Raw genomic sequence first — 274,424 nt, 5'->3', positions numbered from 1 at the left:
CGTTTACTAGTTCACACAAACATAGCGCAGACTATCTGTTATATAGTCTGTGACTATGTGTCCCCGTCCACCCCGCTGTGAATGGGTACCTCGTACGGATACGAAAGCCACATAATTCGGTGCGCCTAGTGGCTGCAGGAGTTCTATGATCCCCAGGGAGTTGAGATTGATAATACAATTTGCCGTTTGAGATTGACATCCAATGATCGAGGGAAAAAACTAGTGAAGCGCCTTAGAGTGATCTAGAATTAGTTGTAATAGGGCGCTATATAAATGTGGCATATGGTAATAGTAATACTATTGCTGGAGATAAAGCAGTAATATAATATTATTATCAGAATCGCATGGGCTTCTCTACTTTAGCACAATCGTCGAGTGTTATATTTTATATAGCACTCTAGGTAATGCAGTGTATGCATTACGTATGTACGAGTAATACACCGTTATAACACAATATATCTTTATGTATAAATGCGGATAAAAGATATGCATGTCAAATCAATGTTTTTTTAGCTCAGGTGAGTGAGTGAGTTAATCCTGATTAAACCGTACACGTGAGTTAATATTAAAGCTGTATATGAGGATTGCCGAACTGTGCGATTCCTACAGTGAGTGAGTGAGTGTGGTTTTACTCCGCTTTTAGCACTATTCCAGCAATATCACAGCTGGGAACACCAGAAATGGACTTCACACATTGTACCCATGTGGGAAATCGAACCCGGGTCTTCGCCGTGACGAACGCTTAAAACAATAGACTACCCTGCCGCTCCATTTTAGCCGAGGGCTAGTGTAAAGACTGTGTTGTATTTCTGTTGATGTGACTTTCGCGTCACTAGCGGTCATCTTGAAATAGCGGCCAAGGGGATAATCCCAGCAAAGGCGCATATAAGATCGAGTTAAGCATTCGACATACAGGGAGTCCGCATTTGCAGTGTAGGAGGAACGGTGTCATTAGAAGTGCGTTTTGCCCCAAAGTCGTGGGCTGCGTTTCGGTTTATCTCCAAACCCAAAGTTTAGGAATGTGGGTCTTTATATCATTCTAGGTGATGTAAGATACAAAGGTGAGGTCGATATATTTATGCAAAGAGCAGTTAGACCAGAAATTAAGGAATTGGGGTCGTTATGACATTCCAGGTGTAAATGGACCCAGCGTTGAGGAGTAGGGTCGTAATAACATTCTAGGTGCAGTTAGGCCCAGTGTTGAGGAGTAGGGTCGTTATAACATTCTAGGTGCAGTTAGGCCCAGTGTTGAGGAATATGGTTCGTTATAACATTCTAGGTGCAGTTAGGCCCAGTGTTGAGGAATATGGTTCGTTATAACATTCTAGGTGCAGTTAGGCCCAGTGTTGAGGAATATGGTTCGTTATAAGTGTTTCTAGGTGCAACATTCTAGTTAGGCCCAGTGTTGAGGAATATGGTCGTTATAACATTCTAGGTGCAGTTAGGCCCAGTGTTGAGGAATATGGTTCGTTATAACATTCTAGGTGCAGTTAGGCCCAGTGTTGAGGAATATGGTTCGTTATAACATTCTAGGTGCAGTTAGGCCCAGTGTTGAGGAATATGGTTCGTTATAACATTCTAGGTGCAGGTTCGTTATAACATTCTAGGTGCAGTTAGGCCCAGTGTTGAGGAATATGGTCGTTATAACATTCTAGGTGCAGTTAGGCCCAGTGTTGAGGAATTATAACATTCTAGGTGCAGTTAGGCGTTATAACATTCTAGGTGCAGTTAGGCCCAGTGTTGAGGAATATGGTCGTTATAACATTCTAGGTGCAGTTAGGCCCAGTGTTGAGGAATATGTTATAACATTCTAGGTGCAGTTAGGCCCAGTGTTGAGGAAGGCCCAGTGTTGATGGTTCGTTATAACATTCTAGGTGCAGTTAGGCCCAGTGTTGAGGAATATGGTTCGTTATAACATTCTAGGTGCAGTTAGGCCCAGTGTTGAGGAATATGGTTCGTTATAACATTCTAGGTGCAGTTAGGCCCAGTGTTGAGGAATATGGTTCGTTATAACATTCTAGGTGCAGTTAGGCCCAGTGTTGAGGAATATGGTTCGTTATAACATTCTAGGTGCAGTTAGGCCCAGTGTTGAGGAATATGGTTCGTTATAACATTCTAGGTGCAGTTAGGCCCAGTGTTGAGGAATAGGGTCGTTATAACATTCTAGGTGCAGTTAGGCCCAGTGTTGAGGAATAGTGTTATAACATTCTAGGTGCAGTTAGGCCCAGTGTTGAGGATAACATTCTAGGTAACATTCTAGGTGCAGTTAGGCCCAGTGTTGAGGAATAGGGTCGTTATAACATTCTAGGTGCAGTTAGGCCCAGTGTTGAGGAATATGGTTCGTTATAACATTCTAGGTGCAGTTAGGCCCAGTGTTGAGGAATATGGGTTCGTTATAACATTCTAGGTGCAGTTAGGCCCAGTGTTGAGGAATATGGGTCGCTTTATAACATTATAGGTGCAGTTAGACCCAGTGTTGAGGAATAGGGTTGTTATAACATTCTAGGTGCAGTTAGCCCAGTGTTGAAGAATACCCCAATAACATTCAGGTGCAATATGGGTATGGGTCGTTATAACATTGCTAGGTGCAGTTAGACCCAGTGCTGAAGAATATGGGCTGTAATAACATTCGAGGTACAGTTAGAGCTATTGATGAGGAATATGGGTCGTCATAACACTGCAGGTGCAGTTAAACCCAGTGTTGAAGAATATGGTCGTTATAACATTATAGATGCAGTTAGACCTTGTGTTGAAGAATATGGGTCGTTATAACATTCTAGGTGCAGCTTGACCCCAATTTCAGGATTATGGGTCGCTTTATCATTAAAGGTGCAGTTAGACCCAGTGTTGAAGAACATGGTCCGTTATATCAGTGTGGGCTGTTATAACATTCCAGGTGAAGCTGGACCCACTGTTGAGGAATATGGGTCGTTATAACATTCCAGATGCAGTTAGACACAGTGTTGATGAGGAATATGGGTCGTTATAACATTCTAGGTGCAGTTTGACCCCAATTTCAGGATTATGGGTCGCTTTATCATTATGGGTGCAGTTATACCCAGTATTATGGAATATGGGCTTTTATAACATTCCAAAATCAGGTAAACGCCAAATTGTGGAATATGAGCCGTTAAAACATTCCAGGTTCAGATAAACCCCAAATTGTGGAATATGGGTCGTTATATCATTTCAGGTGCAGTAAGACCGAGTGTTGAGGAATATGTGTCGGCATACCATTCCACGTGCAGGTGGACGCTTAACAAAAGATGGTGTATGACAAATGTTGAATGAGAATATACATGACAAAACGTAGTTTTCTCAACGATAATCAACGTCCCTACTTGCTGATACGGTCTCATAAACATCCGTGTGATAGACGTACGATCATACGTTTAGCAAAACCTATATATTACGTATGATAAATCGGAGCTGTTACTCTCAAACATGACGAAGAGTTTAGTTTTACGCCGCTTTTAGCACTGTTCCAGCAATATCACGGCGGGGGACACCAGAAATGGGCTTCACACATTGTACCTATGTGGGGAATCGAACCCGGGCCTTCGGCGTGACGAGCTAGCGCTTTAATCACTAGGCTACCCCACCCACCCGAGTTTCGAAAGAACTAGATCCTGGCGAATATGAAGTACTGAACCGTTCGTATTCACACGTTGCCCTTTTGGCGACCACCTGATTCTCTGACCTGTTCACTGATTGTCAATGATCATTTCAAACAATTTCCCCGCTACTTTGCCTGTTACTCCCTGTAGAATCTGTTTCGGTGGATCGTCCAGCCAATCTCTGGACATTATATATTGAGGTTAAAAAAACAAACAAAATACAAACGTATACTTAGAGATCAAGGGGTGTTTCAATATGCTAACGTCTTTATCTTTACCAACGCCGTTAAGTCGAATGTATATGCATTGTTAAAAAAGTCTGGAAATGTATGAAATGGCACTGAATCAACTTCCAATACAGAGCAGGACTGTCGTCCCGACTCTGTCCCGAGATTACTGTTGAGGTATAACACCCCCGCTTTGGACGGTAAATAGGACCACATGCATATTCATAGGTATACACACAGAACTACGAACCAAATGTCCAGCATTCTCATTTCAGCTAGAAACCAGTAAAATATTTATCGGATATTTTGTATACGGACTTCGTTGATAAATAATTGCTTTAATGATGGTCACGTTTCGTTCTAACACATCCTAGAGATGAAGGTTTAAACATGTTGTTACTGGTAACTGGATACATGTCCACCATGGAAACACGGATGTTTGTTCATGGGTTTATTGTTATGAACAGAAAGAATTCGTCGTGCTATATTTTTATTGTAAAAACGAAATTGTACTAAAACGAAAACGGGAATCGATGTGACAGCTTAGGTTCAAACGTTCGCCCGGATTGTGATTCGACTCATGGGAAAATGTGTGTAGCCCCATTTCGTGTGTCCCTGCCGTGACATTGGTGGAATACTGCTTTTCAGGTATGTTAATATATATTATATACTTCCTTTCAACAGTTTAGACTCACTAGTATAAGTATAGCCACTTACTTCAGGCAACTATACTGTGAAACAAATTCGTAACGTTGAAAAGATTATTGTCATGAGTTCAACTAATGATAAAAATCAGTGAAAATTGGCGAATTCGTAACAAAACTTTACACCAAAACGCAGCTGTTCACATGCACGATATGTGCACATGCTTTTCAGCAATTTGATGCATGATCCTCGTGCAATTCATCTGCATATGGTTTGGCAGTTGGTTTCCCCAAGTTAGTGGAGAAGTCAATCTTCGATATATATATATATATATATATACACACACATTACATATAGTGAGTGAGTGAGTTCAGTTTTACGCCGCTGTTAACCACATTCCAACTATATCACGGCGGGGGACACCAGAAATGGTCTTCGCACATTGTACCCATGTTGGGAATCGAACCCGGGTCTTCGGCGTGACGAGCGAACGCTTTAACCACTAGGCTACCCCACCGCCCCCATTACATATAGTGAGTATTGTAAGTGATTATAAACTTTTGAAAGGAAGTATATATTATAGTTCCTTTATATCAATAATATTTCGTTTTCAGTCAGTTTTCATCTGCATTTATTCAATAAATATCATACACTAATTTAAAGTTTTAATTTTAAAGCATGCACGCGATAGCATTTCAAAAATATTCTTGGATATTTAAACGTGCATATAACCTTTGCTTCGTAGAATGTTATGGTAAGGCCTTTGAACACATGTTTCGGTGGATGAAACCGAAAAACGCTCACCGATAAACGCACTTATAGCATGACTGGGTGTATGTGCTGCAAATTGGTTGGCTAATACACATTTTATTTGGAATTACGCTTTCTTAATATAGTATACTTCAAGTACTTTCGGTGAGTGAGTGAGTGAGTATGGTTTTACGCCGATTTTAGCAATATTCCAGCAATATCGCGGCGGGGGATACCAGAAATGGGCTTCACACATTGTACCCATGTGGGGAATCGAACCCGGGTCTTCGAAAATTCGACGTGACGAGCGAACGTTATAACTACTAATCTACACCTCTGCCCCACAACATCAAGTAATTTCGGATTGAGGATTGTTGGGAAATAGTTTGGATCCCGGACACGTGACATCCCGGTACCATTTTGGTTTTTCGCCGCCTATGAATACGTTTCTTGAAAAGCATAATTCTTTTCTCAGTGTTATTTGTCTTGGCGGAGTGGAAATCGCACGTATTGAAAGAACAATTTGATGTAGATGCTTTTCAGCCCAATTTTTTAAGAAGGTTTTTCGGTGCATTACGGAAACTATAAGTGAGTGTGTTTAGTTTTACGCTGCTTTTAGCAATAATCCAGCAATATCACGGCAGGGGACACCACAAATGGGCTTCACACATTGTACCCATGTGGGGAATCGAACCCGGGTCTTCCGCGTGACGAGCGAAAGGCTTTAACCATCAGGCAAGCCCACCGCCCCACGAAAGCTATAACCATATTGTCTGGCGTCAAAGCGATCCAGAGTGATGCCATATCTTTCTTTCAACTGTGAAAGGTTGGTGTTAAAATGTTAATAAACATGTGTTCTTTGATTTGCGCGTACCGTCGGGTAATTTGATTAACATTTCAATATTTCCCGCTATAAAAAGGTCAATATGTATCGTATATATCAAAACAAATAAGGTTTATGACCCAAGTATATCAGGCTGAAAAACAACAACAGATGTATTGTGGCTGCACACAAACAACGTCCTTGGTTTCTTAATGAAACGAAACGGTGACAAACATTTGTAGTAAAGGTGAACGGCGTAGTAAAAGTCTGACTGTTCGACGTCGCACATCTTTATTGCAGCAAGTCACTCTGATTGTTAGGGGTTCGGAACCATGTTTTTCTACGTTACACCGCCTTACTGCAGCAAATTATCTCTGTACGAGTTAATCTGTTGAACCAAGATATACTGGTCTACTCTAAATGGGCTTTGTCCCCGGACTTACTCAAAGCAAAATTGCAGAATCTCATCATGTAAGGTAAGTATCCGCACTGTCGTAATCTTGGAGTCAGATATATACCCCGGAGGTCGCCAAAGACCGTGATGTCACAGACAAGGGGAGATAACTCTACGTCACTGCGCCCCCTTCGCAAAGCTTACATCAAACAAGGGACATAATCCGAGGCTGCAAACTCCCACAACGTGGCTTCGGATCAAAAGACCCACTGACTCAATTATCTGCAACTCTCCTGTCAAAAACCTATCGATTCCTGGGCGCCCGTGTTGCGAAAACTGAAACGCGGATATCTTCGTCCTTAAAAACCCCACTTCATCATATGTTCGGTGAAGCTGGTTAAGATCAGGCTAGAATAGCGGTACATGAGCTGAACTCGAAATATTACCCTTGTTGCCTCGGCAGGCTGTCAAGTATCCGATGCACAGCAGGAAATGTTCTTGACTGTGGCCTATAATGAGGACTGTATATTCAGAGGGAAACAATTGCAGTGGCGATCACCCTCGATGTCAGTTTGCTTTGATTTTTTTGGTGTGTACGTAGACATGTAAAAGAAGATTGGCCATTATGTTTGCTGTCCAGATACCGATGTAAACGCTTATTGAAGTTACAATATTTATTCATTGCATCAATATATTTAGGATTATTTAGTTCGCACTGGAGACTTCTATAATAGAAATGACCCGGTCAATAGCCCCGGACCACCCACTCGCAGGCTCATAGAATACCAGCTTCTTTACAAATGAGCAATTATATTTAGATACACATATATGTAAAACGTTGAGAGCAAGAGTATTACTGATTTTTTAATTCGCGGTAAACTAAGTATAACAATATTAAACTGACTGGATAATATAATATCCACTGAACTGACTCCTACACACGCATGCACTCATGCATTCATGCATACCCTCATCACAAACGTGCTTGCCTGTCCATGCATTGATAAACGTGCGTGAAGAGGACCACACCAAAATAATAGCAGCCATGAGGTGATGATAACAGAGCCTAGGAAGAAAACAAACCACGGGGGAATGACATCACGCAATCAGACCAGCCAGTTGCGACTGAGATAGGTCTCCAGTTGGTTCTCCCAACATGTAGATATATACATAACTGGACTGTAGGGATGCGAGCTCAGATATGATTTATCTAACTGCGATGTCCGCCCAGCATTCTGACACATTAAATCATTGCTATGGAATAATATGAAGTGACTAAAGTAAGTAATGTGTGAGTAAATGCAAAGTTGTTTGCCATATAAAGTAACTTGACGGACAGCCAAAGGAGACTTAACACGATTTACTGCGTAATACACCAGTTAAAAATTGTAAGTGCAGTAAGCGAATTGCTGTCGTGTTTATGAGTTTGAAGAGAACATCAGGAATCATGGAGGTATGTTTGTGTACGTTTGTTCGACTGTTGCTATATGGCAGTGCAATGGTAGGTGCTGTTGGCAACGTTGTGGAAGGTGTAGAGGTTTTAGAAACAGTCTGCTATAGTGGTTGTAGTCGTGGTTGTAGTCGTGGTAGTGTCAGTAGCGAAGAAGCAGTGGCCATGGTGGTGGTGGTGGTGGTGGTGGTGGTGGTGGTGGTGATGGTGATGGTGATGGTGATGGTGATGGTGATGGTGGTGGTGGTGTCGTTTCAGTAGATGTAGCAATGACATTTCTATGTCTGCAGTTGTCGTTCTTGATCGTCGTCGATGTAGTCATTGCAAAGATAGTAGTAGCATCAAAGATGGTTGTTGTGATAACATGACTTGTACTACACAAAAGTAGAGGAAGAAAAACAATAGAAGGGAAACTCGCCCTTTTCATATGCGAGGTATCTGGATTAATGGGATCGCTGTAAATACAGGTTGTAAATACATATTGAAAAATTGCATGATTTCAAATATTATTTACATATTTTATCTCAAAGCTTCAATAAATAACTGACACGTATCAGCTCTCCAATGCCATCTAATCCGGTTAGACTACAAACCCAGCTGAAAAATTTTCTCCTACGTATTCTTGTGTAAGTCACTTTAACCACTGTTACAGCAGCAGGTAGACTGAAGCATCTCCGCCATGTTGTTGAGACAGCAGGGCTGGAGCAATATGAGAACTCATAGGTACAGTCAAATCAATAGTTGGTGACATAAAGTCACGTCACTCCATTCCAAGTCGGCTCCGCTGACGTTCTTTTGCAGGTCAGAGTGGGAAGATCTCAAACCTTGGAGAAGACATAAGTACCTCTGCTTTGACACTGGTAGGGTTCGTGGACATTGTTTATTAAAACTAATACGTCTTCTGTCTACAGAATGTCAAATACGAGTGAGTGAGCGCTTACAGTCTTTCAGTTGTATCCGGGCGCGCCTCCATAAGACAGTTACAGAGATTTGTTTGTTTGTTGTTTAACGCCGTTCTTAGCAATATTCCGGCTATATGGCGGCGGTCTGTAAATAATTGGCCCAAACAATCCAGTGATCAACAGCATGAACATTGATTGGGATACGATTATATGTGTCAACCAAATCAGCAAGCCTGGCCACCCGATCCCGTTAGTCGCCTCTTACGACAAGCATGGGTTGCTGAAGACCATCTAACCCGTATCTTCACGGGTCAGTTAGAGAGAGGGACGGTTACCACATTCTTGACACAAAGGCACTTGGTTAGTACTGACAAACTAATGACCATAATCAGGGCAAATTTGGGATTCGAACCCGCGATCATCGAAAAATTGCACGCCTACAGGACACGAAACGTGACCACCTAAGGTCCCAGCCAACATAAGCTAGCACCTGATCGAATACATGAAAAATGGGATGTGATATTTAAGGACAAATTTAGATGAATCAGATACGATTAAAGGCTATGTGTAAGTTTAAACTTTTTTCACATAAGAATCTTCAAACTATTGTGACAGTCGAGAACCGACGGCGAATTCAAATAGGACACTTCCTTAATGGCGGCCTTGACACCAGGTGTTCGCGACTGACGTTGACGTATCCTGCTATACCGGAGCTGGAGACTAGAGTGGGATCCAAGTGTTACAAATTGCAGTGTTGATACAACAATAGGCTTAATGTACTGGTCGCTATGTCCACCCACAGTCATTGTAATAGTCAGTCGGACCATCAACATTCTACCAGCTCCTGTTACAAAAAGAAATACTTTAGTCCGGGTCAGAACAAAGTTTGGAAATGAAATACAGAACATTCTTCTCGTGTACATATAACTCTCGGATTTCATTTAACCATTATGGAAGGTTATTCAGAAGTGTATGCAAAGTATAGCCACGCTGACCAATTTAGATAAATTATGCATTTCGTCTCTAATTTCTCTTAGCAGTGAAAATACATTGGTCAATCTCTTTAAGAACATATAACACAAAGGCAACTACGATTAAGGATTTTCATAATACATGTATTGGAAATAGTAACAGGATCTCAAACACAAAACAATATTTTGATATTTAATAGTTTTTATTTTTGTCTGGTGGGGAGGACATAAACAGTCTTTGTTTTATACATGAATTTACGAGCAAGGGCATCAACAATGCATTTAACCTTTTGACCGTGAAATCGAATATAGAAATCATGCAGCCATAAAGATAACATACAGTGTCAATAATTAACATTTTGTTCATTCACATATCTTTCACAGCCATTCAGCATGAATATTTAAATATGTAACGTTCCGAAAATGGTGTTTTGCTGGGGCAAGTACAGTCAAACGAGGGTCTATTGAGCGTTGGATTTTATTGTTGAAACCAATCTATAACACGGTATCAGGTGAAACTATAAGCAAGCTGTTTCAACGCTGAAGGAAAACCTCACCTCCTCACTGATATCTTACTATATCTGGAACAGTTTTCAATTTATCACCTAACATTATCTGTGACAGTGAATACTCCTGACAGCACATTTCTGTTCCACGCTCTGTATAGAGTACAGAGATGACAATGGCGGACACTTGAAGGTTACAACTAAAGAGCTTCGAATCTGTTTAACTTAGGACAATGTCCAGACTGTCACTGAAAGGTGATGGTCAGTTCCATCATGGTGTGTCAAAATCAACAGCGAAGTCTTCATCTATAAACAGTCCCCTACATCGGAAACATTAGCATCAACTCCGTGAAGTTATGTTGAAGATGGTAACATCAAATATTCATAATATCAACATAATCAACAGTCAAACACCAGGACACTACTCAACACCCTGTTATCTGGTCACCACAGAACGCGTCCTTCTGGTCCCAATGTCGTTACTGGGTGTTTAAAACGTCTTGACGTCTATGCTCAGCTCGGTGTGGTGTTAATTTGATAATTTTCTAATTTTAGTCCCTCGTGGCAGCGATTCTTCATCCTTTCCTCCGTCACACTTGCACCTGTTCTCGTGTCATTCCCCTATCTGTATGTGTTCCGTTTCATAATCGCCGTATACAGTTCATCGTCTTCCCTTCCTGTCGCCTCTCTCATTCGTAGTTATTTCCCGAACATCTGACGTCCATCAAGAGCGATGGGGACGTTTTAAGTGGTCAAAGGCGAAAACCGGGACTGATTTCCCCGTGGGTATCATGTTCATTGCCCCGACGTGAATTGTCGAGAATATCATGTGACAACAGACCCCTGCCCGTCCTTTGTTCCCTCCCTCCCTCACACACTCAATCACTCATTCATACAATATTTATTGTTCTACATACAGTTGAATTCTCATCTCGCGTCAATGAGTCAAATCCATCCACAAACCTAACCATGTGGTATGTTGTCGCCCAGGAACTCTTCTTCGTCAATAAAAAGCTATAAAATTTTAGCCTCCTACCTAAACCTAACACCATCATGTGGTATGTTGTCACCCAGGCACTCTTTATCTTCTTCTTCTTCTTCTTCTTCTTCTTCTTCTTCTTCTTCTTCTTCTTCTTCTTCTTCTTCAATAAAACGTTAGGAAATATAAGCCTCCTACCTAACCCTAACAGTCGTCTCATCACATTCCCGCAGCAATTTTCAGTAGTTTGTTTCACCAAAACATTTGAAGGGCTAACAAATGAACGATGAAGTAAACACGATATACGTATGTCAAGGTGGATGAAAATGTATCTGGGCATAATTTGTACAAAAACAACATGCCTAAACTGTATGTCAGTGACCAGAATGTATGTTTTTTATTTTCGGAAATGGATGAGTGCCTGAGTGCTTAGTTTAAAAGTAGAGAGTACCTTCTTGGTCCATGATGGTGGACGGCCCCCTTCTAGTCCGTCTGCGACTATAAATGAAAGATCGAAATGTAGTGTTCGAGTTGGAGACAAATTACACCAGTGCTTTGGAATTGACGCCAAGCCTCCATCAGGCAAATTGAGCCGTCATGAAATTTTCATTGAATCCACACTAGGGTACAATGTTTGTTGTTTTATGGTAGAGGGAACGTCAGCGATAGCGTCCCTGGATTAGGCTGGTGTTGTGAGTGTTGTCCCTGAAGGGGAACACAGCTTGACACGCGAGAAGAACGCTACAACAATTAGTTCCTCTCAGACGGACGGGGCTGCAAAGAGTAGCTGACTTGCTGCACATGTGAAAATGGTTGCGGTTGTGTATGGAAGGATTGGAAATATTTCGTTTTGGAACAGGAAGGTCTTGTTTGTGCTGCTATGATCTGACTAAAAGAGGGATGGGTTTGGTATGGAATCGATGTAAATGGTAACAATGGGAAATGTATGGAAAAGAATGAATGTATTTTTTCCGATGACACGCCAACACATATTTTGTCAAGACAACGACCCAGACATGCAAACCGTAGGATTTTCATTATATATGAAGGTCATGTAAGTGGCAGTGTCGTGGGTAGATGTCGTGTAAATAGTTGTTATGTATGAGGATGCAAAGCTCATGGTTTATACATGCCCACTCTCGTCTAATACAGATTGTTAAATCAATATACAAATGCATGTGTCTACAGGAAAGGGTAACGTAGAAACACAACTGGAGGACAACTACTGGGGAAATTAAATATAAATGTAAAGCATGACCTATGATTTTCTTCTCTTTGGAACTTTGCATAAACCTTTAAAAACATATTCATGAACGACAGAGTCGGGTAATGTGGTTGAAGTCATTTGTGTTTTCAAGTTTATAAACTGCTGAGGACATATCTAATACGTAACATATGTTATATTTGGGTTTACATTTTCTTAGTAAAGTACAGATTCTAGTACTTTTGTTGGGTTGAGTCCCATGCGGGATTCGAACCCACACCCTCAGAGTCAGGCACCTAATCGCCAGACACCTCATCGCCAGCACACAACAAAAGTACTAGAATCTGTACTTTACTATGAAAGTGGAATCCCAAATATAACACATGTTACATTTGACCACTTTCTAAATGGCATTGTGTAATCATATCTAATATGGGAATTTTAGCTGTGAACCATAAGCTTACAGTGTTTTGGCCAATTAACGTTTAGATAACTTTGGTATTTATTTAGTCAGATTAAGTTTCTAATGTTACAGCCAGTTTACATGCACAGCGTGATGTATTGATACACTGATATTTGTCTCAACGTGCTCAATGATATGTCAAGTTCATGAGAGGCAGTTTATATGGTCAGTATCATGTATTGATACACTGATACTTGCCTCAACGTACCTAATGATATGTCAAGCATAGGAAACTGTATTGCCTTGCATTTCAACCGGAAGTGTAAATACACCCGATGATTGCATAATGTAAATACTGAACCTCGTGTAAATGATCAATTAGATCACAGATGTACTTAAATACGGACGGTCGGTTAATCGTGCTAGCCAACTGAGATACCTTGCCACAGTTAGCTGTATAGGCCCGTCAGATACAGCATTGTGCCTCCGGGTCGACGAGTCCTTGTTTTGTCCTCATTATGTAAGGCAGGGTAACACCAAGTACCTTTTAAAGTCCTTTGGTATAACGCTACCAAACACAACACTTCCGCTCTTCTTGCAGACTATCCGTTAGACCACGGATACACTCAACTCATTTATACAAGGGTGTATGTAGTTAAACATCGACTGTATCAGTATATTGATGGTCCTTTATAAATCATGAATGAAAAGTGTTTGCTAGCAATATCCCAATAAGTTCACGGCCGTATGAAGAGAAGTGAGCCTGAGCATGGTCACGCTTACACCCTGTAACATTGTAACACACTGTAACGCCGGGCCTGATGGAACATTGTATTCTCTGTACATATACCCTCCAAGAATCCCCCGGATGATGATGAATCAAACATATTACATCGAAACCTCCCTAATCTGGAAATCTCGTTAGTCTGGAATTCTCGTAATTGCATAAATCCTGTCAGTCTGCAAACCTGGAGATCCCGGAAATCCCACCAATCTGCAAACCTTGTTAACCCGGAAATCCCACCAATCTGCAAACCTTGTTAATCCCGAAACCCCGTCAGTCTGTAAACCTTGTTAACCCGGAAATCCTGTCAGTCTGCAAACCTTGTTAGCCTGGAAACCCCGATACTCCAGAAACGTCTTTTATCCGGAGACCACGTGAGTCACACTCCGGCGCAGTGATGACTTAGCATAACATCACTGCCACGGGCTAATTTGCATATAACGTGACTGGACTTATCTCTTGTTTGTAAACAAACATGCACATTTGTAAATCAGAAAAAAGACTGGTCTAATGCAAGCTTTTCGGTGCACTCTTCGTGTTGTTTTACATTGTTATATAGATATTCTTCTACAACTGCGACAGTAAGATTTATAACAATACATATCTACACATCAAAGTGACTGCATCGTTTGATCTCCATGACAGCTCCTGGAACCGCACAACCTATGTAAACAAAGGATCGCTACGCCAATCGAAATAGTGTCAAACGTTTTAGGATATTTTCTCAGTGAAAGTAAACTATTCTATCAAAGAGGTTTAATTAGATGTGGAGATCCCTCAATAATGTAAGCGTTCAGAAATATATACAACATATTGAATGATCTGTGCAAGATGTGACGAATCGTCACATCTCTCTGGCCAATGGCAGAGGTACTATGGATCTCGGGGTAGGAGAGTGCATCGCCGCATGGAACTCTGGGTAGGAAAGTGCACGTAAGTTAATTCGCACAATATCAACTACAGAACGGTAGCAACGAGGATATTCAAATTTTTTATAAATAAGCTATTTCATAAAGTACGAGATAGCATATTGACTGTGTGAGTGTCTGACTTAGGGCCTACTGATCTCTAAACAATGTTTCATAATATAACTTATATAAGCTCGTCAGGTCATGTTTCAGCACAGATTCCGTTTACCACATGAAACATTTAGGCTTTGGTACGATTCTGACCGACGCAAGAACTGAAGGGTACAACTCTAAATGAAGAAGAAACAGGATGTTTTAAAGGATGAGAAGAACACGTCTGAACGTAAAGAAGAAGAGGTGAGTAAGTGAATTTAGTTTTACGCCGCTTTTAGCAATATTCCAGCAATACCATGGCAGATGACACCAGAAATGGGCTTCACACATTGCACCCATGTGGGGAATCGAACCCGGGTCTTCGGCGTGACGAGCAAACGCTTCAACAACTAGGCTACCCCACCGCCCCAAAGAAGAAGAGGATAAGACGATTATATTTGTGTGTGTGTGCGAAGAAATTCGTAAATATAGACTGATATTGATGTCACACTTTCACAGCTTTTACTCATACACTTTCACAGCTTTCACTCATAAACCTTCAGAGAGAGAGAGAGAGAGAGAGAGAGAGAGAGATAGTGAAGGAGTTAAGTTAAGGAGACCAAATATTACACAATATAATGCACCAGAAGCCATGCACCGTTCATTTTCTTTACACGGCATGAAATGAGCCAATGGAGTGTTAATTCATTCACTGCTGGCGAACAAAACAGATAATTCTGTGGTTAGAAATGGTTAAATGAACACGAAAATCGGTGCAGCGACCCATATTCGTTGTGGCACAAATTAGTTCCCGTGAAGTCCATTCAGATGGCTTGGCGTTGGCCGATGTGTAGATATAAAACCGATGCGTTGTAGGGGCTCAGGCCGACTCTGGCGATGACAAAGGTCGGCGATGACACCATCACAACCAGTCGCGAATCTCACTGCGAGTCTGATGAACTGGGCGGATATTGGCAGCCGGCAATTGGAACCAAGTATTGATGTGCCCATAGAAATACCAAACAGTCGTTCAACTTCCGAGCAATTACTAAAATTACTTGAAAATTACAAGCAGCATTAATTAGGTACAACCTCATTTGCCACACGTGAAAGCCTGCATCAGTAGCGTATTTCGCGCATCCCTGCTCTAAGGCGTTTCTCTTTTACAAAAGACTTTGTGTAGAAAAACATAGGTTAGTGTTGCTGTTGTCCTATACCTTGTGTTCATAATGAGCATCTTGAAAGAGAGAGGATACTCCGCGCTGCATGTGATTAGTTTAGAGCGTTGTGGATTTTTCAAACGATTTTTCCAGCTGGCTGCGATATCAGACATATTTTTTATTGAGAAAATATCAGATACATGTACATACGATAAATGTTAGTGTGTTAATGTTAATATCATCTGTTGGTTGATAATAGTAGACATCAGGTCTTTGACATAGTGGGCATCAGTTGGTTGACATGGATATCACGTGGTTGGCACAACAGACATCAGGTCTTTGACATAGTGGACATCAGTTGGTTGACATGGATATCACGTGGTTGGCACAACAGACATCAGGTCTTTGACATAGTGGACATCAGTTGGTTGACATGGATATCACGTGGTTGGCACAACAGACATCAGGTCTTTAACATAGTGGACATCAGTTGGTTGACATGGATATCACGTGGTTGGCACAACAGACATCACATAGTGGACATCAGTTCTTTGACATAGTGGGATATCAGTTGGTTGACATGGATATCATGTGGTTGGCACAACAGACATCAGGTCTTTGACATAGTGGGCATCAGTTGGTTGACATGGATATCATGTTTGGTTGGCACAACAGACATCAGGTCTTTGACGTAGTTGGCATCAGTTGGTTGACATGGATACCATGTGGTTGGCACAACAGATATCAGGTCTTTGACATAGTGGACATCAGTTCTTTGACACAACAGACATCAGGTGGCTGATATAATAGACATCGATTGGTGGACGCAGCTGATATCAGGTGGCCGATATAATAAACATCAACTGGTTGACACAACAAACATCAGGTGGCTGATATAAAAGACATTAACTGGTTGAAACAACAGACATCATGTGGCTGATATAATAGACATCCATTGGTTGACACAACAGACATCAGGTGGCTGATATAATAGACATCGATTGGTGGACGCAGCTGATATCAGGTGGTTAAATTAACAGAATCAGGTGTGGGCATCAGTTGGTTGATATAGTGGACACCATGTGGTTGACACAACAGACATCAGGTGTTTGTCACAACAGACATCACGTGTTTGATATAATCAGGCATCATATTTTTACATATCAGGCATAAGTTGGTTGATAAAGTAGATATCAGGTGGGATGGCATTGCAGACAAAGGTTGGTTGATATTGAAATAAGCATATTGGGTGACATAGCAGACATAAAGTTGGTTGTTATAGTAGATATTAGATGAGGTGACATTACAGACGTTGGTTGGTTGATATAGTAGAAATCAGATGATGTGACATTGCAGACATTGGTTGGTTGATATTGTAGATATTAGATGATGTGACATTGCAGACACTGGTAGATTGATAAAGCAGAAATTAGAAGATGTGACATTGCAGACATTGGTTGGTTCATATAGTAGATATTAGATTATGTGACACTGCAGACATTGGTTGATTGATATTGTAGATATTAGATTATGTGACACTGCAGACATTGGTTGATTGATATAGTAGATATTAGATGGGTGACATTGCAGACATACGTTGGTTGATATAGTAGATATTAGATGATGGGACATTGCAGACATTGGTTGATTCATATAGTAGAAATTAGATGGGGTGACATTGCAGACATTGGTTGGTTGATACAGTAGATATGAGATGGGGTGACATTGCATATATCGGTTGGCTGATATAGTAGATATTGGATGGGATGACATTGCAGACATCGGTTGGTTGATATAGTAGAAATTAGATGGGGTGACATTGCAGATAACGGTTGATTGATAAAGCAGATATTAGATAGGGTGACATGGCAGATAACGGTTGGTTGATGCAGTAGATGGTAGATGATGACATTGCAGATAACGGTAGGTTGATGTAGTAGATATTAGATGATGTAGCATTGCAGACATTGGTTGGTTGATATAGTAGATATAAATTGGGGTGACATTGCAGATATTGCAGATAACGGTTGATTGATATAATAGATATTTGATGGTGTCACATTGCAGACATTGGTTGATTGTATATAGTAGATATTAGGTGGGGTGACATTGCAGACATTGGTGATTGATATAGTAGATATGAGATGATGTGACATTGCAGACACTGGTTGATTGTATATAGTAGATATTAGATGGGGTTACATTGCAGACATTGGTTGATTGTATACAGTAGATATTAGATGGGGTGACATTGCAGACATTCGTTGGTTCATATGGTAGATATTAGATGATGTGACATTGCAGACATCGGTTGGTTGATTTATAGATATTAGATAGCAAGACATTGCAGACATTGGTTGGTTGATATAGCCGATATTAGATGGGATGACACTGCGGACATTGGTTGATTGATATAGTAGTTATTAGATGATGTGACATTGCAGACATCGGTTGGTTGATATAGTAGAAATTAGATGGGGTGACATTGCAGATAACGGTTGATTGATAAAGCAGATATTAGATAGGGTGACATTGCAGATAACGGTAGGTTAATGTAGTAGATATTACATGATGTAGCATTGCAGACATTGGTTGGTTGATATAGTAGATATAAAATGGGTTGACATTGCAGATAACGGTTGATTGATATAATAAATATTAGATGATGTGACATTGCAGACATTGGTTGATTGTAGATATTAGATGGGGTGACATTGCAGACATGGGTTGGTTCATATAGTAGATATTAGATGATGTGACATTGCAGACATTGGTTGATTGTATATAGTAGATATTAGATGGGGTGACATTGCAGACATTGGTTGGTTCATATAGTAGATATTAGATGACGTGACATTGCAGACATTGGTTGGTTGATATAGTAGATATTAGATGGGATGACATTGCAGACATAAGTTGGATGGATATAGTAGATATTAGATGTTGTGACATTGCAGACATTGGTTGATTGATATAGTAGATATCAGATGGGACGACATTGCAGACATAAGTTGGTTGATATAGTAGATATTAGATGGGGTGACAATGCATACATAAGTTGGTTGATATAGTAGATATTAGATGGGGTGACATTGCAGACATTGGTTGATTCATATAGTAGATATTAAATGGATGACATTGCAGACATAAGTTGGATGATATAGTAGATATTAGATGATGTTTTAACATGATATAGTAGATATTAGATGATGACATTGCATACATAAGTTGGTTGATATAGTAGATATTAGATGGGGTGACATTGCAGATAACGGTTGATTGATATAATAGATATTAGATGATGTGACATTGCAGACATTGGTTGATTATATAAAGTAGATATTAGATGGGGCGACATTGCAGACATTGGTTGGTTGATATAGTAGATATTAGATGATGTGACATTGCATACATTGGTTGATATAGTAGATATTAGATGGGATGACATTGCAGACATTGGTTGGTTGATATAGTAGATATTAGATAGATGTGATGACATTGCAGACATATTGGTTGGTTGATATAGTAGATATTAGATGGGGTGACATTGCAGACATTGGTTGATTGATATAGTAGATATTAGATGATGTGACATGCAGACATTGCAGACATTTGGTTGTATATAGTAGACATTAGATGGGATGACATTGCAGATAACATTGGTTGGTTGATATAGTAGATATTAGATATTAGATGTTGTGACATTGCAGACATAAGTTGACATAGTAGATATTAGATTGATACATTGCAGATATTAGATGGATGACATAGAGATATTAGATGGGATGACATTGCAGATATTGGATGATTGATATAGTAGATATTAGATGGATGATATAGTAGACATTGCAGATATTAGATATTAGATGTTGTGACATTGCAGACATTTGATTGATATAGTAGATATTAGATGGGTGACATTGCATAAGACATTGATATAGAGATGATATAGATAGACATTGCAGACATGGGTTGACATTGCAGACATAGGGTTGATTGGTTGGTTCTGATATAGTAGATATTAGATGATGTGACATTGCAGACATTGACATTGCAGAGATATTAGATTGGTTGCAGACATTGGTAGGTTGATATAGTAATATATTAGATGATGTGACATTGCAGACATTGGTTGGTTGATATAGTAGATATTAGATGTTGTGACATTGCAGACATTGGTTGGTTGATATAGTAGATATTAGATGATGTGACATTGCAGACATTGGTTGGTTGATATAGTAGATATTAGATGGGATGACATTGCAGACATAAGTTGGTTGATATAGTAGATATTAGATGATGTGACATTGCAGACATTGGTTGATTGATATAGTAGATATTAGATGGGATGACATTGCAGATAACGGTTGGTTGATATAGTAGATATTAGATGATGTGAGATTGCTGACATAAGTTGGTTGATATAGTAGATATTAGATGATGTGACATTGCAGACATTGGTTGGTTGATATAGTAGATATTAGATGATGACATTGCAGACATTGGTAGATTAGATGATATACTAGATATTGGATGATGTATTGGAACACCGACATTGCATTATTTTCGTTTGAGATTACTGACATTGGTTTTGATTTAGTAGATATTAGATGATGTGACATTGCAGACATTGGTTGATTGATATAGTAGATATTAGATGGGGTGACATTGCAGACATAAGTTGGTTGATATAGTAGATATTAGATGATGTGACATTGCAGACATTGGTTGGTTGATATAGTAGATATTAGATGGGATGACATTGCAGACATCGGTTGGTTGATATAGTAGATATTAGATGATGTGACATTGCAGACATTGGTTGATTGATATAGTAGATATTAGATGATGTGACATTGCAGACATAAGTTGGTTGATATAGTAGATATTAGATGATGACATTGCAGACATTGGTTGATTCATATAGTAGATATTAGATGGGACATGTGACATTGCAGACATATTGCACTTGGTTGATTGTATATAGTAGTTGTTATAGTAGATATTAGATGATGATGACATTGCAGACATCAGGTTGGTTGATATAGTAGATATTAGATGGGACATGACATTGCAGACATTGGTTGATTGATATAGTAGATATTAGATGATGTGACATTGCAGACATAAGTTGGTTGATATAGTAGATATTAGATGATGTGACATTGCAGACATTGGTTGGTTGATATAGTAGATATTAGATGGGATGACATTGCAGACATTGGTTGATTGATATAGTAGATATTAGATGATGTGACATTGCAGACATTGGTTGGTTGATATAGTAGATATTAGATGCATGACATTGCAGACATTGGTTGGTTGATATAGTAGATATTAGATGGGATGACATTGCAGACATTGGTTGATTGATATAGTAGATATTAGATGATGTGACATTGCAGACATTGGTTGGTTGATATATAGATATTAGATGATGCATGACATTGCAGACATTGGTTGGTTGATATAGTAGATATTAGATGGGATGACATTGCAGACATAAGTTGGTTGATATAGTAGATATTAGATGGGGTGACATTGCAGATAACGGTTGACTGATATAGTAGATATTAGATGATGTGACATTGCAGACATTGGTTGATTGATATAGTAGATATTAGATGAGGTGACATTGCAGACATTGGTTGGTTCATATAGTAGATATTTAGATGATGTGACATTGCAGACATTGGTTGATTGTATATAGTAGATATTAGATGTTGTGACATTGCAGACATTGGTTGGTTCATATAGTAGATATTAGATGATGTGACATTGCAGACATTGGTTGGTTGATATAGTAGATATTAGATGGGATGACATTGCAGACATAAGTTGGATTGATATAGTAGATATTAGATGTTGTGACATTGCAGACATTGGTTGATTGATATAGTAGATATCAGATGGGACGACATTGCAGACATACGTTGGTTGATATAGTAGATATTAGATGGGGTGACATTGCATACATAAGTTTGTTGATATAGTAGATATTAGATGGGGTGACATTGCAGACATAAGTTGGTTGATATAGTAGATATTAGATGTTGTGACATTGCAGACATTGGTTGATTGATATAGTAGATATTAGATGGGGTGACATTGCAGACATTAGTTGGTTGATTTAGTAGATATTAGATGATGTGACATTGCAGACATTGGTTGATTGATATAGTAGATATTAGATGGGGTGACATTCCAGACATAAGTTGGTTGATATAGTAGATATTAGATGTTGTGACATTGCAGACATTGGTTGGTTGATATAGTAGATATTAGATGGGATGACATTGCAGACATAAGTCGGTTGATATAGTAGATATTAGATGTTGTGACATTGCAGACATTGGTTGATTGATATACTAGATGTGAGATTGGGTGACATTGCAGACATAAGTTGGTTGATATAGTAGATATTAGATGTTGTGACATTACAGACATTGGTTGATTCATATAGTAGATATTAAATGGGGTGACATTGCAGACATAACTTGGTTGTTATAGTAGATATTAGATGGGATGCCATTGCAGATATCGGTTGGTTGATATAGTAGATATTAGATGGGATGACATTGCAGACATTGGTTGATTGATATAGTAGATATAAATGATGTGACATTGCAGACATCGGTTGGTTGATTTATAGATATTAGATAGCATGACATTGCAGACATTGGTTGGTTGATATAGCCGATATTAGATGGGATGACACTGCAGACATTGGTTGATTGATATAGTAGTTATTAGATGATGTGACATTGCAGACATTGGTTGGTTGATTTATAGATATTAGATAGCATGACATTGCAGACATTGGATGGTTGATATAGCCGATATTAGATGGGATGACACTGCAGACATTGGTTGATTGATATAGTAGTTATTAGATGATGTGACATTGCAGACATTGGTTGGTTGATTTATAGATATTAGATAGCATGACATTGCAGACATTGGTTGGTTGATATAGCCGATATTAGATGGGATGACACTGCAGACATTGGTTGATTGATATAGTAGTTATTAGATGATGTGACATTGCAGACATTGGTTGGTTGATATAGTAGATATTAGATGATGTGACATTGCAGACATTGGTTTGATTGATATAGCAGATATTAGATGGGATGACATTGCAGACATTGGTTGGTTGATATAGTAGTTATTAGATGATGTGACATTGCAGACATTGGTTGGTTGATATAGTATATTAGATAGCATGACATTGCAGACATTGGTTGGTTGATATAGTAGATATTAGATGGGATGACATTGCAGACATTGGTTGTTTGATATAGTAGATATTAGATGATGTGACATTGCAGACATTGGTTGGTTGATATAGTAGAAATTAGATGGGGTGACATTGCAGATAACGGTTGGATGATGCAGTAGATGGGATGACATTGCAGATAACGGTAGGTTGATGAAGTAGATATAAGATGATGTAGCATTGGAGACATTGGTTGGTTGATATAGTAGATATTAGACTGGGTGACATTGCACATATTTGTTGATTGATATAGTAGATATTAGATGATGTGACATTACAGACATTGGTTGATTGTATATAGTAGATATTAGATGGGGTGACATTGCAGACATTGTTTGGTTCATATAGTAGATATTAGATGATGTGACATTGCAGTCATTGGTTTGTTGATATAGTAGAAATTAAATGGGTGAACTTGCAGACATAAGTTGGTTAATATAGTAGATATTAGATGGGGTGACATTGCAGATATCGGTTGGTTGATATAGTAGATATTAGATGGGATGACATTGCAGACATAAGTTGGTTGATATAGTAGATATTAGATGATGTGACATTGCAGACATTGGTTGATTGATATAGTAGATATTTAGATGGGTGACATTGCAGACATAACGGTTGGTTGATATAGTAGATATTAGATGGGATGACATTGCAGACATAAGTTGGTTGATATAGTAGATATTAGATGATGTGACATTGCAGACATTGGTTGATTGATATAGTAGATCTTAGATGGGACGACATTTCAGACATAAGTTGGTTGATATAGTAGATATTAGATGATGTGACATTGCAGACATTGGTTGGTTGATATAGTAGATATTAGATGATGTGACATTGCAGTCATTGGCTTGTTGATATAGTAGAAATTAAATGGCTGACATTGCAGACATAAGTTGGTTAATATAGTAGATATAAGATGGGGTGACATTGCAGATATCGGTTGGTTGATATAGTAGATATTAGATGGGATGACATTGCAGACATAAGTTGGTTGATATAGTAGATATTAGATGATGTGACATTGCAGACATTGGTTGATTGTATATAGTAGATATTAGATGATGTGACATTGCAGACATTGGTTGGTTCATATAGTAGATATTAGATGATGTGACATTGCAGACATTGGTTGATTGTATATAGTAGATATTAGATGATGTGACATTGCAGACATTGGTTGGTTGATATAGTAGATATTAGATGAGGTGACATTGCAGACATTGGTTGATTGATATAGTAGATATTAGATGGGATGACATTGCAGATCATGGTTGGTTGATATAGTAGATATTAGATGATGTGACATTGCAGACATTGGTTGATTGATATAGTAGATATTAGATGGGGTGACATTGCAGACATTGGTTGGTTGATATAGTAGATATTAAATGGGTGACATTGCAGACATTGGTTGGTTGATATAGTAGATATTAGATGGGGTGACATTGCACATAACGGTTGGATGATCTAGTAGATATTAGATGATGTGACATTGCAGACATTGGTTGGTTGATATAGTAGATATTAAATATGATGACATTGCAGACATAAGTTGGTTGATGTAGCAGATATTAGATGGGATGAGATTGCAGACATAAGTTGGTTGATATAGTACATATCAGATGGGACGACGTTGCAGATATCGGTTGCTTGATATAGTAATTATCAGATACCAGCTGGTTGTCCGACATTCCAGATACCAGTTGGTTGTGAGGCATATCAGATACCAGTTGGTTGTTCATTGCCGTCGGTAAGTCAGTTTGCGAGTATATTCAGGTTGTCAAACATCTAATCTGGTGAACCGTATATCAAATAAACATTGTATATGACAATCCAATGTAATGCCTATATACTTGTAACTGAATAGACACACCTATTTCTGTTGATTGGCGAAAATGAAGTATCTTGTAAATCTTGAAAATCGTAATTAATAATAGTAAAATGAAGCATTTGGCGGATGATATTACAGCATACCGATGGAAGATTTGTAGTTGAATAAGCATGTGATTATTTCATTTCACCCACATACAGCATACACCACTTTCACATTACGATATCTTCATTTCTGAAAGCACTTCCAATGGCAATATGAACTTTTTGTGTTAACTCCATACATAAACATGACAATGACCCAGACTGTATACTAATATTCCCTTCAACACCAGTCTCATATGTAAATGCAGTGACACATTTCTGAAGAGGCAATAGCTGTTATTGACAGACACACGAATACCCCTTCCGGTGTAGCAACATTTAACAAAGTGAAATGACTAAGAGGCGTGAGGGTCATCGCTGCAAGACAAGGTTGACGAAAGGTTGAAGGCTGGCAGACATACACTCATTTCAGTATTCAAACAATGCACACATTACAATGTCATCAGAACCGCGCTTAATAATCAGTCATATGTATAATGAGGGACTGATGTTGCAGCAGTCTGACGTGTTGCAACTGGTGCCGCTCACCAAAATCAGTTGGTTCGAATTCGACCTGATAATAAAACTTACTTAGCATCGTGGTACGAGCAAAGAAAAGAAGTACATCTGGTAAACGTCTGCAGCGGACTTTCCTCCCAACTTTACATGTCTTGCTGTAGGGTGAGTTGGTGAGTTCAGGTTTAGCCGCTTTTAGCAATATTCCAGCAATATCACGGCGTTGGACACCAGAAATGGGCCTCATACATTGTACCCATGTGGGGAACCGAACCCGGGTCTTCAGCGTCACGAGCGAACGCTTTAACCTCTAGGCTATCCCGACGCCTCTGACTCTTTAAACCAACGATAAACGGTTACCCAACGCATCCATGTTATCGACATGCAACGAAATATTTTTTCATGCAAATACCCAAAAACATTTTCAGGTTTCAATAGAATTTGATAAAGGTTAAAAAACTCTTGTCAAATGAAGGTATTCCTACAGGTTAGGAATGTTTCATCATCAACAACAACAAAAATATAAGACTTACATGGTCACGAGCAATTAATTGTGATTCGAGTAATCACTTGTGATTACTCAGAAGTAAATGACCTTGTTATATTCATGAACACACTCCATCTCAATCAGGTACAGGGCTGTATACATCCATATAAATGTCCCGCACAAGGAGTATTCGGTTCCTTTACTGACCATTACTTCGGAAACATCTGCTGTAAAGCTGCAGAGCCTTGAGTCAGTGTTCCGGTCGAGTCATGTCATTCCGATAGTTCAAGACATAAACTGGCATTAATACTAACCTCTATTTAACTTTGGCTACCACAAGGGTTATAACAAGTTGATGATCGTTTCTACAAATTGGAGCTAACTACAAAACGACTCTAGATTTCAGCTTGTGATAATAAAAATGATTGATATCGGCTTGGGGAAGGTGCAAGTCAAATTGTTTAATTCCGATTGGTAAGGAATTATTTCCCTTTGCAAGCACAGGACGCATTGGTTGATGTTTCAGTTTATAGATCGTTTATTAACCGATGGGTTTCTTGCTCATTGACTTGAAATATGTTGGAGAAGCCTTGTTGTGTTGTTCTGATTGTTATCTGAGTGTACAAAAGGTCAATGCCTCGGAATATCAGTCTCGAGTCCATTGCGAGTAAAACGCAAAATAACATGAATGAACTAATTTGACACTGTTTAAATTCAATATTATGTTTGGACTGTCCTCAAACAACAAGTAGTAAATCACATTTTACTACTTGCCAGAAGATTCATCTATATTTCAAGCCTTAAACAACAAGATATATCTTTTGCAGGATTTCTAACGTTGCTTAAGGACTGAGTGAGTGAGTTTAGTTTTACGCCGCACTCAGCAATATACCAGCTATATGGCGGCGGTCTGTAAATAATCGAGTCTGGACCAGACAATCCAGTGATCAACAACATGAGCATCGATCTGCGCAATTGGGGATCGATGACATGTGTCAACCAAGTCAGCGAGCCTGACCACCCGATCCCGTTAGTCGCCTCTTACGACAAGCATGGGTTACTGAAGGCCAATATTCTAACACCGGACCTTCACGGGTCTGTTGACATAAGCGACATGGATATATTTACTGCAATGAAAAATAATAAGTTATTGGAATGAAAAATAATAATCACTTTGATACCCTACTGTGACATATAAAATTAGCACACATACAATTTGACTCACTCACTCACTCAAACTAATGTGTCCTTTACAGCTATAACACTTTCATCTAAACTCTGTCAAAAAAGAAACGCAACCCCTGTCCTCAGATATGAAAAATTCGTTTGAATGAAGTTATTGCTTCCAAACTAAATTTTATTCGAATGTATTGAAATGATACACGTAATTAATGAAGATTACCATCCAAACAACTGCATTTGTACGCATAAGTGTATTTTATTGCTTATTCCGTCACAACGCATGAAATGACCCTCATGGTGACTTCGCACAAAAACACATGCAAATCATGAAAATGGCAGTTAATGTAGGGGTGTATAAAAGCCCATGTGGTTCCGTATTATATTCATTCATTTGTCGCCGAAAAGCTGTGTTAAAAATGCACGATTGAGTGCTGCCGACCGAAATATCGCCATTGGTCGTGTTCAAGCCGGAGAAAGTTTTGGAACTGTTGCACGGCACCTAAATGTTCACAAAACAACGATATCCCGACTTTGGAGCCGCTACAACAACTTCAATTGGACCAACGATCGCCCGAGAAGTGGAAGGCCAAGAATCACGACCCCTTCAAGATCGGTACATCCGGGTCCATCACCTGCGTAATCGGCATGCCCTACCAACCGTGACTGCCACACAAATACCAGGTTTGAGGAGAGTGTCAGCTCAAACGATTAGGAACCGTCTGAAAGAAGCGGGTTTACGTGCCTGTAGACCAGTTGTTGGACCTGTACTACGCCCCTACATCGACGCCGACGACTCAGGTGGTGCAACAACGTAAGGATACGGACTTTACAAAACTGGAGGCGAATCTGGTTTTCTGATGAATCACGTTTTCTTTGCAACGTCACGACGGAAGACAGCGTCTGTATAGGAGACGTCATAAACGTTTTGCGCCCATCTGCGTCCGACAGGTGGACAGATTTGGCGGAGAAAGCGTCATGGTTTGGGGAACCATCTCATACAACCAGAAATCAGACTTGGTGATCGTTCCAGGGAACCTGACAGCCCAACGTTACATCAACCACGTGTTAGAGCTTCACCTTCTCCCGATTATTGACCAACAGACACAGATTTTTTAACGGGACAACGCCCGGCCTCATACTGCACGTACAACAATGAACTTTCTGCAGAATTCCAACGTCAATGTCTTGCCATGACCCTCTAAATCACCAGACCTCAACCCTATTGAACACCTGTGGGATACTCTGGATCGACGCGTACGTCAACGTCAGCCGCCGCCACAGACGCTGCAACAGCTCGCCGTTGCACTGCAGGAGGAGTGGAGAGCCATTCCCCAGGAAAGAATCCGGCGTCTTATCCGTTCTTGTCCAAGGAGATGCCGTGCAGTGATTGCAGCGCGTGGTGCTCATACGAGATACTGAGAAAGACGCCCCCCTGGTGACAAACTGGTGTCTGTGAGATGACTTTTGAAATGACAATTTTAAACATGCCCATCTGGGTTATTATTCTGCCAAATTTCAGACTTCTGTCTTAAATAATAAAAATGCCGTGTCGTCCTAAAACTTCAGATCAACATCTCTAAAATACAGGGGTTGCGTTTCTTTTTTGACAGAGTTTATATATATATAGCTCCTGTCTATCTATATATGTACACCCTCAAATGTGTATACACTTTTGTATATTACCTTGATGATGTAACCGTCAACACATGTCACTCTTCTGTCTGTACATGCAACTTGAAATGGAATAAAAAAAGATTTTAATATATATGAATTAAAATTATATGGATCGCTGAAAATCAGTGATGACTACAGATGTTCGCATGTTCTGCCCCATTCGTAACACAGAGAACAACGCTATCAATGTTTTTTCATGTATTTATTTGTAACCGAGGATGTTGTCATGTAATGAAGAGTAAATACATAAATTCATAACTTCATTAAATAGAGCGTTATCCGTATCATCATGACGCTTCTAAAAGTTATGCTCTTTATCGCCTCGTGAAGACCCGAGTTAGAATTGATCATTAGCAAACCCAAGCTTGTCGTAAGATGCGACTAACGGATCAGGTGGTCAGGCCCGCTGAGGTTGACATCGTATCCCAATTGCGTAGATCACTGGATTGTCTGGTTCGGACATGATTATATACAGACAGTCGTCATATAGCTGGAATATTGCTGAGTGTGGCCTTAAACAACAGACCCACCAACCAATTGTAATCGCCTCAAACCTCGGTGAGGTGAGGTGAGGTGAAATTGGGTTTAACGTCGTGCTTGAGAATATTTCGCTCATATGAGGACGTGCATGCGTGTGTATGTGTATGTGCGGCTGCTTGTACTAGCCCAGACTTAAGCTGGTTTTATAGTGCTAGCCCACTGAGATACCATGCCGCAGTGAAGCATGAATACCCCACTCAGACACATTATACTGACTCCGAGCCGACCAGTCCTTGTTGTACCCATTAATGCCGAGCGCCTGACAGGGACCAACAAGTACCATATTTTAACGTCTTTTGGTATGACGCGGTCGGGGATCGAACCCGCGACCTTCCGCTCTCCGGGCGGACGCTCTAACCACTACACCACGGAGGCGGTCTCTCAAACCTCGGTAGAGCTTTAAGATACTATTAGAAATCGTTAAAGATTAATATTAACGAGGACAGACAAATACAGTGACAACAGTGACACAGTGACAACAGCCATTAAGACAACACCTACGCTTACGCACGAGCAATCCAATAATCTCAGCTAGTTATGGATCACAAATTTCAAATCGTTTTTATATTTTGAGTATTACGTATTTATAGTGACACGGTTCTGGGATAACGCGTTGAGGTAAAACACCTTTCATTGTTACAGTTTCGTAATCTGCGTTCTGAATTAAAAGTAAACGGAAGTAGATTTACGTTATTCCCAGAGTGTGTGTCCACTTATTACGGCAAGGTGGTCGTAATGGAATTTTTACTGCAACTAGGCCAACCTTTGACAGGTTGTTTTAACAGTGATAAGGAAATATATATACATCGACAACCCTGGTGGCCAGGGAGGAACTAAGACACGAGTCCTCATCCCTGGCATTTCAAACATGTCTCAACAGCTCTTCAATGCATAATGACAAATCAACACCTTTGCCTCAAATCAATAATACAAATTGAAACCCCTAAGAGCCACTGCAGATTCCAATTATAAAAAACGCTCCTAATTTCTAGGAAAATACCGACGTGTTTATCGATAATCCAGCCTTCATTTAACATGCACTGCTACAGGGTGATGTTTTAGTCCGCTTCCGTTTTAACTACTCATAAATTTAGCTCTCCACACCCAAGTAGTAATGCTTTCAATGGAATCAACATCAATATCCCAAACTTGCTTTACAAGCTCTCGACAGCTTATTAAGCTAATCCATATAGTAAGCTTCGCAATTGATCGACTCTGAGTTCTCAGTAACAATAATCAGAAGTATTAGACAGCTCGCAGCTTTGATATTGCTGATGGAGAGTGGGATGGCAAATGTGATTATAATTGTTAGTTTGGTGATACGTGTATCAAAGATGACAAAGTGAATTAACTGTAACGACTATCAAAATCAATTTAAATATGGATTAGATGGGTTTTGTGAGGCTGGTTATTGGATTTTATTCACAAATGAAAGGTGAAAATATCCCCGATGGCCCGAATAATGCGAAATATGATATTGTCTGGTCTCCGGGACTGGGGCGCAGATGGTAAATTTTAATCCCAGTGTAATAAATGGATTTGCTCTGTGTTCATCGTGAGGCTTCACACACTCTTCTGCGTTGCACTCGATGCTCTGTGTGGTTTAGTAGAAGTGTGTTTTTACTCAAATCAGATTTAATCTCAACGAGCACATTTAAGTTGTAATGTAAATACAATTTCATTTAGAAGCAGTGAGTGAGTTTAGTATTACGCTGTTTTTAGGTATATTCCAGCAATGTACACTTAGAAGGAAGCGTGATTATTGTATTGCGATTATTGTTACACAATGTCGTAACTAAGGTGATGTAAACGTTGCTATGCATATCTCTGCACAGCTGTAATTTAAATATAGAACGTCGGGGGAAAGACTATCCAGTTTTGACTATCCTCAGAGAGAAATTCCGTTTGATGCAATGGAAACAATAGCTGTGAACATTGTCTGAATGGATCACTGAAATCTGTGATGTCACCGACCGTTCACGTAAATGGTAAGTGTCAGGGTGGTATTCCCCTGCAATAATCTCTTGTTATAATAAGGGTGGTGGGGTAGCCTAGTGGTTAAAGCGTTCGCTCCTCACGCCGAAGACCCGGGTTCGATTCCCCACATGGGTACAATGTGTGAAGCCCATTTCAGGTGTCCCCCGCCGTGATATTGCTGGAATATTGCTAAAACCATACTCACTCACTCTTGTTATAACGATAGAAAATATTAATTTGCTAAACGTATTAAGTGGAAAAGGCATAGTCATAGAGATGGACCTAGGAAAATGTCTGTGATATTGACCTGGTACTACAAAGTGCTCCTGGAAAAGATGTATATAAATAACTTTCAAACACCAAAAACATCGTGACCTAGTATCAACGACTTATATAGATATTAAAGGTAAATCGTGTTATACTGTAACATCGAGCACGTATTGCTTTGAGATCATACATTTAGAAGTACAAATAAATATCTCAAGTGCAATCTGAAACGTTCTCGTTTGATTAGTTCTATCCAGCCGTCATTGCGCATCAGGACGTACGATCTCCAAATCCATCAAATTACATTTGTATTCCGAATTTCTCGGCTACACACTATTTCTCCGTATATCGCTATCAACTAGTTCTGATTATCAAGGTTTCACTGTCCATAGTTTTAGAAGTTGTCATGGTAATAATTTGTCTTCTACTATACTTCTATTGTAACGCTATTTCGACGTTGACATTTCCCACATTTTGAGAAGTGCAAGAAAGCATGTCACATAGAGTGAGTGATTAAGAAAGCTATATGCAGTAGATTTTCTCACACTATCATGTAATATCGCTGTAAATGGCAATGCAACCATTTGTGCAACAAATTCTGTACTTACCTAAACTGTGAATGATATATCTACGTGAGAAGACACAAGGGAACAACATCCAATGCCTCAGTAAAGTTCTCAGAAAGGTTAAGGGTGGATGTGTGGAGGACATGTCAAAAACTGACGCATCAATAACAAACTCATGTGCGATACCACCCCCTTGTTTTACTTTTAACATACGTTCCAGTGACTTGACTTTCATGTAACACGTGACACCACATGCTGCTGTGGTGTGTTTGGTGTGTGTCTGTATGTAGTGTGTGTGTGTCTCTGCCTGTATGTATGTATGTATGTATGTATGTATGTATGTATGTATGTATGTATGTATGTATGTATGTATGTATGTATGTATGTATGTATGTATGTATGTATGTATGTATGTATGTATGTATGTATGTATGTATGTATGTATGTGGTGTGTGTGTCTGCATGTGGTGTGTCTCTGAGTGTCTCTGTATGTGATGTGTGTATGTATGTATGTGTGTGTGTCTCTGTGTATGTATGTGTGTGTCTCTGTGTATGTATGTATGTATGTGATATGTGTCTCTGTGTGTGTCTGTATATGGTGTGTGTCTGTATGTGGTGTGTGTCTCTGTGTGGTGTGTGTGTCTCTGCGTGTGTATGTATGTATGTGGTGTGTGTGTATGTATGTGGTATATGTATCTGTGTGTGTCTGTATGTGGTGTGTGTGCGTCTGTATGTGGTATGTGTCTGTGTGTGTCTGTATGTGGTGTGTCTGTATGTGGTGTGTGTCTCTGTGTGTCTGTATGTGGTGTGTGTCTCTGTGTGTGTCTGTATGTGGTGTGTGTCTATGTATGTGATGTGTGTCTGTATGTGGTATGTGTCTGTGTGTGTCTGTATGTGGTGTGTGTCTCTGTGTGTGTCTGTATGTGGTGTGTCTGTATGTGGTGTGTGTCTCTGTGTGTGTCTCTGTATGTGATGTGTGTATGTATGCGTGTGTCTTTGTGTGTGTCTCTATGTGGTGTGTTTTTGTGTCTGTATGTGGTGTGTGTGTATGTGTGTGTGTGTGTGTGTGTGTGTGTGTGTGTGTGTGTGTGTGTGTGTGGGTGTTCAAGTATACCTAGTCTCACATTATGTATGTATGTATGTGATATGTGTCTCTGTGTGTGTCTGTATGTGGTGTGTGTCTGTATGTGGTGTGTGTCTCTGTGTGGTGTGTGTCTCTCTGCGTGTATGTGTATGTATGTATGTATGTATGTGGTGTGTGTGTATGTATGTGGTATATGTCTCTGTGTGTGTCTGTATGTGGTGTGTGTGCGTCTGTATGTGGTATGTGTCTGTGTGTGTCTGTATGTGGTGTGTCTGTATGTGGTGCGTGTCTCTGTGTGTCTGTATGTGGTGTGTGTCTCTGTGTGCGTCTGTATGTGGTGTGTGTCTCTGTATGTGATGTGTGTCTGTATGTGATATGTGTCTGTGTGTGTCTGTATGTGGTGTGTGTCTCTCTCTGTGTGTCTGTATGTGGTGTGTCTGTATGTGGTGTGTGTCTCTGTGTGTGTCTGTATGTGGTGTGTGTCTCTGTATGTATGCGTGTGTCTTTGTGTGTGTCTCTATTTGGTGTGTCTTTGTGTCTGTATGTGGTGTGTGTATGTATGGTGTGTGTGGGGGGGTGGGGGGGTGTTCAAGTATACCTAGTCTCACATTACAAATGTGTAAGACCTCGTCTTACCTCCAACATTCGTATCATGTTGAAAATTCCACATGTACCCTAAAAACGCTTCTTCTAACGCTACACCTTCGTCCTCAATTCTTAAAAAGGGCCTCTGCTCACGTCAAACCTTTGTTGCGGAAACCTGATACCCCTCATGTTTCAATACACCTTTACTGGCGACGTCGGTGTAATAGTAATATTGAACTTTGAAACAATAACTTAGAACATTCACACAGTTCTAGCATGCGCAGGAAATGCATCCATGCATAAGCTTAGGTAGCGCTTGATAAAACCCTCAGACACAAACCCTCTTTTTCATTCTGGCATTTAGATAAAATAGCCATCAATTTTAACCAGAATAGTCTAATACTCTTTAACACTACGCATTTTTCGAAATTAGCATTTCAATTTAAAATTTACCTGGAAAAAAAACACACGACAGATCTAGTGCCAGCTCTAAATGTGGAGACCGTAAAAAAGTGCACATGATGACTACTTTTACTTCGAATATCACATGTGGAACATGTTCCTGATAATTATTCATTTGAGGGACACACAGCAATAATTAAAACACGTCACTGTTACAGGTAAAATATTTCATCTTAGACATTACATAAACATTGTTACATGCAATGGCTTCAAAGGTCTTCTTTTACAAGGAACACTTTCATGACAGTCAGGCGCTGAGTACAACTGTAACTTCAGGAGACACTTTCACATTCCATGCACTGAGGACATCCCCGTGTCCATTGTAAATTGTAATATACAATAATAACTTCAGGACACACATTCACATTCCATGCACTGAGAACATCCACATGTCCATTGTGATATACAATAATAACTCCAGGGGACACTTTCACTTCCATGCACCGAGAACATACACGTGTCCACTGTAATATACAATAATAACTCCAGGGGACACTTTCACTTCCGAGCACCGAGAACATCCCCGTGTCCATTGTAATATACAATAATAACTTCAGGGGACACTTTCACTTCCATGCACTGAGAACATCCACATGTCCATTGTGATATACAATAATAACTCCAGGGGACACTTTCACTTCCATGCACCGAGGACATCCCCGTGTCCATTGTAAATTGTAATATACAATAATAACTTCAGGACACACATTCACATTCCATGCACTGAGAACATCCACATGTACATTGTGATATACAATAATAACTTCAGGAGACACTTTCACATTCCATGCACTGAGGACATCCCCGTGTCCATTGTAAATTGTAATATACAATAATAACTTCAGGAGACACTTTCACATTCCATGCACTGAGGACATCCCCGTGTCCATTGTAAATTGTAATATACAATAATAACTTCAGGACACACATTCACATTCCATGCACTGAGAACATCCACATGTCCATTGTAATATACAATAATAACTCCAGGGAACACTTTTATTCCATGCACCGAGAACATCCACGTGTCCATTGTAATATACAATAATAACTCTAGGGGACACTTTCACTTCAATGCACCGAGAACATACAGGTGTCCATTGTGATATACAATAATAACTCCAGGGGACACTTTCACTTCCATGCACCGAGAACATACACGTGTCCATTGTAATATACAATAATAACTTCAGGGAACACTTTCACTTCCATGCATCGAGAACATACACGTGTCCATTGTAACATACAATAATAACGTCAGGGGACACTTTCACTTCCACGCACCGAGAACATCCACGTGTCCATTGTAATATACAATAATAACTCCAGGGAACACTTTCACTTCCATGCACCGAGAACATCCACGTGTCCATTGTAATAAACAATAATATATTCAGGGGACACTTTCACTTCCATGCACCGAGAAAATACACGTGTCCATTGTAATATACAATAATAACTTCAGGGGACACTTTCACTTCCATGCACCGAGAACATACACGTGTCCATTGTAATATACAATAATAACTCCAGGGAACACTTTCACTTCCATGCACCGAGAACATACACGTGTCCATTGTAATATACAATAATAACTCCAGGGAACACTTTCACTTCCATGCACCGAGAACATACACGTGTCCATTGTAATATACAATAATAACTTCAGGGGACGCTTTCACTTCCATGCACCGAGAACATACACGTGTCCATTGTAATATAAAATAATAACTCCAGGGGACACTTTCACTTCCATGCACCGAGAACATACACGTGTCCATTGTAATATACAATAATAACTTCAGGGGACACTTTCACTTCCATGCACCGAGAACATCCACGTGTCCATTGTAATATACAATAATAACTTCAGGGGACACTTTCACTTCCATGCACCGAGAACATACACGTGTCCATTGTAATATACAATAATAACTCCAGGGGACACTTTCACTTCCATGCACCGAGAACATACAGGTGTCCATTGTAATATACAATAATAACTCCAGGGAACACTTTCACTTCCATGCACCGAGAACATACACGTGTCCATTGTAATATACAATAATAACTTCAGGAGACACTTTTACTCAGATGATTACTTGCTGACTTGCATGGGAAACGTAAACAGCTATATTTCAAGCGCTTTCGGCTGATTTATGTGGAATGTTTCACGTAGCATTGTAAACACTGATATGTCACATAACGGTTATTTTGGGTAACGTGTAAAACTGGACACGGAGATAATATTGTATTGATAAACTATGATTTAGACATTGTTTTTGAGTTTTGGTTTCATTACTCAAATTAAATCTTGTTATGTTTTGTTTATTTGTTTGTTGTTAAACGCCGCTCTGACCATATTCCAGCTATACGGCGACGGTCTGTAAATAATCAAGTCCGGACCAGACAATCAAGTGATCAACAGCATGAGCATCGATCTAAGCAATTTTGATACGGGGACGTCAACCAAGTCAGCAGCCTGACCCCGTCAGCCGCCTCCTACGACAAGCATGAGATACTGAAGACCAGTCCTAACCGGGATCTCCATGGGTTCAACTAAATCTATTTTCAAACGTAAAAACATATTAAGCATGACACGAAGATGTAATAACCGTGCATGTTCTGATGATCTAGCTTTCAAGCTGATAAAACAGTCAAGTGTTTCGTTCCGCCTACAGATCCATGTTTTTACTTTTAAATTACTTTTTATACAGACTAATAATCTCTGCACTGAAGTCAACATTTTGTACAGGTCCCTCTCCAAGAAGGAGATCCACTTAAATGATGAAAAACGCCCACAAAATCTTAACAAATTTCAGAAAAACAAACTACACGAAACACGTTCTATATTTCAAATAAGCCAATCCCTAAGGTCGAAAGTTATAATCGTGGAAGACTTTAGCCACCTAATAGGAGCCGTATGTTGCGAAAGGACAAGAGTTGTGTTGCAGTATTTTACATAGCGCCGCTTGATGCATGAAACCCCGATGAAGAGAGCAAAAGCAAAGGTAGCCATCATACCTCAGCAGTTGTCTAATGTCTATCCTGATCTCACGATATTCAGCTAGAAATCTTGCATTCTCATCGACCTTTTACTTCCCTGTTTAGTTTTATATTACAATCAACATTCTGATAGCGACAATTCTGATAATGATTATAAAAATGAACAACACTCATGTATGAGACCTAAAGGCGTCAAATGGAGGGCTATTTTCTTCGACTCGCCAAAGGTATGATTCGTACATAAAGGATCGATAATATCACATTCTAGGGGCTGGGGTAGAGGGTGGTTTGAGGTAGGGCTTGGACGGGTACTCGGGCACTCGATCCGGGTCGGGTACAGATGGAATCGAGTCCTATTTCTAGGAATCGAGTACCCGGAAAAGGAGAGAACTCTGTAATGGCAAGGGCAGACAATAACTTGTCTTTTTCATTATTGACGTAACACACATTTGCATCATTGGCATCGTCCGATTAATGGAGGTTATTATTAACGACTGTAATATATCTGAGCATGAGCAGTGAGGAGTCCAGTTACAGTAACAGCGGCAGTGGTATTACTCTCTATATTGGTTAAACCAGGGATAATCTACAACACATATAGTCTCTCTGGTTAAACCAGGGATAATCTCATTGGTTAAACACTACAACACATATAGTCTCTCTGGTTAAACAGCGGCAGTGGTATTACTCTCTATATTGGTTAAACCAGGGATAATCTACAACACATATAGTCTCCATGGTTAAACCAGGGATAATCTACAACACATATAGTCTCCATGGTTAAACAGACGTAAAATTAATAGCCCATGTTCAGTTTCAGTGTCTTATTGAGATCATTTCAAGTTTTTCTATAAAAATCTCTATCAACTCGTGATTGGATATTCAGAAAGTTGACAGAAGCGCTTTATTCCTTACATTTCCGGGTACTCGATTCCGATTCGGGTAAGTACATGCGGGTACTCGATTCCATTTTTTCCTACCCGTCCCAGCCCTAGTTTGAGGGGTAGAATATGTCCTCGTTCGGCCACTGATTAATAATATACAACATTTCCTCATAACACAGAACATACATACTATACAGAGATATGTATGTTGACTTAATTATATATTTGTTCAGTGGAAATCTAGAATGTCATAAGAAGAACGGGGTAAACAACTGAAGATTACACGACAGCAGCCATTTTACCTGAAACTTGCAGCTGAAACACTGCTGCAGAAGATGGTCCCTTTCGAACTGCTATCTCCATACTCGACAACGGAGGAACCACTCAATGATGATAATCCCCAAATTTGAATAACTCAGCATCGCAATTTCGAAAATCCTACATTTGTTTCTTTTTGTAACCGTTTCAAGCAAAGATAAATCAGAGCGACAAAATCCTTTCCATATGTATTGAAATGTCTGCTAAAAACAGTCGATGGCGCATTCCCACCATGTATCAAGCATGGGTATATGCTTTCTAGGCAGTTTACATGCATGCGTTTCAGAATTCAAAGGCTTTGTCTCATGTACATTTAAAGTGGCCACACAGAGATGTGATGGACACGCTGCCAGAAAGGCATCGACCCGCGTTCCTACTTTCATATGTAATAAATGTATGAGGATATTAATAGAACCGATTCTAAAGACAATACCAAACTTTTTCATTCATTTAAGCTTATTAAGAATTTGCGGGATGAAGTCTTGCCATGTTTCTCTTTGAAGAAGGGATATATTTGAATGAACCCGATAAGACTTCATGTCCTTGGTAATCCCGGATTTACGGCATTAAGTCAATGACTAACTTTCAGCTGAATAGGATCTATCTATTCATAACATACCTCACCACTGTGGAACAATCTGCCAGCGACTGTGTGGTAAGATACAGTCAGGCTTGTGTATCCACATACCTCAAAAGAGTTGCACAGCAAATAATCAATGAGAACTGAAAATCTCAAAAAATGAAATCGTAAAAAATGAATACACGAAGGTTGTTTTTGAAAATGAAAGCAAGTAAGTGTTTGTTTGTTTTTTTCGTCCAAGACAATCTGCACTACAGATGCTAATAATGCCCTCTTGCCAGCAGCGCCAGAGGCTCTGCGGGTTTTGTCAAAGAGAATCCGTCTTTCTGATTGCTAAAAGGCCAATGTTTTGCTGCCAGTTCGCACACTAGGATACATGGCGTATTCTGTTGTTAAATTAACCCAAATCCTCAAGGAGTTTCACTTCACAAGGAACATATTTCGGCAGCTCTGTCGTATTAGTGTGTGTAATTTCATCATTTCGTTCTATGTATTAAAATGATACAATTGAATTTAGATTTCTTTTGTTTCAATCCCGTTCTTGTCATAATTGCCTTTACGTTGATCTGTATTTGATGTTTCGCTTGCGAGATGTTCGCTTGCTGCGTTACTACATGCTCTGAAACTGGTTGACTGGTCGTCTTCTAACGTTGAATATGTCGAGAAATCCATTGTTCGAGACAAAGGAATGTGCTTTTTAGGTTATCATAACAAAATGACGATATTAGAGCCAAGCATCTCTATATTTATATGTTAAACATAATGATGCACATACGCTTTTAATCGTTGTCTAAATTTTCAAGGATATAAAATCCAAATTAGTTCAATATATAGTACATACCCGAACTTCGCAAAATCGATATGTGTTTCGACGGTCAAAATTTGGGCACCCGCAATGGACAAGACTAATATTGGCACGCCGCTTATTTCGTACTACAGATACAATTGTGACCTCAAATACCTTTCCACTGTTAATATGAATATCAAACATTTACTGTCTAAATTGTCATAGATACTTCAAAAGTTCAAAATGTTTGGTGTGCATATATTGTAAAACCTCGTTAACTCGAACGGGTTCACTGAATTTCACTGCAGAAATCAAGACTGGTGGAATTACCAGTGAGTGAGTATGGCGTTACGCTGCTTTTACCAATATTCCAGCAATATCACGGTGGGGGACACCAGAAATGGGCTTCATGCATTGTACGCATGTGGGGAATCCACCCCGGGTCTTCGGTGTGACGAGAGAACGCTTAAACCAGTCGGATACCCCAACGCCCCACATTTGTAATGCAGCAATCCAGTTCTTGAGGACGAGACCAGCGACGATCCGGACTGGAATTGGACTCGTCGTAATGAGGCGACTGTTTTCGTAATAGACGACTAACGGGATCGGGTGGTCAGACTCGCTGACTTGGCCAGTGCATGGCATCGAATCTCAATTACAAATATCGATGTCTATGACTGCATTGTGTGTCCAAGATTCGATGATTTAAAGACAACAAGCAAATGTCTGGAATATTGCGTGGGTATCATTAAACAACAAACAAAGAATCAATAAACTTCTAAGAAACACACCATCCAGATTGATTAAGTTTAGTTTTACACCGCTGTTAGCAATATTCCAGAAATATCACAGCAGGAGACACCAGAAATGGGCTTCACACTGTACCCATGTGGGGAATCGAACCCGGGTCTTCGGCGTGACGAGCGAACGCCTTAACCACTAGGCTACACCACGGCCCACCGACACCATCAAGACATTTATATAGTGAAGTATCTAAATCATGTCTCAACATTATCCATTATTTTTATGCTTCTTCTGAAGGTTCCAATGATGCTTCATGGTTGTATAGTAGTCATTATTGTTTGTGTTGATTCCTTCAAGAAATGACCAAATACACAGAGATACGTCATTGCACCAATAACTGCTTGGTCTGATGTGCGGTGGGATGAAGTTGCACGTCGTTGCCAGGAGATTGGTCGTTATGTTTGTCATCATTTCTGTTAATAGCAGCACAGAAATCATCATCTATCTTGTGCTCCTGGGGTTTCACCAAATTAAACCCATTGCAATATACAACAAGACACATAATTGCTTCAGTATTCAAAGGTTAGTAAAAGGAGAGGGTGCATCACCATTGACGGCGATACCAGCATGTCCATCCACCATCAGTATAATTATATCAGTTCTTCGAGAGCTGTATGTGGTGTCTGTTAAAGGTGAAGTGAGTGGGTTTAGTTTTACGCCGCATTCAGCAATATTCCAGCTACATGGCGTCGGTCTGTAAATAATCGAGTATGGACCAGACAATCCAGTGATCAGCAGCATGAGCATCGATCTACGCAATTGGGATACGATGACATGTGTCAACCAAGCCAGCGAGCCTGACCACCCGATCCCGTCAGTCGCATCTTACGACAAGCATGGGTTACTGAAGATCAATTCTGACTCGGATGTTCACGGGTTGTTAAAGGTGAAGTAAATGCATTGTTGCAAGAAATCCAACGTAGTTTGTCAACCTATTTGAAGATATATTCATCCATCAACTATAATTCCATCAGGCTGGGTAATGTTCAGTCAAACATATCCACCCACTTACTGGTTGAACTAAAAGCATCCAGACAAGGAAGTTAGGCTGTCAGGAAGAAACTGACATGTTGTCGTCTTCCTTCCGTTGGCGGTAGAAAAAGGTACAATTACTCTTGTACAAAATGTGTTCGAGAAATATGAGCTCGAAACATAGAAAAAGACTTGTCAAGCAAAAATTCTTTTTCCAAAAATATTAGCCCCCCTGGTTTTAAACTCCCGTTCAAATAAATATACCCGTGAAGATCCGGGATAGAATTGATCTTCAGTAACCCATGCTTGTCGTAAGAGGCGACTAACGGGATCGGGTGGTCAGGATGCCTGGTTTGGTTGACACATGTCATCGTATCCTAATTACATAGATCGATGCTCATGCTGTTGATCACTGGATTGTCTGGTCCAGATTCGATTATTTACAAACCGACTCCAGATAACTGGAATATCGTTGTGTCCTAGATCAACACACCGTTGGTCCAGTTGTCCAGAGGCATTCTTTAACATATTGTAGGGTTGAATCCTATTGGACTCTATTACATTATCCACATTACTCTGGGTATTCCCTCCACATAACAGCAGGATATAAAACATATTTTGAAAAAAGGAACTGAACTTCATCAACCAATATGAAAAGAATGTTGTGTTTATATAAAAGGTTGTAACGGTATTTTCAAATGTAAAGCATCATATTACCAAGGGCGCATAAAGCATTACGAAATACGTGTTGAATGTTTTGTGACTTTTACGTAAATATAAGCAACAAAAGCCTTTCCACAATAAAAGAAAATGTCGAAGTACGATCCGACTAAATCCGAGTATGTGTATATAAATCAGTCTAAAAGTGACGACACCGGGTGATCGCCAAAATGTAAGCGTATCCCGCCCTAGCGGCAGAAGCATCAAAAACACATGCAAGGGCAAATCAAATATGCATTGTAAATGAACAGCAACACACCATATCATATGTTATTAAATTGCGTATTCTCAATATCCCTGTGTTCATTAAATGTATGATGGTCATACTGTACGTCTATAGATGAGTCAGCTGTAAAAGTCTTTTCAGATCTATCTAATTATATATTACCACTGATTTATGCAAAGCATGGGGTTCCTCACATTGGCTTCAGAGATGGAAGCTCTTTGAAGAGCCTGGTATGTAATAAGATCCATTAAGCTGACATAGGGGTATTACCGGTTACAGGATACTCAGGGAGATGTTTTGCTGATACCAAAATACTTTAAACAAGCCTTTTGCGCTGACCACTGTGCCTGTCTGGCCTCTTCTGTGTCTGCTTGGCTAACGATTGTCATCTTAAGCTGTCGCTCCGCGCTCAGACATACGGTAGCTGCCCTGTGGCAGTGACCTCCCTTGAAACGAGATTCTCGTTTAGCATGTCACGTGACTAACCCTCTCCAGTCATCGCAAGCTGAGAGCGTTCCTCATGTTCTTGAATTAGTGCCTTAGGGAAAACGGAATTGAATCGTTCTAGAGTCATTAACTTTGCTTCGTAGCACTGATCTGGATTGTGGAATTTAGATCTGAGAAAAGAGAAATATTACTTTACCATTAGAATATCGATTACAGAAGGGAGGTCAGAGCGTTATTCTACTTTAATCAAATTATTTTTAGAGGTAGAATACGCTTATTTCTTTGTAAAGTTCATCTTGTGAGAATGCTATCATACATAATGTAACTATGATGCACGTACCTTTTTCACGGACACATTTTTTTGTAGAAGTTATTCAAATATTCAGCCAGGACACTTGAAAAAACACATTTGGCTATATCTGATTATTGATTGCGTATAATAGAGTAATTGGGCAATTCGTTTAGGGTTATTTATATACCACCTTAAACACACCGGAACTTTACTGCCGTAATATTTGGTATATCCAAATTTTATTTTAAAAACGTAATAGCCAAATCTAGTTAATCCATTTTGCTACAAGCGTCATTCTTAATCCCCCGGACAGATTAAATGCATATACAGGGTGCATATACAGTGATTACAAAATAGTTAGATATCAATATATCTCTGTTCTTTTAATACATGTGCATGTCAATATTTTCAACCAAAAATCATGAACACTTCAAGAACACCGTGAAACCGAGTCTTACATTTCATAAAAACTGAAAGCTTAATCCTAAATGGCATATGAATTCATGATTTTATATATATATTTGATGGTACACCGCAGATGTTATACCAGTTTAATTTGATACATGTATCCGATAGATAAATAACAATCATGAAAAAGTAGCTATAGGAGACGAATTTAATTTTAAGTTGATCACTGGATTGTCTGGTCCACACTGGATTATTTACAGACCGCCGCCATATAGCTGGAATATGCCTGAGTGCAGCGTAAAATTAAACTCACTCACTTCACCTATAACAGACACCACACACTACACTGCGACGTGAAACACTCACCCCCCTTTAGCACTACAGCGGTTGTGTGGAAAATATATGTCTGTGTACCTTTCTTCCTCGTATATTCTTGAAAGCCCCAATCAGTGTCCGGAGTTTATTTATATCATATTCAGAGCAACATTAATATTTATCCAAAATATCAAAGTCAACCATTAGAAGCAACGCTAAATGTTATGAAATCAGCATCAGCTATATTTGATTTATTTTAAGGTTTAACAGCCAAATAACCTATCGTTTATCGATGCTGCTTTTATGACGGACAATTATGGTTAGTTTAATAAACCAAGTGAGTATGTCAACTCATGCTGTTGATCCCTGGATTGTTGGTCCAGACTCGATTACTTACAGACCGCCGTCATATGGCTGGAATATTGCATTGCTGCGTGCGGCGTAAAACTAAACTCACTCACTCACTCATTCAAACAAAAAAGACGGCTAGAAAGACTAACAACCGTGTGAAGCAAGATGATTGTCAAAATTATTGGTCTACAGCGATATATCGACCTTCTTGAAGAAGGGCAAAATCAAGAATGACACCCCATGCACGTGTATGGTGCTACTGCGTTGTGCACGTGCATCCCATGCATTGTGTTTAAGGTTGGTGATAACGGGAAATGGTGGTGCGTTCATAAGATGTCTCTCTTTGAAAAGTGTGTAACACTTATAATATTTCCTGTCCAAATTGAAAGTTCAGGTTCCCCTATATTTTTCAGAGTATACGATGAGTAAACCTGAGGAAATGGTTTGTTCAGAAAAAAAGTAAACCCTCACTCATAAACACAAACGCACACGCACACAAGAGCTTCCACAGAGCACGGAATATATCGTGGGTGTTTTAGATCCTGGTGTCTACCTGGTATCTTCATTGGACGGATAAAGACATTTGACTGTGTTTTGCCTGGAACGGACCATTAAACAGTGTGCGTTAGAAGTGAACAATGTCAGTAAATACACAAGGCGAGGTCTTATTCTCTTCAATAAATTATTTTTAAAGTGTACTTTTTAAGACAAAATTCCAATGCGTATTCGAAATTTTCTACTAAATACTCGGTGATGTACTTGGTAGGCGAAGAAAAAGATAGCAGTATTTTTCATTATAATCCTTCATACAATCACCATATTCCTTGCAATCACCGCCTTGTATACAACTTTCCTTGCATACAACGTTGTATATGACGTCATTTGATTAACACGTCACAATGGCCTCCGTTGGCACCTTGTTTTGCCTTAACGAGAGTTACCAGGAAGTTGCAGCTTTGATCCTATATTGTCACCGAATAGAAATCTTTATCACTTCTGGAGATCGAAAATACTTTGTAATTGGTTTTGGTGGACTGTTTATGATCTAACGTTTATGTACAATCCCGGACCCCCGGTCTCGTAGGGACAAATATCTCGCCCAGCCCATAAACTCCCTTCAACCCGTAATGGCACATACAACTCATGATAATCTGACAAGTTTGTAAAAAGAAACTATAGTTCTCTAACTGATAGAGTGAGTGAGTAAATATTGCTTGTAGCCGCATCAGCAGTTTTGCAGCTATTCGTGGCGACCTAACTAATGGAGCACTGGAGTACGTGACATCTGCAGCTGAAGTAAATACTTCAAAAACCAAATGGGGTCGCGGACAGGCCAGTCGTTTAGGCGCCGCAATTCCCTCAGCTACGTCCCTTAGCGTGCCAGAAGCGTGTTAGAGGTTCGAATCCCAGTGCGGTCTGATTAAGTACCCATGTGCTCTTGGGTTTTACCAAAGCGGTAAAGGTCTGCGACCTGCAGCACGTCGAGCGTTTCCTCCATAATGCAGCACCTCGTGATGTAGCTGAAATGATCCTCAAAGCGACGTAAAATAACACTCACCAGTTAACGTACAACGGCAACGCTAGAGAATGATCAATCTCGATTATCCATTGAAGCAGAATCAAATTTGGAGTAAAACGGAAAATTAGTGTTAACACCAGGTGTCGTATGACGTCAAAAATATGACGCGAACAAAATATCGGTGTCGAGAACATTTGTTGACGTTTAGGCACACTCACTAATACACCAACTTGAAAACAAACAAGGGTAGGGGTGGTTTAGTGGTTAAAGAGCTCTAGTTACGCCGAAGACCAAGGTTCGAGTCCCCACATGGGTACAATATGTGAGGCCCATATGTAAGCTCACATACACACCAACATACATGTACACACTCTTTAAATAGAAGCGACAAAACCCTTCCACATCTATAAGAAATTTCTGCCAAAAGCACAGTCGATTGTACAATTGTGACTATATCATGAGTAGATATTTGTTTCAGCAGTATTACAGTTGTATGGTGTTGTTAGTAAACAAACAGGGGCGGTGGGGTAGCCTAATGGTTAAAGCGTTCGCACCTCACGCCGAAGACCCGGATTCGATTCCCTACATATGGGTACTGTGTGTAAAGCCCATTTCTGGTGTCCCCCGCCGTGATAACGCTGGATTATTGCTAAAAGCGGCGTAAAGCTAAACTCACTCACTCACTTGTAAACAAATCAACACATACACACACGCATATGACAATTCCTCCATGCAATGAGGACAGTTTAAAGGTTTAACTGAAATCTATAATCATATATGAGTAACTACTAATAAGCGATGTAAAACAACTAACAGTGATGATACGTCAATATTCCCATTGTGTGATTTGCTGTACTCAACAACCCCGGGGGAAATTATGAATATATAAATGTATACACAAAGTGTCTCCGTGAACCGCCACGGTCAGTTGATTCAAAGCAAATGTTGTTGGAACGACTTGGATTTTACCCTGAAAACATGTGTTGACAGTGACTGACTGACAGACTGAGTTTGGTTTACGCCGCTTTAAGCAATATTCCAGCAATATCAGGGCGGGGGACACCAGAAAGGGGCTTCACTCATTGTACCCATGTTGGGATTCGAACCCGGGTCTTCGGCATGACGAGCCAACGCTTTAACCACTAGACTACCCCACCGCCCCGTGTTGACAGTGAACCCATAGAGATTAGTATAGCCATATACTTGTTGGGTAAACTACCTTAAGCATTAACCACGTCATAATAGATGTACAAATGGACCACCTTTATTTAAATCGACATATCTGAATATGTAATACGTGTGTCGATTAGAATAACTATTAATACATATCTAGATATGTCATACCCGTGTGTGAAATTCGCATAATACGCTTGCGCATCATCATCATCACCATCATCATCATCATCATCATCATCATCATCATCATCATCATCATCATCATCATCATCGGCAATATCATCATATGTAATACGGTACCGCTCGGTTCATGTTAATGACTCGTTTTCGTCGAACGTAGAGTTTGGCATGGATGGAGCTGTAAGAGATTCCTTTTCTCACACACATATAACGGATTACGATAAATACCCAAAAGTATTTTTCACAAGTTTCATTTCTGGCAATGGAAAGGCTCCTTTGTATTAATCACTTGCTATTTTCGCTAATGTGAGCATCGTATGGTTTTTAATGGGTTGAAACACCGTCGAATACTTCTCGTCAGCCGTTCATTGGTACATAATGATTTTATAATGATTTGATGGCCGTTTTTCATTCCTCTTGAGACAAAATAAAATGATTAGAACGACAAAAACGTGTGCAATCCTAGGACGGCCATGCTCTGCCAAACCATATCAGGGCGGGAATGTTTGAAACGATCAAACTTTCTGCTGAAATCGGATTACCAGGACCCATGTGGATTTCTCTCCAAAAATAGTGGGCTAATGTCAATACCGTAACACTATATGTAGTTTGAGCATACCGCGCGGCGGTGGAATTCTCTGCCTTTTGCCGTGTCTTGCTTGTACATGAATGTTTTAACTGAGAGAAACAGTAAAAAACATGCTCGAAGCATACATCATTTACAAAATAATTCGATTAAATGGGACATTTTCCGAATTTAAAAAAATAATTATATTTTGTATGCTCACATGTCAAGTGTTGTAACAAATGTTGCGGTGTATGGTCATGCGTATTAATTCATACTTGACAATGACAATGATAATCGGCTATCCACCTACACCACGGGACATTAATGGCAAAATAGACCAACCAGAGTTGACACCCGGTGTCTACCGACTGCACTCGCAACTTTCAGGGAAAGGTAAGTGTTTGTTTTCTGACGCCCTCGGGAAAATAAAGTGATTGAGTTTAGTTTTACGCTGCACTCAGCAATATTCCAGCTATCCGGCGGCGGTCTGTAAATAATTGAGTCAGAACCAGACAATTCCGTGACCAACAGCATGAGCATCGATCTACGCAATTGGATACGATGATATGTGTCAACCAAGTCAGCGAGCCTTACCACCCGATCCCGTTAGTCGCCTCTTGCGACAAGGATTACTGAAGAACAGTTCGAACCCGAATCTTCACTGGCACAAGAAAATACACAATGTGGACTCAAACAGTTTGCAGTTATTGCAACATGTTGAGTGAGTATTTTCTTCCGAAGAAGCCATCCATCGACTGGAGCAAAGAGAACAACAGATGCACAGGAATGGAAGGGTATGTCTTCTCTATAGGAGTTGATGAGGCTGGATATGCTCACTGTGTGTGTGTGTGTGTGTGTGTGTGTGTGTGTGTGTGTGTAACTTTTTTGTTACCCGAGGTTCGCAAGATGATCACTGGATAGGAATACACGGGGATCAAGCATATACTTCAACACAACCTTTAGTTCGGCACATGAACGTTCGACACAACAGACGATATACATACTGCATGCTATTTTGTTAACCACATGGTGTACTGAACATGAACAAACTTGAACAGAGATCTTGTACAGTGTATTTCCATGCACGGCTTTCTTACCAGTTCGTCCGAGAGACTTTGAAGCACATGACGTCTTGCAGTGTTTGAGGACGTCATTGCGACATCATCTATTATGTCTGAAAACGTTTGCTTTTGACCCTGCTTTTGATTTACAAGAAACTGTAGAATCTAATCCCCATCGCTCAGGTTGACCATTACCATCATAACAACCAAGCAAGGGCTTGCTATATTCACAAAAATTGTTTAGACAAGTGGACATACCATGTTGAATTTTCAAATCTCAGAACATTAGCTTGATGTGTCTGCGATCCCAGAAGTATCCTGTTTCAATTCTGTCAGTTGATTTTTTAACTTTGTGCACCACTATCCTACATGACAAACCTCAAGAAAGGTTCGCTCTCTGACTCATTGGGCGTTTGTCATTAAACGTGGAGACCATAGATACAGTTTCATGATGAATTGCTGTCTTTAAATGTTCAGAAAAGTCTGGGATAAATGAAAGCAAGTGCCATCTGAAGTGAAATAAGAAATCAATATTGGAATGCTGGACTTGATCATTGATAGTATCTTTGTGTGATTTGAGGATGGGAGATTCAGGCAAGAAGTAGGTAGTACTTCAGAAATAGTTGTCTTTGTACGAGTCAGAAAGGAAACCCTGATTGGTAAATACAAAAACACGGGAATCTGTCCAAGAATACACTACCAAAGCTTCAGGTACATCGATGATCTAATATCGTTCAATAATTCCAAATAGCCTTCTAATGATATATACAACTGAACTGGAAATGAAAGCAACCAATGAAACTCATATTTAGATATATGCATTAAGTTTAAGAGCGACAAAACAATTTTTTCATAGGGCTGTTTGTTGGGACGAGATAACTTCGGCGTTCCAGTAGTTAACTTCCTTATCAGTATGACATGGAAAGGGTCTTGTTGTTTTTGTTAGTATGGCATGGAAAGGGCCTTGCTGTCTTTATTAGTATGACATGGAAAGGGATTTGTCATCTCTATTAGTATTAGTATGACATGGAAAGGGCCTTGCTGTCGTTATTAGTATGACATGGAAAGGGCCTTGTTGTCTTATCAGTATGACATGGAAAGGGCTTTGTCGTCTTTATTGGTATGACATGGAAAGGGCCTTGCTATCTTTATAAGTATGACATGAAAAAGGGCCTTGCTGTCTTTATCAGTATGACAGGGAAAGGGCCTTGTTTTCTTCATTAGTATGACATGGAAAGGGCCTTGCTGTCTTTACTAGTATGACATGGAAAGGGCCTTGCTATCTTTATAAGTATGACATGGAAAGGGCCTTGCTGTCTTTATTAGTATGACATGAAAAAGGGCCTTGCTGTCTTTATCAGTATGACATGGAAAGGGCCTTGTTTTCTTCATTAGTATGACATGGAAAGGGCCTTGCTGTCTTTATTAGTATGACATGGAAAGGGCCTTGCTATCTTTATAAGTATGACATGGAAAGGGCCTTGCTGTCTTTATTAGTATGACATGAAAAAGGGCCTTGCTGTCTTTATCAGTATGACATGGAAAGGGCCTTGTTGTCTTTATTAGTATGACATGGAAAGGGCTTTGTCGTCTTTATTGGTATGGCCATGAAAAGTATTGTCTCGCTTTTTTACGTTTGCTAAAACCAGGTATTACTGTTCATGGCTAAGGTCAGTACTGTTAATGAATTGTCCGTCCACCTGAGCACACACAGATTTCAAAAATATTTAATTTGTATATTTGGGGCCATTAATGACAAATGTCATAAATAGTTAATAAAATAAAGACGACAAAACTCTTTCCACATCCATCAGAAATCTCTGCTCAAAGTATAGTCGATTGTACAATTCCGGCTTTATCATGGGTATGTCTTTGTTTGACTCCGCATTCAGCTGTATTACAGCTGTACACTGTATTTAAACCAGAGAGGTAATGTCACAATACCATTCTGTATATCACTATATATCACTATATATCACTATATATCACTAAAGTGTGTGTGTTTTACAGGGCTCCAGATAAGGGCCGTATCGACGTATGTACGGATAAAAAATATGCACGATACGATAGGAAATAATTTTGAAACGTAGCAGATACGCACCACAGCAATGATGTACGAATCATTTACAGACGTATTTATATGAAAAAGTATTGTTTTATTGTTTATTGACCTGTTTACACAAGAGTAGCAATGTTGTGGTGCATATACCAAACGAAACACAAGAATACTGATTACTAATTTCCATTCAGTACTCTAAATGTACTCTTAAGTTTTTCCAGTACTCCTATATTGAAAAATAAGGAGTACGTACTCCTGATGTTAAAACATTATCTGGGGCCATGAGTTTCATATTTAACAACGTTTTCAGCAAATACAACCTTCCAGCAACACAACGACAGTCTGTAAACAATCGAGTCTGGACCACACGATCGAGTGATTGACATCATGAGCATCAATCTACAAATTAGGGATACGATGACATACATTAACCAAGTCAGCGAGTGTGACCATCGTTAGTCGCCTCTTACGACAAACATGCGGTGCTGAAGACCAATTCTAATCCGTAACTTCACAGGTATTATAGCATAAGATCTAACGAGAGATATTTTTACAAAATTTCTAAAGGTCACAAGGAGATATTTCTAAGTAAACATACTTTGGCAACACTTTTGTGAAAAGAAAAAAAGAATTATGAAAATATGTTTTGCTGGATCTTCAAGGTCTGTCAACAATTCCATACATGCATCGGCTAAAAACAGAAATGTATGTAATCATTTCTTTCCTCTACTGGTGTCCATTACAAATGTGTGAGATTGAGTATACTCACATCAAGAAAAACTTATTAAGTCTTCTCTTTCTGTTTTCGCCCTGCACCTAAGAAGGAAAAGGGCGTGTGTATCATTAAGATATCCATACGATTCTCATTTCGTGTTCTTCAAGTACCAAATATATTTTTAATAACATCAGAATCTACTTAAGAAGCTGTCGATTTTGTTTTATTGTGTACTGGAGTCATTTATCTTCTGTTTATGAACATCACATGTTATAGCTAGTGATTGTCGTCTTAGCGTTGGCAATATTCTCTGTAACTAAATGTCAAAGAACACAGCAATCATCATGACACCCGAGACTGTTCATACTGCAGGATAGTGTTTCCAGCTCATCCTAGCTTCACTTCTAGAAATAAGAGATTACGACCAAAAGCAAGATTCGCCATCAGATCGTGGCTCCTGATTCCTCCAGAGAGAATTAATTTCGAATGCCAATTTGGACGACGTTATGAAGGGGGGTGGGGGGTGTTTAATATGTTTCTGGGCAAAATTGAAAAGTCGAAACCAGTTTAAATGTATGTCTTCTTCACGTAATATACAGGAATTCATTAGGGCGGATCTGTTTGTTGCTAGGTGACTCCAAGACATGGTGATGAGCTGGAGTGTTTTTCAGTGCATAGGTAGAATGCACAGACTGAAAAAGAAAGAAAAAGGAATAAATCAATTCTGTCCCAGACATCTGTCATCGAAAGTCTGTCTACCCACAATTTGTAGCTGTTCCCACTGACAAAGTTTCAAATAACGTATCCATTGTATGTAAGAATCACCACATTAATTGTTGGGCAAAATAAGCCATACATCAAATGCTGCAATAACGGATGTTAAGTGAGGAATAAATCTACCATGATCAATGCATCAGTAACATTTGACTTGACTCTAAAGCCGTTAGAGATGTTTATTAAGCTTTATTGGATTCAAAAGCTCCTTAAAGATCTCATACAATGAGCTATGTATGGGTCCAGAAAATGTACCCACAAATCCCTCTCTTAAAGATTAATTATTATCATAAATAGAATTCATGACAGATTTCCTTTTGTTTGGTGAAAGTATTTGAAACCGGTGCGATTAATATCACGTAGATTCTCAGAATTCCAAATTACTGCTTGTATGATTTTGAAATCTTAGAAAATAACCAAATTCAATTATGCGAAAACATTTGATTTTGTAACTTGACGAATATAATTCATTGTTTTATCTATGAGGCATATGTTCCTATGCGTGTTATCATCGATAAAGTTATCGTCAGATGTTCTGAACAATATGAAGTTTACTGAGAAAACTATTTACAAAATGCTGGACTTCCTCCTTGATACACAATGTGAAATTTAGGCTAAAACGTTTAGACAAGAATTATGCATTACATTGAACACCAACTGTTCTGCCCTTCGCGGTGATCTGTTTCATTTTTCAGAATAAATCGAAATTTCAGCTTCGATTGGCAAAGTCAAAACAAAGTAATTATGACAAGATTTGTATCGATTGTATCGTACTGAACGCCACTCCCAGCGATGTTCTAGTTATATGACGGCGGTCATAATCGAGTCTGGACCAGTGATTGACATCATGGGCATCGCATGTGTCAACCAAGTCAGCGAGCCTGACCACCCGATCCCGTTAGTCGCCTCTTACGACAAGCATGGTAAATAGACCCTACCCTAGTACTAGGGTAGGGTCTATATACATATATGTCTTTCTAACGCTGTTTCTAAGCGTGACACGCCCCTGTGCGTAAGACCAATTCTAACCCAGATCTTCACGGGTAATTCGGACAAGAAGTTAAACTTATGCTTCAGGTACATCGATGATATGAAATCTTTTACTGTATGTCACAGAGTCAATTCCCGTACGCCCCATTTTCCCAAATGAAACTATAACAGACCAGAGCGTCTCCTCAGTTTCATACTTAGATTTAGGCATAAAAATAAAATAGTGATACGAAACAATCGCCACATGGCTTTATAACAATACGGATATTTCCAAATATGGAGCAACCTGTGCAATTCCCTCCTTTGACTTGTACTATATTTTCTCAGGTAGAGTGTTCAAGAGAACAATTGCCCTGCCCTTGCTTGTTTGTGTGGGGTGCCATCGGGAGGGTAGGATTCACGGCACCTTTTATAAAACACCTTATATCATTCGATAGCGATTCATAAATTGACACATGCTCACTGAACAGTTGGAATCAAAACATCAACTTTGTTTTTTGCAGACATACCGTTTCGGGTTAGAATTGATCTTCAACAACCCAAGCTTGTCGTAACGATGCTCATGATGTTGATCACTTGATTGTCTGCTCCAGATTCTATACTTTCCAGACCGCCGTCATATAGCTAGAATATTGCTGAGTGCGGCGTTAAACAACATAGAAACAAAGAAATTTTCAAAGAATATGAAAAAGTCTTTTCAAAATATATATGAATATACAATTATGTTGAAAGGATTCCGCCTTTCCTCTGTTATGGGCATAGTATTCATGTGTATGTACATAGCTGTACCTTCAGTGAATGGTCTCATGAAAAGAAGTGGTTAAGTACACACTTTAATGGCTCATAAACTACATGACAGAGTAGCTATATAAATGTTTCTTACTTCGAAGTACAAAATAAACAGAAAGTAATTATAACAGTTTCGATTTTTATAACTATTTGATGTTTGTATTTTCCTCTATATTGACAGAACGTGTTACGCGATGGAAACAGGCTAACTTTATTTATATATTGGATGTGCCAGATCCGTTTACTGATGAATGAAAAACGTTGCATGGGGTTGTATGATAAAGTAATCAATTCTTCAGAAGTGACGTCTTAAATGTTCAAGGACGGACTCGTTATAAAGAGCGAATACTGAAGTACGGTATATAATAAACACAACACAAACTTAATGGCATCCTCTCGGTAGCACAAATATTCAAAACGTGCTTAATCATAAGTAGGCCTATATATTCCGTAACTCATATTCCGTAAAATATATAAAAGTGACGAAAACACATTCCATAATCATATTGAATGTATAACACACGTCCGTTGTATGATTCCGATTGTGTCGTAGTCACGTGTTTATGAATGGCCATCAAGTTGTGATGATACCAGGTGAGGGTACTACACCTGTGCCAGCAATCAAAAACTCATGCACAAAAGCAGGGCAGGTGTTCCCTTAAAAAACGGTAACAAAAATAAATGAAATTTGATTGAAAACATTGTGTGAGTGATGCGTGAAATGCCCTTAACATGTCTTCAATAAAACAGCGTTCATGTGCAACATTTGATAAAAACTTGTTTCTACTAGGATCTGCAACGACGTTTCAGTCTTAAAACAAATATAAAATGCCAATAATAGGTGTATATTCTAAATTTTAAAAATAGAGTGTATAAATTGGGGACGACATCAATTATGTATAAATTACATGCCTAATTGCGTAAGTATGACTTCAGTACATATCGAACAATAATACCATAACGACGCGTCGCATTCTGTAAATTCAAACAAACTCCCTTTAACATGACACCGTTAATCCGGAGTCTCTGTGTCTGGATGAGTGAAGTTCAGAAAGGCAGCGTGTAATTCATACGCGATCATATAGTTTTGGAAATACAATAGTTTTAACCGGGACACATAAAATTATAATCAGTTACGGCCCCGGCTGCATTAACGAGGTTCAACTGAACAGAATATAAATCTCCATACCAAGCCAGAAACTAATTCCAGTCAAACAACTGAGAATTATAATTTCGTTTTCGAACATGCCTGATAAAAATTCAGTACAAAATTTCAAAACGTAACAGAGAATAATCAGTTTTGAATAAATGCTAAAGAATTCCCATACGGTTTAAAAGACAAAACAATGATGACAATGAACGGAACGCATCACTGAAACTTAGCACTGACACAAGATGTTCTCGGAAAGGGTATTGGCATGTCCTGTTGAACATTCCTTTGAGATTATAATCTATTTACACGACGGTTTAAAAGTAAGAGTAGAAGTGAAAAAGAAATAGAATGCACGGTGCACATGGTTTTTTTAACAAAGTAAAGATTTACTTCAAAAAGCTATCTCTGAGTTTGTGTTTTTTAAGAAACATGAAATACTACTTGTTCTTTATGAATAACATGTGGAGCACCTTTCCCATTGTTAGCGGGATATTCTCTACAGATGAAGGATTCTATATTGGTCATATCAAATACAATTATAAATTTTCTATACATTATTTACAAGTATGGCGGGCACTTTATGAAGTTTTACATGACATTATTACTCTGTGAACTTAATGAAAATGAACTTAGTTGATAAAATAGGAAAATGATAATTTCAACTTTGGGGGATCAAAAAAACTTTTGGACGCCATGTAGGTATAATCATTCCTATTACCGTCTAGTTTACATTACAGGTACATCCCTGCTATAAGGTACCTACAGCTGATGGGTTAAACATTTTCAAAAATGGAAACTAGAGAGTGATAAAATAGCGACATAGAGAGTTAACGTATGTGTGTATGTGTGTGTGTGTGCGTGCGTGCGTGCGTGTGTTTGTATGTTAGAACCGTCGATTCAAAAGTGATGGTCGTATATAACAAAATACAAATACATTACATCTGCAAGCACGGCTATTCACATCGCTTGCGTTCACGGTTTGTCTTTATGACGCGTTGGAATTCGCTGTAAGCAACTGAATCTCATAATAAAATTCCGAATATTTCCGATTAAGATTTTAGTATCTCCATTACAGAAGAACATGACGTTTTTCTAAAACAATTGTGTTTGCATAAATAACCAATCTGGAAAGAATATTACGTCTTCTGACGATTGAGTATTTTCAAGTATGTGTTTTTTTCAGTGTTATTACGCACTAAATGTACTGACATTTACGTTTAACTCCATTGGGTCTCTTTTCGTTCTTTACTCAATCATTTACAGCTCATTTACTCCATAGAACTTCCTGGAAGAACCCTCCTAAACCATAACGGTTTCAATAGCTTTTACATAAACATATGCAGACATTATTAAAACAAGCAGAAAAACACTTTCACAGTGGCCATACTGATAGCCCTAGTGTGTGTGTGCGCGCACGCACGCACGCACGCACGCACACACACACACACACACACACACACACAGAGGAAATACATCATATATTTTCACTATATGTTACCAAAAGTTTTATACCAGTTTATACCAAGATTATTACGTTTGACATAAAATTTGGCATCAAAATTGATTTTTTTTCTTTGTAAGCAATGTCTCCGCTTGGTTTTAATTGAACTTTCCTGTATGTTGGTCCTCTGATTATAAATATCGTTATTTGACCTTTCCTTCTTGTGTTCCCAATAGTTTTAAATTCTGATTAATTTAAATGACAGTCATTTGAGAAAAAGTATCAAACAATGCCTAAATCAGGGCAGCCAAAGTCTGTGCCATTTAAAGTATTTTCTACAAAGTAATTTGAAAGGGATAGTCTTTCTGTAGAATGAGTCATGCACGATAAAAGGTGATGAGGATGTTGAAGACACAGGTGCAGCAGTACATCCCATAATTATCTTTATATCATGCTAGACAATATTCTCCATAGTTAGAGATTACATAAACTGCTATCAGGTAAGACAGTTTTTATTCATCTTTTAATGTTTACCTTCATTTTCTACACATATTTTAATCACTGCTTCATGTCTCCATTGGTTTGGAAATGAAATGTGAAAAGACGGTGAGAATGTTTATTTCCAATCTTAAAGTGTTGTTCAGTTAATTTACATTCTAAGCAATTTTCCATCTGATAGTGTTTAACATTTCATGTAAACTTTAAAAGTTGTACTTGTTTAACTTTATCGATTTTGTGATATTATTTTCAGTGCAGTCCGACGTTCCTTGGATTAATGACAAATAATAAAATTTTAGCGTAAAGAAACTATATTATTTTGGGCGATTAACCAAGATATTGTTTAATGTTTCAGCTTTTCAGCTAAATATTCTGTGTTCTCTCCAACTTTTGTTCTTGTAAGAGAAATTTAATTCACTTTTTGATAGTTATTCAGAAATACATACACAATCGCAATAATAAACTAGACTTTGCTTGGACAGATATTTCTTGTTGATGTGGAAGGTTTTGGATTCTCTTTATTATTATTTCTATTATTAGGAATCGTTGTTATAAGTTCATATAACCCATCAGCTTATGGATATACGTTTAAATGTTACGAAAGTACTTGCGGGTTTGTTTGTTAAGCTATACCCGGAATACGGATTACTTAAAATATCGGGGTGGCCCAGGAAACGATCGTAATGGGGCTATACACATTGGTGAATAAATTATTATAATGGTGGTGTTTAGTCCCCACCATTATATTTCTTTCGAAAAGCCTTGTAATTAAAAAAAGTTTAGCTTTAAAACGTTATAACATCAGTCCGGCTAGTGAGCACTTATTGTCATTCAATAGAAATGCTGTCAAAATATTAAGCCTACTTGTGCATTGTGACACTGTATTTAGGACGCCAGTGCGCCTTATTCAATATACATGTATATAAAACGCCATACAATATCCGTCAAAATAGAATGTGTGTAAAATTCCAAATAGGAGTGAAATTTGTATACATGGATCACACCAGAGGACGGAAAAGGTCATCAGATTTGAAGTTGTTCTTGAAAGGCATTTGGGAGTTGGGCGAACGTGAATACATAGCACGTTTTTAATGGATAACAACTTCTTTTATTCTTTATTCGACGTTTCAGGGTGATTTCACCTGATTGAGGAGCAATAATTACCTCTGAAACGCCGTATTTTAATAATAAAAAGAAGTTGTTATCCAAAAAAAACGTGTCATATATTCAGATTTGAAGTTCCTTTCAACAAACGAAAAGCGCGGCTGTTCAGGAAGCTATATTAACATTAAAGATACTTTCATACCAACATTTAGCTCATAATGGTAATGTTTCATTAACGAAAACGTCAATACTATTTATGATATTTACTAGTATATCGAAGAAACTTGCAAGATGCAGTTTAACTAGATGTAATTAAGAATTTTGATTAACGTAAAAGATGAGCATCCGTGTATTTTCAGGGATGGACAGGGTTCTATACATCTCATTGTCTCAGGAATACTTCTCAGAACCAGTATTTAAACGATGCCCTAACAGCACTCAAGCAAGGTATAGCCTGGTCTAACAGCATTATATTCACAGAAGCTAGCTAGTACTGAATATGAAACTATTAGAAGAGAACAAGAAACGCAAACCGTAAAAGATTTCATATTTCTTCTGGTGCCGTAATTATAATGGCGAAAATGTATTTTTAATTATTCTAAATATTATGCTTTTCATCAGGTCAAAATCAAAATTGGATAAAAAAAATATGCATATGTCATCTTATAAACGCGAAAAAAAATAATAGAAAGAAAATATATAATGATTAGAAAAGGAATAATGTTTTCTTATTTCTCTGTAGTAGGAACAAATGTAATTTTGTCACTGATACACATATTTGACGTTTTACTTTTAATTACCTTTAATTCTACAAAGATTACGACACTTGTATATATCTATAGTCATATGTATATTATAAATAATATATTGTCTATATACGGTGTATGTTTCTTAGTTAAATATATGCAGAATGGTAAGTCTTTCGTATTGACTTTTGAAACTGCCTGTTCATTTTGTTTAACTTTCAGAGAAATATGAATATAGGTATAGAATAGAATAATACTTTAATGCCTTTTCAGGAATTTGTGTTACATCAGCAGAGCTACTGACACATAAGAAAGATACCAAACATATTTACATAAATTCTTTGATTTAGGTATCTTCACATTTGTTTAAGAGAGATATGGTACTTGGAATAAAGGATGCACGGGCTCTTAGTTTTCACAGTTGGAACTTTGTAGCGGCGGCCTGAAGGAAGGAGGTTGTATTCCGAATTTAAGTAGTAGTGAGTACGGTCAGATATGATTTTGACAGCTTTATTCACGATTAGCCGCTCATATATTGATGATAAACATTCAAATCTGACTCCAGCGATTTTACTTGCAGTGTTAACAATTTTGTTTATTTTAGATTTGAGATGAACTGAGAGAGACCCGTACCAACAATGGAAGGAAAATGTTAAAATACTCTGAATAAATGCTACATAAAAAGATGACATCACAGATGGGTTAACATTAAAAGATCTCAGTTTACACATGAGATGAAGACGTTGTTGACACTTTTTGTATAGGGCTTCAGTGTTAGAGTTCCAGTTCAGCTTAGAGTCAACGTATAAATGACAAAACTTCTAATTTGCTGGCAATATTCCACTTATATGACGGTGATTCAAGTACATGACTAAACCAGATACTGTAGGCGGGATTTTGAATCTACGCGGGATTTTAAATCTATTTTAAGTAAAATATACCCCCATATACTTACACGAAGGAGTAGCACGCATTTTAGTTATCATCATTGGAGTGTTAAACATGCTATTTCCATTAGGGTGAGCATAATATTATTAATATTTATCTTATTGTCAAGGGTATTTAAAAAAATGTTTGATAACTTAAATCTGGTAAGATACTAGTGTTTTTGTACAAACGCAGCAAGTGGTTTATGTGAAAAATATTAAATATTGTGGTATGAGTTCAGAATAAGCCTCACGAAGAATACGCATTTACGAAGGTTGTTTTTCCTATGCGTCTTTAGGGAAATATTATAAAATGTTAAAACTAATGCTTTACACTAAGAAAAGTCAGAACAAAACGGCAGCCACAATTTCGAATAACTTCAATATCGAAAGCCTACTTATGACGATGGCATAAGATACACGCGGACACCTTTCAACTTTAGAAATAATAAATCCGTCACAAATAATCAGTACATTTCAGTATTTTCCAAACCTGATTTTCCCGTCCCAGAGCTTTTGTACATTTTTCACCAATGCATATTCGGTAGACGTGCAGTGTCTGGCAGACATACAGATGTATCTCTCACGCATTGTATTCGCATGAAGGCAAATGACCCATAAACATAGAAAGCGAATATATACATATTATTGTGGTACGTTAATGCATACATAACCTGAAACATACTCCGGTATTTACAAACCTTTGTCTCATGCCATAATTTTGACATATATATTTACAATAATGTCTAATTAACATTTCTTTGTCCGAGGACAAATGTGTTTCAAAGTTATGTATATTTGAATTTGAAATATTACCTTTAAGGCTGATGTTTTTGTAGCGCAGGATAATTGGAATGTTCGTAATATTACCCTTATCATTGATAATAACAACACAATGTGCATCATGTGGATGGTATTTAATACAGCCACACTCTGTTAATCCGGACACCTCGGTTTAAATCGGGGCGGTGGGGTAGCCTAGTGGTTAAAGTGTTGGCTCGTCACGCCGAAGACCCGGGTTCGAATCCCTACATGGGTACAATGTGTGAAGCCCATTTCTGGTGTTCCCCGCCGTGATGTTGCTGGAATATTGCTAAAAGCGGCGTAAAACCAAACTCAGTCAGTCAGTCAGTCCGTTTAAATCAGTAACGTCATAATTCTCTATCGAACAAAACACAACACAAACCATTTCCCTATTCATAAACACAAGCATGTGTTAGTCTTCTATTACGGGAAATTTGTAATGATTATGTAAATGATTTTAGTCCCTTTTTATGCATCCCTATCAAATAATAGTGATACCAGGTGTCCGCGGAGAGGTGAGCATCTCCAACACCGCCGTCACAAGTCAGAAACACATGCAAAGTCAAGTCAAATGTTTAATTGAAAAATATATGATAAAAGTCTGACATGGAACTGCATTGGGCATCATTTCTGTTGTCAGGGTCTCTAGCATGTCACTTGTGTCCACGTGTTAGGCAACAAACACATACTTTTAATGTCAATTGTATGATTGATGGATGATCTTGATAGATCAGGATACGCTTATTCTTTCCATGGACACCCGGTGTCATCACTGCTTTTCATTTGCCAGTTCTCATGATTTCCATTACCAATTTATGCTAAATAGAATCTGTTTTGATAATATACAATCGAGAATGATAATTCTCTATATTTGGTTTTATGAATTTATCACAAAACTCATGAACACACTTGAATTATGGCATCGTTATAGAAAATGTTTTGATCAGAAGTCGTATCACGCTTGTTGAAATGTTCCTAGGAAAAAGCTCCGAAGCAGCTGAAAAGTTGTGAAAGTAGATCTTATCAGGATAAAAGACGATTTTCGTCATTTAGACATTTATCACGAACTTATTGTTAATACACATATATCTTTTAAGATGAGCAACCCATGCTTGTAGGAAATGACCAACGGGATCGGGTGGTCAGGCTCGCTTTGTTGTAGTCAGTCTCACAGTCCCTGAACCACATTATTTTCCCTTCTGCCTTGCCCTCCCTGCAATGCTAAGGCTCTAGAAGAAGTAAGTCTAAATTTCCACGGGTTCTGAATTTCCCATCTCACTCTTTTTCAGTTTAAATTGGATTATTTTTTGCTATGAAAATCGTATATATTATGTACTAAGCGTTAGTCTAACTTTGATGATGCATGTCATCATATCCCAATTGCGTAGATCGATGTTCCTGATGTGAACCCCTCGATTGTCTGGTTCAGACTCCATTATTTACTGACGCCCCTCATATAGCTGGAATATTGCTGAGTTGGGCAACAACAAACAAAAATAAACAAACATATATGTTATATCGTCAAATGCCTTTGTGTTAACATTTGTAAACAGATGTCCAACTTCTATATTCATCAACATGTCAAAAATTGTATCAAAGTGTATCTGATTTCTGTCTCAGTCAATGTTGATCCCGGGATAGACTTGGTCCCGAGCAATTAACATGTATATGTCTTTAGTGGCCATGTATATGCTTGCCTTTAGTGGCCATGTATATGCTTGTCCTTGTGGTCATGTATATGCTTGTCTTTAGTGGCCATGTATATGCTTGTCCTTGTGGTCATGTATATGCTTGTCTTTAGTGGCCATGTATATGCTTGTCCTTAGTGGCCATGTATATGCTTGTCCTTGGCCATGTATATGTGGCCATGTATATGCTTGTCCTTAGTGGCCATGTGGTTGTTTCTCCATTAGTGGCCATGTATATGCTTGTCTTTAGTGGCCATGTATATGCTTTGTCCTTAGTGGCCTTGTATATGCCATTATGTCTTGTCTTTAGTGGCCATGTATATATATGTCTTTAGTGGCTTGTCCCTTAGTGGCCATGTATATGCTTTGTCCTTTAGTGGCCATGTGCATATGCTTGTCCTTAGTGGCCATGTATATGCTTGTCTTTGTATGGCCATGCCATGTATATGCTTGTCCTTAGTGGCCATGTATACATGTTTGTGTCTTAGTGGCCATGTATATGCTTGTCTCTTAGTGGCCATGTATATGCTTGTCCATGTATATGCTTGTCTTATGTATATGCTTGTCTTTAGTGGCCATGTATATGTTGTGGCCATGTATGTGCTTCATTAGTGGCCATGTATATAGTGGCCATGTATATGCTTGTCTTTAGTGGCCATGTATATGCTTATATGTCTGTCTTTAGTGGCCATGTATATGCTTGTCCCATTGGCCATAGCTTGTCTTTAGTGGCCATGTATATGCTTGTCTTTAGTGGCCATGTATATGCTTGTCTTTAGTGGCCATGTATATGCTTGTCTTTAGTGGCCATGTATATGCTTGTCTTTAGTGGCCATGTATATGCTTGTCTTTAGTGGCCATGTATATGCTTGTCTTTAGTGGCCATGTATATGCTTGTCTTTAGTGGCCATGTATATGCTTGTCTTTAGTGGCCATGTATATGCTTTGTCTTTAGTGGCCATGTATATGCTTGTCTTTAGTGGCCCATGTATATGCTTGTGGCCTTATAGTGGTCCATGTGGCCATGTATATGCTTGTTTTAGTGGCCATGTATATGCTTGTCTTTAGTGGCCATGTATATGCTTGTCTTTAGTGGCCATGTATATGCTTGTCTTTAGTGGCCATGTATATGCTTGTCTTTAGTGGCCATGTATATGCTTGTCCTTGTGGCCATGTATATGCTTGTCCTTTAGTGGCCATGTATATGCTTGTCTTTAGTGGCCATGTATATGCTTGTCTTTAGTGGCCATGTATATGTATATGTCTTTTGTCCTTTAGTGGCCATGTATATGCTTGTCCTTAGTGGCCATGTATATGCTTGTCTTTAGTGGCCATGTATATGCTTGTATATGCTTGTATATGTTTGTCTTTAGTGGCCATTTGTCTTTAGTGGCCATGTATATGCTTGTCTTTAGTGGCCCATGTATATGCTTGTCTTTAGTGGCCATGTATATGCTTGTCCTTTAGTGGCCATGTATATGCTTTGTCTTTAGTGGCCATGTATATGCTTGTCTTTAGTGGCCATGTATATGCTTGTTGTCCTTTAGTGGCCATGTATATGCTTGTCCTTGTGGCCATGTATATATGCTTGTCTTTAGTGGCCATGTATATGCTTGCTCTTAGTGGCCATGTATATGCTTGTCCTTTAGTGGCCATGTATATGCTTGTCCCTGTGGCCATGTATATGCTTGTCCTTAGTCTTTAGTGACCATGCATATGCTTGCCTTTAGTGGCTATGTATATGCTTGTCTTTAGTGACCATGTATATGCTTGTCTTTAGTGGCCATGTATATGCTTGTCTTTAGTGGTCATGTATATGCTTGTCCTTAGTGGCCATGTATATGCTGTATGTTGTCTTTTAGTGGCCATGTATATGCTTGTCCTTAGTGGCCATGTATATGCTTGTCTTTAGTGGCCATGTATATGTTTGTCTTTAGTGGCCATGTATATGCTTGTCCTTAGTGGCCATGTATATGCTTGTCCTTAGTGGCCATGTATATGTTTGTCTTTAGTGGCCATGTATATGCTTGTCCTTGTGGCCATGTATATGCTTGTCTTTAGTGGCCATGTATATGTTTGTCTTTAGTGGCCATGTATATGCTTGTCTTTAGTGGCCATGTATATGTTTGTCTTTAGTGGCCATGTATATGTTTGTCTTTAGTGGCCATGTATATGCTTGTCTTTAGTGGCCATGTATATGCTTGTCTTTAGTGGCCATGTATATGCTTGTCCTTGTGGCCATGTATATGCTTGTCTTTAGTGGCCATGTATATGCTTGTCTTTAGTGGCCATGTATATGCTTGTCATTAGTGGCCATGTATATGCTTGTCCCTGTGGCTATGTATATGCTTGTCTTAAGTGGCCATGTATATGGTTGTCTTTAGTGGCCATGTATACGGTTGTCTTTAGTGGCCATGTATATGCTTGTCCTTGTGACCATGTATATGCTTGTCCTTGTGGCCATGCATATGGTTGTCTTAAGTGGCCATGTATATGCTTGTCCTTTAGTGGCCATGTATATGCTTGTCCTTAGTGGCCATGTATATGCTTGTCCCTGTGGCCATGTATATGCTTGTCCCTAGTGGCCATGTATATGCTTGTTCTTAGTGGCCATGTATATGCTTGTCTTTAGTGGCCATGTATATGGTTGTCTTTAGTGGCCATGTATATGCTTGTCTTTAGTGGCCATGTATACGGTTGTCCTTGTGGCCATTTATATGCTTTTCTTTAGTGGCCATGTATATGCTTGTCCTTGTGACTATGTATATGCTTAACTTTAGTGGCCATGTATATGGTTGTCCTTAGTGGCCATGTATATGCTTGTCATTACTGGCCATATATACGATTGTCTTTAGTGGCCATGGATATGGTTGTCCTTAGTGGCGAGTAACTGACCGGATTATCACACCTAGCAACAGGGTTGGTTGCATGTGATCGTACTTGATTATTCACACACAATCGTCATGTAGCGGCTTAGAGCAACAAACGATAGTTTCCATTTCAAAATTTTGATTTCAACATTTTGATTTGCCTTTCCGTGAGTGAAAATGTTTAAGTATGTTCCTACACACAATGAGTCACAAGGACAGTATATTTCACTATGTCAGAAGTCCAAAAGAGAACTGAGTAACAGACCTGCCTGTTATTTTTACAACGCTGTATGCTTTATTCCCGGCCTATTTGATAAAGTGAATAGAGTTCTAATATTCATTAGTTCATGCGGAACTGTTAATAATCTCTTATTTTAGGTTTTCTAAATTTCATTTGGCTGGTTGACTAGAACCCCGGATAACTCGAACTTTCCACACAACGAGGCTGTATTTAATGACATATATTGCTCGTGAGCTCTACTTGCATAAGTGTCAAACGCAATTAATTTGATTATGTGATTCAAAATTGAAGTACCAATTTACTGGAGTTTTAATATGAAAGTATCACAGACATGTCTGGTATAAAATATTTTTAATTCATAGTACGTGACCTGTTTGAATGTTTTCGATTCCATACCACGCATGTGTATATCTAAATATTGATACACACACTTGTTTCATTTAGAAACTCTGAACTTAATATTGTAAATTAATTTCAACATAGTTTAATTGACAAATGTGGTATATGTTATCGCTTTCGTACTTTCATGAAATGCAAATAAAATGATCATGTGATTGCTTTGTTGATCTACATATAAAAAACACATACATCTTACAGTATTTCATTCTGAATCCTAGCTATATTAGAATATTGGTCTTCAGCAACCCATGCTTGTCATAAGAGGCGACTAACGGGATCAGGTGGTCAGGCTCGCTGACTTGGTTGACACATGTCATCGGTTCCCAACTGCGTAGATCGGTGCCCATGCTCTTGATCACTGGATTGTCTAGTTCAGACTCGATTATTTACAGACCGCCGCCATATAGCTGGAATATTGCGGAGTGCGGCGTAAAACTAAACTCAACTCACTCACCTAACTTTATTCATTCAGTGGGTCGGTTTATATCTATGTGATCGTATTGAAGAAAACTTCGACAGTTTTAACAACTACATAGATACTCAACTGGTGGATAAGTACATGTTAAGTCCGTTTGAATTCATTTGAGACCGACGAATTGCTAACTAACACAAAATCTAATAATTACAACAAAACCAAATTTTGCACAGTCACATTAAATCGACAGACCAACTCTGATGATTTGTCTCATAATTTTGGACACCCAAATATAAAAGTTGTTCAACAAACGATCATAATTTGCTGTCACGTATTTTTTACGATGGGGGACCACTTGCTGGTAGAACAACCAGGTAATCAACAAGCGTGTGTAGTGACAATTTCATTTTCACACGTGCAACTCGCACACCTGGCTGTACACACATCTCATGTTTATTTTATACACACTACGTCCTTACATTCAAGTTGTTCAGAATTTGATAATTTGGATTTCTTTTTAACTGTCACAGTGTGATTTTCCAAGAAAAAATGTTGCTGTTTTTACTTTTGAAGTCCATACTCATTTATGTTCATTTTCTTAAAATTATGAAATTCTAACAAATCATGATAGATCACTTTTAAAATGAACTTATTTGTTTCAACTATCGCACAGAACTAGATACTAACCATTGTTTCTTACCAAGTATTGACCCAGCATGAAATATATACTTTATAAAAATACGTTTTCGTGATGTTCATTTAAATTCTTGCAAGCGTTTGATGTGAACGAACTATCTGTATGCTTCTTATATTTGGAAATGCATAGTCATCTTCTGTCAAGACCTTTGTGGCATCATAACAGATAGATTGCACCAGCATTTCTTATAATATGCGGAAAGGGGTATCACAACGGAGAACGTTTGTCTACGTGCGTGATATGTCAAATAATGTGTAAAAGTCGAATAAGCAAAACCACTTCTGTGGAGGGATGAAAGGACCTGGAAAACAGTATCCATATATCTAACTTAAAACATAAAAATTGTAAAATTTCACAAGCTAACAATTTCGATGTTTTGCACACGCGACTTTCTGCGGGTTACAAAAGTTGGATCGTATTCATGTTCTGTCAGTTAGGTTGTACACGGACAGTAAATTAAATTGGATATTATTTATCAGTATGTGAAATTACAATCAGCATTTAGTTATCGTTATGACGAAGTTCAGTTATCTTTGATAGGCATTAAGATGTTGAAGTAGTGAGAAAGGATAACTGTAGATGGATGAACAAATTCTTTCAAACGTGTGCCGTTTCTCTTGCCAGCTTTCTCTGACTATAGTTAATACCTAACTACTGTACATTAGTTTGACGTGCTTGTTGGTTTCGCGAACACCTGGTGTCATCACTGATTGTCATTTATCAATTCATGTAATTGCCACCTCTAACCTGCCTTTACAATGGAACCTGTTTCAGCAAATAATTTATATTCGACTTTATAATTCTCTGGCGTTCACGTTTTCTAATGAACGGAATAGTTGTCATGTAAACGATCCTCCGACAATTGTACTTTTGTGAAGATCACAATTTAAGATGTAAAACAGTTCAGTATCAAGTTGAGGTTTTATATACCATGGAATGTATTTCAGACGTTGGTAGTTTCATGCTAACACGAAGTTGGACTGAACCGATTCACACTGAACATATTGTTAACGAGTTTGAGTCGATGTATTTATATTCTGTTAATATTTGATAAATGTCTATTGTTTGTTGAAGCTACTTAAGCATTAAACATTTACCTGAGCTAGAATCTGTTTGAAAACATGTAACCTCTTACATATTATTTCGTTTAACATTTTGCTCTTACGTTTGATGTCATTTTTCATCTAAGCTGGAAATTGTGAAAAATGTGTGTGAGCCTGTTATGTCATTTCATCTCTTCAGCGCTTAAAATATTTTAGTATTGAATCAGATTGTCATCAAATAACATAATGTTTTTGATTTATAGTGTCACATTTGCACTACGTTTTGTCAACAATATTCTTTAAAAATTGTCAGATTATTATTCTATTCATCTGTAATATTTTGAAAATCATAACATAAAATAAAACTGTAAACAAACATTGACCTAATATTGCACAGCCTGTTAGAGAGTTAAAGAGTTCTTAAACATAATATAAGATTTTCACGACATTGGGAATTATAACACGCACACACCGATAGGCATACGTTACCGATTGTGCATTCGCAAATTCTGAAAATGACCGAGTTATGAATATGAAATGATAAATATACATCTCACCGTCATACAGTATATCGTGGGCTTATGTCAGGGATTATTTGTATGTACATAGAAATATTCACGGACCACTTAGATAATTAGAGGTCCACGACTGGTCTTGTAAGTCATAACTAAGTTACAAACAGATTTTACTTCGTTATACACCTTGGCTCATGTACTAGGCATTTTTGTGGGGTGAGGCGAGGGTGGCGGTGGGGGATGTTTGGTTTGGGGATGTATTTTGTTTTTAAATTGTGTATATATATTGTCGGATTGTAAATTTAGCGGACACGTCCATTGACTAGGGAAATTATGTAGCGCTTTGTTATTGCTTTAGGTTCTGGAATTTGCTCATTATAGACATGCACCTTATTATTATCATTTGCTTGTTTGTTTGTTTGTTTGTTTGTTTGTTTGTTTGTTTGTTTGTTTGTTTAACGCTCATCAATATTACAGCCATATGACGGCGGTCTGTAAATAATTGAGTCTGGACCAGACAATCTGCACCAAGCAATCCAGTAATTGATAGTAGTAGCAGTAGTAGCAGCAGTAGCATAATAATAATCATTATCGTCATCATCATCATCAGCAGTAGTAGTAGTAGTATTTTGTATTATAGTTGTCATCATTACATCGCTACCGTCATCATCATCATCATCATCATCATCATTACCATCATGCGTATTCGTCTTGCGAGTTTTCCTTTCCACATTAATGAGGAGAAATACAAGCTTTAGCGATAAATTACAAATACTAGTATCATATCTTTCTGACAGACGCGCATTTTTCATGATGCACGTGTATAATGTGACATGGTTTAATGGCATGTATTTCTCATTTTCATGCCCGCCTGACGCCATGTGCCCGTGATAAATCACACAGGGCACAGCTTTACTGTAGACACTCGCTTCTCATGTCTGAAGCAAACACATGAATGCTAATATAAGATCACATATGATCACTTTACATATCCTGCATTTTCGAAAATATCTTAAAGATTTAGTCTACAATTTGCGAAGAAATCTCACCGTATATAATTTATACATGGTTTAACTTGCTGAAACATTTGACAAAGACACATGTAATATATGATTGTATCTTTTGAATATATATAACTTATATCATCGCGTTTGCCTGCTGATGAATGTGATATGGTATGTGTCAGATTAGATTAGAAATTGCTTATTAGTCTACTTAGTTATTTAGTTTATTTAGTTTTCTCATAGTTCATTGTTTAGCTGGTTAGACGGTGAGAGCGGGATACAGTGTGTCAGTTCAATATTCAGCTCCGATTGAGATGAGATGTTGATGCAATGGAATAAAAATAATAATAATAATTTTAACTTATTTAATAGGGGCAGCTGTTTATCCTTACTCATTTGCATGACATTTGATAAAACTTGCTGTGAATTAACTGGCATTTATTCTTTAAGACTTTAAATGTAATTGAATAACTATGTATAACAAATCTAATATAGTTAATGATAATATTATGTGTGAGAATCTCTCTCTCTCTCGCTCCCTCTCTCTCTCTCTCTCTCGCTCTCTCTCTCTCTCTCTCTCTCTCTCTCTCTCTCTCTCTCGCTCTCTCTCTCTCTCTCTCTCTCTCTCTCTCTCTCTCTCTCTCTCTCTCTCTCTCTCTCTCTCTCTCTCTCTCTCTCTCTCTCTCTCTCTCTCTCTCTCGTATCTCTCAAACATATTGTTAACTCGCCATTGTGTGGGGTTTGTGACGGTTATCCGCTCACCTTTTTACAAAAGCTTGCATCACTCTTTGATAATGACGCATAAGTACATTATTAGAATTTAGCCTGAATCGTACATCCTCGGCTTTTGTCAAAAATGTCTTATAAATATGAAGAGAGTGGTACGGATTATTTCAGTGAGTGAGTGAGTGTGTGAATTGAGTTTTACGCCGCAGTCAGCAAAATTCCAGCTATATGGCGGCGGTCTGTAAATAATCGAGTCTGGACCAGACAACCCAGTGATCAACAGCATGAGCATCAATCTGCGCAATTGGGAACCGATGACATGTGTCAACCAAGTCAGCGAGCCTGACCACCCGATCCCGTTAGTCGCCTCTTAGGACAAGCATGGGTTGCTGAAGAGCAATATTCTCACGGGTTGATTATTTCAGAATAAAATACTCAGTTACACTCATTTGGCGACTGTTCAACTATTATTGAAATATCTGCTTACGTAAGCAAACACAGTATCTGTTGATAAAGGTTGTGATTTGATATGCACAGCGTGACATTTCAGCAAAAGAGCAAATTAATAATTAAAATTTTCTATAGGCATTTTATAGGCGCTTCTAGTAGAACAAGAATCCGGGGGGATATAATTTATGCTGATTGGTTCGACTTCGTGTCAATCAAATTCTGTAATAGGACACACGGGTTTAAATTTTTAGTAAATACGTTGATTGTATATTTGAAACCTGTTATAAATGGATGTAAAACAGAGTTGAAGTCTAATTGTCCATCTTGACGTATGTGTTATTGTCTCAGCAAAGTTTTGCAAGCCAGGCAATTTTAAAGACGAATAAAAGGTTTAGAATTAGAATGGGTTCAGTAAAGTCACCTTAATTCTTTAACTTTTTAAACCGGCGTTCAATGTAGTTTTATATTTCAATTCTGTATTTGAAGTCTAATTGTCCATCTTGACGTATGTGTTATTGTCTCAGCAAAGTTTTGCAAGCCAGGCAATTTTAAAGACGAATAAAAGGTTTAGAATTAGAATGGGTTCAGTAAAGTCACCTTAATTCTTCAACTTTTTAAACCGGCGTTCAATGTAGTTTTATATTTCAATTCTGTATTGTTATATACTGAGTTTCTCTGTTAACTAATCATAAACTTTGAATTCAAAAACAAGGATCATTGGAATTAATTCGCCTTGTCTGCTAAGGTTCAGCAATCTAGCCAGAAATCCCGTTCTGTGGCCTCTCGCGATAAGCAAGGATGCTGGTGATGCTTTCTTGCCGTCTACCCAGAGATGATGGACGTAGCACCAGGTGTCTCGTATTGTTCAATTAAAAGAAAGAATATCGCATGTGTTTTACCTATTAAATCGTCGCATTATTGAGTGGTTGTTTTAACGTCGCTTTGATCAGTGTTCTGTATTCATACCATGTCAGTTCTGCGTTGGAAATCCAAAATAAACGTACAAATGTTATTATGAAAGCCTTGTGCATGGACACACCAAGGATCTTAATCGGGATTCGAACCCTGTCGAATCAAAAACAAAATGTAAGGGTGATTTAGTGAATGTTGATTGACTGAGACCGTCTCGTTGAATCCCTCTTGTAAACAGGGGCGGATACAGCTTTTTGAGAAAAAGGGGGGTGCACACTATTTAAAAAAGGGGGGTGCACACTATTTAAAAAAGGGAGTTGCACACTATTGAGAAAAGGGGGGGTGCACACTTCATTTCCACCCGAGTTTCAATGGTCATATAACAAACTTTCTGGACAAAGGGTGGGGGGGTGCGCATCCCCCGCGCGCACACACCCTCCCCTTCCCCCCTCTGGATCCGCCTATGCTTGTAAATAGTCTCGTCTGGACCAGACAAGCCAGTTAACAACTCACAACGGCACTAGGGCTGGGACGGGTACTCGGGTACTCGAATCCGGGTCGGGTATAGCTGGAATCGAGTACTATTTCTAGGAATCGAGTACCCGGTAAAAGGAGAAGGGCACATAATAACTTGTCTTTTTCATCATTGACGTAACACACATGTGCATCATTGGTATTGTCCGATTAATTGAGGTCATTATTAACGACTGTATATATCTGAGCATGAGCAGTGAGGAGTCAAGTAACAGTAACAGCGGTAACGAATTAACGAGGAATGTAAGTAATGGTGTTATTCTCTATATTTGTTAAATAAACGTAAATTAAATGGCCTACGTTCAGTTTCATGGTCTCATTGCCATCCTTTCAAGGTTTGTATAAAAATCTCCGTCAACTCGTGATTGAATATTCAGAAAGTTGACAGAAGCGCTTTATTCCTAACATTTCCGGGTACTCGATTCCGATTCGGGTACGTACATGCGGGTACTCGATTCCATTTTTTCTTACCCGTCCCAGCCCTAAACGGCACCAGGGCACAATGTAGTGCCATAACTCACCCACAATGACTGACCAACCAATCCACTTTAGCCGTGATCTACAATTCTACAATTTTAACTGTTCTTCTCAAGCGTAGCAGCTTTCGCGAATGTGACAAACGAATGAGTGAGTTTAGTTTTACGCCGCTTTTAGCAATATTCCAGCAATATCATCAGGGACATCAGAAATGTGCTTAACACATTGTGCTCATGTGGGGAATCGATCCCGGGTCTTCATCGTGACGAGCGAACGCCTTAACCACAAGGCTACCCCACCGCCCTTATGACACACAAGCTTAGATAACCTGTAACAGTGAAAGACAAACAGTTGGAATTAACTTGGCAAGTATTTGATTGGGTGCTACCGGTAAAGCAAGCCATGTTTACATGCTAACACTATGTGTACGGGTTGACAGTGGACCATTCAGATGACGTTCATCCCTGTTTCGCCTTCTCGCGCAATGGAATCTGGAATGTGTTTCGGCAGATAATTGAAACTGGCTGTTCCCTGTCATAGATACTATCAATTGACCTGTTTATATACAACATCCATTTTTTAAATCGAATGTATTATGTTATGAAAGACGTGCGTGATTCTGCTCTTGTTTTTAGCATTCTCACAACAATATTGTGATTTATATTTCATATATAACATAATTAATCACATGAAATGTCATTCTCTACAGACTTAATTATAAAGTATGTATAAACCTACAAAACGAATTCAGCAAAGAGTGTTTCCATACTGACATTAAGTATCCCTTAACTTATTTATGTGATTCATCAAATTGTGAATTATTCTTCAAATATGGTATACCATTTCAAAAATGATATTTGTACTTCTTTGATGAGTAAAATATGTCGTTTCTTTTATTCCAGTATTTTTCATTGCATTAGAAAATTTCATGTATATTCTTAATTAACATTTGATATTTGTCTTGTAGTGTTTGTGCGTCATTTTATGTTGGGTTGTCTCTGAAATGGTGAAAATATACTGCATTGATAAATCTTAGTGATAATCTTTCACAGTATGATCTAATTATCAAAAACACACAAAATTGTCACATACGCTTCATTTATTTCATTGGTATTTCTGTCTTTGACATTCAGCTTTATAACTGGCGTAAAATGCCTTGGAATCTGGTTACTTGCTGTTTGTGCAATTCGGTGTTCACAGTTATGTACATTGTTTGTTAAATAGTCACATGAAGGGCCACGGATGATTTAACGTACGTTGTTACAGGTACATGGGCTCACCTTTAAACTTTCATCAAACATTCCCTGTACGAATGATGCTCTGCATGATGAAGAGGGTAAAGCAAGGACAGGTCAGCTAGGAGTCTACACAAACAAACAAACAAACAAACAAACAAAACGAACAAATAAGTAAATAAATGAATGAATAGATAAATGACATTCGTACATACATGTACACACACGTACACGCGTCGCCATATGTGTACAATCATTCTGAACGCGACAGTAAACCATTTGTCACCATCACACAAATATAACGTATAATTTGTTAGGTAATGATGGCGAAAGGACCTACACAATTATACCTTGCATATTGTTGACTAACGAACACAGCTGTTAAATGATGAAATGGGTCTGATATGGGCGAAATGGTTAAATGGTTAAAATGAACGACTTTATATCACTCAAAAGGACAAAGTAAAAGAAGTCTTAAGAATTACTTAGTGAATGTTGTGATATTTCCGCAGTAATTCTATTTCTACAATTTGTATCATGGTATGGTAAACCTGCGGCCTGTCCTGCCCTCATACATCCACAGACACACCCTACACAACGCAACAACCCCATCCCGCTTCATGAAGGTGACATCACCCACATAATCCCTACCCACGGGTACCCATCAATAACACTTTTGACTTGATGTGTCATTTTTTAGACATTTGTGTCCGCCATAAAACTTTTCTATAGCTTTACCGAATCACAAACTTTTGTAGAAATCGACCAAAGAGACCTTTGAGCAACAGCATGACATTCAAACAAACCCAGCCATCATGGAATATATTCCTACAGGGGTCAGTAAGCGCAGAAAGCTTGAGCCAGGAAACGGTCTTTTCTGGTTTCTCCTGCACATCATGAATTTATATTTTTCAAGGGTCAAACCGGTTCTGAATATGGTTATCTGTATCTGTCCCTTGGTACTTTAGGACGCTGAGAATATTCCACATCAGTGCCTTATCTGTGGCCGGAGTATAATCACTGTCTACTGTTCAGCACGTGGGGTCAGTATGTTTCCCCTGGTACCAGGCCAACAATGGTCTGGGACAGTCGGTGGAGCCATTCTTACAGTTAACAAGGTTATTCCAAAGTTTGGTAGGAACTTGCAGGACTTTCAATAACGGTGTGAGAGACTTAGAATGAGTTTTAGTAGTAATGTAACGACGTCAGAAAACTTCAAACTTGTCTATATATTAACCTCGTTATTGCTGAACCTCGTTTATCCAGAAACATCACCTTGTGGAAGATTTTTTATTTATTGATTTTTTAAAATAAATCCATTTGTATCTATCTAAGTGTAGTGAACGCATACATATGAATCTGAATTTGAACCATACCTTTAAAACATCCTATACAAATAATAAATTTAAAGAATATTTCATCCTATACAAATAATAAATTTAAAGAATAGTTTCACAGGACATTGACTTCTCTACGTACCCCGTCCCTAAAACAATACTGTATTGCATTTGTTTTTCCGTTCAGTGAATACGGGATGCTGTGTTAATATTCAGCGTGTATGTATGTCTACCAGTTATATATTGTTTAGCCTGAGGCATTTGTGTCCATTTTCTGTCCCGTTTAGCATACTGTATGCATCCTCTGTCTGAACATGGGTTTGAACAAAATCACAGCACACTGTTCGCAGAGATAGATAATTACCTCGCGGGGAGCACTGGGCCCTCACCACATAGTTCCTTATTAGGGAAGCATTAAGCGGATCGGGCATGGGATAGGGGTTGATCAGGCTCGGATTTGGGTAAATCCTGGCATAGTTCCCCCCGACAACTGGGAACGATTAGTTTTAGTTTTAGTTTTAGTTTTGGCGTTTGTTGGTTTCGGCGTTTGATTTTACTATGTCTAACCATTAGCTCGTTTGGTCCTGATTCATTAATATTAAAAGCCGAGGTGATATCATAGCTGAGGATAGCCAGACTATGACGTACAATCATAAACAATCAATGAGATTTTTTATTAATTCAAAAGCCATGTTAATGTAGAGAGACAGGCCCGTAATACTGGTAGATATAAAAATATGTACACATTTGTTTACAAACAACATCGCACAGCTGTAATACTGTTGAAACAAATATATACTCATGATATATTCACAATTGTACAATCGACTCTGCTTTTAGAAGAGATTCCTTCTGGAAAGGGTTTCGTCGCTTCTATATATTGAATTAATTGTTCACATGGCGAGATGTACTTCATAGACATAGCTCACCAACTGTTCGGTATTTATGCACGTACAAAATGTAGAGATGCTGTTCGGTATTCATGCACGTACAAAGTGTAGAGATGCTGTTCGGTATTCATGCACGTACAAAGTGTAGAGATGTTGTTCGGTATTCATGCACGTACAAAGTGTAGAGATGCTGTTCGGTATTCATGCACGTACAAAGTGTAGAGATGCTGTTCGGTATTCATGCACGTACAAAGTGTAGAGATGCTGTTCGGTATTCATGCACGTACAAAGTGTAGAGATGTTGTTCGGTATTCATGCACGTACAAAGTGTAGAGATGTTGTTCGGTATTCATGCACGTACAAAGTGTAGATATGTTGTTCGGTATCGAACCCGCGACCTTCCGCTCAGATGCGGTATTCATGTACAAAGTGTAGAGACGTTGTTCGGTATTCATGCACGTACAAAGTGTAGAGATGCTGTTCGGTATTCATGCACGTATAAAGTGTAGATATGCAACTGGCGATATCCATCTCGACATCACATTGTATTTTTTTCAATAATCGATCCCTCATAGCAATTGCAGAATTTCTGCATATGAATACAAATATATTCTACATGCATAAGTTTCTTTTTGTTGGGTACTGATAATCGTAAATAAATGTGAAAAAATCAAACAGCTGTAAAAAGTCTGCGAGGGAGGGGGGGTGTGTGTTGATACAGAGACATTTAGTTGTCTGTTAACAAATCACCTTAAGACAGAGTAGTATAAAAACTTGCGAATTTTACATTGTTAGAACAATATATCTGTGTTTAAGAAAGAGGTAAGCTTCAGTTCGGTAACATATATATCTAAATAAAAACAAGAAAAGCCTTTCCATATTCAAAAGAAATGCCATAAGCAGAGCCGACAAAATCCCTACTTCATGACAAACTTGCGTCTGTGAAATCAACATCAAGTTGTGATAATACGAGATGTTCGTGAACAGGTGAGCAGATCCTGCCCCATCCGTGACACACGTCACAAACACATGCTGAAGCAGGTCAATTATTCACTTGAAACAATAACATACGGGAAGACATAGTAAATGTCAAGATAGGGAATTTCATAGGACACGTTTGTTCCTGATGCGTAAAATAGAAATGCATTCATGTCAAATGCAACAAAAGTACAGTTCCTTGTGCACTCGGTACAGGATCTCAGATATGCGGGCTTGAAATAGACAACGTTGACATTATTTCTATTTATATAAGTTCTGTCACCTCAAGAATATTTTTCTCTTGCATTTAGATAATTATCATACCACTAAATAATTTATACCGTGAGCAACGTTAAAATTATTTCCAACATACTTAACGAACGGAATGCATGCAATTGTGATTACGAATAAATTCAACATTTGCTGTAAAAATGTTAAATATGTGTTATTAAATATGAGAGTAGGACAATATACTGTCAATTCCATTAATTTTTATTTTAAGATTGCAGTCATCTACACTTGAATGAAATCATAGATCCCTATTTTCATGCTACAGCAACAGAAAATTTTGACCAATTCCTCAGGGTTCTACATTTTCGAGAAATTTTGAATTTAACACAATACCGAACTGTAAAATGCGTTATTTTGGCATAAATTTGATGAATCAATTAAAACTCCTATTAGTACTTTTTATGCGTTCTGTGAAACTGAATATCACTAATATATGTTTTGAATATAGGTTATGATAAAATTAAGGATTCTGTGTATGTTTATGTATATATGAATGTGAATTCACTTATACGTATTTTTATCTTAAAAAAACAACACCCAGTAAGTTACATTATGCAATTGATTATGATGTATGCAATATGCAATATTCAAGTAAAATACTTTTCCTCACAGGAATTTGAAGACATCAGTTGACATTTGTGTGCACGGCCTCGGCAATGCCATCAAAATGAATATTTCATGCATTCATGCATACAGATCATACTAATGAATATTTTGGACAAGTACAAATCGAATTTTGGCCTGTCGGAGAGATCTGCTTTGTTCCCTATAGACGGTGTCGCAGAAGGAATATATATAATATTATGTGCTAATTACAATATATGTGCAACGTAAAACTGTGTACACTGAACAGTCTAGACCCTATCAGTCGCAAACTTCCAGCGTCAAGGGTATCATCCTCTGTAGATACTGTGATATATTATGTATATATGACTCATTAACTTTTCATTGTAAACTAACTTACTATTAATACGGGAACTCGCTAATCCAGATTTTATCACTGCGTGCGTTTAAATAGAGCGGATTAACGAGGTATTACTGTATACTAGTGATGTTCCGATGATCGAAAATAATCGAAAATCGATCGAAAGAAGGACTAAAAATGATTATCGATTGTAAAAAACATATTTCCGATTAATCGGAATTTTGTTGTTTTTGTATAACACCCTTGAATGAAGTAAACTAACCATCAAATTTGACCAATATTCACGAGCAAACATGCGCTCAACAGCGTAAAACTATGCACATTGTAAAATTTTAACCAGTTTTATTGTTTAATTACAATTCCAGTGTCTTTCTTGCATGCGTGTATTTCATTGCATGACAGCATTAGTTATGCAAAAACCATTAATTCGAAAAAAACTGAAGAAAAACCCTTAAAATTGGTGATTACAGTAAAAAAATGTTACAGTATATATTTCGATTATAATCGATAATTGTTCACCACAATCCTTCGATAATCGATAGTGGGTTTGGTTTCCGATATATACTGTATACTGTGATACATAATATACTTATATATATCAAGGTGTGAGAGATGACAGTGTGTAATGATAATTTGTAAAGATAACGCATTTCGAAATATTCCTTGGCACAGTTGGCTATGGTCACTGAGTTTAATGAATAAAAGCGACAAAATTGTTTCCATTTTCTTAAGCATCTCTGAAGGAAAACCAAATTCTATGGATAGTCAACTTGTTTGTTGCAATGAGTGCGACGTTTTGGTGTAGGTACGAACACCGTTATCAAGCACAAGCATGTGATGGTGGAGTTAGTACCTACACCGAAACGTCGCACTCATTGCAATAAAGACGTTGACTATCCGTAGAACTTGGTTTTCTTTCATCTTCACAACTTCTAAAATGCCTCTCAAAGAAGTTAGATATCTCTGCTCAAAGACAATAGTATCATCGGGTGATAATATCAAAAGCATGGGCTGGAATCACTGCCAAATAGTGATGAGTCCAGGCGTGGCTTTATGAACATATGGTCAATGGAACAAGGGATGAAATATTTACTTTCATTTATCGTGTCTTAACGTGGTGTACAAAGCTGAAAACAGTGCACCCACCTACAGTTTGTCAAATAGGTGACGCAGACATTTATGTAAACATATATCAAAAGCTTTAAGAAAAACTAGGGTGTTTCAGGCACCTCGAGAGTCCTTGTGTAGGCCCTATAATAGAAGATCTGAACGTGTGTGAGCTGTGAATTCGTCATTCAGAATGACCATAACACAGATTGTCCTGCAAACACAAACTCATCTCTTAAAATCTGTAAAATCCGAACCAAACACAAGAAGAATGAATAAAACATGTGTATATATTATGTACCCATGTGCATGGCGCTGGAGATGACGTTTATGTAATGGATAACTTTGAGCTAACTTTATGACTGTTAAGCAAAACCAAACCAAATTATTGTTTTAGTAATTTAGCTTGTTTTTTTTAACGAATGGTGTATAGCTTGCAGTTGATTTCTAAAGTATATTACATTAAGCTTGCGGTGATGGTAGCCAGTCAGGCAAATACATGATGGTGACGTAGACATTTTGATTTTGACTAATATGCGTATATTCTCATACTGCGTCTTAAAATGCGTAATACATTTCCGTACATGCTGGCGATTAGGAATCATCCAATGGCCATGTGAAATATGAGGATAGGAAATCCATGCCCCCTTCTCCCTGACCGGATTTATTTAGTATTAATACGAGTGAAAATTTCTGGCCGGATTGGCGAAACAAAACAAGGAAATCGGCAATTACGTTTGTCCAATGTTTCTGGAACATCCAAGATCTGATATCGTTCAATAATGGTCAAACAGCCAGTTACTTTCAACCTGATCTAGAAATAGAATAAATACAGGTAGGGCTTTTAAAAAATTGACGCTTCAATAAAAAAATGTATTTGCCTGTTTTAACTTCTATCATGTGTTATTTTTTGTTCTAGTTTTTTATTTACTCCCATCTATTTTGACCTGTCAGCGTTGGGGCAGAATTAGATCACAGTTTCGCGATCACATTGTATCATCAGTGTTTGAGATAGATTGATGATCACATTCTAATGATACAGTCAAAATCGTAAATTGATTTTTTTCTGATTATAGAAGGTTTTTTGTCTATTTAATCTGTTCACAGTTCTATATGATAAATGTGTTGTACCAAAACTAGTTCACCCTACGGGATTCAGAGACATAGATCCATCTGTACAATTCATAAAATATGTTTATCGTATTCCTTCCATGAAAGTCTTTAACACCGATAATGCCGTATAACGACTTACAACTGTCGCCTCTTCTCTCAGCTCCATGCTTTATGATACTGATTATATAGTCATAAAGCATCCTTCATCATCTCGTCACTTCCTGATGACTATCAGAAATACCAATTCAAAGTACGTTGCCTCATGAAATATTAATTCTCCAGTCATTAGTGTACGTTTCGTGATATTTTCGACAACACAAGTATCTTTAAAATTTTATGTCAAGAATTAAATAAACGAGATGAAGGTGAAATAAGCTAAATTAAGATCCACATAAATCTACAAGCATTAGGACAATGTGTGCGAAACCAGTTCCCCGATTTGATGGCTGTGTGTGATGCTTAGTTAGGGCGTCTGTGTTCCAGCTACCTACAGACATTGTACTTCTATGACACTATGACACGGAAGACGGATCGTCAATGTTATTTTGGATGAACTGACTAATCAACTCACAAAACGTGCCCATTTTCTTTTAAGAAACAGAATAATCACCACGAATAACTCTCATGATATTTCTAATATGGTTCCACGGTGTCTATTGTTTTTCAATTCAAGGTCACGAAATTAATCTTAGCCTTTTTAGGTAAAAAGAGGTCAATCCATCCTTAGTAAAGGAAGTTCATATTGGAGAGGTAATTGTACAATTCCCTGTGTGTTTCTTTCATTACCAAGCTACGTCGATAACCTATGTCATAAGATCTCACGCAACGATTGGTTATTAGTTTAGCAATGTTTGAATGTACCTCCCTTTTCCAACGCTAACCGAGTTGGTCATGTGAGAAATTATCCAAGCAATTAGTCGATATTCATCAGAAAAATTAACTCACTAAATTTCAGATTAAATTCAGACGAGTTTGACTGTCACGACAGGGACATGGCGATCTGGGTAAGCGCAGGCATACTTCATCCGGGGATTTCGTTGGCGTCACATTTCGCGTTTCACTTCATCACCAACTCAATCACCAAGTCCCGCGAGATCCCGCGAGATCGCGTTGTCAGACTCGTGTCAGGGGGATATGTTGAAATAAATCGCACTAATACTTGAGTTCTTGTCCACAGAGAGACTGAGATGACCGACTAATCGCCAGCCGATGGTGACACAGTTGAAGTAAAGACTGGGCGCGCGCCATTATTCGGACGCTTCTGTCCTTCACAATTATACGACCGCTTATGGCCTGCGCAATTTCTTGTCTGCTTATGTCCGTCAGTGCTCGATCTCTTATGGTCCCTGGTGTGGGGTTTAACGCCTTGGTTAACCATTCAGCTATATTTATGTCCTTCCATGAGTTATTGAGTCGGTTCTTGAATTTTTGTTGCATCGTAAGGGGCAATATGGAACCAAAGGAAAAGGTACGTGTTGGTTTTGGCTCATAAGTTATGATTATTGTCAACAGGTAGGGATAAACGCAATGCCATGGGGCTCATTATAAGTGTCAGTGTGACGTCATAACATGAAATATGACCACACAGCACACGCCAATAGAGCTATATTGTTGTTGCTGACACAGTAGAACTATTTTTTATAGAGACATTGACAAAAGAATCGAGGTAAATAAACAACTGTACAAAAAAATTATACATCCATATGTGATGGTGGCAAATAATGAAACAAACAAAATTGTTATTTGTAGGTGATATGTTTAAAACGTGTATCAAAGCTGCGTCTTGGACATTAATTTGGCAGTGCAATGGCAGCGACCGTTTTCAGCCAAGTAAAATTGTAATTGTTCGGTCAAACTCTTTTTCCAAAATATAGTTTCTTTGCCTGACAGTTTATGTCCTAAAATACATATGAGCCTCTCTCAATATGACTGAGACACTGTCGATGAGGCTTAATGTCAGTAGTAAGTGAGTGAGTAAGTGAGAATGGTTTTAAGCCGCTTTTGGCAATATTCCAGCAACGTATACAACTCATTACTTGAACGATACCATACACTATATCTCTGCATAAACATCTGACAAATCTTCATCAGGATCTTGATACGGAGTGGGTGAGTATCACTTAATACCACGTTTAGCAATATTCCAGCAATATCATGGTATGGAGCACCAGAAATGGACTTCACACATTGTACCAATGTGGGGAATGTAACCCGGGTCTTCGGCGTGACGAGCGGACGCTTCAACCACTAGGCTACCCCACCGTCCCTCTTTATTTCAGTAACTTCACTCCCTGTAGAACGTATTTGGGCGGTACAATTGCCCTCCGCTGTTTATATCAACTCATTTTCATAATGGTTACAGACGAAGAACACAGTATGTAAATGCTGTGTATTAACGCAGCCAGACACATACACACACACCTAACCATAAAGTATGAACGGTCCCTAATCGTTACATACAATGTTATCTGCCAAAACATATTTCATTGGCTTTAGAGGCTAAATCGTGATAATCAGTAGGCACACATTTCATCACTATAAGATGCCATTAGGGACAAAAGACATCATTGCGCAGGGGCGGATACAGCTTTTTGAGAAAGGGGGTTGGGGGGATGTCCACACACACTATGAGAAAGGGGGGTGCACACTTCATTGTCACGAGCGTTTCAATGGTCATTTAATAAAATTTCAGGACATCATTTGCTTGATAACGCCTATGATTGCGTCAGGGATAACGTATAGAAAACAAGGAAGTTAGGTTTCTACTACATCCACGTGGACGTATTTCATGACGTATCTCTAAGAAAAAACGTCCCATGTTGCCCAAAAGGTAATCTACCGACACCTTGTGTCTATCATTTCCTACTAGAGGTTACTTCGTTTGTTAGCATCTAGCCCATGGTGGTGGGTTTCATCAACGTGGTAAACGTCTCACACCTGCATAACTTCGGGTTTTCCTCCCACATTTAGCAGACACGCCGTGACAAATCTGAAACACTGTACAAGGCGGCGTTAACCCAACTCACTCATACCATAGATCAAAGATAACAGCAAACAGACAAGATATAATCATACACCGTTGTGTCGAAGTTGAGTGAGTGAGTATGGTTTTACGGGGCTTTTAGCACTATTCCAGCAATATCACGGCGTGGGAACACTTGATTTTAATAAAATACTACGCATCCCACATGGGGGAAAATAAATTTCTGAGTGTGAGAATAAATCCCTTATACTCCACCACAAAGAAAACCATGAGTGAGTGAGTATAGTTTTACGCAGGTTTTAGCAATATTCCAGCAATATCACGGCGGGGACACTAGAAATAGGCTTCACACTTTGTACCCATGTTTGGAATCGAACCCGGGTCTTCGGCGTCGTAATTGAAGAGACCTACGTTAATATTTCGAGTTATCCTAACGGATATATGTTCGAACTGTGTAGCCTTTGTTGCTCGTTTACTTGTGTTTTATATATGTGTCCATTATCAGACAAGTGTATTATATATTTCATAATTCGCTTCTACTGTGTATCTCAAGCATTTTACATCAATTCTTAGTTGACATATGTTATCGTGATTATTAAACATTTCTGTCGACATGGAGATGGATACAAACACACAAAAACCCATCTGTTTTATCATCTTTATTTATTCGTTAGAATTAATTCAAATATAATACTTACGCATATCAATAATGAACACAAAAATACAAAATCGCAATATAAATACTTTCTTGCGACCTCCAAGAGGTGGCCTGAATACGTTACGTGTAAGGCGAAAACTGGAAACCTATACAGTATGATGAATGGTCTTGGAGGGGATATTATGTAACAATTAACTGAAAATATTCCTCACCGGACACTGATTAAAGCACACCATGTATTCATTTCCACGCCAGTTCAATTAGGTGTCCCATATATAAACTGCACTAAGGTGTTGAGTTCTAATTAAAGCTGGCAAGCCAGGTAAAGACTGTCGTCAACGGTGAGCTGGGCTCGTAAAGGAGGCTAGCGAATTGAGTCTCTATGATTACTGCAAGAACTGGATACAAGAATAACACATATCATCACCTCATTTGTAGCTGTTGTGCGGGGTGAAAACTCATGAAGACACTTACGGGATGAAATGGTGATGTAACAAGGGTATAGCTGATCCACCACCCTGCCCATTCTGTCACTATCAGTCAATTATCTCTATCAATCCATTTTCCATTTTTCAAATTTCCATTATCCATTCTACATAATATATCAATCCTTTCTCCCTCATCTGTCTTCAGTCCTTTCCAACATTGTAAACCTAACAGAGGGGCGATGGGGTAGCCTAGTGGTTAAAGCGTTCGCTAATTCGGGTTTGATTCCCGACATGGGTACAATGTGTGAAGTCCATTTCTGGTGTCCCCGCCGTGATATTGCTGGAATATTGCTAATAGCGGCGTAAAACTAAACTCATTCGCCAAATTCTTCTATTCGTCACCATCTCTCTACTCATTTTTGACCATCCCAAAAACTTTCATCCAAAATCTATATTTAATCCATCCATCCTCCTTCAATCAGTTTATTTTCAACCATTTTCTGTTGTCCACCATCTACCTATCATCGTTTCTCCATTGTCTGTCCACCGAATCCCCACAATCCGTCCATCAATTGTCCCCCATTTATTCACTCGTTATCAGTTCTCCGCCCACCCATTCAATCTTCTATCAGTAATTAATCCATCATCAATCATTCCATCCTATTTATTTCATCCACCATGTATCCATCTACTAAACATATACTATCCCAAAAAAGAAACGCATAGACATTTTGTATTTTTAATATCTATTAATTACCAATTGTGTTCACACAATCGTCAAAATATGTAACAAAAGGGTTGATAACATTATTTTATACAATTGCACAAGTCAAAAATCGACTTTACCTGAAAATGTTGATTTTGATGAAATTTCTTACAAGGATTAAAAAGGCATCGCCACAACGCAACAGAAATCACCTTCCAGTTGAAATTGTGCAGCAAAGAGCATGCACTGTCTGGCTATAAAAATCAAGATTACTTTCGGAAATCGACATTCGTTTTGAAGAAGTTTTAAGGTCAAATCACAATCCCACGTCTTGACGCTGCGACACGGAACATCGCCATTGAAAGAATGCACGCTGAAGATTATCAATCTTCTGTTGCCAGGCGTCTGAATGTTAGTCTGAGCACGATATCACGGCTTGCAGCTCGTTACAACCAAACAGGTATAACAAATGACCGTCTCCGTACAGGCAGACCTCGAGTCACCACTGCAGCCCAAGATCAGTACATCCGGGTACTACATTCGCGTGATCGTACTTCCATGGGTGAGAGCACAGCAGCCAGGGTGCCTGGACTTCGGAGGATATCTGGTCATGCGGTACGGAACAGGTTGAGAGAAACTGGACTGAGAGCCAGGAGACCCGACGTCGGGATGTGCTACGTCGTTGCCATCGCGCTCAACGTCTCCGTTAACTAAAATTATCCACTTGGTTTATAGACATTACCTTCTTCTAAACTGATGTAAAACTTCATGTACTAAACTCTATTTGTGGACGAGTTATACATGTTTCAAAATACATTTTCGCAACAGATTTCTGGGTTATGCCTTTCTTTTTTGGAATAGTATATATCCATCCTTAAGGCATTCATCAAGCCATCTTCAAGTCATCATCTATTCATCAATTCTCCATCTTCCATCACACATCCTATTCCGCTCAGTCCTTTCTTTATCCATCCTCCACCGATCCATTTTACAGCCTTCATCCATCCGTCCATTCGCCATCTGTTCATTCCAGATTATTGGTATTATCATATTTTCACTTTTGCCATTACGTTTGTAACGAATGTATTTTGTATTGGTGTTTTTGCTCAGAAATGTTCTCCGTATATTAATGTTCAGATGTCTAAAACTTAAAAGTTTACAAAACAATTTACTGGCAGGAATTTTCTTATGACAAGCGATCGTAGGAAACAGACGGTTTGAGGCGTGGATTAGGGTTGCCTGAGGCCGAGGTTGGTACGAACCCGGGTTTTGGGAGTAACGAGCTCACGCTATAACGATTAGGCTACTATTTTACAGATTGTGCTTCATGACAATTCAAATTTATTTATCATAGCTGCACAAAAAATAATGTACAAAAATGCACATTGCCCATGTCAGCATGAGTTCTGGCAACATACCAGTCCCAAACACAATTACCCACCCTACCTTATGAAGTATTACTTACGCTGCAATGCAATTCATTTTACTAGTTCCTTCAGAATATGATGGATATATATGTGGAAACATGAAGTAATTAACATAGATTAACACGTTTATTCACATGTGGGTCCTAAAAACAAGTAACGTACATGTGTACGTGTATGACGTAGCGTGCGAGTAGTGTGACCGAAGTACCTGATAATTACCCTGAAAGTTACGTAAATATGTCCTAATTACCACACAACAGTCAATGTGACCTATTTGATTTCAGTAACAAGACAATCAAACAGCCCGAAGATACGTCTTACGTTCCGACAGAAGGCCCTCGTCGGGAAATATTGTCTAACAGTTGCCGTGAGCGAAGTAGCACATTAATTCTTGACGCCCCGGCTGGCTGACTAATCAAGTCTCCTGGCTTTATTGAAACATATACCAGGAAGGCGCAGACACAGAAGGCGGGAATGGTATGTCACGTACAAAGATGTTCAGGGTAAATGTAAACAAGCCGTAAACAAATATCTTAAAGCGCGTAAGTACTGTTCTCATGATCAGCATTTTCCACCACCGGCGACTGGATCAGTGGGGACACCGACATTAGGCTATTAGCATGTAGTGGAACAGATTCCAATATCGACTTAAACACACCAACATTAACACCAAGGGCACCATCACTGATCAAAACTCAAACAGTCGCAGCAACATCGTCAGCAGCAGTGACGCCGCAAAAAGCACCATCATCGACACCAACTGAAGTCCAACTCCAGCAACAACACCTAAAGCACTCAACTCCAACAAAAACATCCACCTTAGCATTAACGTAAACACACGTATCAACACAAACATCATTGCCCAAAACCAATCAACAAGTTTTTACTTTCTATATATCTGCGGCCCTTGTTCCATGCACTGTGTGGTGCTTTTGTCCATGCACTATAATCACTGACAGTCTGTCCGTGCACTATGTTAACAGTCCGTTCATGCACTGTGCTGTCACTCCGTCCTTTCACTATGTTATCAGTCCATCACTGTGATCAGTCCGTTCATGCACTGTGCTGTCACTCCGTCCTTTCACTTTATCAACTCGTCCATGAACTGTAACCACTCCGTCCATGCACCTTGTTATCAGTCCGTCCATCCAACCACTCCGTCCACGCACCTTGTTATCAGTCCGTCCATCCAACCACTCCGTCCATCCATCCAACTCCGTCCATGCACCTTATTATCAGTCCGTCCATCCATATGCAATCCGTCCATCCAACTCGTCCATGCACCTTGTTATCAGTCCGTCCATCCAACCACTCCGTCCACGCACTTTGTTATCAGTCCGTCCATCCAACCACTCCGTCCATGCACCTTGTTATCAGTCCGTCCATCCAACCACTCCGTCCATGCACCTTGTTATCAGTCCGTCCATCCAACCACTCCGTCCATGCACCTTGTTATCAGTCCGTCCATGCACCTTATTATCAGTCCGTCCATCCAACCACTCCGTCCATGCACCTTGTTATCAGTCCGTCCATCCAACCACTCCGTCACCTTGTTATCAGTCCATGCACCTTATCAGTCCGTCCATGCACCTTTGTTATCAGTCCGTCCATCCAACCACATCAGTCCGTCCATGCACCTTGTTATCAGTCCGTCCATCCAACCACTCCATGCACCTTATTATCAGTCCGTCCATGCACCTTGTTATCAGTCCATCCACCTCCGTCCATGCACCTTGTTATCAGTCCGTCCATCCGTCCATGCACCATGCACCTTGTTATGTTATCAGTCCATCCATCCATCTATTCATGCACTGCTATCAGTCCGTCCATGCACCTATGTTATCAGTCCATCACTCTGTCATCCACTCATTCCATGCACTGCTATCAGTCCGTCCATCCAACCACTCCATACCTTATTATCATGTTATCAGTCCATCACTCTGTCATCAGTCCGTTCATGCACCACTCGCTATCAGCCCGTCCATACACTCGTCCAGTCCATCACTCCTGTTATCAGTCCATGCATTCATGCACATGCACTGCTATCAGCCGTCCGTCCATACACTATGTTATCAGTCCATCACTCTGTCATCAGTCTATTCATGCACTGCTATCAGCCTCCGTGTCATCACCTTGTCCATTCATGCACTGTTATCAGTCCATCACTCTGTTCATCAGTCCATCATGCACTGTCATCAGTCCGTCCATACACTATGTTATCATCACTCCGTGTCATCAGTCCATCCATATCACACTCTGTTATTCATCCATCACTCTGTCATCAGTCCATTCATGCACTGCTATCAGCCCGTCCATACACTATGTTATCAGTCCATCACTCTGTCATCAGTCCATTCATGCACTGCTATCAGCCCGTCCAGCCATCAGTCCATCACTCTGTCATCAGTCCATTCATGCACTGCTATCAGCCCGTCCATACACTATGTTATCAGTCCATCACTCTGTCATCAGTCCATTCATGCACTGCTATCAGCCCGTCCATACACTATGTTATCAGTCCATCACTCTGTCATCAGTCCATTCATGCACTGCTATCAGCCCGTCCATACACTCAGTCCATTATCAGTCCATCACTCTGTCATCAGTCCATTCATGCACTGCTATCAGCCTGCTATCGTCCATACACTGTGTTATCAGTCCATCACTCTGTCATCAGTCCATTCATGCACTGCTATCAGCCCGTCCATACACTATGTTATCAGTCCATCACTCTGTCATCAGTCCATTCATGCACTGCTATCAGCCCGTCCATACACTATGTTATCAGTCCATCACTCTGTCATCAGTCCATTCATGCACTGCTATCAGCCCGTCCATACACTATGTTATCAGTCCATCACTCTGTCATCAGTCCATTCATGCACTGCTATCAGCCCGTCCATACACTCCATTCATGCACTGCTATCAGTCCATCACTCTGTCATCAGTCCATTCATGCACTGCTATCAGCCCGTCCATACACTCTGTTATCAGTCCATCACTCTGTCATCAGTCCATTCATGCACTGCTATCAGCCCGTCCATACACTATGTTATCAGTCCATCACTCTGTCATCAGTCATCAGTCAGCCCGTCCATACACTGTTATCAGTCCATCACTCTGTCATCAGTCCATTCATGCACTGCTATCAGTCCATACACTATGTTATCATCAGTCCATCACTCTATCAACCCGTCATCAGTCTATTCATGCACTGCTATCAGCCCGTCCATACACTATGTTATCAGTCCATCACTCTGTCATCAGTCCATTCATGCACTGCTATCAGCCCGTCCATACACTATGTTATCAGTCCATCACTCTGTCATCAGTCTATCAGCCCGTCCATCATCTGTCATCAGTCATTCATGCTATCAGCCCGTCCATACACTATGTTATCAGTCCATCACTCTGTCATCAGTCCATTCATGCACTGCTATCAACCCGTCCATACACTATGTTATCAGTCCATCACTCTGTCATCAGTCCATTCATGCACTGCTATCAGCCCGTCCAGTCCATTCATACACTGCTATCAGCCCGTCCATCCATCACTATCAGTCTATCACTGCCTCAACCCGTCCATACACTATGTTATCAGTCCATCACTCTGTCATCAGTCCATTCATGCACTGCTATCAACCCGTCCATACACTATGTTATCAGTCCATCACTCTGTCATCAGTCCATTCATGCACTGCTATCAGCCCGTCCATACACTATGTTATCAACTCGTCAATGCGCTGTGATAATTCCGTCACTCTGATTATGGAATGATGAATAGTTTCACAAGGGACACATATGATAGATATTTCTCAAACTTCCTGGAGATTTCTAACCAAAAGAGAATCCACGTAGCAACGCATGCACGCACTGACTCACTCACTTACGCAGGTTCTTGAGCAAAATTATACTGTGACTTGGCCTCGAAATCTAGTCCCTAAAGACCGTTTTCTGTTCACAATGTGAGTTTAACAAAGCTCTAAATAATGAAAGCTGTAATTCGCATTGCAAGTTAGTAATTCTATAAATTTTCGCTGCTATGAACTCAAATACACCATGATCTACCATTACCACACGCTATCAGACATTATGTTCATCACACCGGAAATAACTGCCCGGATTTATGCCACGGAGCAACATATAGACTGTAATTAATTATTAGCTATTTGCCTTAAGTATTTTTTGTAAATGATAAAACGGAGACAAAATTCCTGAGTCTTGATAAACAGCCACGGGGAAACCTTACCGCAGATCATAGATTTTTAATCACGCTTGGTTTCATGCCCGTCAACTCCGATTTATTGCTGACATTTTCGAAATGAATCTTATTTCGTTTCGCATAAAATTTCATTTCTACTTTTTAGCACTATGAAGAAGAAACCGGACCTTGCCGAAGAGAAAGCTCGATCCCTGCCTCTGTGGCTGATTCGGAAACGTGTCTCCTTACCGCCATTATTTCAGATCGTAAGGTAATACCCACGAGCAATAAGGAATCTCATTATTGCAAACCTGACGCCAAGGGCCAGGTAACAATACCTTTCCACTAATCAGCGCCAGGCTTCGTGGAAGACAACGTCTAACAACGGCTGCACAACTCGCTAAGACTTATTGCAATAGTATGATGAATGCAATATTTTTGATAGAATTCCTTTGAGATCACGTTACCTGTCGTCATTTCGTGGCTAATTGTAATCTGATAGACGGACTTAATATCTTTACAGTACAAATTGCTTGATCGCGAAGATTGAGTTGGGCATAATTTCTTTCCGGATTATTACAGTTATTTCAGAATCATTGCGATCTATTGACTTAAACTTGATGCGGCATTTTCAGGATTTGATGTAATAAAGATATGTTTGTTTACGATCAACTTAAGACCGGTTTATAAAAGTATGCCTTGCCATTGCAGCCCTCAAACGACGTTCGCCATTTTGTCGTTTCTAAATAACAAGCGGTTTTATTGTTTCTAATGATTATTGAAAATCTTTTTCATTTCAAACCTTTCTGAGAGTAGTAGGGTATTACTTTTCATGGTGAAATACACATCCTGGATATCTTTAGAAAACGTGAATATGATTGATTGTACACTGAGAAAAATATGAAAACGGCCATTATTATTATTTTTGAAGCCATAGTTTCAGAAATGATCACTGTACTGCTGTTTTTATCATAGCCTTTATTAATTAATGTTGAAAAGAAACATTATGACGTACTTGGTGTGCCAGTTTGCTATCTGTGATGATGGTTATCGCCATCAAAACGTCAACGTGTAATTATATCTCTCCGAGAACGGAAGATTAAACAACAATGTGAGACTTTAATGACACCAAAACGTCAACGTGCAACTATATCTCTCCGAGAACGCAAGATTAAACAACAATGTGAGACTTTAATGACACCAAAAATATATGCGATGAACATCGTGGTCATTAGAGCGTTAAAACCGTGTCTATATTTAATGGAAATCTCTAAAATCGAAAGTATCGTTCCAGCTATTGTACGAGTGAGTGAGTTTCAGTTTTTAGGCTTCCAGAAATAGGCTTCGTGTATTGTACCAATGTGGGGAATCGAACCTGGGTTTTAAGCGTGATGACCGAACGCTTTGACCACTCAGCTAGCACACCGCCCCGTATTATATGAGCAAACGGTTATTAATCATTGTCAAATAGTGACGATACCAGCACTGAGTGAGTGAGTGAGTGTGCTTTTACGCCGCGTTGAGCAATATTCCAGCAATATCACGACGGGGACACCAGAAATGGACTTCACACATTGTACCCATGTGGGGAATCGAACCCGGACTTTCGACGTGACGAGCGAACGCTTTGACCACTAGGCTACCCCACCGCCCCTACCAGCACAGAAGTACATGTACCAGCCAAATAGGTAATAGTCATCATTTGTTTGGTCACTGATGCGTGCTATTTGGAAATGTGTCTACCATAAAACGTTTTAGGAATACAGAGGCATTGAATATTGTTACCTTCATCAAACAGCTTCTGAGCCATTGGTATTCTTGTGCAAAGTTTGAAATAACCTTTTGAAAATGTTAATCCGAAGTACTTGCCAGAGAATATTAATAAAACAACCTCTGAAAGTCATGCATGTATACTCTATAGATAGGTCAGCTTGATTTTTGTTGAAGTGTAATGAAACAAGTCGTACCTATTTTAACAGGATTGGGTGGTCAGGCTCGCTGACTTGGTTGACACACGTCATCGTATCCCAGTTGCGCAGATCGAGGTTCATGGTGTTGATCACTGGATTGTCTGGTCCAGACTCGATTATTTACAGACCGCCATCGCTGGAATATTGTTGAGTGCGGCGTCAAACACTGACTCACTTTAACATATACTAATGGAAACGAATAAGAAAACACATAAAGGTATTCCCATTTTTTTCTTTTTCATGAGTATATTTAGAGCAACATTAATATTTATCCAAAATATCAAAGTCAACCATTAGAAGCAACGTTAAATGTTATAAAATCAGCATCAGCTATATTATATTTATTTTAAGGTTTAACAGCCAAATAACCTATAGTTTAACGATGCTGCTTTTATGACGGACAATTATGGTTAGTTAATAAACCAAGTGAGATGTTAGGATACTAAGTTACGTCCACATTGTGTGTTTATTGGCATTTTGAACTGGTACTACCTTGAAACAACTTTCACTCCATGATGCATCAAATAACTACAGCGAGCAGACACTCTCCATGCCTACAGGTAATCTCTTCCTACCGCGTAGTCCAACCATATGATAAGCACTTGTTTGTAACTGTCCACGATGATATAAGGTGTTCGTGGTGAAAGTGTCACAAGCACATACTGAACACGAAAAATATTAAACATAAAATAAATAACTGTTCGGACATCACTTTTGTCACCAATGCTACAGCCTTGTAAACATCCTCCACAAGACGACCATAAACCTTTCTGAAAGCTTTGCTGAGATCTTGAATGCTGCAACTTTGGTCGAACAAATTTCGTGTGACTCTCTTTTAAATCTTCGTGGAGTATGTTCAAATTATACTAAAACGAGATCTGCAAACCCATTATTTTGAAAGACGACCCAACTGGACAAATATATATTTGTTATTCTTCATTAACACATACGTGTTCCGTGCTATAATGACACATTTCCAGATGAACAGTCTGAATTAGAGCTAATTCTTTGTAACTTATAGGCCATTGAACACAGTGCAGGGGATTATGAGCGACACATTGTGATGATAATCCTTTCTCATTTAGAGCTATAGTGAGATTACCATTGTCCGAGGAAATAGGGCTTAGATTTATGGGTATCCCAGGAGAAATTGTCCGACGTTAATCTTTCTACCTCAGGAGCACATGCTGACAGTGGGAGACGCCATGGGGACGCCATCTTGAACCTGTGAATCGGAGTTGGGGGATGGTGGGGTTGGAGGACAAGAAAGCATGGACTGTCTGAGTGAGTGAGTGAGTTGAGTTTTACGCCGCACTCAGCAATATTCCAGCTATATGGCGGCGGTCTTTAAATAATCGAGTCTGGACCAGACAGTCCAGTGAGCAACAGCATGAGCATCGATCTGCGCAGTTGGGAACCGATGACATGTGTCAACCAAGTCAGCGAGCCTAACCACCCGATCCCGTAAGTCGCCTTTTACGACAAGCATTGGTCACTGAAGACCAATTCTAATCCGGATCTTCACGGGGGGTGCTGTGTTAGGCACAGGCCCTCGTGTCTTTGCGAGGATTAAAGATTTAAAACATGTTGTTTTTTTAGATGACCCCCGACTCGAAATGTCTCACAGTACAATGCATTATGACAAGGCCGGACACTTCTGTATACTCCACCCGCCTGCTTTGCCGATCGCTACGCTACCATCGCATGCAACCGATTAAAACTTAATGTGAACATAATCATGGATGATTGGCCTACCGAGCACCACTCATGACACCTACCAATTCTTTATTGCTATTTCTGCAAGTCGATTGAAACCCGATTTTGACTCTCAACTAAACGATCTTGACACAACTGGATGACTATGTGTCCGCACAAAACGGGCGTGTGCTTAAAGTAAGCCCTCTGGTTGGTTGATCCTTGTTTAGGAGACATTTACAACTGATGCTTTCTTTTGAGAAGCCATTGCTCGAAACATATTCTTACATTAAGCAGTCGATGAAAGAAAAAAATCCCGCGAATTTAAAAAGAATTGCAGATTTGCAAGCGTTGACCAATCAGAGGGCTTGCTTCGACCACACACTCGTTTTGTGCAGAGATATCGTCATCCATTTGTGTCAAGATCGTTTAGTTGAGAGTCAAAATCGGGTTTCAATCGACTTGCAGAAATAACAATAAAGAATTGGTAGGTTTCATGGTAGGTGATCGCTAGGCCAATCATCCATGATTATGTTCACATTACGTTTTAATGGATTGCATGCGATGGGGTATACCGAAGTGTCCGGCCTTGTCATAATGTATTGTACTGTGAAGCATTTCGAGTCGGGGTACATCTCAAATGTTTTGGGTTTTTTAACATCTTTAATCCTCGCAAAGACACGAGGGCCTGTGGTTTGAGGTGGGGTGGGGAAGGTACGAACGTTGGCAGGATTTGGTGTGGTTGGAGGTGTGTGGTTGCGTGTCGTGTAAAGGCATGTTGTAAAATGCTTCTTCACTGACATCTTTCTCTGTAGAATCCTTCTCAAACAATGAAAACGATAAACTTATTTACGTGACCATGTTTTTTGACCACGAGTGAGTTTAGTTTTAAGCCGCAGTCCGCAATATTCAAGCCATCTGTAAATAATCGAGTCTGGACCAGACAATCCAGTTATCAACAGCATCAGCATCGATTGACACAATTGGGATACGATGACATGTGTCAACCAAGTCAGCGATACTGACCACCCGATACCGTAAGTCGCTTCTTATAACAAGCATGTTTTACGGAAGATCCATTCTAACCCGGATCTTCACGGGTCTTTTAGGAACATAATGAAGAAACACAAGGTTAGTCTCTTCGTTAAACCTGCGTTCACAGCTGTCATGAACCGCTTATCATAAGTTTCAATCCCAGATGCTCTGGGTCTGTAAATATTCGAGTCTGGACCAGACAATCCAGCGAGCAACATCAGGAGCATCGATGTTTGCAACTGGGATACGATGACATGTGTCAACCAGGTCAGCCTGCCTTCATTGATATGAACAGAATAATGTTAAAATAGGCCTTAAACCTACAAGACTGTAAATGGCCCATATTGCTGTCACAGTTTCTCCGACACAAATGTGCCACCCCATAATTTTTCCATGACAATCGGCATAAACTGTCAATTCGGTCACTCATTATCAGAAGCAGTTCACCATCTTTGAGTTGCTAAAGACGAACTGATGCCTTTATCGGCTTTGTTCATAACGGAAAACAGTCCAAGGAACGGTACATAAAATTGATAATATTCTTTTGAGTCAAAATGACAATCATCCATATTTATTTCCATTCCACAGTTGTAGTCAGAAACAACAGATTAAGTTTGTTAAATTCATTGAATGTCAAATAGCATTTGGCAGTGTGCAGGTAAGAACACCATGTATATGTAATATGTCTACCGGTGAGTGACACTAGTGGAGCCTGGCTAATATCACTGTTGTGTTGACGTGGATAATGCCAATAAACCAGGGCTATTTCCATCCTAACATAATCTTCTATTTATCATCTCCACAAAACACATCCTTGGGTGAGTTATAGACAATACCACACGTATCATATGTACATGCGTAGAGAATGGGTGTGGTGTTGCTACATGCGCTAAATAAATTACAGAAACGACTGATTTGTTCATATTTTCCGCTAGCAAACTTTAAATGTTAATTGGTTCCGTTAAAAACATTACTATAAGGGACCGTTCATAATTTGTGGCTAGGGGGCGTGATGATGATTTTTATGGAGTTGCATGTACAATGTGAATTACCCCCCCCCCCCTCTAAAGTTTATGTACAAAGTAAGTGACCCCACCCTGCATGTCAAGTACAAAATCAATTACCCCCTTCCCATAATTCTTTTAGCATATTTTAAAATATTTTTATGTACAAAATTGATGACCCATCCCCAGCACATGTATACAAAATTGTTGACCCACCCCTGCCTCCCCGGAACAAAATGGGTGACCCCCTTAAATCATCATCATCATCATCACCTCCTCTCTCTCTCTCTCTCTCTCTCTCTCTCTCTCTCTCTCTCTCTCTCTCTCTCTCTCTCTCTCTCTCTCTCTCTCTCTCTCTCTCTCTCTCTCTCTCTGTATATTGCTAAAAGCGGCGTAAAACCAAACTCAGTCAGTCAGTCAGTCTGTGTGTGTGTGTGTGTGTGTGTGTGTGTGTGTGTGTGTGCCAGTGTCTTTATTTACTAATTTCTTCAAGTGGAGGTAATTCAGTGCATAGTTTCCATTACGCTGAGTGACAAGAACACTCAAGAAGTCTAACAGCACCGCATTTAGAAGTCGGGCGAGTGGACCAAGCTATCAAGCTATTGTTAATCTTAAGGACTGGCTGATTTGATTTGAACAATGGGCACATTTTTCGCAAACAAGTGGTATCATGACAATTTGATAGTGATTCATAAACACATGCTCTGTCATCGGATCTCATGAGGTAATTCACTGCCCATTGTGTTGTGCACGTTGTCGTTGTTTACTGACCCCGTCATGCAGCTGTAATATATCAGAAACGCTTGCTCATAATATACGAATTTTTACAATCGACTCTGCTCTTAGTAGAGATTTCTTTCAGATGAGGAAAGGGTTTTTATCGCTTCTATTTAAAAGTAAAACACTGGAATGCATTAAATGCATGCATTTTAAAACCATGAAGGTTACTTAAAAACTCCGTTTCATTTCATTGTCACCTTTTATTGAGTGTCTTTCAATGTTGTTTTTTTATCAAACAAATATATCATTGTTGTTCCACACACACGTACGCACGTACGCACACACGGACCTCATATATATGCAGTGTCACTAAGACTGTTCATACAAATTAAAGCATAGATGGACAAAGATATCGTATTCTTGAAACAGGATATCGTATTCTTGAACGAGAATATTGATATTGCAAAGCCCCTAACTAGCAATCAGGAACCACATATATATATATATAAAGAAAGTGATGAGAATACCGAGCGTACAGTAGTACATATATATAAGAAGAAGTTTCTGAAATAATCACACGACACGGATCTTCTCCAACATGTTTCACTTTTATCTTCAGGGAGAAGTGATAATTAATAATAATAAAATAAAAGATATAAAGATAGTGCTGTCATTTATCTGTAACAGAACGCTTCATAACAACACACGGATGTGTTAACATTCTCGGTGTTTCTCAGTCGTTGAGCATCTCCTAATGTGTGATCGTATACAGATGAATTACAAATGACTGTTCTGCTTCATACAAACCTGATAATGTTGCTGAAGTGGCCGAGCGAAAGGTTATCCCTCTTGTTCATACCTCCTTAAGAAACATCATCAAAGCAAAGCATCCCTTAATATGGTATCATTCGATGACCCGCTGTCTTGTAAATGTCGTTAAATTCAGGAATAGAAGTTTTGTGGGCCGAAATTGAATATGATTTGTTTTGAAAATAATAGGGGATTATGGTTCAGTGGTAGCTGATATCTGAAAGGTAGTCCTAATTTTGGAATACCACTGGGATTATATTAAGAAATGTATGACGAATGATCCGGTGGGAATGGTTTTCATTATTACAATATTCTTGTATTGCAAAATAAATAAAGATTCACAGATTGGTTTCGGCTGAACCAAGAGGAACGGTTTCAGACACCAGATAAGATTCCCTCGGAGGATGATGATGAACAATGTGATCAACAGAATAATACAGCTTGAAGTTTATTAATACCTCAGTAAGATGGTTATCTGGGTCCCGTTCCTCAAAACGATCGTAGCGCTACGATGATCGTAACTCCCATACTTTAACATAGACTTACGACTGTCGTAGCGCTTAGTGGTGATCCGATTAATTGAAATAATCGAAGATTGGTCGCAGTGACTAAACGACCAAGCAATCGATCATGTTTCCTCATAATCGAACACAAACAATTCTGGAACACTTGTTTTCATCAACAATATTTATCACAAGGTTGGTTTTGTCTGTTACATTTCATAAGCACTATAAGCTCGTTCCAAGTCATGATTGAATTTATCTTAAAGACTCCAAGAAATTTATGTCCGAACATACTAGTCATCCTGTAAAGATGTGAAATTTTGCCCAAACCCCCAAAATAACTACATGTTTTTTTCCTTATTTTTTTGTGCATTAACAAATTTCATAAATGACGCTAACCAATTATTTTCGATGCTTGATCGGTGGTAATGAACCAATCATCAATTATGAGATTTTAACCAATTCCCAACACTACTAGCGCTACAATCGCTTTGAGGAACGGGGCCCTGGTCATTTTGACAGCGTTTATGTACTTATTGATGGATGTGTCTAAGATGAAGGCTGGTGTTTCACACTAATGTGGATGTGCTCTCAGACTATCAACCATTTGTTTAACCTCCTTATTTCTTGTGCTTGATGGCTTAAAACTACATTGAAAAGACATCGTATGTCTCTCATATATTTTTCTCACTGGGCATAAATGTCTTGGCGGTCTAAGGCACTACTGAAAGCTTCTAGCTGTGTCCATTAATAGCTTCGGGGTCTTCTGAGCGTTGGTTCGAGTCCAATATTTGCCCTGAAAATGGTCCTGTGAATGTGCCAGCCATGCACTTGATGGTCGGGTAACTTAAACGGTATACGTCCATACAGGCACATAGTATTCTCCAACGTTAAGCTCACCATCTGCTGTATCACTGAAATGTTAAAGGCTTTTCTTTTGACCAGTAGGTCATGTCGTAAACATGCATTCAACGGCATTCAAACACTCTTCACGTCACGAGTTGCTCACCTGATGCCTTGTTGTTTTTTATGGTCTTGGGCTTCGGGCTGTTGCGTGCGTGCGTGCGTGCGTTCCGTTTGTCTGCATGTTTGGAGGTACATGAGTGTGGGTGAGTTGTTACATTACTACAAGAATTGTTTGATTGTTTGGTTGGTTGTTGTTTTAAAGCCGCACTCAGCAATATTCCAGCTGTATGGCGGCGGTCTGTCAATAATCGAGTCTGGACCAGACAATCCAGCCATCTTGAACATTTAGCATCGATCTGCGCAACTGGGATGCGACGCCATGTGTCAGCCTAGACAGCGAGCCTGACCACCCGATCCCGTTAGTGGCCTCTTAGGACAAGCACGGGTTACTGAAGACCAATCCTAACCCGGATCTTCACAGGCAACTATATACAAGAATTGCTTCAGCCTGTGATTCTGTTGACAAAAATCCATGTGCTTGTCTCATAGCAGTTTATGAACACCGTCACTTCTCAGAAGAGAAAGCTAACAAGCCCACACGCCATTACCAACACAGTCGTAACCTTTACTCACTAGATACTGAAAAAGACAATGAGTTAATTCAATTCTCAATATGACTAGCCCGGTTTCATTTAAAACGGAAGTAGCCGCCGTTGCTGAAATCTTTGGGGTACAAGGTCAGCGGGCATAGAAGAAAACCAATGATAGCATACCGTCAGGCTCACTAAGAACTCACTGATCATGTGACAGCAACCTGACAAATTCGCAACATGTCACTTTCACGATAACCCAATTACCAGCCACTCACGTGACTCCGAAAACGGGAGACATTAAGTAAGGGGAGGTAATCGAGTCGTGAATGTCGCTACACGGCCGCTAGGGAAACGGCCAAGACACCGCACTCGTAGAAATTTGGACTCGAGAGATTAACAAATCTAATTTTAATTCAATTCATTTAAATGGCGCTGCTCGTGGGAAATCTATGAATAAACAAGTGTCACTAATATCATCATATCGAAGAAGGGTGAGCGAGCTTTTGCTCTCTGGTGAGAGTCGACAAAAATACTAGCACAAAAAAAACGCCGTCAAATTGCCTTTGATGCGCGAACGTTGAAAAATCCCTGTTGAAAATTCTGAAAAAACGTAGCTTATTTATTTGCCATTTCAGCAATATTGTTCCATGACAGTTTTCGTGATAAATTTTAACATTTCCCTTGAAGATAAAATGAGGTAAGGTCGCTGCATATTTATGAAAACTACTCAGGCTCGGTAATTGCGGAAAAGGTAATTTCTTTGAGATCTGAAGGAATTCGCCAGCCATGCAGGTGTAAATTGGATTGTGAAAGCTGACAACAAAACTCTTCATCAGAATTATCAAGTGGAACTGCTTAAATATATGTAAATAAGAACACTGCATTTCCCACAACCCCCGAGGGCGATATTAACTATAATTATCATTATTTGTATAAGTCTCGTGTCCTTTGTTTTGACTTTAAAACATATTAAATGACTTTGAATAAAACAAAGTGAAAAAGGTTCAGCATTCTCTTCCTACAGAGGTTACTCCTGTCATATCTTCCTACGTAACCTCTGTTCTAATACGGCCATATTTCCAGGTTCTCTTAAAATCCCCTAGCGGCAAAAGATCGCAAAACGAATTATCTCCCTTCTTTCTATCCAATCAGAACACGTGTTACATCGACTTAGATTCAACTTGACTAACACAAGCAAATGTGAAGCCACAAATATCCCCCATCTGCCGGGGACTTGTGTTGATGTTACACACAAGACGTTTAATGGCTAGCTTGTCCGTTGTCAACGAGGGCGATGGAGACGCCACTGATCCGCCATAACATGACTGAGTTCTGTCTAGAGGAAACGTTTGCGCATCGCGCAGGGGAAGAGGTTTAGTTTTCTCGAAGTATACGGAAATTACCGAGGCCTTGCGAATGATCACTTTTGAAACAACGTCGCTGATTGCACAACTAAATCTGATTGTCTCCAATCACGAGTCTTGAACGCTCACACCATGAAAGGGCCGTATTAGAACAGAGGTTACGTAGGAAGATATGACAGGAGTAACCTCTGTGGGAAGAGAATGAAGGTTCAGTAGTTAACATGGGATCAGAGCACATGCACGTCAGCACGGCCACGCCTGGGTCGACTTGAAACTGTATTTTATACATTTGTTAAAGGTGACTGTGTATAACACGTTCAAAATTCAGATTTGATTCTGTTTACATGCGTCGTTTGGGACGGAGAGTGTTTGTTTGTTGTTTAACGCCGCCCCCAGCAATATTCCTGCTATATAGATGAGACTGGACTAGATTTACCATACAACATTCACACTAGTGGTGTTCCGATTAATTGAAATAATCGAAGATTGGTCGCAGTGGCGAAACGACCAAGCAATCGATCACATTTTCTCATAATCGAACACAAACGATTTTGGAACCGCTGTAATATAGTTTGAAATACTTGATATCTAGGACGTGTTTATTTCTAAGAAAACTCACTTCACTTTCTGAAAAGTCATGACTGAATATTTCTTGAAGAATCTGGGACGTTTATGTTACACTGGAACTGAATCATTTTACACTGGATGTGAAATTTGCAAATGTAATTTGTGCAGTTTCAAAAAACAACAACAGAGAACCAAATGTTTTTTCTTTATACTTATCTGCAACTACAACCTGAATAGGAAAATCTAAAAAATGACCGGAACCAATTTTTTTCGATGATTGGTCGTTGGTATTGAACCAATCATCAATTGTGAGATTTCAACCAATTCCAAACACTAATTCACACACGCCGAAACATACAGACATACAAGCACGCACGCACGCACCAACACAGAACATGCTCACTCACTCACTCCAGGGCTGTCTTGAGTCAGTTCTTGTCAGTTGGCTGGAGGATGTGGATGCTTTTCAACACTACGGTCTATGACACTATGAAGACTATAGCGGTATAGAGATACATGTATTCCATTCGGAACATGTCTTCCGGCTGGCCAGGGCGACATGTCATTGTTGGCTGTAAGGAAGTTGCAGTTTGCGTTGTAGTGGGTCCTATGTTGTCATTAAGGAAATCACGTGGCAACTGACGTAGAACGATAGGATAATTACACGGAGAAGGTCTTCCTGTCAAATGTCCATTAACAATGACCAGTGTCGTTCTCTCGAACCTGCAAATTCCTCCGCAAACTATAACACACCCTCCAAGACCTTCTGAACGCAATACGCCGCCGTTCGTTCTCCCCATCGGCGATGAACACGTTGCAATTGTCTTCTATCAGCTCTGAACAAACAGAGCCGGCTTTCTTTAGTGAAGACGATCTTCTGACAGTCACGTCGCTGCCAACGATCTGTCGACTACGTTGCACTGTCAAGATCACTATGTTAGATCTCAAATCGTTGATCACTTGAGCCCTGAATCGCCTGGCCACTGTCTGTCAACTAACCACATGCTTCAAGGCATGCCTCGCAGATGACGTCACTGTCAGGTATCAGTTTCGGAGATGTAAAGGACGGGTTTCATTGGGCGCCGTTACGCTGGGTCTGCTTGTTCTAATATCTGTCCTCTGTAACCGTCACCTCGCCGAGAATATTATTGATGCGGCTTTGCATTTGGTAAGTTACAGCAAGACGGGAGCAACAACATGTCTTAGCAATGGTGGCCTGGGTGGCTAGCATCCCCAGCCCCCACTCGCGTTGTCCAGTTGTCAGTCGTGGCATTTCAGTGGTGTAATATTATTATTTATATACTTTGAACGTGTAGTTTAGGCTGCCCAAGCGGCGCGGGTTTATACACCACACCACACCACACCACACCACACCACACCACACCACACCACACCACACCATTCCACACCACCACACCACCACACACACCACACCACAACACACACACAACACCACACCACATCACACCACATCACACCACACCACCACACAACACAACACAACAACACACACCACACACCACATACCACACCACACAACACACAACACACCACACAACACAACACATCACACCACACCACACCACCACACACACAACACAACACAACACACACACACACACCACGCACCACACACACACACACCACACACCAAAACACACCACGCACCACACACACAACACACCACCACACACCACACACACACACACACACACACCACATCACACCACACACACACACACAACACACCAAAACACACCACACCACGCACCACACACACACACACCACACCACAACACACCACGCACCACAACGCTCCACAACATAACGCACCAAAACCTCTCCACTCCCACCCCTCCCACCCCATAACACACACACACACCTCACCTCAACTCTAACCAACCCCATCCCTCCCCACTCCGCTCCGCTCTTCTCCGCTCAACTCCACTCCACTCCGCTTTTACTAACAGCCACCAGGGTACTATGGTTCACTGTTATCACGAGAACGCCACTTTGGTTGACTCTTGTATTTATATCGACTGAATACATTTTGGTTATAAACGCAGACTCGCAGACACATATACGATTAGGTTATGTAGTCAGCAAATATTCAAAGTGTATCATACCGGGCCTCTAAACCAACGACCAATGAAACTGCTGGAATATAACATTTCCAAGTGGGCTTTTGGAATGTTAAAGGATTCCCTCGTGTCATACACCCTCGTGTTTCACCAGTCAGACTATTTATGCACAGATCAAATGTGACACAGGTAGGGCTGTTTCACTTGTATCCAGTATGTCAAGCTTACTTCAAACTATCTATTTGACCTTTATTGACTTATATCAGATTATTGATAGACGTAAACTTAAGACAAACGTCTTGGCAAGTTCTCTTGTACTAACTTTGCCAATCCGAGCAGAAATTCTGGCCAGTTTGCATAAAGCAACATATCGATTTCAACGTTCGATTTCAGCATGATTAAACATGCGATTCTCATTTCTTGAATATACCACATTCAAATCGATTACTCCTAAATGTCATTCTGCCCTGCTCTACTTATTCTAAAGCCCCAGTTACTTACTAACTCTCATGCACTCAAGTATCGTGTCACAGAATCTTTACCGGGTTTAGTTCTGAAAATACAGTAAACGCCAAAAGAAACGTTACCCTCCTTCCTTCATGAATTTCTTAAAATCTACTCAAGTGAGGATGAAACTTTCTGCTGCATTGTGACGCGTGGACGTCCACTTATTGGTCTGTCTACGGTGACCCCAGTCTGTCTGTAGCGCTGAATAAATCTTATAACCGTGATACGGTGGCATCCGAGGATGTTGGCAACAGCATTGTATGTCGACCCCATCTGCACCATCCCAATGGCTCTTTCTCTCTCTTTCGCTGTTAATCGTGGCATATTTCTCGTACTTGTGTCTCATTTCATGCATTCTAGGCTCTCTTTATACCCTACAGAATCATTCTACATGTGAAATTGATGCAAATACTGCTTGAATATTGCTACGGTTTGGCGATTGCTATTGCTATGTGTGAACAGAAAATAGGACCATTTAACTCTTCTGAAAAGATGCATTTTACCTAAATATGAATGCGTTTGAGATTATTGTTTTCGTGATTTGCATCAAGCTGTGTTGTTAAGCTATCTTGTAAACTAATATCTTCTAACATATCTTTGATAGTTTTAAGTAATCCATAAAGGGAGGAGGGTAACGTTTCTTTTGGCGTTGAGTGTATAGGCGTAGGATTACTATATGATTGCTATATCAAAGCCCTGCTCCTCAGTCCAGCTGCTGTTCAGTGTAAAGTGCCCCCGGGTAGGTCGGTACCCCCACTACACGACCCTTACCTCCCTCCCCCTCTCTGGTGCCAACTGGTCTGATTCTTGGAATGCCGCATGCTGCCAGCGGAATGGACAGAGGCCAATTCTTGACACCCGTGGTCACTCGGTATTAAAAATGCAGAAGCTATCGACAAAGTGATGATATTATTGATCGTAGCATGGATAACTGGGATTTTAAAACCACAGTTCCCCAAGGCACAAGACATCTCGTTGAGGGGGATGTTGAACACATTTTATCAACGAGTGTACGAATTGAGAATAATACTGTCGTCTGTCTGGCATTTTGGGGGTGACCTCCCTAAAAGTATTGCTCTGGGTGCATGATACATGAATAGTCGCTATGGGCCTTTCAACGTTAAGATGTTCTTTAATTTCCTAAAAGAACAGAAAGGTGTTGCCTTGGATGCAAATACAGAATCAGCCTTTTGATTTTCTTGTTAAAGAAGAGTGAGTGAGTATGGTTTTACGCCGCTTAAATATTCCAGCAACATCACGGCGGGGGGACACCAGAAATGGGCTTCACACATTGTACCCATGTGGGGAATCGAACCCGGGTCTTCAGCATGACGAGCGAACGCTTTAACCACTAGGCTACCCCACCGACCCTGTTGAAGAAGAACACCTTTAATACGGTACTTCACCGCTGGAGCGTTATTACTAGTATGTAGTCAAACAGGATCGGTATTGTAAATCGGGAGTCAGGCGTAATAACATAATATACCTTAGTCAGCAATAGTGGAGCTGTAGCACCTTGAACTGTAAATAGACGAGTCGGGAACAGGGTAACACTCAGATAACAGCATACTATAACGATACCACCAGTCAGTGATAGTGGAGCTGTAGCACCTTGAACTGTAAATAGACGAGTCGGGAACAGGGTAACACTCAGATAACAGCATACTATAACGATACCACCAGTCAGTGATAGTGGAGCTGTAGCACCTTGAACTGTAAATAGACGAGTCGGGAACAGGGTAACACTCAGATAACAGCTTACTATAACGATACCACCAGTCAGTGATAGTGGAGCTGTAGCACCTTTAACTGTAAATAGACGAGTCGGGAAATAAGGTAACACTCAGATAATAACAGCATACTATAACGATACCACCAGTCAGTGATAGTGGAGCTGTAGCACCTTGAACTGTAAATAGACGAGTCGGGAACAGGGTAACACTCAGATAACAGCTTACTATAACGATACCACCAGTCAGTGATAGTGGAGCTGTAGCACCTTGAACTGTAAATAGACGAGTCGGGAACAGGGTAACACTCAGATAACAGCTTACTATAACGATACCATCAGTCAGTGATAGTGGAGCTGTAGCACCTTGAACTGTAAATAGACGAGTCGGGAACAACACTCAGTAACACTTACAGATAACAGTCATACTGTAACGATACCACCAGTCAGTGATAGTGGAGCTGTAGCAATACCATATTCACTTTACTCAGCTAGTGCCACAGCTTTGTACTTTCATCTAAATCAGATAAGACCAAAAGTTGAATTTCCAATTTGCTTCACGAGGATTGATGCCTAAAATTTAAGTAACATTCTAAGACAAAATCAGTTTTCTCAAAGTGTCGCACAATATTTCATATATCGGGAACCATGGACAATGTCCTATACGAACGCCTTTTAATTCCGGTTGTTCAAGTATAGGAGCGTATTGCAGAACGCGGACTTGGCAGTTCATGATGCAAGTTCCACTACTTGAGGCTGCCAAGACTTACTGCTACCAACATGTGGGTTATATAATCACAGATGACTTCTCTAAAGCTGACAACAGCAACTTTAATAATAATAATAACAATGTGCCCATATATATAGCGCCAAACTCCACACTAGGTATGCTCATAGCGCTAACAATCAAGGCACAGCACATTATTACCCCGGATTACCCAAGCTGCCTGTTAGGCGCTAGAAGGTTATAGTCATATGACTTTTTGTCCACCGGGTCCACCGGGTACCCAATTTTGAACAAACTCACTTGCCTAAGGTGAACCACATGAGACAAGTCCTAGAAACTCCCAGGAGTCCAAGCTGCCAAACACGGTCACCCATCCAAGGACTCTCCGAGCTCGACGCTGCTTAACTTCACCGATTTATGACCTGAGCTTTGAGCACAGGGCCACGCTCAGTTATTCAAGGAACAAACTATAAGTAGCCATCTGTCAAGTGGGTCCACCACTGCTAAATCATTGTGGATGATGCCAAAGCAAAATCAGAAGAATTCTCCAGTAAAAGTATTGAACCTGGGCACCATATTGCATAATGGTGCCATTGAAAAAAGATTAAACGGAATTGGAATAAACCCATTTTAAATCTGCCCAAACCATACATCAGTACTCAACTTTTTACTTGAAGCTAAACTTCATTAGGGTTTTCTAGATAAAACGTGGTGACCAGTTACATCAACCCTAAGAGCGTCAGGCTAAATTGTCAAAACTGAAAGTAAATTGTATTTGAAATATATTACGAAAATATGTGAATGCTGTATAACCATCTATGTAAACTTTGGGCAAGACGTACCCGCCCTCATGGGCACAATTGTGTCCTCCTTTGTGATGATTTGTTTCTTAATGCATATGAGTACGACTTTCTGCTGGAAGTAAAAAAACTTATTCTGGCCAGGACATTTAACTTATGCTTCGGGTCTATCGATGATATGATATCGGTCCTTAATGGCTAAATAGCCAATTCCCTTTGCATTGATTTATCCACCACGACTAGACAGATATGAGACCAGAGAGACCGTCTCATCTGTTTCATATTTAGATTTCTGTATAAAGATTCACGATGATGAAACATTCAACGCAAAACAAGAGGGATGACTTCAGCTTTCCAAAAAGTAAGAAAAAGGTCCAGCAACATTTCAGCATCTCCGGTTTCAAAACTTTTGAGGTGCAATCAAATAATATTTCAGCATCTCCGGTTTCAGCAATATTTGAGCATCTCCGGTTTCAAAACGTTTGAGGTACAATCAAGCAATATTTTAACATCTCCGGTTTCAAAACTTTTGAGGTGCAATCAAGCAATATTTCAGCATCTCCGGTTTCAAAACTTTTGAGGTGCAATCAAGCAATATTTCAGCATCTCCGGTTTCAAAACTTTTGAGGTGCAATCAAGCAATATTTCAGCATCTCCGGTTTCAAAACTTTTGAGGTGCAATCAAGCAATATTTCAGCAATATTTCAAGCATCTCCGGTTTCAAAACTTTTGAGGTGCAATCAAGCAATATTTCAGCATCTCCGGTTTCAAAACTTTTGAGGTGCAATCAAGCAATATTTCAGCATCTCCGGTTTCAAAACTTTTGAGGTGCAATCAAGCAATATTTCAGCATCTCCGGTTTCAAAACTTTTGAGGTGCAATCAAGCAATATTTCAGCATTCCCGGTTTCAAAACGTTTGAGATGCAATCAAGCAATATTTCAGCATCTTCGGTTCCACATTTTTGAGGTGCAATCAAGCAATATTTAACCATCTCCGGGTTTCAAAACTTTTGCAATCAAGCAATATTTCAGCATCTCCGGTTTCAAAACTTTTGAGGTGCAATCAAGCAATATTTCAGCATCTCCGGTTTCAAAACTTTTGAGGTGCAATCAAGCAATATTTCAGCATCTCCGGTTTCAAAACTTTTGAGATGCAATCAAGCAATATTTCAGCATCTTCGGTTTCAAAACTTTTGAGGTGCAATCAAGCAATATTTCAGCATCTCCGGTTTCAAAACTTTTGAGGTGCAATCAAGCAATATTTCAGCATCTCCGGTTTCAAAACTTTTGAGATGCAATCAAGCAATATTTCAGCATCTTCGGTTTCAAAACTTTTGAGGTGCAATCAAGCAATATTTCAGCATCTCCGGTTTCAAAACTTTTGAGGTGCAATCAAGCAATATTTCAGCATCTCCGGTTTCAAAACTTTTGAAGTACAATTGAAAATATTCCTTTACCATAACTTCTAAGAACGTCATAACTCAGAAGCTGTTTGATCAAAGTTTCAGCATTCCAGAGCTCAGAAAAGCTTTTTGAAAATATTATGACAGACATGTGGAGGCCATTTTTATCGGGAAATGAGGACATGTGAAGAAATAAAAGCGACAAATCGGAGCACGGATTAATGGTTAAAATGATGCCTGATGCCATTCCACAGTTTGACTTGTACTGTAGGTTCTCTGGTAAACAGTTGACTTACATGTGTTCGTGACGGTTACCATCGGTGGGACAGGATACGCTCACCTTTTCGCGAACACCTGGAACCACTGTTTGAATGATTCATAAACGCATGCTCGCGAAATAGTCGACTTCTTATGAAAATGGAAAGGGGTGTCGTTTTCATTCAATATCTATGTGTCCAATGTATAGGAATTCATGGCTTTAAAAAGGTCATGGCGCCAAAATTAACCATGCCGATTCGCGTTCCTTTGAGTGAGTGAGTTTACTTTTACGCCGCACTCAGCAATATTCCAGCTATATGGTGGCGGTCTGTAAATAATCGAGTCTTGACCAGACAATCCAGTGATCAGTAATCAATAGCATGAAGCATCGATCTGCGCAATTGAGCTTCAATCTATGCAAATGGGAACCGATGACACGTGTCAACCAAGTCAGCGAGCCTGACCACCCGATCCCGTTAATCGCCTCTTACGACAAGCATGGGTTTCTGAAGATCAATATTCTAACCCGGACCTTCACGGGTCCGCGTTCCTTTGACACTTCAGAAACTTATGACTGTGAGTTCGAATGTTGGTTCGTCCCGATTGTCTCTTAGTTTGTCATCACTATCTGATCGTTGGTTTTATCAACTTCTCTGAGACCTACATCACTTTCATCCCACAGCAAGCTAACATTCTGTACCCAATTACGTAGATCGATGCTCATGCTGTTGATCACTGGATTGTCTGGTCCAGGCTCGATTATTTACAGACCGGCGCCATATAGCTGGAATATTGCTGAGTGGGCGTAAAACTAAACTCACTCACTCAAAAGAACGCGAATCTGCATGGTTAATTTTGGCGCCATGACCTTCTGTGATATGACTGAAATACAGATTATAACAATAACTGGAATACAGAATAATCCATTATAACAATAACTCACTCATTTTTGGAATAACGATGAATGCACCTCATACACGTACCATTAATAATTGTTTTATCGGCATTCTAGAAGCTGGTGAGTCAATAATTTAAGACTTTTAGATAACGACTTCTTGTTTATTGCATAGAGCGACGTTTCGGCTGTGGTCCCTCTAAGCTTGATAACGGTGTAAGAATCTACATCGAAACGTAGCTCTATGCAATAAACAAGAAGTCGTTATCTATTAAGTTGTATGCTTTATTACGTAACATTAATATTGGAATAAGACACGCATTTTATAGTCTTAGGGATGTGCCTTTAACATGTATCATATTACTCTATTGTGTCAATGATGTATTTGCGTGTGTAGTAGACCAGAGTGAGAGGGCACTTTTTTAATGTGATATATATAAGGCTGCAGATATTTCTGGTGTACCATTTCAGGTGGTCAGAAAAAACAGACGTTTTTTTAAAACCATGGGGTCTACACCAAACCAGTTTTTAAAACCATGGGTCTCTGCCATAAAGTCTTTAAAACTTTGGGGTCTGAACCAAACCAGGCAAACCAGTTTTAAAAACCATTGTTCCTGGTCCAAGAGCCAGACAAGCATATGTTTCTTTCTTGTCTTATGACCTTGCAATGCCGACAACTTCAAGGTCATATGAACCCTACCCATGGTATAATCCTCTGGAGTGTCAAGTTAAATTTAGCCACCTTGCAGAGTAAGGGTGAGTGAGTGGGTGAGTTTATTTTAACGCAGCGTTTTGCAATATTCAAGCAATATCACGGCGGAGGACACCAGAAATGGGCTTCACACATTGTACCCATGTGGGGAATGGAACTTCGGCCTGACGAGCAGTGCTTTAACCACTAGGCTACCCCTCTGTCCCTGCAGAGTAAGGGGTAAGTGGATGAATTACAGTCTGACAACCTTGACACAAGGTGTTTCAGGGGCTCCTGCTGGGTGGAACCCTGACAGTTTCTCCCTAAACATGTGTCTTTGTTTGATATATGCTGCTGTTCCTCCTGCAGGGAATGATACCTGTAAGATGAGGGTGGTGGTGTACATGCACAGGAGTGCACAGTTCATTTTCACGAGTTTCAATGGTAATTTAATACACTTTCAGGACAAAAGGACACCCACACCCCATCCCCACCCCTTTCTGGATCCACCTATGTATCTAGTGTTCCTATTACTACTGCAAGCGTGACTCAGCCTCTGAACTTTAGGTGCTGTCCATTAAATGTTTTCAAGGTGCAGACACAGGTCGAGGGTGTTCTAATAATCATCCAAAGATTCGCCTTCTAATCCAGCAGCACTGTCATATACTAATAGTAAAAGTAAAGGACCACGCATTTTCGTCATTCATGTATTTCTATAGTTAATTGTTCATGGTATGACAAATAAACTAAAGCAATATCAGGATGAACTTAAGGTTTTCTTAAGAATGAGTGAGTAAGTTCAGTTTTACGCACACTCAGCAATATTCCAGCTACATGGCGGCGGTCTGTAAATAATCCAGACGGTCTGTAATAATGGACCAGACAATCCAGTTATCAACAGTATGAGCATCGATCTACGCAATTGGGATATGATGACATGTGTCAACCAAGTCAGCGAGTCTGACCACCCGATCCCAGTATTACCCTCTTACAACAAGCCTGGAATGCTGAAGATCAATTCTAACCGGTTTTTCTTAAGTACATACTGGTGTCACAATTAAAACATCACTTCTATGCAGCCAAAAATATAGTTCTGTAGCCAATTCCCTCTTTTTCACAAACCAGCATATCACTACCTCTCCATGTTAAGAACCGTCCATATAACTTTCTACAACAAGCACTGTCACTAAGGTGACATAATCCCCCGCCGCAAATTATCAAATCAAATGAAAGTGAAGGTCGTAATTTAAGATGAAGTTAAATGTAAGCAAAAACATGACCAGTCAACCTCTCTTGATATCTTGTTCTGTAGTTGTTCAAACGCACAACTATTTTAAAGACTCACTTTGACCTTGACATGAATGATTTAGTGTATGAAATATGCAAAAATAGTACTAAAGAAATTGCTTATTGAAAAACATTCAAGGGAAGTCTTGAAAGTATATGAAGAAAATCCAGTGAACTGTTCTTGAGATATCTCGCTGACAATCTTAACATGCAGTGACCTTGAAAATTATGTGAAGGTCACCATCGACCTGGGCATTGCGCCTTCCCCAGAGGAAGCTTGGTGTCAAATATAAAGAAAGTCCAGTGAATGGTTCTTGAGATATCTCCTGACAATCTTTACATGCAGGTTAACATGCTGAAATCTTTAAAGTGTCGCCGTGACCTTGAAAATTAAGGGAAGGTCACCAAAATCGACTGGGCCCTGCGCCTTCCCGCAATGAAGCTTGGTGTTGAATATGAAGAAAATCCAGTGAACGGTTCTTGAGATATCTTGCTGACAAGAGTAAAACGTTAAAGTCCCCTTGTGACCTTGAAATGAAGGTCAAGGTCACCAAACCTGACTGGGACCTTTCTTTTACTGTGATGAACCTAGGTACCAAATATGAAAAGAATCCAGTCAACGGTTCTTAAGATATTCCAATTCGTACCTACGTACGTACGTACAGACGGACGGAGCCTAATACTATATCCCCCGCTTTGCGCTAAACGCGCTGCGGGGGATAAAAATCAGATGACAGAAGACACTGAAACATTTAACATTTTATTTGCAGAAAGTCACCCCACTTTAGGATGCAGTATGTCTAATTTAAATCTGCAAAATAATTCACACATATCCAGATTATACAACAAAAACAACACAAGACATGAGAACTGTGAAGCGTCCATGTACAGTTCTGTGCAGAAATACATACATCACGATGAGCCCAGCCAAGTACAGGTCTGCGCAAAAATACACACATCACAATTGGTCCAAGCTACACCTAGTATTGCACATGAATATTGTTACTGCAGCGTGTACAATTTGGTCTACACCAACATCTTAAAGTATATTTTTCACTTGTGATAATATGCTCATGGAAACCTAAGTATTAAGCTTATGCTGGCTTGGCCGTTCTGGACGAGAACAAGAGACCAAAGATCTATGATATATATATATGCACAATTCAGTATTCCATTGTACTCATGCAAGGTACTGTCATGTTTGAATTTCCAGATCAAATTAAAACTTGAACATTGCCTAACACCACATCAGCCATTTTGCAGCGATTCAAGCTAATACATTTCAATGTATTTAATGTATGACAAAAATTAATTTTTGATTATAAAATTATTAAAACATTATAAAAATTACCTCAACATTTCTAGTATTTAATTATCCAATTTCACATTAATTTTGTGAAAATTTGTAAATATTAATACAAAAGCAAATTTTACACCTGTAAAATAGATGAAGTGTTCAACCAATTAAATAGCAATGATGACAAATGATGTACACGGTACAATACTGAACACTCATTAAAGGATTATCCCTACTCATTGAAACAACATCCTACAACAATACTTGTTCCCATAGTTACCCAAGTTACATATTATAAACCATCAAATTAAAAAAAAAATCTTAAAAAAATATGATTGACAATTCTGAGCATTTATTTCGAATACTTATGCATGTGTGGACCTACTTAATTCAAGGGACTTAAGACATTGTCAGCTCCACAAGTGTCAACACAGCCTGCTGAGATACAAAGATTCTGCCAGTACCAGGTAAGGAGGTATTGTCAAGAACTCATCCTTGTATATTAAATCACTAATTCTATCACCAATTTCAGTGTAATGAGAACAAAATGATTTCTATGAGGAAAGGTTGATAGGACATAATCACTCTGCACTAATCCCCTGCAAGAAAGTCATTAGTTCAAATATTTCCATTATTAATATGTTCTAACAAACGATATTATCATGATTATGGGTGAGTTCCAGCACAAGATGACAAGATGTTTGTATTTAATCAGCTACAACCATATTTTACAGGTATTATGCACAAATCAACAGATCCATCGGGGTAACAATGGACAAAATAAAAACATCAAAATATAACAATTCTCTAGCAAAATGACCACTGTACAAAAAGTGTATCACATACACAAAAGCTGATTTGAGAACAGACAAGCACAATGAAATATTGGAGAAATATACAATAAATACACCTGTTTATTCAATATCTAGGGATGCAATACGTTATCATGTCAGGACCAATGCCTTGGTGCTAGCTCTACAGTTAGGCTGCAACTTTATGCTTTGTACAAATACTGAAAGTCAAGATGAGATAAGCATTAATAGAATTTTAATCTATCAATGGATTGGTATCAATTCCGTCTATTTGTTAAAGCTTGAATACTTTGAGCCAACAATACTCAACATCAAACATGTTTATATGTCTACATGTATCCTGATACTAAAGGCTTATTTGAGGTTTATTTCATGACATTAAGTTACTAAGAATACCACAGGATTTTGTTATTCATTACATCAAGATAAAATATCTAAGCAAAGGCATTACGTGTTTCTGATCAAATGAGAACAAATTTGTCAAACTAATATTTTCAAGATATTTTTCTGTACATGAATGCATTTTATATATTACAAGAAGAATTTGAATAATAACATTAGGTATTTGTTGATTAAATGTCAAGTTTTTAATTTAAAATAATCATGATTTATATTACTGGATAGATTTTATTTGTTTAAGTCACTAGGTGAAAGAAGGCATGTTTTCATTGAGGTTTAAATACTAACAGATTTAACAGTAACAAGGAATGCTTCAGCAACTGCAAACAGACACTTCTAACATAGAAGGCAAGAGTTGTGCCCTGGGGCACTTTCATAATCTAAATTTGAAATATGATTAAATGCATATTATTTTACTGCAACAATTTCAATCACAATTACAAAATTAATTGGCATCGTTAGGTTTGTTAATAATCATAAATGTACATGATTGGTACTACATGATGGCTACTACAGGGACTAACATGAAAGCCTACAGTATGTAGCTACTGTTTCCACAATCTCACTAAAATCCTGTAATTCTGATATGACACGTCTCAGTATGACGGACAAACCCTCCACATGTCATCATCGGAGACGACCACATGACCATCCAATCTCAGTCAAGGTGTGGCTTTATCAGACACTCAGGTGTTAGCTTTCAAAAGCAGATCAGACCATTTTGATATGACTTTGAATTTGACATTTTGATCATAAAAGAAAATTGACATTAAATACAATTATCTCTTTGAATTTACAACCTGGAGGGTGAGGTTCCACTGCACTCAGAAATGAGAGAGCGTACAAAATATCTACCCAAAGTTCATTTAAGAGAGTATTTATGATTATTGTTTAAGATACAGAAATCAGATACGCCACTCTGAATGCTTTGCCTGCTTGACCAGTGATCACAAGCCCTCCCTCATTGGTAGATTAGATGGTTTATTTGATGCAGTTGTGGACAGAGGTTTTGTGAAGTCTTCACAGAGAGAGGTATCATATTAGAGCAAAGGATCGGACTTTACTGAAATTTGTTGTTTCTAGTACTGGCTAGAAATACTGTTCATAAGAGGTATAGAGATTTCTCTTCTACACTGGGATTGAAATCAGGTGTCTCAAAATGTACAACAAAATATTCCTTTACTAAAGCTAAAATGGCATCATCTAACAGAAACCATAACTGACTTCAGACTCTAACAAATAATATATTTAATTGATCATTTAACATAGGATCAGTTCAAAGATACCCAGATGCTAAATGAACATATCATACATGGATAGTCATTTGTGCAAATGCTGTGTACTGTTCAATAGACTTGTCTAATGTGCAGTCTGTAAAGTTGGGTGTTAAATTTGGCACACTTTGCAGTAAGATAGCATTTTGATTACCCAGTCATGTCTCAGATGCGTGAAGACATGCTCACATCGCCATTGGATGAAAAATGCAAAATGTATGAAACCACTTTATTTTAATGAGATATTAATGAACATAACGCACCATATATGGAATAATATTCTCCTTCAAAAGCCCAGTCTGGTGATGATGTAAGATGACTGTCCTTATCAAATCATGGTCTGGAAATATATTTTATGGAAACATAATTTCAAAGCACCAATGTTTACTCTAAAAAATAGACATTGGCTAATAGATAGGAAATCAAACACAACAAAAACAGTTGTCCTCTCATTGAAAATCTGTCTTAAAATTTGGAATCAGCTGATACTGGGAAGCAGCAAGTTTAGTGATAGATAGCTCCTTAGGAACATCTGCCAAGATGTCATCACCACAAAAGATTTGTGCACTTTTGATCAATACTGACAACATGAAAAGTAAAAATTGTTTAATCTATCATTTTGATTTGAAAGAGGGATTATTGTTTCAGGTCACTTGAATTAATAAGTGATAACCCCTCAAAGAAGTGATGCGTAACTGTAGCTCTTTGAAAGGCAGCTACAAAATCTGCCGTGGGTTCTTACCACACTGGCTGACAAGCCCTGAGACAGACAACAGAATCATAGCTGGATCAGGTCCATTGATGCCTCACCAAGGCTTGAATAGTTCCCAACACACACATTCACAATGGCAAGAATTATATCAAACAAAACGCCTTATGACAATTCATGATCCATCTCAAAGTCCATGCATCAATTTCGTTGTAATCAAAACTGAGTAGGTGACAGAGCGCACATAGAAGAATTTCAAAATGACTTTCTGCAAAGAAATTCAGCTCCCTAAAGCTATTGTTAATTCCCGAGGGGGTTCTCATCATAATTTCTGTAACTGCAAAATAGATAAATCTGTCAACATGTGAAAGGAACTTCCCAACTTTGCAAGATATAAAAAAGCTCATTTCCACGAATGATCAGCATGCTACATGAATTAGACTGAGAAGAATCCACATTAGCTTCAGTGGAAATGAATTTTAATGATTTCATATGAAATATTATCAAAGAGGAATATGTACAATTTCTTGAAAAACTGCAAAATTTAAGCATCAGCTTTCTTCACATATTGCTTGAATTGTATACAATAAAACTATCAGATTAAAAACTAAATGATTTCATGACTTAAATTTAAATCGGGTGCTTGAGAAGCTTTTCATGCATAAAAAATTACTCCCTGTCACTTGTCAACACTTTTAAAATGACAAATCTTCTTCATATAGCTATTTTGGAAAAGCTTAAACACAACAGACTGGATTCTGAAATGAAAAACGTAACAAAATAAGGGAGAATTGTGATGACTCTGATATTCATGTATCTAAACAAAACAGGTTGGGGTGATTCATATTTCAATCCTGCATCATTGCTAAAATGACAACTATCATATTATACAGGTGGTTGCAGTCAGAATTCATCAAAGAAAATATGTTCTTGAAACAAATAGCACGAAGTATCATTAATAAAAGCATAGGATGGATATCAATCAGTTATTCCTTTCAGAGAATAAGTAAACGTCTCTACGTGTCTGTCCTTTTATGAGCACCATGGAGAATTCTTACAAAATTTCTATATTTATAGTCTATCTTAATCACAATTTCTCCTAATGATAAGCATTACAAAGAGAGCAAAGTTTTACCTTTAATCAAGGAATATCTGAAAATGTCTAAGAAGTATGTTTAATGTCTAACTACTTATTTTTCGATATAAAATGTAACATTATGCATATTCTAGTTTAAATAATACTAAGATGAGATCTGACGATATCTTTACATCAAAGTTTGCTCTTGTAACAAATGCATATTTTGAAATCATCAAAGACAAATGTATCCACTGTTACATGAGCCCTTCAGTAATGGTTGAAGCCAACTTCTTGGAAGAGAAAATTGACATTTCAAGGATAAAGCAACATTAACTGTGAATATTTCATCCACTCCTACCATCTCACTTTACCATGAGGAGTAATATGTAAATCTTATTACCTAATATTATGAAGTTTTCAACCAAGGCATACATTTTTTTTTAAAAGTTACAAAATTGTAATTGTTGTCTGTGTTTACCAATGATAATTTTATACAAATGCTGAAGGATACAAGCAATGGAATGGACATGGCTGATGCCATGCATGATGGGATATCTTGTCAGCAATGCATGGTGGGATATCTTGTCAGCAAATGACCACTCAGTGAGGTCCAGCCTTGAGGCATTATCTACAGGACCACTTTCTATACCTGACCTAGAAGAGATCCATACTTCTGAAGTTTAAATATGAAAAAAGATTCTGTCAATTTCAAAGTGTCTATTACTTTACAGTTGTTAACATGAGGCCATCCTTGAACTCTGGGTAAAAAGAACAAATGGTTCTCTAATAGCCCCAGGTAGCATTATCAAATCTTAAAATAAACAAAGATTAAAATTTAAAAAGTAAATTAGTTTTATTAATTCTCAGTCTTGGTAATGTTAATCTCAAGTAAGAGACTAAATGATAACTTAAAGGTATTTTAATCTATCCAATGCATTCCTACAAGTCTTCCTACCCAAATATTGCACTGGGATAGCCTCTTTCTTTTTAACTCTGACAGCCTCTCTGTTGTCTGAACAGCTTTTATGTAAAGAACACAAACAAATAATGCCCAAAGTCTCAAAGTGAACTATTTAAATAAAATTATGATCTTTCAAGTCATTATTCATCAACATGACCTATAAGGTGTTCACATCATTTACCATATCCAAAATAATTATATCCCTAGTTAATTCTATCCCATTTTAATTATTTTCTACTTCAGTGGACAATAAAGGACGTGACAGTCTGCTGTCAATGACACTTATACCTTCAACACCTTCTATTTCAAATACAGATGATAATACAATGTGTTTTAGTTTTCCAATGCATGAATGATTATGTTTGCTTTGAGTGCCCATGTTGGTAGGCTTCAGTTGACAAACTTCAACTTATAGGGGCATTAAATCTATGGTTCCTCTATTCCTGTAGAAGTCTGAAAATGCTAGTTGGAACAAAGAGGAACAGGGCACCAAATATCTTGAATATGGAATAAATACATTTGACACAAGGTTCATAAGTTAAGAATGTTTGCATGTATTGAAATTATTTGCCACATTTTCTATAGAAATCCTATCATGAATGAACAAAATTTCACTGTATAAATCACGTAAATATTTCCAAAGCATATTTGTGTATCATATTTCCAAAGCATATTTGTGTATCCTGAAAAGGACGATTGATCACCAACAATTTAGACTGATTTGTCTATGGAATAACAGATGACATAATTCATCCGACAAATGCACAACTCTCATTTTACATAATCTTCACTTTGAATATCCATTCTTCAAATCACATGACGTCTATCCATCACACCCCAAATATGAATTTGGTATCACCCAGGCCTTGTTGACCAGTACAGTTCATTCTGGAAGCAGGGTTTTCAGCTTGGATTTGTCTCAGACACCGGACACACAGTGATATATGTTGCGTCCACTTTGTGCATGGTTCATCATCTTTATATTAAAGTCAGTTGCCAGGATAACATCTTTCATACATCCAACATAGCCTGAGCTGAACTTTCCCAGGGAATTCTGGGCAACGTCTGGCATACCACCTGTAAAACAGAAGCAAAGTGTTAACCACATATCTGCCAGGAAGACAAAATTCTTCCTTTTCATCCTGTCTTAAACACTGTGAGTGAGTGAAATCTTGCGCCACTTTTAGCAATATTCCAGTAATATGATGGCTGGGGACACCAGAAATGGGCTTCACACTTTGCTATGTTGGGAATCAAACCCGTGCCTTCGGTGTGACAAGCAAACGCTTTAACCACTAGGCTGCCCCATCTGCCCCGTCATACACAGTGGACTGTTGCTACACATCATTCTGTGAAGTTCACAGTCAGACTACGCTCCTGTCTACAATAACTTGTACATGATTTGCCATGAGCTATGAACACAAGACAAGACATAGCATTCACAAAAACAAGTTTTGACCTCGGTATTGCATGAAAACAAAAAGCTGATTATGCGAAGTTTATTTGTGAAGTAAAAGTGAAGTAAAAAAGACCTTTAGCTACCCAAATCCACACAGGGTGATTGGAAAGGACTATCGCCTTTTTGATGGGGACCTTACAAGGAGATGGTAATATTCTGTTACTGGGGTCCTAAACCTGAGTCTCTACAAGTTGATAATAATATATTACTATGTTGTTGACTACTTAATCGAAACCAGAATCCCACTCAGTTGACATATATATAGAAGAAAATTCCTACCCTAATATAACTCTTAACGCTGAAATTCCCAGATTTAAGATGGACAGTTTTCACCATACTACAACCAAGTTCAGAAGGAACCTAAGATGAGCACACATTTTACGAGACCACAGGAGCCATCACGGAGGTTGTGAATGGAACATATACTGCACAACTGGCGACAACTGACGTGTGGTCATCCTCAAGGGGAAGCGACTTATGTTGTATTCATGATGTTAATCTTAGCATGCTGTAGATGTCCATTATGCTGGGAGAGTTCAGTGACATGTCACTTGAGTCTTATAGTCATCCCTGTCATCATGTCCTGATGTGTGCCACAGCCGACCTCCGGGACAACAAACACACGACATGCTGCTTCCAAGGCTACGACATTATTACAGGGCTTGACAGTTCTAGGAAACACACGCTATATATATCGTATAAAGAGCAGAAGCTAAGAAGGTCACTAGTTTGAAGATCAGTAGCCCCGTGTATAATGTATCACTGTTGTCATAGATGGTTATGTATGCACTAACTAGTATGGTATGCACTAACTGGAATGGTATGCACTAACATGGTATGCACTAAGTTCAATGGTATGCTCTCACAATGGTGTGCCTTTACTAGACCCATATGCAAAAACTGGCATGGTATGCACATACTGATATGGTATACCCTAACTGGCATGGTATGCACATACTGATATGGTATGTGCTAACTGGTATGGTATGCCCTAACTGGCATGGTGGTATGCACTAACATGGTACATACAATGGTATGCTCTCACAATGGTGTGCCTTTACTAGACCCATATGCAAAAACTGGCACGGTATGCACATACTGATATGGTATACCCTAACTGGCATGGTATGCACATACTGATATGGTATGTCCTAACTGGTATGGTATGCCCTAACTGGTATGGTATGCCATAACTGGTATGGTATGCACAAACCTGTAAAGTATGCACTAATTGGTATGGTATGCACTAACTGTATCATTAAGTAGTATTTATAACTGGATATTACTAAAAGAATGTATTCAAAAGGCATTTAAAAAGTAATCAATAATATTTGTCATTATTTCTGTTTTCTGTGATCAAGACAGTATTATAAACAGTTTACATGTGTGACATCAATATTTAGGTACGCTCTGCTGAAAAAATACTGAACTAGTGACTTCATTGTTGAGATTTTGAACTAATGATGTTGTTCTTGATACTGAACTCAACTAATGATGTTGTTCTTGTGATACTGAACAAATGATGTTGTTCTGAACAAATTTGTTCTTGTGATACTGAACTAATGATGTTGTTCTTGTGATACTGAACTAATGATGTTGTTCTTGTGATACTGAACTAATGATGTTGTTCTTGTGATACTGAACTAATGATGTTGTTCATGTGATACTGAACAAATGTTGTTCTTGTGATACTGAACAATGATGTTGTTCTTGTGATACTGAACTAATGTTGTTCTTGTGATACTGAACTAATGATGTTGTTCTTGTGATACTGAACAAATGATGTTGTTCTTGTGATACTGAACAAATGTTGTTCTTGTGATACTGAACTAATGTTGTTGTTCTTGTGATACTGAACAAATGTTGTTCATGTGATGCTGAACAAATGTTGTTGTTCTTGTGATACTGAACAAATGATGCTGTTCTTGTGATACTGAACTAATGATGTTGTTCTTGTGATACTGAACTAATGTTGTTCTTGTGATACTGAACAAATGTTGTTCTTGTGATACTGAACTAATGATGTTGTTCTTGTGATACTGAACTAATGATGTTGTTCTTGTGATACTGAACTAATGATGTTGTTCTTGTGATACTGAACTAATGATGTTGTTCTTGTGATACTGAACTAATGATGTTGTTCTTGTGATACTGAACTAATGATGTTGTTCTTGTGATACTGAACAAATGATGTTGTTCTTGTGATACTGAACTAATGATGTTGTTCTTGTGATACTGAACTAATGATGTTGAGGTACTGAACTAATGTTGTTGAGGTACTGAACTAATGTTGTTGAGGTACTGAACTAATGTTGTTGAGGTACTGAACTAATGTTGTTGAAATACTGAACTAATGTTGTTGAAATACTGAACTAATGTTGTTGAGGTACTGAACTAATGTTGTTGAGGTACTGAACTAATGTTGTTGAAATACTGAACTAATGTTGTTGAGGTACTGAACTAATGTTGTTGAGGTACTGAACTAATGTTGTTGAGGTACTGAACTAATGATGTTGAAATACTGAACTAATGTTGTTGAAATACTGAACTAATGTTGTTGAGGTACTGAACTAATGTTGTTGAAATACTGAACTAATGTTGTTGAAATACTGAACTAATGTTGTTGAAATACTGAACCAATGTTGTTGAGGTACTGAACTACTGAACTAATGTTGTTGTGGTACTGAACTAATGTTGTTGAGGTACTGAACTACTGAACTAATGTTGTTGTGGTACTGAACTAATGTTGTTGAGGTACTGAACTAATGTTGTTGAAATACTGAACTAATGTTGTTGAGGTACTGGACTAATGTTGTTGAGGTACTGAACTAATGTTGTTGAGGTACTGAACTAATGTTGTTGAGGTACTGAACTAATGTTGTTGAGGTACTGAACTAATGTTGTTGAGGTACTGAACTAATGTTGTTGAGGTACTGAACTAATGTTGTTGAGGTACTGAACTAATGTTGTTGAGGTACTGAACTAATGTTGTTGAGGTACTGGACTAATGTTGTTGAGGTACTGAACTAATGTTGTTGAGGTACTGGACTAATGTTGTTGAGGTACTGGACTAATGTTGTTGAGGTACTGAACTAATGTTGTGGAGGTACTGGACTAATGTTGTTGAGGTAATGAACTAATGTTGTTGAGGTACTGGACTAATGTTGTTGAGGTAATGAACAATTGACATCACTGTTGAAATTCTGAACTTATGGAAGTCATTGCTGGAGTACTGAACCAATAACTGAACTTATGGAAGTCACTGCTGGAGTACTGAACCAATAACTGAATGTCATTGATGAGATACTGAACTACATAGTCCACTGTAAAACATCGGCATCTATTTACAAACATTCTGTATGTACTCACCAATATAAAGTATTTTGTTAGTATTAAGTACAGTGTAGCTGCCGGGGGCACTCCCTTCAACAATCTCTGTGCTATCAATCTCCAGGTAGGCATCTTGCTTGTCCCTGCAATGCAATGGATAGGGATACAGGGTTAGACTAGCCACAGGAATAGGCCAACATTCATATGATTTGGTTGGTTGGTTTGCAGTTAATGATGCACTCAGAAATATTCCAGCTATATGGTGACGGTCTGTAAATAAATCAAATCTGGACCAGACAATCCAGTGATCAACAGCATGAGCATTGATCTATGCACTTGGGATACAATGACCACCCAATCCCGTTAAACGTCTCTTACGACTAGCATGGGTTACTGAAGACCAATTGTAACTCAGATCTTCACAGGTCGTATAGAGGGTGAGCTAGCCATATTGTCATGCTCCTCACTGTCACAGTTGTGGTAGCATATCAATATAATTAGTCAAAACAATATGAAAAGTGCACTGAAAGCTTCCATTAGGCCAGTCTGCCCTGATTTCAGGATAAGGGCATTTTCCTACGAAAAAGCGTGAGTGAGTTTAGTTTTGCGCCGCTTTTAGCAATATTCCAGCAATATCACAGTGGGGGACACCAGAAATGGGCTTCACACATTGTACCCATGTGGGGAATCAAACCTGGGTCTTCAGCGTGACCACAAGGCTACCCTACTTCCCCGACCTACAAACAAGAGAAAAGTGTGATCACGCGGCATACAAATTAGTTTGTGGCAGCGTCATACTAAGTCATCAGTATGCTCCCTGGCATGACCTAAGGTGATGACAGGGCTGCTTGTTTAATTCTAAAAATCAAATATCACAATCGGTAAAATATAAATGCTATGCTTTGCAGTGACATATCTATCAAGAAAACTTTATAAACCCTCAGGCACCATTTCAATCATCTTCAACTCGTTATTTATCTGGATTTCTTGAAACCATTCAAAAATGATATTAGCTACCAATGTCTCTCATTGTATCACCAATGCAAAAGAGGGTGTAATACACTGTGATTTTCATAAAATGGAGTCAAAGAAAAATTAATTTAAAATTATGTTTAGCAAGGAAGCTATTATCTCAGTGTGTCGTACAAACAGGAGAATACACAATATTTCTCGAATGGAATAACAATCTCGTTTCACAAAATGATAATGACAGACTGATAATCAATTTCATACAAACATCATGAAACATTAAACAACTATATCCTTAGCGATTGCGAGTATTTCAAGAATAATCTTTCCTGTGAAAAACCTTGAAATGATTGGGATTAGTGAGTACACAATAATGAGTCTCGAAAAAGTTCATGAACAGGAAAGTTCCAGGCAGAGTATGACATATGTTTAATAAAACCCAATTTATTATTTTTTGCGTTTAAGCTATAATGAATATCTTCAATTAGTTTTTAAAATATTATCTATACTATGCATGTTAAAAAATGCCTTGGAGCCGATTTCAAGTCTCAGATTAGATTAGTGAAGTGAAGTGAAGTGAAGTGAAGTGAAACTAGGAAGTTGTCTGTGTGCTGTAAAAGAAATTATTAAACAAATGATGCATAAATGTCACTGAATATAGAAATGCTGACAAACATAAGTTTGAATGACTTGAATCCAACTTCCATGGATTGCCAACAGTCCAAGTCCTACTGCAATGCCTGTAAAACCTCGCTCCAAACATGCAACACACAAGGCAAACAGCTGGTGGCCAAACAAAACATTTTATTTTGCATTTCTAAAATAAGAACGTATGGATGCCTAGAACTGGTCCCTGAACATGAAACTGATGAGCATGGGAACTTCAGTCATATGGGTATATGTTGGTTGAATGACTTTCAGCAGTGTATGAAATAAGGCCCGTCCGACCGCCCAAGACGGTCTAGATTTCTGACGGACAGTCTAAATTTACAGCTAGCCAGCCCGATGGTCTGGTAAATTTTTTAGATGTTCCATACATCTGAGTAAATTCACTATATATTGGTCTGGTTAAATCCATTTTTGGCTGGTAACATTTTGAAGTTACCAGCCCTGATGTCTGGCTAGATTTTTGGCTTATTTCATACACTGCTTTCAGTGCAGGGGCAATGGAGAGCACCATGGACGATTCATGATCACAATGGCGTATAAGTGTGAGGTTTGCATGAACAACACATGCACTGAGGCCCTGTGTCTGAAACATCCATGGTGATCCATTGTTCAGCAGATGCTCGCACTTGGCACAATGGAGATGAACCAGGCTGCTGACATGTTGAATACTGATGTTCCTAACACCATGTTGTCATGTTGAAACGCCCCCTGTCATCCATCCTAGACATGCAAAGGATTCTGATCGTCCACAACCAGGAGCCATAGCATTACATCAAGACTGAAAACATCCGTCCGTTCTCCTGGTAATTAGGTTCAGACAGCTTTCCTCAGACGTCTTTGCATGTCAATGTCTCAACGGTTGCAGGCATGCATCATGGCCCATGATGACTACAGACATTATCGTGGGAAGCTGATGCTGTCTTGCGTTCCACACATCACTGACGTCAGTGACCCCCAGACCCAAGACAGTAACATGAGCTGCACCATGTTTGTGACCTTAGTGTATCTCCACATGCTAATAGCAGAATTAATTACATCCTGTCTGAAACTCAAGCTCCATTTCAGTGCCTCTGCTCACATATTTCCTACAAACAACCCATGAAGGTCCGGCTTAGAATTGGTCTTCGGTAACCCATGCTTGTCGTAAGAAGCAACTAACAGGATCTGGTGGTCAGGCTCCCTGACTTGGTTGACACATGTCATCGGTTCCCATTTGCCTAGATCATTGGATTGTCTAGTCCAGACCACTGCCATATAGCTGGAATATTGCTGAGTGCGGCATTAAACAACCAAACAACCAACCATCTGTACATGATCTAGGACAAACCATTTATGAAGTTAGTCAAAGTGAACAACATCTCAGAGACAATGAAGTCCGCAACCTTGGCCACTAGTCCCAAGCAAGAGTCTACTAAAATTCTGTTTGGTTCTATTTCAGGTAATAAAAGTCATATGGTAACACTAATTGTACAAAATATTTTTCTAAGGGACAAGTTTGCACAAGCCGCCTCAAAAGTTGTGGCAAACAGTTGTGGTTCAAATCCCAGTGACAGTACCGAAATTCACGTTTACTGGTATAGCGTACTGACTTCTTACAAAACAGAAAATACCTAAACCAAGGCAAACCAAGTGTTTTGGAAATTGTGGTTGGTGAAAAAGGGTTCAAAGATATGGATTCACCAAATTTCAAACTATGTACTCCATACTAAGGTATGATTGGTTGGTTTGTTTGTTGTTTAACACCGCGTTCAGCAATATTCCAGCTTGATGGCAGAGGTTTGTAAATAATTGAGTCTGGACCCGACAATCCAGTGATCAACTTCATGAGCATCAATCTAAGCACTTGGGATATGATGACAGATGTCAACCAAGTCAGCAACCTGAAAACCCAATCCCGTTGGTCGCTTTTTACGACAAACATGGGAAGCTGCAGACCAATTCAAACCCAGATGTTACTAACGCATGAAGGAGATTCATGATGGAAATGTTCAACAAAGAAATTTAAAAATTTGTACCACTGATCCCAACCAGCAACAAGCTACATCTGTTAGTACGCTCAGCATGTGTGGGTGGGATGTATACATCGTCCTCAGCCTCATAGCCTATTCGTACCAAGAAGTACACATCCAAGCAACAGTGCTGCCATGTCGGAATGTCCATGTCAAACATTGTGAGATTACAAATCAATTTCCTCTTCAGCAGATGAATAATTTATTAAGTGAGAGTCAGAAAAACATCATTTTACTTCCGATATGGAGCTCACTGCCAGTGATTTCCCCGGAGACACCCTCGCAGCAAAAAAGTCCGCAACTGCCTCTTGCCACATTCCTGTCCATCTGGAGGCGAATTGCATCCAAAGACAAGATTAATTTTTTCTGAATCCACTCTTTGCCAGCCGTGGAATAACACAATAACAATTTGCTGTGTACAATCAATAACTGCTTTTTGAAATATAGCCATCCCAAGAAAATCATGACACAAAATCTACATGGAAAAAGAAGGCCAAGTCAGGCTCTTCATGTATAATTCATTGGCGTTAAACGCAGCTAGTGTTGTTTTTTGTTTGAAATGTGTACAGCTTTCAAACCATGTTCTAGCCTTATGCATACATGTCTATTCTCGTGAAGGTACGGAATGATAAACAGCATTATGACTCGAAATAAGCAACTATTTATATGAAGCAACATTCAAATAATTTCAGCACCATTAGTTTCAATTACGAAAACTCATCCACAATAATTAGTGTGAATTACTGGAATCCTGCTTGATAGATTGCTCGGATAGTTGAGGCCTAGTTATTTTCAGGAGATCTGTGGAATCAGCCCAACATTACTACAATTAACATTGCAGTGCTGAGTTGGAATAGACCTCTCCATTCAACAAACTCATGCATCACCAACGTAAGGAGCAAACATATGTATTTCCATTGAAATATAACCTGAAGGAATTCTGCTTGCCTTGCATAATTGTCATCTAGCATCCACTAGCTCCAGGGAGAGGACAAAACGATGGGCTTAGTCTTATCCCTTTGAATATGTACGACCAAAATAAATCCTTTTGCCTCTTTTTCCCCAACCCATCAATTTTAAAATATGGGTATGTTATTTTCATCTAAGTTTTGCATATGGCAACGGCAGTAAATCTAAACAAAATTCATGACCCAATAAACCCCAATTTGCTTTTTGTACAGCAAACCCATGAGGGAAATAAACATTTTGTTAATATCCCATGAATACTGTTTAACTTTACAACAATGGATTTTTCTCGAAATGCCTGACACATTCTACGATTAGTGCCAGGCACTCAAGCCTCACTCATTGTTATGGGGTGTGTAGGATAATTTGTTACATATTTAACAGAAAAGTAAATTTAAAGAAGAAGAATTTCTTTATTTGAGAAAAGCAAAATGCTCTTTGTTGTAAAATACCTGGATTTGATTTACTGGAACAAAAGTCATCATCAGGATGTTGTCCTTTTGTTCTTATTTCCAGGGGGCAGAAAATCAGTGAGTGAGTTTGGTATTACGCTGCTTTTAGCAATATTCCAGCAATATCGCGGCAGGGGACACCAGAAATGGGCTTCACATATTGTACCCATGTGGGGAATCAAACCCGGGTCTTCAGCATGATAAGCCAACGCTTTAACCATTAGGTTACCCCATCGCCCCTGGAAAATCAACATTCATAGATATCTGTGAAAATCTAACAAAAATTTACTGGGTATAAAAATAAAAGTTCCATATTTATTATAGGTATCAAGCAAACCATTCTGTTAGTTACTTCAGATGAAGGATACACCGTAAGTAAGCTCACTTCAACCCTCACTTATGGAGAGGAAAATAGGAAATATCAAATATGGAAAATGAACTTCCTGCATCTACAAGCAAATGAGTGAACTCTACAGTTAATATAAAGGTCATTGAGGTTGAGGCTTTGTAAAATTTGGCAAGGGCTAGAGGTAGTGAATAGAGTTTTATACCACTTTACGCACCAATCGAGGGTACATCAGAAAAGAGTGATTGAGTTTAGTTTTACGCAATATTCCAGCTATATGGCGGCGGTCTGGAAATAATCGAGTCTGGACAAGACAATTGGGAACCAGCATGACATGTGTCAACCAAGTCAGCGAGCCTGACCACCCGATCCAGTTAGTCGCCTCTTGTTACGACAAGCATGGGTTACTGAAGATCAATTGTAACCCGGATCTTTACGGTTTGACAACTTGTAATAATCCTGACGTATGATGGTGTTATAATGTTCACCCACTGAAATATAACAAGACAGTTTAGCATGGATTCCTGAACTAGATATACAGACCTTCACGGGTAACACATCAGAAATGAGGGAATTGAAGCTGGCCTGTTGGTGTGATGAGTGATCACTTCAACCACTAACCCCTCATGAAGGACCATTGAATATATTGAATAGTGAGAATAAAATTAATAATGAGAATATTTATAACATGCCTCTTCCAGGCTAGATATCCTGCTCAAAGTGCACAATCTGATCATTATTACCCCAGATAACCCAAGCTGCCTGTTAGGTGCTAGAAGGTTAATACCGTCTCACGACTTATTTCACCGGGTACCCAATTTCTGCCGGGTGAACAGAGGCAATTTTAAACAAACTTACTTTTCTAAGGCAAGACCACATGTACCACGTGTGCTTCGTTGTGGGGCAGGACTTAAGTCCTAGAAACTCGCAGGAGTTAAGCTGCCAAACACGGTCACCCATCCAAAGGACTCTCCGCGCCCAACGTTGCTTAACTTGAACTGATTGTGACCACACGCCACCATGAGAGCTGAATGATGATCACTTACTCTCCCCTTAGTATATGCTATGGTAAGTTCATGAAACCGTCTCAGCTCAACCTCAGCCAACTTATCCTTGACACTACATTGTGGAACATGACACTGACATATTCTACAAACAATCTAGGAGTCCTTTATCAACTGGAACTCCCAAACTTTAACACAGACTTACCACAAAAACAGTTTGTGGAACAGGGCCAAGGGTTATAAAAATACAATTAATTGGGTAAAAAGTTTAACCAATGCCACACAAAACATGGTGCAACCTGAAGATGGCACATACTGGTTACTGATAAGGCAACTGGTGGCAAGGAAGCAGGAGACAGATAACGGATCTCCATCACGCTGAGCCTCTATACTGGTGCATCGTCGCTGCACGACAAGTGTGAAACTCGCCTGTGAGGTGTATCTTGTCTCAAACTCCAGTTTTACTACTGGAACACGTCTGACTGACAATCTGCCTTCTTGTTATTGATTTTTCAGATTTTCTGTTACATTGCAGCCTCATGACGAGATTAGTTGGTGTAAGGGAGACAACTCTATGCTAGTCGGCATGATGTGAGCTAGATACAAAATGTATGTAGGTGCATTCATTTACCATGAAAACCACATAGGTTCCCTCATGACCATAGTCAAACAGACGCCATGAAAAATACCCTCCTGTGACTGACTGACTGACTGAGTTCAGTTTTACGCCGCTTTTAGTAATATTCCAGCAATATCACGGCAGGGGACACCAGAAATGGGCTTCACACATTGTGCCCATGTGGGGAATCGAACCCAGGTCTTCGGCCTGACGAGCCAACGCTTTAACCACTAGGCTACCCCACCGCCTCCCTCCTGTGAAGCAGACAAAAGAAATGTTCAGCCCAAGACTGTCTAGAATGAGCATTAGCATCAAGTTACTTGTTGATGAAACTCAATCACTTGTACTTAGTTCATCGTAAGCTAAAATGTTAATTTAGTTTGATAAATGTGGATCTTGTGAAGCCTGAGGTAATATTTTTTATTCAAGAAAACATTGACTTTGTACCCCATGCTTGGTATTTACACATTAGCTCTCAATGAATGATTAGGATTTTATACAACTTATAGCAATATTCCAGCAATATCAATGTGGGGGGGATCCCTTAATAGGGCTTCAAACACTGTACCCAAGTGGGGAGTGAAAATCAAGAGTCAGACGTCCAGATAACTGCACGGCTACATCAATATTGCAGTGAGCTGCACACAGCTCAAGCTATACAACTGCAGTCTGTAAATAATCAAGTCTCAATCCAGTGATCAACATCATGAGCATCAATCTCCACAATTGGGATACAAGGAAATGTATCAACCAAGCCAGCATAGCTGACCACCCAATCCCAACAGTCACCTCTTATGACAAGCAAGGGATGCTGGAAGTCTAACTGTAATGTAGTGCACACTAGAATAGTTATAGTCTAGCATCTTACCCACATTCACATCCTCCACGTACAAAAGCAGCACAGCAACTCACAAGATCTGTTATCAGCTGGACAAAGGTTCTCACAATACTTCCCTGTTCATATATTTATGTTAAGGAATTACACAAGGGTAGTAAATACATGCTCATATAACCTGTGAAGATCCCTTGTGAGTTCCCTGTTGAGGTCCCCTACGATGTGAGATCCCTGTTGAGGTCCCCAAATGTCCCTTGTGAGAGAGTCCCTTTGAGCAGATTCTTATTGAGTTCCTTCTTAAGGTCCCTGTTGAGGTCCCTACAAGCTCTCCTTGTGAGTTTCCCTCATGAGGTCCTTAATGAGGTCCCTGTTGAGGTCCCTACAATGTCCCTTGTGAGATCCCTAGTGAGATTCTTATTGAGTTTCCTCTTCAGGTCCCTATTGAGGTCCCTAAAAGCTCTCCCTTGTGAGTTTCCTCGTGAGGTCCTTGATGAGGTTCTTGTTGAGGTCCCTCTATGGTCCTTGTGAGATCCCTAGTGTGATCCCTGTTGAGGTCCCTACAAGCTCTCCCTTGTGAGTTTCCTCGTGAGGTCCTTAATGAGGTTCCTGGTGAGGTCCCTCCATGGTCCCTTGTGAATTCCTTAGTGAGGTCCCTGTTAAGGTCCCTACAAGCTCTCCCTTATGTGTTCCCTTGTGAGCTCCATACTGAGGTTCCTAGTAAGGCCCTTGTGGCTTCCTTGAGGTCCCAAATGAGGTCCCTGGTGAGGTAGCCTTCTTAGGGTTGTTACATATCGTCTTGAAGTTTAAGAGTTTGTTCTGAATATTCTTCTTAAACTAGTTGAAAATAAACTTGCAAAGTTACCAAATAATAAACCTTCCTTTGATGACGGTCTTTACAAAAACACAGAAATCATTCGAAAAATTATTGATGTTTAAGACGTCGTTTCACATACTGAAATAACTTGGAAATAATGTTTAATTACAATGAGAGTGAACTACCCATTGATAATACTACACCATTTGCAGAAACATATCAAAACTCAATGTCAGACAACAGTTTAGTCAAGCAGACATGACATCAATCTGTAGAACATATTTTAACTGGGATACGCCAAACAATTAAAGCCAATACTGAAAACTAAATTACAGAAAACTGGTAATTTATCACACACTTATTTCTCCCCATTTTTTAACTGTAAATGTCACATGGATGTATGTCTTCTACAGCAATGGAGACCCAGTGAAATATTCGGTTTACTAAAACAGTAAAACCTTAGTGATAACCAACACCTATTAACATGTCACTGACGCGAGATGTAAGGCTGTGATGACCTTTCTGTGGAAGAATGCCATCCATTGTGCATGAGCTTCAGCAAACCAGCAAAGCAGACAAGAACACTTGCAACCTTTTTCCTAATACCTTTACAGGTGAACCCTACAAAGAAAACTTTTTCTCATCATCCACAATTACGTTTTCTTAGATCAAGCTTTTGGTTCTTTTCTTGGATTAAAATTTTCTTTTGTGGAACATTTGATTGGTGCAGCTTAAAGAAATCTGGTTCAATTAAACAACATAAAACACAACCTTGAAAACTTGAGGAATAGGTTATCAAAAAATCTAACCAACCTAAAACATTAAAAAGAATGGCTCATATTTTTAAAGATCTTAGAAGAAATAACACAATACATGATCTTAGGGCTTGTTATCCATACAGACCATCGAGATCCATCATCATTAATTAAATATCAACCAATTATTGATAAATATCAGAGAAGTAACTTTGATCAAAGAAGCCCAAAACATGTGAAAGAAATCAAAATATTTCACATCACTGGTGAGTGGTAATATATTTAGGCTTGGATTACAAACAAAACACAGACCTGAACAAAATTTAGAAGCAGCCCATGAATAAAACCCAAAGTTTGTGTATTGTCTGAGCAAATTGAAACTTTATTTCATCACACACTTTTATACACGATATTATCAATGACAACATTTCCATACCGATAATGATTAATAATTTTTCGCATCAACAATGTTTCCAATTATCAATCGTTTTAACTAGACCTATATGATTGCAAGGCATATTACTTTATATTGTATTTGGGGCGGTGGGGTAGCCTAGTGGCTCGTCACGCCGAAGACCCGGGTTCGATTCCCCACATGGGTACAATGTGTGAAGCCCATTTCTGGTGTCCCCCGCCGTGATATTGCTGGAATATTGCTAAAAGCGGCACAACACCACACTCACTCACTCACTCACTACATTGTATTTGGTATCAATTTTGTGATTTAGAATTACATTTATTTACAAAAGAAGGCATTCAACCTCCAACCCAGCTATTTTTGTAAAGACTCAGCTTATTCACATCCAAACTGGTGGAAAGTGTCCAGTCTACTACCGGTACATTCATAACAACTACATCTTACAAACTCTTCAACAACTGATTACTGGCTTTATTCATACTTCAGCTGTAAAATTTCATTTTATGATATTCAGTTATAAAAAACGTTTCTTATTTTATTTTTTCACAAAGTTACAAGGTGCCTGTTCAGCTGAATCTACAGCCTAGCAAGTTTGGGCCAGGGTCAGCTAACCCTGTGGTTGATAGCAGAAGCATTTAGCAGACGAGGTTAAATCTGCCAAAGTTCTTCACAGCTATTGTGACTAACATGCTGCTACTAAAGTCACAGGAAACATGGGACTTCAGTCAGAGTGAGAGGGTGAGTGAGTAAGTATGATTTTACATGACTGTGAGCAATATACCACTAACTATAGCTAGGTACGTCAGGATAGCACTTTATACATTGTGACCATGCTGGGCATGGAACCTGAGGTTTCAGTAAGATACACGGACATGTATACCCTTCCTTACCTGCAGTACCTTAGACCATGGCACCATCATTGCACCAGATACAACACTCACTTAATGTGGGATCTTGCAAACATCTTTGATATTTAATCTTATTTCTAATATGGTACATTTCTGAAATGTCTAACGGAATATGTCAACAAAATGTCAGAGGAGAGTCATTCAGTAATGAGAATGAATCTGATATTCAAATCCTGTCACCTATATGATAGACAACTCTGCAGTGAACGGTTACAGGCAGGGAGAGCCACATTTCTGAATCAGATAGCCAAACTTGATGGCTCTCCGGCAATAGTTGTGGTTGTGCCTTTCCGGCTATGCTGTCAAAACATGTTTAGTGATTCAAACAGGTTAACGTATTTAACAAAACAAGACATATGTTTCCTCGTAATTTTATTCAGATCACAACATGCTGATGTTTTACTTTCAATACTGCTGAATCAAGATATCTGTCAAGAAAGGCTTACTTTTGTTTGATGATTAAAATATATGCAGACTTATTTTCCCTTCATAAGTTTCTCGGAAATCTCAGCGTCAGGAACTGTGTCAAACATAGCGGTCGCATTTTATTAATATTCACAAAGTCCATGTATAAACTTAATTATTTCATTTCTGAATGAACATTGAAAAACGCTGGCGGAATTTGGTGAAATACTTAAAAATGGTTTTGTTTTGATCTTAAGGTTTTCTATAGTTGATGTTAGAATTAAAGATTTGAGTATCGTTATACGTCATCCCACCCTTATGATTCGTGATCAGCAGCTTCAGTGCACAATACTTTGGCAGTATATCGTTGTGACTAAAATTTTAGTATCATGATATATCGTATTGCAGGATGCCAATACCAGCACTAGTATTTATATAAGCAGGCTTTTAAATTGTGGACAATAAAAGATTCTTACTCCTCAAAATAATAACCCTTTTGGGTTTTCAACGGTAATCCATTAATTAATTAATTAATCTGTTGAAATGTGGCTTTACCGGCTACATCCATGTAATTTGGCCTTTAGTTATTTTGCAATGAATGCTACATGATGGGAAATTGTGGACAATAAAAGATTCTTACTCTCAAAATAATAATTTGATAACAGCACACAAGGGAAAAGGGTTTTTTTCAAAATTTGCCTGGCATGGAACCAAAGTTAAAAATCCTAAATACAGTCGCATGTAACCTCAGGAATACTGAATAAAAGCAAGGCAAAGAAAACATACCTTTGTGCTCTGACAAAATGCCACTGGCCATCGTAAAGTCTTGAATCATTATATCCAATAACTGCCTCTCCACTTCCCAGGTTATAGCGTAACTGCAGTCCTCCATCAACAAAACCTAGAGCCACGAAGTCACTGGACGACTCCATGGAATCTTGTCCACTCCAAAACAGTAAACCATTTTTACCCTTCGGTAAAATATGCATCTGAAGATCAATTTTGTTTCCCGTTACCCTGAAACGAAAACAGCAGGGATTCAAAATATGAACTACAAACAAAATCATCAATGTTCTTGAACAGTTTCTAACACTTTTACAGTACATCTCTATATTCAGATACGTTAAGGCTATAAATTGTTGTCCTGTTATATTTCACATATTTCTTTCACACATTTAGGACCCATAACATTTCACATTCACTTTTCACTTTACAAAATAAATCCTGCAATAGGGTCATGATGTGAAGGGGCACTATGTATTGCATGTTTATGTATCAATACAGTCAGACGTTGTTGAGTGCCAAATCAATTACATATTGATTCAATTGTTATATATACTTTGAAAACAAATATTCATATTGACATATTATTTGGTAAAATGGCCTCAAAAACATATTAACTTGTTCGAGGTGTTCAGCCAAGAGAAAAGTACTGACTGACTGACTGAGTTTGGTTTTACGCCGCTTTTAGCAATATTCCAGCTACATCACGGCAGGGGAACACCAGATATGGGCTTCACACATTGTACCCATGTGGGGATTTGAACCCGGGTCTTCAGCGAGACGAACCAACGCTTTAACCACTAGACTACCCCACCGCACCCCAAGAGAAAAGTAAACATGACAAAGTAATTATTCATGTTCAAAACTAATTCATTTTGAGATGGACTTGAGACAAAAGACACATCATGTCATGTTTAATTACAGTTAGTTATTTGTTTGGATTGTGTTGTTATACAAAACGTAGAACAAAATGAATTACAATACTGGTAATACATCCCTAACATATTGAATTCTCTCTTGTTCCTTTTCAATGATGTCATGTACATCTTTACACATTATCATTTAACAGGACATCTCACCTTTTCAATATTCTTTTGTCAGTAAACATTAGGAAACTAGTTCCAATAAACATCGGCTTTTCTGGTAGTTTTTCCATTCCTGAAATGAAACAAAATGAAAACAGTCAGAAGGTATATAGACAATGGGAGATAACTCTTCCACAGGGCCTTTCAGAGTCAAGACAACACTCAGAAGGTATATAGACAATGGGAGATAACTCTTCCACAGGGCCTTTCAGAGTCAAGACATCAGTCAAATGACACTTGTCATTATCACGATGAGTGACCTACACTCTCTACTCTACATGCAAATTTAACCAGCGACAAAACACAACAGTAAAAAAGCTTGCTGTGAAAACAAGATAGTACTATCCAAATCAACAAATCAGTCTTATGATCACATTATCTTCAAGTATGCAGCTTTAAAGCCTGACAACAAACTTTCCTATCTAGCCTATAACATTTTATGGAGAAAGTAAGGATTACTGAAAAGAGAAAGACACAATCAGTACTTAGCTGACACTAACCAGAAAAGACATTTCTTAAAAACAATACACCTACAAAATAGAACATCCCAAAAGAGCAATGCGAGAGCTGAAGCAATCTAGACTTGCCAAATCATTGTAGACTTCAGCTGGATTAATATTTCAATGCCTTCTCTACTGCCTGGGAGCAACATAGACTTGCCAAAAGATTCTCATCTTCAGTATTATTAATCTTTCAATGTACTCTCTATTGCTTTTAAGCAATCTATACTTGCCAAAACATTTTTGAGTGTTATAACATTCTAGACTTCAGTTATATGTTTCAGTGCATTCTCTATGGTGGGGGAGACTGTATCTATTGGGCCCATGAGTGTGCAGGACATGTGTTAGCACTACTCACTGTCTTCACAGTTAGTGTTGGCATATCCTAGAGGGCAGTAGCAGGTGTAGATGTCCCGCTTGGGCCGACACTCCCCACCATTCATACAGGGCTCGCCGGCACATGGGTGGCTGCAGGGCTCGATGTTGACCCCGTCCGCCATCTCCTTCATCAACCGCACCGGCCTCTTGTTGATCACAACCTAAAACAACAACATGATTGGTGACAATTGTTAGACCTGTATGTCATTATTGTCAGGTGGGAGATTTCTTGCTTCATCTGTCTGGCCAATGTACCTTTCATTTCTAAAGCTTTGAATGACTTTATTTTTCATTAGAAGACTAAGCAAGTTTATTACGGCTAATTCTGTGCACCTTGGGCAAATAGCAGGCAGAGTATTAGATCTAATATGTTTTCCATTTTTAAACATAGAGACATTAAAGAGATTTGTTCAAAACTTTACAATTATATTGACATTTTTAATGCTTAAAGCTGAATATGACATTTACAAGATATTTATTTGAAGGTAGCCTAATGGTTAAAGCGTTGGCTCGTCCACTGGCGAAGAGTACGGGTTCAATCCCCACATGGGTACAATGTGTGAAGCCCATTTCTGGTGTCCCCTGCCGTGATGTTGCTGGAATATTGCTAAAAGCGGCGTAAAACCAAACTCAGTCAGTCAGTCAGTCTATTTGAAATATGTGCCAAAAATCATAAGTATTTTCATCAATGTCTGTCAAGAGTTATCTCCCTTATTCCACAAGATCTTCCCAGCATAACAAGTAAAAATTGACAGCAACAGAGAATACTGAACATCAAACTGATATGTTGTTGTCAACAACCCCCCGATTAACAATACAAGACATAGTGTACTGCACACATACATCACAAAGTAGGTTAGATCATACAGCCATCTTCCAGTCACAGGGAGATGTGTAGGAATATACATCAGGGCCTATTGGTACAACTGTTGTACATCCCATTCTTTAACACAGACTTATGATAGTTGTAGCTCTAAAATCACTTTAAGGAAAAGAATCCTGCATCTCTTTGTGGCAAACTTTTGAAATACTTCTAAAATTCTTCTACTACTAAAATTCTTCAAAATAAAATACCTGTGAAGGTCCAGGTTAGAATATTGATCTTCAGTAGCCCATGCTTGTCGTAAGAGGCGACTAACCGGATCGTGTGGTCAGGCTCGCTGACTTTGTTGACACATGTCATCGGTTCCCAGTTGTGCAGATCAATGCTCATGCTGTTGATCACTGGATTGTCTGGTCCAGACTCGATTATCTACTGACCACTGCCATATAGCTGGAATATTGCTGAGAGTGGCGCAAAACTAAACTCACTCACTTCATCATAAAATACTTCCAACAGGGCATTAAACTAGCCCCAATGACAGCCAGCTTGGCCTCACCTTCTGTATACAGCCTACAAAGGAGTTGGTCATGTTGTGGTACTTGGACACCTCGTCGTAGTTGCGATGTCCCCCAATGAACAGCCCCTCCAGTAGCGTGAGCTGTGTGTACGCCCCCTGTGCCTCCCCTTCGCTGCGGGGCTGGTCATCCACCTCGAGGATGCCCTGCAGTCCGGTCCGTGATGCTCTCGCCACATGCCAGTGGTCAAGGGACACGGGTAAGTGACTCCTGGAACAAAGGTGGGGGGAAAGTGTGACAGAATAGAACCTGTATCACACACTTACTTTGGTACAGTAATCACACTAGCTGCTTCAGATAAAGCCAGTCAGCTTGATGTCCTGTATTTCTTTATATGCACTGAATAGTGCTTGCATATAATCTACTGGCACTAGCCATCATCTCTCAAAAGTCTACACAAATATAGACGTACACTAAGCTTTGAGAAACTGAAATCACATTCCTGTATGTATCTACTCACTCTTAATGAAATATAGTCACATCTAAAGAGAGTCCTGTTCAATTTCCAATTTCACACTTCCTGAAATGTTCATAATATGGAAATCCTCTTCTGAATAAAAATTCTATAGAGCCTTAGACTATCACAATATTCTACAAACCTGCCACTCAATGACCACATATGTTCCAGACCTCAAAATGCAATATCAACTATTCTGTTATTTTAAGAATCCTTCAGTACAATAGTGAACATACATAAATTTGTGGTAAACATTTTAAAACTAAATAGTTTATTGTGCTCAGAGTTTGAATTGTTTCCTTTCTCTAGGAACCATCCAGAGCATCAGAAACTGACTTTATTCAGTAATATCATCAACAAACATGAACAGATTTTCAAATTCTACTGACCTTATGACAGCCGGACCAGTTCCAAGGTCAAAGCTAAACTCGATGATTCCATCCCTGAGAGCGAGAGAGATAAAGTCTCCCTTCCTGTCCTTGGTGTAGCCATTGTAGAGGATGGAGCCGTCAGGCATCATGGGCTTGAAGACCACCTCGATCTCGGTGTAGGACAAGACCCGGCGGTTCAGACCCTCGTACTGCAGGTAGGAGTGACCACTGAACCGAGGGATGTGCACGTCGTGTCCTGAAACAGCAACGAACATGCAGGGTCAGAAGTATCAAGTGACAACTACTTATAGATGGTTGAAAGTGAAAAGGACTTCTGTTGAACTTTGATCCGTTTAAATTTTATAGTTTGATGACTGCTAAAATACAAGAATTATGGTCCTGATCTAATTATGGTTTTGTATTTAAAAGAATTTATTGTTTTACTTCTGTATGTTTTTGTAGTACTGACAAAGGAGTGTATGAAATCCAACATATATTTTTACGCTGAAGAACATTATCAAAATATGGTGATTCAGAAAGAGTCATAGGACTCTTGGAAAAAGATATGAACCTTTAAGAATCACCATCAGATCCATGAATTAGATAAGGCAGTTCAACATATGAGCATGGTAATAGGTTCATAGTTCAAGTGTACAAGACATTTAACTTTTTTAAAAACCTTGTATATATGATAGAATTGAAGCTCTTTTCTGAAAGTCCAACTAGTTGAATAGTGAATAACTGTTTGCAATTGTCTGCGACAAATGTTGAAGTACAGTTGTTGCAGGACTTACGTTTCTCACAGAAATCTCCAGCAGAACCAAGAGGACACAGACAGACATGGCTGTCAGCGGAGCGAGGACTGCAGGAACCGCCATTCTGACACACAATGTTGTCACAGATTCCCTCACTGCACTCACCTGGAAACAAACACAGTAGTATCACAGCAGGTCCAAACATGGCAACACTTACATACCACCTAAAACATACAATATTGGACCAAATTCTCTATCTCAGCATGTGTTCCCACATTACAACACCAGTAGGATTTGTTTCGCAAGAACTAACGCTCTTACCACAAGGCCATCCTACAGCCCTGAGAATCAAGGGATTGTTACAAAAAGGATCGGTCAATGTAACTGAGATATAAACACTCTCACTCGACCATGTCACAAGCTGCGATCACCTGATAGATTTAGTCGTTTCTTATGTTATTATTACTTATTACCTACGAGGGCGAACATATCAGGGTTCATATTTTTCATACAATGCCCTAGGGCAAAATATCACATTGACATGGTGACGTGACGTCTTAAACAAGGCTATGACGTCACATTTCTTCTGTGACGTTGCCGCCTACATGCGGCGACGGCAGGTAGCTAGCCTATGTTTGAAAGTAGATTTGGGTGTATTTTTCTCAATTTGACGACTTCGGTAATAAACAGAATATTATATTCGTGCCCATATCATACTATGTTTACGACATAGTGCCTTAATATCGGCATATCCCTCGCTCTCGCTCGGGAAATACCAACATTTAGGCATTCGTGTCGTAAACATAGTATGACACGGTCACTCGTATAATATCCTCTATATACCACAGGACAGGACCTATATTCTTAACCAGAATCCCTCAATTACTTAGTGTAAAATGTCGAATGATTCTAATGTTATGACTTGCCATTATTTACAATACAATTCTGCATCTAATAGTAAACAAAAACAACACACATACCAATCACTATACATGAGGCAGCTACTCACCAACATTGAGTCCGAACTGTGCATCCCCAATTATCTCCCCCTTCCTCATGTCGTACTTGTAGCCATTGATGCTCAGTTCCTGGACACAGCCAACATACTGCTTGGCCATGCCGATGCGGTCAGTTATGGAGGACATGTTGCTGTAGCCGCCCAGGTAGAGGTGGAGGCGGAGGGTGATACGGGTGTATGCGCCCTGAAGCATAAAGTACATGCATGCTTAAAGCTGCATAAAATTCGAACTAAAACAAGAAATTACATATCAGAATATCATTTTGTGTCCTTCGGTGGACTTTACAGCTGTATTTTTAGTGACATCCTGGTGTGCAGCAGGAGTGTTGAGGGTAGTGTTATGTGACACATCATACTGACTGACTGAGTATGGTTTTACGCCGCTTTTAGCAACATTCCAGCAATATCACGGCAGGGGACACCAGAAATGGGCTTCACTCATTGTACCCATGTGGGGAATCAAACCCGGGTCTTCGGCGTGACGAGCCAACGCTTTAACCACTAGACTACCCCACCGCCCGTGACTAATCATAAATGACAGGCACTGTGTTGAGGAAACCCATGGATATGGCTCTGACTTGGCAAGGTGTACAGTCATGCTGAACCCGGGATTTGAACCCAGGGCCAGCAGAACATGGCAGAGAATTGTCTGTCCCTTTTCATATTAATCAAGTTAATCCTTGCCCCAACTGATTCCTTCCCACAGCAAGCTTAGCATCAGGATGAAAGTGACGCCAATATTGTAGCAAATAGACAAAGAGAGTCGTACCACTAGGATCACTTTACGGAACAGGGTCCAAGCTTTGAAACATCATTACATCGAAAAATATGGGCTTCAGATCCTTGCAATCCTTGCTTAGGTAAGGGAAGCAAATCTCCAAAGTGAACTGCAGTACCTTATACCTGGACCACCTGATCAGTCTGCATTTGCAAATCCATATTGTCCTAACAGACTGTACAAGTATCAACATATACCACCCTTCCAATATCATATTGTCCGTACAGACTGTACAAGTATCAACATATACCACCCTTCCAATATCATATTGTCCGTACAGACTGTACAAGTATCAACATATACCACCCTTCCAATATCATATTGTCCGAACAGACTGTACAAGTATCAACATATACCACCCTTCCAATATCATATTGTCCGTACAGACTGTACAAGTATCAACATATACCACCCTTCCAATATCATATTGTCCGAACAGACTGTACAAGTATCAACATATACCACCCTTCCAATATCATATTGTCCGTACAGACTGTACAAGTATCAACATATACCACCCTTCCAATATCATATTGTCCGAACAGACTGTACAAGTATCAACATATACCACCCTTCCAATATCATATTGTCCTAGACAGACTGTACAAGTATCAACATATACCACCCTTCCAATATCATATTGTCCATATACCACAGACTGTACAAGTATCAACATATACCACCCTTCCAATATCATATTGTCCGTACAGACTGTACAAGTATCAACATATACCACCCTTCCAATATCATATTGTCCCAACAGACTGTACAAGTATCAACATATACCACCCTTCCAATATCATATTGTCCTAACAGACTGTACAAGTATCAACATATACCACCCTTCCAATATCATATTGTCCTAACAGACTGTACAAGTATCAACATATACCACCCTTCAATATCATATTGTCCTAACAGACTGTACAAGTATCAACATATACCACCCTTCAATATCATATTGTCCTAACAGACTGTACAAGTATCAACATATACCACCCTTCCAATATCATATTGTCCTAACAGACTGTACAAGTATCAACATATACCACCCTTCCAATATCATATTGTCCGTACAGACTGTACAAGTATCAACATATACCACCCTTCCAATATCATATTGTCCCAACAGACTGTACAAGTATCAACATATACCACCCTTCCAATATCATATTGTCCCAACAGACTGTACAAGTATCAACATATACCACCCTTCCAATATCATATTGTCCGTAACAGACTGTACAAGTATCAACATATACCACCCTTCCAATATACAAGACTAAAGATGGCCCACCTGTGCTGTGCCTTCCACTATATCCCCCTCATTCAGCTGCAGACCAGCACCATTCTCCTCCCTCTGTACCGTCACCTGGTTCCACCTGCCCAGAGTTACCTCCCCTAGACTGCGCAGTACACCGATGCCTGTGCCGCAGTCAAATCTGAAACAAAGAGGAAAGAGTTAATGGGGTCAATACCACAAATTCTACATGTCGCTCGTTTAAAAGATAAATATTTTTGTTCCACTCTCTGCTGCATTATAGCAGGACATTAGGTTTTCACCAAGGGCAATCCTGAACAGGAAATGGAACCCAGGCACAATAGTAAATCAACCAATGGCCTGTGATGCAATCCTGTCAGAGAAGAGCTTCTTCACTTCTGCTCAGTAACAATTCTGGAAATAGATTCGTTCCTAAGATTCAACATGCTTTAATAATTGATGCAAATATAGCTGTCTCAGACCAGACTATTGTTATTCTATATTTTTTAGGTGGGGTGAGGTGACCCTAACATTTGCAATGTCAAAACTACTACATGTGAATAGTCTCTAAGTCCGCCTTCATGGAGCGAGCGAGTGAGCGTGAGAGCTGGAGGAGCGGAGGAGCTGGAGGAGAGTGGAGGAGTGAGTGAGAGTGAGTGAGTGAGTGAGTGAGTGAGTGAGTGAGTGAGTGAGTGAGCGAGTTTTAAGCCGCTTTCAGCAATATTCCAGCAATATCTCGGCAGTGGAAACCAGAAAAGGGCTTCACACATTGTACCCATGTGGGGAATCGAACCCGGGTCTTCAGCATGACGAGTGAATGCTTAAACCACTAGGTTACCCTACCACAACAAAAGACTTTAAAGATGGTACATGCTGTTACTCTACCATCAGAATTTAGAGTGTGAAACACACACTGGGTGATCGGAGCAAGTCTGAATGGATGGGGTATCTATGTTACACTGGAGCATGGCATTCCAGTGGACTGGCACTACAAAACCAGTATTATTCCATACTGATGGAAACATAACACACATACATTCACTCAAATAACAAATACAAGTGACAAAATCCTTTCCACATCCATAAGCAATCTGAGCTGAAAGCGGAGTTGATAGCACAGTTCCCAGTATATCATGAGCATGAGTTTATGAATTACCATGGTGACAATAACAGGTGACACATATAACCTTGAACTTGGAATGATTTACTTCAAACATTATTACTCGATCATATCATGACTAAACCATTTATTTCAATTTACACAATTTTCAAAGCATGAACTGTATCATGAAAGAGTTAAAATTGGTACCTAGCAGAATAAATATATTAAAGGATTCAAGGACATGGTTTCAGATTTATTCCCCTTACAGTGATAGACCCTGCTTCAGCTTCCACCATAACAACACTATTAAACTTCTGTTTATTGAGCCCTTACGTTTCTCACTGCCCATGGCGTCCCTTAATGACCCATTAATAACACATGTATGTAAATTACAGCCGTAATTATTCCACTGACAAAAGTTATTTCCACACAAACAGCATCCCCATGGTACTCAAGCTATGCTAAACATTTTACTGTCTATGAACTGAGTTTAGGCAGAGCTATGCATCAATGTAAGGACCAAAAGTTGACCTTGACATCAACTGGACCGTGGTGCAGAATGCAGTTCGTGCAAAATTTCAGCAATATGGTTGATCAATGTCTGTAAATAATCAATGTCTGGACCAGACAATTCAGTGGCCATCAGATTAAATAAAATTTGACAGTGAGACCACAAATCCTACAGAGAGACATGAAAATATATGTATATATGCACTCTTTCTTCTGCCTCACTCTCTCTTTCATGTCATTGGGGTGGCCTAGTGGTTAAAGTGTATGCTTGTCACGCCAAAGACCTGGGTTCAATTTCCCACATGGGTACAATGTGTGAAGCCCATTTCTGTGTCCCCTGCCGTGATTTTACTGGAATATTGCCAAAAGCAGTGTAAAACCACACTAACTCACTCACTCATTAAGGTCATTACATCCAAATCATGTGGGTCTCTAAGTGCGTATTATGAAATATTACAAATCATGGCTGTCCTGTTTATGAATAACAAACTGATTAATAAGACACGCCACCCTAATGAACTGAGCTACTGAGTGAGACCATCACACTGTGTTACCTCCTGAACACACCTACAAAAAACATGGCCAGCTGAAGTTCGGTTCCAACCAAGAACCGTCCTGCTGGACACAATGTCTCTGCTGGACTTAACAACTAAAGAGATACTTGGGACCAATTTGATGCACAGTTGAATTCTGGTTACGAGAGTTTATTTTCTATACCCAGATTGCATTAAGCAATTTACTTTTGACAATATTAGCCAGGTATAGACATGTGCTCATTCAAGGTTCCAGAAAGGAGCTAACAGAAAGAGATGAAACCAAACAATGAGTTAACCTACATTCAAAGTCCAAATCTTTCGCACATGATTATCAACACAATTTAAAGCCAATCTTAATCCCTTCTTGAAAATTACCCGGCAGTCAAATTACCTAAGGCAAACTCCAGTCAATTTGAGTTATTTTTGGGACAAATCATTAATTTGCTTCAATCAGGCCAATAAACAAGTTAAGGTTCAAAGTCGAGATTGCCAAACTAGCTTCCCTAGATTCTCCAATCAGTGCTGAATTCTCACCGTTCTGCTTAATTGAAACCAGTGACATAGAAAAAGATTAGTTTGACACGCCTAAATTGGATTCAATAAAATGTGGTACAAAAAATTTAGCTGAAGCAGAAGAGCCGATGTAAATGGCTACCACATTCAATAAATCAAATTGTTTAAAACGCACCCTCTGGAATTAAAAGAAATAGTGGAGGCCCATCGGAATAAATTCCATCGACATTGAAATCAATCTTGGTAATAGCAATTACAGCTGTACAATAAATACTTGTAAAGCAAGATTAAGGACATTCCAACAGCTGACAAGTGATTAGGGTAAAAAATCTGGAATGTCCCACTAAATTCAAGATCAAACAAGAAAGAGAGAAACATGTGTCTGAGTCAAGTTCCATTCATGTTGTGTTCTGCCAGCATCAGGGGACATCATGGGTCCAAGGAGACAATGTGGGCTTTATTTGATCTTTCGGACTTGAACCAATTATAAGCTTGTACTATAGAGCGCTACACTCTCACTGCTAATCTCCCATGGGACTCTGAGGCAAAGTAGGCTGTCAGCATCCTTGCCACAAGAGTGAGTGAGTGAGTGAGTAAATGAGTGAGTGAGGATCTTCACAGAGTAACCTGTTAGCAGGGAGTCTTTTAGTGAGTGAGTGTGTAAGCGACAATCTTCTTTTCACAGAATAACCTGCTAGCAGGGACTCTTTACTAAATCTACATCTGTCTCAAGGATTTACTACAGTAGATCCTTTGTGCCAGGTATGCCACAGAATGTCCCTTGTTAGAGATTATACTTGACACTGAGACAACACACATAACACACATCACCATGCTAACTTAATGACATGTGCAGATGTGATGTGAAACTCCAACAATAAATGTCACATCTATATATACTGTGCTGGCATCAGGCCTCAGCAATACTCCGTACTCAGCAATATTCCAGCTGTCTGTAAATAATCAAATCTGGACCAGACAATCCAGTGATTAACAGCACAAGCATCGATCTACGCAATTGGGATACCATGACATGTGTCATCCAAGTAAAACGTAAAACTAAACTCACTCACTCACTCACAGAAGTCATGAGGTGACATGGTCATTGCTCACCATGGCAGTTCATTCATAAACTCTGTCCACATTTCATGACATGGCAAGTATTATGGATGTTGTGTGGAATTAATTATTCAATTTTCCGACAGAAGTTGAATAAAAACAAATCTGGTTCTTCAACCAATATTTCAAAAAGTAACCCAAACGTTAGCTCTAAAGGAATCAATAATTGTACTTAATGTCTTGTTTGTTACAAATCATGGGAACTGTTTTCCCCCAGAAAAATGTCCTCAAATACCAACATATCGCAGTCAAGTGCAAGTTACACGATATGTTTTGTAGACACAGTGTGCTTTGTAGTCCAAAGATACATTGCCTCAATGCACGCAAAACACAGTATCATAGCAACACCAGTTGGCGACCATGGGAAAAGATTGCACATTGGAATCTTATAAGTCAAACAGAAAATAGCAATCAAACTGTTCTTAAGAACAACAAAGGTTCCTGAAAACTAATTACAACGTACGGGGGAGTATTCGGTCTTAATTCTGGAAAAGTCCCATAGACAGTATTACCATGACTGTGTCCCATACAGACAAGATGATCATTGCTATCATTCTCCAATAGTCTTAGCTCAAGGGTCATTTATTGGAACAAGGCCCAGATCTGGTGCAGGGAAACCAGAGACAATCTTGTACCACACAGTTTATATCCTGACATTCAAAAGCACAATACATATATCGCAATTGAGTATTACACAACACACAAATATAGAGACTGGATGGAGAAAAAATATACTGTCCCAAGGCTGCACAATAAATTTCATTTGCTGACTTATTCCATTCACTAAAGTAATAACAAAAAACTACAGAACACCACATGATTTCATTACTTTATGGGACCATCACATTTCCTGCAAGTCACCTGAAAAATTAATCATGGGGTCCCCTATGAAGCTCTGGTTAAACATTTCACATTTAATGAGACACTGTCTCAAATAGTACCCATGTCATATTTTGATTTGATACTGTGGGCAGTTAAGCAGCCACTTCTCAAATCATTTGGTCATCATGTTGAAATGACTTATTCGGTACACATAAACTCCTTTCTGGATGACCTAACAATAATCAGCTCAATAGGCATCGATTCTATTAGGATATGTTTTAAAGAATGATTGAGTATCAACCTACTGACAGTACCAATACTACAATGTGTCCACACTGCAATGAGTTCACTTCACTAAAGTGCATGAGTAAGTGAGTAAATATTGTTTAATACCCCATCAGCAATTTCGTAACTATTCACAGCAAATTTGACTAAAGCGAACACCTGTAAACACTGATCCACCTACAACAAAAATCTGAACTTTGAAAGAAAGATATCTACCCAGTTAAATCTATTTTTCAGGAATTTGCTAGATAATTTTGATTTTGAAATAGCAGCCACAAATGTCAAACCTACATAACTTGAATAATTTACATGCAGCTTTCAGAGTTACAGAAAGGAATAAAATATAAGCTTTTCTTCCACGCCCACAAAACAGTACAAACTTAATTCAGTTCGTTTTCATCTCCACAATTATGCAAAACGTTTCATGTGTTTGTAAATGGCGTCTATGCTAATCGTGTCAAACACGCCACGGAAAAGAACCAGCCACCATTACTGTTCTTTAATAAACTTTAACAGAAATTTAATAAGCTTTACCATGAATTCAATAAAAGTATTAGACAAATCCTCAGAGACTGAAAACACTGAGCACTATTTGAATGCTAATCCTGTTACAAACAGTATCGCCAATTTACACTCTTCAGTACTTTCATCATTCTCTCTGTAAAATCATCAACATTTTTATCTCTTGGATGATTCAGAACCCTGGGAGCCAGCTCGGTATGGATCATATCAATAAATTAATAAAAAATATGTATAAGGTATCACATTTTTTATCAGATTATTGGCTGGGAACATTTGCTACAAATCTATTAAAAAATTGGATTTTTCTCCAGTTTTCTCTACAGAGATTCAGTGATGAATTCAGTGGGAGAATCAATCGCCCAGTGGTAAAGAGACCATTTATCATTGTGGTGTAGGTAGACAATCCAATGGAAGCAAAACATGCAAAAACCTCAGTCAATAAATCGTACCCATTTAACCATACCTCTGTCCGCTGATAGAAATGGATGCTACAGTCCATTCTCTTCACTGCAACAAGCAGACATTTCAAGCAACGTCCCCAAAAAAGATTTCTGTTTAAACTTTCCCTATTACATGACAGAATGCAAAAAGGGTTAGATTGAGATATGAAGTGGGCTGCTTTAAATGGCCTTTTTCCTGACTTGTTTGGTTAACATTTCAAAAATCAATAAAATTTCTGTCTGCACGGACAAGTCTGTTTATTCAATGCGTGCTACTTTGTGGCCTAAGAAACGAAACATACATAAAGTGAATGTTATTTCCCAACCATCAGTAACGATCATACACAGAAGTCGCTATGCCCTCTCCATCAAGGCAAAACGTTTGCTACAAACAAAACAAATATTTCATTATTTCTGGAAATACCTGATCTCCACTTATATCGTACAACATTATTTGTTTTAGATGCTTGATTGGCGTTTAGAAGATGATATTTGATGAACATAGAGATTTTTTCTGGGTTACATCTTCTTTTTATTCTCGAGTACAACGTTTCAGGGCTTGTTCTGGCCCCATCATCAGGTAAACTGAACAGTAACTGTTAACTCTGGCCGTGACGTCATAAGCATTCAACAAAATTTATCTAAGTTCAAATGTCTATAAAAAACTGTAAAACTGTTCAAAAAACTATAAAATACAAAAACAAAATATGAGATGCACACCTTTAGAGTCTCTATAAAAGACATATGTAAGCTAAATGAGTTTTGTGCAGTGGTTTTTGAGAAGTGGATAAAGTACACCCCCTGTTGTATGGGACGAACAGGATGAATAGAACCAAATTCAACTAAGTTCAAACATCTGTAGAAGTGACAATAAGAAATTGGATGAACAAGGTATGAGATGCACACCTTTAGAGTGAAACATGTAGAAGCTCAATCAATTCTGTTGAGCAGCTTTTGTGGAGAAGTAGATGAACTTCATCCCCTATAACACTATTTTCAGAGAGAAATTAAACAAAATTTATGTAAGTTCAAACGGCATTAAAATTGGAAAAATAAATAAAATACAAAATCAAAATATGAGATGCATGCCTTTAGAGTCCCTATAAAGCACATGTGTAATCTAATTGAATTCCATAAAGTAGTTTTTGAGGAGAAGTGGATAACGTACACCCCCCTGCTGGATGGAACGAACAGGCTGAATAGAACAAAATTTAACTAACTTCAAACATCCGTAAAAGTGACAAAATTAAGAAATTGCATAAAAAATTATGAAATGCACACCTTTAGAGTCCCTATGAAAGACATGTAGCAGTTCATTCAATTCTGTTGAGCAGTTTTTGTGGAGAAGTGGATAGACTTCATCCCCTATTACACTATCATCATAGAGAAATTCAGCAAAATGTACCTAAGTTCAAATGTCTCTACACTTACAAAAAAACAATAAAATACAAAAACAAAATATGAGATGCACACCATTAGAGTCCCAAGAAAGCCCATGTATAAGTTCATTGAATTCCACAGAGCGTTTTTTGTGGAGAAGTGGATAGAGTACATTCCCTGTTTCGTACGGACGGACGGACATGGAGGGTAACCCTATATGCGGGGGCATAAAAATTAAACTTAAAAACTGTTTTCTATTTATTTCACTTTGCAATGACTGACACTGTAACAGAGCAATAATTGTTTTGACTGTCTGTACTGATCAGTTCTGATTTAATATCTGTTGCCAAATTATCTTACTTCCATGTCAAAGTTAAGATGTGATTGGTCCACTTGATCTTAATAAAATATTATGCATCCCACATGGGTGTGTGTGTGTGGGAGTGGGAGAATAAATCCTTCATACATTATTCAGAGTGGGGAGAATAAAAAGCCTTCATACCCATTTACCCGACCACAAATATTCCAGAAATATCAGGGCGGGACTGCAATGGATTTCACACATTGTAATCATGTGAATTGAACCCTGCCTTGAGCGAGTGAGTTTGGTTTAACGCCGCTTTTAAAGCAATATTCCAGCAATATCATGAGTCAGTGAAAGTCATACACCAAAGAAATGGGCTTCAACATCTGATTGTACCCATGTTTTCAATTGAACCCTGGTCTTCAGATTCGACCCGACGATCCGGGAAAATAGGTCTTCACCAACCCAGGCTACCCCATAAAAGCCCCTTGTCGTAAAGCAATAAGCTGTACAGTTCCTTATGACTTGGTGAAAGTTCATATGACAAAGAACAGGTTAATCTCTGGATTGTCTGGTCAAGATCTGATTTCCCGCCTGTTTTGGAATTTGCTGAGTGCGGTCTCTCAACTCACAAAGGCAGATTCAAACATGTCAGCAAGAAAATTAATTGTTGCAGTATCCGTCAGGGTGATATGGGTTTTGTCCAAAAGCAACAACAAGCAACTGGACTATACTGTAAATCCTCCTCTAACAGCTGTACCAATTATTGACAGATCTGGATTGGAGGAAGCTGTGAAGGACTGTGAGGCACAACTAACTGTTTGCCACTTACTCAACCAATTGGGGCGTTGGGGTGGCCTAGTGGTTAAGCAATCGGTCGTCACACCGAAGACCTGGTTTCGATTCCCAACAGGGGTACAATGTGCGAAGCCAATTTCTGGTGTCCGTGATATTGCTGGAAAATTGCTAAAAGCGGCATAAAACCAAACTCACTCACTACTCAGCCAATAAACTGTTTGAAACAACTTTGGTAAAAGGTTTTGACCAGTCAAATATTTTACAACACTCATTTGCTAAAGAATGTATGCGCAAGTCCAAAACACTGTCCTGTTTATAGACATCAAACTAAATTTGCTGGTTTAAATGACATTATTTGTAAACGTGACAAGTTTAAGCTGCCTAACTGTAGTAAGTTTTGCTAAATTCAACTGGATGATCTGACACTTTTTACACCTTCGCGTGCCAGTCGCATTATCCATTGAAACCTTTAAAGTAACAATTAAAAATAAAACAAACTTTTCTTTCTTTAATCCAGGAACTTTTAAGGATCTTCCACCAACAGAGGGAAAGCAGCTAGGGAGATATCAACTTCTTGTTATTCAAAACACAACATCCTGGTAAAAAAAGTCACTTTCTTCAGCGACTACTCTCATTTGTGCCAAAATGCCTCTACATGCAGAAAAATGGGGTATCCAATTGCCATGGCAACTGATTGAGATGCCAGAAATCAAAGACATTGTATGGAAGCGTTGAGATCATAGAATAAACCTTGCATCACCTAAAATGACAGACAGTTCCTTTCTTGTGGTAAAAATAGGTTTGTGAATAACAAAGATACGACAAGACAAATGGTTTTTGCCCCACTTGAACAAAAATCAATTGGAATGGAGAGGTATTTAACAGAAAAAGTTATAGAATTGATTAGCAGAACATCAAGTCTGCCAACTTCACTGACAAAAACCCATACATTGTAATACACTGAAAACACAATCAAAGTTAACAAACCATAAAAGCCCTTAGGTTCTCAAGTGCTCAAAAGGGACTTTGTTGAAATTGAAAATTGTTGAGACAAATTCTTGGCCTCGTGACATTTCATCTCAAAGGGTGTTGAGTTTATGAGTTTTGTGTACCATGGATGTAAGAATTCCTGATTCTCTTTCACATTGGCATTATTTCAGTACACTGAAGAAGTGCTCAGCAACAATTTCTAAAAAACATTAGCTATTTTTGTCTATAATAAATTTTTATTTCCAAATAATAATCATTCACTTTGGCATTTCTTTGAAAAACAGTTCATTATTATTACTGTATAAATGCAACAATTCAGAGAACATTAGGTCATTAATCCTAAAATGTCAGAAATAAATAACCGCTGATGCAGAAAATACAGGTTTATAGCAAGTATAAATGTTCTATGATCCTTGTTAAAGTTCGGTGGAATTCATGTCACGATGACACTGTCAGTTCTATTTACATTTAACATTCAAGACAATGCTAGAATACCATCAGCCTGGAAACCATTCAATGCCATGATGAGATTTGATCAAACATTACATGTAATATGTGAAGTTATTAGCGTAACGGCAAACACTTATGAAACAAAATGTTATTAGCTATGGGTTGTTTTCCAGAAAATCTCTGTTATAGCATCCTGTTGAACTCTGTAAGTCAGTTATTGGAAAGCAGTTCCAGATTATCATTGTAAGATTTCATTGAACTTTACTAGGCTCTGCATTTGATGCTTTGGCATACTCTCAGAGTTATTAAAAAACCCATGACATTGCTTTTAATCTTAAAAAATAGGACATTGCTTTTAATTTTAAAATCGGTGCAAATAGCTGCAAAATTGCTGAGGAGTCAATAAGCAACTTTCACTCACTCAATTGATTAAAAAAAAAAACATGACATTGCTTTTAATTTTTTAAAAACATGACATTTAATTTAATTTTAAGGATATCAACTTAATAAGGTGGTAACAGATCATTTTTCGTAATCGGAACAAATCTAGGATCCAAAACCAAAGATTAGCAGATCTTGTTATATCTAAGGGAAGCAGCCTGTGCAGTTAGCTGTTGAACCTTAAACCAGAATGCCTTTAATGTCACTATGATGTTACACAAATGGACTTCAAGTACAAAATTGTGCAAATATCAACTCAAAAGTCAGTCAAAAATTAATCCTGAATTAATACTGAAGAGGCATTCGCTTATGAAAACAATAACTACAACCACAAATAATTCCTATTTCGCTATAAAAATAGAATATTTTGACCTTTAATAACTGGTGCATTAATGTTCAATTTGAAGGCCTTCCTTCATTTGATTAGTCTCCTCTCAACACTCACAATACCAGACTTTATATAAGATTCAATAAATCATAGCATTCATGACATCTGACAACAGCAGTCTGCCATCTGATCTAGAGAGCAGAATCAAAATAAAGTAATAAAGCCTTCTTTCCATAGCGACTCAATCAAAGCCCAACGCAACGATATCGCCATATTCAGGCACTTATGAAGGAGTTTCAATGTACCTCAAGTACAAGGTCTTCCACCATGGAAGCAGGACTGTTGCGAGTCGGAACACTTTCTCTGCAGTTAATTCATCCCATCCCCAACACTTATTCAGCACTTTAGCCAGTTTACGAGTCTCGTCTCCTAGTCAGCAGCTGAGAGCATTTCAATCGCAGTAGACACATGGTCGAGTCTTAGTCATAAGTCTCCAGACCTTCAATGCCTTTCCCAGTCAGACCAACCATACCTCCATCAGTTGGATGGCACAGTAATCAATCAACAGTAGCTTCAGTCCACATTTAGACACAGAAATATGCAATTTCCACCAGCTTACACTAACCACCAAAGCAGCTGTATTGTGACCGCCATAGTGATTCCAGAACACATCCGGCCACAAGTCAAATTATCTGTATCAGCTTCTTCAAAACCTCTCTGATATCTCTAGAAGATTATTGAAAACAAAACAAAACTCTGAAACCCATATTAGCTTAAAGATTTGTGTGTTGCAGATTAATATTCTGGGTGCCGTTACACAAAACAACCTTAGCGCTAAGACTACCTTAAGTCTATGTTAGGGTATGGGAGTTACAGTCACCTTAGTGCTAAGACGACCTTAAGTCTATGTTAGGTTAGGTGAGGTGAGGTGAAATTGGGTTTAACGTCGTGCTTGAGAATATTTCGCTCATATGACGACGTGTAGTGTGTGTATGTGTAAGTGCGGCTGCTTGTACTAGCTCAGACTGAAGCTGGTTTTATAGTGCTAGCCCACTGAGATACCATGCCGCAGTGAAGCATGAATACCCCACTCAGACACATTATACTGACTCCGAGCCGACCAGTCCTTGTTGTACCCATTAATGCCGAGCGCCAGACAGGGACCAACAAGTACCATATTTTAACCTCTTTTGGTATGACGCGGTCGGGGATCGAACCAGCGACCTTCCGCTCTCCGGGCGGATTCTCTAACCACTACACCACGGAGGCGGTCGCTAAGTCTATGTTAAGGTATGGGAGTTACAGTCACCTTAGCGCTAAGACTACCTTAAGTCTATGTTAAGGTATGGGAGTTACAGTCACCTTAGTGCTAAGACTACCTTAAGTCTATGTATAGGTATGGGAGTTACGGTCACCTTAGCGCTAAGATCACTTTGAACAATGGCCTGCTGGCCATCAAACAAACACATCTGGTAATGTATGCACACATGTAGAGAAAGGAAATATGTAAGTCAACATAACTTTTTTTTTGTGGTTTAACGCCACACTGAGCAATAGTCCAGCTATATGATGGTGGTCTGTAAATAATCGAGTCTGGACAGGACAATCCAGTGATCAACAGCATGAGCATCGACCTTTGCCATTGGGATACAATGACATGTCTCAACCAGGTCAGTGATCACCTGACCACGCGACCCTGTTAGTAGCTTCTTCTGACAAGCATGGGTTGTTGAAGACACGCAGATGCAAGACACACACTCACTCACTCACGCACACACACACACTTGTCTGGTTTACATATGCCCACAAAAAGGGACACTTGAAACGACACAACACAATATGTGTCCACACAAGATATTGAGAGCATGCAAGTTATCACCACCGATTGATATATTAGCCAAGACCATTGGTACTATATGCCTGCATAGTGAGACACCTTACAAGTGTACTCCACTTACTGTGTTGATAATCCTGATGTTCATTTGCATGCATATAGCGATAGTCACTCACTAATAAATAACTTTTAATCTGTAACAGGTCTTAAGATTTCAGGATCAAATATCAAAGATTTCTTCCACTGGAGTTTGACATCAAACACCATGCAATAACACTTGACCTTTCTGGTGAAATTCCATCAGTTTGCTGAGCTTTTGTTTCCCTGAATAATTCATGTTTCAACTCTCTTCATATCTCAATGTACAGACTCTCCAATAACTTAACATTACAATGGAAAGTGAATTACAGTTCCACATTCACACCAAGACACTAGACTCCAGATGATTGTATTACTGTGGAAACGAGGGTGAGTCATGTGCAGAGCTCTCAAACCAGAGAAGCAGGTCACTTTGGGTCCAAACATTAATTATCACAACTTCGAAAAAGCAAATATGAACAAATAACAACAAAACAAATTCCTATCTATTTAAAAGACATCCCTACCAACCATTCTTTCAAACAACTAAGGAAGATGACTTGAAAAGCAATATGATCAGATATGGCATCATTGAAATTGCAGCATTAATGGTATCGCAACCCTTGGATCATATAAATTCTCATAAATTTCAAAGCATTCATGGATCTGATAATAATAAAATATTATTTGTATAGAAAACCATGTGTTGCAAAGTCTATTAAATCAGATGCATATTTCAAACTATCAATCAAGGGCACTGGTACTTAATCAAACACAAGTTGCTGTGCAGAGTTGTGTCCCTTCATATGCCAGGATTCAGTGATTGTGTGTTCGAACAGATTCATGCAGATTATGACCCTCAGTTTGTCAGCACAACACATATGTAACACAAGTGAATTTGTTACAAGGAGGCCTCCGTTCATTCATAAATGCAGTAACCAGAAATGGTGAAATGGTAATGAGACTGTTAAGCTTCTAGCACCCCACAATGCAGCAAGGGTTCATCATCATCATCATCATCATCATCATCATCATCATCATCATCATCATCATCACTCATTAAAACTAATCACTCACAATATCAATCATGTTACAACCATATTTAACAAGGAATCCTATATCACAAGATATCACATATTGCAACCATAATATGGCAACCCCTGTTTTCAATTCTTTTATAGTCACGAGCCCTGTACGATATGTCTGTACGGACAAAACAGCATGTTGACAGAGAGGGAACAAAACTGTCTGACCAGACTTCAGTAAAGCATACACCGACCCTTCCAAACGATCCCCCTCCGAGGCTTCTACATAAAAGATTTATTACATGTTTGATACCATGTATACCAAAAGTCTACAACTGGAACACACCAATAAAAGTCAGACAACGTTACCGGATCAAATTGGTAATTCAGCGTTATCGCGCCACACAAAGACAACATTAATTAAAGAATTCTTCCGAGGGACAGTTTTATCAGACTATCAAAGGCTGGGAGTCATCGGTCAGTCACAGAGAGATGTTTTGTTACAATTCAAGACAAACAGACTCTATTGGTTGTCAATTCCTTCCCTTGCCAACAGAATATGACACATGAAGAAGCAGCTTGCCAGTAAGTGGGAGGTTATCAACTGTAGGTGTACATGGGAGAACTTTAGTGTCATACTCAACACTGAACATCTGTAAATACTCACTTTATCTATTTTTCAGCCAACACAAAATTCACAAATGAATACAGAATCCATCCTACTGCTTCTGAGAAAATACAACTCACATCTTGAAGGCCTTTCTGTATTGTTTGTGGGGTCCCACTCAGCAATGGGGTGGTGGTGTAGCCCAGTGGTTAAAGCTTCGTTCGTCATGCCGAGACCTGGGTTCAATTCCCTACATGGGTACTATGTGTCTGGTGTACCCTGCCGTGATATTGCTGGAATATTGCTAAAAGCGTAAAACTAAACTCACTCACTCACTCACTCACTCACACACCCCACCATACCAGAGCAATAAGGGTAATTGTTTCACTTACAGACAAGGAGGAATACATTGTAAAGACATTATAAAAGCCCTCTCCCTGACATAAGCACATATGTTCTTGTTCATTTGAAACCTAGGACAATATCCTGACATAAGGAAAGCTGAGCCCTGCTCCCATCACTCTGAGTCAGCCCTAAATGTGAAGCATTGTCTACGACGAGCCTACACAGACACCCACACAGGTGACCGTTCTGAAGCTTATATGCCAAGAGACACTGGCAGCAAGTGTACATCCTGACAAGCGTAGGATGGGAGTCGGCTTATCACAGTCAATTTCAGTGTTCTCTCGGTGGTCAGTCCAGGACAGATCAGGTTCCAACAACCCACACACGTCATGGGTCTGGGGCTTGTAAGTTGTGGACTTCATGGTGTCAAAATGGGAGATACAGGGTGTCAAATGAGGGGATACAAAGGTGATACATAGTTTAAGCTACAGGGAAATATCATGTCAAATGGGGGATGTATCATGTTAAATGGAGGATATATCATGTCAAATGGGGGATGTATCATGTTAAACGGAGGATATATCATGTCAAATGGGGCATATGGTGACAAATGAGGGATATGGTGTCAAAGACGTTAAAGTTTGACTTCCAGATGCATCACAACACAGTAAGGAGACATGCTTCAAGGACTTATCAACTTTGAAGCCTAGCAGAAGTTTTAAAGAAAATTCCTTAAAGAGAAAGGACTGTTGTCTACTTCCAATCTTGGCTGAAACTTAAGTAGTACTCTTTTGTGAAAGTTCTTTCAGTGGTTAATATATCCCCTGTTGCCCGTCCTGCTATAGCATCACCAATCCAGACCAATTCCAAAGCCATTAAGGTCAGGAAACATCAGCAGTATTTTTGACAGACCTGGTAACAAGCCATACTTCAATGTTATTGTTGCATTATTACAGAGGCAACTTGAAACCTACCCATGTATTTACCAAGCCCCAAACACATTTCTGTCCAAGGATTCACCCATGTACATGCTCACTCACCAACCCCAAACCAACCAATAAAACTTTCCCATCCAAGGATTCACCCATCCAAGCATTCACCTATCCAAGGATTCTCCCATCCAAGCATTCACCCATCCATGGATTCTCCCATCCATGGATTCTCCCATCCAAGCATTCACCCATCCAAGGATTCTCCCAACCAAGGATTCACCCATGTACATGCTCACTCACCAACCCCAAACCAACCAATAATACTTTCCCATCCAAGGATTCACCCATCCATGGATTCTCCCATCCATGGATTCTCCCATCCAAGCATTCACCCATCCAAGGATTCTCCCATCCAAGGATTCACCCATCCAAGGATTCTCCCAACCAAGGATTCACCCATCCAAGGATTCACCCATGTACATGCTCACTCACCAACCCCAAACCAACCAATAACACTGTCCCATCCAAGCATTCACCCATCCAAGGATTCTCCCATCTAAGCATTCACCCATCCAAGGATTCTCCCAACCAAGGATTCACCCATCCAAGGATTCACCCATGTACATGCTCACTCACCAACCCCAAACCAACCAATAACACTTTCCCATCCAAGGATTCTCCCATCCATGGATTCTCCCATCCAAGCATTCACCCATCCAAGGATTCTCCCATCCAAGCATTCACCCATCCAAGGATTCTCCCAACCAAGGATTCACCCATGTACATGCTCACTCACCAACCCCAAACCAACCAATAACACTTTCCCATCCAAGGATTCACCAATCAACCTACTACAATATCCACCAAGCCACCACCAACAAACCAATTCACTGACTGGTGCCTCCACCCCTGGAACACTTCACAGGCTGGTAGAACATTGATTACCATACAAAACACCTATCAATCTCACTGTTCCATTATCAGCAACATGACACTTGAGATCGAAAACACAATTGCTTGCAATCTAATGATTGGTATTATTTTGAGAGGATGCTACTTTATGAGAGCCTAAAACATAAAATGTTGCCGAGGTAATTAGTCAGTGGTTACTTTTGATTAGAAATAATCACTGCAGGAAAAAGACAGTTAATAACCTCTTCCTCCACCTCAATCATCTCTAGTTACAGAATGCCAATCACAAGTGTCCAACCAAATTGAGTCTGAATTGGTCTGGTGCATTTTATTGAATAACGTTCATTATATGTACATCGATAGTCTGTACCACTTCCTGTACCCCGTGATGGGCCGAGTCTGAGCATCCAGACACTTCCTGTGTAACTGCATACTGGAGAGACCTAGACCATGGAGTCAGTGTGTGTCCACTAGATAGATAATGCAGATCTAGCACTAGATACAGTTACACCAACCAAACCTGCACACAGGGCATGTCTACCAGACCAGTTTCTGAACCACTCGGCTGTTTTCACAGGATCTTCTTTTCACAGCTGGGCGGTGGGGTAGCCTAGTGGTTAAAGTGTTCACTCGTCATGCCGAAGACGTGGGTACAATGTGTGAAGCCCATTTCTGCTGTCCCCTGCCGTGATATTGCTGGAATATTGCTAAAAGCGACGTAAAACCAAACTCACTCACTCTTTTCACAGAATAACCTGCTAGCAGGGACTCTTTACAAAATCTACATCTGTCTCAAGGACTTTCTACAGTAGATCCTTTGTGCCAGGTATGCCACAGAATGTCCCTTGTTAGAGATTATATTTGACACTGAGACAACACACATAACACACATCACCATGCTAACTTAATGACATGTGCAGATGTGATGTGAAACTCCAACAATAAATGTCACATCTACATATACTGTGCTGGCATCAGGCCTCCAGGAATGTACGGTATTGGTTACTCTGACTAAAGGGCAATGCTCTAAGCATAGACAGTAAATCTGGAACACTGTCTCAGTCAAGCCTACACAGACATCCACACTGATAAATGTAGTTCCAGAGAATGAGTGAGTAAGTGGGTGGGTGGTTGGTGTTGGGTGAGTGAGTGAGTGAGTGAGTGAGTGAGTGAGTGAGTGAGTGAGTGAGTGAGTGAGTGAGTGAGTGAGTGAGTGAGTGAGTGAGTGAGTGAGTGAGTGAGTGAGTGAGCAAGAGTAAGTGTGAAGAATCTAACCCAGGTCTTCAGCATTGGAAAGCAAATGAAGTAACCACTGGGCTACCCACCACCACCCCTGAAGCTTAAATGCTGCAAGCCTAATGAGTGAACCACCAGGCTACAGAGCCACTGAGAAAACACAGCATATTAAGAACATCTTGTTAAGTATATCTGTGCCAGTGGAAGATGGATTATGTCCAGGACAGTTACACATTCACTTTGCCCACTTGACCAGATGCAGCCCCCATACCTTACACTGACTCCTGTTTGATCTGCACAAGGAAGAAATCTATTGTACCGCTGTTGAATGTATAAACGCACATCAAGATAAGCCTGCCTGTTTAACTAATTATAGCCTTTTTTCAGTATAACTTGACCATTACCTACAAAATAACATACTAGGAAACATTGATTAGCTTCTTGGGAAGTTTGAATTACATCCTCGATGTAACTAACAACAAAGTCTACAACAGATTTAGCTCCTTACATTTCAGTTATTTTAATTTCCACATCCTGATGGCCAAGACTTTCACGATAACATGTTTCATCTTTGCAATAATCAACCGCATCTTATAACAATACGAAACTTATTATGGTAACCAGATCTAATGGGAAAGGCAGTCTTTGTTCTTAGACTTCAACTTTTACACAATTTACACAAGGAAATAGAGGAGCCTAGAAGACTAGATGTTGGATTATTCTCTGCCTTGACCATTTATATTTGCAAAGGATAAATGGTTTATGGAAGAATGCAATCTTCATCTGTAATGGTTCATCTACTTTAATCTTTAAAACTGAAGGCATAGCAAAGAATAGGCCTTATTGAATATAGTAAGCCATGTTTATAGTGAACACTCTTATTAGTGAGTGAGTGAGTGAGTTAATATTTAACGTCACATCGGCAATATTTCAGCCATATCGTGACGAGAACATTTGATATTGAAATGAAATATATGTATATTATATAAAACCTGTCGACGAAGGACAGTAAAACAACTAGAATATCACAATTACAACTAAAACTAGTATGGAGAGTTAAAACGGATAGCACTATTTGGACAATACAATATCACTCTTATTAGTAATTGATGGATATGACAAAATGGGTTTTTTTTTCCACTTGCTGTATATTTTAACCGAAATGCTTATAACATACTCAAATTAGTGGTCCCCTACAGTATGCTATAATCATTGTTTACAGTATATCTATATATAACATATCAATCAAGCCCTCTCAAGAGCAAGGTAGATCATAAATACAGAACATCGTCACAAATAAAGCCATGGATCTATTCCTCAAAGCAGCAGTAGCACAACTACCGTGTTAAGTCGGAATTCACAAGCCTAGGCAAAATCACAAAATTCTTCATTTCTTATCAAAGCAATATGAAGACTTTGGCCCGATGATGATGCAACAGTGAGACATGCTTCATGACAGCTGCTTTCAAGACTGTTTCAATTACTGGATTCAACATCCAACTATTTCATATCAGATCTGTCAACACCTGTCAACACATATTACCAGCTGTTGTCATTACCATGGGATGTGAATTCAATTTTCCAAAACTTACAAAAATTATTGCATGAACACAGCCATGCAATTCAGCTTCCAGAAAAATCCATAATTGAGGATCAAAGCATTCTCAATATGCCCTTCATTCCATGTCCGTTTGACTCCCCATATTCTGTTGGTGTATGTTAATCTGTCCTTCGGGGGAGGAAAGTCGAAAGTTGTGCAGTGTCAGACCCAGTATGGGTCAGCATGGGTACCAGTTTAACATTACACATCTTCTTTCCAAGTAGTGAGGTGAGGTGAAATTGGATTTAACGTCGTGCTTGAGAACATTTCGCTCATATGACGACGTGCATGCATGTGTATATATGTGTAGGTGCGGCTGCTTGTACTAGCCCAGACTTAAGCTGGTTTTATAGTGCTAGCCCACTGAGATACAATGCCGCAGTGAAGCATGAATACCCCAGTCAGACACATTATACTGACTCCGAGCCGACCAGTCCTTCTTGTACCCATTAATGCCGAGCGCCAGGCAGGGACCAACAAGTACCATATTTTAACGTCTTTTGGTATGACGTGGTCGGGGATCGAACCCGCGACCTTCAGCTCTCTGGGTGGATGCCTAACCACTACACCACGGAGGCAGTCCTTTCCAAGTAGTGAATGTGTTTAACTTCATGTTGCTTTGACAATTTCAGTCATATCGACTTTGTGAGTGAGAAAAGCCCAAGGTCATGCAGTCTTTAAGAATTTCCTTTTTAGAGACACCTAAATGTTTGGCTATGTTGCGGACAAATGTAGAACCATATTCAAGGAAAAACAGGATTGGAATAATTTGAGTCATATCAACTCTGTGAGTCAGAAAAGCCAAAGCTCAAGCTGTCTTTGACATTTTCCACTTTAGAGACACCTAAGTGTATGGCTATGCTGCAGACAAATGTAGAAACAATGTTCTCAATCAGTAAGATATCACGATGTATTTGTAGCTCTCACCAGACACCATATTCATCTGACAATTACCTGAACTCGATGTATCCATCCACCAAAGCCACAGAGAAGAAATCTGTCTTGGCATCATCTAGTTCCGCACTGAAGAGCAGCAGACCGTTCTTAGCCTCAGGTCGGAACTCCAGTGAGATCCGGAAGTCTCGGTAGCCATTCTTTAAGACAGGCAGAGCAAGGTACCCCATCCCATGGAATTTTGGGTACACCACTGAGATGACTGCAACAAAACACAAGTTGGTTAGAACTACCGTACACTATTACACAAGTTGATCAGAGCTACTCTTCTACACAAGTTGATTAGAGCTTGGCTTGGACACAAGTTGATTGGAGCGACAATTCTACATAAAATGATCAGAGCCACCTTTCCACAAAAGTTGATCAAAGCTACGATTCTACACAAGTTGATTAGAGCTACAATTCTACACAAGTTGATTAGAGCTACACTTCTACACAAGTTGATTAGAGCTGCACTTCTACACAAGTTGACTAGAGCTAGGCTTCTACACAAGTTGACTAGGGCTAGGCTTCTACACAAGTTGATTAGAGCTGCGCTTCTACACAAGTTGAGTAAAGCTAGGCTTGTACACAAGTTGATCAGAGATATGCTTTTACACAAGTTGAAAAGAACTACACTTCCCCCAGTTTGAGAAGAGCTCGGCAATTACACAAGTTCAATTAACACAGCATGGCTTCTCCAAAAGTTTAGATCAAGGCTTCCACCCAGACTTATGGGAACAAGGCTTCTGTACATGTTACTTGGAGCAGCTTCTATAAACATTATTACTATCATTTTCTGGTTTGGTTCCCTGTCATGCCTGTAGAATAATGCTCATAGCAACTGAAGTATTTTGAGGATGGTGTGCTTTCTTTCATATCAATTCATCACAATAAGAACACCAGATTTTTCCCATGCTAGTCAATCAAACTGCCAAAATGACAGAATTTCTTCGTTCCCGATAACGAATTCCAGGATTATGTCAACAGTGCAGCCCAACTGATAACAGGAATGACTGTTTAACTACAGTCATCAGGAAACATTGGGTGTTCTTTAACTTACATTGAGCAGTGTAAATTAAAAGCCACCTTGCTACCACCTTGCATTTATGCTGAGCGATGTTAATTAAAGCTACAGGCATAAAATTAGAGCTGCTTTTGGTAGTCATTTATGCACGAGTAAGTGAGTTAAGTTTGATTCTAGTTTTAACAGTGTTCCAGTTATATCATCGCGTGTGATCTTTATGTAGGAAGATACTTTAAGGCCCAAGTGATGCAGGTCATGTACATTTCCTGGTAAGACTTCTGCCCATATTCCCCCTACATTTTGATGATGAGGAAAAATACATGCATATATTCAGGTAATATGATTTGACAAGAACAGACATGAGAACGGCAAAGCACAAAAAACACTGAAAATTTAGCCAGGTGTCTTGGGGTTTTTTTTATCTTTCATTGCAGATTTACATTGATTTAAAAAATGTCCAAAATGAAACAAAAATACCGGAAATCCGTGGAAAATTTTCATGTCTGCTAGAATATATATGTATATATTCTGGTAATATGATATGACTAGAAGCCATAAAATAACTCTTTCACACCCCCACCACCACCACCACCATCATCACCAAAAAAAAAAGTAAATTAATATTATAGCTCCCCTTTTTGCTTTTACAGAGTGAAGTCCTAACCTTACAAAATGAAATTTAAGGGCCAATACGGGCAAAAGACTTTCCCATTTCCTACGTCAGTAAAACCACACATGTGTATAGAAATGGAAAAAATGAAAAACCTACAAACATAGCTGGAAAACCTGACATAGTCCTCACTATCGAAGATTACTAGTGGGCCTAAGGGAAGCAACACTGCACAGCAAATTGTACTCAGACGTCTGGGCCACCCATGCAGGAGAGGACTAAGAACTATAGTCTAGTCACAAGGGAATACACAAATATGTGATAGTAGTCAGTATATGATATCTACCTACTACAAACTATATATAGATCTGGGTATAAACCTCTGATGAATATGTCACGAAAATGGAGAAAACCCATCAAACTTGCACTCCAACAAAATTGAATCATTTCTGGGAGGTCATCAGTTTTCTGAAGTGAACATTCTAAGAAATAAGAGATAAGCCAATTTATTAGTTCTGTTATTGCTCTTCATGGGTGTCACTGTGTTACAAGAGAGATTGGATTAAATTAACTCTCAGCTGACGATACATTATTGGATGGCAAACATTCTTGAAAGATGCTTCCGAACAAAATTTAATTTAGGTCTGTTGGTTTATATTGAAAGCAATACATATATAATATCTTGTCTGCAGTGAAAAGGGCTTACAATTTCAAGTATTTGTAAGTACAACTTTAAGACATGCTTATAGTTTCAACAACAAACACTGCAATTTAAAGCAAGCACACAAAATTCGCAAATTCCTCAGCAAATAATCAATTTTCAATATATCAAAGTTCTCAAAAAATATTGCAACTGCAGTAATAGCAATTACAAAGTTTTTACAATTACCTCAACAAAAATTGACATTTGAAGTTAAAGTCTGCATCAGAGACAACAGACAGCCAAATATTATGACGTCTTTATGCTTAAGAAAAATATGCATTCACAAACTTACTTCTAACAAATTCATCTAACAATAAATTACAATGGAACACTTCTAGCAACATTACTCTGAAGCGTAGGAATCAGGAATTTCATTAAAAAAACAAAACAATATATTTCAAAATATGCAATGTTACAAAATGGTAAGAAAGGCTTTTAAAATGCCATGGGAAGATTACACACTCAGGCCACTGTTTATTAGGGCGCCATGTATCAAGGCATTATACAAAAGACATAAACCATGGTTAAAGCAAGCTTGAACTCTGGTATCTGTAAGATCTGACTTCAGCTGGAAGCTAGTTGATGATAGGATATTTTGGAAAGGGTTAAAGAAACCAAAACCTTGTTTACTGTAATACGGATATATATGATGATGTAGTTTTATTTGCCCTCAGTTTTACATACATTATAAGTTACAGCATTGTGATGATGGGTCAGAGCTCAAGATAAGATTTAGCTCATGTGGGTACTGTACCCACTGTATTTTTTTGGAGTAGGTATCATGAATGTTGAGTGGGAATTTCATTTTCCGTTACCCACTGCTTTCAAATATGTGCGTATTTCAGTCATTTTACTCACCTAAGTATTATGTCATTGAGTAAGTTTACTAAGCAGGTATGTTCTGCCTTACGTCATACCTAATCAAAACCAACTTAAATATAATGGAAATGATTTCATAAAAAATCACTCATCTTATACTGACAGTACAAGCAATTGTCCTATACTAACAGTACAACTTGATAGCAATCCATGTCTTTTTCATAATGCAAGCGATTTTTATAAATATATTCCGTACGCATTTGTTTTAAACTTTTAGCGTATCTAACATTTTAAATGCGTAATTGGTACGCAACAATTATTTTTCAATGCGTAACTGGAAATTTTCTATGCATATTTTACCCGTATACACAGCTTATCTGGGCCTCTGGAGGGGCATATAGGATTTTTATGTGATCCTTGTTAGGTTTTAAAACCTTGCTTGGTTTTAAAACTAACAAGGGACACATAAACCCTGTATCCCTGAATCATTATGCTACAACAAATGTATCTTACCGAATGTTTACATCTCTCATTATGTAAATATAACATTAAAACAAACTGAGATTCAATCCTATATTTTACTATCATGGTACCGACTAGTTGATCCGAACCACTGGTTCACAGTTCACTCAACTGCCATGGATGCATGCACTTTCCATGGGTGGGGCATAATTGATTTAATCTCCCTCACAAAGATTTATACCCTGCTTGGGAGGTGTATGGATGTGCACCGGCCATACATGGTACTTTGTTCAAGGTCACATGAACCAATCAGAGATGGACATTCTTACATGAGGTAGGGTAACTTCCATCAACCCCTCACTAACTCAGCACAATGGAATGGGGCACCTGACTGGGCCAGATATGCCCCCACAAATATGAGAAGATGTTTACTTTTCCCTAAGTTTTCAGTGAGTCTTTATGTCACTGATATGATGCTTAGAACAGCTATCAATGACTGTTAACTAGCTCTAATAAAAACAAACATATCACAGCTCAAATATTTAAGGGCAGCTCTAAAAACTTACTTTTTTCACATCGGCTACCTGCAGTCCCAATTTGACAGTTACAGCGAGGGATATTGGCATCAACGACACAAGTTCCATTATTCTGGCACACCATTCCATCACACGTGACAGTCTTTGAAGGTCGTAGCTTGAACTTGCCCTTTCCTTCCGTCCACTCCTGACTCATCAGGTCATTCTGAGAGTGCTCTCCCCCTTCTCGGATATGGAAGTCAGAGATGGGGTCCGGGATGTCTTTGCGCAGGTCATACGTTTTAATGGAAATTTCAGGATTTTCCGGCAAAAGGCCAACACGATCAGCTTTGTCCAAAACTTTGGTTTTCCTATGACTAGAGTCTTTTGATAGCAGACTACCCTTGTCTTGGGACAGATTGGATACTTCCTGAGATTGTTTTTCATTGCCAGGCAATACTTCATTGAGAATGTTATAGTTTGGATGTGAAGGAGCCGCATCACCTCTGACCTCTGATCCCAGGTCATGTTGATTATGCTCTCTTTGTTGCTTTTCTGGGTCAACTGAAATTATATAAAGAAATGGGCCCATTAAAATGAATGATAACTGATAATGAAGTTAAATTCATCATGATAGTGCTCATTTTTCATCTAAGGATACACGTTGTATTCCTGATGGAATGGACATATCTGTATCAACACTAATATGGTAAGTCATGAATCATGTCTGGTGGCTACAGGAATGTTCAATATTCCTGATTATCATTCCAGACACTTCCCTTGCATGAGTGAGTGAGTTTAGTTTGACGCCGCTTTCAGCAACATTCCAGCAACATCACGGCGAGGTACACCAGAAATGGGCTTCACACATTGTACCCATGTGGGGAATCGAACCTTGGCCTTCTGCATGACTCATAGTCTAGACTTGTATGGGCTTTCTTGGATATATTTGCTTCAGGGTCTGTACGACAGACTACATGACTCACTGCCCCTTCTTGCAGGAACTATCACTGACTATTATAACTGTATGTATCTTTAATATTAATGTGTCAATTATTAATATTATTGTGTCAATTAACATTCATGTCCAAAACATATGTGCAACTTTTGGCAAGCATCAATAGTGTCAATAGAGATCGAGGTAGGCTGAGTCCTTTGTAAAAGGCACAAAATACAGTACCATGACCCATACATATACCAAATACCCATGAAAACTTTGATAAAAGGTATGACAACACTCTGTGTAACTATCCAAAACTCAAGTCCCACACAGAAGTCCATCTATTCACAATCAAACCACATCACCAACATAAGCGCCAATGGTCGAGTCAACCCTCAAGTCCCTAAATTAAGTAAATCTATTGGCAATCATTCAACTATCATTCAGCCATGTATCTGATTAGAAATTAGTGGAACCATAGCCAAAACATTTGCCAAAACATTTGCTGAAACACTTGCAAAATCTGTAGACGATACAAAAGAAACATTCTAAGATGTTTCGGTGAAAGATCAAAGGCGCCGACAGTACTTTATCAGACTATAATGTGCACTTTTTGCATTACGTCAGAATGTAATGCCATTCTAGTCTGCTTCCTCGTAATCGAACAATTTTGCATTACGTCACACTGTAAGCGACGTTGCACGATGCATGTCAGTTGTCATTGCCTCGTACAGCCTCCTACAGTAAACTACTAAGTTGCATCCCATTTCTTGGTTTGTAGTTGCTCCACACAGCTAACATCACTGGTGGAACATTACGTTTATGTTTTACGATGGTTAAAATGTCTCAATTCGACTCACAAGTTTTCAGCCACACGGTAACCTTTCGCAATGTTTACATTCCCACAATGCAATAGTGGAATGTCGCTTGACTACACAGCTTCATCTGGATGTACTAATCTAAACTTATGTTGGTAGTAGAAATGCGAGCAAGCATCCTCATACTTTAACTATAATAGTTCAGGGCGAAAATGTGCTTTATTACACTTTACATGGTGGTAGACCAAACTGTATTTCTTAATTACATTGAAAATATCTCATAAACAACTGGTGTTTAATCCAGCAGAATCTACTACTATTATACTTCTTGATGTGATAACCTCTTCTGTGAATCCTATTGGAGTGAGTGAGTTTAGCTTTACGCCGCCACTCAGCAATATTCCAGCTATATAGCGGCAGTCTGTAAATAATTGAGCCTGGACCAGACAATCCAGTGATCAACAGCATGAGCATTGATCTGCACAATTGGGAACCGATGACAAGTGTCAAGTAAGTCAGTGAGTCTGACCACCTGATCCTGTTAGTCGCCTCATACGACAAGCATGTGTTACTGAAGGTCAATATTCTAACCCAGACCTTCACGGGTAGAATCCTATTGGACATTTTCATTATATGTCGTTCAAACTGATGTTACATTTTGGGGGGATAAGGAATTCCTGCTTTGGTGCCATTCAGTTTCACCACTACCCAAAGCTTGGTAGGAATGATTCCCTTCTGAAATATGTCTGTGGTAAAACAAGCACTTCAGACTGAGCACAGACCATGACCCAAACTACGGTGCTCAAATTTCCATCATGGCTGCCGACAGAGACCCAGTTTCACCATTATTGCAAAATGTTCATTAACCGTCCCTACTGTCGTAGTTCTTTAGTCCATCTTAAAAAAGCAATCACAACGCCATATAACTGTGTAAGCTTGGAAGAGCTCACTCCCAGTAATGTAATAACATCATCAACTTGGTCAAGAGAATATTACCCCAGAGTAAGATGAGATTGGCCTCTGAAGGAAGTACCTGTCTTGATGGGGACTTGGTGGCCATAAAAATACAAGTTATAAACTGCTCAGTTTTGCCCCTTGGCTATAGGCTGTCCTACTGATGTAATTTCAGTGTTATTTATTTGTTCATGAACATTCTCATGAAGTTTTCCTCTTTTACAGTTCTTGTAGGATGTCAGGCAGGCAGTTTTTCAAAAGTAAAATTGACAAAATACGTATTCCCTTATGTATTTATTATCACAAGCACTAATCATTTACACAAATGAAACCTAACACTTTTACGCAGAATACACTGATGCTCAAATGAAGGCACCTTTATCCTGTTTTTCTTATGGATTTATTGAAAACTGTCAAATAAAGTAAGCTTGGTATTCAATGGAATATCAGGAATATATGAGCGAGTGAATGACTATGGCTTAAGGCCATTTTAAGCCACTTTTGGCAATATTCCATGGGACACAAGAAATGGTCCTCACACACTGTACCAATTTGGAAAATTGAACCAGGGTCTTTGTGATTTTATCCAAGATTATTGGCACCAATCATAATATTGACTTTAATATATGCCACACCTATCATGACCTGTGGACACCTGAGTTCTTTTCAATTACTGTATATTTACTGAGTGAATGAGTGAGTGCTTTGATCAGTATTTGAGTTATATGAGTGTAATGTTGGAGTGAGTGAGTTTAGTTTGATGCCGTTTTTAGCAACATTCCAGCAATATCACGTTCGGGGACACCAGAAATGGTCTTCACACATTGGGCCCATCTGGGGAATTGACCCCGGGTCTTCGGCGTGACAAGCGTACACCTTAACCACTAGGCTACCCCACCGCCCACAAGAGCGGAAGAAAATCCAAAGTATCCCATAAACAAGGAGTGAGTGAGTTTACTTTTATGCTGCACTCAGCAATATTCCAGCTATATGGCGGCCAGTAAGCAAGGAATGCTGTTGACAATCCTAGAAATATAACAGAGGCAAACCAGGAATCCAACTCACATCATAGGCTCTGGTTGCCCTAACAATAACATTATGCATGTAGAATTGAAGAGCCTTCAATGACAAGGCCAACCTTGGTGTTGTGTGGTCCTGGGTGCCATTGTACAAAGCGATCTTAGCGCTAAGGTTACCGTAACTCCCATTCCTTAACGTAGACTAAGGTAGCCTTAGCACTTAGGTCGTTTTGTACAACGGCACCCTGTGCAATAAACACCAGTAACAAATCAGTTGAAGTTAAGGAATGTTGGTTGTGGAGAGTTCTTGGATGAGGGACCATGTTTGGCAGTTTTTACAACTTCAGTCCTGCCCAGAGCAAAGCACATGTAACACATTAGGTCTCACTGTCCACTGTTGGGGGTAATAATGCTAGCGCTTTGAGCATAACATGGAAGTTAGCGCAATATAAGTACACTTAATATCTTTTATTATTGTCTCAACTTAGGCAAGTGACCTTGTTCAAAGTTGCCTCTGTTCACCCAGTTGTGAACAGGTACCCGGTGGGATGAGATGGTCATATGACTGTTAAAGGTCACATGCAACGTAAAACACAACTTTGCAGATTCTGATACCTTTCGGTATGGACTTACAGATACAAATCATCAAAAATGCAAATTCAACTTATAAAGTTGAAAAATAACACAATGAAAAAAACCCCATGAAATCGGAGTTCAAACGATTCACTAAATTCAGCCCAGCGCTTAGGGTGAAAAGTGTTTTCAACAGCTGCGCTGGGCTGCGCTGGGCTGCGCTGAGCTACGCTCATAGCACATGCGAGTGAAATAGGTTCGCGCAGCTTGGAAGCGGGATGTCCGGATTATAAGGTCATGAGCAGGAGTAGTCTAATCAAAACAAATAGTAAATAATCTATTCATTACATAAAAGAATCTTGTTAGGATCTAGGTCTACTCAGCTATGTGTCAACCAGTGAGGCGTTCGACATTTCAAGACGGAAAACCTTCGCTGGCGGTGAATACTCGGTGAAGGCTTTGATGTGAGATATTTTTCTAATGTTTTGCTGATATTTCACATATTTTATATGTTATGACAGTAGATTACCGATTTAACTGTTTATATAATTTCATTTGTCTATTTCACCACACGTTCTTCTTACTGAGTCACTTTCTCAGTTCAATACTTAAAAGCAATGTCATTATTCAGCGTTGACAGAATTTCTAACTGTGATATAGATGTGTAGTTGTCACAGACAAAACTCAATGTCTGTTTTTATTGACACCTGTGTGTCTGCCTGCCTGTCTGCTAATGACAATATTCAATACACAACTTCGATCACTGACCACATGCAATTTGAAATTAACACCTATCAGGCTATACACCATAAACAAAACACATTGATTTATGGCCCGAGTTCGGTCTCTGTCACATTATGTAATTACACAGACAGGCAGGTGTGATACTTGTACACGACATGTTATGTCTGTTGACTGCAAAATGTTATACACAAAAAATGAGCATGTATTTACAAAACCCAACATCTCTACATATACACACACAATGAGCATTGAGGGCATCGGCAAATGAACCAGACGTTACACTTGAGTGCACACCCACCCGCTCTGACTGGGTTCGGTATCCCAGGTGCTTCGTTTCGAGGGAAGTAAACCGAAGTAAAAAATATTGCACTTTTGATTCGCCATTGTACGCTTATAATTTTGTTTATATGTTTTTTTCATAATCAGAATGTATATTATATGTCATGAATAAGTGATAATTGTGTTTTAATTATGTTTGATTTTTTGGTTGCATGTGACCTTTAACTTTCCAGCACCACACAGGCAGCTTGGGTTGTAGTGCACACTGATCCACTGGACGGGGTAATAATGTTAGCACTTTGAGAATAACATGGAAGTTCATGCAATATAAGTACACTTAATATTTTTTATTCTTGTTCTACACTCTATGGTTAAGTTCTCATAGGATAAATGGCCAAATTCACAACAGGCAGGAATGACAGACCCTCACTTCTATTCAAAGAACTTTGAAGTAATATATTTACATATGTCATAATTTGCCTTCAAGAATAAAATGAAGTTTTAATCCCTCAGAATTTTGAATTTCTGCTCTGAAAATCATTACAACCATTGGCACACTGCAGCAACAAAATGAAAAGTTTTTCCTGCCTCACTCCTTAACTCGTCATTAAAATGCCATTCAAGTTTCCTATAATTCTTGAAGAGGAATTAATTGATCGATCAGTCAGGTGCCCCAAGCCCGCCCCAGCTAATCAGTGAGCGAAACTCTGTGGCAACAATTAACCGCATGAGTAATGACAATTGTTAACTCTCCTCTGTGAAGTAACAGGCAGGCACCAGCCATGTGTGTTAAATATCTTTTTATCAGAATCAGAGCTAAAATAAAAATAGGGTGAACATTTTTCATGTTTTTAATTTAGGCTCAAGTGCCCCAAATTTTTCTCAAGAAAGTGCAATTCAGAACTAGGAGCAAGAAATATCATTTTCCTTCAACACTGAATTTTCATCCTCTAAACATCTTGATAATTCAAAAACATATTTTATTCCAAAATCTAGTAATTTATTCAAACACTCAAATAATATAAATAGGGTGTATTATTGTGAAATTGGGGCGGTGGGGTAGCCTAGTGGTAAAAACGTTGCTTGTCACGCCGAAGACCCGGGTTCGATTCCCCACATGGGTATAATGTGTGAAGCCCATTTCTGGTGTTTCCCGCCATGCTATTGCTGGAATATTGCTAAAAGCGGCGTAAAACTAAACTCACTCACTCACAATTGTGAAATTACTGTTAAACTGTCAAGAAGACAAGGTTACATACATGAGAAACTTGAGTTAGCTCAATTTTATTTCACCTTGCACTATAATACATCAGTCACTATAAGGAAGGTCATCACGAACTTTTGTTCCAAGCTGTGATGACCTTACCTGAAATGGTTATGAGTCCATTCTACTCATTGGCTTCATGGCAGAATCTCTACAGAAACTAGGGAAGTACCGGAAATGTTAGGAATAAAGCTTCTGTCAACTTTCTGAATATTCAATCAATGAAGTTGATCGGAGATTTTTATACAAACCTTGAAAGGATGGCAATGAGACCATGAAACTGAACGTAGGGCCATTTAATTTACGCTTATTTAACAAATATAGCTCAGAATATTTCACCATTGCACTTACATTCCTCGCTAATTAAGTACCGCTGTTACTGTTACTCGACTCCTCACTGCTCATGCTCAGATATATACAGTCGAATGATGCACATGTGTGTTACTATAATGAAGAAAAGATCCAGAATTATGTGCCCTTTTCCTTTTTCCAAGCTGTCGACCTTACCTAGAAATAGTACTGAGTCCATTCTACTCATTGGCTTCATGGCAGAATCTCTACAGAAACCTTCACTATATGGAGAGACCATATACCGGTATATGGTCTCTGGTATAAGCAACTGTAAGTTTGCAGATATGAGTATTTCTGTATAATCTGGCAGCTGGGCCACATTCCTGGAGATAAGGGCAGACTGACATCAGAGACAACAGCAGCCATATCAGGTCCTGTGGCAGTGGGGTGATCATTTCCGCCACTGTCCCTAAGCTAATTACTGCTGCCATCTGCTCCCTCTCTTCGTCCCCCACCAGGGGGCACTGTACATTGTCAAGTCACATGGACAAACACTGCCGTAAGATTCAAGCCTGGCAAACTAGACTCTCATTGACAAAAAGTAGTTTTTGATTTGTTATCAGCAAACACTGATGATTCAAACATGTTGTTATGCATAATTTGAGTTCTTATATACTCTCTGGATTGAGTTTTCAGTTTAAATTAATTCATCTAACTTTACGTTCATATAACTATATACAGTAAATAAAATGTACTAATTATAAGGGCGGTGGGGTAGCCTAGTGGTTAAAGCGTTCACTCGTCACGTCGAAGAACCGGGGTCGTATCCCCACATGTGCACAATGTGTGAAGCCCATTTCTGGTGTCCCCCGCCGTGATATTGCTGGAATATTGCTAAAAGCGGCGTAAAACCATACTCACTCACTCACTAATTATAAATTTGACCTTTTCAAGATCTGTCTGCCAGAAGGGAACTAGTTTTAGGTAAGCATGATGTATTGTGTAATATCCGGAGACCACTGACTATGCTGATTAATAAGTAAGCTTGATAATTATTAGAGTAAATGATGAGGTGAAATGTCGCATTCATAATTATTTCCCCTATTTATAGCGAAGAATGTTGTCAGAGGCTGGACTGAGAACAGAAGGCCCTGGAGACCATTAATCAAGGGAACCATCAAATCTCTTGTGTTTGTGTGTCTGTCTCTTCAGCAACCCATGCTTGTCATAAGAGGCGATTAACGGGATCAGGTGGTCAGGCTCGCTGACTTGGTTGACACGTGTCATCGGTTCTCAATTGCGCAGATCGATGCTCATGCTGTTGATCACTGGATTGTCTGGTCCAGACTTGATTATTTACAGACCGCTGCCATATAGCTTGGAATATTGCCGGGGCGGCATAAAACTAACCTCACTCACCGTCTCTGTATGTCTGTCTCTGTATCTGTGTGTCTGTTGTTTGACTTTCTGTGTTTGTGTGCTGCAGATTACATGGATACACACACCTTATATCGACTTGTGTCACCCCTATGAGATAAAGGGCAGGCATGGTAACAACAAGTACCATCTTTTAAGGTATTCTGGTAAAACAGGTGATTGAAAAGTTTGATAAAGATTGGTTAAATGTCCCTTTCAACAGGGCTATGGGTAGCCTAATGGTTAAAGCGCTAATTCGTCATGCGAAGACCGGGTTCTGGGTACAATGTGTGAAGCCCATTTCTGGTGTCCCATGCCATGATGTTGCTGGAATATTGCTAAAAGCGTACGAAAAACCAAACTCAGTCAGTCAGCCCTTTAAACAGTTTCTGTTATAACACTGCATGTCAGCTTAGTACCACTGTATTGAACCCATGACCAACATACTTACCGATGATCTAAGTGCTGCCAATATGGGATTTGAGCCCAAACTAGTGCTAAAGGGGCATTATCGGCATTATATGTTTCTGTATATAGAAGCATACCTCTAGTCAAAATTTGATTACCAGAAACATCCGCTGGATTTGATTCTATTCCGCGAGTGTGATGTTTTCTTGATTGGAAGTGTCATACCAATGTACTAGATGCACTTGATTGTGTTATACAAGAAACGAGCATATAAAGTAATGAATATTTGCGATGCTCCATATCACTCGCAATATGTTGAACAGAAACAACTACATACGGTTTTGGTTTTGGGTTGCGTAATATGAACTCTACACTAGGGTACCGGGTATGTTACTGCATTTTGATTCTTTGCTGAGGGTACATTTCTGCAGAAATGTACCTGGTGAACACATCTGCAGTACCTGTGCCAACCCGACCCCTTCAGCTAAACTAATGGAATAACAGGGGTACAATGAGCTGTCCTAGGATTTCAAGTCCTCACATTCTGGTATTTTAAACCCTGACCAATGGAATCTGGCATAGCTGCCAGCAACCAGAGACTTTGTGTTCAAGACTTCCAGGTCACCCACAGCCCCAGGAGTATCTAGGCCATCACACTTTGAGGCTTTAGTGGCTGAAGAGAAAATGACAGTATCTTCCTATTCACTGATCTGGAATCACCATGAGCCTGACGATACAACAGATAATTGATCTTATTCTTACCCTTCCTACCCGGAGTATACACACATGTATCCCCTCCGTTTTTACCTTAAATACAGTATTTGTTTTGCTATTCAGCATGAAATAAGAAATCAAGTGATGCGTCATTTAGACAGAATTACATGTTTAATTTGACTTTTTGTCAGACTGTTAAACCTTCAGTAATAACAATGAGGTCTCCTCAAATCAAATGTATTCCATGCTGTTCGATGATTTTATAGCCTTTGAATTTGAAAAGAGCTGATTCACTAAAACTGAGTGAAAAGGGGTCAGTCAAGTTTGCATATTTTCCACATAAGCCTAGGGCTTAATTTAGGATGTACTATTCGGTCCTCAAAGGTGATACAGCATGTTAGTCCTTGGGCTAAAAATACATGCCTTGGGAGAACCATCGGTATACTAGGGCTGAAGGGGTCGTTGTCGGCACAGGTACTACAGATACGTACCCCAGGTACGTTTCTGTATACAGATATGTACCCTAAACAAAGTCAAAATACAGAAACGCACTCATTATGGCGGTACCCTAAAAGGCGGACAAGTCCATATTCCATAATCCAAAACCAAAACCGTATGTATAGTTGTACCCGCTTAACTGATTCCGGAGTGGTATTCATATGCAATCAAATGTATCTAATACAACAGTATGACAGTTCCGGGTCAAGAATATGACACAATGGGAAAGGAATCGTCCCTAGGTACGTTTCTCAGTATTCTCATTATGGCCAAGGTACATTTCTGTATACAGAAACGTACCTGGGGTACATATTCTGTTGTACCCGTAACAAGATGAAATCCACTTCCCTCACAATAACTTTAGAACATGAATGAGTGAGTGTCAGTGAGTTTGGTTTTACACAGCTTTTAGCAATAATCCAGCAATATCAAGGCAGGGGATACCAGAAATGGGCTTCATATATTGTACCCATGTAGGGAATCGAGTGTGTAAGTGTGACTTTAGTTACACTGCGCACTCAGCAATATTCCAGCTATATAGCAGCGGTCTGTAAATAATCGAGTCTGGACCAGACAATCCAGTGATCAACTGTAGGGAGTCGAACCTTGACATGAGATTTCAGATCAATCTTAGCACTTGTTGTCAGTATTATACAGATTCCAGTCAACAGAAAAAGTATGACTAATGCCAATTTCTATGTATCTGTTCAATTTACACTGGACCTCAGAATCAAACATGACCAACCTGTAATTTATCTCCCAACTCATAAGAATTTCTTAAAAAGTCTTTAAAAACTTCATTAAAATCTCCTCACTGAAGACAAACATTTAAGGTGAATACATGACACGTTTTATGGATAAAAGTTCGTCTTATTCTTTATCATGAAGTTTCCAGCTTAAATGTTGCTTCTTCATTAAGTGATGCTTTGATACATTTGATACACTGATCTCATCCAATCTACAAAGCTAATGGCTCATCATCACCTCCAAGATACACATTCCGGGCTGTGTCTCTCACAGAAGAATTGGGTTTCACTCACTATACCCATGTTGAAAATGACCCTGGGTTTTGGTGTGACCCCACCAATGCTTCGTAATACTGAAATGGATGAACCAAATACTCTTCTTGTTACCAAATGGGCTTCACACATTGTACCCATGTGGGGAATCGAACCAGGGTCTTCAACATGATGAGCCAATGCTTTAACCACTAGGCTACCCCACTGTCCCAATTATGATAGAACATGGACACATGGATTCCGAAAAGAAGAAGCTCAAAGTGTTTCCTCAGCAGCAACCATATGTCAACATGCTAACAACCAAGTCAGGAAGTCGACCCAATCCACTAAATGGCTTGTTAAGTTCAACACTTGCTTTTAAGGACTTATTCCAACCTCAAACCACCCCACCACACCAAGCATATGAATAATTACAACAGAGAAAATATCCGTCAAAACCTTAAGTTTTCATTTTTATATCATATAATAATAATCAGAAATATTATTTTCTAAATTACTCCTAAAAGAGACTAAAATACACCTAAGATTTCATTACTGCTACAATTGAAGTTAGATATTTGTTGTTCTCCATGTAATTGACTAAAACAGTCTCATATTTCACCATAGGAGTGATTGATTCACTTTCCTACCAAGATTATTGCAACAGAAATACCTTGCTGGATCCATTTACACTGTCATGTTCTTATTGTGAAATTAATGCCACAATCTGGTTGGTCAAATAACTGTGTAAAAGTGAAGACCAGCACTGCTTTGGTAAGATTACTGTTAAGAATGTCTAAATACTCCTAAAATGATATACTGCCACAATTTTTCTAATTTGTGTTTTTCCTTCATACAGAACAGAGTAATCTAAGGTGATTGTAACTCCCATACTTTAACATTGGCTATGATCATCATAGTGCTGAGATCCCTTTATACTGAGTGAGTGAATTAGTATGGTCTTACGTCGCTTTTAGTAATATTCCAGCCATACCACAGCAGGGGACACCAGAAATGGGCTTCACACATTGTACCCATGTGGGAAATTGAACCCGGGTCTTCGGCGTGATGAGTGAACGCTTTAACCACTAGGCTACCCCATCACCCCCTCTTTTATATAGAGAGACCATTCTCTATACTTTACTTTGGAGATCAGAATAAAACAAAACACACTCCTACTACAGTTTCTGAAAAGATATAATTTGATACAAACAAATAACGCCATCTTAATCCAATGAAAAAAAAGAGTCCAAACAAGTTGGATGATTTAGAACTGAAGAAAATCTAGATTTGATTTATTTAGAGTTTTCATTGCAGAAAGGATTGGATGGAAGGGACAATAATGCTGTTGAGGGACTGCGAGGCAGATTAATACAATCCTTATTGCTGTCGGTTCCTATGTATTAATCACAGTCACTTGCAAAAAATTGACTGCATCATGTTGAAAGAGTTTCCTGCTACCTAATTGACTGTGTCTTCTTTTTAACTTGACAAGAGTAATTTTCTTTCAAGTGTTTGGTTCACTAAATATCAAACACCAAAGTATATTTTAAGAAACCATCATCACTGCTTCATCATTTTCTTAATATTCACTACCATAATTAGATTTACATCAAAGACAGTTTAAGCAAGTATGGTTGGTTCAGGGAAGGTGCCAACATGCCCAAGGAAAAGGATAACGCTCATGAAGATCAATCCTGCCACCGTGTCTCAAATGAGCTTCATAATCTGGAGACCATGTCCAACAAGAGCTCAGATGCACAACCATACAATACACCTACAGACAGATATGGAAGCCTTGTCCAACCAGAGCTCAGATGCACAACCATACAATACACCTACAGACAGATATGGAAGCCTTGTCCAACCAGAGCTCAGATGCACAACCATACAATACACCTACAGACAGATATGGAAGCCTTGTCCAACCAGAGCTCAGATACACAACCATACAATACACCTACAGACAGATATGGAAGCCTTGTCCAACCAGAGCTCAGATGCACAACCATACAATACACCTAGAGACAGATATGGAAGCCTTGTCCAACCAGAGCTCAGATGCACAACCATACAATACACCTACAGACAGATATGGAAGCCTTGTCCAACCAGAGCTCAGATGCACAACCATACAATACACCTAGAGACAGATATGGAAGCCTTGTCCAACCAGAGCTCAGATGCACAACCATACAATACACCTAGAGACAGATATGGAAGCCTTGTCCAACCAGAGCTCAGATGCACAACCATACAATACACCTACAGACAGATATGGAAGCCTTGTCCAACCAGAGCTCAGATGCACAACCATACAATACACCTACAGACAGATATGGAAGCCTTGTCCAACCAGAGCTCAGATGCACAACCATACAATACACCTACAGACAGATAGATGGAAGCAAACCCATACAATACACCTACAGACAGATATGGAAGCCTTGTCCAACCAGAGCTCAGATGCACAACCATACAATACACCTACAGACAGATATGGAAGCCTTGTCCAACCAGAGCTCAGATGCACAACCATACAATACACCATACAATACACCTAGAGACAGATATGGAAGCCTTGTCCAACCAGAGCTCAGATGCACAACCATACAATACACCTAGAGACAGATATGGAAGCCTTGTCCAACCAGAGCTCAGATGCACAACCATACAATACACCTACAGACAGATATGGAAGCCTTGTCCAATCCAGAGCTCAGATGCACAACCATACAATACACCTAGAGACAGATATGGAAGCCTTGTCCAACCAGAGCTCAGATGCACAACCATACAATACACCTAGAGACAGATATGGAAGCCTTGTCCAACCAGAGCTCAGATACACAACCATACAATACACCTACAGACAGATATGGAAGCCTTGTCCAACCAGAGCTCAGATACACAACCATACAATACACCTAGAGACAGATATGGAAGCCTTGTCCAACCAGAGCTCAGATACACAACCATACAATACACCTAGAGACAGATATGGAAGCCTTGTCCAACCAGAGCTCAGATGCACAACCATACAATACACCTACAGACAGATATGGAAGCCTTGTCCAACCAGAGCTCAGATGCACAACCATACAATACACCTACAGACAGATATGGAAGCCTTGTCCAACCAGAGCTCAGATACACAACCATACAATACACCTACAGACAGATATGGAAGCCTTGTCCAACCAGAGCTCAGATGCACAACCATACAATACACCTACAGACAGATATGGAAGCCTTGTCCAACCAGAGCTCAGATACACAACCATACAATACACCTAGAGACAGATATGGAAGCCTTGTCCAACCAGAGCTCAGATACACAACCATATGGAATACACCTAGAGACAACCATACAATACACCTACAGATATGGAAGCCTGGAAGCCTTGTCCAACACCTACAGACAGAGCTCAGATACACAACCATACAATACACCTACAGACACAGATATGGAAGCCTTATGGAAGCCTTGTCCACAACCAGAGCTCAGATACACAACCATACAATACACCTACAGACAGATATGGAAGCCTTGTCCAACCAGAGCTCAGATGCACAACCATACAATACACCTACAGACAGATATGGAAGCCTTGTCCAACCAGAGCTCAGATGCACAACCATACAATACACCTACAGACAGATATGGAAGCCTTGTCCAACCAGAGCTCAGATACACAACCATACAATACACCTACAGACAGATATGGAAGCCTTGTCCAACCAGAGCTCAGATGCACAACCATACAATACACCTACAGACAGATATGGAAGCCTTGTCCAACCAGAGCTCAGATACACAGCCATACAATACACCTACAGACAGATATGGAAGCCTTGTCCAACCAGAGCTCAGATACACAACCATACAATACACCTACAGACAGATATGGAAGCCTTGTCCAACCAGAGCTCAGATACACAACCATACAATACACCCACCTACAGACAGATATGGAAGCCTTGTCCAACCAGAGCTCAGATACACAACCATACAATACACCTACAGACAGATATGGAAGCCTTGTCCAACCAGAGCTCAGATACACAACCATACAATACACCTACAGACAGATATGGAAGCCTTGTCCAATCACAGCTCAGGGGCGCAACCATATAAGACACCTACAGCATGATATGGAAACTTTATCCAATCACAGCTCAGAGCTGCTGCAACCATACAATACACCTACAGCATGATATGGAAGCCTTGTCCAATCACAGCTCAGAGCAGTCCTGATGCTATTGCTGCAGCCATACAAGATACATACAGCATAATATGGAAGCCTTGTCCAGTGAGAGTCCTGATGCCACAGCCATACAAGATACATATAGCATAATATGGAAGCACATTCCTGAGCTGTGAAGTCTTTTACACAAACGTCTGCTGCTCTCAGCACTTATATGCTGAAAGGTTATTTGTCATAGGTCTCTCTGTACAGTGTTTCTTTTAAATCATGGCAGACCACGGCATGACTTAGGTCAAAGACGATAGACATTTAGATGGTAAATGGGTTTATGGTAATTAGAAAATAGGGACTTGGTGTTGGCATCAAGAGAGTTTTCTTCAAATTGTTTCTTGTTTAATGTGGCAGGCACTCTGCAACATTTCATTCATTAGATGGTGGTCTGTAAATAATCAAATCTGGACCAGACAATTTCAGTACAGATGCAAAAGCTACAACAGCAAAGATCCACATCATCTGTGCAGGATGCGATACAGTCAACCATGTCACCGAGACAGACCACACAGTGCACTAAATCATCTGCTACAATCAGCATTGGTTGCTGGGGACTCCTACAACTAGCATGACAGATTTGGTTACAGAAACCCCTCTCCACTGTAATCTAGCAGTTTGTGCTACTGCACCCCCAGCGGTGTCTGGTGTGGGCTTGATTAATGAGAGGTCACCATGATCTAGCTGTGATATTGCCAGAGCATGGTGTTAATCACAATTCATTCCCTGACCCAGTCTTGTGGTCACTAGGAACCATTCCTGGAATTAGGGGAGTGAAGGCTAAGTACATGTATAAATCATGAGTGATGGTAATAGGACCTCCACCCTTGTTTTACAGCTTGACAAGGAGGAGGTGGGGCACAAGTGTATCTGTCTTCAAAGGAGCACAATTTGATGTGCAGGGTTGCTGCCCTTGGGCATGCCAGGAACCTATAATGTTTCTTGGTTTGTCCACATACTTATGCTTGTGAGGTTTGGCAAAGTGATAACATCTGAGACCTGTTTCTCTTCCAGCTTTCCTGCCACATTCAAATGAGGCACTATAACATAACAGGCATACTGTTCTCACTCACTCACTCACTCTAGGTCGGGAATGGCACTAAACTAGGCACCATACCACTGTTATAATCTAATATATTTCAATACTTGAATGAAAATATTACAAATGTATTACAAACCTCTTATCCTTTTCCTTTCTTTCCCATATTCGACTTTCATTGAAGAGTTCCAAATAAGTAATTCTCAGCTCAGGTGTTTGTAAAGTTAAAAGAATTTTAAAATCTCATTTTATATTTGGCTAAAGAATCTCTCAACATTTAGTTCATATATATTTTCACTTTGATTAAGATGTTTGAGTGGCTGAATCTGTGTTCCAAGTCCAGCCAGTTGACCTTGAGAAGGGCATTCCAACAACACAAAAACACTGTTGAGACATTATCTCTTCCTACACATTTGATTGGATGATTCATTTCATGCAACTATGTTCCAGACAGAAGGGACAAACATAGAAAGTTAAGTGTCTTCTGAGCAATGAATTTAAGTTTGTGAGAGGACTAAAGGGTAGTTCCTTCTGCCTGAATAGATTATAAGCTCCACAAAGCATGATTTAGCATCAAGCCAAGGCTGTAATAGCTGACTGTGATGTTCAACCATGACGAAAGTATCAGACGCCATCGAAATATCAAGACACAATTCCTTTCAACAATCAATAACATCACAACACAATGTCCCAGTGACTTTCAACAGGCAGTCACACCAAAACACAATGTCCCAGTGACTTTCAACAGGCAGTTACACCAAAACACAATGTCCCAGTGACTTTCAACAGGCAGTCACACACCAATGTCCCAAAACACAACCAAAACACAATGTCCCAGTGACTTTCAACAGGCAGTCACACCAAAACACAATGTCCCAGTGACTTTCAACAGGCAATCACACCAAAACACAATGTCCCAGTGACTTTCAACAGGCAGTTACACCAAAACACAATGTTCCAGTGACTTTCAACAGGCAGTTACACCAAAACACAATGTCCCAGTGACTTTCAACAAGCAGTTACACCAAAACACAATGTCCCAGTGACTTTCAACAGGCAGTTACACCAAAACACAATGTCCCAGTGACTTTCAACAGGCAGTTACACCAAAACACAATGACCCAGTGACTTTCAACAGGCAGTTACACCAAAACACAATGTCCCAGTGACTTTCAACAGGCAGTTACACCAAAACACAATGACCCAGTGACTTTCAACAGGCAGTTACACAAAAACACAATGTCCCAGTGACTTTCAACAGGCAGTCACACAAAAACACACTGCACCTGTATTAATGCACACATCTGTAAAGGCCTTAGCTTGATAACAGTGTAAGAATCTACACGGAAACATCACTTTAAGCAATAAACAAGAAGTTGCTATCCATGAGGGTTACAAACTTGCCCTTTAAATACCCATCCAATTCCATTACTCTCACAAGCAAGAGAATACCTCACCCAAAGCTGTGTTCTCAGAGTGCAACTTGTAGTATTTTGTTTGTTGTTTGATGCCGCGCTCAGCAAGTATGCTTCTTTTATTGACCCACCAACTTCTAGAATGATGATAAACCAATTACAATGCACCTGATGTATTTATTTGTTTGTGTTAAACAACAAACTCAACAATGCTTTACGTACATCACAGCAGCAGGTACATTATCTAATCTGGACCAAACAATCCAGTGATTGATGCTGAGAGCCAGGATCTGTATCACAGGTGCAAGATGGTCATCAATCATGTCACCTTCCTAGATCATCCAATACATCTGACCAGCATAGCCTGCTGGGGACCGATTCTATTCCCAAAGTCTACAACCTATTTCAACAATCGATGATTAGAAATCATCGTCTGTACACAATGACGGCAACACAAACATACTGTGGGTCATTATGTACAATAGCAACATGATCTGAAATGTGTACATGTTTGAATGACTGGCCGTTACACATTAATAATCATTTACTTCAAAGATGCTGGACAGTAACCATATTTTACACAGCCCGGATGGTGCCTTCCACAGCTTGCCGGACGCTACGTCCGTGTAGTGATGCTGCTAATTATGTTCATTAGATCTGAAACAATGTCTACATTTCCCATCAGTGGTAGCTCTCAGACACCCTATCTCTCAATACGAATAGATTCTGTCACACGATCCCACCTTAACCCAATTACCATGGCTAGAACTGTACAGAAGCAATGAAATATGCACTCATCAGACGTCATACAAATTTCTTTTTCACAAATTATTGTAATCACTCAACCCATGCCAAATATATGTGCCAGATCACGGCCATGTTGTCAGACTTGCAATCACCTTTTGTAAGGGTGTCAGTCTTTAGAAGTGTGGCGCCGTGCACAAATAAATTTCCACTGTCTATTTGCAATTCTCTAAGGTATTAAGAACAAATAGTACGGGGTCATTCACACAAGTTGTAGACAGTGTGTAGAAGCATTTAATTCAGTCTCACTTTCCTGATAGCACAGCCATTTTGACATATTGACAATACTACAACAAGTAACTGCTCATATATCTATGCAGAGACTGTTGGCTGAAATAACACAATCCTGATTTAAAGTAGCTTCCTGATCATCAACACCACCAATTATACATGGATGACAGTATTTCATTGAAAGAATATCAAGACTGCTTTCTTTAATTGGTTGAGTAAAATAAGAGCTGAACAAATATAATGTGCAACTGGATAACTAATTTCTCTGCAAATTTAATTGAGTTTAATACATTCTAAGCAACAAATATTAATATTTTAAGAATAGGGCGAGCGAGTGAGTTCAGTTTTATGCTGCATTTAGCAATATCAGGGCTCCAGATAATTTTTCAACATCAGGAATACGTACTCCTTATTTTTTCAATATAGGAGTACTGGAAGTACATTTAGAGTACTGAATGGAAAATAATGGCGTATCAGTAATCTTGTGTTTTGTTTTATATATGCACAACAACAGTGCTACTCTTGTGTAAACAGGTCAATAAACAATAAAACAATACTTTTTCAGATAAATATGTCTGTAAATGATTTTAAGACCATACACCATTGCTGTGGTGCGTATCTGCTACGTTTTCTAAATTATTTCCTACCGTATCATGCATATTTTCTATCCGTACATACGCCGATACGGCCCTTATCTGGAGCCCTGAATATACCTGCAATATCACAATGGGGAATACCAAACATGGGCTTCACACTTTGTTCCCATGTGGGGAATCTAACCCGGGTTTTCAGCGTGACGAGCGAACGCTTTAACCACTAGCCTACATAGCAATGTAGCGAGGACAAATTGCATTTTGATAACACCATGTTCACTAAAATAAGCCAAAGGAATCCAATAAAATTGACAAAGAGGGGTGCTTATGTATATAAATGTGATGTGAGAGATTGAGCGAGACAGTTCAAACATCAATGAAAGTAAAACATTTGAAATTACAGGGCACGTCAATGCCAGTTACTGCCAACAGCAATCACACCGACATTTGAGAAGGTATAATACATCTGTGGCTGATACATGAACATTTGGCACTGGTTGTTTTTTAAAACAGTTTGAAAGATCACCAACTATCAACTATTGGGGGCATCCCATAACATGCAGCATCCAGCAGCAATGGAAGGACGTCCCTTTTTCAAATTTTAATTTTTGAAACAATAATTTGAAAATACTCATTGATTAGATCTGTTTTTGCAAATATTCTTGGAGAGGGATTTTTAAAGTTGTAAGAACCTGTTGATTATTTTCCATTAATGAATAAATCTGTAAACTAAAACCTAATCGTTCTCCAACAACTAAGGTTTATGTATGACACTAATTATGTCAGTCTGGTCAGTGTTATCAAGGGTACACACAGTCCGTGGTCTAGACTTCCATTTTTGTGGAAGTTGCGGTGGCTGAGTGGGTTAGGCATCTGACTTTGTGTGCTGGCTTTAGGTGCCTGACTCTGATGGTGTGGGTTAAAATCCTGGATGGGACTCAACCCAACAAAAGTACTAGAATCTGTACTTTACTAAGAAAGTGTAATCGCAAATATGACATATGTTACACTGATCAGTGTGGCTGTAAATATGTGGGGTGATCTGCTGATTGGTTCAAAAATGTTTTCTCACAAAAATCAACAGTGTTTACATGTTGACTGCAGTAATGACATGGATAATGAACACTAAAACATACATACATAACTATTTGCCATTTATTAAATAAAACTGAAACTATGGAATAAAATAGATTCATTTAGATACTATTTCAGTTATTAACATGCCTGTGGTAATGTTTTCTGCTTGGAAAAAAATATCAAAATTTCAATGTTTGTGTGCATCATATACAGAATGTATTCAACACAACCAAATCTTCTGTCAAAATATGTTTAATAGACATAAAATACTGACTATCATGTATGGAGCTCGGCACTGGGCAAATCATAAGATTACTTACAGATTGGTCATAAAATTTGTTAGAGAGCAGTTAATACACCAAATATGGTCAATGGAGCTGCAGCAAATCCACTATGACAGACTGACTGAGTTTGGCTTTATGCCGCTTTTAGCAATATTCCAGCAACATCACGGCGGGGGACACCAGAAATGGGCTTCACATGTTGTACCCAAAATCCACTATGAAGCAAATATGATACACATCACAAATATTGGGTCATAGATTCCTCGCTTTGATAGATAACTCCCAAATTCAAGTACAAAACCCCTTTTTAACAAAATTCATGAATATTCAATTCTAGTAATCACGAAAATGAATTGAATATGGTTCGATACACCGACTACGTGCGTGAATCGTAACATCCCTAATGGCAACCCATAAATTTCATCCTTGTCAAATAACAAAGAAACACACACTCGGCTGAGGATACAAACCTCTACTGTTTCAATACAACTGACAAAGTCTCTATACAACATACACTCCCTAACAATCAATGCAGCATATCTATCCATTTCACAACCTCCAAATGTTCATGTTGCACAATAAAATGTTTTCCACTGAAACCCCACTCCTTTCAACACCAGGACAACGAGGATGAGTGTGCTTCAGGATGCACAATAATCATATTATCCAGCGATGTAACTTGTTTGTAGCCCCCCACAGACATACAGCCTCTTGCAGGTGAAATATCTGAGTGAATTCTTTACACCTTTGCATATCAATTATGCAGAAACAGACTCCACCAATTACAGGCTGGTTTCAAAACATGTCCTGACTCCAATTTCTCGAAACAAAAATAAAGTTTTACTCAAATTTCAAACTGACTGACTGAGTTTGGTTTTTACGCCGCTTTTAGCAATATTCCAGCAACATCACGGCGGGGGACACCAGAAATGGGCTTCACACATTGTACCCATGTGGGAATTCGAACCCGGGTCTTCCGCGTGACGAGCCAACGCTTTAACCACTAGGATACCCACCCGCCCCAATTTCAAACTGAGTTTGGCAATTTGAAACAGCTGAATTTCTAACTCTACTGCATTTCTAAGTTCAAAGAGCCAAGACAACTTCAGTAGCCTATCTACCAAACTCAAATTGTCTACTATGTTGAGTTTAATATTAATTTCAGTTTATTTTGGGAAATGCATGTTCCCGTGTTTTCTCAAATTTGAGTAAAAACTCTAACTTAAGTCAAAACTCAGACTTAAGTTTGTTTCAAGAAATCGGGGCCTGATGATTTAGTATTTACTACAGAACAGGGCCAAATGTAATTCTAAGACATGCCACCGGCGCCTGTGAATAGAGATCTCATTCTATTCCTTAGAAAATGGGTTGTATATTCATGGCTTCATAACACTTGGGTCGTCTTATCTTGTTAAAGCTAACTTTATATGTTACCTCGATCACAGGTTATCATTGTCCAATTTCAAAAGAATTGTTTTTACTGTTTGCTTATTAAACAGTTCTTATCCAACTAAAGAACAAGATTAAGACTTGTCAGGGCCATGAAATGACAATGAGTTTGAGTTTAGTTTTACTCCGCTTTTAAGCAATATTCCAGCAATATCACGGAGGGGCTTCACACATTGTACCCATGTTGGGAATCGAACAGGGGTCTTTTCGGCATGACGAGCAAACACTTTAACCACCAGGCTACCCCAGTGTAAATAAACAGTGTAAACACGTTGAACGTTAAACCAAAGTGAAATATAACGATGGAAATATATTGCTTCAAGTGTTCATGTTCCAGATACATGTCTGTGTCTCTCATATCTGAAGTGCTCAAACAAGGTTATTTCTATCACAATCTTCAAGCCTGGTACGTCAAAAAGATCTGTTTTAGAATAGGTCTTCTCATCAGCAACAAACAGGACCAGCTGGTCAGTATTGCTGACTTGGTTGACACATGTCATCAGATCCCAATTGCTTAGATCGATGCTCATGATGTCAATCGCTGGATTTTCTGTGCCAGATTCAGCTTTTACATATTAGTATCATATAACAATAATTGCTAGATGTGGAATTCAACAAACGAATAGTTTCCATGAGCTAGAAAATAAACAGTTGTGATTTTCACTGATATTGGTCATCGCCCATTCTGTTTTGGAATACAGTATGCATGCTGATATGTTCATTTCAAACAAACCTGCGAAGGTTCAGGTTAGAATGAACCTTCAGTAGCCCATGCTTGTCATAGAGGCGACTAACGGGATCGGGTGGTCAGGCTCGCTGACTTGGTTGACATATGTCATCGGTTCACAATTGCACAGATCGATGCACATGCTATTGATCACTGGATTGTCTGGTCCGGACTCGATTATTTACAGAAAGCCGCCATATAGCTGGAATATTGCTGAGTGCGGCGTAAAACTAAACTCACTCACTCACTCATTTCAAACAGTTTTCTTTCGCAAAGGTACATACTGGCTTCAGATAACACACATCATGCATTCATTGCAAGTCCTTCTGTGCACAAGTTAGTTTTTTTATATTGCCCAATACATTGTTAACCAAGCCCCTGGCATCCTGATATAAAGAACCTCAAACCCTGAAAGGTATATAAAAACTACATCATTATCTACAGAGGTATACATGTAACAAGCACACCTAAGGCTGTGTGTAGCTTGTCTGTGTTTCCCATCTCTACCAACTCTGCATTTTTATTCCGATGGGAATCAATAAAAAGCTTTATCTCAGTGTTTTCTTCTGCTGTGAGTGAGTGAGTATGGTTTTACGCCGCTATTAGCAATATTCCAGCATTATCACAGCAGGAGACACCAGAAATGGGCTTCACACATTCTGCCAATGTGGGGAATTGAACCCGGGTCTGCAGCTTGACGAGCGGAGGCTTTAACCATTAGGCTACCAGATGGCCCCTCCTTCCGCTGTGGAAATATATGCCATGATGTGATAAACACATAATCTTATCCTTGTCCACTCATAGAGCGATGGGGTAGCCTAGTGGTTAAAGCATCCGGTCATCATGCTGAAGACCCAGGTTCAATTCCCCACTTGGGTATAATGTGTGGAAGCCCATTCTGGTATCCCCACTGTGATATTGCTGGAATATTGTTAAAAGCGGCATAAAACTAAACTCACCCACTTACCAAGGTCAGATTGATCTTTGTCTAAATATATTAAGAAAACATTTCCAAAGCAAAGAGTATCGATGTACTCCAAAAATTACTAATCATTTACCAAGTGATCTTAATTTTATGTCATCAGCAATTACTTTACACAATGGGTGAAAAACAAGTTTTTTAATCATATTTTCTTTGAGGTAAGAAAAACATTAAAAAAACTATGGATAGCCTAATGAACATTCACAGAACAAGCACTTCTACTTATCACCGTTCTGTGCTAAGTGATTTCTTTCCCCTTAGCTCCAGGAGGTTCTAAGTCTGGTTCTGAAGACTGCTCCAAATGAATACCATTCATTGAACAGCAACTTGTCAATATCTTCCTATTCATATGCAATGCAATCTGAAGTACCACATTTGCCTCCCAGAGTAACTGCTTAAACATGGGAAACCTTCGACCTTTTTTCAAGAGATCTTAACTCTGTCAGAGAACCAATCCAGGACATATTCTTGAAGATAAATCATTTCCTTCATTCTTAATGGCATGAGGTTCCTTCGATGTATTGGGTAAGTACCACATTCTCCCCTCAACACTGAAACCGTCTATCCCCTCCATTCCAGGTTTAACATAGTTACAATCACAGGAATTCAAGTAATTGCATCACTAAGCTTGTAGAAAATATATGAGGAAGAATATCTTATAATTCCTGTGACATTCTGGTTCACGAGCATGTCCTGTTTACTGAAAGAACTGGCAAAATGGGTTTTTTTCAGTTTCACATTGTAGTCAATAATGCACTTCTTAACTTTTTTGATAGGGATAATAAGATATGTCAAGTATAATACAAATAAACACTTCACATATTTTGAGAAGTGTTTTTGTGTAGCATGGGAAAATGAAGCTTACCTTTTTTGAGAAATCAGGTGTCATCACTGATTTTCAGTAGTCCATTCAAATAATTTTCCCAACTATATCTCCCTTTACAACAAACGGAATCTGTTTATGTGGATGGCCAAGACTGGGCTTTTTGGCTCTGACAATTCATAAAAAATGTGTTTGTATATTCCAGCTTATATAATGGCAGCCTGTACATAATTGAGTCTGGGCCATACAATCCAGTGATTGATATTGTAACAATGATCTCCACCACCAGGGTATGATATTAGCTTTGGGATTACACTTTCTCAGTAAACACACAACCCCACAAAAGTACTAGAATCTGTACTTTACAGAGAAAGTGTACTCCCAAACATAACGTGTTACATTTCACCACTTTCTAAATACCATTGTGTATTCATCATAGTATGATGACATGCAATCAATAGAGTATGAAGCTTGACCACCCAATCCATTTGGTCACCTCATATGACCAACATGCCTTACTCAGGACATATTCTGACCCAGAATTTCCACAGTAGACCAACAAAATTGAGAATCAGTGGATACACTGCACGACTGGTTGAAAAGGTCTGTAAACTGATGCTTAGATCATTCCCTATCCAGCTTGTCTTGTTAAGACTTCCTCAATTTCTGACAGCAGTTATATATGGGTTCTATTATTATTGAATATTAAAAAGAACTAACCGCTTAGAGATGGATCAGTGAAGTAGCAGAACTTGAAGAAGAAAATTTCACTCTAACTTCTGTAATACGTGTGGTGTGTGAACCATACAGAAAAATTGTGAAGGTTTTCAAACAACAACACCGTGACATCATAGTCAAGGGAGGTAACTCTGTAGTTAGGTAGGCATACCACTAGGGATAGCTATGACTTAGTGTTAAAATTTTCATTTCCTTTTCTGTATGTGTCTGTGGTACCCACAGGAATAAGGCAACCATAATCCAGAGGGAAAGTTTATGCCATAATTGTTGAAATCACAGCAGAATGTGGTGAACAGAACATATCACAGAACATTGCTTGATGCTGAAGTCAGCAATATTCCAGCAACGTGCAGCTACCTGTGTATAATCAAGTCTGGACCAAATCTTCCTGGAGGCCGGAAAGGGAAAGTCTCAGCAGAATGCTTCAATAACAGTAAATACCCTTCTTATCAATCCATATCACAAAATGTGTTAAATACGGTAATTTCATCGAACTCATGACAAACTTAGAAGAAAGCCAGACAAACTTGATATAACTATGAACTCTCTCTTTCAGTATGTTAACTTACAAAACCTAATTTAAGATCCTCATTTGCCAAATGTTCTCCATTACCACTTTGATGTTTTGTACAAACCTTGCATGATTTATACTCCTATCTCTCTGCCAGTTCTTACTTGTTGGATAAGCGAGTGTAAAAACTAATAGGCAAATCACTTTACACACAAATAGCAAACTAAGGTTCTTCATCCATGAAAGTATCTGTACGTACATCAATCACGCCTGCTGGTCCTTCTTTTATACACAAGCAAGCAGCAAAAACTGTGATATTGTTGGGACTTGCCATGATCAATAATTTCAAAGATTCTGAAGATCTTCATGGCAAAACCTACAGACTTCATTTCGTGAAGCCAATGCTGGTAAAAATCTGACTTTCTGGATTGAGACTGAATCAATGATGCATGATCGGAATGACGCAATATCATTCATAGCCAGTTGCTATGGAAACTAGTTGGAAGTTTGGGTGGAGAAAAATAGACATAAAATTCCATGGGGGAAGAGCTTCAAGGAAACCATTAATAACAAATTCTTTCCTGTTTCCAACAATTAATCTTTACCATATTCAGAATAATATGAAATAAATGCATTCCATCAATACAGGATTTTAAAGTACCTTACAAATATAGTTGTTTTGAATAAATCATGGAAACATATTGATGGAACGGTGAACTTAAACTCTCTTAATGTAAAGCACTTGTCCAGCAGGAATCTGTTCCTCCTTTAACTCCATAAAACAGCTTGTACTAAATCAACATTGACTTCCACTTTGAAACATATTATTCATCATCTTTCATTCAAAACATACATTAACCCCAGGGATTTACAGGACGCGAATTCCAGCGTCCTATACGCATAAAAATTGACAATGGGCGCAACAAAATTTCTTAGTGCAACCACACGGATGCAGAAAAAGTTCAAATACTTTTTACAAAAATTTCAATCAAGTATAAATAAGTTTTCACTGAGTTTGCTACCAGCCAGGTTATGGTATCATTTGCAACATAATTACTGTAACAATGTGATGATCATGATACACAATACAATAACAGTAACTGCATTACAACAATATTACAACAAAGTATTAATAATAATATTGAAGTGTCTGGGATCCCCATTTTGTAGACCAGGACCCCTGAAAATAAGGGGTATGAGTCCCAGGGACCCTCAAATACAGGACTCAGGGTAAATCCCTGAACCCCATGATATTTGATTCAATAAACAAATACAGTAATAAACAAATACCTGAAATCTGTATACTTCTTGACAGATATGGTGACAAAAACTCTGATAGGTTTGGAAAAGTTTCAACACATAAAACTTGAATGACACAAGCTGAAATGTCATTATGAAAAAAATATAAAAATTTAAATATGTGACAAGAATTTCAGGCCTTCATGACACAAAAACTTCTCCAGAACCACTCAGAGCTGTATAGAAAAAGGCAATGAATTCCGCCTATAAATGATAGACACACGTAACCCAAATGTCACTTCATAATGTTAGAAATATGAGCATCCGGCAAATTCGGGTTATGAAACGCTCTTTAATCAGGTAAATGTCAAATAGATAATATTTCTATGCTTACTTGTTCAGAAATGTAGGAATATTTGTTGTTTTGGAAGGATCAAATATCAAATGCTCCTTACTATCTGAAGTGTATTGGGTTCTTATTTCCACTTATCAACAAAATAACTGTTCTTTCATCACAAAAAAAAGGGAATTCTATAGTCTGTTTGCAGTGAAAACGTACCGATGAATTTCACTTTAAACAAAAAAGTAAATCAAATAATATGAAATTTAGATTGTGAATCCTCATAACTTTACCTTGCCAATTGAACATTAAAATCTCAGAATTATATTCAACTTAGGATAAAAGTTGTTTAACAAACGATCATAGTTTTAAATTGTTATTATTGGTATGTATTACAAGGGGGTATGCATATTAAATGAAACCCCGAGAACAAGAAGGGTTGGTTTCTATGGTAGTCTAAGTTAACGCTCATCACGGACCGCACATGCATTTGTTTCACTATTCCAACTACTACGCATAGTATTCAAGTATTCTGTGCGGGGTATTCATGCTTAACTACTGCATGGTATTTTGGTGAGCTAGCACTATAAAACTAGCTTAAGTCTGGGCTAGTACAAGCAGCCACACATACACATGCATGCACATCGTCATATGAACGAAATATTCTCAAGTACCACGTTAAACCCCATTTCACCTCACCTCACCTCAAAGTTCAAATTAATCATCAACTCTGCCTTTAAAATATAATTGACTTAAATACAAGGCATTAACAGACTCAAGTTATCCCGTACAGCAGTTTATTTCACCCCGTGACCCCATGGACTCTCACATACAGATGCAATTTGAAACCACCTTCCGATTGTGATATATGGGCTTGAGTCATCAGTGACAGCTACAACAATGTTTGACACTTGGTGACTCGAAGTCATTCAGAGTGTCAAATCTCTTTGAGAAGGAGAAACACAGAAGTATTATTCTGTCATAGAAGTCAGGAAATCCACATGTAAATACTGTCATACAATCGTTGAGGTTCATTCAATATGGAAATGAATCCAGAACAATAAGGATCTACTTTTCAGACACTGATTACAAACAGTCACGCGCTGAAGATGGCGGTAATGATACATACGCTAATACAATATTGTTCAGAAACAAACTGAACATGATTTTGCAAAAGTCATTCCATTTTTAACAGCATAATGTAAATAAACATGAAAAAATTGTTTCCATAATCAGAATTAATCTCTGCTGAAAACAGACTTGATTGTGCGATACTAACTTCACATGAGCATGTGTTGATGAATTACTGATAGCAATGGTACCAGAGTCTGAAAAAAAACCAGGCTATTATTTCCTAGCCCACTGGTAGGACACATCACAAAAAATGCACAAGCAAGACAATTGTCCTCTTTTAAAAAAGACCTAAACGATAGTACAAGTCATCACTTTTGCTCTGATGCATCAGAATTGGAAATCTCCTCCACATGTCTACCATAAAACTTTTTGAAAGCTTCGCTGAGATTGTGAATGCTGTAACCTTGATCAAACAACTCTTGAGTAAGAGTCGCATGATGCTCTTTGAAATCTGCTGAGAAAGAGCATGATTGATTGTACCTCAAATGTTGTGAAATGTAGACAGCAAAGGCTGGAGTTGATGGAATATTGCCTGACTCAAAGTGAAAGTAGACTAATGGAAAGTAGAAGTCACCCCTCTTGTCATACAGTCTCAGAGAGTCTTTGATGTCACTCTTAGTCTCTATGTATTTATTGACGGTCAAAAGAAACTATACCTGTGTTAATTTTGAAACATGTTTGACTTTTAATTGAAAATCTACCAAGTTAGCAATACTTTATCCAAAACATGAACTCAACTGGCACTTTGCACTAAAAGCATACTTGGTTTTGCTCTTTTTAAATGTAATTTAAAACTTTTAAAAATTAAAAACACTTTTTTGCATGCAATACAACTGTTGATGTGTGGCTTAGACATCTTCATTTTGAAAATCAATAAACATGTTTTTTTTCGCACAAATTGAAAACATTTCAAACATGGTAGGTATCATGTGGTTGCCAATACGTTTCTTATCCTGGTCTTGACTAAACCAATTTATCTTTACTGAAAATTGCCCAGCCTGAGCTTATTTTTTACAAACTGTAGCAGGAATGAGTGATGGTTCAACAGACATGACCAAATTTAACCACAGTGTTTTTTTCAGTCAAGAAACGTCTGAGGGGAATGTCAAATACTGCTATGGACTGTAGAACATAGCATCATAAAGGAAAATGGGCACATCTGGAGAATCTGGGAACAATCAAACAATCTTCTCCTGGGTGAGTGAATATAGTTTTACATCGCTTTTAGCAATATTCCAGCGATATTGTGGCAGGGGACACTAGAAATGGGCTTCACACATTGTACCGATGTAAGGAATCGAACCCAGGTCTTCAGTGTGACGAGCAATGGCTTTAACCACTGGGCTACCCCACTGCCCCCAGCAATATATTATGACAATGGACACCAGAAATGGGTTCACACATTGTACCGATGTCAGAAATCGAACCCAGGTCTTCTGGGTGACGAACGATGGCCTTAACCACTGGGCTACCCCACTGCCCCCAGCAATATATTATGACAATGGACACCAGAAATGGGCTTCACACATTGTACACGTCAGGAATCGAACCCGGGTCTTCTGGGTGACGAGCGAATGGTTTAAGCACTAGTCTACCCTACCACCCCACGTAAGTCATGAGGACAAGCGGACAACTGGACAGCAGCAGAAAGGAACATCACATCAAACTAGTGGTCGATGGTGTTAACAAGTCACAGGTGGCCACCCACCAGTTAACATAGACGGACATAGTGACCACCCAATTAAATTCTAACCAGCCATTACACCTGTGGACAGAAGGGGTAAGTGATGAGGACATACCTGAGCAGGACATTCCGTCCTTGTTGAGGACGAAGCCCTTTCTGCAGGTGCAAATGTAGCCCCCATCGTAGATGTCCTTACACTCATGGAGGCACGGGTTGGAGTGGTTACAGTTACCTGAAAAAGACATGCAGCGTTTACTTCTTGAACATAGGACATACACACCTTGCTTACTTAGACTGCATGGCGTGACTATTGTCATGCACAAGGCAGGACAAAACACCTGACTAGATTCGACAGGTACATGTCAATTACCATTGGATTTGAAGTCAAAACAAATGACATTCCAATTGACAGAAGCATAAACATACAACAAGTTGACTGTATCAGGGCTCCAGATAAGGGCCGTATCGGCGTATGTACAGATAAAAAATATGCCTGATACGGTAGGAAATAATTTAGAAAACGTAGCAGATACACACCACAGCAATGGTGTATGGTCTTAGAATCATTACAGACGTATTTATCTGAAAAACTATTGTTTTATTGTTTACTGACCTGTTTAAACAAGAGTAGCAATGTTGTGGTGCATGTATGAAATGAAACACAAGATTACTGGTACTCCATTTATTTCCATTCAGTACTCTAAATGTACTCTTAAGGTTTTGCAGTACTCCTATATTGAAAAAAAAAAATTGAAAAATTATCTGGAGCCCTGCTGTATACAATGACATAAACTTAGATCAGCAGGATGGACTTTTCACCAAGATATCATAGGCTGATAATGACCATTCAGTACAATCCAGTGATTGGAATTATAAGCTAAATGTACTATTGGTTGTTGAACAGTTACAGCCCCAATTAAATGGAGTTTTCCAGTAAAGCTCCCAATGGCTAGATGTATAGGGATCCATTGCTCAAAATTTTTTTGAAAAATTTTAGTACCATGGAATCATGCCCCTTGCTGTGGATACAATGACATTCTAAAGTTAGATCAATAGGAATGACAGGATGGATGATCTTTTCACCAAGATATCATAGGCTGAAAATGATCGTTGATCTATTATTACAATAAAGAAGTTGATCGTCCATAAAGACGTGCCATTCCAGTCAAAGCAGTTAAGAAGCATGCTCAAGCACTCACTAGCTCACTCAGTTTTACCGCAGGTGATCTGGTAATAAATTCCTGCAGTTTGTGTCAACTCATACTTTAAAAAAAGTTAAGACATTCAAATGAGATAAAAATTCTTTCAGTCAAATCAAACAATCTGCAACATACACTTAATCACGCCTCTCATATATCTTTGTTTGTCTTTTTCATTCTGATTGAGGGTAGATTTACTTATACCGGTACCACTAAATGTATTTTCTGCGCATGATTGGAAGGAAGGTTAAGGTTAGGATTAGGGTTAGCAGGGTTAGGGTTAGAAACCGGAAGTAGGTAAAACAATGGTACCGGTATAAGTAAAGTGCTCCCAGCTTGATACTTATACGTTTTTAGTCAGCAGATTTTGTTGCTTTAGTGAGAGTGCTATGATCATTTCAATAACTGGGAAACAGGTTAAAATCTTTTCATTATGTAATACTGTTAATATCATTTTATCAAATTTAAATATGCTACCATGGAAACTAACCAAACAGCCATGGAACCACAAAGTGAAACATACACTGTTCTCTCCAACCAACCTCAGGCTTTTCACCAGAAATTCATATTTCATACGATCAGTGTTTCTCCCATCTTTGAGTGACAGATTTTTCTGAACTATCAAATAGGGGATCCTCTATAGATGACAGGTTTCCTGTCCTAGATAACATACATCTCATCATGCTTGTCCATCAGCTTTAATCTGAACCTCCGACTTCAATTTTTCAAATTGAATATCACCTTTTCCATTGAATTCAACAGCTAGAAAATTTAACTTCCAAAGAGCTTTACACGCCATCAATGTGATTAAAAATTGATCATCTATATTACAAAATCAAACACCTTAATCGTATTGGCTCACTCCCACGTCTTCATGCGCTGCAGTTAAGCTAGGCCAAAAGAAGATATGGATTGGCATCCTATTCGGGGAGATTGTGTTAGGCCTGCACAATCAGAATGTGTCCCTAGGCAGTAGGTTACAGCTTTACTGCAATAAGATTAGCCATATTACATGGGGCTGAGGGACCAGTCGCTTCAAGACACAGTCATCTTTTCCCACAATCCAACACTGTACAGGAAGTGCTCTCATCATACAGACACATACACAACCGCAAGCCTGCAGCCAGAGTCTAGCAAAATATCTACAGGACTAATGAAACCAAACCCTTAGAATAAGTATGATTTATTGAACTTGGGCATGATTTGGGGGCAAGTTATAATTGATGGTACTACATTCTTGTTGCTTGTTTTCCAAAGCTACAGTAAATAACAGAAATGTGTCAGGGCAAACCTATACATGGTCACATAATTGAAAAACCATCTTCTTCCAAAATCTTTTGGCCTTCACTCTGTGACACAATGATGGTCACTTGGTTTCAGTTTAACTGTGGTCAGTGTCTAGTGACAAATCTGCTATTGCCATGCCATTGCCATGTTTCAAAGGTTGTCAGACAGGTAAAATTGTCAGTGTTTGCCCTTAACCCTGGAAAGCTGCAGGCCCTAGGGACCCAGAAACATAAAAAGTTGTGGGTCCTGATCAGAATGTGTAGGCCCTATATTTTAGCTCCAATATCAGTAATTCCCAGCAAACAAAATTACTGAATGATATTTTCTGAGAAATAATAATCTTAGTTATTGGGGATGAGAAAGCTGTCGGCCATAAGGACCTGCAGAAAACAAGAGCTGTGGGTCCGAGTGGTTCCAGTCGGCTTCGGGGCTAAGGACCGACGTCAATTTCGAACACTGAATGTTGTGCTGATAAAGTGAAATGAGTTCGGTAAGATGACCAAACATATTTTGTAGTCACACTGATGAGGAAGAGCAAACTGTCACATTCCTTTTGGAAACACCCTGCATGTTGAATTTATGAATAACCCATCATAACAATTTCTGATGTTCTAAAGATATTTCATCTTATGAGAGTACTTAAGTTCAAGTGTAAGCTTTCCCAAGGAGCTCTTTATACAAATGGAACTATAGAATGTGTTGGAACCAGACACAAAGGCCTGCTTGTATAAAGCAATTGTTGTTCTGATTTGATATTTGCATACATTAGTGAGTTACAAGTCAAAAATAGGTTTTTAAGTTATATGGCTTGAAAATTTGCTAAACGCAAAATTGCACTCACATACTCTTTCTAACAGGTGCAAGATCCACTAGTAATTTGGTCAGTCAAGAGCTTTGCATCTTCTACTTCTCCATTTTGGTAGAACTCCACTAACCCAAGGTTCCATTCCCTTGTTCTCATCTCAAATGATCTGCCTTGATTTTCACCAATATTTTACAAAGCAATCAAATGTTAAATGAAGGGAAATAAGAAACTTGTACAGGACAGTTTTAATGGACATGAAGGTATCCTTTCAATCAAAGTGATGTTTGAGGGCTTTCTTCTGTGAGCCATTTTTTCAATGTTGTATATTTGGCAAACGCTATCGTAATCAGTGGGATGGCTTCTCATTGATATCACCAGCCAAACACTGATGCTGGTTGGTAACTCGCATTCTGATTCGTCTGTCAGACTCAGCAGCTCAACAAATCAAACTGGCATTCGTAACTACTCGTCCCTTTCCGTAACCTGAAAGAAGACTCATACCCCTCTCATAGCCATGTCCGGGAGAAATATTCCCCAAGCCAATCAGAATGAGTGTATGTGAGAAGAAATTGGGTCAAAATAGTTTGTTGAAATTTCAATTCGGCTTGCATAATTTTTTCCCAGACACTTCCAAGTATATTTTAATTATTGCATAGTCCTCCTGGGTTTCCTGAATTTTTATAACCAGGATATATTAACATTATGGCGTAGGAAAGTATTCACCGTTCACTCAGACAAAATATCCTTGGCGTGGATGCCATGTTTGTTTTCCAAGTAAACTAGCGTTACATGCCCTTGAAAATAGTTCAGCGACTAGACTAATTTTTTCTCTCTGCGCTTTTGCACTCAGACAGAGCCACGTTCAATAAAATGGCTACGAGAGGGGTACGAGTCTTCTTTCAGGTTATGGAAAGGGACGAGTAGTTACATATGATCAAATTGGCTGATGAAATCAAGGGGAGGTAACTCTGGTCACGAAAACCAGGGGACAAGATCCAGAGGTTAGTGCAGATTTGTTGAAATACAAGCCCTGGAGGTATACAGAATGAGTGCAACAATAGCTTGCAACAAGTGCTCTTTGGACTGCAAAACAACATACCCATAGCATGACTCAGACTGGAACCTAATCAAATTCCAGAGTTGATGCTGAGAGACGGCAACAAGACCAGTTCCAATCAGTTTAGTTTCCACTCATAACACACTTTTTATAGAAGTGTCATCACCACTGGAAACACCACAATGACTGCTAAAACCTCTGACAATAGATCGATAAATGTTTTACATCTATCAAAATAAATTTCCTTTTAAGAAAGGCAAACACAACGTCTCTCTATTTCCTTAGTTGTTTTGCCTTTTAATGAACCAGAACCCAACAAAAATTCGGGTGTCTTATGGATTTGGATGCAGCATCAGCCACCTAGTGAAATGGAAGCGACTCCTAATAACAAGAAATTTCTCTTCCTCTCTAAGGAACTGAAGCCAATTCTGAAAATGTCGTACACTTTTTGCCAGCACTCTAAACAGGTTTCCCTTCTCCGCTAGAAAGCTAAAGACGTCATGGGTTTCACCAGTCATCAAAATTTAAAACTCTCACTGTTCTATTAAAACACGCTAGTGCACAAACTCTAATCCAGCAGTATTCTGTACCCTTGTAAACTTTTTTAAGGTATTGATATTTTCTTAAATTTTGCGACCCAGGAAAACAGAACATCGCCACCCCAGACTTAAACACTAATGAGGTTTTTGCTTAAATTGGGAAAAATCAATACTGACTCGGTTTTGACAAAATCATTAATTCCTGGAGTTGCGAGTTACAAGAAATGTCATGTTCCTAGTGAGATGGCACAGCAATACACAGGTGATGCTGTCTGATAGTCTGGTAGGTCATGACTGGCTCCACGGTAATTACCACACTTACGGAAGGGGACATTAAACAAGGTGAAGCCGCAACTCAAACAGATCTGGACAGATATCCTGGTTTAGGGCTTAAGATGTAAATACTTGGCCCTTGATAAGCACTCATGACAATCCATAGTGTAACCTCATCAATTAAGTTGACAGGATCTTGCATGATTATCAGATTTTTGGTAGGGTGACATTTTACATGAACCAAATATTAGGCCAATTACCTGGTAGTGAGTGTTAATACCATTTGCAAATTTGACCCATAAGCCTTTTGGACTTAATTGGTGAGATTTTCAACATGAATCATATAATACCTTTCACTAAATTCCCAACTCAGCATATCCTGAATTTGTTTTGTAATACACGAAGCATGTGTTTGATCTGAACAGGTTTAACAGTGGTACTGAGGGTCCTGTATGGTGGGACTGCATCATATTACAGGTATACCGGTTTACCATGATGCGCTTTTCAAACAATACATATTGCAATATAGTTTGTGAGTACCAGTGAGTGAGTTTGATTTTATGTCGCTTTTAGTGAAATACCAGCAATATCATGTCCGTGGACACCAGAAATGGGCTTCACACATTTTACCCATGTGGGGAATCAAACCCGGGCCTTCGGCGTGAGTACCAGTATACTGAGTGAAAAAAGATAAGTTTTGTGATAATCTCTATGGTTTATGTTCAAATTTACACATAGTTTAATACACAAATAATGTTCTCTCTGTAACTGACTGACAAAACAGCATACTTTACATACTTTAAATCAGCATAACAAAAATAATGATTAAAGACAAAGAGTGAGTGAGTATGGTTTTACACCGCTTTAGCAATATTCCAGCAATATCATAGCTGGGAACACCAGAAATGGGCTTCACACATTGTACCCATGTGGGGAATCGAACCCGGGTCTTCGGCCCGACGAGCAAACACTTTAACCACTAGGCTATCCCACCGCCCCTCACAGACAAAGAAATGCTTGTATATACAAATTAGAAGCAGACGACATCAACACCTTTCCCTTCTGCACATGATCCCACATTCAAAATCATGGATCCTAACAGTGGCTAATGCACCTTCTAACCTTGCCACTACAACACATGAAGTAATAGATGGCCCAAGCTGGAGCGTCCAGACAAATATATGTTTCAGTCGCTCTTACTTAAAGCTTGAAGGAGATAATGGCAGGTTCACTGGCACTTGTAATGCCAACTTTCCCATTAAGCAAACCAGCACTTGATAATGGGCAAAGACAACTTGGACAAATCAAAGTAGTGTGTCGTCTCAGTTGTAATCAATCTATCCAGCTGTAATACCTTGAGGAAAGATAAAACATACAGCATGTGCAGGCAGCAGTTCTTGTAGACACCTGGGACATAGATTGAGGAGCATCCTGATGCTGTGTAACTCTTGTACAGTTGCCGATCTGCAACAGTGTAACTCTTGTACAGTTGCCGATCTGCAACAGTGTAACTCTTGTAAACTCACAGATCTGCTGCACTGACTCTTGAGACCTAACTAATCCAGATATTGATCTGCAAAAGTGACTGATCTGCAACTGTGTGACTGATCTGCAGCAGTGTGACCGATCTGCAACAGTGTGATTGATCTGCAGCAGTGTGATTGATCTGCAGCAGTGTGATTGATCTGCAGCAGTGTGACTGATCTGCAGCAGTGTGACCGATCTGCAGCAGTGTGACTGATCTGCAACAGTGTGACTGATCTGCAACAGTGTGACTGATCTGCAACAGTGTGACTGATCTGCAGCAGTGTGACCGATCTGCAACAGTGTGACTGATCTGCAACTGTGTGACTGATCTGCAACAGTGTGACTGATCTGCAACAGTGACTGATCTGCAACAGTGTGACTGATCTGCAACAGTGTGACTGATCTGCAACAGTGTGACTGATCTGCAACAGTGTGACTGATCTGCAACAGCAGTGTGATCTGACAAACAGTGAGACTGATCTGCAACAGTGTGACTGATCTGCAACAGTGTGACTGATCTGCAACTGTGTGACTGATCTGCAACAGTGTGACTGATCTGCAACAGTGTGACTGATCTGCAACAGTGTGACTGATCTGCAACAGGGTGACTGATCTGCAAAAGTGACAGATCAACTGTGTGACTGATCTGCAACAGTGTGACCAATCTGCAACAGTGAGACTGATCTGCAACAGTGAGACTGATCTGTAACTGTGTGACTGATCTGCAACAGTGTGACTGATCTGCAACAAGGTGACTGATCTGCAAAAGTGACTGATCTGCAACTGTGTGACTGATCTGCAAGAGTGTGACTTTAACAATGGTAAGGAACATCTGCAACAGTGGATGACTGATCTGCAACAAGGTGACTGATCTGCAAAAGTGAGACTGATCTGCAACTGTGCAACAAGGTGACTGAAAAGTCTGATCTGCAACTGTGTGACTGATCTGCAACAAGGTGACTGATCTGCAACAGTGACTGATCTGACTGATCTGCAGCTGTGACCAATCTGCAACAGTGAGACTGATCTGATCTGACTGATCTGCAACAGTGTGACTGACTGATCTGCAACAGTGTGACTGATCTGCAACAGTGACCAATCTGATGAGACTGATCTGCAACAGTGTGACTGATCTGCAACAAGGTGACTGATCTGCAAAGTGTGACTGATCTGATCTGCAAGACCAATCAGACTGACTGATCTCAGCAGGACTGATCTGAAAGAGTGTGACTGATCTGCAAGAGCCTGACTGATCTTTAACAGAAACTGGGAAGGGAACATTTCCAAATAGCAAACCAGCTCATGGATCTATGCCTAATTCTGATGCTATTACTTCATAACTCTCACTAGCTTGGTTGGTAAATTAATTCCCAAACATAATATCAATCACAAGACTGTTTAAAACAGGCACGCACACACTAAAGCATCAAGATGAACCATTTCAAACTCCAACCTATCAAATTTAGATACAGTTCCAGCATCAAAACAAATTATAGGATAGGAAGTCAATTTCAGAACTCTCCTATCAATTTGGGATACATCTAACCAATAACATATAGCACATATCCAATTCAATCATTCAAACACATATTTGAAAAAGAATGTTTTTAACAAACCTGGATAGTTGATAGGAACATATCATCTGATTTGACACTTACAATAACTGGGTGTGACTAATTCTAATGGTTAAATGTACTACTCTGTAATCTTTGCTAGTGAACACTTGCTGTTATGACAAAATACATTAAAAGCTGTAAATGAAAATATGTGTAAATATTGAGATACTATCACAATTTACTTGCAATAGCAATGCAATCTGTGTAAAAAAATGCCATGTCTACTACTCCAACTTTATTTCAGTGTTATTATACTGGCAATTATTATCCGAGCATGCTAGATTAAACAGAAGAACACTAGACTTTGCTCGTGGCTGAAGTCCCAGACAGCAATGTAAAGGACACTGCTACATATGATAATGAAAACACTCTCATACACCACTCTCATAGGAGTCAGACTCAATTCCTTAAACACACATAAAACAAAAATGGTTCATGAAAATCTCACCAAACCAACTAAAATTCCAACCCAGTTTCAAAGGTTTCAAATGTGAATGATGCTCTGATGACTTAATGGTAATAATCCTAGCATTTGGGATTCAATTACAATATCAATTTGCATATTCATGAGATATTACCCATCCCTTTCCCCAGACATGGCAGGCCAGGGGTCAACAGGAGTGATGACCATGTTCAATCTGGCAGCAGAATCGAGATGAAATCTCCTACAAGGCTGGTCAGCACTGCTCCATAATCACACCTTTATAGCCAGCACTTTCTCTGTGATGGCAGCAATGTGCCATATAATGACTTCAACTACAAGATGAAATGTTAAGCCGACATGGATCACACAGATAAAGTCGGCCTCAACGCAGGTGCTCTGTAGGTCAGACGATGGCGCCAAGCTCACAGAACCAAACTGGGTTTTTTCTATGTGGTGGAGATTACAGATGTTTATGGATGTAATTACAACTTATAGCAATGTATTGAAATGAGTAGAAATTTATTGAACTGATAACAACGTATTTCACAGTTAGTACACAAATGTTCTGGAGTTTTATATCTGTGAAAACATTGGTTAATGTGATTTCAGGACTGACGTTGCCGTGTTGGTTAATCACAATCTTGAATTAATTCCACAGAGCTTGTGATCACGCAAACAAAGCAGCAATAAACTTAAATGTTTCTCAGAGATGCATCCATTTACATTAGCCTGCTTCATATTACTACATAGTTTTTCTCAATTTATACGGAAACAGTTACTGTTTGCTTATAAGAAATATGAGCTACAGCTCAGGAATCCTTCAAAGACATAATGTCTACTAGAAAAATGTGCCTGGATAACAAACGAAGTTTCACTGAATTCATCCTTTCAAAAAGCATCTTGTAATCTCTTTCAGCAACAGAAATATCACCAAAAGATGAACACATAAACCCATCACTAAACCTAAATTTATTAATCAATAAAATAAGCATTCCAATCTTCGATGTATTTTGACAAATGTTAAAAGCTTCAGCTCTCTCATCTATTTAATATATTAAAGTCGGAGGAAGCACTTAAGTCAGAAGTTAAAAACATTAGTGGCACATTATTCACATGAGCAGAATGCGGAACTCAAAGGCAAATTTCACAAGAAGATATCCATCTGAGAGTGTTTCCCTGCAACTAATATTTACATTTATCAAGCATTCATTCCAAGCATGATGATAACTCATAAAAGCAGTTTCATCCCTGGGTGACCAATCTCTGTGAGAGTCAGGTATTCATTACACTCGCAAGTGAACCTGCCATAGAATGACTGTAGGGACATAATCAACAGTATATGAGAGCTTCCTCCCTATGTCCCTGGACCCAATGTTAGACAGATTGGATGGTTCTTCTATCCCTCAGAGGCCTGAACTTCCCTGATACTACCATCACACTTGGCACACACTCTTATTTACATGGAAATTACCGGACTGGGTATTGATACAGAGGTTTAAGTTAACTGAAGTGGCTCTTTGAGCTTATACCATTTGTGTATTTCATGGCGGGAGTTCTGGTAAAAACATGGATTTATTTGTCCCCTGGGTGATAAAAGTGTTTATAATCCTGTGCAATCTCAACTGAGTAATCGGGTCTTGAATTAATTCTGTACACTTGCAATATGCATCATAGATCTAGCATATGGTCAAGAATTCTTCTATTTCATCAATGTTTTAAACAAATTTGATTTTTTTTTATCTGCAGAAAAGATCAGTTAACGTTTTTTCCATTTGACAATTGTCTTAAAAGTAAAAGAATCATTTAATTAAATATACATATAATGTTATTGTTTCTATCAATAAATTCAACTGTAAAATAAGGCATGTTGGTGTGGGTGGAGTGGGAGCACGGTGAAGGGAGTGGGCGTGGACGTTGGCGTGGGTGTGAGTGTGGACGTGGGCGTGGGTTAAATGCAAATTTGATAAGAAATAAAAAAAAGATTTAAAGGATAAAAAAAAGGACTTTCTCCTGAGGTGCTAAAACCACAACCAACTCAAGTGTAGCAAACCAATAATCAGGATTGATGGGTGTTTCAGATCAGCACAGTTTCACTAGGATATAGACAAACTGAAAATTTACTTACATTTATATATTACTTTACATTACTCAATTAGACAAAATAACAGACAAATTATTCACACACCATACAAAAAAGTTAAGAAGGACCTCACGATTCTTCCAGAGTGGCAGATTAAGTATAGTAATATGAAATAACTGCATGGTCCTGTTTTGTCAGTAGTTTTCATCATTAATTCAAAAGATCAGATGAACAAATCACCAGCTTGCCAGCCTGACCAAAATTGAAAAACACCTATGACCCTCTGTAACCAAAAGAAATTAACACAGATATCTCCAAACAGGGACAGTACAAGTGATTGAAGGGAATTTCAACAGAAACCACATACCTGTAGAGATAAGAATGTTCATTCACATTTATCTTAAAGGCAAAGATTAATACCTCTATTTAAGGATGTGGCCATTATAGGCAACAGTCAGGAGTTCCATGGCTCTTTAATACTGTTGCGTGTTGGACTTCAAAGACTTATCACATATACTACCAGAGGCTACAGGCTTCCGCTTGCATGCCATCTTCCTTGCTACAGCAGCCATTGATCTCTACACAAACCATTGGCTCTCGGAAACAGTCTGGAATTCACTGGGGCAATTAACAGGGATATTATTTTTCCACTTCACATACGACTTATGAAAATTGGGAATATTGGGGTTGACATAGTTCGATCGAACAAAGACCGAACTGTTAGAAATCAAACTGTTTCTGGTACTATTTTCTGTACAACTGAATATGGATAGATGACAGTAAAGAGGACTTCAGTTGAAAATCAGAAGATTTTATGATTGTGATGACAGTCGGGGCTCACGGTCAGTTAAGATTTATTGGTAAACTTCAGCTGAATAATGAAGAGGAAAACCTAAGGAATAGTCATTACTGCAATCTGATATTTCTCAAGTATATCATGATGTGAATAATTGTACCAATTATGCCACATGGTTGGTCACATGACCTTTGACAAGACAATACAATTACCTATTTTTCAATTAACACCTGAACAGCCCATCAATCAATAATAACAGAAAGGTGTGTCACTGAAGCATGGCAACAAAATTCATGTAGATAACAATGGCCATGACCACTTCACTTCAACAAAGGGAAATGAGCAGCATATGTGCTTGATACATTCCATGAAAATGTCGGGGTAAAAATATGTTTCAGACAAGTAGGCCAATGTTGTCTCTAGACATTATTAGCAGGAGATTGGATGGATCAGTATTAGCTGGAATTGGACATGGACTTTTCAATTTCATGTGTTTACGAAAAGGGTAAATTTGTCACTTATATGTACAAGACTACAATATGTTTCTCTAGATTTGGACGACTGCTTGAAATGGCAGACTGAATCATTACAGCATGATAGACGTCACAAACATATCTTCTATCAGGCAACCTTTTATCTTGACTGTGAGGATTCTAGGTACGAATATATGTACTGAGCAACCTGTGTTTGTTGGACAAGGCAACTAAATATATTGGATGTTTAGGCTTACTGCCTTGTTTAAGTACATATCATATTCTCAAGCTGCATAGATCGATGCTCATGATGTCAATCACCAGTTCATATGTTCCAGATTCTATTAATTACAGACTGCAGCCATATAGCTGCAGTACGGTAAGTGTGATATTACTCCAGGTACACCAACCCACCCACCGAAAAAACAGACACAGAGGAACACAGACAAACACACAAACACATAGACAGACAATCACAGACACCTCTTTCATCCTGCACTGCAGAACAAGTCAGTAACTATCCAGCCTACCACAGCTGTCACCAAAGTAACATGAACACTAATTCATCATCATCTGCCGTCTGCTCTCATATCATCGTTGCAAGAGATTAATCAGCTTCAAGGTCAAGGTCACCCCTGGAAGCACTATTTCCATGTCCATGATTGCTAGGACCACCACTCCAAGGTGACACAGTTTATGTCAGATCTGATTGTGAGTGAATAACACAAGTTGAATCCTGATTCAAGCACCTTCTCCAATCCATATTTAATTCACTTCCAACAACAAGGTTCCCATAGCTCTCCCTGTACTGAATCCACTTGGTTAAACATTCATTCCTTCAAAGGGTAAATAACCACCAAGGTGATGTTCTGCAGTTTTCTTACCCATGAAGAAGGGAAGCAAGGTGGTAATTCTGTGACTGAGTCAATGGCTGACTCTGAACACATTCCAGAACATTAACATTGCAACAGCCATTGCATCAATTGTGTTACCAAGCTACTTCAAATTGTATTCTGGTGGAGAGGTTGTCCCTTTCTTTCAGCTTTTCTTGTTCTATCTCTGTCTCTTTTCATGCATGGGTGGAGGGTGTGTTATTTGGGTGTAAAGTCTCTTTCAGTATGGAGTTACATCAAAATTTCAGCTCAATATTTGAAGAAGCTGAAAATACTCTCAAATTTACGCACTCTTGCAAAACCCATGAGCATAATAAAGATACTGACAGACTGACAGACTAACACAACCCAATTTGGAATTGGGAGTCCAAACTCCTGACTCATCCAAGGACAGTAACTCTACACACGTAATTCTTGTGCTTGGAACCATTGGACCAAAAAACTGATATTTAGTTTATTTACATGGATAACTTAGCAAACTTAAACAATGTTAAATCACTAGAGATTTATTAAATACTATTAGTCTGATAACTGATCTACATCAAAGCTATGTGCACATGTCAAAACAGTCTGTTGTTTGACTTTCTGCACTACTAGTAGTTACTGAACCTTTACTGCTTAAAGATTATTATCAATATTTGCTTCCAATTTGTCAGTGTTGCAGCCAATTCATTTCGAGATGAAGCCACAAACACGTATTATATATCTTTTTTATCCCTGTAACATGAAGCAATACCCCATAAATCATGTCAGTATTGATAATCATTATAATTCAAATATTTTCCTTGCAAAGCTTGAGCCTTTGTGGAATATTTCACATTCAACAGTTCACCAACCAAACACTACAAACATCAGTGCTACAAAAATGCTTTATCAAAAAGTCTTGGTCAATTAAATTACCATTTTTTCCATGTCGAACTATCTGATTATTGCTGACAAATATGTTTGTGCATGTTCAATCACAGCTGAAAATAGTTGCTTTCCAAGACAAATAATGTCAGCATTTGCACATTGGTAAATTCACAGAGGACAATTAGTTGTTAGGAAGACAATATGGCAACACAGCAACTCCACCACCACCTGAAGAGTGGAAATGCATTCATCAAATATTTTGCAGTGAAATTGATCTGGGGAAATGTTGGTGCAACATAACAATGGAGACAAACATGCTTATGTACACTGACAAAGTTGTCCCTTGATAAAACCATCAGAGCAGTGTATGTACTCATTTCACACATCAATATGCATACGTGTATCGTGGTGCAAAACCGCAGGACACAGACGTACAGTTGCAAACACGAAATGAAACAAGAGCCCGGACGGTAAGGAGGGAATAACTATTATTTCTCTGTGTGATCATATTGATATTATCAACAGAAAATGACTTGTTTTTGTGTTTTTTAATTCTTATTATTGCCAGTCCATTGCTCTCCCAGGGCCAGTCCGTCTAATCAATCACTTTAGTTCCAATATCAAGTGCTGTCTAACAGCACACTCAGCAATATTCAGAGCTACATGACGCTAGCATGTAAATACTCAAGTCTGAATGAGAAATCCAGTGATTGATATTATAAGCAATCATTTGTGCCATCAAGTCAGAAAGCATGCTCAAAAACAATAAAATCTACTGATCTGTACCAGTATAGGTTCTTAGCAAGCAATTCATATCCAAGTTCCTTCAAGAAGCACTAGGCTCAAGGCATGTGGGATCATCTGGTAGTTCCATTCTAATACTGCTTTGTTCATATGCTATCTGTATGGATCTAGTGTCAGAAACACTAACAGGTAAGGCAACAAAGTGGAGCATTGGTATTTCCTCATGGCCACACATTGAGGTATTATGTTTTCTCAGAGATGGTGACTATATGATCTCGATTTGTATCTTTAACAAGACAAGAGTATACATTAATGGCAAGATACTGTATGGATGACTTCTTAATTCTATTATGATACACCATTTCAGTATAGACATTATAATAGAATAAGTAGTTGTCAACCATAAAGTACCTGGCCTTTATTATTATTCATCATGAACTTCTAAAATGTCAAACAAAGAGATCAAGAGTCTCCATGGTAACATCTTCATAGAAACTGGTTCAGCCAATCATAAGTAAATACAAGTAACCAGATCAGGAGATCAGACAGTTATCCCCCCTTGCCATACCTGAAAAAAATGGATCAACTTCAAAATTTGAACCAAACTTTGGCAGCAAGAAATAAGAAAAGCAGCCACTTTCAAAGAAAAGCGAATGAGGTTCAATAACCATGTGAATGGTAATTTCATCAAATAATGGTTGTCTGCTATAAGTAGATAAAATCTTACTCGTGAGAGCTGACATCCTGGTCCGTCCTTATCAGGACCAATGTGGGACTGAGATGACAACCACACTAAAACAACAAATACTCCTGGAAACTCCTGGTTTCTTTACAAGGTATGTATTACACTGTGGATGAAATTCTGGAAATAAATAAAGGAACACTTGTCCTTTCATGTATTCCCTTATTTGTTTCCATGAGTACATATTCCACCAATTGCACAACTGAACTGTTTATAACAAAACAACAACATACACAAAAATATTTATACAACACTAAATTTAGAGTAGTTCTTCATCACCATTGCAAGCCACTGGAAAAAATTCCTTTCTACCATATTTCCGGAGTACATGTAATTGAAACTTAACATTATTTAGGTCTGTATGAAACTGCATAGTGAATTGCAGAAACCACAATACTTGGCTGCGTACACTAAATGGAGAAAAACTGTTTTCTAAACGATCGACATCATTTTTCATAATTCATTCATCAGACTCCGCCTCCACCGCCAACATAGAAACAGCTGAATGGAAGAACCTGATGGCCTTCACAGCTGGCTGAATAGCAAGCACGACAATATGCCATAACTTATTCATTGGAGAGCAGTTATTCTTACCTTGGAGAGATATAAGACAAGAGCACCGTCTCCTGTTACCAATCATATATCGGGTAACAGGACCACTGGGAGTTGGGAGGGATTGGGTGCACCCAGTTGTCATATAAACATAGTCTTCATACAAATAGCACCACACCATATTGCCATCAATAGCAGGAGAAGCAGACACTGACAGTATTGTTTAAATCTATGTCAGATTGTTTTTCGTAAAGTATTATCATGATAATACTGATGATGGATGACATGTATTGACACTGGAGAGTCCCATGACAGGTCTATGTTACAGTGACAACCAGAAGGAATTCTCAATGGCTGCCAAGAAGATATAAATGTAGGATCTGAGCATATATGGAAATAGAGTTGCCTAATAAAACATATCTCTCAAGATTACCTTGCTCAAAGCTCCTAACCATGCTGACAATGAATATTTATCACAAAGACGTCTGGTTATATTATGAAAACAAAAATATGACTTGCATTTTAGTTCATGCAACACTATCATCAATTACCCATTAACCCAGTAAATGGAAGCATTTTTTTCTAATTTCAGTACAAAATAAATCTACATTGTGGAACCATACAATAAACTTCTAGACGGAGCTGAGTAAAACAAATACAGTGCCATGAAGGCAAGATGTGTATGTATTATTTCTTCTTTCTATTATGTGACATTATGGTATAGATTCTTGTACCATTGTCAAGCATTGCTAATCAAAAAGATGAAAAATATTGCTACTTTAATCATAATCCCAAATGAAAGGTATTAATTAATGGTTATGTGAATAAAACAATGTCATGTGATAAGACGCTGAGTAAAGTTGACTAAATTTCGTTTATTTATTTTTTCTGTTATAAACGGATTCTTCTTCTCAATGCAATCTCTACCTGATCTAACCACAAGCTGCCTTCAGGCAGTGATATAATATCCTGAATACTGCAGTCACATAACGGCCACAGCACTGCTACAAATCCTCAGCCCCATGTCTCAATACCCTATTTATGGGGAAGAAGATGAAGGATAAACACAGGGCTGACGGCAGCATTAAGGTGATTAGGACAAGCCTGCTACAGAGTGTATGTATTGCTGCCCTGTCACACCACCTGTTCCACACAGTTCACAACAATGGATTATATTGAACATGATATGGGGATCAAAGGCAGGTATCATTTCAAGATGATTATCATTAATTGTCAACAGCCTGTGCAGTGGCGAGTTAATGACATGCTGGGATTACAGTTGTGTTAATAACACAATAGAATAACACAATAGCCAGGCCACCAGTCTGAAACCTTCCAGTATGGAAGGTCATTTTCCCTTCAAATATTTTATTTATTTTTTTACATAAAGTCGTACATCATTTGTCTTTAAAATACTTTTTTAACATGAAGTGGTTTATTATATAGTCCCAGACACAAGCACCAGTGTCTTGAGAGAGGGTGTGAATATGGTTTAATACCATCCTTTAGCAATATTCCAGCAATATCACAGTGAATACACAATATCATTTAGAAAGTGATCAAATGGAAACAGAAGCAACAAAGCCCTTTCCACATTCATAAGAAATCTCTGCCAAAGATAGAGGCAATTGTACAATTGTGACTATATCATGAGCAGATATATGTTTCAGCAGCATTACAGTTGTATGATGTTGTTAGTAAACAAATCGGGTCTGAACCAGACAATCCAGTGATGTCACCATCGATACGATGACAGAGCATGTGTTTATGAATTACTATGACATAGTGATGAAACCAGGTGTTCGCGAAAAGGTGAGCGTATCACGTTATATTTGGGATTACACTTTCTCAGTAAAGTACAGTTTCTAGTTCATTTATTGGGTTGAGTCCCATATGGGATTCGAACCCACACCCTCAGAGTCAGGCACCTAATCGCCCGCACACAAAGTCAGCTGCCTAACCAACTCGGTTTGAATCCCAAATGGGACTCAACCCAATAAAAGTACAAGAATCCGTATTTCACTGAGAGGCGTGAGGGATAACAGACAATAGACAGTCAACACATTCACATCCCAGGATTCCCATCAGCACAACAAGGGGACAGAGGGGTTGCCTAGTGGTTAAAGTGTCCACCCATCATACTGAAGACCTGGGTTCGAATTGCATCATGGATACGTGTGTCAAACCCAATTCTGCCATGGTCCCTGCTATGATATTGCTAGAATATTGCTAAAAACGTAAAGAAAAACCCAATTCAGTCATTGAGCTTGACAAGAGACAGCAACAACCACTCAGGTTACCCTTTGTGTATCAGGGTCCCACAATAAGGAGACTGGAGAATCCATCTCAGACATGTCAGATACTCAGAGCACTTCTATGCCTCTGAGATTTTCAATCAAATTAAAATTTTCATCCGCCTTTCATTGTTGAAATCAGTATTGTGCCACTGACATTTTAAGATTTAATGTGCTTATGAGAATTGATAGAAGTGGCAGCATTGACAAATCATTATTATTCCCTAGTTGGGGCATGCCAGCTGGATTTATTTTATCATATCTGGAGAGTTGTCTGTGTGAAGGAAGCAGGATACCCGTGATCCAGAATCCATTGCTGATGTTTTATAGTGCTAGCTCACTGAGATACCATGCCGCAGTTAAGCATGAATATCCCACTCAGACACATTATACTGACTCCAGTCCGACCAGTCCTTGTAGTACCCATTAATGCCAAGCACCTGGTAGGGACCAACAAGTAACATATTTTAATGTCATTGGGATGATGCTGATGGGGATCTAACCCGCGACCTTCCGCTCGCCAAGCAGACGCTCTAACCACTACACAATGGAGGCGAGTGAGTGAGTGAGTGAGGTCTATGTCACTTTAATCAGTATTCGAGTTATACCACAGCGTAGCAGCCTGATATGTGAGAAGAGACTAAAGTCCTCGTTAGGATGAGAAAGCAACAATAACTCGGTGCGCCTAGTGGCTGCAAGAGTTGTATGCTCCCCCAGGGAGTTGAGATTGATAACACGATGTGCCGTTGAGACGATCCAATGATCGAGGAAAAATACCAGCGCCTTGAGCAAGCACTAGTTGCCTGGATATGTGCGCTATATAAATATCCTATAATAATAATAATAATATAATAATAATGCAGGTGTTAGATGTTTATCTTTTTGATGAAACCCAAGAGCACAAGTATCAACACTGAGATTACATAACCATCATATCCTGTGTTATCCATGTTAATTTGAAATTCCTTCAAATCAGAATATCTGACGTATAGTCTGTCACTCACACATTACAAGCCCTGTGATCACTGTCTACATCCAACACATCCTGGTGCCTACAATCACCTTCCTACCTCATAAACTACTGCCATGTGAGTTGTGATCTCACATACATCATAAAAGACACATCACTATACATGGATACGAGAATGTGATAAATCACAATACACACATGTAGCGATAGAATGACAATCTCATAAACCAATCCTGCACTTTAACAGTATTTGCCATTAGACATTACCACCTGGGGTCTTGTAGAAATACAAGGAAAATCCTTCTTACAATGTATGGTGAAAACACACTCAGACTTCCCACAAGATGGATGTGTGAAAAATACAACTTGCCAGAATAACAGGTGGGAATTTCTTTTTCTTTTTTAAATATCAGAGATTCAAAAACTTGGTAAATTACTTTCTCTTAAGATCTTCCTTATTATCAGTAAACTTCTTGAGGCTTTCTAACTTCATGCTGGTTCATATTAGCAAACCTGGGTTAGCATTGTTACATATTTTTACATATATTTAATGCAACACAATATTTTGTATGAAAGAAGACTATGGCAGGACTTGCGAGTTTTAAATCAGGACATTTAAACATTGTAATTTCTCAAAGACATTTGGCTGAGTGTAACCTAAGCTTAAGGTATATCAAAGACCTAATGTCATTAAATAATGGTCAGTTAGGCATTGTCCTTGAGCTGATCAAATCATCCTAACTAGAACTAAATGGAACAGTACAACACACTCATCTATTTTATATTTAGACCCAAGTAAGAAGATTGACAAAGATATGTCCACAACTCCACAAGATTGTATGACAAAAGGGAGGATTTCAACTTTCCAATAGTCGATGTCCCCTGGGCAATATTCCATAATTCCATTACACAACTGTGGAGGGTATCAAATAGTGTTATGTACCACAGTAAAGCTTTCAAAATGTTTTATGGCTGACGAGTGAAGGAATGTTTCAAAATTTACTTTAAGGACAAACATGATATTTGCAACTCCCTACAGTTTACTTGTATTGTATATACCCATCTTTCTCTGTTTTTCGTGTGTTTGTGCCAGGTGCCAGGGACAGGATACAATCAACTCTACACAAACACCTGGTAACATCATTATTAAATAAATTTATGCTCACGATATAGTCAGAATCCTGAAACTGATTTTACCGGAGATTTCTAATGGTTATGGAAATAGCTTGTTCGCTTCTATTTCCTTGCCTGAGGACTCAGATTTAATATTATATTTATTAATATAGCATTTCTTTGTTACCCTCATTACAGGGAGATGAAGTCTCCATTTCATACAAGACACTAATGAAAATGTCAAGAGTGAGTGAGGTTAAAGCCTCTTTGAAGAGTGTTCTTATTATATCATGGTGCTTCAGCTTAATGTGGGAGGAGATCCTGATTAGAACTGTGCCTACTTTCACAAAGCACTAAGGTGATTGTAAGTCACTAAGGTAACTTTAGTGCAATGTTAAAGACTGACTGACTGACTGAGTTTGGTTTTACGCCGCTTTTAGCAATATTCCAGCAACATCACAGCGGGGAACACCAGAAATGGGCTTCACACATTGTACCCATGTGGGGATTCGAACCCGGGTCTTCGGCGTGACGAGCCAACGCTTTAACCACTAGGCTACTCCACCGCCCCCAATGTTAAAGAATGGGAGTTAAGATTAACCTTAGTAAAAGTTGCTTCGTGAAAAGATCCCCTGGTCTTCAGCAACCCACACTTGTCATAAGAGGCTAGTGGAATCGGGTGGTCAGGCTCGCTGACTTGGTTGACACATGTCATCGTATCCCAGTTGCGTAGATCGATGCTCATGCTGTTGATCATTGGATTGTCTAGTCAGACTGGATTATTTACAGACCGCCGCCATATAGGTGAGGTATTGCTGAGTGTGATGTGAATCAACACACAAACAAACAAACAATAATGTTGGAGGAAATCCTGAAGTGATGCAAGTTTCAGAAGTTAAACACTTTGGTGAAGCCCGTAACATGGATACACTGACAACAAGGAATATAACTCTCAATCCAAGGATTCAGGTGTACTCATTCTGCATCTTTAATTGCAGTGCCATAGATGACTACGCCACCTGTGCCCTCAACAATAGCAAAAACTAACTGGGGAGTCCTTAATATAATGTAGCCCCAATCAGGTAGTACGATGCCAACATTTATCAATAAACGACACATATAAAATAAGTGCCAATATGCTTATGTCCATTAACTCAGTGTTCTATCAATACCCCAGGATAACCATCAAAGAAATCAGCCATTATACTTTTCACTCCAACAACCAATTTCAGCCACTTCATGCTTGAACATTTACACGCAGCTAGCAAGTCATAAATTTCAATTTCGCAAAACATCTTTACAAGCTTGAGTGCTCAGTGACATGACAATGTGGTCTTCAGTTACACAACGCTGATGAGGAACACTAAAATAAGAACATCAATAACCCAATCGATACAAAAAGTGTTCAAAATCGATGCATTTACCACAACGGTGTACATAGGTTTCTACTTGCAACGGTCAATCCGAACCAACAGTGGGAGTACTAGATTTAAACAGACTGCTCATCAAATGACATGTTTATAGATTCCAGTTTCCTCCTATGATTGTATTATATGTTTAGAAGCATATTTTTGCTCTCCCATTAATCAAGTGAGGTGGCATCAGTAGTTTAATGCACAACAATCAAGCATTGTTATTTTGTTCTAGTATATAAATTCTCAAATGTGCTTTGGAGATCTGAAGGAATTGATCATGCAAAACATTGGACTTCATTTTAGAGAAATATGTTCACAAAGGGCTTGGTCAATAAACATTGCTCAAGTGTTTCAATGAGTTTTATTCGTATCTTTCATCAAATTTGACAAAAACGGCTAAACTTCCTTTCAAAACTGGGATTATATTCCACTTGGTGGACCTCTGTTTACTAACACAAAGGGGAACAAGAGAGAGCTCTCTGAATTCATACACCAAAGTACTGCTGTGCAGCACCACACAACAAATCAGGGTTTTATGCGACACGCAAATGTGCATCCAGTACGCACAAAAGATGAGAATGCTCTCAGAAAAATAATCACTGCATCCTGAGGGATGCACAATATTACTCTCTGCACCCAAAACACATCTAAGACTTTGCTACTTTTTTGTTCCTTTCAGAGCAATTATTTCGTCCATCAGTCCACATGTTCAATGATTCATTCCAGGATCTAAAAACTTATCAAAACATACAATTATCTACACCGTTACTTCACAGGACCCTCATATTGGCTGCAAGGACCCTTAAAACTAATAGGGGCATGGGGTAGCCTAATGGTTAAAGCGTCGGCTCGTCACACTGACGACCCGGGTTCGAATCCCCACAAGGAGACAATGTGTGAAGCCCATTTATGGTGTCCACCAACGTGATATTGCTGGAATATTGCTAAAAGCGGCGTAAAACCCAACTTACTCACTCACTCACTTAAAACTAATAACTGGAGATCCCTGAGACCCCCATGTTTGTGAGTCAAGGTAAAACCCTGACAAATACATAAGTTATTATGCAAATTGTGAGAGTGGTGGGTGCTATGCTAGGGCTGGACAAAGAGGAACAAGAGAGAGCACTCTGAATTCATACAACCAAGTACTGGTGTGCAGCATCACACAACAAATACATACGTTTTTATGCAAAGTGTGAGTGGTGGGTGCTACCGATAAGGCAGGACTTGCTTACCCTTTTCTTGAACGCATCGCATCGCCACTGGTTTTCAGTGATCCATTCATATAAGTTTCTCTTCTATTGTGCCTTTTACGCCAAATGGAATCTGATTCTTCAATTACATGCTGATGGGTTATTATCTATCATTGATATTTATATCCTAGCCTTTTAACCTTGGTGCCTGTGGCAGGCAAATTGGGAAAACAACATTGTGTTTTCGTCCTAAAATTGGTAAAGTTTGTAAGCTTCTACATTCTTAATTCATAGTTATATCACTGCCCTCAATACATAATGTCACATTATGTCTAATTTGTAAAGTTACAAGAAGTTAAGATTAGAGAATTGAGAACTGTTATTTTGATTCTGGAATTTTTAGGCACATTTGCTGAAATGATTCTGAAAATCACCCTCTGGAAAGGCCTGGAGTGAGTGAGTGAGTGAGTGAGTGTGTTTAGTTTTATGCCATGGGAAGGCCTAGATAAAGCTGTGGTTACATAAATACTCTACAACAGTCTGCATGGAAACACTCCAACTTATATCATTAAATAGTGCATGCATCAGCTTCAACTAATACCACTGAAGGATCTGAAAAGTGCATGCATGCACTTCAATCGATATCACTGAGGGATCCAAAAGGCGTATGCAAGAGCATCAAATTATATCACTAAAGGATCCGAATAGTGCATGCATGAGCATTAACGGATATTACTGAGGCATCTGCATAGTGCATGGATGCACTTCAACTCATATCATTGAGGCATCTGAATAGTGCATGGATGCACTTCAACTCATATCATTGAGGGGATCCAATAGGCATGCAAGTGCATCAACTGATATCACTGAGGCATCTGAATAGTGCATGCATACACTTCAACTCATGTCATTGAGGGATCTGAACAGTGTCACTAAAAAGAAGAACCTGAATAGTTCATGCATCCAAGAAACGTCATCCAAATCCATCAGATGATAGCCAGATATAGTCAACGTATGGATGTCAGATAACACAGAGGCCATATAACCACCTCAATGACATTCAAGGCAAACTTGTTTCAATGCTCTTTGCATCTGGCCAACACAATGTCTTCAATCATGATTCCTGGACCCACAGCAAAGCCTGGTTCATGATGACCGATGGCTTTTGTGGCATCTGCAGACAGACACACATGAAATATTAATGCCTGCACCCTGCATGCATGAACACATGGCTTGGAGTTGTGCCTAGCGACAAATGATGGTCAATGAATAGCAGTCTATTGATTCTCTCACTAGGATTCACAGAACAATGGCTGCTCTTTCTGATGCAAAAAAATAAAAATGTGTGGAAGGCAAGTTATCATTCCATGGCATATTCATTCCCGTCTGCTTATCACAGAAAGTGACTGACCTTGACATTACAGAGGCAGTTCCTGATTTTGATGACATATGTGAAACTAGATATATTGGCAAATCAACAGATCATGTCCTAATTAGACAATAAAACGTGATACTGTTTCAGGTAACACAAAAATCCTGCATGGGAGTCAAAAATATTTGTAAACTACTTCACTATAGAGATTACAAAACTTAATGGATGATCAACTTCTTTATTCTCACAAGAGCGACATTTCGCTATAGCTTCTTATACCATTTTCAAGCGGTATAAGAAGCTATACCGAAACGTCGCTATTGTGAAAATATAGAAGTTGATCATCCATAAAGTTTTGCCATCGCTATACCAACAACTTCTAGAATGCCACTCAAACAAATACTTCAATATAACCATGACAACAAGACAAAGGTACACAACACCATTGGTCAAATATCCAACTAGTCCTCACTTCACTGTACAATCAAATGGGTCAATCTAGACTGTTATAGTCTCCTAACAATGTACTAGTGCCACTCCCTATCCCTGCCTTAAAAATGGTCTACAATAAAAAAAATGTCACAAAAGGATGGAAAAGTGATTCTATTGCACTGTTAAGCATTCACAGCAAAGACAATGATCAAACATTCTTGCCATTCACTACAAAGCTAGATTCTACATCTACCTGTATCACCAGCTTGAAGACACTTGCTCATTGTTGTGCTGAAAAAGGTACCTCAAAGCCAAAAAATCACATACACCGACCCAAAGAGCCCATTCTAAATCAAATTCCCATATCACTCCCCAGAGGTGTGAAAGCATCCATGAAATATCTAAAATTCAACAGATTGTTCCAAATTGGATTCTCTATCATATTAGCCTATAACGTAACCCACACAAACTCGGCTTTGTGAACATCCTGTGGGAGATGTGGAATAGTCTTCGTGGCAGAATGTCAGACAAGGTGTTTGATGTATTAGTCATCTACAGCCTAGACTCTGTCATTTAATGCTAGGCCACAGAATCCATGGGACAAGGCAAATACCACCACTGTCTTCAGCCAAGACAGAATAATTCAGATTTGTGGAATACGCAAAAAAGTGTTCCTCAATTCTTTATCGATTAAGGACTCGGGCATTGGATGTGCCAAAATGTTATTGCATTAAACACACGGTAACTTGAAAAAGACTTTTTTACATTTTTTCGAAACTCTATTCCATGTGATCTTTAGATTTTCTTGCATTGCTCATGTTGATCAAGGTTCACGTTACACGTGTTACCCCTGACTTTAATGGTGGCCAGTTGGGATATATGCAGTTTTACCAAGGGTACTACAGGGAAAAGTCTCAACAGCATGATAGGCGATCTACAAAGGAAACTTGCATCAATTTGTTAAGAAAAGTTTCATTTATCATTATCGCACAGTGTGAATATCAAAATTTAAAAATGCAATTTATCTTGAAAACACCTTTTCTCACACCACGCCATGCGGCTCTGAGAAACTGTTATTTATTTCCACAGAATACCATATTGGCAAATATTCATGAAGTGTAAACACAGACCCTCGAGCAAACTGGCGATAAACTGTTTCTTTATGTAAATTGGTTTGTCTTCAATATTCATACATCTCAATTGGTGTTCTTACTGGCAGCAGCAACTCAAAGCCTTGTTGGGAAAAAAACAAAACATTATCGTGGTTGCTTTTGGAGAAATGCATTTACCAGCTTTTCGGATCAGCAAGAAATACATTCCCTACAGAGAAGCCTATACTCTGAACAGTATAACACATAGCAATCTCTACTAAGATGTCTCCAATGATTAGCACCTTAGTGAAACCTACATGGAATGGATGGTGTTGACAAGCTAGGAAAAAGTCCTGGTCACACCAGGATTTGAACAAAGTATAAGGCCATCCATATATTTATATGTGTTTCTCATCAACAACTTCAACCAGCAATAACAAGCAGGCAAAAAATGAACAAAAACAAACAAAATATGAAGAAACAATTTTGCATTAACTGTGTAACAAATTTTAAGAAATTTTAAAATTTAGATAACTTGGTAACAGTCTTTAAATCAATTTATGATGTAGATATAGTTGCTTTGCAGCAGACTTTAAAAAAATATAGATAATGAGAGATTGAGCTGATCTGTTTTATGAGGTGAACAAATATGGGGAAAATTTCCACAATGCAGAGAAATAGAAAAGAGGAAAGAGGAAACATTTTATTTCAGAATGGAATGAAAACACTGGGCAGACGAGGTACACAAAAACAAATATGGACAGCCTAAAGAGAATTTGACACCTCTAAAGGATGCAACTCTTGTAATAAGGACTGCAGTGACATAGACGATTGGCCGAGCTCCTGCAACATTAAAATGTCTAGCTGATGTTACAATTCTAATGCAACTGCTTGTCTGGCTAGGACAAAAAGACTGAACATGAAACCAGAATAAGATGTGAGACAAAAAGTACATGAATGACTGTATCACTGATATCATCTTCTCTTGTCTTACAGACCAGTAGGAAATATGTCTACAAAGTAAATTCAATAACTTCCATTTGTCATATATTCAAGACATTTCAGAAGCAAAGAAATCAGTTAAGTTGTCAGTGAAAGTTTTGATAAACATTCTCGTGAAAATATGCCATCTATGTCCTTGTATATGTACGAGTATATACAAATGCTCACATTTATCATTCAGTTAAGTCAAGAGAATTCTAGGTTAGAATATAGATCCCTGGCAATCTGTGCTTGTTACAGAACGCCAGTTGGTCAGACTCGGCTGACTGGTTGTGTTGATTAATGCTTATGATGTCAATAACAAGGTTGTCTCGTCCATGGTTAATTATTTATGGGCAGCCCTCATATAGCTGGCATATTGATGAGTAAACCAATGAACAGAATGACAGACAGACAAACAGACAAAGACACACACTCTTCTTCCAGTCTGTCTGTCTGTCTAGTGGACAGTGCACAGCAGTAGCATCATGTATTAATTATTTTTGGGCAGCCCTCATATAGCTGGAATATTGAACAGAATGACAGACAGACAGATAGACAAACAGACACAGACAAAGACACACACTCTTCTTCCAGTCTGTCTGTCTGTCTAGTGGATAGTGCACAGCAGTAGCATCATGTATTAATTATTTTTGGGCAGCCCTCATATAGCTGGAATATTGAACAGAATGACAGACAGACAGATAGACAAACAGACACAGACAAAGACACACACTCTTCTTCCAGTCTGTCTGTCTGTCTAGTGGACAGTGCACAGCAGTAGCATAATGTATGTATTATGGGCAGCCCTCATATAGCTGGAATATTGAACAGAATGGCAGACAGACAGATGAGACAAACAGACACAGACAAAGACACACACTCTTCTTCCAGTCTGTCTGTCTGTCTAGTGGACAGTGCACAGCAGTAGCATCATGTATTAATTATTTTTGGGCAGCCCTCATATAGCTGGAATATTGAACAGAATGACAGACAGACAGATAGACAAACAGACACAGACAAAGACACACACTCTTCTTCCAGTCTGTCTGTCTGTCTAGTGGATAGTGCACAGCAGTAGCATCATGTATTAATTATTTCCAAGCAAGTTTTGAAATTCTGAGCATACAGTTTTATTGCACAAAGTGCCACTGGCACCATTTGTTTTTAAATCTACTCCATGTTTAGGAATCCCATCCTCACATGGAAGTCCAAATCACATCCCCAGAAACACAAACATATTAGCAGGAAGTGCCACGTCAACCATAAACAGATGGAAAGATGGATGGGAGAAGGAAGGGAGGAAGAAGGGAGGGAGAAGACAGGATTTGTTTTTGTATTCAATGCCGCTGCATTGTGGAGGGGCATCATTTAAAAATTAAAAATGGCTTTTCTGTCGTCAAAATAGAAAACATTCCATGTTTAATTTCCTAAAGTGGCAGCCATTTGTCAAATGTGCATCGCAAAGTTCATCATTCAAAAACACAAAATTCTCATTTGTTAATATTCATTCCTTGAATATAGCCATTCACTTTTCAACAAACATTCAAACCGCAACAAATACCATTCCAGAAATAGATGTTTGTATTCTGTTCAAATGTGTTATAAACCATCTTCACACAAAGAGATTCCAGTTGGCAATACTTCTTGGCATCCGTGAAGAATGAACAAAATATTCCAATCGATGTATGGGCTGAAGTTATGAATCAAGTGAAATCCTCAAGTGCTTGTGTCCGCACGAGGTAGTTTCTATACTGACATTAACTTCCTCCTTGTTGAAAACAAACAGACGGAGGAGACACAAGCTTCTAGAATAAAAATGTTCTGTTCCTGTAACACTTCCCAAAACAAGCAGCAGGCAGGGGGTCTGTTGAGCAGCATCCTGAGACACATCCTGTAACACGGAGTATGTGACAAGATGTGAGTTGTCACATACAATCTAACACAAGAGTTGTAGCGAGCTGGCCACTGTCCACTGAACAGCCAAGTCAGAAAACACAAGCTCTGTTTCTCAGTGAAAATATCCTATGTATAAATGCACCCTACATTATCTTGAATATATACTACTCTGAGAACTTGAAGAACATCCATGGCAATGAAAGATTAACTACTGTGTGTGATGTGTAAAATCCAGTGTTCTTTAAATGCTTGAATGATATGTTGAATACATTTGCAAACTGAAATTTCAAAAGTCATTATTTCAATGAATAACCATGTTAAGGACCCTGAAAAACTGTTTATTAAATCAAAATCATTTCATATCCAGTAACATGACCTGTTATCATGAGTTTAAATCTAGTTTTATTATAACTATCATGACAGTATATAAGTAGACATGAAAATAGCACTGCTCAGTCTGTTCCTCAAAGCATGGAACACTGGAACCTATTTTCACCACCAACTTGATGCTGCATATGTCATTTCATTCTTGATAAGGATTTGTAAGTAATGTATATTAATGTATATACTTCTTAAAACATGATAAAACAGTTTGTATCTTAAAAAGATACAGAAAAATCAACTACAAAAGGAATATCCTCATGTGTATTCAAATTACTGGTAGTGCAAAACTCAATCAACTTCTTAGTCAATATGACAGACATGGTCCATCCAAAAAAATATGTCCAGGTTACTATATTACTTTTATTTTCCAAATTTCATAAATGCACATAACTTGAAACATAATTACTTCAAAAATTGACAATACAATACTGCAAATGCTGATAGATATCTCAAGGTAATAGCTATATGCCATGCATTGTCATGATAAAGAACATAAAATAAAGGTTTGTTGCCTGAGGCTATCATCAGACCTGCTGGCTTTTGCTGTCATATTGTATTTGAAACTGTGCATAAAGTTAAAACACATTAGCTACTACGGTTTTCTTGTTTTCAATATATGATTGCCTCTGTGGTGTATACGTAGTGGATGGAGGAGAGCTAAAGATTGGTGATTTGACCCCCAGCATACATTAAAGACACTAAAAGGTGGCACTTAATGTTTCCCTGAATGGTACTCAGCATTAGAAAGATAACACAAGGACCTGAGTTGGCTCAAAGTCAGTATAAAGTTTCTTAGTGGGGTATCCATGTTTTAACTGCTGCATGGTATCTCAGTGGGGTAGCACTATAAAGTCAACACAAGTCCAGACATTATGTCCCTCATTGCTATATAACTGCAGTAATCTTGAACACAACCTTGAACGCAACCTTGACCCCTACTTCACCTTAGCCCAGTCAACAAACCTACATTCTCTAGAATTTCACTGACTACAGTTGACATCTCTGCATCAACAAAAAGTTGTCAAGATCAGGAATGTGCAGCACCTTCATTGATACGTCCACTGACAACTCATCTATTTTAATCATGTTCTGAATACCGCAAGCCTTCTAACCAAACTACCAAATCAATTTTCTACATAAATGACAAAGGGATTTCTTTTTGTGCCACAGAGGTTCTTGTCTTGTGGTAATCAGGTGAGGAAGCCAATATGGTTCATTGAACAATCAATGGCCACTAGCAGGAATATACCTGAGACAAAGAGCCGACCTTACACCTAGCTGATTAGCTTGCCATGTACAGAACTGGAACCATATCAAATCCATCTTTCACCACACACAAAAACATGCTACCACTTTTGATTATTGCATTTTTCTGTCTTTCTCTACCGTTTTTCTACAGCATTCAAAACAACATAAAAATAGCTCTTTTTGTAACTGACTTCTGTGCAGTTGTGTTAAGGAATGAAGCATTTCCCATTAAGGAAAAGAAAAAGGAACCAGATATTGATTATGTTGAAAGTTGGAGCAATAAAGCATGTGCGCACTTCTTCCCATATAAAAACAGAGTCTGCATAGTGTTAACTCTCCTAACAGATATGGCATTGTAACAAAATGAAAGTCTTTCATAGCATATCACACATCCAACTTGGGGATACTGGAAGCCAGGGTTTTATCAAATAGTACATAGCTCCTGATGCTTATACTAATCTAGTTATTTAGTTGAGCCAACTAATACTAATTTTGAAATTTTATATGCTCTACTGTAAAAAGAAAATGTTAAAAGCAGAGACATCATTTCCTAGCTATGTTGTAATATCGTCCCATTCTTAATGTCTACAGTTAGAGGAAGGAGACTTGCTGCTGTTTGTCTGCTAGATTCTTGGCAGCTTCAAATACTAAACCTTTAAGGAGCACCATAAACCACTTCGATGAAACAAATCACAAACAACTTTATTGCAAATTGCACAAACCTGCTCTTTATAATGAAAAACCTGCTCGTTGTATTACATTGAACCTTTTCTTTATTTGCTTTTTGTAATACTTATTTGTTGAAGCCATTAATGACAATGGTTTTTGAAAAGAGAGTTACAATTAGTTCAAAGTAATGTCCTGGTATTTTGGCTATTAACTGGACCTGTGTATTTTTTCCATTTACCTCAAGTCAAGCATCCTCTGCATTAGGCATTTTGACCAAGAAAAATCAATAAAACACGAACTAAGATTTGCTGGGTTCTGTATTATTGTAAAATACAGTAAACTACAGTTTTAATGAACTCACAGGGATCGCTAGTTTTAGTAGTTATAACCCTACCTTGTTGTGCACATTTGGACTCAAATATGCAACAGTGACAAAAGAAAACCAACAGTTCCTTGTACCTGGGAATTCATTGTTAGCATGTTATATATGTAGTTTATTGTATACTACAAATATGGTCCAGTGGTGGTGTGTGGTCCTGTGCATAGAGCTCAGGTCAGTTGAAGTTAAGCAACGTTGGGTGCAGAGAGTACTTGGATGGGTGACCGTGTTTGGCAGCTTGACTCCTGAGAGTTTCTAGGACTTCAGTCCTACCCCACAACGAAGCACATGTGATACAAGTGGTCTCACCTTAGGCAAGTAAGTTTGTTCAAAATGCCTCTGTTCACCCAGCAGGAAATGGGTACCCAGTGGGATAAGTCATGTGACTATTAACCTTCTAGCACCTCAGAGGCAGCTTGAGTTATCTGGGGTAATGATAATCAGATTGGAGCATCCTTATGGTTGGAAATAATGGCATAGATATGCACTATTATCATTATTAAAACAGTTAAACCACACATGGACGCTACTGACGCCTTCACTCCAAGTGGACATGAAGATGACAGGAGTTACTTAGTCAAGGCGGTGTACTGTATAGACATTCATACATCACAAACATTAGTTATATGTCATCAGTACTGGAGGGATCAATTCCTTCCTAATTCTTGAGTTGATCTATTGTATGGCTTAGCGTCAAGGCTTGGAGATAATGGTAAATCTATGATGGCGTCAACATCCTGTTTTTCTAGTTGACCCTTGTATTGATTCATGTTTGCTGGACATATGCAAACCTTGTTCCACAGATTCCTCAAGAAAATATCAATATTTAGGATTTTAGATGCTTCATGACTTCTTCGTCCATGGGAAACATATGGACTGACATCTTATGACTTCCAAAGAAAATCAATTGTACGAAATGTTTTCACAGCATTTTTTCATGACAGAGTGGAAAAGACAAGATCAAGGCTCTTTATCATATCTCAATAAAAGTGACAGAACCATAAGAAGTCTCTGATAACAGCAGTCCATTATCTTATTCCCTCTACATCCTAAGCATGTTATTATAACATATCATGTGACGATCAAGCAACAGACAAGCATTAACAGTCAAATCCATTGGAGCCTTTGTTAATTTGAATTCTTTGAACTTGGAATGCTGCTCAAGACATCCTAAAAGACTCCCAGTGATGTCCTTATAAGAACCAGGCTGCCATAGTACAAAGTGATTTCAAAGCCACAGTGATCATACTGACTGACTGACTGAGTTTGGTTTTATGCCGCTTTTAGCAATATTCCAGCAACATCACGGCAGGGGAGCACCAGAAATGGGCTTCACACATTGTACCCATGTGGGGATTCGAACCCGGGTCTTCGGCGTGACGAGCCAACGCTTTAACCACTAGGCTACCCCACCACCCCACCACAGTGATCATAACTCCCATACTTTAACATAGACCTACGACAAACAGCGCTAAGGTTGTTTTGTACAACAGCAACCAGGACCTTCTGTTGGCAGTCTACTTGTATCAAAGTAAACACAGATATACTTCCATAGACTACTGAGTGAGTTAGTGAGTAAGTTTTATGCCGCTTTTAGCAATATTCCAGCAATATCACGGTGGAGGACACCAGAAATGGGCTTCACACATTGTACCCATGTGGGGAATCGAACCCAGGTCTTCAGAGTGAGCAAACATGGACTATTGAACTAAGAGCCAAGTGTCCCTGAATTATTTCTCCCATACAATAATAAATAATCAGATTTCAAATAAAAATAAAGCCGTACACAATCTCGTTAAAATCAAATTTTCCACTCAAATACATAAACTGAAGACATTTCCACTGAAAGCAGATGAACCCTGAAGAAAGATTTCCACCACCTAATCTAAATTAAGAAATCACAGGTTCATGAGCCAGTTAACTTTCAGCTTTCTTAAAAAAACGGCTTCATCTCTATAAAACCTCAAGTGAAAGCAAACCAACAGACAGCACCAGTCAACCCTTGATGATACTTTCATTTTGGTGTATATGCCAGGAAACTTGGCAACAACAAAGTGTTCAATATATCCACAACAATATCATCGCGAAGATAAATATATTGAATAACTCTTTGATGATTTTTTGGGTTTGTGAGATGTGGAAATCAGATATGCTTGTCTAAATGCTTTGTTCACTCATACCAAATTTAGAAGCCTAAGAGCTGATTTGCGGATTAGAATGTTCACCTGAAGTGACCTTCTTTGAATGTGTCCTCAGATCTCCAAGCAGAGACGTATCATATCGGAGTGAAACATCTGACTATAAGGAGATTGCATCTATACCAAAAGATTAATCAGACATATGGACATTTTTCTCATTTTTATGTACACTCAGTCAAGATTTCATCTGCATCATCCTAATGATAAATAATGTTTCTCATTCCATCTTCTCATCAATCATCAAATCTTGGTTAATCTTGCTTCCATATCTAGAAACTATAAACAACTCAATATGTAACACGCATCAAAAGACCTTCGAAAATATTTGGATATTTTCAACAACTGTTTTTCCCATTAACAAAGATGCTGATCCCCTTTGCTAGGATAATACCTCATTATCATAGATTATCTGTATATATCTCATCTAACCAACACAAACTCAAACCATGCTGAGCAATGTCCATCGACTGTCAACATCACACAATATTAATATTCTATATTATCAGTCTACTAATTCAAATACCAATATCTCTGAAGATATGAGCACATCTATGGTCAGAAAGTCCATTTTCTTTCACGAAATAGCCATTTTCACAATATAAAATCTGACCCGCCATCCTCGCTAACGATGTTTGGTGTCAAAGTTAAATACAAAATGTCTGCAATTCAAAATGTTTTAAGTCAAACTCATTTATTTTGGGATGTTAGGAGACATATCTGAGACAGGCAATCAATCAATGCATATATCCAGACAGTTATCAAACAGATCAATAGCAGATTACTGCAAATGGTATGATCAATCACTTTCAAAGCACAGTTCCTTTCCTGGCTAAAATTTTTTTTCATCTTTGTTTGATTAACATACAATCCTGTATCTCCATAAAAATTAGTTCCTGTGGAACCCACTATTTAATTTTAGGTGGACGTGGAAGTGCACAGCTATTTTTGTTTATAGACAGAATTTTCCACACAAGCTCAGGGGTGGAAATAACTTTAAAATTGCTAGTGTACTCCGGTACAGTATCACATGTAAGATAACTTGCCCTGATAGGTTTTACACTATACCGGCCGTCTTCTTGTTGATTTTTTAAATAAACAACATAATTAACATTGGAAAGTCAACTGGACACCGGTACAGTTTGATATACAAATTTGCTTGCCCGACCGAAAAAAAACACTGGACTCGGACGTCGGGCAATGGGTTATTTCCACCCCTGAAGCTATGTTTTTCCTTTGTAAAAAAGGTTTTGGATAATGTAATGCATTTTGACAACAACAAATTTTCAGCATATCTAGTAAATCTCACAAACAGATATATATAAACTTCTCAATTCCTTTAACCAACACCAAGTTTACTGAATTAATGAAGATTCAAAATAAATATATGCAAAAATTCAAGAAAGCACAGATGGATACATCCTTATGAGATTCAATGAACACCATTACCTTCAACATACAAAGATAAATTGCACTCAACAAACAACAACAGAGGTACAGATAAGCTGCGTATCTGCGTAAATTACGCAAAATATTTATGTGAAAACTCAATTCCTATTAAGTCTATTGCGTACAAGTGTATGCTTGAAGTTTTGTAAATATTCAATAAATGTGATCTTACATATGTACACACAAAAATGTCAAATCGTAGCTTGCGTACCGGGGGATCGAAAAAATAGCTGAAGTATATTGAGAAGTTCTATTTCAGGGCATGAACTTGACAACTTGTAGTCTTTCTTATCGTTTCTCATATTACAGATCAAATATAAATAACAAACACTAACATTTAAACTTTATTAAATTTCTAAAATTAATGGAAAATGGCAAAATACCCGATTGAGTTTGAGTGAGGTGAGTACAATTTACTTTGTTACTCAAAGGAAAATCAGGATACCCAGTTGAGATGAAGACAAGCGAGTAGATAACTAACTGAACCCAAAAGTTAACTGTAGCTCTGAACAAACTGAAACTGCTTCTTAAACTTCTCAAGTAACCTCAAATATGCAAAGATATATTACAAATATTGTGTTATTATATTCTGACAATAAATTTATTATTTTAAAAACAAACTCTATGTGAAAGAAACATACCACATAAATCCCATACATGGAGGTTGCCCCATATGGAGAAATATAGTCTGATACAGTAGAAGTAGTTATTATTAAACCAAGATTTTTAACCAAAAGATTCCATTGAGCATAAACTAAGACAAACTAATAGTAAAATTGAGGAGTGAGTATGGTTTTACACCGCTTTTAGCAATCACGGCAGGGGACACCAGAAATGGGCTTCACACATTGTACCCATGTGGGGAATCAAACCCGGGTCTTCAGCATGACGAGCAGACGCTTTAACCATTAGGCTACCCTACCACCACGTAAAATTAAGTGAGTATTGTCTTACACCACTTTTAGCACTATTCCAGCAATATCACGGACGGGGACACCAGAAATGGGCTTCACACATTGTGGGGAATCGAACCAGGGCCCTAAGCTTTAACCACTAGGCTACCCCACCACCCTGTAAAATTAAGCATGACACATGGTGTTCATGAAAGAGTAAGCACATCTTGCCCTTCCAGTAGGCCTTCTCTCTTTTCAACAGGGATTCAGATCCCCATACCAGACATACTGGTAGCTGAAGCTTATGGAGACCACAAATAAAGTAAAAGTAAGATGAGTAATTTGATAAAGTACTGGCACCATGACACTCTGAGCTCAGTGGTATTTAACACTACAAATAAACGCTCCAGTTCTCTAAGACTTGGGATAGCGTCAGCTTTGTGACAAGTTCTTTAAGCAATTGCAATAACTGTCACATTGATCCACTAAGGTGTACGTTTTTCTCTGAAGCTGGAAAGTCTTATTGACATTATTCCAGTGAAATTGACTCCTTAAAACCTTCTACTGCGTCATTTGTGACGGAATTAGTTCAATATCAGCTTGTCAGTGTTGCGTTCCTCTTATCACAGGTTCAATATCTGACCATTACATCATATTTGCAGTGAGAGTGTCAAACAGACAGACCTGTTGAGAAATGTTTTTATATTAAAATCTATATCACCGATAAAATAGATGCATTAAAAAGTTAAAAATACAGTTTACCTTCTTTGAACCAAAATAATAGGACAAACATTCCAAACTATTACACATTCTGAAGGGAAAGGTTAGGTTTGCCAAAAGATCTGTGAACAGTTTCATAGCCTCAAGTGCCTCCAAGAAAAGATTTCCTTGCTTCAAAAGACTCCAAGTATACACTGTCCTAGACCAAGGTATTTCCAAGGAAGGTTGTCCTTGACTTAAGGTGCTCAATAAAGGTTGTCCTAGACTCACGTGACTCCAGGAAACCACTGTCCTAGACCCACATGACTCCAGGAAAACACTGTCCTTAACTCATGTGACTCCAGGAAAAAACTGTCCTACAATCAACATCCTTCAAGCAAAGATGTCCTTTACTTAAGATGCTCAATAAAGGTTGTCCTAGACTCAAGTTACTTCAAGAAAAGACTGTCCTAAACTCATGTGACTCCAGGAAAAGACTGTCCTACACTTATGTGACACCAGGAAAAGACTGTCCTAGAGTTAAGATCCTTCAAGGAAAGATGTCCTTTACTTAAGATGCTCAATAAAGGTTGTCCTAGACTCAAGTGACTTCAAGAAAAGACTGTCCTAGACTCATGTGACTCCAGGAAAAGACTGTCCTAGAATCTCAAGTCACTTCAAGAAAAGACTGTCCTAGACTCACGTGACTCCAGAAAAGACTGTCCTAGACTCAAGTGACTTCAAGAAAACACTGTCCTAGACTCACGTGACTCCAGGAAAAGACTGTCCTAGAATCTCAAGTGACTTCAAGAAAGACTTTCCTTGAGCCAAGTACCTCCGGGGAAGGTTGTGTTTGACATAAGATGCTCAACAAAGGTGGTACTAAACTCAAGTGACTTCAAGAAAAGACTGTCCTTAACTCATGTGACTCCAGGAAAAGACTGTCCTAGAATCAAGATCCTTCAAGGAAAGATGTCCTTTACTTAAGATGCTCAATAAAGGTTGTCCTAAACTCAAGTGACTTCAAGAAAAGACTGTCCTAGAATCATGATCCTTCAAGGAAAGATGTCCTTTATGTGACACCAGGAAAAGACTGTCCTAGAATCAAGATCCTTCAAGGAAAGATGTCCTTTACTTAAGATGCTCAATAAAGGTTGTCCTAGACTCAAGTGACTTCAAGAAAAGACTGTCCTAGACTCATGTGACTCCAGGAAAAGACTGTCCTAGAATCTCAAGTGACTTCAAGAAAAGACTGTCCTAGACTCACGTGACTCCAGGAAAAGACTGACCTAGACTCAGGAAAGAAAAGACTGTCCTAGACTCAAGATGACTCAAAAAAGGTTGTCCTAGACTCAAGTGACTTCAAGAAAAGACTGTCCTAGACTCATGTGACTCCAGGAAAAGACTGTCCTAGAATCTCAAGTGACTTCAAGAAAAGACTGTCCTTGAGCCAAGTACCTCCAGGGAAGGTTGTGTTTGACATAAGATGCTCAACAAAAGTTGTACTAAACTCTCAAGTGACTTCAAGAAAAGACTGTTCTAAACCCAAGTACCTCTAAGGAAGATTTCCTTTAACTAGATCTCTACTTCCAAATAATGCTGTCCCAGACCAAAGTACTTCCTTGCCCCGATTTCCCCCTTGAATGTTGCTCAAGACCCATATTGGCTGTTTTAGCATTAAGTAATTTAAAGGAAGGTTGTTGTGGCCCCGACAAACTCATAAAAGATTGTCTCAGACCATCATAGTCTTTAAGGAGTATTGTCCTAGACAAGTAATGCTTGAAGGAGTGAGTGAGTTGGTTGGGTTTACGCCGCTTTTAGCAAGATACCACCAATATCATGATAGAGGACACCAGAAATGGGCTTGCCACATTGTACCAATGAGGGGAATTGAACCCGGGTCTTCGGCGTGACAAGTGAATGCTTTAACCACAAAGCTACCCCCCACAACCCCAATGCTTGAAGGAAAGGGTCTTCCAAAAGCAAAATACGTCTCTCACAGTCCAGATAAATGTTCCCACAAGGTTTGATCAAAAACCTCCCTTCTTCCTTCTTCTAAATGTGGGATACAAAATGTATGTGAAATGATAACTTGTCAAATGTGACGCATTATGTCTCAAGAACAGAACTTCCCTATGGCTTATCCTGAAACAGCAATCTGCACTGTAATATGAGCAAGCCAGCCACAGAAAGCAGAGACATCATCCAATTATTTCTTCTTTAGTTCCTAATGAGACTGTGTTGGACTCCGCAATCAAGTAAAGGCATAACCATGACAACAGCAAGCAAATGCAATAACTCACAAACAGAGCAGGGGCATGAACTCTTGTAAACGACCTTGAGAGAACACCATCATCATGTTTCACTCATAACTGACAGTACTCCAACACTGTGAAGGATTTTAACAAACTAGGAAGAACAAGGTTAACTCAATGGAGTCATCATTATCCTTGTAACTGGCTGGATGGTATTATCACACTGAACACACCATTACAGACATCTATGCATGTCTCTGATGTTTGTCTAAAGTTACACCAAAAGCCTGTTTTGTTGTTTGTACATAAGAAAATTCCAAGTTCAGTGAACAATCAAGTCTGGATCAGACAATCCAGTGATTGAGATTATGAGCATCAATCCATGCAATGAGCATATCATGACATGCATCAACCATCAACAGAATCAGACCACCCAATCCATTCAGTCACTTCTTACCATCTCGGGGATGTTGGGGTAGCCCAGTGTAGTAAAGAGTTTGCTCGTCATGCTGAAGACCTGGGTTCAATTTCCAACATAGGTACAATGTGTAAAGCCTATTTCTGGTGTTCCCTGCCATGAGATTGTTGGAATAGTGCTAAAAGTGGTGTAAAACTAAACTCGTTCACTCATTTACCATCGTGTTGCTAAAGACCAACTCTGAGGTTTCCAAACAGCTGATTGAGGCACTTGGCATTTATCTTCCACTTTGGGGACATGACAAACACAACCTGTAAAACTCAGGTTGCACAGTACTACAGTGGGTTTTATAGGCTTGCCAATTGTCACACACTATACATTCGAGGCATATGTTCAAATGTTCGGGGGCGGTGGGGTAGCCTAGTGGTTAAAGCGTTGGCTCGTCACGCCGAAGACCCGGGTTCGAATCCCCACATGGGTACAATGTGTGAAGCCCATTTCTGGTGTCCCCCGCCGTGATGTTGCTGGAATATTGCTAAAAGCGGCGTAAAACCAAAACTCAGTCAGTCAGTCAGTCAGTCAGTCAGTCAAATGTTCTTATAAAACAACACATCAGCAAGCCACTCTAAACTATTTGGAATCAAGCAAAATTAAATCAATATAAATTAACCAGTGCATTAAAATGATAGGGGACTAGAACAGACCACAACTTTGCCCAAAATGATTCATGGAAATTCATTATACAAGCAAAACATACTGTAATCATGAATATTCATTATACATTCAAAACACACTGTTAAACTGTTGGTTCATGACAGTGTATCAAAAGTGCTTCTCTTCTGAAATAAAAGGCTTACAGACTGAATACAAAATCATCAGTGCATACACAATAGGAAGCTGGTATGAAGTCATGATAAGGCAGATGAACTTTACAAGTATTAATAATGAATGGCTATGGGTCACTCAATCAGAATAGACTGAAATAACCCAATGATCAGAGCTTAGGTAGTTCTCACGGCATGCTATCCAACACAACACCACTGTCTTGTCTATAATAACATGTTGTTTTCATTTCAAGGAAACAGTACACCGCCATGAAATATCACATTCCACCAAACAGTATGTTTTACATGTAATATCTACATTCTATTATAGCTGGCTGGATTTCAGTGTTATACATAAAGACACTTCATAGGAAAGCAGCATCGTTAACAGGAGCATCAGATTGCTATATCACTTAACATGGAATACATACAGGTAATAAATGTTTAATGTGAGCGATAAAGAGACATAACAGTTCTTCATTCATGTGCAGGATGAAACCGGTGTTGATGCAGAGTTGACGCCGTGTTGATGCAGCGTTGATGTGGGGTTGATGCAGTGTTGATGTGGGGTTGATGCACGCTTGATGCGAGGTTGATGTGGGGTTGATGTGGGGTTGATGCAGGGTTGATGCAAGGTTGATGTGGGGTTGATGCAGGGTTGATGCAGGTTGATTAGGGCTTGATGCGAGGTTGATGCGAGGTTGAATGTGGGGTTGATGCGGGTTTGATACAAGGTTGATGTGAGGTTGATGCAGTCTTGATGCAGTGTTGATGCGGGGTTGATGCGAGGTTGATGTGGGGTTGATGCAGTCTTGATGCAGTATTGATGCAGTATTGATGAGGGGTTGATGCAGTGTTGATGCAGTGTTGATGCGGGGTTGATGCAGTGTTGATGTGGGGTTGATGCAGGCTTGATGCGAGGTTGATGTGGGGTTGATGCAGGCTTGATGCAGGGTTGATGCAGGGATGCAGTGTTGATGCAGTGTTGATGTGGGGTTGATGCAGGCTTGATGCAGTGTTGATGTGGGGTTGATGCAGGGTTGATGCAGGGTCGATGCAGTGCTGATGCAGGGTTGATGCGGGGTTGATGCAGTGTTGATGCAGTGTTGATGCAGGGTTGATGCAGTGTTGATGCAGGCAGACATGTTGCATATTGGCAGAAAATGGTATGAAATGACCCTCAGTAACTAACTCATTTCAATTTCTGGTTCTGGACATTTAAACTTTACCTAAAGAGGACATTGTCAACAACAAATGTTTCTCAATCACTTTGATCAGATTCTTCTGAAGCTTGATTGTTGTAACCTTCCTTAGTCTCTCATTCTTACTCACTCACTCACTCATGAAGGTCTGGGTTAGAATTGGTCTTCAGCAACAAACAGGATCTGGTAGTCAGACTCACTGACTTAACTGAATGAAATAGATTGATGCTCATGATGTCGATCATTAGTCTGTCTCGATTATTTACAGACTGCTGTCATGTAGCTGGAATATTGCTGAGTGCAGCATCAAATAGCAAACACTCACTCACTCACCCACCCATGCACTTGCTCACTCACTTATACACCCACTCACAAGATGCTGAGTAGAACTGCTTTAGGAAATCCTTCAGCAATAAGAGAACAAGTATCTTGCAATGAAAAAAACAAGCAGTCAAGTGTATACAGCATAAATGTCAAGCAGTGATCTAGCATTACTAAAGCTCACTGAAGTAAGTCAAGGAAATTTCCGGGAATGATACTCCCAGTCATGGAAGGCAATAAAAGAAGGACGAGGCCATTATTCTAACCAAAAAACATTTCCTTGCTTCATATTACACAGTAAGGTCAGAGTTTAAGGCAGAAAAAAACACTATATTTCTGCATTCCCCCTGGATTGTAAAGTGTCCCAATCAACGGCAGCTTAACTGCTGGCGGTTTTGATGGCTTCTGTCTATGTTGTGTCTTCCCAGACTTCACAGCCAGTCCACTTGCTTGGCATAATCACCAGCACCAAGACAACAGTCCATGCAAAGGTCCTTCCATGACATTCATGTTGTTTTAATGCTGCATGAATGTCAAGCTTTCTTGGGACTGAGCATTGCCCCAGGGTGGATCAGCAGCAACATGAATGTAGTTGAATATTTTAATGTGAAAATATTGATGTTTCATTATTTTCAGATAAATTTCCACATGTTTCGTGTCCTCAGAAATGTTTTCAGATGATCCTATTAACACAGGGCTCCAAGTTCATATTTTGACTTACTTGTTATTAGCTAAATGAAATTAAAATTTACTAGCCACAATTTAATGTTAGTTGTCATATAGATTTTCAGTTTTGTTTACATGTCAAAATTACTATAAAATAAGTTCCACTATTAGAGATTACTATTAGTAAATATTTTGTAAATAGTCCCTTAGACTCCAGCTGATTGGTAAGTCACTTGTCGCTAAACTTGGCAATCATTATCAATAAATTCTGAAATAAATGTCAGAAATATTTATGATGAAAACTGGAATAACTGCCTTAATTTAACTGAAGATTTACCTCACTCACCAAAGGCTAAGTGTTTCATGCTATTTTGTTGCATTTCTCAAATTTTACTCGCAAATGCAACCATTCCACTAGCAGCATGGAGCCATGTAAGAATATCTACGTGACACATTATATAGCACAATGGTTGTATAAAAAGCTTTTGATTCAATTTCGTGGTATGATAAACAAAAAATATCCATCGGTTTACTGACATGACATCTGATGTAGATTCTTACACTGAATTGATCGACATCAAACACTGGGCTATGCAAAAAACATGAAGCTGTTATCCATAAGGTTATATGCCTCGTTACATGCGTTGATTTCATTGTGTAACATTACCAGGCCGGTGTGTCACCATGAAGTAATACAACACAAAGTGACTGATTGACTTATAGTTTAGACCAGACGAACAGATGGCCAACAATGTAAGCATTCCGGGCAAGATGACACAATCAGACTCATCCCAGCATGGCATCAGTGCAAAGAGTGATTGTGGAGCTTAATAACTGTCATCAGCTGATGATAAAGTGTAAGACTTACAGTTATGATGCAGTGTTGGTGCAGTGTTATAGCATTACTGACTGACTGACTGACTGACTGACTGAGTTTAGTTCTAGCCGCTTTTAGCAATATTCCAGCAATATCACGGCAGGGGACACCAGAAATGGGCTTCACACATTGTGCCCATGTGGGGAATCGAACCCGGGTCTTCGGCGTGACGAGCCAACGCTTTAACCACTAGGCTACCCCACCGCCTGTTATAGCATTATGATGCCTTTGTGAAATAGGACCCTGGTGATGATGTCCTATTCACATTGGCATACATTGTAACCACCCAATACATTAATTACACAATCCTAGTCAAGATCATCATTTGTTGACTGTTATGAATAGCATGGGGTACTGAGGAAACAGAATCTTCTGGAATAGTCAAGATTATAATATTCTGATAAAAGCGATTATTTATTGTTTATTGACATGCTTGGCAACATTCATGCCATATGATGGTAATCTGCAAGTAATCAGGTCTGGATCACTCATTCACGAGCATCCACTCCTGGACTTGGACCTAACACTACTCTCCCTAGTCTCCTTCGGAACATGGGAACTCAGGTTACACAGCAATACAATGGGTTATATATGCACAGCAATTATCATTCACTATACATTCAAGGCATATTTCAATGTTCAGATGAAATGGACCCTGGCAAGATCTCAGTAATGTACTGAAGTCACTCCAGAACTATTTGGTTTCAAAAGGAAAAGGAAATGGAGTTCCCACGGCTAGTGTCCTGAGATGATAGGGGACTAGAACAGACCACAACTTGGCCCAAAATGGGTTAATAGAAATTCACTATCAGGTCTAGCTATACATACAAGAATCCGATCTCACAGTTTGCAGTGAAAGTCAAGAGCTATAAAAACGGCTACAATTAAGATCACCCATCACTTCCCCAGCTTTGTTTCTGCAGAATCAATGGCAGGCAAGGGATTTATTGACTGAGTTTGTTTACTGTCAGTCAGTCCCTGTAATTGGGGGACAGTTTCAACCAGGCCGTTATCTGCCTCCGCAGTAATTTATATGATTTGGCCTGTGAGGAAGCACAGTCCAACACCAATACCTACACTTTTCCATGTAGATAGGAAACGCTTGCAACTCACTTGTACGATCAATACAACAGGACTGACGACATCGATAAACTTTCGCAATCACTTCGTAACACCTCGAAATACCGCAGCTCATCAATTAGGACCATGGGCCGAATTTCACAGTAGCTGAAGAAACGTCTCACAGCTACCTCTCAATAAACCAACATCACGGAAATAATGTACAGAACCAAGGGAAGTTTGCACCAGATGCACTTTCACTGATGAAAACTGATGATGCTCAAGCTAGCTAACTGTTTCTCTATCACCTTCACAGCATTTCGTAGGGATCAAAAAGCACAGGCCTAGAACTGAATGATAAACAATGTCAGACAACGAGTCTGTGTACTCAATACTTCGTAATGGAGAGTGAGTGAGTTGATTACCATTGCTTTGAACAGTGCTTCAGTTACATCACAATGAGACAGATTAATCACTATCATTGTTGGAGGAACTCCAACGAGATTCAGGGGACACTTATCACTTTGGAAAAAAAAAAACAGGTTAGGTACTGACAAAGGGAGCCTTATCAGAGAAAATATAAGAATCCACTTTGCATCCTTGCAGATATAAGGGACATAACTCTGATCAACTTACAGTGCCTTAGAATGAATACCAATTAAATGTCCCCTGTAACTGAGATGTGTAGGTCTGACATCTATAGTCAGTGAGTTGACATGGGATGTAGTGTTATAAGATTATAAGATACATTGCTGATACTAATCAGAATCATATTGGTTTTTCAGTGGTGAGATATCAGGTCAAAGTTTAACATAGATACCTCACTGAAGGTAGTCTTTGTGTTGTTTTCTTAATGACAAGCACCTGCCAGGTTAAACGAAGTACCTTCCAACATCTTTGGCATGACACCGCTTCAGACAGAACAACCAACATTCTGTTCGGAGGGCAGATTCTCTGTTCACTAGACCATGGTAGAGGTCACCAGCAAGATCATCACACAGAAAGGATTACTACCACTGGTTCTATTGAACTAAATGAGTGAATTAAGGCTTGGTGGATTGTACAAGTGAGTATGGTTTTACGTTGCTTTTAGCAATATTCCAGCAACATCACAGCAGGGGACATCAGAAATGGGCTTCACACTTTGTACCCATGTGGAGAATCGAAACCAGGTTTTCGGCGTGACGAGTGAACGCTTTAACCACTAAGCTACCTCACCACCCTTGGACAAACCTTGGACACAGGGACCAACAAAAATCAGAGTGCTAATCCACGTGACCAGTTTGGAAGGGTTTGGTCATGAACATCAGGAGATAATGATCACAAAACAACCTACAAGCATGACTTAAATGGCAACTTTATTACTAGAATGAAGCTGTAATAAGAGACCTCACAACAAAGAGATTGTTTGGTTTGTCTATTCCATGTTATCACGAAATGTAGGTTCACAAGAAAAAGAGTTTTTAATCCTTCGAAAATAAAGAAATAAGACTTTGATCTTGCAGATCCTTTACTCAATTCTGACACGATTGATCCCAGTCAACAACTTTCAAGAAGAACCTGTCAATTTGAAACAGTGTCATGTTTTTAAAGTATTTTCACTTATGCATCTAAAATGTTCAAAAGCCTGTTAACTTTTCCATTATCAACGCAACCATCCTCTAGTATATCCAAGGTCATCATTTTTAGGACAAACTATCTGTTTTGTTATCAATTATCAGCTAATAGACCTCTGTTCGTGTGGGATTTCAAAACATTTCAACAACTAAAACAAATCGAAAACTGACCTACAGAAAACACATGTTTTCCATGTCATTTTCATTTGAAAATAGAACAGAATTAATCACGAATGTAAAAGAGTTCATGTAAATTAAAGTTTGTGACTGGCATGTTGTTTCCATTATAAATTTATAGACCTTGACCTTGCAAAGTACCATGACCTTGCAGACTACTATGACCTTATGGACCCTTTGACCTTGTCAACATTACAGTGAATAGGAACTGCAAGGTCAGTACGGTAAAACAAAGACCTCACAATGTGAGAAAGAAAATGGACAGCATCATAGGGAGTGACTGAATTTAATTTTATGCGGCCGCTTTTAGCAATATTCCAGCAATACCACCACGGGGGACACCAGAAACGGGCTTCACTCATTGAACCTATATGAGGAGACTGACAGCATCAGAAGAACCAGAACTTCAGTATCTCCAGAAAACGATGGTTTCAAGTTGTTCATCTTGATGTATCGACCAACAGCTTGTCATCAATATTAGCCAACTTTACAAAAATATTAAAAATATTGAGACCTTTCTTCCTGCCATAAACTGAGCCCATTTCCAAGCTGTTAATAAATCAGTAATTCATTTTCCAAAGCTTAATTTCTGCCATGTAGGAGGCCTTTTGATCAGTTAAATGTACCAAACGCTGTCCTCATCAAGTGGAACTAAGTGAGATAGTTAACCATTCATTTCAGGGAAAAAAATCTAGCCTTCCAGAGCACAACTTCTCATACACTTTGCAAGTTTCCTTCAGTTTTCTGTAGATTCGAGTTGATTTGTGAGTCTTCAATGTTTCCTGATTGCCTAAAAGCATGTATGGGGTAGTCATAAATCAACATGCACCATCAGTAATCACAAAAACGCCATAGTCATGCTTGTTGTTGCTGCTAGCAGATGGAAGTGCCACACTCATAAACATCCCGCTATTCTACACACCACTACATGCCTAATCTGTTGTAGATTGAATTCGTCCATAATATTGTCATTATGCCCCAGCATATGAGAAATAATACTGAAATTTATTGATATGCAATATGTCTGCTTAACCTTTAGAAAATGATTCTTGTTCAACGGAAGATCCATCAGAAGGGCATGTTGTAGGAACTTTTTTGGTAAGATATCGTCTTGGGAATTGAGCAAAAATCTGAGATGATACACAAAAATCCTGTACTTAATGCACACCCATATGTGGTTCACTATTTAATGTGTATCATGTAGATTACTCCCGAGAAAAACTGAAGAAAGGTATTGTTACTTTCAATAATGGTTCATATGTTAATGGATATACTGAAACAAGTTTCACCTTAAAATCTACAACCTGCATTTTCAACCAGCTCAACTTAATGAAACCTATTGTTGTCAGTCAAAACTACAGAATCATCCCATGGACTGTGACAGAAATTGTCTACTTCTTCATTCTAATATGTTACAATCAACCGATTAATGTTCATGATGTTATGTTTTGTTATCGATGTCTTGCATTCCCAAAGTAAAGCTCGTGCATGAGACTCCACTTTGTGCTCTAAAATAACCAACATTCACTATGACTCTTGGTGTTATTACATTAAAACCAAAAATGATATTGTTTCAGATTGTTTTAGAACTCATATTCAGGTTCATAACTGGACAACTTTAATACATGAAAATATAATATCCAAGAGTGAAAGGTTTAGATCATCTTATAGGCTCATTTTGAACACAGTGTGTTGAACTGGGATATGATGGTACAGTGAGTGAGTGGGTGAATTGGGATTTACGCCGTTTTTAGCAATATTCCAGCAATATATAGGTCGGGGACACTAGGAATGGGCTTCACAAAGTGTACCCATGTGGGGAATTGAACCCGGGTCTTCAGCATGACGCGCGAATACCTTAACCACTGGGCTACCCCTACTGCCCCTATAAATAAAAGAGACAAAATCCTGTCCATGTACAGAGTGTTGAAATGGTGAGGTGAAATTAGGTTTAACGTCGTGCTTGAGAATATTTTGCTCATATGACGACGTGCATGCGTGTGTATGTGTATGTGCGGCTGCTTGTACTAGCCCAGACTGAAGCTGGTTTTATAGTGCTAGCCCACTGAGATACCATGCCGCAGTGAAGCATGAATACCCCACTCAGACACATTATACTGACTCCGAGCCGACCAGTCCTTGTCATACCCATTAATGCCGAGCGCCAGGCAGGGACCAACAAGTACCATATTTTAACGTCTGTTGGTATGACGCGGTTGGGGATCGACCCCGCGACCTTCCGGTCTCCAGGTGGATGCTCTAACCACTACACCACGGAGGCGGTCAGTGTTGAAATGGGATATGATGGTACAGAATGAACTGATTGTTTGGTGTGTATTGCACCCAACAATATTCCAGATCCCTGACAGTGTTCTGTAAATAATGAAGCTTGGACAATCCAGTTATTGACAATATGAACATCGATCAACACAACTAGGATACGATGACAAGTCATGGTGAATACTGATCCCATTAGTCACCCCCACGATAATCAGGGATTGCTGGAGACCAATATTCTTACCAGGAATCCCCATGGGTGACAGAAACACGGAATGAAGTGTCTCATGATTTATCTATATAATGGTACTGAATCATATCAACCAAGGTTTCAACTTAGCCTACAAATCTAATAGCCCAGAGGACCCCTAAGTACTAATTTCAAGGGACCTTACTGAGGGTCTTACACGGTAATGAGTGTGTAGTGAACAGTACTGTAAGATTAAATAACCACTGGAATTACAGGACTTGATAAGAATATAGGATAAGGCTAGACCAATTTTATTTCTTCTTTTACAGACTTTTCCGTAAAAGTGATATTCCTTTTAAATCCTCAAAATATTTTACTTTTGGCAATTATGAAGTGTATATAGGGAAATAAACAGACTAAATAACATTTTCTTGTAAGCTTACATTTTTGGCCAATAACAACATTTGGATTTTTTTTTGAGCGGGGAAAATTAATTTTTATTTTTTTTCTTATTCTTGAAAAAATATCCGTGGACCCGTAAACAAGAAATCAAATTGGTCTGGCCTAAAGAATATTATAATGCATCTTTATGAATGCAGTATATATTTTTTTCCGGCATCTATTCTATACATTTGTGCATACTGGACACACATTTCTGCATGACATAAAACCAGATCTATTGTAGAAAGATAGACAGCCAGTACATTTCATGTCTACTCTTTGACAACTAACATGGCACATTTCAGTACATATTCAGCCAATCAAAGTCAGGAACACCACAAGTTTGAATAATCAAACAAAAGCAGAAACCACTTATTGCAAATCAATGACCTTTATGTCTGCAGAATGATAAATCTATGCATGTCTGCAGGGAAATCTGTGCAGGAGTTGATCGTTAACTACATGCCAGATAATAAAAACTAAGAAAGATTGCTGACAACGATCTTTTAGACGAGTCTGGATTGAAAATTAACAAAATCAGGATATATGTTTTTGAGATGACACATTCCCTCACGGCTAGAATTTGCCAGCAAACCAAGGTCTACATTCATGACAATGGATTCTAGGATAGTTCTATTTCATGGAAACTGTGAAATGGTTCCCAATATTTCGCAGGGTGTTGTGAGAGTTATACGTGACAAAACTATCAGTGAATATTCACACAGGGACAGTAGAAGCTGAGCTAGCTAGCATCTTCATATGGTTTTGAATGTTTATATCTAAAAACTCAATCATCAAATCCAGAAACATCAAATTAGAAATTATACTTCTGTATATTTAGTTTTTGGCAACATTCTTGATATGTTTAAATTCAATAATTGGAAAGCAATATTTCAAAAATCTCAGCAATAGCTGTTATTTCTGGCACTAGAACCAGTCTGATGATGAAGGCTGCATTGTAAGTTCCTGATAAAGGTTCATATTCTTTTGTACATTCGCCCGGAGAGCGGAAGGTCGCAGGTTTGATCCCCGACCGCGTCATACCAAAAAGACGTTAAGATATGGTACTTGTCGGTCCCAGCCTGGCGCTCGGCATTAATGGGTACAACAAGGACTGGTCGACTCGGAGTCAGTATAATGTGTCTGAGCGGGATATTCATGCATCACTGCGGCATAGTATCTCAGTGGGCTAGCACCATAAAACCAGCTTCAGTCTGGGCTAGTACAAGCAGCTGCACATACACATAAACACGCATGCACGTCGTCATATGAGCGAAATATTCTCAAGCACGACGTTAAACCCAATTCCACCACCACCACCACCTCATATTCTTTTGTAGATTCAGTGAATGAGTTATAAACTGTATAAATACTCGGGGATTTACCTGGCTCCATCGATTTCTAAGAGGAGAAACCTGGAAATGTCCAAAGTATGAACATGGAGTCACATTGTGGTGTTATGTGGTATTCTTCACATGATTTCTAACAATTTTACTGATGCCGTTCTGGACATGCCCAAAAGCTTAAAGAATTACAGGCAGGGAATGTCAATGCTACACTGGTGAAAATAAAGAATGTCAGTCCGAATGTATTTGTAACAAAATAGAAAACTATATGCAATCTAAAACTTTTGGTTAGCTTTTATGATTCATGCATCCATACATGTTTGCATCCCCAAGAACTTGCAATGTGGAGAATGTGCATACATTCTGAATCTGTATCCAGTAAACCACCACAAACATAGCCTCTCTCAAAGTCTCTGAACCATTTTTACCCTTCGGTCCAACCCTTTACTAAAAAGACCCATAATGAAGCAAGTGTAGATTTCAATCAGGTTCTGAATCTCCCATCTCACTGGGCCCCTTTTCAATCTAAATGGAGATATTTGTTTTGATTAAAATTATATAATTTCGGAGTCTAGCACAAACAAAAAACATGATATTTCTTGCTTCTCTCGACACCAAACAAATCTTAACCCAAGAATTGTGTGGACACAAACAGGACGCACATTTGCCATATCGTAAAATGTGCACCACAAATCCATTGATGAGTCCGTCACCCTACTTCCTCCACTGATATTTCCAAAAATATTTATTAACAGCAAAAACCAGTGTGTAGTTATAAGACATCAAGTATACTCCTTTACCCAATGAAAATGTTGAGTGCCTAAAAATATCCCCTGCCTGTAGCGTTAACCAAACTCCAAGAGAGACCATGATTTCTTTCATGATAGTTCAAAGGAGCGGCACAAGCACTGATTAAACCAATCTATTCCAGAGGAATTCTGGTATTACCTTCTTCTGACTTAGTTGGCTCAATGTGTGATGTTGAAACAGTGTCAGCTTAAAATATTCCCATCACTGGTCGACAGCTTCAAACAAGTATAAATTTGATTACAACATAATGCTTGTTAAAACAAAGTCAGATGAATGTTAGATAAAGATTGGTCACACGCGTTCATGATGAAAGCCTACAATAGTCTGAATACTGCATAGAAGCCCTCCAATAGTTTTCCACTAATGCTCACCCTCCAATAGGTTTCTGAAATGAGACACTATACTGTATATTGTTCAGAATGTCATTTTGAATAAATATGATCACATAGAAAAAAGCTCTCTTTACACCTTTTGACTCAAAAACAAAATCATAAACTCTCCAGTATCTCTGCATGTGTCCGTGTCCTAGAAAATGACCTCATCTAAAACCCTGAATAACCTAATTACAAAGAGACCATCTCCAACTTAAACACATGGCAATGATAGTAAGATTTGAAAATGTGCCTGTAGAAAAAGATCTCTAACAAAGACACAGCATTTCCATAAAATGGCAGGTCAGGTCTAACACAAAATTCTGGGATCATCTAAGTATCAGAAATCTCAGTATTGTCCAAAAAACATACCAAGTCCAAGTCACGTTGGTTTGTTTGTGGTGAAGCCATTATTTCTAGAATCATGGTCAATGATGCGGACATGATCTTAGCTGACGGTCCAAAGCAGGAAAAAAAACCACTGAAGAATCTGAAATTTCTAACCAATTTCTTGCAAACACATTTATGTCTAGCAATGTTCAAACTTTGACGCAATCTGAAGGACCTGATCAATAATCAATTAGCTATATTCTCAGAAGAAGTGATGCGAAAAACAGAACTGCCTCAGCTCCACTGATAGACTTTTGATCTTTCATATTTAAAGACTATCTCATCTGAAATTGGACATAATTCTCCAGTAATATCCCCCTTTGATGTCAAGGAGACAGGATAATGCACATCAACTTCCTTTTTATCAAAGAATCATTAAAAATCCTTCCCACAGATTCGCTTTTGTCAACAAAAACGTGTCACGTATTCAGACAATGTTACATATTGGAAATCATTCTTCCACACTTTACATTTCCAACAAAGCATCATCATATCAGCATTGTGGAAGAATTTCGGATTTCAAGACATATTTGTTTAAAGGGTTGTCCATTAATGACCATCATCCCGAGGTAATCGGATCACAAGAAAACCTCTTCCAGAAATATCACTAGGCTTTTAGAATTTCTCACGATTTTACGAGCAATTTTATCTCTCTAATTTATTAGCAATATTCCATTACATTTCAGCTGTTTGACAGATCAGTGAGATATTATCAACATCATTCAATTGATAGTCAATTTGTAAGTGCCAAAAACCTCTGCATGAAAGCTTTAACCCACCACACAACCATAGCCTATTTGTCAAAACAAAAATAAATTCTAACTTAACACCAGTCTGAGGTGAAAGGGTTAATGCAGTTTTACGCTTCTTAACAGATTTCCTCATCTGTGACTTATCCAAGCACAACAGCATTCAGCAAAAGCCTAGAATTTGTTCATCTTTTTCTTGGAATCGGTAAATCATGACAGTGATCAGACCTTCTCTACTGCATAACTTGCAGTGTTTCAATTAAGGAACATACGATCGAAGATCTCAAATTTCCCTTACACATCGGGATTTGATTGATCTTTATGAATAACGTGTTCCTTATCGAGATCATCATAAGTTGGCTGGAGCCATTAAGATTGTACAACTGATACAGTTTCCTCAATCAATCAGCATGCGTGCAAATACTAACAATTCCGAGAAACACACAAAGGCCCAATGTCTTTCTGTTGTTTAATTAATGTATCACTGTTTGTACGAGAATACTGATACATATCAATCGTAATGGTGGATAACTGTCTTAATGACATCATTTATTTACAAGTTTTGACATGTTTAGTCTAAGAGCAACTCTTTCAAGATACAGAAGTCGTGGTTCCCAAATGAAGAAAGGTTTAGAGCTCCAAAACAAAAGACTTCACAATTCCTGTAAGACTTTCACATATTTAGTCTAAGAGCAACTCTTTCAAGATACAGAAGTCGTGGTTCACAAATGAATAAAAGTTCAGTGCTCCAAACAAAAGACTTCACAATTCCTGTAAGACTTTAGGTGAGTTCCCAATGTGAAGAAAAGTTCAGTGCTTCAAAACAAAAGACTTCACAATTCCTGTAAGACTTTAGGTGAGTTCCCAATGTGAAGAAAAGTTCAGTGGTCCAAACAAAAGACTTCACAATTCCTGTAAGACTTTAGGTGAGTTCCCAATGTGAAGAAAAGTTCAGTGCTTCAAACAAAAGACTTCACAATTCCATGTAACACTTAAGGTGGGTTAGCCACCGAGATGTTGAGATACCTTTAATGTTATACGATAGGTAAACAGTGTTGTACTACACAATCAGGTGCCCAGTTCCAGCATAGGTCTAGACATTGTAATAAGTGTCCTGCGTGACACTGAACCAATGCTTCTGTATATTTCAGTAATCATTAACTTATTAAACTAATCTACACCATCATAAAATGTGAGAAGGCCGACAAAATGGTCTTGAACTGGACTCCAGCTTTGTATGGACCGCCAATTAATCCGAGTTCAGCATCACTTTCATTTACAGAGCCTTGGAATCACCTTACAGAATGGTTGAACTTTGTCGCTTGGATTTGTATATATATAAAACTATGGTTGTAATGAGTGAGTGAGTGAGTATGGTTTTATGCCGCTTTTAGCAATATTCCAGCAATATCATGGCGGGGGACACAAGAAATGGGCTTCACACATTGTACCCATGTGGGGAATCGAACCCGGGTCTTCGGCATGATGAGCGTATGCTTTAACCACTAGGCTACCCCACCGCCCTGGTTGTAATGAACTCAAACGGACCACTAATTTGAGTTTGAAGTGCCTGAGACAAAAGTACAGTTTAGTATATCTAGCAATTCATTACAAGTGTGTTCATAATAAAGGTAGTTTGCTGCACACATATTTATCTTTTACTTTAACAGTGGAATGGTGAAATCAGAAAAAAAGGTGAGTAAATGTCATTTGTGATACAACCTTCAACACAGGCCAAATATATAAATCTGGGCCAAGTAAACCAATGATTGATAACCTGAGTGATGACCCATGTTGTTAGGGCATGGTGATATATTATCATTCAAGTGACATACTGTAGCCACATGACCCTCATACCTAACAATAATTTTCATTCAATGTTCAGAGGTATCTATTATTACCTTAACAGTGTAAGACCAGTTTCAAGCCTCCTTCCCACATCAAATTTAGCTGATTTGCTGGGATATGACTGAAATGCTGATCAACGCAGCACTAAACCAAACCATTCTCAAACATCACCATGGGAAAACAATCCATCAATAGCTCAAGTATGACATAACCTTGTTAACATGAGTGAGGTGAGGTGAGGTGAAATTGGGTTTAACGTCATACTTGAGAATATTTCGTTCATATGACGACGTTGTTAACATGAGTGAGTGAGTTTAGTTTTATGCCGCACTCAGAAATATTCCAGCTATATGGCGGCGGTCTGAAAATAATTGAGTCTGGACCAGACAATCCAGTGATCAATAGCATGAGCATCAATCTGCACAATTGGGAACCGATGACATGTGTCAACCAAGTCAGCGAGCCTGACCACCCGATCTCATTAGTCGCCTCTTACGACAAGCATGGGTTACTGAAGATCAATATTCTAACCCGGACCTTCACGGGTTCGTTACCATGAAGATTCATCATCCTACCATAACGTTTCCACCAGTGACATTTGCCAGGTTCAACACAGATCATCCATGATAATTATTTATTATTCCATGATTAACCATCCCTCACACATTAAACTTTCATGGGCCTGGATTCTCTGATGGCCATAGGTTACACTCCCCCCTTCAACAACAATACAGACATACAGCTAACAGACCCGTGAAGATCCGAGTTAGAACTGATATTCAGTAACCCATGCCTGTTGTAAGAGGTGGCGGGATCAGGTGGTTAGGCTCGCTAACTTGGTTGACACATGTCATCGGATCCCAATTACGTAGATCGATGCTCATGATCGATGCTGTTGATCACTGGATTGTCTGGTGCAGACTCAATTATTTACAGACTGGAATATTGCTGGAATATTGCTGGAATACTGCTGAGTGTGGTGTTTAACAACAAACCAACAAACCATTCAACAACAATGCAGTCAAACAGCCAATAAATACTTAATTCAAAAATTCAAAACAAAAAATCCATATTGAACAGGACCATAATTTCATTGAAACCAGAATTCCAAATGGATGTGTGTATACCCAAACCAGAGCACATACTCTGACACACAGATGTGCAACATCATATCACTGGCCTTTGTAGTGGTGAAATAGCAGACGATATTCTCCGTATTCATGCGGAATGAAAGCAATTTTCTCTGTTACCCAGGACGTGGCCATTGTTCTGATCAATGGGAAGTGACCCGACAAGAGTGGTCTCTGCCTCGCGTCCCTGACTCACAGTCTCGCTACAACAGGTTACAGCATCCTGCCATTATGCAGATGACTTTACACTACAGCACTGCGGTAATAACAAGTCATAATCACCTAGGATTGGTGGAAGTGTCAAGAATTCTAAAGGATCAGTGCTGCTGGTTGGACTAAAAAGGTTGACTGAAAGTGGAGAATGATTCATAACTTGGCCAGGAGTTATTAGAATCACTAACAGAAACCAGATGACCTCAAATTTGTGCCAAATTAGAAGTCTGAGATTCTGTGAATGGTTCAGCTTTAGGTCTTCATCAGGGACCTGAAAGGAACCACACTAAATTAAGTTGGTCTGCCTCATGAAAGTCAAAGAAAATTTTAACCTCACTGAACATGTGTTGTACCTGATTAGCATTTTCTTGCTGGCAATTCTATCAACATCATTTCAAAGCTACACAAATCATTAGGGTTGTGCATTGGCAAATAAATTGTACTGAGATTCTGGTACCCATATTCTAATACATGTTGCGATATATTGGGAGCCAACGTGTTTGACAGTGAGTGACATTGATTTATACACACTAAAGCCATAAAAATAAAGTTCATAGTTGTGATAACAGATATTTTGAATTCATATTTGTTTTAGAGGGAATCTTTATTTTATATATAAAACATATTGCATGTAAACTATGCTGTTTTGTCAATTGATTATAATGGAAAACTTCAGTGTGAATGAAAGTCTGTGTAGATTTTAACTTAAACCACAGAGATCATCACAAAATGTCACATATATTTTATTACCCAATATACCGTTCTGAGAAAAAACATTGCAATACGTATCATTTGAAAGGCGATTTTGCGATATATCAGTATACCGCTAATCATTACAACCAATTTTGCGAGATGAAACCCAAACAATATTCTGTCTAATCTGAGTGCAACTGGGAACGAACTCACGAACATTCATAAGTTGATAGTAAAAATAACAAGTGAGACATATTTTCCCAATATTACCAGCGGTATCATCACTAGAATGAGCCTTATATAATGAGTGAGTGAGTTTAGTTTTACACCGCTTTCAGCAATAATCCAGCAATATCACGGCAGGGGACACCAGAAATAGCCTTCACACATTGTACCCAAGGGGGGAATAGAATCTGGGTCTTCGGCATGAAAGATCCGGGTTTAATTCCCAACATGGTACAATGTGTGAAGGCCATTTCTGGTGTCCCCTGTCATGATATTGCTGGAATATTGCTAAAAGCAGCATAAACCCCAACTCACTCACTCACTAAAAGCGGCATAAAACTAAACTTACACATACTTCGGCATGACGAGTGAATGATTAAGCCACTAAGCTACCCAACTGCCCCAATGAGCTTTCTACTCTGAACCCACATGGGGAATCAAACCCAGGTCTTGACGAGCCAACTAAGGCAGTACAGATAAACTGATTCTGACAATTATAAAACATACAAATCAATACAATCGTGCTGAAATTTAAAATCTTTTCACAAAATTCAGACATAAGTTCCACATCATAAAAATATGATTACCAATGGTGAGAAAAATATAGGAAACTGCAACAGAAACAGATATTATGAATTTTATAAAAATACAGAAAAGAGATCAATACTAAGCAATACTAGATTCATATCCAGATTGGATTTTACTTTAAAACCTTTTTTTCAAATTACCTAAATAACTCTCTTTTGGATGAGAAAGAAACTAAACGGAGGTGGACTTTTAAACATCTTCTGCGTGAACATCCCATACCAACACTGTCAACTGAGATACGCGTGCCACTTGTTTAAGGTTATCAACTTCTGAGGTACGTCTTGATATATGATCTTATTTGCAAGTATCAAGTATAGAGGTAGGAATATCTTTACTACATCTGTTTTAAATGTCAATGTAGTATGGACACACTGAATAAAGGCTAGCAGAGAAGTGTAAACCACACAAAATAATGTCTACTGGAAACTGCAACACAAACTCGACCATATCCATCTCTGGCAATTGTGTTCTGAAGATAAACTATTTACTGGGAGACAAAGAAGTGGCAACACAAAAACCCTATGGTTACATTTAAAACAGTTTCACAGTCATCTGTTTCAAAGCTTCAAATCAACTAAATTATTCATCGAGTAAAAACACAGTACAGTAAAGTATGCTTCAAAATATAAGTGACGCCTTCTTCAACTACACTCAACATCCATGGTTGGGAAAAAAAAAATAAGCAACCGGACGGAGCAAACGGTTTCATCATCTTTATGGATCGAGATGGTGTGAGCAGAAAAAATTACTCCTCTGTATGTTAACATGGCAACCATGAAAACAAGTTGCACCAGCTATTGCAGTTACATTAAAAACTTGATAGTTGAGGATTTGACAAAGTAGACTCTGGAGGTTTGGCAATTCAGGTGAGGTGAAATTGGGTTTAACGTCGCGCTGGAGAATATTTCGCTTATAGGACGACGTGCATGCGTGTGTATGTGTATGTGTGGATGCTTGTACTAGCCCAGACTTAAGCTGGTTTTATAGTGCTAGCCCACTGAGATACCATGCCGCAGTGAAGCATGAATATTCCACTCAGACACATTATACTGACTCCGAGCCGACCAGTCCTTGATGTACCCATTAATGCCGAGCGCCAGGCAGGGACCAACAAGTACCATATTTTAACGTCTTTTGGTATGACGCGGTCTGGGATCGAACCCGCGACCTTCCTCTATCTGGGCAGACGCTCTAACCACTACACCACGGAGGCGGTCTTTGGCAATTCAGAAATGCAGACAGATCTGTTCAGTAATTAATATATTTAGGTCAAATGTTCTTAGTATTACAAATGTTGGCCTGTGTTCAATTTTTAGTTTTCAGTTAATGAGCGGAATGAACAGCTGAAATAACACTAACCAGAAAATATGATCATATCAATACTGTGTTATTATCATCCAGACCTTATGCCTGAAAAATAAGTACCAATCAAATTTTACTTTTTACTGCACATTTTTTTAAATAATCCAATTTTACACTGTTTCCTGTTTAATAATTATATACATATAAATATATTTCCCACTCAAATGTGATACCAGCAGCATGGACTCAGCTAGCCCACATTCCCATGTACAAAATTTAACAGCTGCAATCAGCTTGGCGCTGCCTTTTGTTTGCATTTTCAAAATCAATACTTTAACACTACTGCAGAATAATGTGAGACTGCTTCTACACATTGTTATATATCATACTTCTGATATTGACCATGTTCGGCCATCTTGTTTCCATCAATATTATAAGACCATCTTGTTTCCATCAATATTATAAGACCATCTTGTTTCCATCAATATTATAAGACACTCAAACTCAGCTAATCACACAGAAAACAACTTGTCTATTTTCAGCTATTCTCTTTCTTTTGATCAATCAGCACTGTTCCTATAGAGATGTCTAACAACAAACACACTTGATCTTCCAACCCTGACACTCTCCCATTTCCCCAAACTTAACCTTCCTCAAACAAATTCAAATAGTTAGCCCTGACTTAAACTAATGACCCAAAATTGATCTGGAAACTTTCAATGCCTCAATCAACTGAAAGCATCAAATTTTGGAAAAAGCGATTAGAACCTGCAAGTGCAGTGGAACCAACGTAAATAGCCTTTGTACCTTCTTTGATTACTGCTGGACAAAGCTGATGAATCAATGGTCAAGGATGACCAAGGGATCAGATGGTATTGATCTTGCACATCCTACCCACTGGTCATTTGCTGTTGTGGGCAGTTGTGGGGCTAATTTAGCAGGTGCCCCATGATGGGCGAGCAATGGCAGCAAATAGGCTATGGTTTGGTTATGACATGCTCAGCAAACAGAGACATGTAGAAGGAACGGCGGAGACTATAATCTCTCCGAGCAATTTCAGGAAACCTTAGGGAGTATCAGGAAATTACATGACAGATACACTCAGCCTTTGTCGACATCTTGAGATCTCATTTCGGCCTACTTAGTGGTCCTACAGAGAAATGACGTTAGATGTGGAATTAGCATGCAGCTGTACCTCTGTGATTGAACTGCAAAATGATGGGCATGTAAATGAACGGTCTGTGGAAGAGATGCTCTTATCTAAATCTTTGGGTTTGTGATATCTTTAATCGGGAGAGTAATATGAGACAAATGTCTGTCCCATTGTTTATTTACGCAGCCATGAAATGATAATTATCTGCAAGGACGATGTTGAGTTTTGTTTCTGGATTGTTTGGCAATCACTGTCATTTCAGTTTTAACCCTACTTTTATGCACAGATAGCTATCTATACTCATGCCATGATTCTTGTTGCATGCTATTTTGATAGCGGAACATATTTGCTGACATCAGCAAGATTACTGTTAGTGTAATCTAGGTACGTTCCTCCACCAACGCATCTCCACTGTCTGCTCAGTCTGAGTCACACACGTCTAGTGCTTCTGATAAGCTCAGCGGCTATGAAAAGGACACAATTAATATCCCATTACACAATTGATTTGGTGTTACATGCAAAACAGTATAACAACACTGTGCAAAATAAGGAAAACAAAAGTACGGAACATATATGGATCTGTAGGTAGGAGTTCTTTATATAATGTTAGTTTCAACAATGTTTAACTCATTATGTTAGCTGAAGTGTTCCTCAAACTTGTAGGTTCAAATTGCTTCAGAAATGATGAACGCGACTAACAGGATTGGGTGGTCAGGCTTGCTGACTTGGTTGACACATGTCATCGGTTCCCAATTGCGCAGATTGATGCTCATGCTGTTGATCACTGGATTGCCTGGTCCAGACTTGATTATTTACAGACCCCCGCCATATAGCTGGAATATTGCTGACTGCGGCGTAAAACTAAACTCACTCACTCAGAAATGCTGACATGCAGAAACATGATGATTTTCTTGACAGCTGTTTCCAGGTGTGACACTTCTTGTTACCCTGCCTGGTGCTAAGCATTATAGGATAACACAAGGATTGATTGGCTCAGTGTCAGTATATCCTGTCTGAGAAGGGTATCTTTTGTTGATGATGATTTGGAGATTAAATGTGCGCTTTCCAACATCATGCATATTTCGCACACCAACATTAGTGTTAAACTGCAGAATGGTATATCGGGAACTAGCACTCTTCAGTTGGCATTAAACCAGACTACAACACCATGCACACACGTCACTATAAGTGCAGCTATCTTAAACATGACATTATTCTGCATTTCACATCACCTCTCAAAGCAGATTAAACATTTGGGTTGCAAGTCAAGCAATGAGTCAGTCGCTTTACCCTGAACACAAATATTCCTTTTTATTTGGGGTCTGGTTTGGTGGGAACATTAATATTTCAGGCCTCTTAGAGGCAGTGGGGTAGTCTAGTGGTTAAAGCGTTCGCTCATCATGACAAAGACCATGGTTCGATTCCCCACATGGGTACAATCTATGAAGCCCATTTCTGGTGTCCCCCGTGACATTGCTGAAATATTGCTTAAAGCGGCGTAAAACTAAGCTCACTCACTCTGGCGTCTTGATGACCATCTTTAAAGCAGACAGAGAAGCATGATGATCATCAGACTTCCTAGTATTCCTCATGACTCCAAAACATCCAGCTTTACCTATTTCGAATCAACTCATGAAATACCAAGTCATATTAAAATGTAAAAGGTTCAGGAATAGAAATCCTGATGACATATGGCAAACATGCAGCATGAGGTTGGCAAATGTTTGCTCACCTCCCATTCTGTTGACGCTCCAGATCAGGGCAACCTACCTCTGATTAATAATATCAATAACACCACGGGGTTTACAGTCGTGACTTCCAATTAAAGATCCGGATAGGTTTTCTCAGGAAGGCATGGATTTATGTTATCAATCCACCATGTACACAGGGATTTATCTAGATCTGCTCACAGGCTGATAGTCAGTCCCAAGACTATGGCAAATGTTAGGAAAAATTCCAAAATTGTAATTAAAAAATTCCCAGTTGATGTTTATATGAATAAACAAAGAACTCATTTATAGCTTTGTAGAGATAATCTGTATTGCCCTGATAACAGGACCAATAAAGAGCTTAACAATAATAATAATCATAATCATCACCATAATAATGTCTTAATACTTAGTGCAACTTCATTGCTCAAACTAAAAAGCTACAATACCTCAAATTTAGAACAATGAACTAAAAAATTCCTCTTTTGTAAAAAAAATACCAATCTCTTTGCAGTTTGTCTCTTGGATAAATCCCTGCGTACAGGAACTACACAAAACAACCAATCAAAATCTGAACCCAAAGTTTGAAAATGTCCACATGCCAAAAAAAAATTTTAATTCGTGATCTCTTCTTAGAATAATATCAAACCAATTATTTATTATTAAGAATTTTATCATTAACATAGATTATTAATTATACATGCATCTAAATAGTGTCCATCCAAAGAGAAAACTGTTTCTATGTTAAATTTAGAAGCCACATAGCGATGCAAGTTCAGCAGTAGAGCGATAGCCAGCGTTTTCAATTTGCCTAAGAGAGTGGAGATTCATCAGGATCGTGAGTGTAATTTCCACATCAATAAAAACCAGACTCGGTAATAAATCAACAGCCAGTTAATCAGGGTCTCCTGTGCTGAAGGCAGGACTGAGACAAAGGTATCTCCCCCACATAGGAAAACGCCATCACTCCATTGTGTCTGGCAAGACATGGCATGTGCTACAAGTGTGAAAGAGATGATACGAACATTGTTTGCCAAGAATTAATCAAATCTAGCTTGATGTCTAAAGAGAATTTTCAAAATGTTAATTTAATTTCCCATGTGTCACAGCACAAATCATATTTTTTTAGGTCTGTGTTTGTTTAAAACATCTGGTATTTTGTTGTGTGTTGCAGAGAGCAAAATGTAACATGTCATCAACAAACAGCAGCAGAACTCATTCCTTAACACATTTCAAAGATTTAATAATAGTTGAAAAGTATTCACAAACATAATCCGATGGAAGCATAAATCTGGAAAATCGCTGTATAACATCTAAATTCTCTCCCAAACAAGAAAATTAGAAAAACTTTAAAAACTAAAGAAAGTGATTAATAGAAGACATCTGACCCATGAAACATGAAAACAGTTTTTGTTTTGTTTTCCTTTCCTTTAACTGAAAAACAAAGCTATCATTATGCTGTCTGTGACCTTGACCTTATATCTACACATCTACATTTGTACAAGCCTGAGGCGGAATGCATTAACATAAGTGAAACTATTCACCAGAACAGAAGAATGTCCTTATAGTGCTACACACCTTAAACACTGAAGAGCTCAACGTCAACTGTTATCTCCAATAACTGTGACACATCTAAGTGTTTTTATCATAGTGACACCTACTTCCTTACTCATACCTCCAACTACCACAGCATAATCTCTTCTCCCCTAACCCAAACTCTAACGCTCGTCTTCACCTGACCCAACCAATGTCCCTGAACAACACCACTTCCTGGCCCCATCATTTCACACAGACCACCAAACACATCCCTGACCATCAATTGACATGCCTTACCCCCAAACACAATCCTGACTCTCAAACACATCCCAGCGCCACCCACATCCCAACCACAAACACATCCCTCCCTACTACTTGACACACCCAACCTGAAAACCCCAGCCCCACCCACATCCCATCCACAACCCTGCCCCTACTACATCCTTGACCACACCCAACCCAGACACCAGCTGAAAACCCAGCCCCACCCACATCACATCCACAAACACATCCCTCCCCTACTACATCCTTGACCACACCCAATCCAGACACCTGCTGAAAACCCAGCCCCACCCACATCCCATCCACAAACACATCCCTCCCCCTACTACATCCTTGACCACACCCAACCAAGACACCAGCTGAAAACCTAGTCCACATCCACATCCCAACCACAAACACATCCCTGCCCCTACTACATCCTTGATCACACCCAACCCAGACACCAGCTGAAAACCTAGTCCACATCCACATCCCATCCACAAACACATCCCTCCCCCTACTACATCCTTGATCACACCCAACCCAGACACCAGCTGAAAACCTAGTCCACATCCACATCCCATCCACAAACACATCCCTCCCCCTACTACATCCTTGACAACACCCAACCCAGACACCAGCTGAAAACCCAGCCCCACCCACATCCCAACCACAAACACATCCCTCCCCATACTTATCGCTGATCCATGTAACATTCCAGCCTCATCCACATCCCAACCAGAATGAGTGAGTATGGTTTTATGCTGCTTTTAGCAATTTCCCACCAATATCATGGCGAGGAACACCAGAACTGGGCTTCACACATTGTACCCATGTGGGGAATCAAACCCAGGTCTTTAGGTGACGAGCAGACACTTAAACCATTAGGCTACCCCAACACCCCCATCCCAGCCAGAAACACATCCATGATGCCAACCACATCCTTGACCCCACCCTACCCACACACACCAACTAAAAACTCAGTCCCCACACCTGTTACTTACAGCATCTCCACCCTGCTTTCACCCCTAGGTGTCATTAGCAACCACCCTTCCCGCCTCCACAGAAGTCACCCATCTCCAATTACATGCACAACCAACTGTACAGGTAATGAGAGAAGCTGCAGCCTAAGTCCATGCCAGCACACCCAAGCCTCAACACAGGTGTGAAGCTGGCTAAACAAATGACAACTGTCACTGTCTGCTTCTAACTGTGTCGTGTTACAGCAGCCAGTGGGTATTCATGGACACCTGATAGAGGGATTGTCATCTCCGAGAGTACTCAGTGAGTTTATAATTATACGTTGCTGAAATAGTTTGTAGAAGGTTGTGACTGTAAGACGATAACACCAGTGTGTGGATGATATGCTTTAAGAAAATATTTGTTGAAAACATGAGAATGTCCCTAATAAGATAACAATCTGCTCGGTTTCGTCTTCCCTTGGGCTATCTGAGTGAACATGATAAATACTATACACCATTTCTACAGCTTTTGGCCAGGTGTCCACGAAGCAATACTGATGGGAGTACAACTACCTATAATGATGAGCAAAGTTCAGCCAGCATCATTCATGCTAGCCTTGTACTAAAACAATACTCTGTCATCTTGGGTACATCTACAATACTTTAAAAGATAAATATACAATCAGTAAGCAGATTCTGAAACCAACTGCAAACAAAGCTTTTATGAGAAATCACAACCAATAAAATGACCTTCAATTTTCACTAGTGGACGATTTAAATATTTCAAATGACAAATCGTGACCCTTCTTTTGGCAAAATCTTTTTACAAGACTGCAAAAGAGCTTCCTTTTTATGATAGACCTCCCTTGTACTGGTCTAATATCAGGATGATACTTGTCTTAAGTTACCAATCACTTGGCAAACATCCACTGAAACTTTATCTATGATTATGTACCTGCCCGGCACTAATATCAGGATGACGCTTGTCTCAAGTTACTCATAATTCAGAAACATCCAAAGAATCTTTGAAGTCACAAGTCTTACTGAACTCTCTGGGGGCGGTGGGGTAGCCTAGTGATAAAAGTGTTCGCTCATCACGATGTAGCCTGGGTTTGATTCCCAACATGGGTACAATGTGTAAAGCCCATTTCTGGTGTCCCACACCTTAACGTTGCTGGAATATTGCAAAAAGTGGCATGAAACCAAACTCACTCATGATTACACAATGCAAATTCACTCCACTCACTCACTACTGAACTCTCTGACATCCCCTCATGTGGATTATCCAAAACCACAATAGCATATAAAGGCAATAAACCAAGATATTAATACTAAAATCCTGTCTCACAATAAACATGACAAATCAGCCCACATATCACTCAGTTTTTTCAGTCTCCAGGGTTTTACATGACGCGTGATTCCTGCGTATTTGACACAACAATTTTGTAAAAGACTCTGAAAATATTATCATACGAGTCAAGCTTGACGCAAATTTCATGAGTGACCCTCACAATTCAGTTCAAAGTCAATAAAATCATCCTGATAAGCAAACAATGATAGTTTTCATGAGGTCTTCCTTAATTTAGATATTTCTTTCAATTCATGTTAATAACTGTATGTTAAAGTGAATAAATCACAAGCCTGATAATTTGTTCAGTATACTGGAGTTTGTTATGACTGAACTGAACTGTGATATATATACTGTTTATTAACTAACATGGATGAGAATACAACACAAAACAAAAAAATCTTTGCCTTTTGATATACACACATAAATATTATGCTAAAATTTTAATGACTCCCAAATATTGAAAATGACTCCCAAAAGTAAATACTGTGGGTCACCCTGACTCTCTTTTTTCAAAGTCTGTGTAAAACCCTGAATCACTACATGAAAACATGAAAGTTTTGATAACAGCTTCTTTATTGTTTGTAATGACGTTTCAGGGCCACTTCTTGCCCCTTCAGTAGGTGAATACTTGAACATTAACACCTACCCTCATCTGCACTAGAGGCTTCAGTTCAACAGCCAAAGAAGGAGTCATTCATGTATGATGGAGCTACTTATATACACTCTATAAAGCCATTATAACCCACACCTTACTCTTACAGCTACCTACAGGTCACGCCCTGTTCCCATACTGGCTTAGTCAGGCTGAATACATCGTGCATTATGTGCGATGGACTTGGTTGTCCTCGAGGTGAAAAATTACTTAAACCCATCTAAACCAACCACCGGCCAAGACTTAATTGTATCCCCGGAGTAGTCAGACTATAATGTTACTATCATCTTAGGTCCTTTGTACAGAATGTTCCTGAGTTTAGTGTGGATATGTTAAGAAACTTGGTATCCTATTCCGCCATGAAATAAGTAATTAACTGGGTACATTCTTAGCAGGTGTATTTGCCAGGGACAAGGTATTGTGTGTCACCTTAATTAGCTTTTTGGCATGTCTTTCTAATATTTCTAACACATTTCAGGATCTGGGTTTGGCAGTTTGGTTGCATACCAGTTAAAGTAATCCTTGGTCAGAACAAATATGGGAACAATTTTGGAAGCCTGATTCAATTAACTTTTATATTCTTTGTAATATTTCTCTGACATTCCAAGATCTAGATTCTTCCTTTTATGATTAAAAAATGATGAATAAATAATCGGAATGTCATAATTGACATTCTTTTTTCAAATGCATCCTGTCCTTTTAAGATAAAACAGCTTAAAGGCAGGCAGATGAGATACATGGACTGTTGTTTCACAAGAGGCTAATAAAGGAAAGGAAGCAGAGTGTTACTGAATTAGGTGCAGTAAGGTAGCCTTGTGGTTCTAGTGTTTGTTGTGCTGAAGGTATGGGTTGATTCCTAACATGGGTAAAATGAGTGAAGCTATTCTAGGCAATTACTATAGTCTATACCATGATATCATGAGTCCGCCCATGTTTGTGTTACCAGAGTCAGCCCATGTTTGAGCAAGGACAGTTAGCCCATGTTTGTGTTACCAGAGTCAGCCCATGTTTCAGCAAGGACAGTTAGCCCATGTTTGTGTTACCAGAGTCAGCCCATGTTTGTGTTAGGACAGTCAGCCCATGTTTGTGGAAGGACAGTCAGCCCATGTTTGTGTTACCAGAGTCAGCCCATGTTTGTGTTACCAGAGTCAGCCCATGTTTGTGTTAGGACAGTCAGCCCATGTTTGTGGAAGGAGAGTCAGCCCATGTTTGAGCAAGGACAGTCAGCCCATGTTTGTGTTACCAGAGTCAGCCCATGTTTGTGGAAGGAGAGTCAGCCCATGTTTGTGTTAGGACAGTCAGCCCATGTTTGTGGAAGGACAGTCAGCCCATGTTTGAGCAAGGACAGTCAGCCCATGTTTGTGTTACCAGAGTCAGCCCATGTTTGTGTTAGGATAGTCAGCCCATGTTTGAGCAAGGACAGTCAGCCCATGTTTGAGCAAGGACAGTCAGCCCATGTTTGTGTTACCAGAGTCAGCCCATGTTTGTGTTTGGACAGTCAACCCATGTCTGTGTTAGGACAGTCAGCCCATGTTTGAGCAAGGACAGTCAGCCCATGTTTGTGTTAGGACAGTCAGCCCATGTTTGTGTTAGGACAGTCAGCCCATGTTTGTGTTAGGACAGTCAGCCCATGTTTGTGTTAGGACAGTCAGCCCATGTTTGAGCAAGGACAGTCTGCCCATGTTTGAGCAAGGACAGTCAGCCCATGTTTGTGGAAGGAGAGTCAGCCCATGTTTGTGTTACCAGAGTCAGCCCATGTTTGTGTTAGGAAAGTAAGCCCATGTTTGTGTTAGGACAGTCAGCCCATGTTTGTGGAAGGAGAGTCAGCCCATGTTTGTGGAAGGAGAGTCAGCCCATGTTTGTGTTAGGACAGTCAGACCATGTTTGTGTTAGGACAGTCAGCCCATGTTTGTGGAAGGAGAGTCAGCCCATGTTTGTGTTAGGACAGTCAGACCATGTTTGTGGAAGGAGAGTCAGCCCATGTTTGTGTTAGGACAGTCAGCCCATGTTTGTGTTAGGACAGTCAGCCCATGTTTGTGGAAGGAGAGTCAGCCTACATTTGAGTAATGAAGTGAGTCTATTTTTTAGTATGGGGGCCTACCTTTGAGTACAAGAATAAGCATATAGGTTTGATTAAGGGAGTCAGACTATGTTTGTGTCAGGGAGTCAGTCTATGTTTGAGTAAGGGAGTCAGCCACAATGGCTTGTATAATGCAGTAATGCATTGGTGTAGGCAGGGACACAAGGAACAGGCTTCCCACATTGTATCCATGTTGAGAGAGACTTCTTGGTCTCTACTGAACAAGGTAACATGTTACTCACAAAGCTGACCAACTGAACTACCCTCATGGGCTTTTTAAAAACACGCCAAATAAGCAGGGAATCTCATGCATTCATAATGGCCATAGCTACTAGGTCATAACAATATATCAAATCAGAGAGTATAATTGATCCTTCCTCCAGTGTACCATCCTCTAACCTGCCCTACACAGCAACCAATCCAAGGTTGGAATAGATACATATATACTTCAACAAACAGGGAATCAATACAGAGCAGCTAGTGCAGCCAACACACAAGACGAATGCAACATATGGCAAATACTGACGTGCTGTTATTTCAGTTGATATAGCAACAATGATGAACCTGTTTGAAGCATGCAAACACAGCTATTGTTAGCATATAATTCTTATGCTGTACTGCTCTTTTTGGTGCATGTATTTATAACTACGATTTATCTCCACCACTAAGGACGGACTAGCTTTGCATGCTGACATCTCAAAGGAGTGAGTGAGTGAGTTTGGTTTTATGCCGCTTTTAGCAATATTCCACCAATATCACGGCGGGGACACCAGAAATGGGCTTCACACATTACACCCATGTGGGGAATCGAACCCGGGCCTTCGGCGTGACGAGCGGACACTTTAACCACTACACTACCCCACCGCCCCACATCTCATAGGACTTAGGAAAAGTTGGGCAGTGGTAGCACAGCGGTTAAAGCAGTAGTTGGCCAGGACAAATACCTTGGTTTGATTTTCTTTCAAGAATGATTTTGGGTTGGTTGGTTTGTCGTTTAATGCCACACTCAGCAGCATTCCAGCTATATGGTGGCAGTCTGTAAATAATCAAGTCTGGTCCAGAAAATCCAATGATCAACAACATGAGCATTGATCTATGCAATTGACATGTGTCAGCCAAGTCAGCAAGCCTGAACACCCGATCCAATAGGTCACCTCTTATGACAAGCATGGGTTACTGAAGAACAATTCTAACCTTCAAATTCTAATCTTCATGGGTGAACAATTTCGGAAGCCCATTTATCAGTCTGTGTCTGTGACATGCTTAAGCTGTATTATACCCCTTTCTATCCTCCTTTCCTTATCATAGGTTTAGCTACAAAAAATTAACCTATAGTAGAAAATAACAAAACTCAAAGGGTCCACCAACCATAGTTCGTTTTAAACATTTCAGTAAGTAAGGTTTTACACTGCTTTTGGAAATATTTCAGCAATATCACGGCGGGGGACACCAGAAATGGGCTTCGCATATTCTACCCACATGGGGAATCAAACCTTGGTCTTCGGCATGACAAGCGAATGCTTTAACCACTAGGCTACCTAGCGTTTAAAATTCCCGCCTGTCCGACCGTCCGGAACTGTCTATTTTCATCTCGGACGGTCAAATTTCAAATGTAGCCTGTCCGGTGGTCTGGTAGATATTTTTACCCCTAATAGTAAATATTTCATAACATCGGACCGGTTTTCTTGTCGTCAGTTTGAGGTGTTTACGGTATTATGATCATTATGTTAAACTACATACGACTGTACAGTTCATGTTACGATCAATCACAACACGTGTACTTTCAGTTTACCTAAACTGGGTGCATTGCCTGTTAGTGCTATGTAGTTCATTGCGATGCCTACAAACAGTAACCTGACTAACCTGATTTTGTTTGGGTTTTTATTGTTGAAAACTGGACAGGCAAGTTTGTATCCGGACTGGACTGGTAATTTTTTTAAGTTACCAGTCCGGCTGTCTAGCTTGGAAATTTGGGAGTTTTAAACACTGGGCTACCCCACCGCCCCTACACATTTCAACCAACATATCCAGCAAGTGCAAGGGACAAGAAGACAGTTCATAACATCTGTCATTTCACTATAAGCGTGTGCATTATAAACGTAGTTTACTGTGTTTATGTCACTCCATATTAACAAAACGACATCCACTTGTCACTCATACCCAGCTTTCTTCACACCAACATCCCATTCTACCAAAGTCTGATACTCAATTTGCACCTGCATTCACAATCTTTTCAGAGCAAAACTGCTTCCTGGAAATTCGATAAACCCTTGTGTTCATAAAAGTTGAACAGCATATATATATACAGATACAAGTTTGCAGCTCTCATAATTTAATCTCTGATGTTAACACATTCTCACTGTTCCAACTGCTTTACTATGATTTGAAGTATTCTGAATTGATTAAAACACACTAGTAGTGAATTGTCAGTGAGTGAGTTGGATTTAAAGTGGACTAGAACAGTGTCACAGTTACCTAATGGTGTGTGTGATGTGAGTGAGTGAGTGTGTTTTACGCCACTTTTAGCAATATTCCAGCAATATTACATCGGGAAACGCCAGAAATAAGCTTCACACATTGTACTGCTGTGAGGAATCAAACCCGGGTCTTCGGCGCGACGAGCAAACGCTTCAACCACTAGGCTACCCAACCGCCCCATCTGATCTGAGAGGTAAATCTGAAGTGATGTAGTTCATAGACAATGACCATTTGGAGTGAGATTCGGAAAGCATCCACACTACAAAATCGCCACTTCATCGACTAACACTGACTAAACACAAAACATGGACTTCTCTTTAAAAAAAGTCTTATACAAAATTGATAACAGCCAATCCCTCCAGCTGGCTCGTATCCAAACACCTTCACTATCGTTCTCTCAATAAGACAAGCAGCTACCCTGGTCGGCTGTTTCACAGACAGAGTTCCTATGATTATTCCCACTATACCAGTGGAAGCGTGATCTCCCATGCAGTAGTGATGAGGTTGTCGACAGGTGCTTGGAGCTCTCCCAGCAATGACAGTACAGTCACCAGGCACTAACAGATGGCAACAAACAGCAGTAGTTGTACATCACAATGGGACACACTACAGTGGCTACTAATTGAAGTTATATCTCATTATCTTGCTTCATTCTGGTTACATCTAATCGTGATATTGGAATTATTTATGACTGGTCAAGGTGTTCGGCTTTGGATTCTGTTACTCAGAATTTTCTGAATTAAGCCAATTCAGATAATAGATGTCTTAATAAATATTTCAGGTCAACATTTATTTTACTGCTTCCTTGAATTTTTAAGTAGTCTAAATAAGTTCTTAGCTGTATGTTTGTCTTTACAAACACATTTTTTAATCTGACATAAGAAGGATTTATCAAGAAGATTTATCTGGGATTACAAACTGAGGCCCTTGGCAGAGAAACTCAGAAATGTTTTTAAATTATTTTTTCTTTAAAATTTTCATTTTCCTAAATTCAGGTGTATTTTTGTATTTTATTCAATCCACAAAAAGTGAAAGCAACATGAAAGCCTCTTCATTCTGATTGATTCTGTTATCAGTGAATGCTTGTCACCTCTGAAAGCAATGATGTTAGTTATTACTATAACAACATGACTCATCAAATTTTAAATTCAATTTCTACTGACACTTGCTTCAGAATATCAGCCTCTGCGCTGGTATGGATAATCCCTGCATCAGGATACAGCTCGTACAAAGGCATGTAATTTGCAGGACAATGTGAAAGCAAACATTGATTACACCAACTACAATTTTGTTGCTAGAACCAACTTAAAGAAAGCTGACAAAGTTAACCCAGTTTACTGGTGATGTTTCTCTGAAATTAACAGTTTCTAAATCAATTATTTATATTGTTACTTTAAGAACAATACATTTGTAAACAGATTATTTGTCCTGGTTAGAAAATGGTTCAAAGTTAACACTAGTTTCATCAGTCTAGAATTTGCATAAATATATTCCACAGCACTTATTCACAAATATTCTTTTAATATAGTGTCGTGTAACTAAGAAACTGGGAAATATAGAGATGCAGATAGTCAATAAAACGTTATTTTCTCCAGTATTTCTTACAACACAGGTAAACACAACATGTCAGCCGCTACTGCCTGCTCCTTGTTGACAGAGGTCAATATAGTATTTCAGATCAATCTGAAGATCGCTCATCACTGAACATGCATGTAATCAACCAAATGTTTAGTTTTCAAACACCACCCACCCACTGCTCACCTTAGAAACGAAATCACAATATTCTTGCAAAAATCATTTCCTCACATTCATTCAACTGTTTAAACCTTCCCAATATTTTATGTTCAATGCATTGATGGCTTCAGACTGTGCCTCCAACTCATTCAGGTGCTACTGTTTTCGTAGTCCTCTTCATGTGTAGCCGATTCCTTAATTATTCAATCCAATATGAAACTCAATGCATAATTATTGATTTTAGGATTCTGTGAACCTGATCTCTGGAAGTTATTTCACTCCAGAATTTAATAGTGAATCAGCTTCTAGAATTTCACAATGCAACATGAATGATGAAAATTTGATATTTATTCGTCAGGTTTTTTCCCTTTTAACAAGAAGTGCATGCATTCACCAGATAAAGCCTTAAAGCAAATATGTTTTCTTTCTCGGCAATTTTTGATTAAACTTGTTTCATGTTATTGTATGCTTCCCTTCTCTTTCAGAAAAACAATTTGAAAGATAACTAATATCATTCAGAAATGTATTAGATAAAAGCACTGAAGGATTACATGAAATAATATATCACAACCATGTATTGAATGGTTGGCTGTTTCGTTCACTGAAATGTGTGAGCTATTCTAAGAAAATTGATTCAAGTTCCATTCCAGAAGTCTACATTTTTCTGTGGAATTTGTAAAATGTATACATTTACACAAATATTAAAATTTACACTTCCTATTGATATGATCCTTCTGACCTACAATTTCCTATAAGTACATTTATTCCTTTAAAAATTACAACTTCATGACTACATTAGCCACTGTGAACGAATCTAGTACACTAAATTGTACACACTTAAAAGAGATGTTCAAGCAACGGAGATTGCAAAAGAAATTGTTTTCATGATTTTCAAAGCTAAAGTTTATCCTCCTTAAAGATGAAAGGTAGTGAATTGAAAACTGAAATGACTATACTATTCACATACTTAACAAGCCTGGTGATAGAATAGCCATGCCTGTGCAAAATGGGTGTATGGCTTTGAACAAGCTGTACACATATATCTCATCTTGTTGCAAATTGATGCAACTTAGTTAAGTAACCACTTAAACACAAGGATGCTATAATAATGTTGAATAACATTGTTCAGCTGGTTAAGCCAATTGTGTTTCTATTTTAAACATTGTTGTGAAAACAGTTTACACATAGTGTAACCCAATTATATGAAATAGCAAATACAAGCTAAATAAACCTGATACAGAATACATGTTTCACACTTAAGCATAAAAGAAACTCAATGGATAATGTTTGCATCTACCTAAATTTAACTAAAGGGTATATGATTGAATGTATTACTCCATCATTAAAAGAAAAATATGGATGTGTTATATACATTCTGATGGAAAACTTTATAGGACAATGTAGTAGGATCAGATAATGTAATTGAGCTACCCTCTTAAAAATGTGTATCTTGTATTCTTAACATTCAACACAACAACCAACAAACATGTAACATATAAAGGAGTACAGTTGTTCATTCAACAGCTCTCGATTTGCTTCATTATCGCTATTGTAAGTGGTGTAAAAACAAAGCGATAAATATAGCTATATATCATTCATGAACCGGCATGTATACTAAAGGGCCTGGCAAATGTACCATCCCAAGCAATCCTGCAGTACACAACACGGTATTTCTCAAAAGCAGTTCCTGGATCTGACGAGCGAACGTCATACTTCGTGTTATAATCATTCGAGCAAACAATACACATTCATTTACACCTGTAAATGCACGTTGCAAACTAATGCATTGCAATACACACACGATGCGCTTGTTCCTTCGGGCTGTTGATTCACGCTACAGGAGCTGTTTCAAACGGGTAATGATTGCGCCATATATCATAACGCCATCAACTGCAATGCTGTTCTTACCTTGGAAGAAGGCTACAATCTTCTCTGAATGTCTAGCCTCGGATAACGCCACAGAGCACAGCAATGTAACAATGCAGATCCATGGTAAGGATGATAAACGTTCGTAATACTGGTGAGATTGAGTCGCCATTTTCTCGTGGGTCGTTCCTATCAGACGAAGTAACGGGACTGTAAAGTGTATCACAAGCTATACGTCCATCCTAAAATTATCCAGACAAGATCGCATGTATATGCTACTGTCGCGAGCCACGTAACTCCAACACCGATACGCGTTTCCTCATCTCTCGTGTTTTGACAGTTTCACAAACGAGGTTTTGGTCACGGATAATCAACTCTCTGCTAACCTTAACGGAGGGCGATTCTATTTTGTTTTGGAGGGGAGTAAGGTTGCGGGTCGATAAATCTATTGTGAGAATTTACTGCTCTGAAACCACATATATTATTAGTTTTTATTAAAGGCGTTTAAAATGTGTAACATATATCCCAAATGGTCATTACTTGAAGGAATAAAAGTGTTGTTTTGGTGGGAAATTCAGAGGGCGCCTACGATGACCCCCTATGGAAAATAACGGGTTGAGGAGGCAGTGTTAAAGGGAGACAACTACGCCGTACAGGTGGTTCTAACAGGTTCATTCCCATACATCAAAGCACAAAGCCGCTTGGACGAGCAAGAAGACAATCGTGAAAAAATCGATTGCTAACAGTCACCTCGCGGTGCCTATACATGAACTATTTTCTGAAACTGAATACTGAAAATTTGATTACACAAACTATTTGAAAGTGAGTTGTGCATGTGGAGTTTGGTCGTAATTAAACAGGAATTATTAGTTAGCAAAGTTTCCACAGAAAGGATACATACATCAGTATTGTCTTGTGTGACATATGCTTAAAAAGACATTGCAGAAATTCTGCTACCTTTTAAATATTGTTTTACTATACATAGAACAATGTATTCTACCTATATGCTATGAAAAAACTTTTAAAATATTTCATTTGACACAATGGGAACACTTTATTTAGAATATTTTTTACAAGATCATACACCCCACAAAGCGGTAGAAAAAGACTTTTTCTGATATGAAGACACATTTACCGTATTTCCTCTATCAAACGCACTGGCGTATGTGAGTGAGTGAGTGAGTAAATATTTATCGTCACATCGGCAATATTTCAACCATATCGTGACGAGAACAGTTAATAATTATATTAAAGATCAATAAAGTTAGAAATTAAAAAAAACTGTTGACGAAGAACAGTAAAACTACTAGTGTATCACAGATATCCATTTAAAACTAGCAATTAAATCTAAAATATTGGAACTATAAATGACAATACACTATAAAAACAGGCAATAGATTGCCAACAACTGAAGGTAGATCACCATACTAGGGACCATGGGGACTGACAGTGCTTTTGCTTCCTGCATGGACCCTAGCTGGATTTACACCATCCCCTCAGCCGTTAGCAACGTAGACAAATCTAGCCATACATTTAAAAACACATATTCTACGATTAAAAATAGCGGAGAGTTTCAATTTACTTTGAATGTTTGTGGACTTACGTACCGGCGTATGTTAGCCCCACGTTTATAATTTCAGTTTCCGACGAATGAAGGTAGTTT

General features: G+C 39.0%; 1 protein-coding gene across 1 annotated transcript; it reads right to left on the bottom strand.

Annotated features, from left to right (window-relative positions):
• Positions 1-113,511: 113,511 nt before the first annotated feature.
• LOC124260049 (pikachurin-like) lies at positions 113,512-273,136 on the bottom strand. Its single transcript, XM_046694287.1, has 14 exons — positions 272,804-273,136; positions 198,572-198,688; positions 168,266-168,778; positions 164,100-164,301; positions 144,073-144,217; positions 141,989-142,181; positions 141,019-141,144; positions 140,243-140,480; positions 139,378-139,606; positions 137,979-138,159; positions 137,115-137,193; positions 136,039-136,269; positions 124,123-124,226; positions 113,512-120,371 (listed from the first exon to the last, which is right to left on the bottom strand). The coding sequence occupies exons 1-14, from the start codon at positions 272,931-272,933 to the stop codon at positions 120,214-120,216; spliced, it is 2,646 nt and encodes an 881-aa protein (XP_046550243.1). The 5' UTR covers positions 272,934-273,136; the 3' UTR covers positions 113,512-120,213.
• Between the last annotated feature and the right edge of the window lie 1,288 nt (positions 273,137-274,424).

Source organism: Haliotis rubra, unplaced genomic scaffold (assembly GCF_003918875.1).
Source record: "Haliotis rubra isolate DU_JTF1 unplaced genomic scaffold, ASM391887v1 Scf75, whole genome shotgun sequence".
Classification (NCBI taxonomy): domain Eukaryota; kingdom Metazoa; phylum Mollusca; class Gastropoda; order Lepetellida; family Haliotidae; genus Haliotis; species Haliotis rubra.
This window is presented reverse-complemented; position numbering and strand designations above follow the sequence as displayed.

What these genes read in the sequence shown, in the direction of transcription:
- LOC124260049 (XM_046694287.1), bottom strand. Translation starts at nt 272,933, where the DNA reads ATGGCGACTCAATCTCACCAGTATTACGAACGTTTATCATCCTTACCA. An exon ending in TAGTGGAAGGCACAGCACAG is followed by an intron (nt 142,182 to 144,072) that starts GTGGGCCATCTT and finishes TTTATGCTTCAG; the next exon opens with GGCGCATACACCCGTATCAC. An exon ending in CATTTTGTCAGAGCACAAAG is followed by an intron (nt 124,227 to 136,038) that starts GTATGTTTTCTT and finishes ATTGCATTGCAG; the next exon opens with GGACAAGCAAGATGCCTACC.